The following is a 281584-nucleotide window of genomic DNA, read 5'->3' as shown; positions in this document are numbered from 1 at the left end:
GGCCCGAGCCACCTCACTGGGCCCAAACATTTTCAATTTGCCTATTGCTCCAGGGCTTTCAGATCCAGAAATAAGCCTGGAAAACCTGAAGTCAGAAGTTAGGCACCTTCAAGACATTTTTTTTTTGAGATGGAGTTTTGCTGTTGTTACCCAGACTGGAGTGCAATGGCGCTATCTCGGCTCACCGCAACCTCTGCATCCTGGGTTCCAGCAATTCTGCCTCAGCCTCCCGAGTAGCTGGGACTACAGGCGCGCACCACCATTCCCAGCTAATTTTTTATATTTTTAGTAGAGACAGGTTTCACCTTGTTGACCAGGATGGTCTCAATCTCTTGACCTCGTGATCCACCTGCCTCGGCCTCCCAAAGTGCTGGGATTACAGACTTGAGCCACCGCGCCCGGCAAGACAGTTTTTTAAATTTTAGTACTCTTCTACTCTGCCCTCTGGCTGTGCCCAGATTCACACCTGAAGACTAGTGTTGGTCCCACATCTGCATTTCATCTCGTGCTTCTGAGTGCAGACTCCTCTCCCATCCTCACCCTTGCAACCTCCAGCCCCTTCTCAGACTTCTAAGACCCTGCAGATCCAAAAACATAGCTAGAAATCCAGAGATCCAGATAATTCTTCAAGTATAGCAGCCTCTAGCCGGCTCCTCCCACCCCTTCCCCAGTGGCCTCCAGCTCCTGCCTTTTCCACCCGGCTGATTCCCTTAGTCCTGTTAAGCTCCAATTTCAAGCTCACAGTCTTCCCAGCTCTATGTCTTCCCGTTTCAGTTCTTCACACCACCTCTCCACCTTCTTAGGTCGTCCCTGGCCTCTTCCTCTCTTAGTCCCCTTAATCCCCCTGATGAGCCTAGCCTGATGCTTCCTTCCATGGCTTCTTTGAGCATCTTTGAGCTACCTCTGGTAGCTAGAGCTCCTCTAGGCTCAAGTTCTCCACCTCTGTCCCCTGGGCTCTCTGTGCTCCCACCAAGGCTGACTCTGGTGCCTCCTTCTCTGAGGAGTTTCTGCCTTTCCTCCCCCTAACCCCCTACCAGTCCCCTGCACCTGCCTCCTCAGGGCCTCCCTTGGTATCTCCCTGTCTATGCCCCCTCTCCTCTCCTGTCCTGATTTCTCTCCACTGCCCCCTTCCCCGTCTTTCCCAGGGCACTGTTCTGTCCTGTCAGTTCCTCTGCTCTTGTTCCCATCTCCTGACCCTTAATCTTTGTGATCTGGCTCCGTAGACCCCTGTCTCCCCCTGTCTAGTGGTACTCCTCTGCTAACCATTTTTATCTCCACTCTAACTCTCCCACTAGCTGTCCCAGTCTTTCTCCTCCTTGGTTCTGTGTCTCCCACAGACACACTGTTTCCCTCCCTAGCTAGGTCTCTCTGCGTCTTTTCCATAACTCTTCTTTTCCTCCTTTGTCTCTCCCTCTCTCTCCTCCTCTTCCTATCTGTCTGTCTCTTTCCCCTTTATCTCTCTGATTCTCCTTGGTCTCTCTGGCTCTGACTTTCCCTCTATATCCGCCCCCCACCCCACCCCTCATATCTCTGTCTCTTCATCTCTCTTTGGCGCGCGCTCGCTCGCTCTCTCTCTCTCTCTCTCTCTCTATTCCTCCGCTCTCTCCGGCTCCCTCTCTCGCCTCGAATGACAGCGCTGCCTCTTTTGTTGGCTCCGCAGCCAATCGCGGCCGCTGACGACACGGGGGCCGGGGCTATAAAGGGCCTGGCCCGGACTCGGGCCCCCCCAGCCGCCCGCCCCGGCCGCCCGCCCGCCCCGCCCGCGCGCCCGCCGCCCCCGGCCCCCCGGGTCCCCCCTCGGCCGGGCAGCCCCCAATCCCGCGCCGCCCGGACCCCCTCCTCTTCCCTCCCTCCTCCCCCCGCCCCCTCCCCGCGGGACTCCGGCGTCCCCGCCCCCCAGTCCTCCCCTCCCCTCCAGCATGGTGCTCGCGGCCCCGCTGCTGCTGGGCTTCCTGCTCCTCGCCCTGGAGCTGCGGCCCCGGGGGGAGGCGGCCGAGGGCCCCGCGGCGGCGGCGGCGGCGGCGGCGGCGGCGGCGGCGGCGGCAGGGGTCGTGGGGGAGCGCTCCAGCCGGCCAGCCGCGTCCGTAGCGCCCGAGCCGGACGGCTGCCCCGTGTGCGTGTGGCGGCAGCACAGCCGCGAGCTGCGCCTGGAGAGCATCAAGTCGCAGATCTTGAGCAAACTGCGGCTCAAGGAGGCGCCCAACATCAGCCGCGAGGTGGTGAAGCAGCTGCTGCCCAAGGCGCCGCCGCTGCAGCAGATCCTGGACCTACACGACTTCCAGGGCGACGCGCTGCAGCCCGAGGACTTCCTGGAGGAGGACGAGTACCACGCCACTACCGAGACCATCATTAGCATGGCCCAGGAAAGTAAGTGGGCTGCGGGGCGCGAGCAGTGGGGTGCTGGCTCTGGCCCCCACGAAGGGCGCCTTCTGCTTCTAAGCGGGGCACTCCCTGCTGCCCCTGCCCGGAAGCTTTTTCTGCTAAAACTTGACGAATTAGGGAGCAGGGGCTACTCCATAGAAGTTTTTCGAGCAGTGGAGATGGGCTGCAAAGTTGTATGCACGCCCAGTTCCCGAAGGTTGGAGCGGGGGGGTAAATGGGGCGGGTTTCGAGATACTGCCTTCCACCCCAGTATGCGAAAAAGACCCTTGTTGGAGTCCGGGGACGCTGGGGCTGGGCAGCTAGTCTGTCCTGAAGAGCCGTGATGGGGAGGCTGGAGAACAGAATCCGGAGGCTTCGGGAACCCGGCAACCCCAGCTATGCTCTCTGCCTCCCAATGGCCCTGGCGCTGACTCCTCACTCCGTGCTCTGTCGGCATCGTGTCCATCGGGTGCAGAGAACTGTGTGCTCTGCTCTCTTCCTTTCCCAGGAATAGGGTCCCATAACCTTTACACCTCCTGGCAGCCCAGCTGGCACGCTTTTCATCCTGAGCCTTGTCTCATACCGGGTATCGCAAGGAGCCGGAAAAACTGTGCCTTATTGATACCGACCGAGCTCAGAGAACTCAACTCCATTGCGCTGGGGGCTAAGGACACTCATTGGCTACTCAAACCTTAGTGTTCCATCCCTTATTCGCCCACTCGTTCTGGACTTGAGCGATAGGAAGACCTAGGACTACCTATCTATAGGTAAGACTAGATAGGTAGTCCTAGGTCTTCCTATCTCTCAAGTCCTATCTAGTACTACCACAGCTGGACTTGAGAGATAGGAAGACCTAGGAAAAAAAGATAAAGAAATAGATGGGGGAGCGGGAACCCAGGCATCGGAGTCCCTGACCAAAAGGAAGATGAACATATAATAGACATGAGCTGCTTTGAAATTTTATGGCCTGGAAAATCCAAGGGAATACTACACCCCGCCACCTTTCCAGCTCTCCCTAGGGTCAGGTGACTCCTTCTTCTCCCCCACCCCACTGAGGTCTCCCCCTCCGCCCAACTCCAGGGAACCAGGCCTCTCTTATTCCCTAGCGGTTTGGCAAGGTCCCTCCCCACACACACACCCCCCACAGCCCCCTGCAACACACACACAGTTTGGTTTTATGACTGTGAACAGAAGACGGGGGAGACTGGTTTATTGGCAGATGGGTCATAAAAAGCTGGGGGCTGAGGGGCGTCCCAGTGGCCAACCCCCATGGAAGAGGCACAGGAACCCAGGTGTGCATCTGGGAGGCTGAGTGCCTCACATTGCCACTGGTATTTCTGCAGACCTCAATTCCACAGGACTTGGTCAAGGCTGTTAAATTCAAAGAACCAGGAAACTAACTGGGTGTGGGGGTGGGAGGCATGGGGCATCTGGTCTTGGATTCCTCAGTTTCCCTTCTATTCTTAAGGCTTCTGCTTATGGAAGCTAGGGTCAGTCTCAGATCGACTGAGGGCAGAGGGAGGGAGTGGTGTTTCTAGGAAACAGAGTTATAGAGGAATTCAGATCAAGAGTTTACTGGAAGAAGAAGGTTACATAGGGAAAAGATACTCTAGTCTATATGGTGTAGTGTGTGTGAAGATTTCCAGGATGGGTGATGGGGCTGTGGATTTCCCTTTGCCCCTAAATATCCTTAGCATCCCTTAACCAACAGGCCTGAGCCCACCAGAGTTAGCTCTGGTAATAGCAATACAGGGAAGTGAAGGGACCCTGCCTACAGGAGTTGGGCTGTGCAGGTGAGGCCTGGGTAGGTGGGGAGGGGACACCAGCTGGTGGAATCCCATCCTAACTTCCACTGCCGCCACCCAGGACTGGTACAATTAGGGAACTGTGTCTCCGGCCAGGTATTGTGCGTCCCCTTTAAGAGCCTAGCTGCACTCTTAAGAGAGGGAGGGGGAGTGGAGGGGAGGGGAGGGAGAGAGGGGAAAAGGAAAAAGAGACTTTTATAGTCTAATCCCCAGGGACCCGCTTTAATAAGAGACTTGTGCTCTGCTAATCGGGGGAGGTGTTTGTCAGCAGAGATGGCCTCCATTCCCTTCCCCCTCCGTCCCCTCCCCCAGCCCTCAACCCTGGACCCCAGCCCCCACCTCTCCTAGGCTGCTCTGCCTGCCCTAGTTCCCTCTACCCTCTCAGGCTCTCCCACCGAGGCTTCATCCTGGGAACCCAGCCCCCTGCCCTTCTGGGAACCAAGCCCAGCCCCTGAGTTTCTCTCTCATCCCCACACCAAGAGGCCCCTGCCCTCTCAGCCCAACCTCCTGCCCTTAGGCCTTCCAGCCAGGGTTGGGAGTGTGTGTGTTGGGGGGTTAGGGTGGGGGGAAGGGGAGGAGGTGGTGTGCAGGGAGGGGGTTGGGCATTTGCTGAAAATAGTGCAATGACCTCTCTCTCCCACCAGCGCCGCCTACTAAACCTGACCTGCTGCCTGCCACCAGCCAGATCAATTCAACACAGATGTGGCCCCTTTTCCTCCCCATCAGAGCTCGGCATATGTGTGTTGGGGACTCACTAAAGCCCGGTTTCCCTCTGTGGCTCTACCTGCTTCTCCTTTGTTCCTCCGTCCGTACCCTTTCTATCCTTTCTCTCCTTTACCCCACTAGGTTTAGCTTCCTCCCACCTTTAGCTTTCTACACGGCACCCACTCCTTTCTATCCCTGCCCCTTGCACCAGGATTCTACAACTCCCAAACTTATTCTCCCCTTGCCGTGATCATCCCCTGGGTCTTTCCACTCTGTCATCTATTTCTCTGCCTATCTCTACCAATCTGCCTTCAACTCTAACAGTCTCTTCTCTATTATCTCCCTCACCATCTCCAGTCTCCCCCCCTTGGCTCTTCTCCTTGCTTTTTTCTTTCTCCCTATGTCCTGCCCCCTTGTAGCACTGACTGTCCCCATGTCTACTGGGGGACAAGTATATAGAATCAAAGACTTAGATGTAGCCCTCATCTTCAAACCCTGGGTCAGCTTACGTAGGGGGAGGGTTATGTTTAGAGCTCAGTAGAGAATGCGAAAATAGTAGTAGCTTCTCAATAAATGTTGGTTTGTTCATTTTGTTTTCACATTCTCTAGTTAATGCTCAGCACTCATGTGAGGCAAGAATTATTACTATCTGTATCACACTGCGAAGTTTGGTAAGGTTAGATAGTGGTTAATAAGGAATTAGGCAGTGATTAAACCCACTTCAATTACAGCCAAAGAACAGAATTCAGTTGCCAGGAAGAACTTTCAGGCACTTGCCTGTATAATTTAAGATTGGGAGTTTAGGGAGTTCATTCAACATGTATTTATTGTCTGGCACTATGTGAGGCACTAAAGCTACAATGGTGAGCAAAACAGACACAGTATCAACAACACAGCGTGTACTCTCGTGGAGATCAGTACCTAATGGCAAGAAAATAGACAATTCCTATGGTGAAATTAGGTAGAGTATGCTACTTGTGATATTGCTTGTCACTCCCCATGTCACTAGTAGCTTCTCTACCCCAGCTACTTCTCATCTCTGAATTTTCACTCCCCAAACCCTACTCCATTGCACCATCACCGAAGCTCCAGCCAGTAGAACAACTGGGAGGACTACTACAGCCCTGGAACCTCAGAATAATCAAGGGGAAAAAAAGCTATTGAGGCTTTGAGTATCATATCCTGGATATATGAAGTTTATTCAGCACTTTCCTCCTCATCTCACTTAGAAGGTCCTCTCTCTCCCAGGGTAGGGGTGGGGAAGAGCTGACAGGACATCTTAAGTCTGTCCTGATTTTGCAGAACTCATAAGACATGGAGAGGATACTTAAAGGCCTAGACTTCCTGACCCTGCTTATATGGCTCTGGAAGCTCATTCCTGATTCTTCCTATCCAGAGTGAGGAGAGACATATTCTGTCCAATGGAGGCATGTTGTGGGGCACTTCCAACTGACACTGGAAAGGCAGTGAAGAGGAGCTAGAATGGAAGCAGAGGCAGATATTTATTGAGAATCATCCATTAGACCCAAGAAGGATCAATTTATGGTCCAGAGCAAGGGGAAATGGGTCAAAATGTAAAGTTGGGATGTTAAAACTTTGGCACTAGACTGAGAAACCAAAGGAAGCTCAGAGGAGAAAAAGGCATTATGGTTGATCTGGTGTGTTTCATATTATTTCTAGTGCTTTGGGCAAATAGGAGGCAACACCTTGGAGGTAATTATTCCTTTCCTCAAAACCTGGGGCAGTCATGGTGATGATGAAGCAGCAGCTGAAGAAACTTCTTAGGAGAGGCAATGGGGAGATAGATGTACAGGAAGTGCTTGGATGTTCTGCTGAGTGTTACTCCTAATGAGAGTGAGGCAAGAAGCCTAGATCTGATTTCTGGTTTACTTAATGGGATAAATTTAGCCCATGCTCCCTATCTGGACCCTGGGTTATCCCCTCTCTGAGGCTGTTTTCTGGGGTGGTGGGGGAGGGATGTGCCAGGCTCTACCTGCCCATCAGATAAATCAGAGCAGATAGGGGGCAAGGTTACCTAAGGCAGCAGGTGTGAAGCTATAAAGAGCTTCAAAAATTCAGAAAATGTTGGAGCCTTACATGCTGGTTAAAGTTGGGGGACAGTAAGGATGGTGGTAGATGAATAATTTTGCAGGTTATCTGGTAGACGGAAATCTATATATTCGGGCAAGTGGATTAGGAAATGAACACAGATCAGTAGGGCTTGATAGGGCCATCATCCTATAGAGGAAGTGCTGTTTTAGGTACCAGAGACATGGTATAAGAGGCATGAGAGAAGGGTAAAGAAGAATTGGAAAAGTCAGGCTGAGAAGTCCAAATTGCCAGTGTACCAGGACTACTGATCCCCTACACAAACACCCTGTGCTGATGCTGTGTCCTTCTCTCTTATCAGCGGACCCAGCAGTACAGACAGATGGCAGCCCTCTCTGCTGCCATTTTCACTTCAGCCCCAAGGTGATGTTCACAAAGGTACTGAAGGCCCAGCTGTGGGTGTACCTACGGCCTGTACCCCGCCCAGCCACAGTCTACCTGCAGATCTTGCGTCTAAAACCCCTAACTGGGGAAGGGACCGCAGGGGGAGGGGGCGGAAGCCGGCGTCACATCCGTATCCGCTCACTGAAGATAGAGCTGCACTCACGCTCAGGCCATTGGCAGAGCATCGACTTCAAGCAAGTGCTACACAGCTGGTTCCGCCAGCCACAGAGCAACTGGGGCATCGAGATCAACGCCTTTGATCCCAGTGGCACAGACCTGGCTGTCACCTCTCTGGGGCCGGGAGCTGAGGGGCTGGTGAGCAGGGGACCTGAGGTGGTGGATATATGTAACCTGGCCCTGAGGAGATGGGGGTACGTTCGAAAAGGGAGACAAGGAATGTGGAGGAGGTTGGGGACTAGCATTACTTCTCTGGGGTCAGCAGCTGATTCTAGAGATGTAGTTGAGGAGTGGGGTGGCAACTATTACTTTTCAAGGATCCAAACCAGACAACAGCTGAAAACTGGATTTGAAGGTGAAGGTGTCAGTTAATGGAAGGGCTGTAAGAACACAAAACCTGGTTGTTGGACCAAGGGGTTGATGGGGGTCAGGTTGCCAGAAGAGGAAGAATTAGAGATGGTGAGTTGAAGCAGAGCTAGCCAGCTGGCAAGAAAAGTAGGCAGAAGACAATTTCTGGGGTTGGGAGCTATGGAAAAGCTGAGAAGTCATCGGTCTCTATTCTGATGCCACTGGCAGGTGGGAAAGGAACAGGGAAGAGGAACTGTTCAGGGCCATATCACATTTCTTTCCCCTCTCCCTGACCCTCAGCATCCTTTCATGGAGCTTCGAGTCCTAGAGAACACAAAACGTTCCCGACGGAACCTGGGTCTGGACTGCGACGAGCACTCAAGTGAGTCCCGCTGCTGCCGATATCCCCTCACAGTGGACTTTGAGGCTTTCGGCTGGGACTGGATCATCGCACCTAAGCGCTACAAAGCCAACTACTGCTCCGGCCAGTGCGAGTACATGTTCATGCAAAAATATCCACATACCCACTTGGTGCAACAGGCCAATCCAAGAGGCTCTGCTGGGCCTTGTTGTACCCCCACCAAGATGTCCCCAATCAACATGCTCTACTTCAATGACAAGCAGCAGATTATCTACGGCAAGATCCCTGGCATGGTGGTGGATCGCTGTGGCTGCTCTTAAGGTGGGGGATAAAGGATGCCTCCCCACAGACCCTACCCCAAGACCCCAGCCCTGTCCCCATCCGCCCCAAGCCCTAGAGTTCCCTCCACTCTTCCCGTGAACATCACACCTTGTTCCCTGACCAAGCAGTGTGCAATACAACAGAGAGAGGCAGGTGGGAATTGAGGGGTGAGGGGTTTGGGGGAAAGGGGAAGGAGGGGCATAGTCAGGGTGGGAGTGTTTGAAGTTTGCAAATGAGAAGGTTTGACCAGAAGACAGAGAGATGTAGAGACAGAGGGATAGAGACAGAGGAGCAAAAAGAGCAGCAGTGAGAAGGCAAAGAGAGAGAGAAGAGACAGACTAGGCAGAGACAAAACACTGAGAGAGACTGAAATGGAGTAATAAATGAAAGCCCCACACCAAGCCTCCTTTCTTCCACTGGCAAGGTGAAGGGCTTGGTATAGTTTGGGGAGATTCCCTGACTACTCGTAGGAGAAGAAATCAAAAATCCATTCTTTCTTCCTTCTCTTCCTCCAACAGTGGCCAGAGGAAGGGAAGTAAGGGCAGGGGCAAAAGGATTTGGGAATTTTTATTTATTTATTTATTGTGACTTTTCATTTTTTTTGGTATTTGGCTTTACTGGAATAGGAGGGCCCCTGCCCACTGTGCCCCATTTATCCCTTATTCCCCAAACCTTGCACTCCCCAACACCTGCCCACTTAAGCACTTGTATAAAGCCTCCAGGGTTGGGAATGGGAGTAAAGGGCAAGAGGGCTGACACATGGAAGTTTCTAACCCATAATCACCCTAACTCAAACCTTTTCTGAGCCAAATGAGTTGAATTGAAGCCACTTGTCATGGAAATAGTAAGAGGTTAGGGTTGAAGAGCTGGGGATGCAGGATGGGAGAGAACCCTCAACATCCAGGATCTATATGAGAGCTACTTTAAACCCCAAGGCCTACCCTCATGATACTGAGTTATTTAGCCAGAGGGTACAGCCTGTTTATGCCCAAATTCCCTCAGCCAAGAGAGAGACCAAAGAGCCTCTGGAATGGCCCTGCTCCCAGCCTCTATCTTCAGGTCAGTAAGAAAGTATAGAGACCCCAGAGTCCCCTGGGTATGGGAAGCGATAGGAGGGGTCAAGAAAGGAGCAGTAAGGAGGCTGAAGGTTACAGGGCATTTGAATCCAAATCACTGCTCTGGGCTAGGGAATAGAGCCAGCAGACCAAGGTGGGAGGGATTCTGGAAGGGGGACATTTTCGTCCCCTAATCCCAAAGCTCAGGGTGGAAGAAGGAAGAACAAGGAAGCAGAGCGTATAATTATTTTTTCCTTTTATTTTTGGAATCTAACAGTACCTGGCAGCAGGGAGGGGAAAGTACAGTGGGGAAAAGCATCTGACAAGGCCAGTTAGAACAGAGGATGGGACGGATGGGAGACTCTTGGGTTTGGAAGGCTAGGAAGCAGGCAGAGACTGGTTGCCATTTCAAGTCACTAGCTAGGGCCATTCATTCCTTTCACAATCCTGACCCATTCTCCTCTGGACTCACTGTGCCTCAGTTTCTTCCCCTCAATGGAATGAGAAATAGCAGCACCCGCCACAGCCAAGAGATGAATTCTGAGCACTTACCACGGGCACTTTATGGACATAAAATACCTCTCGCTGTGGGACAGATAACCAGGGCACCAGAGTAGTGGTGAAGAGATGTGAGGCTTAAGAGGAGTCACAGGCTTCAGAGTACAAGTTCCCCTCTGCCTCCCAGCTGGACAGTGCCTAGAAGCCAAGGAGTTGAGAATCTCCTGATCCACACCCTACCCTTACTTTCCCACCAGGCCTCTTGGCTCCAGGCAAGAGCTTAGAGGATGTCAGGAGAGGTGGGGGTAAGAACCTTCAGCAAAACTGTCACTCTAAGTAAAGCCAGCAGTTACGGGTCTGATAAAAACAGTACTGAACTAAAGTAAAGCCCAAGCTGGTGAGCAAACCTGGATGGCTCATTCTTCCCAAGAGCATGACTCTCCCCCTTGGCCAGTTGGTGGAAGGGGCAAAGGTACGTCACCACCCTTGAGAAGGTGATGTTGGTGAGCTTTAACATCTTACTCCTATTCTTATATTGAGAACGTGAAACAAGATGTTTCAATAGAGGAATGGGCAGGGACTGTTAGGCTTTTCAGCTTGCCTTCTCCCATGTAGCAGCTATGATAACCCCAAGCCTCTCTGGCCGTTCTTCATCCTTCTGCCCGAATTCTGGAGAACAAGACACACTGGCCATCAACACCACTCACATTTTCTTGGTGGAAGGAAAGGAACAGAGAAGAACAGATGATATCTCCCTCCAAGGTCAAATGCCTTGTGATCTTGGCACAGAGTAGCAGTTGGGCAATAAGCATCAGGTATCTTCCCTCTACAGATTCTAGAGAACTGGGGCATTAAATATGGGGGACACTTAGAATACTGCCCCATTAATACCACCAAATAAAGACCTTTGTGTGTGTGTCGGGGGGGGGTCTTTCTCTTATGAACATAAATCTGTGAGCTAAAGTCTCATTCCCCTGTTCCTCCCTACCCCCAAAGAGGCATGGAGTCTAGGGGTGTGGGGGGCACAGCTCAGCAACCCAGTGGGAGTTAGCACCCCCTCCCACCTTATGATGTGTGTAGACTTGGCCAGTGCCCCTCTGAACATATAATTGTTAGTGTAATTATCATTTACTTTGTGTATTTGTTACATTGTGTGTGTGACAGCCTTTGTTAAAGGTGTCTGAGTAGTATGAAGCTGACGGGCATTGGAATGCCGGGAAAGAACTTCTTCAATTGAGATCAAGGCTTCCTGGAGGGAACCACTGCAAAAAGGCCATCAGGCAGTTTTCAAGTTATGTGACAGAGGGCAAAGATGGCCATAGGGTGCTCTGAGTTTTGGGATGGTCACATGACAAAATCCAGCACTTGAACCTGAAAAAAAAAATAAAAGTGGTCAAAGAGTTTAGAATTCAGTGCTGAGCTCTTCTCCCTAATCATGTGCCATATTTACACCCTGGAGACTAGAAGGTGAAGAGGATCTGAGATAGGAAACCTTGTATTCAATGACTAAGAAGAAGGGCATGGTGGTATGAGGTTTGGGACATGCAGGCCAAGGAAGGATGGGCAGAGGACAGGAAAGTGGGGGCACTTAGGACAACCCCTCTCTAAAAAGCTTGAGCCAAAACAGTCCCAAAGTTTACAAAAACCCTCTTCCAGCCTCCACAGAATGGAAGATCTAAAGGTTCTCTTGAGATGACCCAGCTAGTGTCTGTCCTATTCTCCTACAGTACCTGTTCCTAGGTTTCCTCAACAAAGTTTGACCAAAATCTGTAAAGCAACAGTCATCCAACTTGCGTTGTTACACAAGAGTGGCTAAAATAGCATCTCCAATATTCTTTCAGTTCACTGTGAAAATTTTTCCCTTGTACCTAGAGCATACTTCCCAGGGCATATGAGTTGGGAATGGCAAAAAATATTGCCTGACTCACATTTCTAAAAAATAAGGAAAGCAGGGCTCACTGGTGTGCTCCTGTAGTTCCAGCTACTCAGGAGGCTGTGGCAGGAGGACCACTTGAGACCAGAGGGTCAAGGCTGCAGTGTGCTATGATTGGGCCTGTAAATTGCCACTGTATTCCCAGTTGAGCAACATAGTAAGACCTTGTCTCTTAAAAAAATATAGTAAAAATAAGGAAAGCTCCTGTGACATCAACCTGATCCAGAACTGGGGACAGGGCTACTGAGGGTTCAACATACTGCTCTGCTTTCCCTGTCCTGTCAGTTCTATGAGCACATTGACCCCTCCCAAGACCAACTACAAGACTGAGGCTGGAACTGGTTGAGTAGCAGAAGTGTTATGTATTCTATCTTCCCAAGGGAACTACATCCATAACTACCCCTAACTTTAGCCTGAGCTGAAAATGGGTTTTCTCTCCCTACTGTTCATTTGTATCCTGTGTTGAGAGAACACCCAAAAAAGACTACTCAAGATGATTTTTTACAAGTCTTCTTTATCCTAAAACATCCTCCAACGAAGTACATGAGAAGTTATCCTATACTCTGCCCTTGCCTATATTTTAAATGGCAGGGGCCCCAAGCTAAGAATCAGCAGGCAGTGGCATTTATAGCTTCTGGTCAGTAGTGGGGTAAAAGCAGGAAAGTCAATGTTCCAGGCAACAATGTCAGCTTTCCTGCAGGTGAGCTGGGATTGAGGGAGCAAATGGGACTCTGCTTTTTCTTTTTCTCCAAATACAATTACATAATTGGGTGTATGCACATACACCATGTTCAAACTAGGGCACTCACACCCCCTACCCAAGCTAGAACCTACTCAGATAAAGAAACATGTATTTCCACTGTACCCTGATCACCTAGTAAGATTCAGAGCTAATGCTTATTGAATGATTACTATGCAAATTATGGTAAACAAATTATAGTGTGAATACATGGTATGAGAATATCACATAATTCACATAGCAGATAAAGAGAATGATTATCTGCCCAGGGTCTCGGAGCTAGTGTGGTAGAATAAGAAATTAAACCTAAATAGTTGTTAAACAATATGACACTCCTTTGTTGTTGTTGTTCTTTTTGAGGCAGAGTTTCGCTCTCGTTGCCCAGGCTGGAGTGCAATGCAATCTCGGCTCACTGCAACCTCTGCCTCCCAGGTTCAAGCGATTCTCCTGCCTCAGCCTCCTGAGTAGCCAGGATTACTGGCATGCACCACCACACCTGGCTAATTTTGTATTTTTAGTAGAGACAGGGTTTCTCCATTTGGTCAGGCTGGTCTCCTCCCAACCTGAGGTGATCCACCCGCCTCAGCCTCCCAACGTGCTGGGATTACAGGCGTCAGCCACTGTGCCCGGCTAAACAATATTACATTCTAAATCGATCCTATTAAAAGTGATCCGAGAGGTAGAAACCTAAATACAGGAACAACATAGGGGAAAGAGATAACAAGAAAGTTGGGAACACCTTGGCCTCAAAGAATCTGCAAAGATGTGAAACTGGAATTTTCAATCCCTTTGGAGGGAAAAACAAGAAAAGCCTGGGTATGGCAAGAGAAGGGGAGGTTAAATTTTGGGGGGATTCCAATAATCAGAAATAACTGGCATTGCCAGAGGCCCTCCGTATAAGAGAACAGGAAAAAAGTTATCCTCCCTTAAGTTCCTCTCTCACTCCTCATGTCAGACACAGCAAGAGGACTCAAAACCAAGAAGTCCTGCCCTTATTCACATCTTCCTTCCTATAGCCCTCATCCCCACAAAATCTTCTAGCCTCTATCTTCAGCAGTTCTTAAGGGATGGGGTGGGGGGGGCTGGGCAGTTTAGAAAGTGGGGAAAAAAAAGAGAATAATCCTAGAGAACCATAAAAAGGTACAGATTTACAGCTTAGGAAGCTAGTTCTCCCCATAGCTTTTATAGACTCCCTCATTAAGAGCTTTTAGGTATGCAGAGAATGTCACAGCTTCAGGAATTGGAATCAGTTAACCACATCTGGATATGGATAAGCTATAGTAGGGAAACTAGGGGATAGGAAGGAAGAGTACTAAGATCTCAGGTAAAGAATTACAAGCCTCGATGTCTGTTCCTTCTCCAAATGGAATTACTATTTTAAAACCGAATTAGGAAAAAGGTAACCTAAATAAAAGAGTAATTGGAGAATACTATAATGAGATAGGATGGGGAGGATTTGGTGATCTGGCTTGGAGGTTAGAGACTTCTGACTAACCTCCAGTACAAATAGCTGCTGTAATGGGATGAAAAAGGTTAGTAAGAAAAAAAATCCCCACAAATTTAAAAACACTGTTCAAAGATCTGGAGAAAGTAAGATGAGTGAGGAGAATAATTAGGCTTCAAGAAGAGAATCCTGGAAAGTAAGGCTGAATACCTTTCTGGAACGTTACAGAGGATAAAGACACAAAGTGAAGAAAACTTCCGAAGGATCCACTGCTCCAGTTACGAATCAGCATCTGCTCTATTCTTTTACCTATTTTTCTCTTTGTAAAACCATACTAGGGTAGAAACCATAATAGAATCTATAATCTCTCAAATTACAAATCATATATATTCTCTCTACTTCTGTTTTCAGATGAAGACAGACTAGAGAGAGGAAAGGGAGCCTCAAAATAAGAGCCTGAGGTAAGGAAAAGAGAGGCAGACAGAAAAGAAGGAAAGAGGGAAGGTCATTCCAACTGAAAGGTTTATTTGGTTGAGTAAGTGTCAAAAATTTAACCAGCATTCCCATTTGTTTACTTCTCCAAAGTCTCAGAATGGGGCAAACTTCACAACAAATGGGCAGTAGTTTTTGGATCTGCTCTCCAAGGCACAGTTTTCCTAAAGTATCTAAACTTTAGGTCCCTGCCTTCCTCACCAACCAGAGGCTCTGGAGAAATAAAGAGATTCTTGATGTTAGAAAGATGATCGAACCATTACCATTTCATTAAGCACAAAACCAGGCAGGTTTTAGTAGAAATAAGGATAAAGGATTACACCACAGCAACATGGGATCAGATCATAGTACCAAAGTTTTCACGGGAGGCGCCACGTTCCTAAGCCTTACTACCAAAAATAGCCCAAACAAAAACCAAGCTTATATAAAGATTTAAGAGGAGAAACTCTGTACTATACTAACACATCCAAAAAGATTAAATCGTAGGTTTCAGATCTACATGAACTTGAAGCCTCCAGTTCCACTGCTTATGTTCCCAATGATTTATGTAATAATGCTTAACAGTGCTGACATCCTCTGTCATGCTTTGATTCCCTATACAAAATTTCTTCTATCTCTGAGGGATATCCAGCCCATCTCCCTTCCTAAACTGACTAACCAACAAGGTCCCACATATCGGTTTTGGCTGAAACCATACAGTATCGTATCAGGCCACCCTTGAAAATAGGGCCTTTTTCCTTTAATTTGGGACCCTGGGCTCTATTTTATCCAAGAAAAAGCCTGCATTATTAGCTCATAACAAAAGGCTACTAATCATTGTCCTTGTATTTATATCCTCTGCACCACCTAAAACCTCCCTTATTTTATTTCAGTGGGTCACTACAAGCTGCTGGAGTAAAGACTTGGTGGGTGGGTAACTTAACCTCTTCATAGAGGATAAAAAATGCTTGTGAGTATAAGAGAAGGGAATAAATAGGCTTAAAGGGTAAACTCGATCCTTTTTCTTGTCTTCTCTTCTAAGGGATAAAAGTGTTATGGCCAGGCCGGGCGTGGTGGCTCACGCCTGTAATCCAAGCACTTTGGAGGCCAAGGCAGGCGGATCACCTGAGGTCGGGAGTTCAAGAGCCTGACCAACATGGTGAAACCCCGTCTTTATTAAAAAAAAAAAAAAAAAGTGTTATGGTCAATTGTCTATACTATTTGCCCCTGAAGCTCCCCTTATCTGGTCTATTCTGGCTCCAATAAATCAAAGGAGCACCTAATAAAACACACTGTTCTCTTTCTATTTTTTTTTTTTATTAACAAGCAACATAATCAAAAACAGAAACACAACAACCTTAAAGCTGAAACAGCAATAAGTCAAACTGCTGCTGCAGTTCACGGATGTACCTGGGGTACATGCTCCCTCATTGCGAGGCAGGATGTAGGCACATGACTGTGCATTTAGGTATATATGTGACCAAGAAGAATCAGAGAAATGGAAAACACTGGAGAACAGAAAGTAACAAGAACTTTTCATCAGGCAATCCCAAAGCGCTCTGCTCTTTTCCTCTTCTTTGCCTGTAAAGAAGAAGCAAGAAGAAAAAAATTAGATTGAAGACAATAGTTGCCAGGGTTCCTGGCTGCTTTAATCCAAACTCACATGAACTGTCACAAGGCCCAAGAAAGAAGGATGGCCCAGACTCGAGCTTGGCAGCAAGAGATTTCATTCCTCAATCTCTGCAATCTTTCCAATTATCCAGTTAGAGTTGGCAAAGTTTAGTGGGTAAGGAGAGTGAGAAGGAAAAAAAATTACTGGGGGCAAGGGACAGAGAGAAGAACAGTGGTAGAAAATGGGGAAATTCCTGAAGGAGAGAAGGCCACCCAGCCTGAGATCAAGCCAGCCTGGAAACAATGGGCTCTTAACAGGCTGGGGAAAGTCTTCCAGTCAATGGGGAGATGGAAGATTACAGAGGAAAATGAATTAACCAATGCTATTCACAGAGGTGAAGGAGATGCCCTTCTGAGCAGTCAGGTCCAGGCAGTAGCTATTCGTTAGGCCTCCAGAAAGGCATATAAATCTTTGATGCCAACAGTACGAATAGGCAGTGAGTGGTGTGTGGGTGAGTCCCTATCATAGAGCTCGTAAAAGAGGCAGCAACACTGGAAAGGACACAAAATGGTTAGGGAAGACTTTTGGTTCGGGAAGTGACTCACAGAATGGCACACAGTCCTTCATGTGCACTCCCAACCACTGGCCCTACCAGAATACAAACTCCTCTCGCTTTTTCCTAGTTAAAAGTTAGCTGATTTAACTCTAAACTTTTCAGGGGTTTAATTTATAAGACTGATTCTGATACTTACTCATAAAGAAGCTTTTCATAAAGCATCATCCTGTTGGTACTGTCCTCAAGACAGTTCTTGCAAGATATGGCTGTTTAAAAGTATGTGGCACCTCCCCCTCTCTCTTGGTCCCGCTCTGGCCAAGTGATGTGCCTGCCCCCGCCTTGGCCTTCTACCATGATTGTAAGCTTCCCGAGGCCTCCTCAGAAGCCAAGCAGATGCCAGCACCATGCTTCCCATAAAGCCTGTGGAATTGTGAGCCAATTACACCTCTTGTCTTCTTAAGTTACCCAGTCTCATGTATTTCTCCTTTATAGCAATGCAAGAACACCCTAATAATATACTTTTTTTTTTTTTTTTTTTTTGAGACAGTCTTGTTCTGTCACCCAGGCTTGAGTTGCAGTGGCGCAATTTGAGCTCACTGCAACCTCCACCTCAGCCTCTGGAGTAGCTGGGACTACAGCACCACATCTGGCTAAATTTTTTTTTAATTTTTAGTAGCGATGAGGTCTTGCTATGTTGTCCAGGCCACTCTCCAACTCTTGCCCTCAAGTGATCCTCCCACACTGTCCTCCTTAAGTGCTGGGATTCTTTCATTTTGAGAAATTATTTGCAGCCAGGCATGGTGGCTCATGCCTGTAATCCCAGCACTTTGGCAGGTGGATCACAAGGTCAAGAGATCCTGGCCAACATGATGAAACCTGGTCTCTATTAAAAATACAAAAATTAGCTGGGTGTGATAGCACACACCTGTAATCCCAGCTACTCAGGAGGCTGAGGCAGGAGAATCACTTGAACCCGTGAGGCAGAGGCTGCAGTGAGCCGAGATTGTGCCACTGCACTCCAGCCTGGAGACAAAGTGAGACTCCATCTCAAAAAAGACAAAAACAACAAAAAAACCCCACCTATTTGTAAATAAAGTGACAGGAAGAGGAAGTCTGATTTGAGTCCATTGTCCTTTTCCAGAAGGGAGTTAGGTACAATCAATACTTATTAAATACTTTAAAACTATCCCTTTTTATACAGAATCACTTTATTATTTAAATATCATGTTGAGGTAGGCATATTATCTCTACTTTTCAGATGATGAAACTGAAGCTCAGGAAGTACTATAACTTATTAATACTAAGTGGCAGAGCCTTTTTCTTTGAGACAGGGTCTCACTCTCTTGTGCAGGCCACAGTGCAGTGATGCCATCTCAGCTCACTGTAGCCTTGACCTCCTACCTCCTCGGCTTAAGTGATCCAACCTATCTCAGCCTCCTGAGTAGTTGGGACTACAGGTGTGTGCCACCACGTCTGGCCAATTTTTATATTTTTAGTAGAGTCAGGGTTTCTCCATGTTTCTCAGGCTGGTCTTGAACTCTGGGGCTCAAGAGATCTGTCTACCTCAGCCTCCCAAAGTGCTAGGATTACAGGCATGAGTCACACCTGGCCCAGAACCACTTTTTTTAAAATCCAAGGCCTGATTCAAAACCTTATACTCTTTACCATTAGTCTAATAGACTCTTAACACTGAATTAAGTATATTGACAGAATTCAGTGTTGCCACTTCATCCAGGAAAAAAAGTTATCAAGCAAAAGGCAAAATATTTGGGCACTTAAGAATTAGGTGGGTGGCCAGGGGAGGATTGTTTGCGCCCAGGAGTTTGAGACCAGCCTGGGCAACAGAATGAGACCCCATCTCTACAAAGTGTTTCTCCACTCTCACTTCCTGGGCAACAGAAACCCCATCTCTACTAAATAAATAAGTAGGTGAGGAAACAGCATTTCTCCATTCAGTTCATTCACTCTCATTTCCCTCAAGGTCTATGAAGCATTCCAGGTATATTTTTACCTCTGTATCCTCTGTGGTTCCACTTCCAGCTGAACTTGTGACAATCCCAAATCGTTCCTTCCTCTTTTTCAGTTTCTCATCATCTTCAGACTATTCAGGAACAAACAAAAGAGCTGAAACAAATTAGCCTCCATTCACCAAGTAAATGGGAATGAAATAACTTATTGGTTACAATGTGCTAACCAACCTTGTGACAAGAACTAATGATCACATAAAGAGATAAGATACAGGCTGGGCATGGTGGCTCACAACTGTAATCCCAGCACTTTGGGAGGCCAAGACAGGTGGATCATCTGAGGTTGAGGGTTCAAGACCAGCCTGAGCCAACATGGAGAAACCTCGTCTCTATTAAAAACAGAAAATTAGCCGGACATGGTGGCACATGCCTGCAATCCCAGCTACTCGGGAAGCTGAGGCAAGAAAATGGAGGTTGCAGTGAGCTAAACTACACCACTGCACCCCAGCCTGCGTGATGGAGCAAGACTCTGTCTCCACACCCACCTGCTCCAAAAAAAAAGAGTTCAAACAACTTTTTTTTTTTTTTAAGACAGAGTCTTACTTCATCACCCAGGCTGGAGTTGAGTGACACAATCTCAGCTCACTGGAACCTGCACCTCCCGAGTAGCTGGGAATATAGGCGCGCATCACCACACCTGGCTAATTTTTGTATTTTTAGTGGAGATGGGGTTTCACCATGTTGGCCAGGCTGGTCTCAAACTCCAGACCTCAAGTGATCTGCCCGTATCGGCCTCCCAAAGTGCTAGGATTAGAGGCATGAGCCACCGTGCCTGATTAAACAGACTTTTAAAGAATGTCTGTGTGGTGCTTACGGGCTGGATTTATTTTTAAATCTCAAGGAAATTATATTCCTACAATGTATAGGCAGGCTGTGTCTCTAGGTGTCCCAAAACCATGCGGTCAAAAGCAAAGGCAATCAAAAGACGTACAGAAACACAGGAATTTTTCAATGCCTCTACTCTCAACCCCAACCAAGGAGTTGCCTTTGTCCCTGTGGCCACAGCAGCCACCTGTACAAATCAAAAGCAGGGCAGCTATCCAGCTTTCTGTGCTCAATTTGTTTAACTAGTCCAGGTGTATGAACACAGCAGGCAGGAGTACTGTCTTGGTTTTTCTGTAACTCTTTTAGTTTGAGAAAGATGTTCATGTTCTCCCTTTTGCTGCACCTGCTTTCTAGTGAGTAGCAAGGAACCTAAGAAAGAATGACGGCTATCAAGCCGTAAAGAATCTTACATAAGTTACCATTTAATCAGAGTATATTATCAGAATAAACTACAGCCTACACAGTTTTTCTGCCTTTCTCATTATGACCACCAGCAAATCCATAGTGGATACCTCATTAATGTACTCTTTTGTAAAAACATTAAGCCAGGTTCAAAGGAAAAAAGAAATATTCTTGTCCTTAATAATCATCAATTAAAATAACGCTATAGCCATGAACATCTGAGTGCTTAGTATGTGACAGGTACTGTGTGCCGCTCTGTACATGCAATATCTCGTTTACTACTTTTTTTTTTTTCCTGAGACAAAGTCTTGCTCTGTCACCCAGGCTGGAGTGCAGTGGCACCATCCTGGCTCACCGCAACTTCCACCTGTCAGATTCAAGCTATTCTCTTCTTGCCTCAGCCTCCCAAAGTGTTGGGATTACAGGCATGAGCCACTGCATCTGGCATCATCTACTTGTTATAATAAGCATATGGAGTAGGCACTATAATTATATTCATTTAATAAATATGAAAATTGAGGCTTGGAGAGATTGACTTGCCCAAAATCTCACAAATAATACCAGGATTGGAACCCAGGACATTTTACTCGAGAATCCACTTTCTTAGCTTTACCCCTCCTCAAGGTATCTCACATACGTATTTCTTTGGAAGAACAGTAGGACAATTAAGTGCTTAATTCCCAAGGAAGAAGGATCACCAGGACCCTTAGCTAAAAAAATTTGATAAATTTTAATCACTTCACTCAAATAATCAGGTCAACAATACTAGGGCCTCTTCTTCTTTCTATCATACCACATACCTAACAATTTATAAGTAACTAAGGACCTAGGGAAAGAACTCTAGTTACTAATCTTGTACTAAAGTTTTTCTCAGCTGAATCTGTTTTTTGTTTTTTACTTTTTATTTTGAGACAGAGCCTCACTCTGTCACTAAGCTGGAGTGCAGTGGTGCAATCTTGGCTCACTACAACCTCTGCCTCCTGGGTTTAAGTGATTCTCCTGCCTCAGCCTCCTGAGTAGCTGGGACTACAGGAGTGTGCCACCATGCCCAGCTAATTTTAATATTTTTAGTAGAGACGGGGTTTTGCCACGTTGGCCAGGCTGGTCTCCATCTCTCAACCTCATGATCTGCCTGCCTCAGCCTCCCAAAGTGCTGGGATTACAGGCATGAACCACCACACCTGGCAGCTGAATCTGTTTCTAATTTTGCCTAATTGGCTATTCCATTTGTTAAGATGTAATAAAAGAATAAGGGGCCAGGCGCGGTGGCTCATGTCTATAATACCAGCACTTTAGGAGGCAGAGGTGGGCAGATCACCTGAGGTCAGGAGTTTGAGACCAGCCTAACCAACATGGAGAAACCCCATCTCTACTAATTAAAAAAAAAAAAAAAATACCCGGGAGTGATGGTGCATGCCTGTAATCCCAGCTACTCAGGAGGCTGAGGCAGGAGAATTGCTTGAACCTAGGAGGCAGAGGTTGCACTGAGCCAAGATCCTGCCACTACACTCCAGCCTGGGCAACAAAAGTGAACTCCATCTCAAAAATAAAAGAATACAGAAGGTTTCCAACAAACATTAAGTCCCACCACATTTTTTACTAACAAAGTAAAAGGAGAAAGTTTTCTTGACTTTTGTCTACTACCACTAAGATGAAGCGAATACAGGACATAAATGGATATTTCAAATTGAGAACCTCTAGAATGCTCTAGTTGATATATTCTTCACCAAGTCTCCTGGCCAAGTAGGAAACAGTTTGCAGGAAAATAAATGAAACATACCTTCTTGTGGAGAGGCAAGACTACACTAGACCAATATCTTGTTAAACTACCACTATAAACTTTTTTCCATTCAATTTAGCACTAGCAGTACTCCAGCAAGTTCAAATCACAGAGGAGGTATGACTTTTGAAACCCAGACATTATATCAGCACAAACCCTGAGGCCATGCCCTCCGCCAACATATGTCCACTTGTAATGTGCAGGCCAGTTTTGCTCCTCCTGGTTCTTTATTTTGCCATATCCTGAAATGGGAAGTTTGGTTTCTCCATGAGTCACGTGCCTCGCTCCCACCTTTTTAGAGACAGGGCCTTACTCTGTTGCCATGCTGGAGTACAGTAGCATGATCACGGCTCATTGTAATATTGAATTCCTGGGCTCAGGTGATCCTCCTACCTTAGTCTCCTGAGTTGCTAGGGCTACAGGTATATGCCATGCCTGGCAATTTTTTTTTTTTTTTAATAGAGACAGGGTCTTGCTATGTTGCCCAGGCTGGTTTCAAACTCCTGGACTCAAGCAATCCTTTCAACTTGCCTCCCAAAGTGCTGGGATTACAAGCATGAGCCACCACACCCAGCCTAGCTTCCCTTTTTAATAAGATCTTTGGTGCCTCTTCTGGAGATACAGGCAGAGCATCTGTTCCAAACCCATCAGGGGTTCCAGGGGAAAAACAAAACAAAACAATATATCTTTCCCTCACCCTCCGCAAATAGCCTGCCCTTCCCTCCCCACCCAGCACCCCTCAGCTCCTCTCCTAAAGCCTCTTTCCTCCTTTCCCTGTAGGGAAAGTGCACAACTGGGCCCAGTAAATCAACACCGTTCTAATGATCTCTCTCTCACTTGACCCTTCTAGCGTGACGGTGTCGCATGGAAACAAATGTACAATAAACTTCACTCCATATTTAGATTCTTGCCGACAGGTTTTGATTCATAGGATGGTGAGACCCATCTGAGGGAAATTACCTCAATCAAAACACATGTCTCTCTGCATTCATCGGCCAATGCTCCCTCAGGCCATGCTCAAGTGCACAAATAGGGTTGTGGCATCTGCAAGCAGCAGTGACCCCTCTAGCTCAGTGCCACATGCATTTGCAAACCTTTCCCTTCTTCATCCCTCCCCCACTACCCTCCCTCGAAACCCTCAACTACTAACAAATCTCTTTTTTCTTCCCATGCATACTGTGTGAGAAGAGAAGTGCTTGAATCTGAAGTGCCCTTATTTCCTATCAAATGTATACTCCTAAAAACATATAACTTGCATCCAAAATCAGGAGAAAACTATCCTCACTGGCCAAACACAGGCATTGGACGTTCAGATTAATCCATATATTTCAATTCCTCCCTCTTCTTCCTTTTCAAGATTTAAAACACCAAGCCAACCAACTGACTGATGCCAGTAATTTCAGCATATACAACCCTCATGGCGCCTACTACCTGCCTTGTTCACTTTTCTTAAGATTTCATTTATAAAGATGAGAAAGAATTATGCAAAAGAGAAGAAAGTACCTATACAAGAATAGAAAGCATAGTGTGTATATATACCTTTCTTTCTTTTTTTTTGAGACAGGGTCTCACTCTGTCACCCAGGCTGGAGTGTAGTGGCTCGATGTTGACTCACTACAACCTCCACCTCCCAAGCTCAAGGGAGCTTCTCACCTCAGCCTCCCAAGTAGCATAGGTGGGACCACCACGCCCAGCTAATTTTTGTGTTTTTTTGTAGAGAGAGGGTTTCACTATGTTGCCCAGACTGGTCTTGAACTCCTAAGCTCATGCAATCCACCTGTTTCTGCCTCCCAGCCTCTACCTCCCAAAGTGCTGGGATTATAGGAATGAGCCACCATGCCTAGCCCTGGGTTTATATTTAATAAAACCAAATACCCTTACTATCATTGTATTTTCCATTATAGAATACAGTTCCAAATTTAGCCCTTGAAAATAATACCTGAAAGAGAAAAGACAGACATTCAAGCCTGCTCCAAGATATAAATTACACATGTAAAGAGTACTCTGCACACAGGAACTATAAAATATATTCAATAAATTTTAGCTATTATTTTTATTGCTGTATTTCTCCTGGCCATTGAAACAAAGTTTGAGATCATAATCAAAATGTAAGCTAACAATGCCATTAATTCTTCTAGATAAGAAGTGAAATCACAGTGACCCAGTATGGTGGTACACACCTGCTCCCAAGCACTTTGGGAGGCTGCGGTGGAAGGATCACTTGAGTCCAGAAGTTTGAAAACAACCTGGGCAACACAGCGAGACCCCATGTCTACAAAAAAATTTTTTTAAAAATTTAGCTGGACATGATGGTATACACCTGTGGTTCCAGCTACTCGAGAGGCTGATGGAGATGGACTGCTTGAGCCAAGGAAGTTGAGGCTGCAGTGAGCCATCATCACACCACTGCACTTCAGCCCGGGCAACAAAATGAGATCTTGTCTCAAAAATTTACAAATACAAATAAATAAATGAGCGAAATCACCAAAGGCGAGTAAGAATCAGATCCATTACCAAGGCAACAAGAAAACTCCCTTTAGCTGCAAGAAAAATGAGTATATATTTGGACAGACAACTAAGGGTTAAAATTTTGGTTGTGGAAGAATAGTTACCATACAGAATCAGTCTTCTCCACAAAGTCCTATTAACCATCACCATCTTCTTTCTTTCTATTAGTATCTCTCTCTTTCTCTCTCTCTATGCCTTCCAGATTTAAGTAATTCTTCTGCCTCATCCTCCCAAGTAGCTGGGATTATAGGTGACTGCCACCACACGAGACAAATTTTTGTTTTGTTTAGTAGAGACGGGGTTTCCATGTCAGCCAGGCTGGTCTCAAACTTCTGACCTCAAGTGATCCACCTGCCTCGGCTTCCCAAAGGGCTGGGATTACAGACATGAGCCACCGCACCCAGAGACAAAGTCTCGCTCTGTTGCCCAGGCTGGAGTGCAATGGCACAGTCTTGGCTCACTGACATCTCCAACTCCCGGTTCAAGTGATTCTCCTGTCTCAGCCTCTTGAGTAGCTGGGATTGCAGGCGTGAGCCACCATGCCCAGCTAATTTTTCGTATTTTTAGTTGAGATGGGGTTTCACCATGTTGGCCAGGCTGGTCTCGAATTCCTGACCTCAAGTGATCCTCCCAAAGGGTTGGCATCACAGGCTTGAGCCACCATGCCAGGCCAAACAATCTCTCAGACCTTGAAAACCTGGGCTGCCACGTTTTCATAAATGCTAATAATTAAAAACTACCAATAGAAGATATCTATATAAGGTAATATACGAGGGGACTTGGCAAGGATCTAACCTTTATCTATGTAGACCCAATCCCAGGTTCTCTAAAGGCCCCTGTGGAATCTCTTTCACTGAATTATGTGACATCAGATTCAATCAACATTTTCAATAGCACTGCAGCCATAAAATTAACTAATTCATTCACTAGTCAAATCATCAACTGAGTAGCTACTTTGGGTCAGGTGCTGGGAATAGAGAAACAAATAAGATAAAGTTAAGGAATAACAACATCCTTAACTTCACAAGACCTACAAATTCACCAAGTTACTACAGAGATGTATACTACCGTTCTTTACATAACTGCATTATGAGGACTTATGAGGGAATTTTTCCTTCTGGCCCCCAGATCCAAAAGAATTATGCTTTTCTTGGTCAACTTGTTTGTTTTTAACCTTGTGAAGCCTGTGAATCACCACAAACAGTCCAACTGTGCTTTCTCTTTCTACTGGCTGCCATAATGTTTGAAGCCAAATGTGTGGCCTATCTTTAGCAAGTGACTTTGAATATACAAATGGTCACCAAATGCTTTGACTTAGGATTTTTCAACTTTACAATGGCAAACAATCCACGCTCAGTAGAAACTTAGCATACCCATACAACCATTCTGTTTTTCACTTTCAGTATTCAATAAATTACATGAGACATTCAATGCTTTATTATGAAATGGGCTTGGTATTACATGATTTTTGCCCAACTGCATACTAATGTAAGTGCTCTGGTCATGTTTAAGGTCAGCCAGGCTAAGCTATGATGTTCAGAAGGTTAGGTGTATTAAATGCATTTTTGACTTAAGATGGGTTTTTATCAGGACATAAAACCCATTGTAAGGTGAGAAGTATCTGTGTTTCTATTAGAAAAGAGAGGCCAGAAGTATCAAGGTAAGAGAGAAACATGAGATCAAGAGATGAAAAGCAAACACACAGAACCAGACATAGGAATTTAGAAAACAAGATGAAGTGCAGTTAGTTAACAGGGTTGCTGCTGGTCCCTTAAGAATGTACTCCTCTAGGGCCGGGCACGGTGGCTCACACCTATAATCCCAGCACTTTGGGAGGCCGAGGCGGGTGGATCATGAGGTCAAGAGATCGAGACCATCCTGGTCAACAAGGTGAAACCCTGTCTCTACTAAAAATACAAAAATTAGCTAGGTATGGTGGTGTGCGCCTGTAGTCCCAGCTACTCGGGAGGCTGAGGCAGGAGAATTGCTTGAACCCAGGAGGCGGAGGTTGCGGTGAGCCGAGATCGTGCCATTGCACTCCAGCCTGGGTAAAAACAGTGAAACTCCATCTCAAAAAAAAAAAAAAAAAGAATGTATTCCTCTATAAACATAAAGGAATTTATTTTAAAATACTCAATGTCCTGAGAACAAAAAGAGAGGGGAAAGAGGAAAAAATGAGAGGGGAAAGAGTTACCAGGTTATAACTAGAAATTTTAAATTAAGGGTTATTGGCAATGATTTCCATGGCATATATACTATAGCCAGGAATTAAGCTGCAAAAGGAAGATCAGATGCAACAAATGGCAGCTGAATACCTCAGATGTTTTCAAACGTGTCTTTTCCCTTTTTATAGCAAAGTACCATTACTTTGTCCACCCAAAATGGAGTTCTAACTTTGTTATTTTCTAAACCCAACTTGTGTCTTCAAGATTCAAATTTATAAGAACATTTTTAGAAACTATGCTTAAACATTCTGTGTATACCACAAAAAAAAAGAAACTTACTAATTTTACCCTAAATACAATAAAGAATACTGCTCCTTGCTTGGGGCCATGGCTATTTACTCTGCATGAAGGAGTCTAATTTGATTTAATTAGCACCCCATGAGTTATGTGTTGAAAGCATTCACCTTCTTCAATCTTATTACCAGTGCCACTCTGGATCATATAAAAAGAAACTAGGAGAAACAAAGCTACGTTAACTCAAGCATAATTAGGGAATTTGAACTCAGTAATTCCCAAGAACACAAAGCATGAGTACTTTTACTGGATTCAAATAAGAAACATCGTTATTCTCTGTGACCAAAAGAATTAACGAAGCCAGGCACTATTCCTGTGCTAACAAGCTTACTCACTTATCATCCCTCCTTATACCATGTTTGAGAAGCAGAAATTCCAATTAAAAGAGTCCAGTCACAAAAATCCTTACAAGTAGAAAGAGGCATTTCAGGGGAGCTCACTCAGGTACTGCTATTATTTTCCCCCTCAGAAGTCTTCCCTAGAATGATGGAGGAGAGGCTAACAGAGAGCTAAGATGGTCATATTTCACAAATATAACAAATAACTGCCCCCCTTTGTGAATTACCAAACTAAGATGTTAACAGTTCTCAGGCCAATCTGATTTCTAAGGGGAATGTAAGGTAGTGTGGCAAAAAGGAAAACGGAGCCTTTTGGCCACTTTTCCTGAATCTTACTGCCACGTGACTGATGGCAGGCTGAAAATCAGAGCCTGGGGGCTTTCAGGTGATGGTAGATTAATGATGACATGGCCCTGACTTCCCAGAGGTAAAGGTTATGAAACACTCCAGGGTAAGTGAGCTTCCAATTTCATACTCTCAGGATGAATGACAGCAACCGATAGTTATTCTCTCAGAAACACTTCGATGTTTAAAAACACAGCTGTCACCTCTCCTACCCCAGTTTATTCCTGAGCCTTTAGGCCAGCCAGATGACAGAACATGGGGTGGTCCCAAAAATCATTGCACAGAGCTTGAGTAGATGAAGGTGAGAGACCAGATTAGCGGCAAGTACACCATCTTAGCAAATAACATGGTAGACACTCCAACACTATCCACACACATACACATAACACACCTACCCAATTTAACCATCTTACCTACTCTCAATAATCTCTTTCAACTGTGAGATCAGTATCAACTTTTTAAGGCTGGTAGGGTGCTAGGAACTTTAAAGTTACACCACAATTAGACATCAGCAAGAACTGTATCTCCTCATATCTTCACAGGATTTGAAGCCCAAGAACACAGTCAGCTCAGAACCAACACTCTCTCACTCACTAGCTTCCACCACTTTTTCTTTCTCTTGTCCAAATCAAGCTCTTTCCCCAACCCCCACTCCTCTTCAACCCCAGAGGAGGTCGTTTCGGTTTTGCTCTAGCTGATTGTAGGACAAAGCAAGGCAGGTGGAGGAAATGAAGGCTTCACACATGAGACCCCCGGAAATCAAGTTTCTATTAAAAGTCCCCATCTCCCTCCCTTAAAAGCCAAGAAGCTGCTGCTTTTAAGGATAAGCGATGCAGAGCTTGGCATAAATGTCAAGAAATCAATAGAGGGAAGCTGAAACTTTTGAGAAGTAAATGCTGTCTTAGCCAAAACATACAGAAAAGAAAGGACAGTTACCTGACCAATCAGAAATTTAGAGTGAACACTAGAAAAACAGATTCTTTTTATCTGAAGTATTTCAAGATGCAGGTTTCTGGCCACAACCCAACCTAATAAATCTAATTCTCAAAAGGGCAGGCCTACAGAGCTGTATTCTTTAAACGGTCCCCTGGTGATCCTTATGTGCAACCATTATTTCGGGCCAATTTCAAGTAGCTTTGAAAAAATATAGACCAAACAACTTTTTTTTTTTTTCCCTCCAATTTTTTTTTATAGCATTTTAGGTTTTGGGGTACATGTGAAGAACATGCAAGATTGTTGCCTAGGTACACACATGGAAGTGTGATGTGCTGCCTTCCTCCCCATCTGGCATTTCTCCCCATTCTATCTCTCCCCAACTCCCCACCCCACGCTGTCCCTCCCCTATTTCCCCTCTACAGACCCCAGTGTGTGATGCTCCCCTCCCTGTGTCCATGTGTTCTCACTGTTCAGCACCCACCTATGAGTGAGAACATGCGGTTTTTCTGTTCTTGTGTCAATTTGCTGAGAATGATGGTTTCCAGGTTCATCCATGTCCCTACAAAGGACATGAACTCATCGTTTTTGATGGCTGCATAGTATTCCATGGTGCATATGTGCCATATTTCCCCTTTCCAGTCTATCATTGATGGGCATTTGGGTTGGTTCCAGGTCTTTGCTATTGTAAACAGTGCTACAATGAACATTTGTGTGCATGTGTCCTTATAGTAGAACTATTTATAATCCTTTGGATATATACCCAGTAATGGGATTGTTGGGTCAAATGGAATTTCTACGTCTAGGTCCTTGAGGAATCGCCACACTGTCTTCCACAATGGTTGAACTAATTTACACTCCTACCAACAGTGTGAAAGTGCTCCTATTTCCCCATATCCTCTCCAGCATCTGTTGTCTCCAGATTTTTTAATGATTGCCATTCAAACTAGAGTGAGGTGGTATCTCAATGTAGTTTTGATTTGCATTGACCAGTGATGATGAGCATTTTTTCATATGTTTGTTCGCCTCATGTATGTCTTCTCTGGTAAAGTGTCTGTTCATGTCCTTCGCCCACTTTTGAATAGGCTTGTTTTTTTCTTGTCAATCTATTTTAGTTCTTTGTAGATTCTGGATATCAGCCCTTTGTCAGATGGGTAGATTGCAAAAATTTTTTCCCATTCTGTTGGTTGGCAATTCACTCTAATGACTGTTTTTTCTCTGCGCAGCCAAACAACTTTTTTAAATTTCTCATTAAGTCCAAATAAGGCTGCCATCCTGCTCCAATTCTCTCCTATAAATGCTAGGGGTATTCCAAACTTTATGCTACCTACAAACAATATTTCAGCTGCAGAGATGTGAGGGCTAAAAAGAGAGCTGTGAAGAAATCACAGAGGACTATGGGTAGCATACCTGTCTTACTGCTCTCCTACAATTCAAATAGAGAAGCAGAGAGAATCTTTCATCATAGTTGAATACAGGAAAAAATATGCCAAAACAAGATCAGGGAACACTGCAGTTATGTGGGGAAAAGAGGGAGGCAACTAGGTAGCAGCACACAGACATTTTTTTCCTACAGAACTGATATGAAGGAAAAGAAGGAATTTTTTTTTTTTTTTTTTGAAACAGAGTTCTGCTCTTGTCGCCCAGGCTGGAGTGCAATGGTGCCATCTCAGCTCACTGCAACCTCCACTTCCCAAGTTCAAGAGATTCTCCTGCCTCAGCCCACCAGGCCTGGCTAATTATGTATTTTTAATACAGGCTTGATCCTGTACTCTCGACAGGGCAACATAGTGAGACCCCACATCTCTAAAATAAATAAATAAATAAATGATTTTTTTTGAAACAGTCTCACTATGTTGCCCAGGCTGGAATGTAGTGGTGCAATCTTGGCTGACTGCAATTTCTGCCTCCCGGGTTCAAGCGATTCTCCTGCTTCAGCCTCCCAAGTAGCTGGAATTATAGGCATGCGCCACCTCGCCTGGCTAATTTTGTATTTTTAGTAGAGATAGGGTTTCACCATGTTGGCCAGGCTGGTCTAGAACTCTTGACCTCAAGTGATCCACCCGCCTTGGCCTCCCAAAGTGCTGGGATTATAGGCATGAGTCACCATACTGGCCTTTTTTCTTTTTAGACAGGGTCTCTCGCTCTGTCACCCAGGCTGGAGTGCAGTGGCATGATCACAGCTCACTGCAGCCTGGACCTCCCTGACTCAGGCAATCCTCCCACCTCAGCCTTAGAAGTAGCTGGGATTTCAGGCATGCCATCCTGCTCAGCTAATTTTTTATTTTTTTGTAGAAACAAGGTCTCACTATGCTGCCCAGGCTGGTCTCAACTCCTGGGCTCAAGTGATCCTCCCATTTTGGCCTCCCAAAGTATAGGGATTACAGGTATGAGGCACTGCACCATCTCTGTTCATTTCTAATTGCTCCTTCTTTTCACCCACCTCATAACTAAGCATGGATATGATATGCAAATTCTGTAACTGCCTCCTCTATACCCCAATAGACTCGCACCAACAATTACTTTCTAAAGTCCAGATCAAGGGGCTGGATATGATGGCTCAAGCCTGTAATCTCAACACTTTGGGAGGCCAAGATGAGAGGATCATGAAGTCAGTTTGAGACCAGACTGACCAACATGGTGAAACCCCATGCCAGGCATGGTGGCAGGCACCTGTAATCCCAGCTACTCAGGAGGCGGAGGGAAGAGAATCACTTGAACCCAGGAAGTGGAGGTCGCAGTGAGCTGAGATTGCATCACATCACTCCAGACTGGTGACAAGAGTGAAAGACCCCCTCAAAATAAATAAATTAATTAAATAAAGTCCAGATAAAGCATTCCAAATATAATCTTCTCAGTTACACATCTCCTTACCAGGGATTTCCAGATTTAATATATTTTTATTTTATTTTATTTTTATTTTTTGAGACGGAGTTTCACTCTTGTTACCCAGGCTGGAGTGCAATGGCACGATCTCGGCTCACCGCAACCTCTGCCTCCTGGGTTCAGGCAATTCTCCTGCCTCAGCCTCCTGAGTAGCTGGGACTGCAGGCACGTGCCACTGTGCCCAGCTAATTTTTGTATTTTTAGTAGAGACGGGGTTTCACCATGTTTACCAGGATGGTCTCGATCTTTTGACCTCGTGATTCACCCACCTTGGCCTCCCAAAGTGCTGGGATTATTACAGGCGTGAGCCACCACGCCTGGCCAACATATTTCTATTTCTTTTCTTTTTTTGGTGGGGGGGTAGACAGAGTCTTACTCTGTCACCCAGGCTGCAGTGCAGTGGCATGATCTTGGTTCACTGCAACCTCCACCTCCTGGGTTCAAGCAATTCTTCTGCCTCGGCCTCCCAAGCAGCTGGGATTATAGGTACGTGCCACCACGCCTGGCTAATCTTTTGTATTTTTAGTAGAGACAGGGTTTCACTGTGTTAGCCAGGATGATCTCGATCTCCTGACCTCGTGATCTGCCCACCTTGGCCTCCTAAAGTGCTGGGCCACACATTTCTATTTCTGTCCTAAGAAACTGCTCTAGAAATTAAAAAGCTAATTTTTTTTTTAAACATGAAAAAAGATGGCCAAGCACAGTGGTGTGGCTCACGCCTGTAATCCAAGCATTTTAGGAAGCAGAGGTGGGCAGATCACCTGAAATCAGAAGTTTGAGACCAGCCTGGCCAACACGGCAAAACCCCGCCTCTACCAAAACTACAAAAGTTAGCCAGGTGTGGTGGTGTATATCTGTAGTTCCAGCTACTCAGGAAGCTGAGGCAGGAGAATCACTTGAACCCAGGAAGCAGAGGTTGCAGTGAGCTGAGGTCACACTGCTGCACTCCAGCATGAGCAAGAGAGAAAGACTGTCTCAAAAAATAAAAATAATAATAATAAAAGAAAGAGTAGCAAAGGAAAGGGAGAGGAAGAAAGGAGTTAAAAGTTTCTAGATTTTAACAAAAGATTTCATATTATATTAAAAATGGGTCTTTGCTTATTTACAAACATCACCACCAAGTATTCCCCTTAAAATATCTCCAATTTGATATCCTGCCTCACCCCTACTTCCAGCTCCAAAATACTATGGGATCTGACTTCCTTCTGTTATCAGTCATGAAGAGCAACTCTGCTATTTTGGTGTGTGCATAAGAAAATGAACTATCCTATATTGTTCAATCTAATTTTAATCGAATCCACATGTATAAAATTTTACCTCTCCTTATCAATGCCAACCCAAAGAACTCAAGTGTTAGCCTCTCAAGTATTAACATACATATTATTCCCATTCTGCTATAGCTCTCACAACATGAGGAGCTTTTAACCAAAATTTCCTATCACAAAAATTAATCACATACACATATACCAAAAACTCCTTCCCCAACACCACTTTATTTCCTCCCATACAGACTTTGAAGGATATACAGTTGTCCCTCAGTACCCAAGAAGGATTGGTTTCAGGACCACCCCTGCCCCACCTACATATACCAAAATCTCTGGGTGTTCAAGTCCTTTATACAAAATGACATAAGGCTAGGTGCAGCAGCTTCTGCCTGTTATCTAAGCACTTTGAGAGGCAGAAGGACTGCTTGAGCCCAGGAGTTTGAGACCAGCCTGGGAAAATAAGAAGAACTTGTCTCTGCGAAATAAAATTAGCTGGGCATGGTGGTGTATGCCTGTGGTCCCAGCTACTTGGGGGGGATGATGTGGGATTATTTGAGCCCATGAGGTGGAGGAGGCTACAGTGAGCCATGATCTGGACGGCAGCACTCCATAGAGTGAGACAGCATCTTTTTTTTTTCTGAGATGGAGTTTCGCTCTTGTTACCCAGGCTGGAGTGTAATGGCGCGATCTCGGCTCACCGCAACCTCTGCCTCCTGGGTTCAGGCAATTCTCCTGCCTCAAGCCTCCTGAGCTGCTGGGATTACAGGCACGCGCCACCATGCCCAGCTAATTTTTTGTATTTTTAGTAGATAAGGGGTTTCACCATGTTGACCAGGATGGTCTCGATCTCTTGACCTCATGATCCACCCGCCTCAGCCTCCCAAAGTGCTGGGATCACAGGCGTGAGCCACCGCAACCGGCCAAGACAGCATCTTTTAAAAAAAAAAAGGCAGGTCGGGCGCGGTGGCTCACGCCTATAATCCCAGCACTTTGGGAGGCCGAGGCGAATGGATCATGAGGTCAAGAGATCAAGACCATCCTGGTCAACAAGGTGAAACCCCGTCTCTACTAAAAATCCAAAAATTAGCTGGGCATGGTGGTGCTTGCCTGTAGTCCCAGCTACTCGGTAGGCTGAGGCAGGAGAATTGCCTGAACCCAGAAGGCGGAGATGGTGGTGAGCCGAGATCGTGCCATTGCACTCCAGTCTGGGTAACAACAGTGAAACTCCATCTCAAAAAAAAAAAGGCATAGTATTTGCATATAACCTATGCTCATCCTCTTGTACACTTTAAGTCATCTCTAGAGTACTTATGCCTAATACAATGTAAATGTTATATAAATAGCTGTTATATTTGTCTTATACTGTTTTACTTGTATTGTTTTTTATAGTTGTATTTTTCTTCCCCCCAAATACTTTTGATCCACAGATGTGGAACCCATGGATACAGAGGGCTGGGTATACTTGGATTCAGAGAGCTCACATTTCACCACAGCCGGAGAGAGTATCTCGAAGTGTGGACAGATACTGTTTCACTTAGAAAGGCCAGGCCAACTACCTATCACCTGAAAATTAGATACACAACCAGATATAATGTAATTTTAAAAATTATTTACCTTATGTACTAAGAGTGGTGCTTTCAAAAGAAAAAACTCTCATCCAGAGAATAAGCCTATCTCAAGAACCAGGCTGGCAAAAACAACTGAACATACTAAAAAGTAAAACAGACTTAACAGAATCTAGCTCTCCTTTCTCTTTCAGGGTGTATTTACTTTTGTGGCAAAGACTACCAGGGGGCCACAGAAAGCATACAACTTGCTTTTTATCAAAGTCATCAGTTCTGACATATTAGATGAAGGAATGCAAAGACCTTATAGAGGGGTATTGAGCAGGGGAAATAGAAAAGAGCTTTTCTTACTCCAAATTTCTTTACCAGAAGTTCTCCAGTTGCAAATTCAATGAAAGAAATCAGAAAGAAATACATAATATTAAAAGGTACAAGAGTTTAATGGCCTCAGCCATGTACCTTTAGGGAAGTCTAATCATCTAACAGAACTTTTCCCAAATACCCAGTTTATAATAAATATAGGGCAAGGCACCAGCCATGAATGTTGACATAGCATCAAAAATCTCACCTTGCTTCCCTAGATTTTAAAAGCTTCCTCTGAAAATGTTCAATCTATATTTCTACCATCTCCTGTCCAATTTTTTCCTCATACATTGGCTAGGTAAAAAGTATGCGTTGAAGGACTAGGGAATAGTGGGGCAGTAGAAAGAGAAATCGAGCAAAGAAAAACCTGTCCCCTACTTCTCTGGTTGAAATTAGAAACACTGTCAAGAGCCCTAGACAAGACTGAGAAAAATTCGATTGTCTCTTCACTCTTCCAAATTCCTATAACCAAGTGGTTCAACAGCAGATGAATAGCATACATAATAACATCATTGATAAGAATCATAATAAAAGGAAGTGAGACGTGTGGGTGTGGGGAAAACTGGGAAGGGAGGGAGATGATGTATTTGTGCTACAGACAAAAGACAAGTTCTGTTCCTCAGCAGGGAGAAATGAAGAACCAGATGATGGGATAAACTGAGGTCAGAGAGTTTCCTCCACTATTTCCTCTTATTATTACTATTACTATTATTGTTATTATACTTTGAGACCAAGTCTCTGTTGCCCAGGCTAGAGTGCAGTGGCATGATCTCAGCTCACTGTGATCTCCACCTCCTGGGTTCAAGCGATTCTCTGCTTCAGCCTCCGGCGTGAGCCACCACACCCAGCTCATTTTTGTATTTTTAGTAGAGATGGGGTTTCACCATGTTGGCCAGGCTGGTCTCAAACTCCTGACCTCAGGTGATCCGCCTGCCTTGGCCTCCCAAAGTGCTGGGATTACAGGCGAAGTCACCAAGTCTGTCATGTCTCCTCTTTAAACAGCTCCTTTTGCTACTCCCTCAAAGTCTGTTCCATTGGGCAGGTTGGGGAAAGTTGTGTATGTTTTTTATCTTAAATGGAAGGAGACAGAGAGAAAGAAAAAAAAAAAAACAGATATAAGATTATACATTGTATCTCTCCTTGAAAAGGCCCAATATTTATTTTCAAAGTATCAAGAATTAAATGGGAATGTAAAGGAGTGGTTAAGTATTTGTTTAGTCTTAAAAATGCTCCAAGAAATGTTATCTAAGAAATCCTGAAAACTACATGAGGTTGAGTTTTAGCTTTTCCTGAAATTTATCTACTAAGAGATCTACTCTCAATTGCTATCTCTATCTACCATAGAGTTATCTTCTTTTTTTGCTGGTTAATCCAAGTTGAAAAGAACACAATTCTTCAACTGGAAGAAGGATTTTTGGGAAAACTGATAACCCAGGATGAAGGAGTAGGGAAATTCCCCCAAATGCTCTTGGATCATGAGGTGTCAATGGCTGAGGGAGCCTACATTGAGTCTTGTTTTTTCCACTTACAATTCTACTGTGTTTTTCTTGGTCCTATGTATATGAGAAAGAAATGCAGAATTACATTTCACACTAAGCCTAGGCACTGCTGCTTGAGTATATTTGAATAGTACCCAAATTTACTAAGCAGGCTAGTTTTCCAACTTATTCTGGGATCTAATTTTCTACCCCTACTTCCTTTAAAGATATTCTACCACCAGGCTTGGTGGCTCATGCCTGTAATTCCAGCACTTTGGGAGGCCGAGGGAGGCAGATCACCTGAGCTTGGCAGCCTGATTAACATGGAGAAACCCCATCTCTACTAAAAATACAAATTAGCCAGGCGTAGTGATGCATGCCTGTATTCCCAGATACTAGGGAGACTGGGACAGGACAATTACTTGAACCTGGGAGGCGGAGGTTGCAGCAGGCTGAAATCATGCCATTGCACTCCAGCCAAAGTGACAAGATCAAAGCTCTACCTCAAAAAGAAAAAACGGAGTGGGGGAGGGAAAAGAAATTCTACCAATCAGACCTGTAATCCCAGCACTTTGGGAGCCAAGGCAGGTGGATTACGAGGTCACAAATTTGAGACCAACCTGGCCAACATGATGAAACTCAGCCCTACTAAAAATACAAAACTTGGCCAGGCGTGGGGACTCACACCTATACTCCCAGCACTTTGGGAAGCCGAGGAGTGTAGATCATGAAGTCAGGAGTTCGAGACCAGCCTGGCCAGCATGGTGAAACCCCATCTCCACCTAAACTACAAAAAATTAGCCAGGCATGGTGGCGTGCACCTATGGTCTCAGCTACTCAGGAGGCTGAGGCAGGAGAATTGCTTGAAGCCAGCTGGCAGAGGTTGCAGTGAGCCGAGACTGCATCATTGCACTCCAGCCTGAGCAACGGAGACTCTATCTTAAAAAAAAAGAAAAAGAAAAAGAGGCCGGGCACGGTGGCTCACGCCAGCACATTGGGAGGCCGAGGCAGGTGGATCACAAGGTCAAGAGATGGAGACCATCCTGGTCAACATGGTGAAACCTCGTCTCTGCTAAAAATACAAAAATTAGCTGGGCATGGTGGCGCATGCCTGTAGTCCCACCTACTTGGGAGGCTGAGGCAGGAGAATTGCTTGAACCCAGGAGACGGAGGTCGCAGTGAGCCGAGATCACGCCATTGCACTCCAGCCTGGGTAACAAGAGCGAAACTCCGTCTCAAAAAATAATAATAATAAATAAATTAATTAAATAAATAAAGAAAAGAAAAGAAAAAGAAAAATTAGCAGGGTGTGGTGGCGGAAATCTGTAATCCCAGCTACTCAGGAAGCAGAGGCAGGAGAATCGTTTGAACCCGGGAGGCAGAGGTTGCAGTTGGTCAAGATCGCACCATTCACTGCACTCTAGCCTGGGCAACGGAGTAACACTCTGTCCCACTCCCCCACAAAAAAAGATATTCTACCAAACTCTTCACCATAGCTTATGGTTCCTTAGGTTTATAAAGTTCCATGTTGGTAATGTCCTATGCATGGCCCCATCATTCTTCCTTTAGAAAAGGTTTATATAGCCATACTTAAACTAACAAAACCTAATTACAGACCCTCTGAGAAGGTTGGTGACCAACTTCTAAATCCATAATACAGTAAGTAGTCCCTCTTATATGAGGGAGATACATGCCAAGACCCCCGAAAACCTCAAATAGCACCAAACCCAATATATACTATGTTTTTACCTGTAAGTTTAATTTATAAATTAGATACAATAAGAGATTAATAGCAATAATAAAATAGAACAGGCTAGGAATGGTGGCCCAAGCCTGTAATCCCAGCACTTTGGGAGGCCAAGGTGGGAGATGGCTTGAGCCCAAGAGTTTGAGACCTGCTTGGGTAATACAGTAAGATCCTGTCTCTACAAAAAAACTAAAAACTCAGCCCAGTGTATTGGTTTGTGCCTGTAGTCCCAGCTACTCAGGAGGCTGAAATGGAAGGATCCTTTGAGCCCGGGAGGCAGAGATTATGAGCTGTGATCATGCCACTGAACTCCAGCCTGAGCAAGAGAGCAAGACCTTGCCTCAAAATAAAAACACAGCTGGACGCAGTGGCTCATGCCTATAATCCCAGCACTTTGAGAAGCCAAGTCAGGCGGATCACAAGGTCAGAAGTTCGAGACCAGCCTGGCCAATATAGTGACACCCCGACTCTACTAAAAATACAAAAAAAATCAGCTGGGTATGGTGGTGCATGCCTGTAATCCCAGCTACTCGGGAGGCTGAGGCAGGAGAATTGCTTGAACCCAGAAGGCAGAGGTTGCAGTGAGCCGAGATAGCACCACTGCACTCCAGCCTGGGTGACAAAGCAAAACTCCGTCTCAAAAAAAGAGCTGGGCATAGTGGCAAAAGCCTGTAATCCCAGCTACTTGGGAGGCTGAAGCAGGAGAATCACTTGAACCTGCAACGTAGAGGTTGGAGTGAGCTGAGATCGTGCCATTACACTCCAGCCTGGCCAACAAAAGTAAAACTCCATCTCAAAAAAAAAAATTGTAACAAATTACAACAATATGCCAGCATCACTACTCGTGTGCATTAGGGCTAATATTAAGGAAAATAACAGTTACTTCAACACAAGCATTGCTCTAATGGGGAAGTAGTAGGGATATGCTTGACAGAGGAATGATTCACATACCCAAGCAGGACAGGGCAAGATTTTATCATGCTATTCAGAACAGTGTGCAATTTAAAACTTATAAACTGTTTCTAGAATTTTCCATTTAATATTTTAGGACTGTGGTTGACCAAGGGTAACTAAAACAACAGAAAGCATACCCACAAATAAGGGAGGACTGCTGTATGATCTTCTATCTCTAGAAGACAATAGGCTCTCCAGAACAGAGTGAACTGAAAACAGCCTGCCTTCATTTAGCTACAGTGAAATCTGTATGCTAGAAGACTGGTGCCCTTCTGTATTTTGAATTGACTTTGTATCAACTTCCTTTTTGGTACCTCAATACAGTTGAGTGACAAGCTCCTCAAAAACAAGGCAGGTCCAATATCTCTCTCACTATGAAGTGGTTCATCTCCTATCAATGGTGATTAAAAAATGTAATACAAAAGGCTCATGAAAATTATCACTGCAACTACCCAAGAATATTCTAGTCACCAGTTTCATCAACAAGAAGACTGTTGGTAGAGGCATGGTTTCTTTTCAACCTTTTTATATTATTTTTTGTTGTTCAGGTGGGGACTTGCTTTGTTGCCCAGGCTGAAATCCAGTGGTGCTATCATGGCTTACTGCAGCCTTGACCTCCTGGACTCAAGCAATGCTTCCACCTCAGCCTTTCAAGGAACTAGGACTACAGGCACTCACCACCATGCATGGCTATTTTTATTTTGTGTTAGAGAAAGGGTCTTATTATGTTGCCTAGGCTGGTCTCGAACTCCTGGGATCAAGTGATACCCCAAAGTACTAGAGCTAGAATTAAAGGTGTGAGCCTCTGTGCCCAGCCTAAACCTTTTATATTGTGACACCATGCTAACACAGACCATACCCATCAGGAAAGAAGGGTGGCAAAAATCATAAATCCAGGAAAAGTATCCTTCAGGGTTTACTGGCCTTAAGATAATTCTTTAGGACAGTTATCTATATGAAGGGCTATAAGTAGAAAAACCCTGGTAATATTCTAATAGAAAAAAAAAGAGCCGGGCGCGGTGGCTCAAGCCTGTAATCCCAGCACTTTGGGAGGCCGAGGCGGGTGAATCACGAGGTCAAGAGATCGAGACCATCCTGGTCAATATGGTGAAACCCCGTCTCTACTAAAAATACAAAAAATTAGCTGGGCATGGTAGCACATGCCTGTAGTCCCAGCTACTCGGGAGGCTGAGGCAGGAGAATTGCCTGAACCCAGGAGGCGGAGGTTGCGGTGAGCCAAGATCATGCCATTGCACTCCAGCCTGGGTAACAAGAGCAAAACTCCATCTCAAAAAAAAAAAAAAAAGAAGATATACTAAGGTCGATAGGGATAAAAGATGCTTGTACCTTCTACTAGTAATCAAGAATCAGTAACATATACCCGCTCACATTCCTGGGGAAGGAGAAGAGTATCAACCACATTCCAGTTTTCTGCTTAGTGCCTGGGATTAGACTTATTTTGTTTTTTAAATATCTCTGTAGATGGATTTCTTATAATGTCCTAAAAGTATGAAGTTTTTCATTCCCAAGGGTGCCAACATTTGAAAAAAAAAACCACTCCATTCAAATCAGCACAGCAGTTAATACTACAGCACTAAGCCCAGACTTAGTTTTTACCAAAACTGGTATCCTCTGACTACAAACATATTAACTGACCTGGCTTTATTCCCTCTATCCATCTCTCACTCTTTTCTTTCTTTTTTAAATTTTTTTATGAAGACGGGGTCTCACTCCATCACTCAGGCTGATGTGCAGTGGTATGAACATGGCTCACTGCAGTCTCCACCACCTGGGCTCAAGCAATTCTCCCATCGCAGTCTGCTAAGTACCAGGACCACAGGCATGTGCCATACTGCACCTGGCTAATTTGTTTTTACTTTTTATAGAAGGCCAGGTCTCACTGTGTTACCCAGGCTTCACTCCTTTCAAAGATGAGTTTCTGGCCAGGTGCAGTGGCTCACACCTGTAACCTCAGAACTTTGGGAGGCTGAGGCTGGCAGATTGCTTGAGTCCAGGAGTTCAAGACCAGCCTGGGCAACATGGTGAAACCCCAATACTACAAAAAAAACTAAAATTAGCTGGGTGTGGTGGTGCATGCCCATAGTCCCAGCGACTCAGGAGGCTGAGGCAGGAGGATCACATGAGCCTAGGAGGTTGAGGCTACAGTGAGCTGTCACTGTGCCACTGCACTACGGCCTGGGTGACAAGAGTGAGACCCTGTCTCAAAAAAAAAAAAAAAAAAAAAAAAGGTTTCCTATGTGCCAGGCTAAGTTCTGTCCTTCACTAATAGCACTGACCCAAACACTATTTCTCTTGGGAGGCATGGCAAACAGATAAGAGACAGAACAACCAGTCAAGCAGAAAACAGAAAACCTAGCTGATGACCAATCAGAACAAACCAGGTAGATGTTATTTATCTGAGTTTTCTTTTGCTAGAGGGGTGTGGGAGGTTTATTAGTCCACAATCACCATGAGGCTTATGAGAAAAGGCATGCCACTCTATCCTCAAATGGTCCAAAGAGTTGAAAGGGACAATTTACAGCCTCTTATGTAAAATATGTCTGTAAATACCAATGCCATTCTTTGCCCTGTCACTTTCCATTAGCCTAAACCAACAGGATTCTATTCATTGAGACTTGAGCTAGAAACATGAACGAACAGGCTTTTCTTGGGCAGAGGGAAAAGGAGATGATGATTTAGGGGAGGCTGTGGGGAGGAGGGAGAGAGATTTCTTTACATTTCTGTATAGTTCTGACATGTGTACAGTATACTAGCGGAGCTGAAAACTGAAATATATAAACAGTTATGCAAAAGTGAGCCTAGGAAAAATAGCAGAGACTCGGGTTCCTTAAATCTGTAATATGCTCAAGCCATAAATCTAAAATATGAAGAGAAAATGAGAAGATTGTGACAATTTAGAAAAAAAAAAATCAGGCTGAGCACAGTGGCTAACACCCGTAATCCCAGCACTTTGGGAGGCTGAGGCAGGAGGATCACTTGAGCCCAGGAGTTGGAGACCAGCCTGGGTAACATGGTGAGACCCTATCTCTAAAAAAAAAAAGAGTAAAAAAGAAATCAATCATAAACATTATTCAATCCATACCTCAATTAGCTCTCACATACTTCCTCTCTTTATTCATATACTACATTGATCAGTAGTAGCCAAGTCCACTAAAGAGAAATCAGCAAACAAGCAGGGTCACAAGTTGGATAAAGCAGATAAACCCTGTGCAATGAGATGACAAAAAGTGGGTTTCTCATTGTCTTGTTTAGAATACTGGATAGAGAAAAGGCTACACTACTTGCTAACCTCCACTATTTGCACCACATCTAACTGAATAAAATCTGTGCCTAGACAATTACCCAACTTAAAGACAAGTGACCAAATTATATAGAAGGCTACGCTGGAACCCAGAATCCCAGGATGAGGTGGACAAAAGTATGCTCATCTGGCCAGGTATGGTGGCTCATGCCTATAATCCCAGCACTTTGGGAGGCAGAGGCAGGCAGATTACCTAAGGATGGGAGTTCGAGACCAGCCTAACCAACATGGAGAAACCCCATCTCTATTAAAAATGTAAAAATCAGCTAGGTGTGGCACATGCCTGTAATCCCAGCTATTTGGAAGGCTGAGGCAGGAGAATCGCTTGAACCTGGGAGGCAGAGGTTGCAGTGAGCCGAGATCGTGTCATTGCACTCCAGTCTGGGCAACAAGAGTGAAACTCCGTCTCAAAAAAAAATTTTAAAGTATGCTCATCTGGCAGTTCCGTAAACACAAACTTAACCTTGTCACTAACGTCAACCAGTCAAACAAACTCTAGGTAGCAACTCATTGTGGCGATAAGTAGTTAACCGCAAGAACTAGGCAACTCTCACCAGACAATGTACCCAGCTTCAATTCCAGGATGCAGAACTAGTACACTAAGTTCTAGAAAAAAAAAAATCCTTACTTTTCTTATTTCTTACTCCCTTTTCCTCCAACTTTGCTCCTTTCATAGATTTACTCTGAAATGGCTTATATTTTCTACAATTATTTATGAAAGCTGTGTAGGAGATATAAGCTAGATATAAGTTGTCCAATACAGTAGCCACTAGCCACAAATGGCTTTGTAAAGTAAGTTTTATTGGGCAGTGCTGGTCTAGACAGCAAAACATCAGCATTTCTGGGACACTGATCGTTTATGGGACAAAATAAACCAAACTGTTTAAATTAGGATGGTTCTGAAAATTGAGATTTACAAACATAAATAAGATCTATACTCAAAGAGGACATCTCAAAAAGCCACAAACCGGCTGGGTGCAATGGCTCACACCTGTAATCCCAGCACTTTGGGATGCTGAGGTGGGTGAATCACAAGGTCAGGAGTTCAAGGCCAGTCCGGCCAGCATAGTGAAACCCATCTCTACTAAAAATGCAAATAATTAGTTGGGCATGGTGGCACACACTTATAATCTCAGCACTTTCAGAGGCCAAGGCTGGTGGATCACCTGAGGTCAGGAGTTTGAAACCAGCCTGACCAACATGGAAAAACCCCATCTTTACTAAAAATACAAAAATTAGCTGGGTGTGGTGGTACATGCCTGTAATCCCAGCTACTCAGGCACCTGAGGCCGGAGAATCGCTTGAACCTGGAAGACGGAGGTTGCGGTGGGCCGAGATTGTGCCATTGCACTCCAGCCTGGGCAACAAGAGTGAAACTCAGTCTCAAAAAAAAAAAAAAAAAGATTAAAAAAACACAAGTAACCTAAATGGAAGAAAGATGGAACAAAGTTGTACACAAGTGTTCCACAGTGGTACAGTAATGATTACTTTCAGTGTTTAACCTACTTGGGAGGCTGAGGCAAGAGAACTGCTCGAACCCATAGGCAGGGGTTGTAGTGAGCCAAGATGGTATCACTGTACTCCAGCCTGGGTGACAAAGAGAGACTCTGTCTAAAAAAGAAAAAAATTTCCAAGTGAAGTAGTCCCTGGAAACCATATATATTCTAATAAAGTTCTACTTAGCCTGCCTCCTGGTGCTAGGTTTCAAACTCTTTCTTACTAGTTTGTAAAGTCCAGAAATTGAAAATGTTTAGAAACTTTCAGAATAATTTAATACTGTTGTAGCATTTTAATTGTATTTTATAAAAGTATCACTCTGCAATAATAAATTTTTAAAACTAGTTTTTTGCCACAGTAATTTCAGAAGCACTACTCTAGCACATACGCAAATAAAAAATATGCTATACACATTGACAATCAATGTTATTAGAGAAGGAAGCTCATAGCCAGAGTTCTGCCAATTACCATTATTATATTACAACCTTCCAGAGACTTATAAGGGGAGCTGAAATTTCATCAATGATCAACTAAAACTAAAACTGATACAAGTTAATTACTGACTTTAAGGCCATAAAGCCAATTTACCAACAGAACTGAACTAAGAAAAAAGGAAGAAAACTAACATTTATTGAGGATCAAAGTATCACTATTAGGTAATTTCAAATACTGTATACATTTTTTTTTTTTAAAGACAGAGTCTAGGCCACGTGTGGTGGCTCACACCTGTAATCCCTGCACTTTAAGAGGCCAAGGTGGGTGGATCACCTGAAGTCAAAAGTTCTAGACTAGCCTGGGCAACATGAAGAAACCTCCTCACCTCTACTAAAAATGCAAAAATCAGCTGCGCCTGGTGGTACACTCCCACATTCTTAGCTACTCAGGAGGGCGAGGTGGGAAAATCACTTGAACCCAGGAGGCAGAGGTTGTAGTGGGCTGAGATCGAACCACTGTACTCCAGCCTGGATAACAGAACAAGACCCTGTCTCAAAAAAAAAAAAAAAAGACAGGCTCTTACTCTGTCACCCAGGCCAGAGTGCAATGTCACTATCATGGCTCAATGCAGCCTCAAACTCCCAGGCTCAATTAATCCTCCCACCTCAGCCTCCCAAAATAATGGGATTTCAGGCATGAGCCACTACAACTGGCTCTGTATCCAATTATTTACTCTTCATAACCAGGTTGGTAGTTATCGCTCTAAGTCTTACAGAGGAGGATCAAAGAAGTTCAGTAATTTGTTCAAAGTCACAAAGTTAATAAATGTATCTGTTTTACTAAGCCTACTGTGGACTAAAAATGAAAACAGGTCAAAGACAGAGAAAAATTCTAGGAAAGGGAAGAGAAAGACCTGATATTCCTGTAATGAAATACTATAAAAACAACGCAGGTATACAGCATAGCACTGATGGACAAATTATTCTCAGGAATGTGTAATATGAGCTATGTAGTAAGAGATACAATGTTCAACTTTGTAAATTCTGAAGGAATACACAGACAATTCCCTAGAAGATGGTGTGAAGTTACTGCTTGGGTTCTCAGATACCTAGCCCTCATATAAAAGAGGAGAAGACAGGTAAGAACTAGGGCTGCAGATCCAAGACACCCTTCCCCTCGGCCACCTTGGAGAACACAAGTGACCTTTGGTTTATAATAGCCCTTCTCAATTAAGCTGCATGTGGCTTAAGAATCACATATTCTGCCTCTCAATTCCCAATTTTTTCTTACTTCACATAAATGAGCAAGTATTCCCACTGAGCACCTATGATCTCAGCATCATGCTAGGCACACAGACCTGATGCTATATTTCCGGTTAATATAAAAAATGATAACCCAGGCTAGGTGCAGTGGCTCACACTTATAATCCAGCACTTTGGGAGGCCACGGCAGGAGGATGGCTTGAGGCTAGGAGTTTGAGACTTGCCTGGGCAACATAGGGAGACCTCTTCTCTAAAAAAAGATTTAAGAAACTAGCCAGGCAGCCAGGCACGGTGGCTCATGCCTATAATCCCAGCACTTTGGGAGGCGGAGGTGATCAGGAGTTTGAGACCAGCCTGACCAACATGGAAAAAAACCCACCTTTACTAAAAATACAAAAATTAGCTGGGTGTGGTGGCACATGCCTGTAATCCCAGCCACTTGGGGGCCTGAGGCAGGAGAATCGCTTGAACCTGGAAGACGGAGGTTAAGGTAAGTGGAGATTGTGCCATTGCACTCCAGCCTGGGCAACAAGAGCAAAACTTGGTCTCAAAAAAAAAAAAAAAAGTAAATGAAAGAAAGACAGAACAAAGTTGTACACAAGTGTTCCATAGTTGCACAGTAATGATTACTTTTAGTGTTTAGTTTTTTCCTAAGCAAAATATATAACCAATGTCAGGTAAGTTTCTTCCAATGGCTTTCTAGAGAGCTAAATACTTTTATACTGAAGTTGGATATAATTATTTTTTTCTTAAATTATGGTTTTTCTGGTTTCAAATACCCTGCCACCACTTTGACAACCAAGAAACATGTTCCTGTTCTAAACAACAAAGATTAAAAGGCCACCTGCCTTAGGCAAATAGAAAAATACTTATAATTTTATCCAATGTGCCTTGCAAAACTCCAAGGCAACTATGCTCTAGGGAACCAATCACCTCACACAGCATGTAGTAAACAAAGTCATCTTGCTTAATAAGCTAAATAACATCAGCTAGCAGAGGGGCAGAAAGAATGAAATAACTTTCTTATTTTTATTCCACTAAACCTCCAAGTTTTATTTCTAGGTACCTTTAACCTAAAGACAAGACTGTCTTCTCCTAATGATTTAATTCCCATTATGCCTATTAGCAAAGTTAAAGTAGATATAATAAGTCTTAGCATCACTGAATTCAACATCTTAACCAACAAAAATATAGACCATGCTCAGGCTGGGTGCAGTGGCTCACGACTGTAATCCCAGCACTTTGGGAGGCAGAGGTGGATGGATCCCTTGGGCCCAGGAGTTCGAGACCAGCCTGGGTAACACAGCAAAACCCCATCTCTACCAAAAATAGAAATCAATTAGCCAGGCATGGTGGCAAGTACCTGTAGTTTTAGCTACATGAGAGGCTGAGGTGGGAGGACTGCCTGAGCACAGGGAAGTCAAGCCTGCAGTGAGCTGTGATTACACCATTGCACTCCAGCCTGGACAACAGAATGACCCTGTCTCAAAGAAAAAAAAAAAAAGAAAGAAAAGAAATATAGATCATCCTCTAACAGCCTGGGTGAAAGCTACGAAAACACTCAGCTTGTGAATTCCTGTAACATAATCAAGAGTCAGCAAGAGGAGGTGACAGTCAAAGGAGGGTGTGAAATGAAATGATTTGTAGCCAGCTACATTCTCAGGGGGGTCATTTCCAGCCTACATAGTTTCCATAAGCTGCTCTAATGTTGCAAAAACGTTACTTCCATTGAACCTACATTACCTTTCTGGAGATTGAAGAGACATTCAAACCAAATCTTTGAGCTCTTTCCTTCAGCTTATCCAAGCTAACCTATTAAAAACATGAAAGAAAGAAAGAACATAGTTTTTAAAAATCAAAACAGAAAACAGAAAATGCAGAAACTATAGTCTGAAGCTAAGAGTTCAAATAAGCCTATAACATCAAAGATACCCTATGAGCAAAATCAGAAAACTAAGCAGCACCATCTAATCCACTGCTTATTAAAAGGCCTCCTCTGGAATACAGTGAAAGATTGAGCCCTACCTCCTGCATTTATCACAGGTGGCAAGAGGATAAGGAGGGCTTAAGATTAAGGGAAGCCAAACACTGTAGGAGAAAGCAAACACAAGTCTAAATCATCACCTCCAAATAGGGCTACCATTCACAGTCCAAAATCATTAATTTTCACATGGTCTCTGCAAATATTTCTTAACTCTATTTCCAAGCAAAGAGAAACTATCACAAAACACCTTTTTCAGAAGACAATCTATAACTACTACTCAACTCAACTGTCTTCCCTCCTTTCTGGGAAACCTTGATACCTGAGACTTGTTACTATTACAAGAATATTTAGGACTGGGAGCAGTGGCTCATGCCTGTAATCCCAGCACTTTGGGAGGCCAAGGCAGGCGGATCACCTGAGGTCAGGAGTTCGAGATCAGCCTGGCCAACATGGTGAAACCTCATCTCTACTAAAAATACAGAAATTAGCCAGGCAGGGTGGCGCATGCTTATAATCCCAGCTACTTGGGAGACTGAGGCAGGAGAACTGCTTGAACCCAGGAGGTGGAGGTTGCAGTGAGCTGAGACTGTGCTACTGCACTCCAACCTAGGCAACAAGAGTGAAAATTTGTCTCAAAAAAAAAGTATATATATGTATATATATTTACAAAATTTTCATTAATAATATTAAACCTTCACTTACAACACTAAACAGTAACCCCTTAAGCAGGATTTCGTAAAGCTGATTCCATCTCACCACAGCATTCATTACCGTTTTTAAACATGCTGAACTAGTCACAATGATCCAGAGAGCCATTTTACTCTATCATTCTTTACTCTGATTTCAAATTTCATGGATAGTATTTAAAAAAAAAAAAAAGCAGTAGCTACAAACAGAATTCATAAATTGCTTCCATAGATTCTCTTGTGGTAATTATAAATTAGACATTATCTAACGCCACTGGACAAGGCCTAAAACTCCAGTACCATAAAACAAAGGGTTACATGGATTGTTCTCTAGCTAACAAAATCTATTCTTACTTTCAAAAAAAATGGTAGGAAGGAAGACATCTGCAGTAACTGAGCATGTGACAATTACAGTTTTTCTGACCTCTCAGTATCTCCAACAGTTTAAATTCAGGACATACAACACTGTACTGAAAACAGCCAACAAATTAATGTTCTCAGAGTTTCCTCTAATCTGGGGAGGAGGAGTCTCTAACTTTATTTTTTATTTATTTATTTATTTTTTTGAGATGGAGTTTTGCTGTTGTTACCCAGACTGGAGTGCAATGGCACAATCTCGGCTCACCACAACCTCCACCTTCTGGGTTCAAGCAATTCTCCTGCCTCAGCCTCCTGAGTAGCTGGGACTACAGGTGCACACCACCATGCCCAGCTAATTTTTGTATTTTTAGTAGAGACGGGGTATTTCACTTTGTTGACCAGGATGGTCTCGATCTCTTGACCTTCGTGATCCACCCGCCTCAGCCTCCCAAACTGCTGGGATTATAGGCATGAACCACTGCGCCCGGTGGAGTCTCTAACTTTAAAGTTAGCTATAAAGAATTAAGATCTGCACGCCTGTAATCCCAGCGCTTTGGGAGGCCGAGGCGGGTGGATCACGAGGTCAAGAGATCGAGACCATCCTGGTCAATATGGTGAAACCCCGTCTCTACTAAAAATACAAAAAGTTAGCTGGGCATGGTGGCACGTGCCTGTAATCCCAGCTACTCAGGAGGCTGAGATAGGAGAATTGCCTGAACCCAGGAGGCGGAGGTTGCGATGAGCCGAGATCGTGCCATTGCACTCCAGCCTGGGTAACAGGAGCGAAACTCTGTCTCAAAAAAAAAAAAAAAAAAGAATTAAGATCTGGGTGTGAAAGAATTAAAAATGATTTCTTACCATAGGTTTGTTATCAGACGGCAGACCTAAGGAAGTAAATAAACCTTTATTTAATATTTTTAAAAGTGATAAAAGTCAACAGTCTTCAAGTCAAATTAGGCAACATAAAAACACTATACAGGACACATATCCTTTACCCTCTGATGACAAAGAAAAGGCAGAAATTGCATCTAGCAATGTCTGCATTAGTTGCTAGCAGGAACATAAAACAGTTATAGCTGCTTTGGAAAACAACGTCTGGCAGTTCCTCAAAAGGCAAACACAATTACATATGATCCCACAATTCCACTGCTAGCTATACAGCCAGGAGAAAACCAAAACATATAATTACACAAAAACTTGTACAAAAATAAATGTTCACAGCAGCATTATTCATATTAAACCAAAGGTTAAAGAAAACACCCATCAACTGATGACTGGCAAAATAAAGTATGGTATACCCATATAATGGAATATTAAACCATAAAAATGAATAGAGACACAGGCTTTTTAAAAAAATTTATTTATTTTTTGAAAAAAAGAAAGAGAAAGGGGAAGAGAGAACAGGAGTCTTGCTCTATTGCCCAGGCTGGAATGCAATCTAAAAACAGGCATTAAAAACCTCTTTTATGCCAATAATTGTGCTTAACAGCGGAGACAGGAAGGAATAAGGGAAGAAAATAACAAACAGCCAACCGATATTTCACTTAAGTCTGTGAGATGCTATACAAATGCTGAAGAGTGATTTACTTCCAATTATGTGGTGACTTTCAAAATAGGTGCAATGTGATACCAAGAAAAACGTATGTTCTGTGGACCTGGGGTGAAGAATTATATAAATATTCAATGAGTTTACTTGTTCCAGGTCTGAGTTCAAATCATAGATGTCCCTGTTAATTTTCTATCTCGTTGATCCGTCGAATATTAACAATGTGGTGTCAGTCTCCTGCTATTATTGTGCAGGAGTCCAAGTCTCTTTATAAGTTATTGAGAAATTGTCTTATGTATCTGGGTGTTCCTGAATTGGGTGCATATATACTTACCATCATTGACTCCTGTTGTTGCATTGGTCCTTTTACCATTATGTAGTGTCCTTCTTTGTTTCTTTTAGTCTTTGTTACTATTAAAGTCTATTTTGTCAGAGACAAAAGTTACAACTCCTATTTTTTTTTTTTTTTCTCTCCATTTGATTGGTAAGTCTTCCACCAACCCTTTGTTTCAAGTCTTTGTATGTCCTTGCTTATGAGATGGATCTGGATACAGCGAACCATGGGTTTTGACTTTTTATTCAATTTGCCTGTCTGTGTCTTTGACTGGGGCATTTAATCCATTTAAGTTTAGAATTAATATTGATATTTGTGAGTTTAATACTGTCATTTAATGCTAGCTAGCTATTCTGCCCATTAGTTGATACAGATTCTTCATTATGGAGATACTCTTTTTACCTTTTGGTAAGTTTTTGGGATGACTGATACTGGTTATTCCTTTCTGTGTATAGTACTTCTTTCAGAAGCTCTTGTAAAACAGGCCTGGTGGTGATGAAATCTAAATGCTTGCTTGTTCGTGAAAAATTTTATTTTTCCTTCATTTATGAAGCTTAATTTGGCTGGATATGAGATTCTGGGTTGAAAATTCTTTTCTTTGAGGATATTGAATATTGACCCCACTCTCTTTTAGTTTGTCAGGTTTCAGCTAAGAGATCTGCTGTGAGTCTGATAGGCTTCCCTTTATGGGTAACCTGACCTTTCTCTCTAGCTGCCCTTAGAATTTTCTCCTTTATTTCAGCCCTGGTGAATCTTAACGATTATGTGTCTTGGGGTTGCTCTACTTGAGGAATATCTTTGTGGTGTTCTCTGTATTACCTGAAGTTGAGTATTGTCCTGCCTTACTAGGTTAGGAAAGTTTTCCCGAGTAATATCCTGAAGAATATTTTCCAGCTTGGATTCATTCTCTTCATGACATTCAGGTACACCTATCAAACGAAAATTAGGTCTTTTCACATAGTCCCCTATTTCTTGGAGATTTTGCTCATTCCTTTTTACTTTCTTCTCTAATCTTGTCTTCTAGTTTCATTTCATTAAGTTGGTCTTCGACCTCTGATATCCTTTCTTCTGCTTGATCAATTCGACTGTTAAAACCTGTGCATACTTCACGGAGTTCTTTTTTTTTTGAGATGGAGTTTCACTCTTGTTACCCACACTGGAGTGCAATGGCGCAATCTCGGCTCACCGCAACCTCCGCCTCCTGGGTTCAGGCAATTCTCCTGCCTCAGCCTCCTGAGTAGCTGGGATTACAGGCACACGCCACCATGCCCAGCTAATTTTTTGTATTTTTAGTAGAGACGGAGTTTCACCATGTTGACCAGGTTGGTCTCGATCTCTCGACCTCATGATCCACCCACCTCAGCCTCCCAAAGTGCTAGGATTACAGGCTTGAGCCACCATGCCCGGCCCTTCACGGAGTTCTTATATTGTATTCTTCAGTTCCATTAATTCACTTGTATTCCTCTCTAAATTGTCTATTCTCGTTAGGATTTCATCAAACCATTTTTCAAGGTTCTTAGTTTCTTTACATTGGGCTAGAACATGTTCTTTTGACTCACAGAAGTTTCTTATTATCCACCTTCTGAAGCCTAATTCTGTTATTGGAACACACTCGTTCTCCATCAGGCCTTGTTCCCTTGTTGATGAGGAACTGTGATTCCCCTGTAGAGGGAGAGCATTCTGATTTTGGGTATTCTAATACTTTTTATGCTGGTTTCTTCCCATCATTTTAAGTTTATCCACCTGTTGTCTTTGTAATTACCGACTTTCAAATTAGGTCTCTGAGTGGACATCCAACTTGTTGATTCCCAGTGCCAGAATCTGAGCAACCCACTGTGCCGGCTAAAACATCAGCGTTATGATTCGTGGTGCTTTACTGCCTGGGAATCTCTGGTCTGGCTTCCTTCTTGAGTCCCTTTTATAATCTGCTGAATAGGCAATTCTGCCTTCCCGGAGCTCCAAACACCGACCCAAAGGGGACCCAGTCCTGTTTACTCTGCACCAAGAACCGCTGCGCTGGGGCACCGGCAAAACCGCCATGCCGGCCACAAGAATCACATCGCGCTAGTGAACCATGGGGCTCCTCCGCTGGGAATCTCCTGGTCCGTGAGCAACAAAAATTCATCTGAAAGTGTGGTGACCTCTCATTCTCTGTGCTTTCACTGGGAGCTACAATCCTGAGCTGCTAGTAATCAGCCATCTTGGATCACTGCTATAACATGAATGAACCTTGAAAACTATGCTAAGGGAAAGAATCCAATCACGAAAGGTAATATACTGTTATGAATTCATTTATATGAAGGCAAATTTCCACAAAGAAAGAATTTAGCGGCTGCTTAGGACTGAGGAGGGAGAGGTAATGGAGGACATCTGCCGATGGGTAAAGAGTTTCTTTTTGGGGTGATAAGCACTGTGATAGCTGCACAATCCTGTGAATATACTAAGAAACAATGAATTACATACCTTTAAATGAATGAATTGTATATTATATAAATTGCATCTCAGTAAAGTTGTTAAAAAAGAGATCACAACTGGACAAACAAGAACTACTATCATGAATTGCAATTACGGCTCCTGGCTGGGTACAGTGGCTCACACCTGTAATCCCAGCACTTTGGTTGGCTGAGGTTGGTGGATCACCTGAGTTCAGGAGCTCTAGACCAGCCTGACTAATATGGTGAAACCCCATCTCGACTAAAAATACAAAAATTAGCAAGGTGTCATGGCATTCACCTGCAGTCCCAGCTACTTGGGAGGGTGAGACAGAAGAATTGCTTGAATCCAGGAGGCAGAGGTTGCAGGGAGCTGAAATCATGCCACTGCACTATAGCCTGGGCGACAGAGCAAGACTCCATCTCAAAAAACAAACAAACAAACAAAAAGAAACAAATAGTATATTGGCCTCTAGGTCCAACCCTAACCTAGCCAATAATTATTTACTTCAAACTTTTCAGGATTTCATTCAAAAAACAGTGCTTCCTTTTCAATGTTCCCAAATTCCATTATTTTAGAGTTACTCTATACTTACAAGATGTCAGAATTATGAGTAACACTGAAACTGTATTTTTTATCAAGTTCCCTTTTCAGACAATTAAGTTTGTCTATTATCTTTCTTCAAACAGCATTTCAGCCATGCACCTGTAGTCCCAGTAACTCAGAAGGCTGAGGGAGGATTGCTTGAGCCCAGGAGCTCAAGTCTAGCCTGGGCAATATAGTGAGACCCTGTCTCTTTAAAAAAAAAAAAAAATACCACCTTCTATAATTTCTGTTGTATCTCTCTTGATATAACTAAGAGCCATAAAAAAATTGTTTTCTCTAAAACACTTAGTGATAGTGGCGAGCATTTTTCTGTCTTTTTAAAAGCACAGCAAAACACTACAACAAGATCTCTGGGGGACATTTTCTTACTTGAAACTACTGACAAGTCACAGAAAAAACTGGATTGAATTAGGAAACTACATTTAAATTTTAAGTTCCTGAGAAAAGGGGCTATGTTCTTTTTTTTTGAGACAAAAGTCTTGCTCTGTCCCCCAGGCTGGAGTGCAGTAGCATGATTTTAGCTCACTGCAACCTCCCAAGTAGCTGGAACTACAGGTGTTTACCACCATACCTAGCTAATTTTTAAATTTTCTGTAGAGACAAGATGTCACTTTATTGCCCAACCTAGTTTCCAACTCCTGGGCTCAAGTGATCCTCCCAGCTTGGCATCCCAAAGTGCTGGGATTACAGGCATGAGCCACCATACCCAGCCCTTTCTTAAAAATAATAACTATTTCAGGCTGGGCACAGTAGCTCACACCTGTAATCCCACCATTTTGGGAAGCAGAGGTGTGTGGATCACTTGAGGTCAGGAGTTTGAGACCAGCCTGGCCAACACAGTAAAATCCTGTCTCTACTAAAAATACAAAAATTAGCAGTGTGTGGTGTCACACACCTGTGGTCCCAGCTACTCAAAAGGCTGAGGCAGGAAAATAGCTTGAACCCAGGAAGCAGAGGTTGCAGTGGGCCCGGTCGTACCCCTGCACTCTAACCTGGGTGGAAAGAGTGACACTGTGTATCAAAAAATAATAATAATAATAACTATTTCCTCTAATTCATTACAAAAGTGATACATATTCATTGTATGGATTTTAAAAACACAGACACACAAAAAGAAATAAATCATTCAAAAATCCACCAACCAGAGATAGTGAGTACTACAATTTAAAATACAGTCAATCCCTCCATATCCTTAGGGGATTGGATCCAACTCCACCCCTCCAGCTGATACCAAAATCCACACATGCTTAAGTCCTGCAGCAGATACAGTAAGTCGCTCCTCCGTATCTGTAGGTTTAACATCCACCAAATACTGCATTTTTGAACTGCACTTGGTTATGATGAACCCTCAAATACAGAGGGGAAACTGTATTTATTGGAAAAAAAAATCCATGTATAAGTGGACCTGTGCAGTTCAAACCTGTGTTGTTCAAGTGTCAACTGCATATCTTTCCAATCCTTTTTCCTATCTATATATACACTCTTACATGACTAAAATGGGAACATACTGTTACTATAATTTTGTAACTCTTTTCATTAATATCTCTGATAAATATCTTTCAATATTATTTCAGCACAATGTTGTCTTCCATACCATGGCACACATTTACTAAACCAATTCTCTGTTGTATAGTTGGTTGTTTCCAGTAATTGATCACTATAAACAATGCTGTGATAATCCTTGAGAATAACTTTTTAAGCACATTCAAGACTTTCCTTATACGTTCCTAGAAGTAAAATTGTTAAGGTAGAAGATACTCTTCCCTTTTATCACTTACCACGGCCAGTCTAATACTGGATAGTGTGCGATAATTTTATGCAGATGAGACCCTATTTCCTCTAATTCATTACAAAAGTGATACATATTCATTGTATGAATTTTAATTGCTTACCTAGAATAGGTAAGCAAAGTACTAGAGAAACTTCTTTGAAGATGTTCAAGAAAAGGAAGACAAATGTTGGCACTTCCTATCCTCTCATAACATTCAGTATCTCTCTTAATTGCCCAGGAAGGCTTAAGTATAATTTTACCTAAAGCAAAGACGTGAAAGTTATAATCTCTTAACAATTTCTATGGCTAGCAAATTTATCTTATTTTGGAGAAATGAAACCTGTTATACCAGAAAACAAAGAATATAAAGATAACTTTCTCAGAAGTTATCTCTGTACTCTTACCTTTTGTTGGAACTGAAGAAATCCCAAACCTGCAGAAAGAAAAACAAACTCAATTTTAGGAAGCTGTTCACACTCCTGGTTGTCTGTCTCCATGCCAAGTATACATATGACACTTCTTGCTTGTGATCTCAAGCCCTGCAATCATTAGCTAATTCTAACAACTCCATGAAAGAGGTTCAGTTTACTCTCCCTCTTACCAAGTTCAGAGATTAAGCTAAAAGGAAGCCTTATCAGAATTAGTATTAGTAGTCAGTTCCTGGCTTTAAATGTTACACAAACCCTTCTCAATAAAGCCCAATCTATAGCTATGATATCCAAATCAGTAGAGATGTTCTGAATAGGGTCAAAAAAGTGTTCATGTCCTTCAGCAAGCTTCTATTCTACTTAAAATCAATAATTACATCTAAAACCTAGGATCACACCTCTTCACCTTACAACATCACTACTGCAGGCCCAAAAGGCTGGGGACACTCACCTAGCTGCCCGAGCAGCTTTCTTACTCTCCAAGCTCACAGGTACATTGAATCGTTCGGCCCTCTTCTGCATTCTCTAAGTAAAAATAGATGAAAGAAAGAAAATTAAAAAGTCAATTTATGGTTTAAGAAAGTTAGTGGTCAGGCTCAGTGGCTCACACTTTGGAAGGCCAAGGCGGGCAATCACCTGAGGTCAAGAGTTCGAGGCCACCCTGACCAACATGGAGAAACCCCATCTCTACTAAAAATAGAAAAATTAGCTGGGTGTGGTGGCACACACCTGTGATCCCAGCTACTCAGGAGGCTGAGGGAGGAGAATTGCTTGAACCCGGGAGGCAGAGGTTACAGTGAGCTGAGATCATGCCATTGCACTCTAGCCTGGGCAACAATAGGGAAACTCCAACTCAAAAAGAAAAAAAGAAAGTTAGTCTGAGGTAAGTTTTTTGTTTTGTTTTGTTTTTCTCCTATTTTAAAAGACAGAGTCTCACTCTGTTGCCCAGACTGTAATACAGTGGTGTGACCTCAGCTAACTGCAACCTCAGCCTCCTGGGTTCAAGCGATTCTTGTGGCTCAGCCTCCCAAGTAGCTGCGATTACAGGATTGCACCACTGTGCCCAGCTAATTTTTGTAGTTCTAGTAGAAATGGGATTTCACCATGATGGCCAGGCTGATCTTGAACTTCTGGCCTCAAGTGAACCACCCACCTTAGCCTCTCAAAGTGCTGGGATTAAAGGTGTGAGCCACCCCGCCCAGCCAGAGGTAGGTATCCTAAAAACATCAGGAGTAATTTCTTAGGGTCTAAAGTGAAAATACTGACAATCCTAGAAGATATCAGGTTGTGTCCATAGCAGGACTTAATAGCCCTTTCCAGAAAGCAAACATAAAAAGACTATTATTACATGCCCTCAAAAAAAAAAGAGGGAGGAATAAAAATAAAACCTGTATTATGAATGAAGCCAAGAAATCAAAAGCTCTGTTTGGCTGACCTTTGAAAAGTGATCAAAGGAACAGTTTGGTTTCAACACTAGTGGTATTCTTTCAGTTAGAAATGAAGCAGCATTGTTTTATGCTATTCTAAAACAGTTTAATAATTCACTACTTTGAAAGTATGATACTGAACACAAGATCTCAACTAGAATCTGGTTCACAGACCTGCACCACAAATCCAGAGAAATTTCGATCTCATCTACTGGCCAGTAGCAACATAAAAGTCATATCTAGCAATATATTTTCAAGGTACAATCCTCCCAAACTCTAATCCTAGGTTTGTAAACATCTCAAAGATAGTCACTGTTAAGATCATAAAACTACATACAAAAAGACTACACTTCAAGAATGACTACTCACTAAGCCAGCCAAATATTTTCCAAAGAATAGTTGGCAGAGAAACGTAACAACACCAAAATCTGTCAATACTGATTTTCTGCCTGTAAATAAATTTTGGAGGATGATGAAGATATAATAAAAGTGAAGAGGGAGAGAGAAATGTAGAGACTATTCTACTAGGGAGCAGAATACCTACCTCAGTCTGTGGTATTTCAGATGTAATTTTCACCACTTTCTTCTCTGCTGCCCTAGAAAAGAAAGAGATATTTTTAAACGAGAAAACTGATATTCTAAACCACGACCTTAGAAATGTGTAAGAATTCACCTGAGTCACCGCTCTCTGCCCTATTATCTCTCTGCCACCCCTTAAGCCAAAGAAACATGAAGTCCACTAAAGCTTTGGTTCCTTTAACTGTCACCTATTGAGAGGAAACAGTTCAAATAACAAACTAAGCTTCTTTAGCTAATGTATAATAAAGAAATAAGAAAAGAAGTCTGGTAATATACTGGGCTAAAGGGATACACTCAAAGGACACCAGAAACCATCTCATTTGCTTTTAGGAACTTCTTAATTGATTTTTTTTTTTTTTTGAGATGGAGTTTCACTGTTGTTACCCAGACTGGAGTGCAATGGCATGATCTCGGCTCACCGCAACCTCCACCTTCTGGGTTCAAGCAATTCTCCTGCCTCAGCCACCCGAGTAGCTGGGACTACAGGCGTGCACCACCATGCCCAGCTAATTTTTGTATTTTCAGTAGAGACGGGGTTTCACCTTGTTGACCAGGATGGTCTCGATCTCTTGACCTTGTGAACCCCCCGCCTCGGCCTCCCAAAGTGCTGGGATTACATGCGTGAGCCACCATGCCCAGCCCTTTTTTCTTTTCTTTTTTTTTTTTTTTTGAGACAGAGTTTTGCTCTTGTCGCCCAGACTAGAGTGCAGTGGCATGATCTCGGCTCACTGCAACCTCCACCTCCCGGGTTCAAGTGATTCTCCTGCCTCAATCTTCCGAATAGCTGGGATTATAGGCGTTTACCACCATGCCTGGCTAATTTTTATATTTTTAGTAGAGACAGGGTTTCACCATGTTGGCCAGGCTAGTCACGAACTCCTGTTTTCAAATGATCCACCCGCCTCAGCCTCCCTAAGTGTTGGGATTATAGGCATGAGCCACTGTACTTGGCCTTTAATTTACTTTTGAACTAATGAGTAGCCCTCCAACCCTCCTTTAAGTACCAGCTCTCAGTGTTCATCACAACAATTAATGAGTACTCTACAAGGTCTGTTTTCCTTCTTTTAAAAATCCCTTATTTCTCCCATGGGGAATGTAGCTCTAGCTGGAACAGTCAAAGTGGAACAAATAAAAATGCCAAAGGTAGGAATAAAAAAGCCTAAGGGGAGTCTGAATTAGGAAAACATGGTAAGTTACTGGTCAAAAGCTTAAGAGAAAACAAAAGAAAGGGGACCACAGGGGCGGGAGACAAAGTTCGGAAGTACCCAGGATAAATGGAAGGACATTAACCCTCCACCAAACAACTCCCATAAAACTGTGGGTCATAACCAGTCTCATTAAGGTCCCTCATTTAGAGACATGGACAGCTTTTGTTCAGATATCCCGGACACTTTTCCCATTTGATGCTCTGAATGGTAGTAATGGTTTAATGACATTTTCAGAGGAAGCAATTCTGGAACAAGAACTTACTCTCTCCTTCACCCTTTTGTTGGAAATCCCTGGACTGACAGACAAGCAATGGGTGCCCCCTGCTGACCATAACTAAGTCCTACAATATGTAACTTTTGGCTGGTGGTGGTGTGGGGGGTAGGGGGGATCAAAGTAGAAATGTATATTTTTGGGGAACCTCAGGCCAAAGATGAATAAGGGGATCTCCTTTTAAACAGTCAAACAATCTAAACTAGCTCTGACTATTCTGACTTTTAAAGAAATTTCTAAATGCTTCCCATTTCCTTGCCATCCTTCCCTAACCTTGTCTTATAATTTAGGCACAAAAGGCAAGAGAAGTTTAATGTTTTACTTCAAGTCCAATGCCATCAAGAGAGCAGTATTCTCCATCAACCCCAGCGTAATGATTTCCTCCCCACTCGCATTTTGAAGCACAGTCAATGCAGTGCACCTCCTGGCAGAAAGGGAACCCCAGAAGGGAAGCTTCCTTCTGTTCTATTCCAATTCCCTTAGGCACAACTAAACTCAAGCAATAAATAATTCTGTGATGCATGGGGAATTTCCACTCCTCACAGAAATTTCTCTCCTACCCAATCACATAAACAGTCCCCGAAATACAGGGACCCAGAATCTTTCTGTACGTACTTCAGTCTAACCACAAGTATCCCTCTAAAAAGCAAAATGATCCCCACCCACTTCAATTTGTTTCAAAATTCATTAACAGAATTAAAGCCCTCCCGAACAAGAAAATGCACATTTTAAATATTCTATGAATAATGATCTCCAAACTTTCAAACCTCTACTTTTTAACCCACACAAGCCAATTATCCTGGTGTTCACCTGATCTTCCTTCTTATCCCAGAAATTCCTGTAACATTTCTATTTTAAAGCTATCCCACAATGTCATTTTTTCAAGACACTATATCTAATCATAAACCTCTTATGATGGAAAGATAACTAAATGGCTTTAGAAAGAAGTATTTGACAGGCTGGGCATGGCAGCTCACACCTGTAATCCCAGCACTTTGGGAAGCCAAGGCAGGTGGATCGATTTGAGCTCAGGAGTTCAAGACCAGCCTGGGAAACATGGTGAAACCCCATCTCTACAAAAATTACAAAAGAGCCAGGTGTGGTGGCTTGTGCCTATAGTCCCAGCTACTTGGAAGACTGAGGCTGGAGAACTACTTGAGCCAGGAAATGGAGACTGCAGTTAGCCAAGATTGTGCCACCATACTCTAGCCTGGGCAAGAGAGTGAGACCCTGTCTCAAAAAATAAATAAAGGAATATTTGACAAAAAGATATCAAAATGTTAAATGTTACATCCTCTGTGATGCAGCAAATCCACTGCTAGGAATTTACCCTATGGTTATACTTGTGTGTATAAATAATTATAAAAAGACATGCAGAACTACATTTTTTTTTTTTTTGGCTTTTATGAATACCCTAAATGTCCATCAACAGGAGACTGGTGAAATAAATTACTGTTTACCCACAGAATGGAATACTATTAAATGCTAGAAACAACAAGGTTCTAAGTTGATAGCTAGTAAATCTGGGTTATTGGTAGATGAGAGTCTATTATACTAGTCTCATAACTTTTGTATATACTTGTAATTTCCCATAATAACAAGCTAAACAAAAGAGACCACTTCCTAGGATAATTATCCTGACTTCATAGGGTCTACCGAGGATTAAAAGAAACTATTTACATTCAGAACGATGCCTAGCATATAACACTTAAATAAGAAAATTATGATATAAAAAATTTCCAGACATGAAAAAAAAAATCAAGGAACAGTGTGCATAGTGTGTGTATACATGTATAAAATATTTCAAAAAGAATGTACTGTTCTAAAAACCTCAGTAAAGTCAAATGAGAATGAATACAAAGAGTACTTAATTTTCAATTGATATACTCCTCTAGGTACTGATTTTTTTTTTTTTTTGAGACGCAGTTTCGCTCTTTTTACCCAGGCTGGAGCGCAATGGCGCGATCTCGGCTCATCGCAACCTCCGCCTCCTGGGTTCAGGCAATTCTGCCTCAGGCTCCTGAGTCACTGGGATTACAGGCACGCACCACCATGCCCAGCTAATTTTTTGTATTTTTAGTAGAGACGGGGTTTCACCATGTTGACCAGGATGGTGTCAATCTCTTGACCTCATGATCCACTCACCTTGGCCTCCCAAAGTGCTGGGATTACAGGCATGAGCCACCACGCCCGGCCCGGTACTGATTTTTTGCTTGTAAACATATTGCCTTTTGGCTGGGCATGGTGGCTCATGCCTATAATCACAGCACTCTGGGAGGCCAAGGTGGGCGATCACAAGGTCAAGAGATTGAGACCATCCTGGTCAACATGGTGAAACACTGTCTCTACTAAAAAATATAAAAATTAGCTGGGCGTGGTGATGAGCACCTGTAGTCCCAGCTACTCGGGAGGCTGACACAGGAGAATCACTTGAACCCAGGAGGCGGAGGTTGCAGTGAGCTGAGATCATGCCATTATACTCCAGCCTGGCGACAGAGCGAGACTCCTTCTCAAAAAGTAAAATTATGTGTGTGTGTGTGTAGCCTTTTATAATTAAATGCATTAACACAGCTATGAAGAACAAAAATGCTAAAAGGGACTCAACTGTTGTTAATGTGCTATAGTACAAAATGGCCAGAGAGTTGTGGAAAAAGCCCCAAATTAAAGATGTTTAGGATCACCTTTGTGGGATAATTTAAACAAATCAAGATCTACTTTCCACTCTAGTACTTTGTCTTCCCCTCCTCCACTATAAATCAGAAAGCAAGACAGAACAGAGTGTTACTTGAGAAACGTAACCTCTATCCAACACCCTCCTCCCTTACAAAACTCCTTATATACAGTTCTACTTTTTTTTTTTTTTCAGACAGAATCTTGCTCTGTCGCCCAGGTTGGAGTGTACTGGCATAATCTCAGCTCATTGCAACCGACAGCTCCAGGTTCAAGCAATTCTACTGCTTCAGACTCCAGAGTAGCTGGTGTTACAGGTTGCCACCACCATGCCCAGCTGATTTTTGTATTTTTAGTAAAGATGGGGTTTCATCGTCTTGGCCAGGCTAATCTTGAACTCCTGACCTCATGATCCATTCGCCTCGGCCTCCCAAAATGCTGGGATTACAGGCATGAGCCACTGTGCCTGGCCTCAGTTTTATAGTTTTACAGAAAACTGCAAAACTCTTAAGAGTTAACAGAATGGGCCAGGCACGGTGGCTCATGCCTATAATCCCAGCACTTTGGTAGGCCAAGGCAGGTGGATCATTGGAAGTCAGGAGTTCAAGACTAGCCTGGCCAATGTGGTGAAACCCCATCTCTACTAAAAATACAAAAATTGCTGGGACCAGGGTCCGGTGCAGAGTGCCACTTGTCCTGGAAGGATAAGAAAAAGAAAGAAAACTACAAAAATTAGAAGGGCAGTAGTGGCGCATGCCTGTAATCCCAGCTATTTGGGAGGCTGAGGCAGGATAATTGTTTGAGCCTGGGAAGCAGAGGTTGCAGTGAGCCGAGACTACGCCACTGCACTCCAGTCTGGGAGACACAGTAAGACCCTGTCTCAAAAAAAAAGAAAAAAAAAAGAGTTAACAGAGTTTACAGTTTTACACTGTATAGAGAACTGTGCAGATTCTCTATAGAGTAACAAAATAATCTATTATGGTGACCCTACAAAAGAAAAACAAAGGCTAGGAGAATTAAACTATGTCTGGTTTTGAAGTCGCTTGGTCCTAATTACCTATTATATAACTCGGAGAAAATTTGCTTTGCTTCACTGGGACCAAGTACTTTGAAGTAGCCCCTTCTTGAAAAAAAAAAACCAAAAAGATCTAACCAGAAATGAAAAGGCCAATGGGAACATCTAAGAGGTAAACAGAGTTAAACATTAAACACAATTTAAAAAAAGAGCTGCCTGCTCTGTACTCAGATTATAAAAAAGGGATAATTACACATCAACAGTTTTTTCAGGGGGTTCTTCCTCTTTGACAGGGAGCTCTATAGGCTTTGTTTCTTCTTCCTAAAACCAAATGAAACAAGGTGGTTAACATAAATCTAAAGAATAAATATCTATCAACAGAAGAACACCAGAACTTTAAAATAAACCAGTCTCTCAGAACCTTCATACCCATTTTATGCTCCCTTAATAAATTTACATCGAAGTTCTCCAGTAACTGATGTTAAAGCAATGTGGCCAAGGCAGTTGCGCATTACCAGACCAGAGACTAACCTTACTCTATCCAACTCACCTCTGTTTCATCTCCCAGTACATCTTCTTCATTTGCCTCCTCTTCAGCTAAAGAATATTAAAATATTCAGGTCAAGCCCTGCTACAAAACCATCTTGATCACTTACCAAGGTTAAAATTATAATCACTTTGTTTTCCCCCAAAAAATCCAATAATGAAGGCAGAAACTGATGCACATAAAATCTGCTACATCTGGAGAAGATAAAACCAGATCTCTACCTAACATTAATTATAAATGTGAACTCCAGTTGGACTGAAGAAAGAAATGTAAAGTCAAACTAGAGAATTAATTTAAAAAGTAATGTGGGGCTGGACACTGTGGCTTACTCTGTAATCCCAGCACTTTGGGAGGCAGAGGAAGATGAATGGCTTGAACCCAGGAGTTCAAGCGACCAGCCTGGGCAACACAGCGAAACCTCGTCTTTATAAAAAATACAAAAAATAGCTGGGTGTGGTGGCATGCACCTATAGTCTTAGCTACTGGGGAGGCTGAGGTGGGAGCATCACTTGAGCCCGGAAGAGGTTGCAGTGAGCTGAGATCAGGTCACTGCACTCCAGTTTGGGAGCAAGACTCCGTCTCAAAAAACAAACAAACAAAGTAATGTGAATAATTATCTTTAAGATTTTGAGATTTAGTTGTGGGGAAAATTTTCTTTAAAAGAAAAACAACCCAGTAGCAAAAGTAAGAGATGCAAAACTAAAGATTTTTCAAAATTAAGTACTTCTACTTAAAGACAAATGACATTTGCTTTTGTTGAGACAGTCTCACTCTGTCACCCAGGCTGAAGTGCAGTGGCACAATCACACCTCCTGGGCTCAAGGGTTCCTGTTGCCTTAGCCTCCCAAGTAGGTAGGACTACAGGTGCACACCAGGACATCCAGCTAATTATTTTCTTAGAGATGGGATCTCACTATGCTGCTCAGACTGGTCTCAAACTCCTGGCCTCAAGAGATCATTCCACCTAAGCCTCCCAAAGTGCTGAGTTATAGGCATAAACCACTCCACACAGCCAAAGAAGAGATTTGTGTCTAAAACCAACAAAGGAATAGTTATTAGAATATAAAAGAAATGCCTGCAAACCAACAAGCAAATTATGGGAACCTCAATAGGCAAAGAAGAAATCCAAAGAATCATGAAATGTTTAAACTTTTTTCATGGAGAACATAAAACAGCCAACGAATTAGCAAAACTTAGGCCACTTGATAGGATAGTGCCAAGTTTAGGTTTGTGGAGATACAAGAAACCTTATGTACTAGTAATGAGACTATAGATCTATAGAGCAATTCTGGAAAACAATTTGAAAGCCCTTAGTCATATTAAGTATGTATTTATGAATAATAATAATTAGCAATACCATTCTTGGGCACATACTCCAAAAAGACTTTCACAGGAATATAAGAGGATAAAAGAAGTAGTTCTTAATTATATACTATAACCTATTAGTATATAGAATATAGTATACTATATCCTACAGGTTAAGCATCCCCAATCTGAAAATTCAAAACCAGAAATGCTCCTAAATCTAAAACTTTATGAAGGCCGATATGACACAAGTGGAAAACCCCACACCTAACCTTATGCGATGGGTCACAGTCAGAACTTTGTTTCATGTACAAAATTATTTTAAATACTATATAAAACTACTTTCAGATATGTGGATAAGAAACAAATGAATTTTGTGTTTAGACTTGGATCTCACCCCCAAGATATCTCTCATTCTCTCTCTGTCTCTCTCTCTGTCTCTACATACACACACACACACACACACACACACACACACACACATATTCCAAAATAAAAAAAAAAATCTAAAAATTGAAACACTTCTGGTCCCAAGCATTTCAAATATAGAATACTTAACCTGTAGTATAATATATACTATATCCTATTATATACATATAGTATTACCATAGATAATACTGTAAATAGTGTCACTGATAGTAGCAGAGGCTTCGTGGCAATATAGGTCTCTGTCACTGAGTGAATTAAGTGAAATGTGGTGGTTACCCATTACAGAATGCTATACAGGAATTAGAATCAACAGACTAGATAACTACACAGTCACATTCCACATGAACACATCTTTAAGAAAACACAACACTTACTGAAAAAAAAAAGAAGAAATGAAGGCTATGGCCAATTAATTACATAATTACCAATTATATAAATGAAAACATGCTATCAAACAACACTACATAGTTTACAAGGACAGACAAAAATATATATATTCAAACACATTAGAATAGTTGCCTAAATGGGTTGAGGAGGAAGTGAAATGAGGAATGGAAATAAAAGTAAGCAAATAAAAATTAGAGAGGAGACTTGTACAATCTGAGATTAAGGTTGTACAAGGCCGGGCACGGTGGCTCACACCTGTAATCCCACCACATTTGAAGGCCAAGGCAGGTGGATCACCTGAGGTCAGAAGTTTGAGACCAGCCTGGCCAACATGGTGAAACCTCATCTCCACTAAAAATACAAAAAATTAGCCAGGCTTGGTGGCAGACACCTATAATCCCAGCTATTCAAGAGGCTGAAGCAGGATAATCACATGAACCTGAGAGGCAGAGGTTGCAGTGAGCCAAGATTATACCACTGTACTCCAGCCTGGGTAACAAAAAATAAATAAATAAATAAAATAATAAGAAGGCTGTACAAGATTAAAAATATGAAGAATGGGTATTTTTTTAAAGGCAGAATTGGAGTGTATCAGAAAGGACCAGAGATTACCTAGTTTATGGATTTCAAGGGTCCAGACAATAGTTTTACTTCATAGATCAGAAACAGACACTTGGAACTTTAAACAGTAACTGTCCAAGTCCAGGCACAGTGGCTCAGGCCTGTAATCCCAGCGCTTTGGGAGACTAAGGTGGGTGAATCGCTTAAGCTCAGGAATTCAAGACTTCCCTGGACAACACGGTGAAACCCCATCTCTACCAAAAATACAAAAACTTAGTCAATGTGGTCTCAGCTACTTGTGAGGCTGAGGTGGGAGGATCATTTGAGCCTGGGAGGCAGAGGTTGCAGTGAGCCAGGATCATGCCACTGCACTCCAACCTAAGTGACAGAGTGAGACCCCATCTCAAAAAATTATAATAATAAAATTTTAAAAACCAATAACTGTCCAAAGTTACCTAGTAAATATCTGGCCTAAGATGAATTAGAACTCAAGCCTTCCAATTCCTAGTCTAATGATACTTGTATTATCATGCTACCCTTTAAATAACATGCTCAAATAAAATTACATCTTTTAAAAAAGGAATACGTCTTTGTATTATAACCACTGCTCTAGATGATCGAGTTTTCTGGCCAGGCATGGTGGTGCACACCTGTAATCCCAACAGTCTGGGAGGCCAAGGCGGGTGGATCACCTGAGGTCAGGAGTTCTATACCAGCCTTACAGATATGGCAAAACCCTGTCTCTACTAAAAATATGAAAATAAGCCAGGCATGCTGGCATGCAACTGTAGTCCCAGCTCCTCGGGAGGCTGAGACAGGAGAATTGCTTGGACCCAGGAGGCAGAGTATGCAGTGAACCGAGTCTTCACCACTGCATTCCAGCCTGGGTGACAGAGTAAGACTCCCTCTTAAAAAAAAAAAAAAAAAAAAAAAAAGATTTTGATACTATCAATTAAGAGCTTACATCTCTAATGACCTAAAAAAAAAAAAGAAGAAATCTTCTAAGTGTCAAAGCCTAAAAATAAAAATTAATCCCTTCACTCACATCACTCTGCCTCTACAAAGTACTCACCATGTTCTTCAAGATATGCCTGGAGTCTATGGATAAGATCTTGCTTTATTCCCTTGGTCTCCAAACCACGAGCAAGACATTCTTGCTTTAGTTCAGCAAGCTGATGGGGAAAAAAATAAAACTTTTCCTTAGTTAATGGGATGATCACCAGTGAATAAAGTGGTAGTTCCCACAAGGAAAAGGAAAAGAAAACGAAATTCCATCCCGAATTACCGCCTTTAATTCTATCAAGACTCTGGGTCCACCAAGATGATCCATGTTCCTCTAACAATATTCAGTATACAGGAGGAACTGTCTAACAGATGCTGAAAAATAAACATCACACTTTAATAAAAACCTCATCTATTTTGTGTATCTATTTACCGTCACAAATGTCTAGTTATTTTCTTAATATTCTGAAGAGGGAAAAGGTTTTTTTCTAAAGATTACTGTGGCAGCCAGCAAATGGGAAGAATGAACCTTCAAGTATAAAATTCAATGATCTAAAAGCAGATTCTCCTTACCACTTATTATCTCACATCCTTTATTACAATCTACCAGACAGGTCTAACCACCATAGAATTAAGTAGATGCATTACCTAATGTCAACAATGAACTGATTAAAGGAGCTGTGTCAAAATGGCACGAAACATCTAATGGCATACCATAAAGTTCTGTTGAAGATTTAAAAATCAGTAACTTGACTAAAGATATAGAAGCTATGATCATCTATTTTACAGACAATGGAAGGAGAACTGATGGATTACTGACATAACTAAGCTTAAAAACAAAACAGAAATAGAAAAAAACACTTCTTCAGGACTAATAATTAGCCAAATGAAGATTTAATTTAGAAGGAATAAGGTCAGCCAGGCGCGGTGGCTCACGCCTATAATCCCAGCACTTTGGGAGGCCCAGGCGGGTGGATCACGAGGTTAAGAGATCGAGACCATCCTGGTCAACAAGGTGAAACCCCATCTCTACTAAAAATACAAAAATTAGCTGGGCATGGTGGCACGTGCCTGTAGTCCCAGCTACTCGGGAGGCTGAGGCAGGAGAATTGCTTGAACCCAGAAGGTGGAAGTTGCGGTGAGCCGAGATCGTGCCATTGCACTCTAGTCTGGGTAACAACAGCGAAATTCCATCTCAAAAAAAAAAAAAGAAGGAATAAGGTATATACATAAATTCCTACACTTAGATTTAAAACTTCAATTATATAAAAACTGGATAAGGGAGGACAGGCTCAATAGTAACACAAAGGATAAAGACCTCAGAATTTTAAGCAAAGAAGGTTAACAGTATGATTTGCTACCTACAAGTCATAGGTAACCAAAATACAAAATCCATGATAAATGATGTAACAGTCTACTGGGCTCTATATTCTTATTTTACAACAGAAAATGACATGCTGATCCAGAAGAACAAGCAGGAAAGAAAGGCTATAGAAATTCTATCTGCATAAATGAAAAATCTTATAAAGCATTTAGAACAGTGCTTGATGGCTAGTAAGTGCTTTATACTTATTAAGTACTAAATCACTGGTCTCAGATTTCAGAGTTTCACAAATGAATGTATTTTTATTTTCTTTACTCCTTTTTAGAGACAGTGGTCTCAGTATGTTGCCCAGGCTGAACTTAAACTCTTGGACTCAAGTAATCCTCCTACCTCAACCTCCTGAGCAGATGCGACTACAGGTACACAGCACTCTGTCCAGTTCAATGTACTTTTAAATAGGTAGGCTGATAAGGCTGCTTTTTACAATATCCCAATCAGGTCATGGAGCAATACTCTTGCAGTAACAATAAAAATCAATTATTACAAAAATGAGTGTACACTTGGATACTGCTCTATCAAAATGCTATAAAACATTCTAAAAGCTTACACTCAATTTTTGTATTTATCTCACCGCTAAACAGGAACAGCTAGGTCATGGACCAGCAGTGGCCTGTGAATCATACCTTAAATAACATTATAAGCGATCTTTATAGTCAGTCCATTAATTTTTTAATTTTTATTTTTTAATATTTTATTTTTTTTCTTAGATCATGACAGACCAGTAACATTCCATTTATTAAGTAAGAATCTTGATCTTGGTGGTTCATGCTTATAATCCCAGCACCTTGTGAGGACAAGGTGGGAAGACTGCCTGAACCCAGGAGTTTGAGACCAGCCTGGGCAAAACTATGAGATGCCATCTCTATTAAAAAAAATTTTTTTGGCTGGGCGTGGTGGCTCATGCCTGTAATCCCAGCACTTTGGGAGGCAGAGGAAGGCAGATCACCTGAGGTCGGGAGTTCAAGACCAATCTGACCAACAATGGAAAAACACCGTCTTTACTAAAAATACAAAATTAGCCAGGCATGGTAGCAAACTCCCAGCTACTCAGGAGGCTGAGCCAGGAGAACTGCTTGAACCCAGGAGGCGGAGGTTGCAGTGAGCCGAAATCACGCCACTGCACTCCAGCCTGGGCAACAAAAGCAAACCTCCATCTTGGGGGGGAAATATATATATTTTTAAAAGAATTTTGATCTTTCTAACACTGATACTTTATTTTCTTTCTGCTTCCCAGAGAACGAGTCTTTTGATTTTAATTACACCTTAAATTGTTTAGTTATAAAAGTATTATGTTCACTGTAGAATAGTTTAAAAATTCTGTAAAGTTTAGAAGAAAATAAAAGTCATATGTAATCCCAGCACCTACAAATTACTTAACATTTACATATATCATGAGCTACCATGCCCAGCCTACATACAGTTTTTACATAATGTTATATTATATCTTTTGTTATATAGTGTGTTCTTCTCATATACTAAGATATTATTTTATTTTATTTTATTTATTTATTTTTGAGATGGAGTCTCACTCTGTTGCCCAGGCTGGAGTGCAGCGGCACAATCTTGGCTCACTGCAACTTCTGCCTCCCAGGTTCAAGCGAGTCTCCTGCCTAAACTTCCCGAGTAGCTGGGATTACGGGTGTGTGCCACCACATCCGGCTAATTTTTTTTGTATTTTTAGTAGACAGGGTTTCACCATGTTAGCCAGGATGGTCTTGATGTCCTGAACTGGTAATCTGCCTGCCTAGGCCTCCCAAAGTGCTAGGATTACAGGTGTGAGCTACCACGCCCAGCCTAGGACATTATTTTAAAAGAGAAATGGCCAGGTGCAGTGGCTCACACCTGTAATTCCAGCACTTTGGGAGGCCGAGACGGGTGGATCACCAGGTCAGGAAATCAAGACTAGCCTGGCTAACACAGTGAAACCCCACCTCCACTAAAATTACAAAAAATTAGGCCAGGTGCGGTGGCTCAAACCTGTAATCCCAGCACTTTGGGAGGCTGAGGCGGGTGGATCACGAGGTCAAGAGATCAAGACAATCCTGGTCAACATGGTGAAACCCCATCTCTACTAAAAATACAAAAAATTAGCTGGGCACGGTGGCGCGTGCCTGTAATCCCAGCTACTCAGGAGGCTGAGGCAGGAGAATTGCCTGAACCCAGGAGGCAGAGGTTGCGGTGAGCTGAGATCGCGCCACGCCACTGCACTCCAGCCTGGGTAACAAGAGCGAAACTCAGTCTCAAAAAAAAAAAAAAAAAAAAAAAAAAAAAATTACAAAACATTAGCCAAGTGTGGTGGCGGGCGCCTATAATTCCAGCTACTTGGGAGGCTGAGGCAAGAGAATTGCTTGAACCCAGGAGGCAGAGGTTGCAGAGAGTCGAAATTGTGCCACTGCACTCCAGCCTGGGTGACAGAGAGAGACTCTGTCTCAAAAATAAAAATTAAAATTAAAAAAAAAAAAAGAGACATGGAGGCTGGGCATGGTGACTTATGCCTGTAGTCTCTGCACATTGGGAGGCCAAGGCAGAAGGACAGCTTTGAGTCCAGGAGTTCAAGAACATCCTGCGCAACAGAATGAGACCCTGTTCCTACAAAAAAAAAAAAAAATTCTTTTTTAAAAGTAGTCACATGTGGTAGCACATGCCTGTGGTCCCAGCTACCAGGGAGACTGAGGTGGGAGAAATGCTCGAACCTGGGAGGTCAAGGCTGCTAGGAACTGTGATCAAACCACTGTACTCCAGCCTGGACGACACAGCAATACCTGGCTTCGAAAGAATTAATTAATTAATTAATTAACGAATGAACAAATGCATGCATGAATGAATGAATAAGAAATAGATGAATAAAAACATAAAATAGCTGAAAATGATGTAATTTCTTTTTGCACATATTTCAGCATGATTACATAAGAAGAACTAAAACCTTTTAAAACTTAAAATAGGAACTAACATAAAACCTTTAACATATTTCTAAATTGATTTGATTTTAAAATTTTTGGCTCCAGAACTCTGGAAGGACAGAGGTGGGCAGATCACTTGAGTCCAGGGGTTTGAGACCAGCATGGGCAACATGTTGAAACTCCATCTCTACTAAAAATATACAAAAATTAGCCAGGCGTGGTGGCGTGCGCCTGTAGTCCCAGCTACTTGAGGGGCTGAGGCCAGAGGATGGCTTGAGTACAGGAATTCGAAGCTGCAGTGAGCTGAGATCATGCCACTGCACTCCAGCCTGGGTGACATAAGGTGACTCTATCTCAAAACAAAACATATTTTAACAGGTATGCTGAGTGAATTGTATGAGATGTAAATTATATCTCAGTAAGGCTATTAAAAAAAAATCAGGGGCATGGTGGGCTCACACCTATAATCCCAGCTCTTTGAGAGGCCAAGGCAGGTGGAACACTTGAGGTCAGGAGATCGAGACCAGCCTGACTAACATGGTGAAAAATCATCTCTACTAAAAAAGAAAAAAAAAAAAAAAAATTAGCCAAGAAAAAAAAAAAAAAGATGCTTTGTGTTACAAAAAAAAAAAAAAATTCAGCCAAGCATAATGGCATGTGCCTACAGTCCCAGCTACTTAGGTGGCTGAGGTGGAGAGATCACTTGGGTCTGGGAGATTGAAGCTGCAATGAGCCATGATCATGCCACTGCACTCCAGCCTGGGCAACATGGCAAGATCCTGTCTCAAGAAGAAAACAAACAAACAAAACAAGCTAGCTAGGTACAATGGTTCACATCTCTCATCCTAGCACTTTGGGAGGCTGAGGCAGGAGGATCACTTGAGCCTTAGAGTTCAAGACCAGCCTGGGCAACACAGTGAGACCCTGTCTCTCAAATAAAAAATTAGCTGGGCATGGTAGTGCACACTTGCAGTCCTAGTTACTGGGGAGGCTAAGGCAGGGGCATCACTTGAATACAGGAAGTTGAGGCTACAGTAAGCCATAATCACGCCACTGCACTTCAGCCTGGGCAACAGAGGGAGACCCCGTCTCAAAAAAAAAAAGTTATAGAACATTCAATATAGGATACTAACATTAATGTAAAAAATAATATACACACATCTTTGTATAACGTATATAAACAAGATGCCTGGAGAAGAAACAGGTAAGTTAACACTGGTTGAATCTGAGAAGAGGAAGCTAGTCTGGGAAAAGTATAGAAATGAAACTTTTTACCATACACTACTCTTTTGTGAACTTGTGCATAATTACCTACTCAAAAACAAAAATTTTTTTTGAGATGGAGTCATGCTCTCGTTGCCCAGGCTGGAGCACAATAGCACAATCTCAGCTCACCACAACCCCTGCCTTCCAGGTTCAAGCATTTCTCCTGCCTCAGCCTCCTGAGTAGCTGGGATTACAGGCATGCACCACCACGCCTGTCCAATTTTTGTATTTTTAGTAGAGACAAGGTTTCTCCATGTTGGTCAGGCTGGTCTCAAACTCTCAACCTCGGGTTATCTTGGCCTCCCAAATTGCTGGGATTACAGTGTGAGCCACCTCACCCAGCCTCAAAAACAATTTTTTAATCTTATTTTTCGTATCAATAAAACGTTCTCCATTCTACCTATCCAACCCACAGAGAAAGGACAGATCAACTTACCCCCATAATACATTTGACAATAATACATTTGACAATCATGCATTGCCCCATGATTTCTATTTTTTTATTTTAATTTGATTCAGGGTTTTGCTCTGTTGCCCAGGCTGGAATGCAGTGGCAAGATCATGGTTTACTGCAGCCTCAACCTCCTGGGCTCAAATGATCCTCCTGCCTCAGCCTCCTGTGTAGCTGGGACCACAGGTGTGTGCCACCACCACCAGCTAATTGTTTTATTTCCTGTGGAGATGAGGTCTCACTATGTTGCCCAGGCTGTTCTTAAACTCCTAGGCTCAAGTGATCCTCCTGTCTCAGCCTCCCAAAGTGTTGTTTGGGATTATAGGTATGAGCCACTATGCCCAGCCTGCCCTGTGATTTCTTCTAGTTAATTGGCCTTAATTTTTTTTTTTTAAACTCAGTTTTGCTCTTGTCACCCAGGCTGGAGTGCCGTGGCACGATCTCAGCTCACTGCAACCTCTTTCTCTCCAGTTCAAGCAATTCTCCTGCCTCAGCCTCCCGAGATGGGATTACAGGTGCGCACCACCATGCCCAGCTAATTTTGTATTTTTAGTAGAGATGGGGTTTCACCTTGGCCAGGCTGGTCTCAAACTCCTAACCTCAGGTGATCCACCGACCTTGGCCTCTCACAGTGCTGGGATTATACATGTGAGCCACCAGACCTGGCCAGATTTTGATTAAAATATTTTATTAGAAATCTTTTCCATGTTATGTCAACTTATAGTTTGTAAATTCTTTGACGGCAGAGATGTTTTCTATCGCCTATAACATGTATGAAAGGAATTCAAAATCCTTACAAGGAACCTACTGGTTGGTATTATGATTAGGCTTAAAGAAATTCAATAACTGGCTTAAATATCACACAGCTGGCCAGGTGCAATGGCTCATGCCTGTAATTCCAGCAGTTTGGGAGGCTGAGATGGGAGGATTGCTCGAAGTCAGGAGTTTGAGCCCAGCCTAGGAAACACAGGAAGACTCCACCTCTACAGAAAATTTAATAATTAGAGCCGGGTGCGGTGGTTCACGCCTGTAATCTCAGCACTTTGGGAAGCCAAGGCAGGCAGATCATGAGGTGAGGAGACTGAGACCATCCTGGCTAACACAGTGAAACCCCGTCTCTACTAAAAATACAAAAAATTAGCTGGACATGGTGGCACACACCTATAATCTCTGGTACTCAGGAGGCTGAGTCAGGAGAAATGCTTGAACCTGGGAGGCAGAGGTTTGCAGTGAGCTGAGATCGTGCCACCGCACTCCAGCCTGGGCGACTCTGTCTGAAGAAAAAAAAAAATTAACAGACAGTTCAGGTGTGGTAGTTGGGAGCAGGGGCTGAGGTGGATCACTTGAGTCCAGGAAGACTTGAGGCTGCAGTGACACCTGATTGTGCCACTGCACTTCAGCCTGGGAGAAAAAGCAAGATCTTGTCACCAAAAAAAAAAAAAAAAAGCTTGTAAACAGTAGGCCAATATGCCAGCTTGAGTGATTCTGATTTATGCACAATATTAACTGCCAAAGTCTTGGCACTTCTTTTTATTTTTTTGAGATGGAGTCTCGCTCTGTTGCCCAGGCTGGAGTGCAGTGGCGTGATCTCAGCTCACTGCAACCTCCACCTCCTGGATTTGAGCAATTCTCCTGCCTCAGCCTCCCCAGTAGCTGAGAATCCAGGTGCGTACCACCATGCCCGGCTAATTTCTTTTGTACTTTTAGTAGAGACAGGGTTTCACCATGCTAGCCAGGATGGTCTTGATCTCCTGACCTTGTGATCTGCCTGCCTCGGCCTCCCAAAGTGCTGGGATTACAGGTGTAAGCCACCGCGTCTGGCCAGCACTTCTTTCTTTCACTCTCTCCTCCACAGCCTCCTTGCTAGCTCTTCTTCCACCCAAACCTGCAAATATTCACTAAGATTCCTTCTTTGGGCCTCTTCTCATTCTACTTACATCAAAAGCTAATTCACTTCCTGATCTCAATTAGCGGCAAAGTCTATCAGCATTATCTTTAAAATATATCCAGAATCAAATCCCTTCTCACCACTGCAAATGCTACTACTCCCGTCTTTCTTTCATACAGATTATCGTCAAAACTCTTCAGCCCTTGCCTCACCACAGTTTATTCTCAACAAAGTAGCAGAGCGATCTTCTGAAACTTCAAGTCAGAACATGTCACTCTAGTCAAACATCATCCACTGGTTTCCTATCTCACTAAGGGTAAAAGGCTGAATCCTATCACCTACAAGGCCCTGCGGGTTTGTCCCTCCCCTATCATTACCTTATTACCATTGCTCACTCTGATAAGCCAAACTGGTCTTGTGCTATTCCTCTAACGCTTTGGACATAGCTCATTCCTTCACCTCCTTCAACTCTTTGTATAATCATCTCCTTCTTAATGAGGCCTTCCCTAGTCACCCTACTTAAAATTACAATACCCTTCCCACTGTATTTCCCCATCTCCTATTTTTCTCTATTTGCCTTATCACCATTTGACATACCATACATTGTACTTTTTATTTTGCCTTCCCTCAGTAAAATACAAGCATTATGAGAGCAAGGATTTTGTCTGTATTGTTCACTGCTATGTCCCTAGCACCCACAGTAACTGGGACATGGCAAGTGCTCCTTATTTTCTGAATAAATCCCAAGTCTTCATCATCAGCTTTCAGCTCGAGTGAAAGACCCACATTTCCAACTGACTACCTGACATCTCTTCTGCTCAAAACTGGCTTCTCCTCCTCCCAACCCAGATTAAAGGTATCACTGCCCAAACCCTAAAGTCACCTTTCATTCTTTCCGTAGCTAACTGATCTATATACTAATATATTCTACATCTTAAATGTCATTCAAATTCATTCCAATTCTTTTGAAATCTTGATATAGTTATTCAATTGACAAATAGTTATTGAGCACCTACTGTGTGTCTAGTATTACCTTGGATACAAGGAAATAATCATGAGCAAAACAGAGTCCTTTCTCATACAGAGCTTACAATCTTGTAGGGAACAAGGCAATCAATGATCAGATCCATTTTTCGTATTTTCAAATGAGGATAATAGAGGTATTAACCTTATACGATTATTATGAGAATTAAACCAGTTAATGTATATAAATGGCTTCAAACAGTGTTTTGCCACATAATAAATGCTAAGTGTTAGTAATTAATGAAGATACCCATCCTGAAGAAATAAAATAAAAAAGGCTGCAGTAGTTGAAGTATGAGTAACTATCCTGAAGAGACTGGCAGGGATATAATTTAAGGGTTTTAAGCAAGGGAATGGCTTCTATAATAAACATCTAAGTGATGAAATCACTCCCGCAACAGATCCTATCTGCCAAGAAAACAAACTGATCACATCAAGTTCCTCCTTTCTTTTTTTTTTTTGAGACGGAGTTTCGCTCTTGTTACGCAGGCTGGAGTGCAATGGCGCGATCTCGGCTCACAGCAACCTCCGCCTCCTGGGTTCAGGCAATTCTCCTGCCTCAGCCTCCTGAGTAACTGGGATTACAGGCACGCGCCACCACGCCCAGCCAATTTTTTGTATTTTTAGTAGAGAAGGGATTTCACCATATTGATCAGGACGGTCTCGATCTGATGACCTCGTGATCCACCCACCTCGGCCTCCCAAAGTGCCGGGATTACAGGCGTGAGCCACTGCACCCGGCCCCTAAGTTCCTCCTTTCAAACTTCCAAAGGGTCCCAGCCCTACTTATCATTACATGACAAGGGTCAGAAATCCTTACACAACTTAGAAAGCCCTTTTCAATACCACTCTGATTTACCTTTATGGTTAGTTTACCTATTTTCCTTTCCAAACTATCTTCAACTACCAACATATTTACTCATTTTACTATTCAATACAAATGTCTCACTGTTTTCAGCACTCTGACATTACTACAGCTCTCCTCCCCTCTTCAATACTTTTTTTTTTCTGATATTTGACTGGAAATCTGATACTGTTACAGTTCAAGGCATTTTCACCCACAGTTCAATCTCTCTTTCCAATTGTGTTAGAATGGGCCAGGCACAGTGGCTCACACCTATAATCCAGAGGTCAGGAGTTTGAGACCAGCCGGGCCAACAACATGGTGAAACCCCATCTCTATTAAAAATACAAAAATTAGCTTGGCATGGAGGCACATGCCTATAATCCCAGCTACTAGGGAGGCTGAGGCACTAAACTTGGGAGGTGGAGGTTACAGTGAGCTGAGATCAAGCTACTGCACTCCAGCCTGGGCGACAGAGCAGGGCTCCATCTCAATTAAAAAAAAAGACTGGGTTTCTACAAAATTCTCAGGAATTTGCTGCTAAAATGATGTCATGTATCAATTCAGATACATGATACTATGTTTCCTTCCTACTTCAAAGCATATTCCATTCCTCTGAGGTTCCATACCAAAGCCCAAAATTCTCTTAATGACAATGGACAGATTTTTTTTCTTTTTCTTCTTTTTTTTTTGAGACAAGGTCTCCTTCTGTCACCCAGGCTGATGTGCAGCGGAGCAATCATCACACAGCTCACTGCAGCCTCAACCTCCCAGGTTCAAGTGATCCTCCCACCTTAGCTTTGCAAGGAGCTGGGACTACAGGTGTGCACCACTATGCCCAGCTAATTTTTTAATCTTTTGCAGAGACAGGGTCGCACTATTGTTACCTAAGCTAGTCTCGAACTCCTGGCCTCAGCCTCCCAAAATGTTGGGATGACAGGTGTCAGTCACTGCTCTGAAACTACAAGTGTGCGCCACCATGCCCAGCTAATTTTTTAATATTTTGTAGAGACAGGGTCTCACTATGTTGCCTAAGCTAGTCTCAAACTCCTGGCCTCAGCCTCCCAAAGTGCTGGGATTACAAGTATGGATCACTGCACCCAGCCAAGATTTTTTTTTAAAGGCAATAAAACCTCAAGTCAACCTAGAAGTCAGGATCATTACATCAAGATCACCAGTGGAACCAAACATAAACGTCCTAAATATCAGAATCAAAGGCATGAGTTCTTTTTTTCTTTTTGAGACAGAGTCTCACTGTCCGCCAGGCTGGAGAGCAGTGGCACAATCCAGGCTCATTGCAACCTCCACCCCGGGGCTCATGCGATTCTTGTGCCTCAGCCTTCCCAGTAGCTGGAACTACAGACACGCACTACCATGCCTGGCTAATTTTTGCATTTTGAGTAGAGGTGGGGTTTCGCCATGTTGCCCAGGCTGGTCTCCAACTCCTGGCCTCAAGCAATCCACCCATCTCAGTCTCCCAAAGTGCTAGGATTATAGGCATGAGCCACCATGCCTGGTCGAAGGCATGAGTTCTTAACCAGAGGTCCATGGACTCCTCAGGGCTACAAGGTAGTTTTATGAAGCCCCTCAAACTGCATGCAAAGTACGTGTACATGCCTTTTTCTGGCGAGAGAGGGTCCATACCTTTCATCAGAGTTTCAAAGATATCTGTGACCTCCAAAAGGTTAAGAAGTGCTCTAGAGAAAAAGCAAAGACAAGCAAATGTGATTAAAGAGTGAGTCCTTTTTAGGCTGTCAGGAGTGCCTAATGTTTTCTTAGACTGCAACACTGAAATCAGGTCAGAGGACTTTATGTAAAAGTTACTTATCCAGTCAAATACAAGTTTAATATAGATCTGACAAACACAGATTTGATGGAAGGAGGAACTCCATAAACAAACACAATTATAAAAACAAGTAAGTCATGGGGCAGCTGGTGACTTACTCCAGGGATTTCAAAAATAGGATAAATAGTGTGGTGGCTCATGCCTGTAATCCCAGAACTTCGGGAGGCCAAGGTGGGCATATCACAAGGTCAGGAGTTCGACACCAGCCTGGCCAATATGGTGAAACCCCATCTCACTAAAAATATAAAAATTAGCCAGGCATAGTAGCACATGCCTGTAGTCCCAGCCGCTCAGGAGGCTGAGGCAGGAGAATCGCTTGAACCTGGGAGGTGGAGGGAGCAGTGAGCTGAGACTCCACCACTGCACTCTCCAGCCTGGGCTACACAGTGAGACTTTGTCTCAAAAAAAAAAAAAAAAAAAAGACAAATAGAAAGAAAATATTAAGTCTTCTATGCATAGTTCCTTTTTGTCTCATTCAAAAATTCCTTTTCTATGTTTTATAATGGTACAGAAGCATACAATTTCTATAAGTACAGTATATATACACCAAGTGGAGATTATTGCTCAATTTTTCTTTTACTCATCACAATAATTATCAGGAAACCACTGATAGTCTATGCATTTCAGTACCACCAAGTTAACAATAACTTGAGAATAACACAAAAACCCACTAAACAGAGTTTAGAATCCAAGAGTAAGAAAAATATCAGCTTTCACAGAAAGACTAATAGGGGTCAACTAATAAGTGACTAAACAAAGGTCCTCTCCCTACCCTTAAGCTTTCTTAACAACAAAAACAAACAAAAAAACACTTCAAGCTTTAAAGGATCACTTTTCAGTTTCAGCTGTATCAGCCTGGTTTGTCCAAAACATCCAATAGGAAATCTACCTGTGAAACCACAGAGAATTAATCAAGATTAGTTTACCCTAAAAGAAAATACTCTTTGAAATTTTCTTTTTAATATATTTTTTAACTTTTTTATCTCTCTTAGTTGTTTGCAATCTACCTTAAATAAATACTCTCTCTTTCAGGAAAATAATAATCCAAGTATGAGAAAACTACCAAGATTCTCATAAGACAATTTAAAATAGCTTCTGTGATTCAGTGTCACCCAATGGTAAAACACCAGGAGATGCAGAGCCCATTGAGATATGAAATGGAACAGAGATAATCTTAACCTTGGAACTGTTTTTCCCAAATACTGCAGGTATGAATTCTCTCTGGTGGTAGGAGACGGTGTGTGAGGAAGGCTGGCAAGTGGAGAACCGCGTGAGAGAACTGGAAAACTTTTAAATCTGAGGTGTCTGTACTTCTATCTCAAGGCCTCCTCAACCCCAGGCTTCTAAGGTGAGGCCTTTCCCTGGTTTCAAAATTCTCCCTGGTGGCGTAATCCCACCTAGAAAAGGGGAGTGTCTGGGATCTATTCAAATAGCGACACACAAAAATGCCACCATCTGCTAATATAATAGGCGAGTCTCAGCTTCAGAAGACAGACTGGAAACATAATTCCAGGGAAGAAAAAGGGATCCTGGGTCCGACGTGGGGCAAAGAGGAGGGACCAACTGACGTAATGCAGACCAGAAGAGCAACGAGGAGTATAACAGGTAGAAGGCACTTACAACCTGGTGGACAAGGGTGACGGACGATACAAGGATGAAGGGAACAGAAATAACAAAAAAATATAGCAGTAAAACCGTGAGGAGAAATGGAAAATTAGGGAAGGCGTAGTGTGGAAGGGTGGCACAAAAGAGCTACGGCGGGAGCCAAGAAACAAAGTAGAAAAGGCTGCAAGGAGAACACGTAGGAGAAGACGCAAGTCACTGTGCAGAATTCAGTTCCCAGAAAAGTCCAACTGAGCCCTTCCCCGATTTACGGTACCTTCAGCTTATGGAGCTCCACCGTCTCGGTCGCCATCTTGTTACCCCTCACTCCGCTAAGCCCCCACCCGCTGCCTCCGCCTCCAGGAGCTCCCGCCTTAGGCGTAGAGATGCAAGGCTGACCAATCGTTGCCACTCTTGCTCCCACTACATACCATCAGCTCTTCCCATTGGTCAATAGCTGACGTCCCTCATGTCTCTCGGCAGCTTTCCCCACCTCTTTCAAAAGGGGGGACAGAGAGAGGGGCGGGCACTTATCTTACGAACGACAGAAATGGCAACCAATTGTGCGTCTGCATCACATATCACCAACCGCTGATTATGTTCCTCCAATAGGGAAGGGGCAGACGGAGAGGAGTCACTTCCTGGAGACTTCAGATGTGGTAGCCGGCGCCTCGCCCATAAGCAGACAGGGATCTGAAGCTGGCAGGTAGGGGCCGCGAGGACTAGAAAGGTTGCTAAGGAAATATGGTGGGAGGCGAAAGGGGCGCCGAGGAAGCGGTGACTTAAATGCTGAGAAACGAATGCTGAAGGGAGCCCTGAAAAAAACCGACGAACATGAGAGGAGGAAGCTGGGAGGGAATGGGGCGGGCTTAAGGAACTGGCGGGTGGCTGGGGCGGGCAAGAGCCGCTTCCTAACCAGACATCATCAGCTTTAGAGCTACCACAATTTTAAAGATCCGAGTTCAGTTGATCACTGCCGCCCCTGGAGTCAGAGCTAAGGCTCCATCTCTCGAAACGTTGAGCTCAGGTTCCTTCCTAACCCAGTCCAGAAGGCGTGGGCAAGTTGTTGTCGTGCCCCACGCTTGAGAGAAGCAGTGGGGATGCTGACTGCTGACATGCCACGGAGGTGAGACAGGGTGGACAAGCCCCAGAGAACAGGTTGGGACTAGAGCTTTACTCTGTCATCCCTTCTTAGTGGTTCTTTGATGATTCCATGACTTTCTCCTGGAATTCTGGGTGTGCGTGACCTCTTCATGGTTAACTTCTTCAGGAAAGTGAGATTTCCTGTTTCCCTTGCTCCCTGAAGTGAGTGCCCCAAGCCTACGCATACACCTTCATGTTACAGTTGAAACGTAAAGATCAGTGAGAAAATGACTATGTCTCTAAAATGTAGTGAGGATTCTTCTTGCCTTTTAAAGTTTTCCCCAAGTCTTCAGTTTTTATTTTCTGCGTGATGGGGAAGTTCTTCATTCCCAATAGAGTTCAGGGAATCTGAGAGACAGCTGGGAGAAAGCTCGAAGAGGGGCTGAGAAAAAAATGAGTTGGACCCTACCTGATCCCCCATTATGACTAGGATGAATGTGGGGGTGGCACACAGCGAAGTAAACCCCAACACTCGAGTGATGAATAGCCGAGGCATCTGGCTGGCCTACGTCATCTTGGTAGGACTGCTACATATGGTTCTACTCAGCATCCCTTTCTTCAGCATTCCTGTTGTCTGGACCCTGACCAACGTCATCCACAACCTGGTGAGCAGTAAACCATGCCCTTGTGCCCATCCCAGAGTTTCCCAACCACAAGCAAAATAAAATTACTAATTGTTTGGGGATTTGTATCTTCCTTTTGGGATCTTAACATCATTCTTGGACTGAAGAACTACTTTCTGCCCCTCACACTACCACCCTCCATGTTCCCAGGCTATGTATATCTTCCTTCATACGGTGAAAGGGACACCCTTTGAGACTCCTGACCAAGGAAAGGCTCGGCTACTGACACACTGGGAACAAATGGACTATGGGCTCCAGTTTACCTCTTCTCGCAAGTTCCTGAGCATCTCTCCTATTGTGCTGTGAGTCTATGAGGGAAATGGGGATATGCTGGGTTAGAAAGAGTTCCAAGAGCCAGGCAGAAAGGCCCATAGGGAAGCTGTTAAAAAGCAGGCTACCCATCTAAAACCCTTTGAAGATATTATGATATACTAGTTCTAAGCCTACAGAGAGCAATAAAATGTAGAAGACAATACTGTAATCAAGCATTCCTTACTGCCTCCTTGGTAGTAAGGAAATGAAGGGACTAAGATAAGAGCCAAGTAAAACCAAATGATTTTACACTGCCAAAAGAAGCAAATAAAGGCAGAACTGATATTAATCTTCAAAAACACTGTAGGGAGTGGAAGCAAAGAAGACTCTTAACAGTCACACAGACTGAACTAGCCTCAGCTGTCATTTGCCATGTCATTAACAATGAACAGAAACTGACTTATAGTCTCCAGTTAAAGGTACTATGAACCCCAGAGTAAACGCTATTGATATAGCTGGAATATTTTTAAGATAATTTAGGACTACATACAATAAAACTGGTCATTTTAAATAGAAGAGAAAGAACAGGGCACTGCAGTGCATGCCTGGAGTCCCAACTACTTAGGAGGCTATGGCAGAAAGATTGTTTAAGCCCAGGAGTTTGAGGTTGTACTGCACTTATCACATTTATGAATGGCCACTGCACTACAACCTGGGAAACATAGTGAGAACTGCCTCTTAAAAAAAAACATATAGAGAAGGCTACCCTCACTCACCCTATGTTTTTCTCTCCCCAGCTATCTCCTGGCCAGCTTCTATACCAAGTATGATGCTGCACACTTCCTCATCAACACAGCCTCATTGCTCAGTGTACTGCTGCCAAAGTTGCCCCAGTTCCATGGGGTTCGTGTCTTCGGCATCAATAAATACTGAGGGATGGGTTTTGGGACAGCTCCATGGGCATGGGGAAGGCACTGAAACAGAGGAGTATAAAAAAAATCTTTCTCTTCTCCATACCATCTTCTACATCTTGAAAGCCTGAGAACTATGCAACCTTTCCCAGACTCCCAAGAAAAGAAGAGATTGGCAAATGGGACTCCTAGGTCCAGTCCTGTTAGCGGCAAGTTTCTTTACCGGGTGAGGTAAGGGCCAGATCACTCTCCTCCATAGCAGGAAGCCATTTGGGCAGTTTGTTTGGTGATTACATCTTTCCATATCTTCTGCACCTACTACCTTCCAGCTCTGTTTTGCTGTGTATTTTTCTTCTAATAATTTTTTTCAGCTATGCCTGCAGTTTAATCAGCAGGAAGGGTAGAGAGCTGTCCTCATAAGGCTGGCGGGGACGGGGGAAGATGGAATACTGACCTAAAGTAAAAAACTTAAAGCAATTCTCCAATCCCCTCTACTTTGGTCCAGTAAGAGGTGCTCTTCACTCTGAGCTTAACACTTAGTAGGGAACAGATTCTCAAATGAGAAAAAGGGCTCCAGCTGTATGGGCAAAAAAGAGGGAAGATACAGGTTGCCAGTTATACATTTATAGAAAGATAATCCCCTGGCTTTAAATAGATATGTACATACAAATATGAACAAACTTAAAAAAAATACAAACCCTTGGATAACAAGGGGGGTTTCTGGGAACCCCCGTATCCTTCCCCCTCACCCAAGGGCAGTGGGCATGAATCAACTTTTTAAAAATGATTAATTTTGGCCATCCTTGCAGAAAACAGCCTGAAATTGGGTGATTGACCCACAAAGTGAAAGTTGAGGGAAAATTCAGTTTCCACTCTCTGAACTCTCTATCTCCTGTCATTAGGGCTACATGCTTTCTTGTTCTGTCTTTTAACTATTATATCAGGGAAAAGGAGAGGACTCCCTCCTGAAACGTGTCAGGAAAGAAGATAGACTTGTACCTTTAAAGGGCAGGAAAAAGTGTCATCTGCTCTAAAAGCAAACGACAAGACAAGGCATACAGACCCCAAGGAAATACCCAGTTCCCACACCTCAAAGGGATACACTGTCCAGCCCAGGTCCAGGCCCTAGGTTCTTTACTCTAGCTACCCCCTATTTCTTTGGTATCGTCAAAAGACAAGATTCAGGCTGGGTGCAGTAGCTCATGCCTGTAATCTAGCACTTTGGGAGGCCAAGATGGGTGGATCACCTGAGCTCAGGAGTTCGAGACCAGCCTGGGCAACATGGTAAAACACCGTCTCTACTGAAAATTAAAAAAAAAAAAATTAGCCTGGCCAGGCATGGGGTGCACACCTATAATCTAGCTACTTGGGAGGCTGAGATGGGACAATTGCTTGAACCCAGGAGATGGAAGTTGCAGTGAGCTGAGATTGTGCCACTGCACTCCAGCTGGGCAACAAAGCAAGACTCCGTGTCAAAAAAAAAAAAAAGAAAGATTCAGTTCCTGGGTGCTGGGGGAGGAGGGACAAATCAAACTCCATCCTGTGCTGTATACATCCTTTTGACTCCCTGACATTGATTTGAGGAAAGAGAAGGGATTTCAGCGTTGGAAGGGCCTCCTCAGTTTCTTCCGCCGCTTCGTTTTGGCTTCTCCCTTGGGTACTGTGCTGTTGGGCTTAGAGGCTGCAGTGGCTCCAGGGGCAGGCTGAGGAGCTGCAAAGAAGTTCCCATTGGGCATCTGCCCTGGGGGTGCTTGAAAGATCCGGCTCAAGAAATCCTGGAGATCAGCAGGAGGAGCATCTGGGGTAGCTCTGCGATAAAACAGAAGAAATGATAAGGCAAGAGATGTTAGAGTTATATGGTTACCTAAGTTAGATATACTTATCAGTTCCCAAACTTCCTAGAAAACAAGTCCCCTAGATTTCCTAAAGTAGGTCATCTGAAACCATATTCAAAACTGAAATAGTTGATAGATTATTGATAGAAATACCACCTACCTCTGCCGCCCACTGGTGCCTGGAATCCGAGAACCAAATGAGATGTGATAGGGAACTCTGTGGGTATCTGGGGAGATACCTACACGCTGGCATCCAGCCCACTCTATAAACATGAGAAATAACCAAAACTTTGCAGTTTAGATCACATAAAAGATCAGGAAGTATGAGGCTGTATTTCTAGAGGACAGAAGAGTACCTGTGATGTCATACACCTTTCCATCCATCACTGCAAAGTAGGTGATCTTGAGACCCAACATGCTCGACTCTGCCCAGAAGTCTCCTTCCTCAGCAGGATGTAGCCTATTACATTTAGCACAGTATCTGGCATTCTTAGGTTCCCGGTCCATTTCAAACCTCCTGCAACCAACGAAAGGATAGTTGCTTAATTTGTCAAGCCTACCTAGAGCATTGCTAGTAGTCTCATCATTATTCACAAATAGGGCTCAAACAACTAAAATTACCTCCACTTAGTTATTTCATATGCCTTCAATGTTCTATCTTAAAGCTACTTTTTCTTAGTGCTAATTCAATTTGTCAGTCTCTTGACAATATGACAAAGGTAGAAACTTAAGGGTCTTTTTACTATGAGATACAGATGTAATTCTGGGAAGATCTTTGGTTACTTAATGCCTAAGCCGTGATTGTCCCATCCCTCTCCTATTTTATACCTATGCTTTCCTTGGCATCGGCTACACATCATAGTATTCATTGCCTCCTTGAGGTCATCTTGCAGCTTGGACAGAAACTCATTTACTGACCGGCTCAGCTCATTCTCTGCCATTCGTTTCCTAAGAGAAGAAACGCTTTATAAGTCAGAAGGTATTGAGGGAAGGACAAAGGGAAACGCATCAGTTGGCCTCTTGAGGCCCCTGTCTAGCTAGAAAGACAAGTGACTTCAGTTCTCTCCACCTCAAAGAGCCTCCATCCCCAAGTCCACATGCCTCTCCTATTGAAGATTTTTCATTTACCATTACCTGACAATTTCCCATCTCCAACTTACATCTCATATTCCTTTCGCTTTTCAGCATTGCTGACAATGTCCCAAGCTGCTCGCAAAACCTTGAAGGCCTCCTCAGCCCGGGGATGATGATTTTTGTCAGGATGAACCTACCAAGACAGATTTCATTACAAATCCATTTCAACCCTCTCCCCATGTTAAGTCTGTTCTCATATCAAAGGATTCTCTTTCATCACCCTTTTGAAGACAATGATTAATTGCTCTGGCTCTGCAGATAGATGTGGTTCAATTCACAGCTCTGTTAATTAGCTACATTACCTTGAATATCTATGGGTTTTTTTTCTTTTTGAGACAAGGTCTCGCTGTGTTGCCTGGGCTGGAGTGCAGTGGCAGGATCTCAGCTCACTGCAACCTCTGACTACCAGGTTTTAGCAATTCTCCTGCCTCAGCCTCTCTAGTAGGTGGAATTACAGATATGCGCCACCACACCCAGCTAATTTTTTTTGTATTTTTAGTGGAGATGGGGTTTCACCTAGTTGGCCAATCTGGTCTCAAACTTCTAACTTCAAGTGAACCTCCCACCTCAGCCTCCCAAAGTGCTGGGGTTACAGGCATGAGCCACTGCACCTAGCCTGAATATCTATCATGGACTGTTGGGAGGATTAAATAAAAATAAATGTGAAATATGTAGCAAAGAATCAGGTACTAAGGTGGATTCATCATCCCAGTTTGCCTGAGACTGTCCCAGTTTTAGCACTGAAAAGTCCCATGCCTCTAGAAACTCCACAGTCTCGGATGAATAGGGACAGTTGGTCTCCGGCACTCACATGTATCAGTCATAAAATAAGGTTCCAAAGATGTTATATGTTGAAACTCTTTGTTTTTGTTTTGAGATGGAGTTTCCCTCTTATTGCCTGGGCTGGAGTTCAATGGCATGATCTTGCAAGCTCCACTGCCCAGGTTGAAGCAATTCTCCTGCCTCAGCCTCCCGAGTAGCTGGGATTACAGGTGCACGTCACCACACTTGTTTAATTTTGTATTTTTGTAGAGATGGGGTTTCTCTATGTTGGTTAGGCTGGTCTCAAACTCCTGACCTCAGGTGATCTGCCCACCTTGGCCTCCCAAAGTGCTGGGATTATAGGCATGAGCCATCGCGCCAGGCCTGGAACTCATTCTTTTATAACTAGAAAATTTTCATATCCAAAACTTCCTACAGTGATCTGCCTTTTGGTCCCAGAAATGAAACGGCATATCATGGTCTTGGAGGCTTTTTATATAATTTTCTCCAAGACAAATAATATCCTCTCTTTCTACAGCTTCCTGATTGTACCCATCCCCATTCCTCAAAAATACGGAGATAAAGCTAGTTTTTTGACTGATGCCAAATAACTAAATACTGTTAAATTTCCTATATTCCTAAGCTAACTGAACAGCCTTTTAGTCATGTTCACATTGGGGCCTAGTAAGGCAGCGAGGGGGTTCAATAAAAGCCCAGATACACTCTGGTCCAGGACAAGAGAGATATTTGGGTTATAGGGATAGATGTTTTGAGGGTAGGGGAACTTAACTACATCTCTACTCCAAGAGAAAATGAGAATTTTTGTTAAAGAATATTCTCATCCGGGCACGGTGGCTCATGCTTGTAATCCCAGTACAAGGCAGGTGGATCATGAGGTCAAGAGATCAAGACCATCCTGTCCAACATAGTAAAACCCCGTCTCTACTAAAATACAAAAATTAGCTGGGCGTGGCGTGGTGGTGTGCGCCTGTAGTCCCAACTACTCAGGAGGCTGAGGCAGAATTGCTTGAAGCAAGGAGGCAGAGGTTGCAGTGAGCTGAGATCACACCACTGCACTCCAGCCTGGCGAAAGAGCAAGGCTCTGTCTTAAAAAAAAAAAAAAAAAAGAATATTCTCAGGCTGGGTGAGGTGGCTAACACCTGTAATCCCAGCACTGAGAGGCCAAGGCAGGTGGATCACCTGAGGTCAGGAGTTGGAGACCAGCCTGACCACCATGGAGAAACCCCATCTCTACTAAAAATACAAAATTAACCAAGCATAGTGGCACATGCCTGTAATCCCAACTGCTCAAGAGGCTGAGGCAGGAGAATCACTTGAACCCAGGAGGTGGAGGTTGCGGTGAGCCCAGATCACTCCACTGCACTCCAACCTTGGCAAAAGAGTGAAACTCAGTCTTTAAAAAAAAAAAAAAAAAAAAAGGATATTGTCCAAAACAGGATGTCTGCTAAAAAAAAGTGAGAAAACAGTTCTACTATTAGAATTAGTAACAATGAGAGTGAACAACTGTTATCCACTCTAAGAATACAGCAGAGGCCAGGTGCAGTGGCTCATGCCTGTAATCCCAGCACTGGAAGGCCAAGCCAGGCAGATTACTTGAGTTCAGGAGTTTGAGATCAGGCTAGGCAAATAGCGAAACCCCAACTCTACTAAAAATACAAAAAACTAGCCTGGTGTGGTGGTGCATGCCTGTAGTCCCAGCTACGCAGGAAGCTGAAGTGGAAGAATCACCTGAGATTGTGCCAGTGTACTCTAGCCTGGGGAACTGGAGTGAGACCCTGTCTCAAAAAAAAAAAGAATATACCAAGCTACCTACAAAGGAGCAGACATTTCCCACCAAACTAATTCAGTCCTTTGGCGAGTTACAGACATGGTGGTTTACTGTACCTTTAATCATTAATGGAAACTTTAGTTGCCCTCTCCTAAAGTCATGCAGCCACTGAGGTAATTTGCATACTGTGATGTTCCTAGTCCAGCTCCATACACTGAGCTCCATGCACTCCAGTGAAAGTAGGCCTCCAATTTACACACTTATATTCATAGTATAGTTTTATTTGTACAGAAATAGCAGTAACAATCTGGTATCTAATAATAGTAACCTAATATCTACTTCTAATGCAATTCAATTGCATGCTTGTATTAAACCATTTTCCTCAAGCATATGGTGCATCACAACTCCCATCTGCACACCCTCATCATTAAAAGCAACCATATTTTCATGTATGACATATATATGCATAGACCTATGACTTATGTTCCATTTTCCTTCCCTCTTCTATTGTGAGTTGCTGATCCTGAAATAGCCTGTTTTCTCCTACCTGGTGCTAAAATACTTACTCACATACACTCCCTGACCCTCCCACACTAGGTCCTTATTTGCTTCTCTGGGAGAAATAGTTGGGCTACCCCATGTTTAAAAAAGAAAAAAAACCCTCATTTGTTCAGGGAAGAGCAACTGAGGTGCTCTCTGAATAGGTCTTTTTCCCACTCTAGATATTCCAGGTGAGTGATTTCTACACTGCCTAATGTACCAGGTTCAAAAAACTATAGCTTATAACAGGAAACAAAATGGAGGGAAGATCAGAACCCATAGTAGAAGGGAAAATGCCCCTCTTTTTTTTTTTCTTTTTTTTTTGAGACACGGTCTGGCTTTGCTGCCCAGAATGGAGGTGCAGTGGCATGATTCCGACTCATTGCAGCCTCAACCTCCTGGACTCAACTGATCCTTCCACCTCAGTCTCCCAAGTAGCTGGGACTACAGGCATGCACCACCAAGCCCAGCCTCTCAAAGTGCTGGGATTACAGGTGTAAGCCACTGCATCTGACCCAAAAAGTCTTCATGACTCTTTCCTAAGAATATGTTAACCTTCACCTTCCCATTAAGTTTCCTCTCTGCCTGCCTTTTATTCTACTCTCCCTAAAAGTGGAATAGAAAATATGGGAACAAAAGAGGAACAAGAAACAGAAGGGCACTCACCATCACTGCCAGCTGTCTATAGGCCTTCTTCAGTTCAACATCTGATGCTGTGGCCTCAACCCCCAGTACATGGAAAGGGTTTAGCTCATCCTCAGGAACCCCAGCCATGGTCAAGAGTCGAGCCACTTCCTCTTCAGGCTGGCAGTAGCGCCCACTAGCTACAGATGCATTCCCTTGCCTGTTAGTACTCTGCTTGACCCAAGGCAACTCCAGCCAGCCCCACTGAACTGTTCTTACCAGTTGCTGCCATGGCCTGCTATCTCTCAGCAGAGTCAAGCAACGCTGCAAGGCTGGAGAATCCAGCCAAGAGAAGAGCCAGGTGGCCTTATTCCTCCAGCCTAACCGGTCACTTAGTCCCACCAGAAACCGCCAGCCCAACTGTAGAAAGCCCAAAAACAGGGCCAAAGCCAGGAGCAGCAAAGCACCCAGCAGCCTAAGAAAACGGGTAAACAGTCTTAAGCCACAGTAAAATCCCTGGCTTAGAAACTGAAACATAACCTGGGCCCAGCCCCCAAGCCGCCCTGTCCAGACTCCCACCCAAACTCGAAAAAGGTCCAAATCACTGCTTTTCAGCTGCCTGCATGCATAGATGAGATGGCCACAAGTTTCTACGTACTCTCCCACCAATACCAGTAATTCAATCAGCCACCAAAAGCCTGCCTGTCCAAGTTGACATAGTTCCTCGGCTCCCCACAACCCCAGGCCTCTGCGCTTATCTGTCTGACTTCGTTTCCGGCCCAGCCCATGTCGACCAGGGGACCTGGGATCCCTACGTAGACCCTCCCGACTATCCTCCTTCGTTGGAAAGCGGTGTCGCTGTCTCCGGGATGAAGATTTCTTTCCGCTGGACACATGTGAAAAATAATTGGGGAACTTAAGAGATTCTTCATCATCATATTCCTCTTCCAACTCTTCATCTTCCCCAAAGGATGGAGAGGTACAGTGGTGGCAAAAGTTGCTAGAAGAGCCATCTCCTCCCTCAGAGTAAGGCCCTTCTGGAATTCCAGGGGTTCCCTGGCAGTTGCAAGCAGATGGAATGGAAAGAAAAGAAGGGGTCCCATCCTCCTGGTACACAGCCTCGTTTTCTTTTGAGAGTTCCTGGTCCACTCCTGACGTCTTCTGAAGATGCCTCACTCTGATCAGGGTCTTCTGCCTCTCTAGGTGGTCCTGGACCCCTTGGGGGGCCATGGCTTGGGTCCGACCAGTGGGCTGGGTTTGGGTGCTGTGTGTACTTAGGACCAGAGTGCTCTGTGAGGCAGTGGGTACCATTAGGAGCAGTCCCTGTGTAGTCCCTGAGTCCTGAGAATGAAGGTATTTCAGGGTCCACGGTGGGTCCTAAAGTCCTGAGGGAGGCACCACTACTGTGGTGGGCTCTGCACAACCCTCTTTCTCCGGGGTGCTTCTGGGCCATGACCTGAGAGGCTTCCTGAGGGTCTTAGGTCACGGCCATCATGGTGTGTTCTGATGCCTGTAACAGATACCAAGGTGGGACGGTCAAGGATGGGACCAAGAGAGCAATTAAACAATCTCAAATAGTGGACATATTTAATACATCCACCGCCCTTGTTTTCCCAAGTTCTTTTGGGGCATTCGCTATTCTTAGCAATAAGCCAAAACTAGACTCATCAAAACCCTGCTTGCTGCTTGCTCCCTCCCCTCCTCCAAATCACCTAAGGTTTTCTTTCCCCAGAAAACTATAATCTTCAAGAGGGAGGTCCCGTAAAGGGTGCGGTAGGGGGAGGAGAGGGTCACTGTTAGGAAAAAGGGAAAGAAGGCCGGCCGGAAAGGGGGCAACAGACAGCCGGTAAAGGGCGGGGACCATGCGGCCCAAAAGGAAAACCTGGGGACGGAGCTTAGGACTGCCCCTAAGAAAGACTACCAGGGAACCCACCGGCTGTGGAGAAGGGAAGAAGTAGGCGGGCGCGGTGGCTCACGCCTGTAATCCCAGCACTTTGGGAGGCTGAGGCGGCGGACCACGAGGTCAGTAGTTCGAGACCAGCCTGGACAACATGGTGAAACCCGTCTCTGCTAAAAAAACAAAAATTACCCGGGCGTCGTGGCGAGCGCCTGTAATCCCAGCTACTCAGGAGGCTGAGGCAGGAGAATCGCTTGAACCCGGGAGGCGGAGGTTGCAGTGAGCAGAGATCGCGCCACTGCATTCCACCCTGGGCGACAGAGCGAGAAACTGCCTTAAAAAAAAAAAAAAAAAAAAAAAAAAAAAGAAGGGACTAAGGTAACGTACCGAAGAACGGCGGTAACTCCTCCCCCTCGAGCCGCAAGGCCTGAGGCCAGGGGAGCTATGAGAGCCGCTCTCCCGGCTCCGCCTTCCGTTCACGCTCTGCTTCCGCCTTCCATCCCCGCCGCCGCCGACCAGGGCCTACTTCCACTTCCAGGGTTACCCGGGAAGCGACGGGAAGGGAAAGAAACAGTGGTTGGCGGAGAGGCGAGCCAGTCCAGCAAGCGCTGGGTAGAATCCAAGGAGGCGGTCCTAAGGAAGTACTGGCCCCTCCCTTTAAAGGGCCTTTTGGTGCTTCCCTCTGCTTGTGGGAATAGGATTCCCGCAGGTTGGCAGGTGGGCTCTGCACCAATGCCTGCAGACTAGGGGCAGACTCTCAGGATTGCTCTGGCTGTTCCTAGGCTTTGTATTCCTGGAGCATGGAGGGCAGCCACCGAACCACACATTGTCTGTTTCCCTTGCACACAAAACCAGGGAGCTCAGAAGAGTCTGCCCTGATCCCTTTCGTGCCGGCTGCTGCGATAACAGAGGCCCCTTTGTATCCTGCGGAGGTGGAGCAGAAGAGAGGGTGCCCGGGACTGGCCTCCTCTCTAGCCCCGCAGCACTGCCTCTCCTTTCACAGCAACCCACGGCCTCCCCTGCGCCTGGCCCAGCTGGTGAGCTACCCCTAATAACTGCAGCTCCCACGACCTGGATCCGCCCCTCTGGACGCAGCTCCCCAGGCCCGATCGCCGAGCGGTGCCTAGGAACAGGGAGCGTAACTCAGCTAGGCTAAGAACCTAAGCTGAGAGCCAAAGAACAGTGAACTTATCTACATGCTGCTTGACATCTCATCTGCATACCAGGCTATCTGGTCGACGTCCACATGCGTCCTGCCCCCACGTAGACCCAGCTGGGTTCCCTTTTTGTTGGTCCCCCGCACACGCCTCTAGCCTTACAGCTCTCCTGTCAGTGCCCCTTCCAGGCCCCGTCTTGATCCGAAAGTTTTTCCACACATGAACCCCCCGCTGGCGCTCCCAGACCAGCAAAGCCCCTTCGCTAGGTCCCCGATCCCGACCACCCGGTTCTTGAGAAGACAATACTCCAATTCTCTGGGAAGTGGAAGAAACCAAGCTGGAGCCAGAGGGGGCGCTGGAACGCTTATTGGGGCTTTGAGCGCTTCCATTTGTCGAATCATCTCCTAAGTATTCGAAGACCCTTCTCCAAAACTCTTGAGATGACCGTCAAGACTCTTACCTGCTATATAGTTTGGGGTCTCTGGTCCCGGACTAGAGCAGTAGGCAACCTGTGTCCCCCCACATATAGAGGAAAGACTTGGAGGGGCCTGCCTTGTGATGTCACCCCCGCTCCCCCTACCGCGCGCTCGCGCGCACACTCGCAAGCACACACACACACGCAAGCACACACACACACACACGGACACACACACTGTCTCCTTTCTCCACCTCCCCAACTACACACACACACACACACGGACACAGACCCTGTCTACTTTCTCCACTCCCCCAAGCTAGTTGTATTTAGCTCTAGCTGTAGGGCTTGGGCTAGAACTAGGGCCTGGGCTGCGATTTGAAAGAGCTTAGGGGGCAACAAACAGAGTGGCCATGGGGGTGCCTTCGACTGACAGCCGCCCTGGCGCCTAGGACCTCCGGGCGGGGATGCAGCTGGGGATCTAGGGAAGCACTTCCACCCCGTCCTCTCCTCAACCCTGGCAGGGTGGTGAGTAGTTAACACCCCCTCCCCAACCCTCTCCCCCTTGTTTAAGGTCCCCAGACTTCCAAGTAGATTGAGGAGAGGAGCCCCAGGAGCCAACCTTCCAGCCTGTTAGGACCTTGAGAGCCAAAGGACAGCTGAAGGAAGTGCCTGCATCCATGCCACCTCATTCCCACAGTGCCCCAAATGCCAGCTCCTCCTTGGTGTTCTCCTTTCAGGATCTGAATTCAAATCCCATTGGCAACCCTGATACTTCCGGGGGAAGAGTGGAGTAGGAAAAGTCCCACCAATATCCTGAGGGGAGATTCGGGTGGCTGCCAGGATGTGAGATGTCTGTGGGCAAAGTGCCTGCTTATTCCATGAGGGACTGTGGGATTAGGACTGTGGCTGGATGCCCCTTGTCCCAACAACTCCATCTCAGCTTGAAGCTGAGACTTTAAAACCCTGACAAACTGTGGGTGACTGTCTCTACTTAATTTCTCCCTCAAACTCTTGGTGTCTGGTTTTTCTCCCTCTTTCTGCTCTGAGGCTGGAGCAACTGTCCGGAGACCCCACCATGACTCATTCTCTCCTGTTCTCCCTCCCTCTCCCCTGTCTGTTAATCTCACCCTTCCCAATCCAGTGAAATAGTATTAAGTCTGAGTCGAAGATGGGGTAATAATGTCCCTACACCCCTCCCTCCACACACCAAGGGTTTCCTGCTTCTTCTACACTCACCCTGAAGAGCTTCAGGGTGTTGGGGAGCAGGGCAGACAAAGACTCATTACTTTATAAGATTTTCATTACTTTGTAAGATTTCATGGCAGGGCACAGTGGCTCACGCCTGTAATCCCAGCACTGTGCAAGGCTGAGGCGGGTGGATCACCTGAGGTTAGGAGTTCAAGACCAGCCTGACCAACATGGAGAAACCCCGTCTCTACTAAAAAAAAAAAAAATACAAAATTAGCCGGGCATGGTGGTGCATGCCTGTTATCTCAGCTACTCAGAAAGCTGAGGCAGGAGAATCGCTCGAACCTGGGAGGCAGAGGTTGCAGTGAGCCAAGATCATGCCATTGCACTCCAGCCTGGGCAACAAGAGCGAAACTCCGTCTCAGAAAAACAAAGATTTCATTTTACATTTTACTTAAGTGTCCTTGTTTCAGAGAGTGGTAGGCATATCCTGCTCTCCTCAATCCAATCCTGTAGATTTCTTCAGTTACCTCAACAGGGTCATATTCCCTCCTGAAATGGGCACCATTCTTTAAAATAAATAGAGGTACAGAGTCCTCAAGATTTATGGGCACTTGAGTTTCTCCCCCATGCCCCCCTGCAGGTTTCCCAGTCTCCTAAAGACATTCATGGATGGATGAGGGGAGCTGACACCTCCCCCTCTGTGACCACTTCCTCTTCAGCAGGCCCTAGAGGAAGCCTTGCTGCCCCTGGCTATGACATCTGACCCCAGGCCCTTTAATCAGAGCCTCCAGACCCAAGATGTGTTTTGGAACCCCAGGACAGTCCTGAACTGGTGCCTGCCCTGGTGTGTGCCCTTTGCTACTGCTTTGGAATCATCTACTGCTGCTTTGGTGAGGGCAGGGCCAAGGACCTGGGGGGCCATTGCCCAAGACTGTCACCCTCAAGGATGATGCCAACTTTCCCCCTTGCTCCTGGGCCATCTCACCTCCTCTGCCAGGTGGTACCTACCTCCAGTGTGGCCCATGTTGCTCTTGCCAGCTTCTTGTTCATCCTCCATGGCCCATGCCTTCCTGCTCTCACTCTGGCATCTATCATTTGCCCTTCTCTTACCTCCCACCTAAAAACCCCATTCCTAAATTATTTTATGTGTTTCAGGCTTCACTCTTCCTCAAAACCTGAATCAGCTTGTGATGAATTTTTTCCTATCCGCTATCCCTGGAAGGACTAGACCTTCTTTCTATCCTTATTCCGCTCAATGTATCCATCTTACCTCTTGATTTTCCCTCCCATTCCTTCACAGTTTCTGAAACAGTGCCCCCTGATCCCAAGCTATCCCTTTCTGCCCCTGGCCCTGAGGTCTCTTGATGTGCTGCTCCTGTCTTCTGCTCCTCTAGTGAGCCATTCCTCTCCCTTGCAATTCATCAGAGCCATCCCTGTAGAGCCCCCTTCCTGCCTCTCAGGCTTCCTGCCTCACTTCCCAGGCTACTGCTGCTTCAAGACAGTGACATTTCTCTCTGGCCTGCTGTCAGGAGCTCTGGTAAGCTTCCTACTGTGCCACAAGGTGTGGGTGCTGGAGACATAGCTGAGCCTGGAGATGAAAGTAGGCATCCCCGTGGTCATCAGACTTCCCTGCAGCATGGTCACCATGCTGATTCACTGTGTTGGGCTCTTATTGACTGGTCTCCTGCTAGGCCTGACCCTGGGTTCTGGACCCCTCCTGGGCACTGAGCCCATCTACTGACCACTTTCAGCTGGGGGGCTGGTGGGTCTGGCACTGCTGGGAGCTCTGCTCACACTTCGGTGGCCACATCCATTCACAGTTCTGGCACAGTCCTCCTGGGTTCTGCAGTACTTGTGGCCTGTGCTGACTACTTCCTGTAGGGGCTGGCACTGGGTAGTCAGCCAAGCCAAGACCTGCACACACTTCTAGCCTTGCCTGCTCTCTGCTAGTATAGCTGGGTCTTACTGGGGATCTGGCCAGCCTTGGGGGCCCCTGGGACCCTGGCCCAGTGGAAGCTCATGCCTGAGGAACATGGAGGCCAATGGTTAGTGCTGTGGTACAGAAACAGCCAACCTGTGCCTACTCATGACCCAGTTCCTACACTTGAGCAGAAAGGGAGAAATACACTTGTGGGAGGAGAGCAGGGGAAGGTGTCCAAGGTGAATGGGGCAAGGCACTGAAAAAAAAAAGTTGAAGGAGTCAGGGGAAAGCAGGAAACAGTTATGGAAGGAAAGAAGGGTCTCAGAGAAGTCTAGGAGGAAAGAGTAGAATTCCAAAGTCTTTTTTTAGAATAAATGGGGGGAAGATGAGGCTTGAGAGAAACATAACAGGAAGGTCAAATGGGTTTCTTTAGACTGTGTGTTTACGGTAGGATTCAGGGTCTAAAGAGGCCTCCTTGAGTCTGTATTGGCCCTCTGAAGCAGTGGTTTTTTTTTTTGTTGTTTTTTTTTTTTGAGACAGAGTCTCCCTCTGTTGCCCAGGCTGTGAGTACACTGGTACGATCTCTGCTCACTGCAACCTCCGCCTCCCGGGTTCCAGCGATTCTTCTGTCTCAGCCTCCAGAGTAGCTGGGATCACAGGTGTCTGCCACCACGCCCAGCTAATTTTTTGTATTTTTAGTAAACACAGGGTTTCACCATGTTGGCCAGGCTGGTCTTGAACTCCTGACCTCAGGTGATCCATCTGCCTTGACCACCCACAGTGCTGGGATTACAGGCACGAGCCACCTTACCTGGCCTTTTTTTTTTTGAGATGGAGTCTCACTGTGTCACCCAGGCTGGAGTGCAGTGGCACAGTCTTGGCTCACTGCAACCTCCACCTCCTGGGTTCCAGCGATTTTCCTGTCTCCGCCTCCAAAGTAGCTGGGATCACAGGCACCTGCCACCACACCTGGCTAAATTTTGTATTTTTTTTTTTTTTTGAGACGGAGTTTCGCTCTTGTTACCCAGGCTGGAGTGCAATGGTGCGATCTTGGCTCACCGCAACCTCCACCTCCTGGGTTCAGGCAATTCTCCTGCCTCAGCCTCCCGAGTAGCTGGGATTACAGGCACGCGCCACCATGCCCAGCTAATTTTTTTGTATTTTTAGTAGAGATGGGGTTTCACCATTTGGCCAGGCTGGTCTCAAACTCCCAACCTCAAGTGATCCTCCCGCCTGAGCCTCCCAAAGTGCTGGGATTACAGACATGAGTCACTGCACCCAGCCAGCAGTGGTCTTGAGCCACCAGCAGTGGCATCTCCAACTCCTTTGGACCCGTCAGCAAAAGGCCAAATGGCACCAGACCCCCTCTAGGGTGGGGCTTTGTGAGGCAGCTATCGGCACCAGCTCCCCGCCAATACCCAGAGCCCTGCTGACAGTCTTGCTCCAGTGAGTGTGGGGCTTGGGGATACCCTGGGTGGATGGAGCAGAGGGCATATGGGGATGGTCAGGGTGAGAGGGGGGCTCTGACCCAGGCCCCTCCTTACTCCCTCTCTCCCTCTGTGCCCCTCCTGAGTTATCTCCAGAGTCTTTAAGAGTGCCAACTGGGACCAGGACCCCAGGCCACAGCCCCTAACACATTCCCGAACCTGGATTCTGATAGTGGTTCCACTGTACCCCTCACCATACCCTCTGGCTCTAACCAGACCTGAACCTAGACCTCCACTTTTGCCCTCACCCCATGAGGGCCTGGGAACACTAGGTGAACAGGGTCAGAGCCCACAGGACACAAACTTCCCCACCTCTTGGACTTGGGGATACGATCTGTGCTTTAACCCAGACCAGCCTTGTAGGGATATGTTTAAAGAACAGAGAGGAGTCCTGGGGGAAGGGGGAGGAAGGGAAGTACGAATACCTACCTCTCACCAATAATAGAGGTGCCCTGGTCCCCAAAGAGACTGACTCCTGGCCCAGCACGGTGGCTCACGCCTGTAATCCCAGCACTTTGGGAGGCCAAGGCGGGCAGATCATGAGGTCAGGAGTTTGAGACCAGCCTGGCCAACATGGTGAAACCCCATCTCTACTAAAAATACAAAAATTAGCTGGGTGTGGTGGCGGGCACCTGTAATCCCAACTGCTTAGGAGACTGAGGCAGGAGAATCGCTTGAACCCGGCGGGGGGTGGAGGTTGCAGGGAGCCGAGACTGTGCCATTGCACTCCAGCCTGGGTGACAAAGTGAGACTCCATTTCAAAAAAGAAAAAAAGAAAGAAACTGACTCCCAAATTCCCACCAAGCCTTACCTATATAGCCGGGTTTTTTTTGTTTTGTTTTGAGACAAGGTCTTGTTCTGTCATCCAGGCTGGAGTGCCATGGTGTGATCACACCTCATGACAACTTGACTTCCTGAGCCCAAGCGAGCCTCCCATTCAGCCTCCTGGGTGGCTGAGACCACAGATGCCACACACAGCTAATTTTATTATTTTATTATTATTTTTTTGCAGAGATAGGGTCTCACTATGTTGCCCAGGCTGGTCTTGAACTCCTGGGCTCGAGTGATCCTCCTGCTTCAGCCTCCCAAAGTGCTGGGATTACAGCTACCGCACCTGGCCTGGAAATAGCCTTTTAAGTATCCACCTCAGCATGCCTCACAGTGATAATATAAGTGGTTTTTTGTTTTGTAGGATCTATAGAAAATCAGGGAACTTTCAAGGCATTTGATGGCTTTTTGATGGGAAGAAGGACTCTGAGGAGCTCTAGGATACCCCAACCTCCAGGACCCTCATTAGGGGGTAGTTGGGTTTCTGTTTGGCCTTTCCCCCTGGACCCCATATCCTTAAACCTCTGCCTCCTACCTCAGCTGGGAGCACTATCTTCCATGGTGCTTCTACTTCTCTCCTCAACCTGGGGAAGACCACAGGGCAGTGCCTGCTTCAGGTCCTGCCTTCCCCAAAAGCTGGCTTCTTGCTCCAAGGAGAGAGCATTGGTCTGCATGCCAGAGTCTTACCCTTTACCCAAAGGAGCCTGGTTTTCGGGGCTGCATAGGAGACAAGTGCCTTCTCTGCCTCCCACTGTGGGGAGAACTCATTTCCTCCTTCACCAGAACTTTATTCCAGCCACTAACCCATTCTAACTCTTCCCCCTCTGACTCTCCTGCCCAAGGTCTGTTCCTGGTTTCCCAGATGCATAAAGGAAGACGTATCCCTCCCCTGGGCAGCAAGGCTATAATGGGAAGGAGGAAGAACATGGGATCATGTGAATAAAATGGCATTAAATACTGAACCAGGGAGTCCAGCCTCTGCTCTTGCTGCTGTTTTCTTTCTCTGTACCCCAAAACAAAGAACTAACCATCCTGACAAATCCTCTGTCCCATAAAGATCTAATAGAGGTACCTTTATTATACAGGCTACTATAAGAGTTACACACCTAGACAGCTAGAGGAAGAGCTGTTCAGTCCTCTCTTATGAACATGGAGTTAGCCTTTATTAAACACAAATGTACCAGACACTGTGCCAGGCGTTTCACATACAGTATTCCATTTGGTGCAGCAACCTCGCAGGACTGGTATTAACCTAATGTTGCAAAAGGGGAATCTGAGGTTCCACAGGGCTAATAAGTTTGCCCAGAATGTAAGCAAGTAAATGTGATTCTCAAGGATTCCAAGGCCCTTGCTCAGTTTACTGGCCATGCTGTTTTCTTGCATTTTATGTAGGAAGAACAGGACCCAGGCATCTCCCTCCACCATTGACCTCCAGAGAAGAAATGACACAGTTGGAAGGGCTGTCTAGGACAGGGAGGAAATGGAGTTGGGGGCTGAATCTGAGTTAGGGAATCACTTCTCAGGAGTGAAAGAGCACAGGAGAGTGGTGGCTGGAGTTGGAACTGTTAGAGGCCTGAGGTCTACAGTTATGCCCCTGCTGCAGCACCTGCAAGGTTCTACTGAGCAGACAGGTATTTGCTTCAGGTATTAGGCCTCTAGGAGGGTGACATTAGCAGGGAATGAAAGGGTGGTGGAGCCTGTGGCTGAGGGAGTAGTGTCCAAGACTGTGTCTGTGGGTGAGCTGTCAGTGTTCATTCAACGTGGTATCTATGGCTGAGCGAGTGGTATCCAAGGTTGTGCCCATACCTGAAGGAGTGGTGTCCCCACCTGATGGGGGTAGTGTCTACAGTCTGGGGATGACAGTGCATCCAGTGGTCGGCAATAGTTCTGGGATAGCCTTTCTCTACTCGAAGCTGTTGGTTGAGGCGCCAGTACATTTTGCCCTTGAAGAAGTAGAGTCGGCCATCCTGCCAACTCGTAGCAGCCGAGGGCTGGTTTGGCACTCCCGTAAACAAACCCTTGATTGGTTTGGGGTAGCTGCTGAAGTCAGTGTGGGCTAGCTCATCCCACTGCCAGTACCCGGAGCCCTGGGTATGGGATGGATGGGGACAGGGGAGAGGAAGAGGAGAGAGCTTAGGGAACCCGAGGTCTACCCCCAGCCCACTGCAGCTGCAGAACGTCTCCCTTCCAGCACAAGCTTCGCTTCTCAGTATAAGGTAGCCCGCCCCTCCTAAGAAGGGATTTGCCCTTGCTTTGAACTTTATACCTTAAAGAGGAACACCTTTTTGTTGAAAGGCCAATAGAGAGCTGCATCCAGGTTAGGTTCCACTTTGTTCAGCTTCTTGGGGAAGCCAGGAGACATCTTGAAATTAACGTAGCGCCACACCCTGTCTCCTGAGAGTATGTGAGGAGAGCACAAGTCACCTCAGGTGATAGGTTTTGGTCTCCTCTGGTCCACCCTTTCAGAAACTTCTCATCTCCCTCCCTTTTTAGTTTATTTAAGATTAGGCCCTCCTCAAGTAAGACACTGTAACTAGTCCCCTTACCCTTAAAGAAGTGAATCCATTGTGTTCGAGGAGAGTAGACAGCAGCATCCAGGTTTCCGGGGAGCCCCTTCCAAAGGGCAGACACTCGGAACAAGGGGCCCAGTCCTGAATCTGATACAGTCCACACGTAGTCCCCCTTGAAAGCATAGGTCTTCCCACTGGGCCCTGAGAGTAATGGTGTGTCAACAAGTCAAAAAGATAGAGGTCAAGTAGGCAGAGACTTGGGGGTATCTCAGGCAGACTAACAGTTTGCCCTCTCCCTGCAGACTGATTCTTCCAAAATTCATTCAACTTTAATTCAAGGAGAAAATTAAAAGCAGGGAAAGAAGACTCAGAACCTTTGTGGATCAGAACATTTCAGCTTTGGTCCACTCAACAAAACAAAAGCCCTGCAGATAGCTGTTCCTCCTTGGGAACCTCACCCTCCTCTCCAGGTGGCTTCCTAGTTGTCCTTCCAACCAGGTGCAACACCCTCTCTAACAGGCAATTTGGCTAATATAGTTTTCTCCATCTTTATTTCCAGATGTGTTCTTGTGGCTCTTAGAGGGTGGCAACCTTGGTAAATGCCTGCCTAAGCCACCTTTAATTTGACTCTGAACTCTCCCTCCTCATGTCACATGTCTCCTTCCATGGTCATTAATACCTGCCCGTGGTCTAACTTCCATTGCTCATGTAAAGTCCCATGTCACTCCCATATGTCCAGGCCTCAGGATCAGCAGGCTGCCCCCACTGCCTGCCAATAGCCCAGAGGGGAAGGGCCTCACCCAGCATCATGGCATCCAGTTCACTACTGCAGGGGTCTGGCATGGGACTGGGTTCTGTGGGCACTGGGGGCACAGTGGGCTGCTCTGTCTCTTCTTCCTCATCCCTTATCACTGGAATCTTCTTGCCTATAACGTAAAGTAATGCTGTTTAGGGAAAAAACTCACAGCACCTGGCTTCCATACCAGTCTCCTATAAGTATTGCTTACAGGAGTAAAACTTTCCCCATACAGAGGGGAAAAGGGAATCCTAGAGTGTTTGCATTCATGGTAAGCAATATTATGTTGATATCAGCAGGAGACACATTATAGGTTTGACAGGCCTCAGAAAGGGGGAAGAAGGACTGTTAGAAAGTGCATTCTTGCCCGGCACAGTGGCTCACGCCTGTAATCCCAGCATTTTGGGAGGCCAAGGTGGGCAGATCACGAGGTCAGGAGTTCAAGACCAGCCTGGCCAACATGGTGAAACCCCATTTCTACTAAAAATACAAAAAAACATTTAGCCAGGCATGGTGGCACATGCCTGTAATTCCAGCTACTCAGGAGGATCAGGCAGGAGAATCGCTTCAATCCAGGAGGTAGAGATTTCAGTGAGCCGAGATCACGCCACTGCAGTCTAGCCTGGGCAACAGAGTGAGACTCCGCCTCAAAAAAAAAAAAGTGCATTCTTGCTAGGCCTGGTGGCTCATGCCTGTAATCCTAGCACTTTGGGAGGCAGAGGCGGTTGGATTGCCTGAGCTCAGGAGTTTGAGACCAGCCTGGGCAACATGGTGAAACCCTGTCTTTACCAAAATACAAAAAAAAATTAGCTAGGTGTGACAGTGTACACCTGTAATCCCAGCTACTCAGGAGGCTGAAGCAGGATAATTACTTGAACCCGAGAGGCAGAGGTTGCAGTGAGCCGAGATCGCGCCATTCCACTCCAGACTGGGTGACAGAGAGAGACTCTGTCTTAAAAAAAAGAAAAGAAGCAGAAGTAGAGGAAGAGGAAGAGGAGGGAGAGGGAGAAGAAAGAGGAAAGTGCATTCTCCATCCCTAACCATGGGTGTAAGGAGAGAGGCCTCGAAGGAAGATTAGACATAGAAAAGTCATAGAGAAACTGTTCCTGAAAATGAAGAAGCTCGAATAACCGGGCTGGAGGAGAAGATGCCAAGCTATATCTTTACATGGAGGCTAGACCTGTCTCTTCAAGCTTAGACATGGGAGTCAGATTGACCCTCCCCTCATTAGGAAGAGGGACTGACCATAAAGAGCCTGGATCCCTGCCACATCATCTGGATGCAGCTTGAAGTGGGGCTGGTAGCCATGGTAGACTGGGGCCATGAGGGCCTGGGTATATCGGGAGTGCCCAAGCCCCAGGGCATGGCCCACTTCGTGGGCTGCAATGATGCGCAGGTTCACCCCGCGGTAGGTCCCCTCAGTCCAGAACTCGTCTTCATCGAAGTGCACACTGCCCAGTTCTGGGATGTCAGCATGGGCCAGTACTCTCCCTGAACAAAGGCAAAGGTGAACAGGAAGGAGGTCAGAGCCCACTAGGCTAGAGCACACCCTACCTATTATAAACTCTAATTAATCCATGCCCTTAAAATTCCCATAGCTATTCACTGTCTCTTGGATGTTTCTTTTTCTCCTTTCAGATTCCCCTGTCATCACCTAGTTCTCTCAGGAATGCCCATCACTGTCCCTTTACCTCCCACCACTCCCTGCTCTCTGGCCCAGTCTTCTCTGGCGCATACCTCTAAGGTATTCCTTGAGCAGGGGAACTTAAGGCAGAAAAAGAAGCATAGGCAGCCAGGGGTGATGGCTCATGCCTGTAATCCCAACACTTTAAGAGGCCAAGGCAGGAGGATTGCTCAAGCCCAGGGTTTAAGACCAGCCTGGGCAACATAGCAAAACCTCATCTCCACAAAAAAAAAAAAATACAAAAATTAGTCAGGTGTGGTAGCATGTGCCTGTAGTCTTGGCTACCTGGGAGGCTGAGGCAGGAGGATCACTTGAGCCTGGGAGGTTGAGGCTGCAGTGACCCATGATTGTGCCACTGTATTCCAGTCTTGGCAACAGAGTGAGACCCTGTCAAGCAAGCAAGAGAGGGAGGGAGAGAAGAAAGAGAGAGAGCTGGGCTCACGCCAGTAATCCCAGCACTCTGGGAGGCAACTCAGGGCAGCACTCAGGGCAGATCACCTGAGGTCGGGAATTCAAGACCAGCCTAAACAACATAGAGAAACCCCATGTCTACTGAAAATACAAAATTAGCCAGGCGTGGTGGTGCATGCTTGTAATCCCAGCTACTCAGGAAGCTGAGGCAGGAGAACTGCTTGAACCCAGGAGACGGAGGTGGCGGTGAGCCAAGATCGTGCCATTGCATTCCAGCCTGAGCAACAAGAGCAAAACTCCATCTCAAAAAAAAAGAGGGAGGGAGGGAAGGAGGAGAAAGGAAACTGCTCCCCCAGGGAATATTAGAAGGTAATTAGAGAGTGTACAGTGCAGTTGGGTGAAGGGCAGCCCAAACATCAAGGTTGCAGAGACACTGGTTCAAGGAAACAGCGGTAATCGCAGAGGTCTGTGAGGTGGGAACTGAGAACTGTTGCCTACCAGGCCCATCAAAAGTATTGGAACAGTACAGGCTTTGGCGGCCGTGGAAGGAGAGGCGGATGTCAGCCCCGCCAGCCTTCACCTCTCGGAAGGTCAAGGGAGCCACATTGCTCCAGTACTGGAAGGCTTGACGCAGGGCTGCTTGGGCTGTGTGCGGTGGAAGGGTGGAGGGCAGGTTCATGATGCGGAAAGTCAGGTGCTTCTTTCTCCAGCGGCCTAGTTAATGACCAGAAAACAGATAAGAAATACAGATCCTTCTGCCAATCCCAGAGTGCTCACCTGGGTTTGGGCACTCAACCCCCAAGACAGGTGATAACCAGGTCATCACCAGGTAGTTATCTATTCAACACTGACCTGGTCCAGACTGTGCTAATGCCACGCACGCTCCAGAACCACATCACCCCCTCCTCTCCCTTTCTTTTCCAGGCTCCCTTCTCACCCAGCAGCAGGTATTTAAGGGTCTTCTGGTTGAAGGGATCCTCTAGGCCACAACGAGGCTGCCTCATGCGGGCCCTTGTGGCGTCATCCAGCTGACCTGAGACTGGAAGTTCAGATGCTTCCTGAAAAGCTCTGAAGGAGGGAGAGGGATGGGTCTACCAGGACAGGCAAATCTAGAATGACTGGGAGCTGGAAATGGTTGCTCTTTTACTTCCTGCTGCCCAAGATCATGGTCAAGAATAGCACAGAATCCCTGAAGCTGACAGGGTTACTCCAGCCTCCCGCCCTCATAATCGGGACTTTCTCTTTTGTTCTGCAGAAATGGTGATAGTCCAGCTTCATCTCCCCATTTTCAGTCTCTTTCATTTGAGTAAGCTTGCCCTCAGGTGTAGCCTTCCTCCTCTACCGCAATTTCTTTCTTTCTTTTCTTTTCCTTCCTTCCTTTTCTTTTCTTTTTTCTTTTTCTTTTTTTTCTTTTTTTTGGTAGAGATGGGGGTCTCACTATGTTGCCCAGGTTGCTCTTAAACACCTGGGCTCAAGCAATCTCCCTGCCTAGGGCTCCCAAAGTGCTGGGATTACAGGCATAAACCACAGTGCCAAGCCCCCTACTGCAATTTCTAACCTTCTCCTACTCTGTGGAGGTGTCTGGCTCCCCTGCTCTGGAGATCTTTCCACTGATGCTCCCACCTGACAGCCTGTCCTCTCCAGGCTGGACACCCCTCTCAGCCCAGCTTGCTCTGGAGCAATTTCATTCAGTTGTGGACTGTCATAGAGCCTATGGGCTTTTCAAGGGACCTACACATATCTGAGAGCAGAAAGGAAAACAATCCATGACATCAACATATAAAACTATAAAATAGAAATAAGTACTGAATCATAGGCCCACAAAAGGTAATAGCATGTCAACAACTCAACTCATAGTTTTACATATCATTATACTTTACATAGGCTGCAACTAAATATTAGTATTTGAGATATGATGTGGGTAGAGACTCCAAAGGAGTGCATGGGGACTAAGAAGATCCAATGACGGTATTCCTCATCTGTGAATCCCCATCTCACCCATGCCCCACCACCATAATAACGATCTACACCCATCTCCAGATCCCTGGCATGGTTTAGGGTCAGGTGGAGATGGGCCTGGAGAGAGGAAGGGATGAGAAGGGAGAAGACCTTGAGACCTTGGCCCTAAAGGTATACACCTCATAGCTTCTTACCTCAGAGCCTCGGTGATATCTTCTGGCTTGAAGTTATTAGGTCCTTCTAGAGGTTTCTGTAAGTACCCATATTGCAATAGGTACTCCTTTAATGGGGGTGGAGATAAGCAGATTAAAAGGGGTTAGTCTCAGAGTAAAGCTTCTTTTTTTTGAGACGGAGTTTCGCTCTTGTTACCCAGGCTGGAGTGCGATGGCGTGATCTCGGCTCACTGCAACCTCCGCCTCCTGGGTTCAGGCAATTCTCCTGCCTCAGCCTCCTGAGTAGCTGGGATTACAGGCACGCACCACCATGCCCAGCTAATTTTTTGTGTTTTTAGTAGAGACGGGGTTTCACCATGTTGACCAGGATGGTCTCAATCTCTTGACCTCATGATCCACCCGCCTCAGCCTCCCAAAGTGCTGAGATTACAGGCATGAGCCACCACGCCCAGCCCCTCAGAGTAAAGCTTCTAAGTGACCTAACAGGTCAATCAGGAGAGGATGGAGGCCTGGTGCAGTGGCTCATGCCTGTAATTCCAGCACTTTGGGAGGCCGAGGTGGGCAGATCAGGTGGGCTGAGGTTGGGAGTTCGAGACTAGCCTGACCAACATGGAGAAACCCTATCTCTACTAAAAATACAAAATTAGCTAGACGTGGTGGCACATGCCTGTAATCCCAGCTACTAGGGAAGCTGAGGCAGGAGAATCGCTTGAACCCCGGAGGTGGAGGTTGCAGTGAGCCAAGATTGCACCATTGCACTCCAGCCTAGGCAACAAGAGTGAAACTGTCTCAAAAAAAAAAAAAAAAGAAAAGAAAAAGAAAAAGAAAGGAGAAGAGGAGCCAGATATGGAAGCACTAATGGAGAAGCACCTTAGAGAAGGGGCTCAGGAGGAACAAGGGGAAGCAGTGGGAGATGGGGAGGGTAGACCATGGGGCAGAGGGAGCAAGGGAAAAGCAGGAAGGCTGAAAGAGGGAGGCTTGGATGGGGCTGTGGAGCAGTAACCCATCTCTCCCCTGGCCCAGGTCTCTTTCCTGGGGGACTTACCATGGCCATCTCCTTTTCTGCAAGCCCCAGGACCCGGCCTGAGACTGTCAAGGGAAGTAGGAAGCTCAGCCACAGCTGCTGCCAGTTCATGGTCCCAACCAGATAAGAGCTCCAGCGGCTGTCTGTGCACTCTGACCTGAGATTTCTGGGAGCCTAGGGGAGCAGTGCTGCAGAGGGGCTCTTACCTCCAGTTCTTTTTACTCTCCAGCCTCTGGTCCTCTTTATAACAAATGAGGAGAATTTCGGGGAGAGGCAGAGGGAGGTGACTCAGCCAAGAGATATGTTGCAATTCACCATTTACCCTTGCCCTACCAGAGAGCGGAAGCCAAAGAAAGTTCCCAATCCCTTCCCTCAGAGTCCTCTGCTGGAGATGGGAAAACTTTTAAAAAATATTGCCCTGGGGTGAGCATCCGGGTAGGATGAGAACCAGAATCTCTGGAGAGACTAGTGATAGGGATCGTGGCCATCCCCTGGAGTAAGACATTGCTGTGTCCAGGGACCCTGGTCCAGAAAATCGCTCTGGTCCTACCTTCAGGTCTCCCTAGGATAAGCTGAGAGGTAGGAAACAGCTGAGGTAGTGTGGGTTTCAGGTGAAGAGTCAAGGGTAAAGTCTCAGTTTCTTTGCATCCAAGACCAAGTTGGGAATATAAATGCTCCTGAAACAACTTTTGTCTGCTTTAATAAAAAGTCATTATTTTGGCTAGGTGTGGTTGCTCACTCCTGTAATTCCAGCACTTTGGGAGGCCAAGGCAAGTGGATCACGAGGTCAAGAGATCAAGACCATCCTGGCCAACATGGTGAAACCCCATTTCTACTAAAAACACAAAATTAGCTGGACGTGGTGGCACACGCCTGTAATCCCAGCTACTTGGGAGGCTGAGGCAGGAGATTCACTTGAACCCAGGAGGCAGAGGTTGCAGTGAGCAGAGATTGCGTCACTGTACTCCACTGAGCAACAGATGGAGACTCTGTCTCAAAAAAAAGTAAAAAGTAAAAAAAAAAAAAAAAAAGCTACTATGTATTACATACTTTATATATTACCTCCTTTAGTTCTCACAACCATCCTGTAAGGGGAGAATTCTTCTGGCCACTTTTTATAAGAGGAAGTAGATAACTCATAAAGGAAAATTTGACCAAGAACATGGAGCTCCCGACTGGCCTGACCTTATTCAAATACCTCTGCTGACTCTGTAACTCATGCTCTTTCATTACCCCACACTGACACTTAGAGCTTTGTTCTTTAATTAGTTAGGAGCGCCCCCCCCCACCCCGCCCTCCGCAACCCCGCGAAGGCTCCACCATCAGTTACGCATGATACAACATTTGCATCTTGTTCAAAAGCACAGTGAAATAGACATAGGAATGGAGAACAGGGTAACTGAACTCATGTTCTCAGAAGGGCTGGGAGACACGGAACACCTCACAGCCCAGGACCAAGGTGGGGGATGCTCCTGATTCATACTGCTGCCCTCAGTGATGCTGGTCCCTCTGACCCCTCCACCACCTAACTGATAACCATTGGGTGACTAAGTCCCAAGTGATCAGTCGCAGGCAAGGAAGGACAGAAAGCCTCTGAGTGATGAGTGACAGGGCCCATCAACAAGGCTGATGCACCCAGGAAATGATGATGGACTTTGGGGAGAGCTCAGACCCCTGCAGGGCTCTTTCTCCTCACTTTCCTCCTTCTTTTTACCCCCTACCCTCCAGTCTTTCTCCTTTTGAGAACAGAACATGGGTCATTTAAAAATTAATTATGGGCCAGATGTGGTGGCTTCTGCCTGTAATCCAAGCACTTTGGAGGCCAAGGTGGGTGGATCACCTGAGGTCGGGAGTTCAAGCAAGACCAGCCTGACCAACATGGTGAAAGCCCGTCTTGAAAAAAAAATTAATTATGATTTTTTAAATTAATGTTTTGTGTTTTTTTCTGAATAAGTTATCCATTATTCATTATAGTATTTGGTGTTAGAAAATACCAAAACAAACAAGGAAGAAAATGAAAACCACCAGTAAATGCTACCCAAAAGAGAACCACTAGTAACATTTTAATGCATTTCTTTGGAGACTGGCTGGGATGAAGGAGAGAGCTTAAGATGCCAGTGTGGATAATGGGGGCGAGGTGGGGCAGGGGAGGGGAAGACACAGCCAAGGAGGGTGAAAGGGACAGGAGTAAAGTAAAATGAATGTTACAGCAAATTACTCCCTCCCTTTAGAAACCGCATGTAAGGAAATATATATATATTATATGTATCATATATTCATATATAAATTATATATATGAATATATGATACATATAATATATATTATATAATCCATATAAATTATAATATAATATAATATAATATAATTTATATATAATATAAATAATATTATATATATAAATTATATATATATATATATATATATTCAAGGCTGTAATGCCCAGGCTGGAGTGCAGTGGCGCAATCCCAGCTCACTGCAACCTCCACCTTCTGGGCTCAATCGATCCTCCCACCTCATCCTCCTGTATAGTTGGGGCTACAGGCACATACCACCTAGCTCGGCTAATTTTTGTATTTTTTGTTGGGACATTGGAGGGTGGAGCAGACGGGTTTCCTGTGTTGCTCAGGCTAGTCTTGGGCTCAAGTGATCCTCCCACCTCAGCCTCCCAAAGTGCTGTGATTACAGGTGTGAGCCACTGTGCCTAGCCAGAAAAAAAATATATATAATATATATTATATAATTATATATAATATTATATATAATATATATTATATAATTATATATAATATATATAATATATATTATATTATTATATATAATATAATATATATAATAATTATAATATATTATACATATATATGTTATATGTAATATATATATATGGTTAGTGTGTTAGTGAGAGAGATAGCGGTTATCATAAGCTAAGGGTGGGCACTAACTCTGGCCTCAGAAGGCCTGGGGGTGGAACCACATTCTAGCAGCTTAGGAGCCAGGAGAGAGAATAATTCAAAAGTGGAAGCTGCCACATAGTTAACTTCACTTAAATTTCAACAACAACCCCTGAGTCAGTATTATCCTTTTTTATTTCCTTTTTCTGAGACTGAGTCTCATTCTGTAGCCCAGGCAGTGGCGCAATCTTGGTTCACTGCAAACTTCGCTTCCTGGGTTCAAGTAATTCTCCTGCCTCAGCCACCCCAGTATCTGGGATTACAGGCGCATGCCACATACCAGGCTAATTTTTGTACTTTTAGTAGAGACGGGATTTCACTATGTTGGCCAAGCTAGTCTCAAACTCCTGAGCTCAAGCGATCCGCCCACCTTGGCCTCCCAAAGTGCTGGGATTACAGGCATGAGCCACTGCATCCGGCCAATATTACCATTTTTATACAGAAAAAGAAACTGAGTCTCTAATAAGTTGCTTCAGGCCACATAGCTAGAAAGTAGCAGAGCCTAGAGCAGACTCTAAACCTGCCATCTTTGCTCAGCCCTCTTCAGTCTCCCAGAGTTCCCACAGGCACCCAAACCAAAGCCCCTAGAGTCAGGAGCTGAAGGCCGAGCACCTGTGCAAGGACTGTATGACTAATTGTTGCCAGCAAAGCATCATGACCACCCCCTCCGCCAGCCCCTACACCCTGAGCCAGGCTGACCTAGCTCTTTTTCCCTCTGAATTTGTCATCTCTCACTGGGGGAGATGTGAGCACGTGTGCAAAGGGTTAGGACATGTGGCTGACCTGCCCCAAAAAGAGCTCTTGATCTGACAGAAACAAACGGGTTCTTTGTCTTTCCTGCAAACTGATTTTCCTCTCTGTCCACAAATTGTGGCAAAATACTTTTATAGCAATATTTTTAGTGACAATATTTTAAACTATAGCAACTGGGAGTAGGGTAGACTTCTGAGAGTATTTTCTAATGAACAGGGGCCAGGGGTGGAAGGCAAAAGTTTATAGAGATTTCTAAGCCCAGGAGAAATTAATCTCAAAGCCCACCCCCTCTGGCAGCCACCCTTATCCTGTGGAGGCAGCGGGCAGGGAAGCTGGGGAAAGAAGAAAGGGGAATCCTGGAGGGCTGGACATCCTAATATAAGGGCAAGTCTGGAGCCTGAAACTGGAAACTGGAGGTGAGAAAAATATGAGCTGTAACCAAGTTAGGGTTGGCCCTGTCTTTGCCCTTGAGCTGGAGAAATGGGGGAGTTGGTGGTGTTAGGCTCTGACTTGTTTCCCCTTCAGAGCCCCAAGGGGGTCAGGAGATAGGGAATCTTCCCTGGCAGAATAGGGTGGAATTTTTAAGCTGTTACCCTGGAAACCTCTGTTTTTAAGAGGACTTCCCTACATACCCACAAACACAGACACACACACACACACACACACACACACACACACTTCTTTAATTACTCATAAGTTCCTAGAAGCAGTATGGGAAGTGATGGTCAGGACTGTGCACAGCTGGAACTGGTTAGTGACCAGGGAAGTGGGAGGGGCTTGGGGATGGCTCAGGACAGCGCCAGCACATTCTGTTCCCATGATGCTCCAAACTTCCTCAACCCACATATGAACACTTCCTGGCATTCCCACCCACCCACCACTGCCACTTGCACACACACTGCATCGGGCACTGGCCTGCATCAGCTCTGTTGAGAGGACATCAGACCAAAATCCAGAAGTTCTTCAGTTCCTGCCAAAGTGTAAGGGAGACTAACATCTGCTCCCCTTCTCCATTTCTCAGAAAAAGATGCTGTCCCACAGGGCTCCCCCAGAAATGGCCAGAGGCTTTTCTTTTTCTTTTTCTTTTTTTTTTTTTTGAGACAGAATCTCTCTCTGTCACCCAGGCTGGAGTGCAATGGCATGATCTCGACTCACGGCAACCTCCATCTCCCAGGTTGAAGTGATTCTCCTGCCTTGGTCTCCCCAGTAGCTGGAATTACAGGCGCATGCCACCAAGCCCCGCTAATTTTTGTATTTTTACTGGAAATGGGGTTTCACCATGTTAGTCAGGATGGTTTCAAACTCCTGATCTCAGGTGATCCATCCACCTTAGCCTCCCAAAGTGCTGGGATTACAGGCGTAAGCCACCACCCCCAGCCTGGAGGCTTCTACTGTTGGTCTTATTACCCAGCACAGGCCTTGCTGCATGAAGGAATAAATTCTAGGCCCTGGGATAAGGAGGAGACTAGAGAAATAAGAAATGTCAGAGGGGGATTGGGGGAGGGATAGCATTAGGAGAAACACCTAATGTAGGTGACAGGGTGATGGATGCAGCAAACCACCACCATGGCACATGTATACCTATGTAACAAACCTGCACATTCTGCACATGTACCCCAGAACTTAAAATATAATAAATAAAAAACTAAAAATAGGGCTGGGCACGGTGGCTCACGCCTATAATCCCAGCACTTTGGGAGGCCGAGGCGGGTGGATCACGAGGTCAAGAGATCGAGACCATCCTGGTCAACATGGTGAAACCCCGTCTCTACTAAAAATACAAAAAATTAGCTGGGCACAGTGGCGCGTGCCTGTAATCCCAGCTACTCAGGAGGCTGAGGCAGGAGAATTGCCTGAACCCAGGAGGCGGAGGTTGTGGTGAGCCGAGATCGCGCCATTGCACTCCAGCCTGGGTAACAAGAGCAAAACTCCGTCTCAAAAAAAAAAAAAAAAAAACTAAAAATAAGGACATGTCAGTGTTCTCTCAGCATCTGGGATGATAGGGAAATGGAGGTAGCACGGGGTTTTTTTGCTTCTGCTGGGAATGGCAGCCTTTTCTTTCAAGAAACCAACCCGCTTTTCCTAAGGGAGGTAGGATGTGGGTGAGCACTTTGCTGTCTTGTCCTCACCCTGTGACACGAGGAAACACATCTGTCTTGACATTTGGGGACTGTCATGGGCCTGGAAAACCCATGTTTGGCTCCTTTTTTTGTTGGCAAAAGGGTTTGATAGGGGATTGGCAAGGGAAAGTGCCCAGCACTGACCTCTGCTTTTGAAGAGGGTAGTAACTAGATGAGGGAGGGAAAGCTGGGAAAAACCTAGCTGTGATTCTGCCAGGCCAGCAACACAGAGAGAGGTGTTGGGGTGAGAAGGCTGTCCTTGATGGCGAAGGGATGCCTTGACACCTGTTTTGATGGATTCGGAGGTTCTCCCCAACCCCTGTTTTGCCTCCAAATTTCTTAAGGATACTGGGCGTTCACCAGTGTGTTTTTATTCTTTTTTAAATGGAGTTCATTAATTTGACCATAGGGGAAGCGTTGATGCTATGTACAAGTACATCCTGCACATAGGAAGAAAGAACCAAAAGGTTTTTAAGTGGTTTTAAAGGGGCACAATTCCAAACTCAAACTGGAATTGAGCTGTGTGCAGCTTTGGCACAATGAGCACTGCTGCTCAGCTGTGAAAAGAGTTTTTGAAATGTGAAATAGGAAAAGATAACTGAGAAAGAAGACTGTTGATCCTAAGGAGACTGTTTTCTCAGATTGTTCTTTTTTTTTTTTTCCTTTGAGATCTCTTTTCAAAGTTTTCTCAGATTTTTTATCTTTCTTTGCATTTGCTGGTTTGGAAACTCCTTCTCTCTGAGTCTCTCCTGGGCAAACAGAATATAAGCTGGTGCCTTCACACAGCCCTGCAAACTGCAGAGGACATTTTACAGGGCCAGCTAGTCTCACCCTCCTCAGTGAATTACTGAAGCCACACAGTCTTGGTGCATAGCATGGTCTTCAGGTCTCAGTTCCTTTCTTAATTCTTAGTCTTGTGGTCTTTAAGTGGAATCAGCATCCCAGACTAAAAAGCAACATCTATATAGCTCCTTGAACAAGCCACCAGGGAGGCACAAATACCTCCCCAGTGTCTATAATACACCCTTGCAGATCACAAGCTGGCTGTGATTGTCACCCTGTCTGACCTGGGGTAAAAAGGCACAAAGGAGGAAGCAGAAGGGGAAATTAAGTCTGAACTAAACAATGTCATAAGACAAAGAATTTCCAGATGGTTCTTTTATCCTCTCAACTTCCAGAAGGACCTAAGACCCTGTTAAGTGAAAACTCAAGAAATGTTGACTACACCTTTTGCAAAAGGCTGAAAGAAGACAGAGTGAGGTTGTGGGACCTGGGGCCTTTTAATTGAAATGGGAAGGGCCCAGCCAGACAGGACCTAATAGGTTACTTGGATATTTCAGATAATTTGTCCTGGGGTTGTTGGCTCTTCTCAGCCTCCGGTTTAGAAAACATATGTCTCAAACCATAACAGTCCAATGAGGACATTATATCTTCAAATCTTCCATTTTCAGGTGCCTCATTGTGAGTTGGAGAAACCTGGCCCAACACTTTGCTGACTCCTGACCGCATTCCAAGCTTTGCTGCTAGTACAGCAGGGAATTGCTCTGTAGTGGGATCAAAAGCCTTGGTACAGGGGGATCAAAAGCCCTTCCACAAGGGGCACCTAACCCTGTGGATGCCCCATCTCCTTTTTGGTTTTCGATGTTCTTTATTTAATGTAACACTTGGTTAATATATTTTTTTAAATTGAAAGATAGCACAATGCAATAAAAATGTATAAAGCGTACTAATTTTAAGTGTATATTTTGATTTTTAAAAATGGCCTGGTGTGGTGGCTCATGCCTGTAATCCCAGCACTTTGGGAGGCCGAGGCAGGCAGATCATGAGGTCAGGAATTCGAGACCAGCCTGACCAACATGGTAAAACCCCATCTCTACTAAAAATAGAAAAATTTGCTGGGCATGGTGGTTGGTGCCTGTAATCTCAGCTACTTGGGAGGCTGAGGCAGGAGAATCACTTGAACCCAGGAGGCAGAGGTTGCACTGAGCCAAGAGCAGACCATTGCACTCCAGCCTGGGCAACAAAGTGAGACTCCATTTCAAAAAAAAAAAAAAATGGGCAAAAGATCTGAAGAGTCACCGGATCAAATAAGATATACAGATTACAGGTAATCATATGAAAAGATGTTTGACATCATATGTTATTAAAGAACTGTGAATTAAAACAACAGTGAGATATCATTTACACCTATTAGAATCATAAGTGTGCTGCCAGGCGCAGTGGCTCACGCCTGTAATCCCAGCACTTTAGGAGGCTGAGGCGGGCAGATCACCTGAGGTCATGAGTTCCAGACCAGCCTGACCAATATGGTGAAATGCCGTCTTTAAAATAAATAAATAAATAATTTTGAAAAAGGAAAAAAAAGCATAAGTGTGCTAATAACTCTTTGTTAGACCCTATCCTATGTAACTGTTAAATAGATATGCAATGGGCACGTAGTACATTCTATGCCCTTGTACTTTAACCAAGATAAATCTGTGCTAGATGTGCTCACAGGCATGTCCTAGCTCTCCATTGCTTTTACCTGTTTAAAAAAGTTTTAAGTTGTTAGCCAATTCAGTTTTAGTTTAGATTGTGAAGTCTGGCTCCAGCCAACAGAGATCAGACACAGCAGTAAGGAATAAATTTATGCGCATTCCCTTTGTTCTTTCTACTCTTGTGGCACGATGGCTACCAGAAGTACCCTTCCTGCAGTCCAGGAAGTGAAAATTGCATTGCTGAAAGATCCTTTGTCTCACTGCTAACTTTTCTTTGCAACACCGAGTATCTATTTCCAACATTCATTTCCAACACCTACAAAATTAAACATCGTCTTACCATATGATTCAGCAGTTTTGCTCCTTGGTATTTATCCAAATGAACTGAAAAGTTATGTCTATACAAAAGCTTCCACACGGATGCTTACAGCAGCTTTATCCATAATTGCTGAAACGGGGAAGCAACCAAGATGTGAGCCAAGATGGTGCCACTGCACTCTAGCCTGGCAACAGAATGAGACTCCATCTCAAAAAAAAAAAAAAAACGGCCAGGCACTGTGGTTTAAGCCTGTAATCCCAGCTCTTTGGGAGACAGAGGTGGGCAGATCACCTGAGGTCAGAAGTTCAAGACCAACCTGACCAACATGGAGAAACCCCACCTCTACTAAAAATACAAAAAATTCACCGGGTGTGGTAGTGCATGCCCCTAATCCCAGCTACTTGGGAGGCTAAGGTAGGAGAATCGCTTGAACCCAGGAGGGAGGCAAAGGTTGTAGTGAGCCAAGATCATGCCATTGCACTCTATCCTGGGCAACAAGAGCAAAATGCCATCTCTAAATATATAAATATATTTTGGGGTAAATCGCTTTTATTTCCTTCAGTTCCCACTTTAAAACTTAAAAAGGTTTTAAATATTAAAAGTCAGGTTGATAGCTTTGGAGAGATTAGAGTTGAAGGTTGTTAGATAGAGATAGAGAAAGGAGCTGAAAAACAAATTTGGATAAGTAGAAAAGAGCAAATTTAGATATATCATCCCATATTCTTCATTAATCAGTCTTAGTTCTGAGAATAGATCAGTTTGGTTAAACAGCTGTGTTCCATTCCAGGAGGTGCCACTGCAGATGGGCTAGGCCTCTAATTTATGATGCAGGCGAACAGATCTTTAGTACGAGTCATTTCTACAGAAACAGAAGAAAAACAAAAATTAATGTCTGGAGTAGTCTCTAACTCATTTTTGCAGAGTCTCTAAAGTATCTTTAGATTGCACCGGTGATTTGACAGATGTTTTTGAATTGTAACTTGAACCAGGTGTTCAGGTGAACTTTCTGAGTATTGTATATGTTAGCAAGCACAGAGGCTGTTTCTACGTAAGTTGCTGTGGTGATTTCTCCTAGACTTTGTATCAAGCTATCTAGCTTCAGTTTGCAGCACAATTTTAATTTTTAGTGAGTCCAAGTCAGAAAAATCATAGGAAAATTTGAAAAATGTTAGTTTGGAGACTTGTATCTGGGAAAGAATTCAGACTCAGTCCAAATTGTAGGCAGATAATAAAGACTCAAAAGCAATGCCCAGGACAGGCCAGGTGTGGTGGCTCACATCTTTAATCCCAACACTTTGGGAGGCCGAGGCAGGTGGATCACGAGGTCAGGAGTTCAAGACCAGCCTGGCCAACATGGTGAAACCCTGTCTCTACTAAAAATACAAGAATTAGGTGGTGCATGCCTGTAATTCCAGCTGCTCAGGAGGCTGAAGCAGGAGAATAGCTTGAACCAGGGAGGAGGTGTAGGTTTCAGTGAGCTGAGATCATGCCACTGCACTCCAGCCTGGGACAGAGGGAGACTCTGTCTCAAAAAAAAAACAATGGCCAGGGCTACAATCTAATGTCATCCGTACTATATATATTTTTTAAACGTAATTTTTCTTTTCTAGTTTCTCATTTCTACCAAAGACAAATAATAATAAGATCAATTTATTTGCAAAATACTTTTTAATTTTATTATACGTGGCCTGATTATTTGCATAAAGTGCAGCAAGAATAGTGATTGGTCATATAGGCTTTTTTAAAGTTGTCTTTGCTGGATTTTTTTTTTTTTTTTTTTTGTGGTTTAAATACTGCACTATAAATTTCAAGGATTCTGTACATAGAACTTCCAGCGGCAGACGTATAAGATTTTTTTCTGTAACTGTGTTGTTTTAGCAGAGGACTGGCAGACCCACAGCGGGTGGACATGGAGGTCCTCCCCGGCAGAGGAGGGGAGGACCACGCTGATGCTGAGCGGAAGCCAAGCCCCCTTGGTCAGAGCTAGGCCGATCTCAGACCCAGACGCGACCACCACCAAGTCCTGTGTCAGGACAGCAGCGGCTGCAGTCACCAGAAATAAGCCTTCCTGCTGCAACAGCTGTGCCAGCCCCAGCCACCCTCACAGCAGGCTGTCCACGGGAATGCCACGGCTAGGAGCCCAGGTCCCTCACGCCGGCCTCCTCCCTGCCGGGCCGGGCTCCCGACACCTTTACAGTTCGTTGTGCCGAGCTCTGGAGATCCTGCTGGACAGGTCCTGGAGATGCTTCTTCACCGTATAGCTTGGTCTACAGCTGCTTGGTCTGCCCCTCCAGCAGGGCGTGCTTCTCGAGGCTGCGGCTCACAAGCTCGCCGTCGCCCACGCTCTCCGCATGCCTCAGCTTCTCGTGCGCGATGTGCAGCTGCTTCTGGTAGTGGTTGTGCTTCTCGATTTTGGCTTCGAAGGGCTTGAGCTCCTCCCGGAGCGCCTCCAGATCCTTCTCGGTGAGGTTGGCAGACTGCGCCAGGTCCCACAGGTCAATCACCCTGGGCTCCTCGAACTCGGCCTCGGTGTCGTAGCCCTGGTGGCTGAGCCTGCCCAGGTGGTCCAGGCCCTGGTTGATGCCGTGCAGCCTCTCCTTCAGCTCCATGTGCCTGCTGTGCAGGACATCGCCCTTGATGTCACTCAGGTCTGAGGGGCTGATGACGTTCTCGTGGATTTCTTCGGTCCTACTCAGGGAGTCCAGCAGGACGTTGTACTCGTGAACTTTCTCTTTGTGATGCAGGAACTCCCGCCAAAGCTCGTCCAGTTCTTCACTGGAGAATTTCCCAGAGGTCTTTGCCTTGTGCCACAACTTTTCCAGCCTGGGGTCATCCAGCCCGTCTTCCTGGGTGTCACTGAGAGAGTTGCTGGTCACCTGCCGAGTGTCCTTCTTCCCATCCAGACCATACTTGGCCAGGATGACATTGAGGTTGCGTATGAGTTCGCTCCTTCCGGTCTTCGTCCAGGCCCTTGAGCTTCAGTTTCTTCCAGGCAAGTTCGTCCCTCTCCTGCATCTTCAGATCAGCGTGGAGCTTGGCCAGCCTCACGGGAGGAAGATGGAGCCGCCGGGCCTTCTCCCACAGCTGGTTCAGCTTCTCCATGCGGAACTCCTCCTGGGACTCGCGCTTCGGAGGCGGCTCGGGCTGGTTCTTCTCCCGCGAGTACTTACCGCCGTGGCTCGCCGCGGGCCGGAGCCCAAGCAGGAGCAGGAACAGCAGCAGCAGCAGCGCCGTGAGCCCGCGGGGAAACGATCCGACCCTCTGCGACGCCATCTTCCTCTGCTGGATTTTTTTTTTCTTTTAAGACAGAGTCTTGCTCTGTCACCCAGGCTGAAGTAAAGTGGCACAATCTCAGCTCACTGCAACCTCCACCTCCTGGGTTCAAGTGATTCTTCTGCCTCAGCTTCCTGAGTAGCTAGGATTACAGGTGCACCCCACCATACACAGCTAATTTTTGTATTTTTAGTAGAGACAGGAGTTCACCATGTTGGTCAGACTGGTCTTGAACTCCTGACCTAGTGATCCGCCTCCCAAAGTACTGGGATTACAGGCATGAGCGAATTTTTTAATAAGAAACTTTAGATTCAACTTTTAAAAGCCTCCAGGCTAGAAAGCCAAGCCAAAGATTTATCATCAGATTGTGTTTGTAACACCTATATGAATCTAGTGAATTTGTTTCTTCTCAAGGTCCTCAAAATACCTTGAAATTCCTAGACCTGGGTTGAGTGCAATGGCTCGTGCCTGTAATCCCAGCACTTTGGGAGGCTGAGAAGTGCAAATCACTTGAGACCAGGAGTTTGAAACCTGCCTGGTCAACACAGCAAAACCCCGTCTCTACTAAAAATACAAAAATTAGCCAGGCATGATGGTGGGTGCCTGTAATCCCAGTTTAGGAGGCTGAGGCTTGAGAATCACTTGAGCCTAGAAGGTGGAGGTTGCAGTGAGCCAAGATCATGCCACTACATTCCAGCCTGGGTGATGGAGTGAGCCACTGTCTAAAAGAAAAAAGGAAAAAAAGTAATTCCTAGACCTGTCAGAAAGTGACATTCTTTACTTATCATAGGTCAGAAATCTTGTAAGGGAACTATGTAGACAAGGTAGTGGGCTATGCTTTCCAAGAGGCTTTGTATCAACTTCAATTCCTGAAAGCAATCTGGTCATATTTGAAAATATGCCATTTCAGTCAATGCCTTAGTAAAATCAGGCTCCAATTGTGTCTCATTACAAAAGAAAACAGATTCTTATTGAACTTATTCAAATAACCATAATGCCATAAATCAAGAATACTTACAAATAGTTTCTGAATTCTGGAGGAATCAGGCAGAGAGAAAAGTGAATATTTTGATTTTGCTCATAGAAGTATAATTTACCCAACGGCTATAAACTATAAATAGCTCAAGGCCAAGTGCAGCGGTTCATGCCTGCAATCCCCGTACTTTGGGAAGCCAAGGCTGGTGAGTCATTTGAGCCTAGGAGTTCCAGACCAGCATGGGCAACATGGCAAAATGCCATCTTTACAAAAATTATCCAGTGGCTTGTGTAAAAGCACATCCACTGTATAGAATAAGAGAAAAAAAATTATCCAGTGGCATGCACCTGTAGTCCCAGCTATTCAGGAGGCTAAGGAGGGAGGATTGAATGAGCCCAAAAACTTAAGGCTGCAGTGAACCATGATTGTGCTACTACACTCCAGCTGGGTGACAGAGAGAGACTGTCTCAAAAACAAACATTAGGCCACACACAGTGTCTCACACTGTAATCTCAGCACTTTGGGAGGCTGAGGCAAGTGGATCATTTGAAGTCAGGAGTTCAAGACCAGCCTGGCTAGGATGGTGAAATCTGTCTCTACTAAACTAGGAAAATTAGCTGGGCATGGTGGCATGAAACTGTAATCCCAGCTACTTGGGAGGCTGAAGTGCAAGAATCACTTGAACCTGGGAGGCAAAGATTGCAGTGAGCTGAGATAGCACCATTGCACTCCAGCCTAGATAACAGAGACTCTGTCTCAATAATAATAATAATAATAATAATAATAATAAATAGCTAAAAACTAAAAAAAAACAGTTTTCTTAACTCTGGAAAACAAAACATAAAAAGAATCAGCAATGTTTCAAACAAACAAGTTATTAAAAATTATTTTAGTACTCTATTAGTTCAGTCCCATGTAATTAATTTTTCTTCGCTTGATAGTGGGTTGACAATAGCCATGATTAAAGACACTAATGAAGGTCAGGCATGGTGGTGCATGCCTGTAATCCCAGTACTTTGGGAAGCCAAGGTAGGAGGATCACTTGAGGTCAAAAGTTCAAGACCAGCCTGAGCAACATAGCAAGACCCCATCTCTGCAAAATCTTTAAAAAATAGCTAGGTGCCAGGCATGGTGGCATGTCCCTGTAGTCCTAGATACTCAGAAAACTGAAGTGGGAGGATCACTTGAGCCCAGAAGTAGTTCTTGGCTAAAATAAGCTATGATCATGCCACTGTACCCCAGTCTGGGACAGATTGGGATCCTGTCTCTAAAAATAAAATAAGGAGCCAGGTGTGGTGGCTCATACCTGTAATCTCAGCATTTTCTTGAGCCTAGGAGTTCAAGACCAGTCTGGGCAACATAGTGACACCACACCTCTACAAAAAATTTTTTAAATTAGCCAGCTAGTCAGGAGGCCAAGATGGGAGGATCACTTATGCTTGGAGGTTAAGGCTGTAGTGAGCCATGATTGCACCACTGCACACTTGAGCCTGGGTAACAGAGTGAAACTTTGTTTCAAAAAAAAGAAAAGACAAAACCATAATTGGTAAGGCAATATGGTTTGGCCATGTCCCCACCCAAGCTGAGATCTTATTACAATTCAAGATCTCAACTTGAATTGTAATAATTCCCATGTGTGAAGGTCAGGGCCAGGTGGAGATAACTGAATCATGAAGGCAGTTTTCCCCATACTGTTCTCATGGTAGTGAATAAGTCTCATGAGATCTGATGGCATTATAAATGGGAGTTTCCCCTCACAAGCTCTCTTGGCCTGCTGCCATGTAAGACATGACTTTGCTCCTCCTTCATCTTCTACCAGGATTGTGAGGCCTCCCCAGCTATGTGGAAATGTGAGTCAATTAAACTTCTTTCCTTTACAAATTACCCAGTCTTGGGTTTGTCTTTATTAGCAGCATGAGAACAAACTAATACATAAGGAAATTTGGCTACTTTTGTGGCATGTAACAATTTTAATATAATAATCATAATTACTACTGATAACATATACCAAGCCTCCTGCCTGTAAACCCAGTACTTTGGGAGGCCAAGGGAGGAGGATATATCAAGGCATATCAGAATTTTAGAAATAGTCTACATTTTGGAACACACGTTAATAACACACTTATTAATATAACTCAAAGTTAAACATTATTTCTTACTTGCCAATGCTTTAAGGGGAAAAAGACTTAATTTTAGAATTTGAAATGTGATTTGGGAAAATTGGTCAAATATCAATGGTTTAAAACACTTGATATTAAAATAAGAGGCCAAACATGGTGGCTCACACCTGTAATCCTAGCATTTTGGGAGGCCGAGGTGGGAAGGTCACTTGAAGCCAGGAATTTGAGAACAGCCTGGAAAACAGAGTGAGACTCCATCTCTACAAATTTTTTTAAAATTAGCACGGATGATAAGCAGAAGCACATGTCTATAGCCCCACTTACTCAGGAGGCTGAGGCAAGAAGATTGGTTGAACCCGGGAGTTCAAGGCTGCAGTAAGCTATGATTGTGCCACTGCCCTCCAGGCTAAGCAACTGAGACCCTCTCACAAAAATAAATCAATAAAATTAAGTTAAAAAGGTTTAAAACACTTGATCAATATAGGATCACAAGTCTGCAAAATCATAATCATTCATTCAGCCAAAGTGATAACAAGTCAAATATTTCAAAAAGCGAAAACCTTACTCTTTGATAGAGACTCAGTTTCCCAAACAATCAAAAGACCTAATAAAGACAACACAAGGGGCTGGATGTGGTGGCTCATGCCTGTAATCCAAGCACTTTTGAGGAGACTGAGGTGGAGGATTGCTTAAGTCCAGGAGGTCAAGACCAGCCTGGGCAACATAGCAAGACCCCATATCTTCAAATCAAGAAAGACAACATGAGGCAAACAAAATCTCTCCCTCCCCAGCTCTCCTGCCATTCTTTTTTTTTTTTTTTTTTTTTTTTTGGCAGCTTAATTAAAAAGTAAGCAAAAATCTTTTGCTATCTCTTATTAATACTGCACAAAAACCTTGTTTAAAACAGAAAGCCAAAGTCTATCTTTCCATGTGTACTATTAATGCCAAAGCTAATTTTAATGAAATCTTATAAACGAATCCATCCAATCTCAACCAGTTTTGACCACACAAGGTAAGGTTTTCATAAACTTTTTATAACCTCTTACAGTTTCTCCATTCCTTTTTTCCTCTGTTGCCCAGGCTAGAGTGCAGTGGCATGATCTCAGCTCACTGCAACCTCTACCTCCTGGGTTCAAGCAATTCTCCTGCCTCAGACTCCTGAGTGTCTGGGATTGCAGGCGCCTGCCACTGGGCCCGGCTAATTTCTGTATTTTTTTGGTAGAGACAGGGTTTCACCCTGTTGGCCAGGCTGGTCTCAAACTCCTGACCTCATGATCTGTCCACCTCAGCTTCCCAAAATGATAGAATTACGGGCATAAGCCACCATGCCTAGCCAAACCACCATTCATTTTTACAGATCAGGCAAAAAGGGTGAATTTGGAGCTGAGAGGCAAGAAAAATCAATAACCAGCACAGCCATCTTAGGATTGACCTCTGTTGATTATGTTTTCCCTTGAGAATTAGTCATATTTTTTGCTTTGTGTGTGTTGAAGACTTTTGGATTATATCCTAGACATTGTGAATGTTATGTTATACAGACTCTGCTATATTCTTCTGAAGTGTTGGTGTTTCTGTTTGAGTAAACAACGGGTTCTGTGTCACCTCTGGTGGTGGGTGGAAGCTCGGATCTCATGGTAAAATTTTAAGGCTAAAATTATTTTAACCTTAACTGCCAGCTTCTTTCAGATCAGCCAGAGATTTGGATGGTATTTATAAGCAGATTTGGGGGCCCCCATTTCCTGATTTTCTTCTTTCTGTCATTGCCTCCTCACTTCCCCATGACTGTATGCCCTGAGCTCTGAACTCTGGTTCTTCAGGCCAGACAGATGGTGGGTTTTGCATCATAGTTTTAGCTGTCTTATGCCACACCATGTCTGTGGTATGCCCTTAGTCTAACAACACAGATGGGAAACTCACCCTGAAGCAACTCCTTCATCTGTCTTCCAACTCTCCTCCTAAATATGCTTGCTTTGGCTAATTCTCCAGAGCCTTCAGGTCCTTGTTTTGTTTTGTGTCCTCGGTTCATGTTGTTATCTGCAGAAGGTAGGACTGTTAGAAATTTACTTTACTATTCAGGAAGAAGAAACCACTATACCTATGTTATTTTTATTAGTAAAGAAATTTCCTATTAAGAAGTAAGCTATAGACCGGGCGCGGTGGCTCAAGCCTGTAATCCCAGCACTTTGGGAGGCTGAGGAGGGTGGATCACGAGGTCAAGAGATCGACACCATCCTGGTCAACATGGTGAAACCCTGTCTCTACTAAAAATACAAAAAATTAGCTGGGCATGGTGGCATGTGCCTGTAATCCCAGCTACTCGGGAGGCTGAGGCAGGAGAATTGCCTGAACCCAGGAGGCGGAGGTTGCGGTGAGCTGAGATCGCGCCATTGCACTCCAGCCTGGGTAACAAGAGCGAAACTCCGCCTCAAAAAAAAAAAAAAAGAAAGAAGCTATAAATGTTAATATATAGTGGGTCATAACAGAGCTAGGCAAAGCTATCAATTAAAAAAATAGAATAGTTCCCAAGCTAGAACAAGACAAAAAAGAAAACTTGGCCAATCAAAGTAGTTTTGTTAGCCATGGAAGCATCAAAAAGCAGAGCCACAGAAGAAAACACTGGTAGTGACCAAGGATGGTATTCGGGAGAATGAATCTTGGCAATGGACTTGAGTATTTAGGACACCTGACTAGGCTATCCCGACTGTGAAAGTAAATGCATCACACAATGGTAGCCTGATGTCTTCAATCTTTCTAGCAGCATAACTCACTCCTTGCATTAGTCCATTTTGCTTGGCTATAAAGTCTTGGAAATAGGCCGGGCATAGTGGCTCACGCCTGTAATCAAAGCACTTTGGAGGCCAAGGCAGGAGGATCACTTGAGTTCGGGAGTTCAAGACCAGCCTGACCAACATGGTGAAACCCCATCTTAAAATAAACAAATAGGCCGGGCGCGGTGGCTCAAGCCTGTAATCCCAGCACTTTGGGAGGCTGAGGCGGGTGGATCACGAGGTCAACAGATCAAGACCATCCTGGTCAACATGGTGAAACCCCGTCTCTACTAAAAATACAAAAAATTAGCTGGGCATGGTGGCGTGTGCCTGTAATCCCACCTACTCAGGAGGCTGAGGCAGGAGAATTGCCTCACTCCAGCCTGGGTAACAAGAGTGAAACTCCATCTCAAAAAAAAATAATAATAAATAAATAAATAAATAAATAAATAACGTGTTGGAAATAGATGCTTGGTGCCAAAAATAAAAATTAGCCTTGAGACAAAGGATCTTTCAGCAGTGCAATTTTTGTTTCCTGTACAACAGGAAGGGTACTCTCACTAGCCGTCATGCCATGAGAGTACAAAGAACAAAGGGAAAACACACAAATTTATTCCTTACGTATTTGGGGTTGCCCTTACTTCTGTGTCTGATCTCCATTGGCTGCAGCCAGACCTCACAATCTAAACTAAAACTCGACTGGCTAACAACCTAAAACTTTTCTAAATAGGTAAAAGCAATGGAGAGCTGGGACATGCCTGTGAGCACATCCAGCTCAAATATCTTGGTTAAAATACAGGGACACAGAATGTACTACGTGCCTGTAAGCACAGCATATCCAACAGCTACATAGGATAGGGCTTAATAAAGAGTTAATAGCACACTTGTGATTTAACAAGAAAGGAAACTTTAGAAAGGAACTTTTTTACTTCCCACAAAAGGAATACCTGAGACTGGGTAATTTACAAAGAAAGGAGGTTTATTTGACTCATGGTCCTGCAGGCAGTACAAGCATGGCACCAGTGAGGTCTCAAGAAGCTTTTACTCATGGCAGAAGGTGACAGGGGAGCAGGCCTGTCACATCGCAAGAGAGGAAGCAAGACAGATGTCAGGTCTTTTAAATAACCAGCTCTAGTGTGAGCTAAGAGAGTGAGAACTCACTCATTCATTACCATGGAGAAGGTACGAAGCCATTCATGAGGGATCTGCCCCCATGAACCAAACACCCACCTCCAACCTCCAACATTGAAGGTCACATTTCAACATAAGATTTGGAAGGGACATATCTCTAAACCGGGTCACTCCCCTAGTCCCAATTTCCATGCTGTGATAAGTTGAAAAATGTTCTCTGAAAAAAGATCTTCATTTCCTAATCCCTACAACCTGTAAACAATGCTTTATATGGCAAAAAAAAAAAAAAAAAAGGCAGGGAGGTGTCTTTGCAGATGTGATTAAGTTCAGGATCCTGAGATTATATTACTCTGGATTATGTGGATGCACCCTAAATACAGTCAGCTGTATTTGAGAGAGAGAGAGAGAGAGAGAGAGAGAGAGAGAGATTTCACACACAAAGAAAGGAGAAGACAATGTGAAGATAAAGACAGGGATTGGAGTGATGCTGTCACAAGAGAAGAAATGACAACTAACAGAAGCTGTAAGAGGCAAAGATTACATTCTCCCCTACAGCCCCTGGGGAAGATGAGTACAGTCTCATCAATGCCTTGATTTTTCTTTCCCTTTTTTTTTTTTTTTAAAGACAGAGTTTTGCCCTTGTTGCCTAGGCTGAGGTGCAATGGCACAATCTCGGCTCACTGCAAGCTCCAACTCCAAGTTCAAGCAATTCTCCTGCCTCAGGCTTCCAAGTAGTTGAGATTACAGGCGTGCACCACCGCACTTGGCTAATTTTGTGTTTTTAGTAGAGACAGGGTTTCACCATGTTGGTCAGGCTGGTCTCGAACTCCTGACCTCAGATGATCAGCCCACCTCGGCCTCCCAAAGTGCTGGGATTACAGGTGTGAGTCATTGTGCCCAGCTTTTTTTTTTTTTCTTTTTTTAAGACAGGGTCTCACTCTGTCATCCAGGCTGGAGTGCTGTGGTGCAATCATAGCTCACTGCAACTTTGACCCCCTGGGCTCAATCGATCCTCCTACCTCACCCTCCCTAGCAGCTGGGACTACAGGCGTGCACCACCATGCCTGGCCAACACCTTTATTTTGATCCAGTGATCTTAATTTCGAACTTCTAGCCTCTAGAACTTTGAGAGAATACATTTCTGCTATTTTAAGCCATCCAGTTGTAGTAATTTGTTACAGCAGTCACAGAACACTAATATGCATACTCACCAAGTAACCTTCTGAATATAATTTGGTGAACCAAGGAGCAATGTTTGTGGGCAGTTAGAGAGCTGGTTGTGCTGACTCAAATATTCTATTCTTCATGGTAGGTTTGATTTGTATAAATTGATAAACTGACATTCTAATTTATATATTCTAGCTTATAAATCAGCCTTGTAGGCCGGGCACGGTGGCTCACGCCTGTAACCCCAGCACTTTGGGAGGCCAAGGCGGGTGGATCACGAGGTCAAGAGATCGATACCACCCTGGTCAACATGGTGAAACCCCATCTCTACTAAAAATACAAAAAATTAGCTGGGCATGGTGGCATATGCCTGTAATCCCAGCTACTCAGGAGGCTGAGGCAGGAGAATTGCCTGAACCCAGGAGGCGTAGGTTGCCGTGAGCCGAGATCACGCCATTGCACTCCAGCCTGGGTAATAAGAGAGAAACTCCGTCTCAAAAAAAAAAAAAAATCAGCCTTGTAAGCTTGATTAATATGAGTCTATCCTCAAGAGTTGGATCTACTCTCTGTGCTGACAAAACCAGGTGTCTGTAGGGATATTGGCAAGATCCAGGCCATGGTAAACACACCAGAAAAAGAAAACTATTTTGTTGAGGTGTCTTGGGAAGTACATACCTGGTTTCTCCTCATTTTCCATAATCTTGCCATCAGTTTTCTACTTCAAAACTTCATTAATAACTAACTTTAGGCTGGGCATGAAGACTCATACCTGTAATTCCAACACTTTGGGAAGCACAGGCAGGAGGACCACCTGAAGCCAGAAGTTCACAACCAGCCTGGGCAATATAGCAAGACCCTGTCTCTACAAATAAAATTTAAAAATCAGCCAGGCATTGTGGTGCATGCTTGTAGTCCTAGCTACTTGGGAGGCTGAGGTGGGAGGATCACTTGACCTGAGTTGGAGGCTGCAATGATCTATGATTGTGTCACGGCACTCTAGCCTGGGTGACAGAGACCCTGTCTCTTAAAAAATAATAACTAACTTTAATATTAGTATTACAGTTTACAAAGTGCCTTCATATTCATGACCTAATTTAATTTTCATAACAATATTGCAAACCAGGTTTTATCATCATTTATATTTTTATGATGAATGAAGGTAACAATCAGAGAAACTAAGAGTTTTGTGTATTACAAATAGAATTGAGATCTGGGCAGGGCACAGTGGCTTATGCCAAGATCGCACTATTGCACTCCAGCTTGGGCAATAAGAGCGAAACTCCGTCTCAAAAAAAGAAAAAAAAAATTAGCCAGGCATGGTGATGTGGGCCTATAATCCCAGCTACTTGGGAGGCTCAGGTAGAAGAATCGTTTGAACCCAGGAAGAGGAGGTTGCAATGAGCTGAGATCCCACCACTGAACTCCACCCTGGGTGACAAGAGCAAAACTCCATCTCAAAATTAAAAAAAAAAAAATCATCTTTTTACAACATAGTTCTTTATTTGTATTGTTTTTCTAATCTATCTTCAGATAGAATAGTGGGTTATTGTGTTTTTTCTTTTTGGTGGCTACATGGCATTTTATTTTATATCATAGTATATTTCACCAGTGGTCTGTCCAGGGACATTAAAATTAAATTCTTTGTGTTTTTTTTCTTTCGTTTTGTAAAACTATTCTTTAAAAATCCATGTAATTAATCTTTACCTATCTCCTTATTTTTTCCTTAGGAAAAACTCTTTTCTTTCTTTTTTTTTTTTGAGACAGAGTCTCTTGCACTGTCACCTGGGCAAAAGTGCAATGGCTCACTGCAACCTCTGCTTCCCAATTTCAAGCAATTCTCCTGCCTCAGCCTCCCGAGTTGCTGGGATTACAGGTACTCACCGCCACACCTGGCCAATTTTTTGTATTTTTAGTAGAGACAGGATTTCACTATGTTGGCCAGGCTGGTCTCGAACTCCTGACCTCATGATCTGCCCACCTCAGACTCCCAGAGTGCTGGGATTACAGGTGTGAGCCACCGCACCAGCCCAAAATTCTTACAAGTGTAATTACTGTGTCAAAGAAAATGTACCGTCTTAGCCCTCTCATTTTAAAACTTTTCTTACTTATTGTGATAAAATATAAATAACATAAAATTTACCATTTTAGCCATCTTTTTGTCTGTGTGGGAGATCGGGTCTCACTCTGTCACTCAGGCTGGGTGCAGTGATGTACTCATAGCTCACTGCAGCCTTGATCTCTGGGGTCAGGCATTCTTCTCACCTAGGCCTCCTGAGTAGCTAGGACTACAGGCATGCACCACCATGCCCAGCTATTTTTTTAAAGTTTTTGTAGAAATGGGGTCTTGCTGTACTGCCCAGGCTGATCCCAAACTCCTGACCTCAAGCAATCCTCTCAAATGCTCAAGCCTCAGCCTCCCAAAATGCTGGGAAAACAGGCATAAGCCACCACATTTGGCCGTTTTAACTATCTTTAAGTGTATAATGCAGTGGCATTAAGAACATTTACAATGTGTTATAACCATCCCCACTATTTCCAGAACTTTTCAATCATCCCAAATAAAAACTCTATGTCCATGAAGCAATAACTCTCAATTCTCCCTGCTAGTCCCTGGCAACTGCTATTCTACTTACCTCTATGAATATGTTTATTCTAAGTACCTCTTATAAGTAGAATCATACAATATTTTTCCTTTTCTGTCTGGTTTCTTTCATTTGACATGATATTTTCAAGATTCATCCATGTTGAAGCAAGTTTCATAATTTCATTCCTTTTCATGACTGAATAGTATTCCATTCTATGTATATACCACATTTTGTTTAACTATTCATCTGTTGATGGATAATTAACAGATGGGTTAACTAATTTGTGTTGTTTCTGCTTTTTGGTTATCAGCCTCTAAAACTTTTAACAAATTGTCCACACAGGAAATTTGCACTGGCCAGGTACAGTGGCTCAGGCCTACAATCCCAGCACTGAGGCAGGCGGATCACAAGGTCAGGAGTTCAAGACCAGCCTGGCCAACATGGTGAAACCCCATCTCTACAAAAAAAAAAAAAATTAGCTGAGTGTAGTGGCCAGTGCCTGTAATCCCAGCTACTTGGGAGGCTGAGGCAGGAGAATCACTTGAACCCAACCCAGGCGCTGCACTCTAGCCCAGGGAGAGAGTGAGACTAAGTCTCAAAAAACAAAAAAAAAGAAATTTGTACTACCACAAATATGTGAAAGTACCCATTTCCCTGAGTCTTACCAACAGTGGACGGTTATTTATTCATTTATTTATTTATTTATTTTTGAGACAGAGTCTCACTCTGTCACCTAAGCTGGAGTGCAGTGGCACAACCTGGGCTCACTGCAGCCTCTGCCCCCTGGGCTCAAGTAATCCTCCTGCCTCAGCCTCCCGAGATTACAGGTGTGTGCCATCATGTCTGGCTAATTTTTTTGTATTTTTAGTAGAGGCAAGGTTTTACCACATTGGCCTGGTTGGTCTCAAACTCCTGACCTCAAGTGATCCGCCCGCCTCTACCTCCAAAAGTGCTGGGATTACAGGTGTGAGTCACCATGCCCAGCCTCTTTTTATTTAAATAACACAATAGTAAAGTATATCTTATTGCTGTTTTACATTTCCTTTCTGACAAAGACGTATTACATATATGGGAACAAAGATAACAATGTAAATCTAAAGACAACAGAATGACATCTTTGAAGTGTTAATAAAACAATGTCAACCTACAATTTTATACCCAGGGAAAACTTAGTTATCTCTTTATGACCATGACAAAGAAACTGGTATCTGACTAACCCATCTACCATTTTTAAAAATTTTTATTATTTTTATTATTATTATTTTGTATTTTTAGTAGAGATGGGGTTTCACTATGTTGGCCAGGCTGGTCTCGAACTCCTGACCTCATGATCCACCCACCTCAGCCTCCCAAAGTGCAGCGATTACAGGCATGAGCCACCACGCCCAGCCCCATCTACCATTTTAAAAACTTAAACTGTATAAAATATGTGCAACAACATTTTTCATATGTTAGACAAAGGCAGCATAAGACTATGATCCCTGAGGAAAGGGAAAAATAAACAAATTGAGTAAGCCTTTCAATTATCCCATCTATCTCCCCAGAGGAACTTTCCAGACTATAGCACAGGAACAGGAAACCCAAGCAGAGTACAGTAGTTTTGCTGACCTGAAGGATCAAAGATCAGAGTTTGGGGAGCTTGAGGAGGTAAATGTTATGGAAGAGAGTACAGGAAGGAAGGGAGCTATGCAAAGAAACAGCTCCACCTTGGCCTCCCAAAGTACTGGGATTACAAGTGTGAGCCACCACATGCATCCCTGAAAAACAATTATCAAAAGGACATCTAACAAGAAGCCAGAGAAAAAGAAAAAGATAAGTTACATATAGGAAAGCAAAGATAAGAATAATCACTGACTTATTAGAAATAATGCAAGCCAGAAGACAATAATAGAATGACATTTTTAAAGTGCTAAAAGAAAAAAAATGTCAAGCTGGAATTCTGTATCCAGTGGAGGTAACAATTTACCCATCAAACATGAAAACATTTTAAGACAAACAGAAGTTGAAAATGTTATCATGTACGGTGGGGCACCAGTGGCTCACACCTGTAATCCCAGTACTTCTGGAGGCCAACGAGGGTGGATCATCTGAGGTCAGGAGTTCAAGACCAACCTGACCAAATGGAGAACACTCATCTCTACTAAAAATACAAAATTAGCCGGGTGTGGTGGTGCGCATCTGTAATCCCAGCTACTCGGGAGGCTGAGGCAGGAGAATCGCTTGAACCCAGGAGGCAGAGGTTACAGTGAGCTGAGATCGTGCTGTTGCACTCTAGCCTGGGCAACAAGAGCGAAACTCCATCTCAAAAAAAAAAGAAAAGAAAATGTTATCATTTCATTACAAGAAATGGAAAGGAGGTTCTACAGACCTCCTTTAGATTGAAGAAAAATGATATTAAATGGTAACTGAGATCTACACACACAAAAAAACAGGCATGCAGGAGTTAGAGACCAGCCTGAGCAACATAATAAGATTCTATCTCTACAAAAAAATATTTTTTAATTTTCCAGGTGTGGACACATGTGTCTATAGTCCTAGCTGCTCAGAAGACTGAGATGGGGGCCAGGCATGTTGGCTCACACCTGTAATCCCAGCACTTTGAGAGGCCGGAGTGGGAGGATCACAAGGTCAGGAGTTCGAAACCCTGTCTCTACTAAAAATACAAAAATTAGCCAGGCATGGTGGCAGGCGCCTGTAGTCCCAGCTACTTGGGAGGCTGAGGCAGGAGAATTGCTAGAACCAGAGAGGTGGAGGTTGCAGTGAGCTGAGATTGCACCACTGCATTCCAGTCTGATGACAGAGCAAGACTATGTCTCAAAAAAGAAAAGGAGGTGGGGCGGGGGGAGATAATGTGAAATATCAAAAATAATCCAAAGACAACAGGAAAAGAGGAAGAAAACAAAAAACGTTGGGCACTGTGGCTCATGCCTGTAATCCTAACATTGTGAGGCTGAGGTGGGCAGACTGCTTGAACCCATGAGTTCAAGACCAGTCTAGGCCACATAGCCAAACCCCATTTTTACTGAAAATACAAAAAATTAGCCAAGGGTGATAGCATGTGCCTGTAGTCTCAGCTACTCAGAAGCCTGAGGAAGGATCACCTGAGCCCAGGAGGTTGAGGCTGCAGTGAGCCGTGATCGTGACACTGAACTCCAGCCTGGACAACAGAGAAAGACTCTATCGAAAGAAAAATAGATGGGACAAACAGAAAACAAACAGCATTATAATAGATTATGGTAGACTTAAACCCAACCATCTCCACAGGAATTGTCTCTTTATGTACTTTGCCTATTTTTCTATTGGAGTAGTTGTCTCTTCTTATTGATTTGCAAGAGCTCTTTATATATTAAAATATAAATTCCTTGTTATATAACATATCCTTTGTTATATATAAATGTTGGGCTGGGCATGGTGGCTTACACCTGTAATCCCACTACTTTGGGAGGCCAAGGCAGGCAGATCATGAAGTCAGGAGATCAAGACCAGCCTGACCAACATGGTGAAACCCCATCTCCACTAAAAATACAAAAATTAGCCAGGCATCACGGGGAGGCAGAGGTTGCAGTGAGCCAAGATTTCGCCACTGTGCTCTAGCCTGGGCAACAGAGCAAGACTCCCTCTCAAAAAAAAAAATGTTATGTTTGGGAAACCTTTCCCTTCCTAAACAGACAAGCAAGATGAGAGGAATAGCATAAACTTAGACTTTGAGGGAGAAACGCATAAGCTATGTTCAGGAAGTAATAAGTAGGTGAGTTTGTCTGTAAAAGGCAGTATAAGACTGAAAGAGGGCCAGGTGCAGTGGCTCATGCCTGTAATCCCAGCACTTTGGGAGGCCAAGGCAGGCAGATCAACGAAGGTTGGGAGTTCAAGACTAGCCTGACCAACATGGAGAAACCCTGTCTGTACTAAAAATACAAAATTAGCCAGGTGTGGTGGCTCATGCCTGTAATCCCAACTACTTGGGAGGCTGAAGCAAGACAATCGCTTGAACCTGGGAAGCAGAAGTTGCAGTGAGTTAAGATCATGCCACTGCACTCCAATCTGGGCAACAAGAGCGAAACTGTCTCAAAAAAAAAAAAAAAAAAGATTGAAAGAGTAATTTAGGACTAGTATATAGTGTGCCTTGATTATTCAGTGGACAAACATAGTCTCCACCAGGTAGAGCAAAGTGAACTAATAAAGGTGATTGATCAATGAAATGTACCATCAACATTGGGCTTTAGGGAGCTAAATCTTGTTGAAAATCAAAGTGTCTAGGACATACTGGGGAAGTAGGTGGTGAGGAGAGACCTAAGTTGAAGACCAGTTAGTGTGGACTACTGTTTTGCAGTAGTCCAGATGAGAAGTAACTAAGATATCCACCTGGGTAATAAAAATAGGGATAAAAATTATTATGATCACCATAAAAGCTCATAGCCTTGGGCTTCCTTCAGCGTTTGGTTTTCAAACAAGTTGAATTTGAAGCACCAACACCCAAATAAGACATCTGATGGTTTCAGAAAGATGGCTGTGCTAGAAAAAGATTGGGCATTATTGGCATAAAGGTAATTATTGAAATCATGGGAGTAAATGAAGTCACCAAGAGAGACGAGTACAGCAGAAATTTGTGGAGTTTCAGGATGTTTCAGAGCTCCTATTCATTTTTCCACACTCGGCCTTGGCCTCCACATCATCTCCTCTGGGAAGCCTTTCCTGAACACCACCTCCCCAACCCCATCTTCATAGCTAATTTAAGCAACCACTCCCAGCTGGGCGCAGTGGCTCACTCCTATAATCCCAGCATTTTGGTAGGCTGAGGTGGATGGATTACTTGAGGCCAGGAGTTTGAGACCAGGCTGGCCAACACGGTGAAACCCCGTCTCTATTAAAAATACAAAAATTAGCCAGGCGTGGTGGTGCATGCCTGTAATTCCAGCTACTCAGGAGGCTGAAGCAGGAGAATCTCTCGAACCCAGGAGGTGGAGGTTGTAATGAGCCGAGATCTTGTCACTGTCCTCCAGCCTGGGCAAGAGCAAGACTCCATCTGAAAAAAAAAAAAAAGAGTCCACTCTCTGCTTCCATAGCACCCTGTGTATGCCCCTATTAGGGTATTTATCATATTATAGTGTAGTTGGGTATTTACCTGTGTTTTCCTTTAGTTTCTAGAAAGGAAGTACCAACATTTATTCAACTTTTTATTCTTCTGGCCCATAGAATGCTCCTGGAAAATGTTTTTATTTTCAATACTTTCATTTATTCAGATTCTATGACTTGCTGCTTTCCCAAGGAAGAGATCCTTTCACAATTCTTTGCTCTTCTCCTCTCAGCCAATTATATTACCCCACACAGCCAGTTGTTCACTTGGGGTATAATCTCTATCCCTTCCACTGCAATAGAGCATTTTCTTTAATCTCCAGGAGAGAATGGAATGCATTCCTGATTTTTAAGAGGTGGCCGGCCAGGCGCAGTGGCTCACGCCTGTAATCCTAGCACTTTGGAAGGCCAAGGCAGGTGGATCACTTGAGGTCAGGATCTCAAGACCAGCCTGGCCAACACGGTGAAACCCCATCTCTACCAAAACTACAAAAATTAGCTGGGTGTGGTGGCAGGCGCCTGTAATCCCAGCTACTCAAGAGGCTAAGGCAGGAGAATTGCTTGAACCCAGGAGGCAAAGTTTGCAGTGAGCACAGATCATGCCACTGCACTCCAGCCTGGATGACAAGAGCAAGACTCCATCTCAAAACAAACAAACAAACAAAAATAGGCCAGGCCCAGTAGCTCACACCTGTAATCCCAGCACTTTGGAAGGCTGAGGGGAGTAGATCACAAGGTAAGGAGTTCAAGACCAGCCTGGCCAACATGGTGAAACTCCATCTCTACCAAAAATACAAAAATTCGCCAGGTGTGGTGGCATGCGCCTGTAATCCCCGCTACTCGGGAGGCTGAGGCAGAAATTGCTTAAACCTGGGAGGCGGAGGTTGCAGTGAGCCAAGATTGCACCACTACACTCCAGCCTGGGCGACAGAGCAAGACTCTCAAAAAAAAAAAAAAAAGAGGTGGCAATATTGACCAAAAGTGTACCTTCTTGATCCTAGATTTTCTATCTTCCTCAATTTGTTCACCTAGGTTATATTTCAGAAGAGAAGGAAGATCTAGATACCCTTTCCTGAAATTCTTGGGAGCCTGGGGAGAAAAAAATTATCTAGCAAAATAAACCTATCTACTACTCCAGAAAAAAGCTGGAGTCTAGCGTCAAGGTAACTTGCAAACATTGGCTCCTCCTAGTACCACCTAGTGGACAATAAGAAACTAATACATAAGTTCTGAGCCCATGAAAGTAAATGACCAGTCCTAAAATAACTCACTTCCAGATCCCTAGAATCTTGGTATTTACACATTATGACAGAATCACATGCAAGGAGGAGAGCAATATTAAGTAAATAGCCTCATAAATATAAAAGAAAGTCAGGGGATAATTTAATTTGCCATAAGCTACAAGGGTCCGTTGGGGAAGTAATTAAACTAATATCTTTCTACCTCACGCATCCCGAATATATACATGTATAGATGTAGTATTATATGCAGTCATGTGCTACATCACAAGAGGTGTGTCTTGAGAAATGCATCATTAGGCAATCTTGTCACTGTGCAAAGATTATAGAGTGTACTTACGCACTAGATGAACAGCCTGCTACACACCTAGGTTATATGGTATGGCCTATTGCTCCTAGGCTACAAACCTCTATAGCATGTACAAGCATCTGCTGAACACTGTAGGCAAATGTAACACAATAGTATATTATTTGTGTATCCTAACATATGTAAATATAGAAAAGGTACAAAATGGTCCACTATGAATGGAGCTTGCAGGATTAGAAGATGCTCTGGGGGAGTTAGTGAGTGAATGTGAAGGCCTGGGACATTATTGTACACTACTGTAGACTTCATTATCGTATACTTAGGCTACACTACATTTATGAGAAAGTAATTTTCAGGCTGGTCGTGGTGGCTCACTCCTATAATCCCAGCACTTTGAGAGGCCAAGGTGGGCGAATCACAAGGTCAGGAGTTTGCGACCAGCCTGACCAACATGGTGAAATCCCGTCTATACTAAAAATACAAAAATTAACTGGGCATGGTGGCACGCGCCTGTAATTCCAGCTATTTAGGAGGCTGAGACAGAGAATCGCTTGATCCCGGGAGGCAGAGGTTGCCGTGAGCAGAGATTGTGCCACTGCACTCCAGCCTGGGCAACAGAATGAGACTCCGCCTCAAAAAAAAAAAAAAAAAGTAATTTTCTTCAATGATAAATTAACCTTAGCTTACTATAAGGTTTTTGTTTGTTTTGTTTTGTTTTGTTTTGTTTTGTTTTGTTTTGTTTTGTTTTGTTTTGTTTGAGATGGAGTCTCGCTCGGTTGCCCAGGCTGGAGTGCAGTGGTACAATCTAGGCTCACTGCAACCTCCATCTCCCAGGTTCAAACAATTCTCCTCTCTCAGCCTCCTAAGAAGCTAGGATTACAGGCATGCACCACCACACCTGGCTAATTTTTTGTATTTTTAGTAGAGACAGGGTTTCATTACATTGGCCAGGCTGGTCTCAAACTCCTGGCTTCAAGTAATCCACCCACCTTGGCCTCCCAAAGTGTTGAGATTACAGGCATGGGCCATCACGGCTGGCCAACTTTTTGACTTTTCATAAAAACAGCTTAAAACACAAACACATTGTATAGCTGTACAAAAATATTTCTTTCTTTATATCCTTATTCTATGAGCTTTTTTCTATTTTTAAAATTTTTATTTTTTTTTATTTTATAAACATTTTTGTTAAAAACTAAGACATGGGGCCAGGTACGGTAACTCACACCTGTAATCCCAGCACTTTGGGGGGCCAAGGTGGGCGGATCACCTGAGGTCGAGAGTTTGAGACCAGCCTGGACAACATGGTGAAATCTCGTCTCCACTAAAAATACAAAAAAAAAAAAAAAATTAGCCAGGCATGGTGGTGCACACCTGTAGTTCCAGCTACTCAGGGAGGCTGAGGGCTGAGGCAGGACAATCACTTAAACCCAGGAGGCAGAGGTTGCAGTGAGCCAAAATCTTGCCACTGCACTCCAGCTTAAGTGACAGAGGGAGACTCAATCTAAAAAAAAAAAAAAACCTAAGACGTGAGAGCTGGGCACAGTGGCTCATGCCTGTGATCCTAGCACTTTAGGAAGCTGAAGTGAACTAATTGAGCCTAGGGGTTTGAGACCAGCCTAAGCAACACAGTCAGAACCTCTCTCTAAAAAAAACTTTAAAGGGGGCTGCAGTGGCTCTGGCCAGTTGTCCTGGCGCTTGAGGAGGCGAGGCTATGAGTTCAAGGCCAACCTGAGCAACATTACAAGCTCTCATTGATTAACAACAACAACAAAAAAAAACTTTAAAAATTAGCTGAATGTGGTGGCACACACCTGTAGTCCCAACTACTAAGAAGGCTAAGGTGGGAGGATCACTTGAGCCCAAGGATTTAAGGCTGCAGTAACCCATTATCATACCACTGAACTCCACCCTGGGTGACAAGAGATCGTCTCAAAAAAAAAAAAAAAGGCCAGGAGTGGTGGCTTACACTTGTAATCCCAGCAGTTTGGAGGCCGATGCAGGCAGATCACTTGAGGTCAGGAGTTCAAGACCAGCTTGGCCAATGTGGTGAAACTCCATCTCTATTAAAAATACAAAACTTAGCCAGGCAGCTGGGAACGGTGGCTCACGCCTGTAATCCCAGCACTTTGGGAAGCTGAGATGGGTGGATCAGCGGAGGTCGGGAGTTCGAGACCAGTCTGACCAACATGGAGAAACCCCATTTCTACTAAAACTACAAAATTAGCCGGGCATGGTGGCACAGGCCTGTAATCCCAGCTACTTGGGAGGCTATGGCAGGAGAATCACTTGAACCCGGGAGGCAGAGGTTGCAGTGAGCCAAGATCAGGCCACTGCACTCCAGCCTGGGCAACAGAGTGAGACTCTGTCTCAAAAAAAAAAAAATACACACACAAAAACAAAGTGTGACCCTCATCTCTACAAAATATTTTTTTTTCTTTATTTGCCCATCTAAATTGGTGTGATACTAAGAGCCAAAATTTGTTTTAAAAGGCCAAACTCGGTGGCTCACACCTGCAATCCCAGCACTTTAGTAGGCTGAGGAGGGCAGATCACCTGATGTCAGGAGTTTTTTGCAATTTTAGTAGAGACAGGGTTTCACCACATTGGCTAGACTGATTTTGAACTACTGACCTCAAATGATCTGCCTGTCTCTGCCCCCCAAAGTGCTGGGATTACAGGCATGAGCCACTGCGCCCAGCCAATAATGTTTTTTAAAGTATAGATTCCTTTAAGACATCTATATTTACAAAGCATCAAACATCTCTGTATAAGCCAACTAAATCTTGCATATAAAATCTCTATAATTGTATAGGAATCCTATGAAAGGGAATTCAGGTTGCTTTTGGTCTCACACTTGGCTGGGGTGCTCAGCCAAGTACTCGTTAAGTGTTCAGCTGTGTGGGGCACTAATTATTCACCATCTTCTGTTCTGCACATGACTTAAAGCCTCATTCATTCAAATATTTGAGAATGTACTATGTCAGTCACTGAGGATGCAATGATGATAAATACAGTCCCAGGGCTCCCAGAGTTCATAGTTTAATAAGAAGGAGGGCTGACAGGTAAGGAAGCATGACAATACAGTACAATAAATGCTACTGCAAAAGGTAAGTTTGAGCCGGGCATAGTGGCTCATGCTTGTAATCCCAGCACTTTGGGAGGCTGAGGCAGGTGGATCACTTGAGGTCAGTTATTTGAAACCAGCCTAGCCAATATGGTGAAACCCTGTCTCTACTAAAATCACACACACAAAAAAAAGTTAGCCTGGCATGGTGGTGTATGCCTGTAATTCCAGCTACTCGGGAAGCTGGGACAGAAGAATCGCTTGGACCTGGAAGGCGAAGGTTGCAGTGAGCCAAGATCGCACCACTGCACTCCACCATGGGTGACAGAGTGAGACTTCACCTTTAAAAAAAAAAAAAAATGAAAGAGGGGCCCAGCGAGGTGGCTTATGCCTGTAATCCCAACATTTAGGAGGCTGAGGCAGGGTCAAGAGATCAAGACCATCCTGGCCAACATGGTGAAATCCTGTCTCTACTAAAAATACAAAAATTAGCTGGGCATGGTGCTGGGCACCTGTAGTCCCAGCTACTCAGGAGGCTGAGGCAGGAGAATCGCTTGAACCCAGAGGCAGAAGTTGCAGTGAGCCAAGGTTGCAACACTCTATTCCAGCCTGGGTGACAGAGTGAGACTCTGACTCAAAAAAAAAAAAGGAAAAAAACTTAAGTTTGGAGTTATAAAGGAAGCAAATAAGGGTGCATAAATTAATATTTGAGAGTACAAGGAAAGTGATCACCTGAGGTCAAGAGTTGGCTGGACGCAGTGACTCAAACCTGTAATCCCAGCACTTTGGGAGGACGAGGCAGGCAGATCACCTGAGGTTAGGAGTTCGAGACCAGCCTGGCCAACATAGCAAAACCCCATCTCTACTAAAAATACAAATTAGCCGGGTGTGGTGGCACATGCCTGTAATCCCAGCTACTCACGATGAGTAAAGGAAGGCTTCCCAGAGAGAATAACATTTAAGAGAGACAAAGGTAGCCAGGCATGGTGGCTCACACCTATAATCCCAGCACTTTGGGAGGCTGAAGTGGGCATATCATCTGAGGTTGGGAGTTTGAGACCAGCCTGACCATAATGGAGAAACCCCATCTTCACTAAAAAGTACAAAAACTAGTTGGGTATGGTAGTGCATGCCTGTAATCCCAGCTACTCGGGAGGCTGAGGTAGGAGAATGGCTTGAACCTGGAAGGCGGAGGTTGTGGTGAGCCGAGATTGCGCCATTGCACTCCAGCCTGGCAACAATAGTTAGACTCCGTCTCAAAAAAAAAAAAAGAGAGAGAGAGACAGAGAGATAAAGGCTTATTTTAATGAACATTTTCTTAAATGTTCATTAGGGGCTGGGCTCAGTGGCTGACACCTGTAATCCTAGAACTTTGGGAGACTGAGGCAGGCAGATGGCTTTAGCTCCGGAGACCACCCTAGGCCACATGGCAAAACCCCATTTCTATCAATTAAAAAAAAAGTTCATTAGGGAGTCAGGAAGTTTTCTAGGAAGAGGGACAAGCAGAAGCAAAGGACTAAAGCTCAGACAGAATATGGCTCATTTGAAGAACTGAAAGAAGTTCAGTATAGCTGCAGAATAGAGTTTGATCAGAATTGGAGAATGGAAAGATATGATGCTGGAGTTAAGTACGTCCAGATTATGTGTGACCTTATGAGTCAGGGTAAGAACTCTGAACTCTTAAAATGGTTCATTACAGCTGACTTCTCATTCCCTTTGTCTCTACTATACTAGCAGCTAGCTAGAGAAAAAGGCTGCGATAAATAAGGTATGGAAACCAGAGGACATGTAAAAATTGTGACAGATCTTTTGGCTGTTAAGTTTTTCTACATATGTCATTAATTTGCCCCACAATATCATCTTGGGGTGGCATCTAAGAAGGTGAAATTTCAAAACAGCTGTCCTAGGTGCAGCTGTGAAGTAAGATTATCTCCAGAAACAGTAAGGAAGGTATAAAAATTCACATTGCTATTCAGCACACTAATGACAACATATTAATTAACATGTCAAGTTAAATTTGTTCTAAGTTTCAGTTTCATTTGATTATAACACCAATTTTTTTTACTGAAGTCTTGGCAAACATGCAGGAAGCAATGATGCTAATTTGGTGATAAACTCACAATTTAAAAAAATTATATACCTCTGACCGGGCAAGGTGGCTCACGCCTGAAATCTCAGCACTTTGGGAGGCTGAGGCAGGTGGATCACCTGAGGTCAGGAGTTTGAGACCAGCCTGGCCAACATGGTGAAACCCTACCTCTACTAAAAAAAAAAAAAAAAAAAATTAGCTCAGGTGGGGTGGCCTGAGCCTCTAGTCCCAGCTACTCAGGAGGCTGAGGCAGGAGAATCAATTGAACCTGGGAGGCAGACATTGAAGTGAGCTAAGATAGCGCCACTGCACTCCAGCCTGGGCAACGAGAGCAAAACTATCTAAAAAAAAAAATTAAATACCTCAGGCCAGGGTTGGTGGTTCATGCCTGTTATCCCACCACTTTGGGAGGCCGAGGCAGGTGGATCACCTGAGGTCAGGAGTTCCAGACCAGCCTGACCAACATGGTAAAACCGTCTCTACTAAATACAAAAAATTAGCCGGGTATGGTGGTGGGCACCTATAATCAATCCCAGCTACTTGGGAGCCTGTGGCAGGAGAATCGCTTGAACCTGGGAGGCAGAGGTTGCAGTGAGCAGAGATTGTGCCATTGTACTCCAGCCTGGGCAACAAGAAGAAAACTGTCTCAAAAATAAAAAACTAAATACCTCACCCTCATTTACACCAACTATGAGGCAAACTAGTGACTACATGAAGGCACTGCCCAGGCAACTGAAGCCTTTTGAGACTCTGCTGTCCCAGAACCAGAGAGGCCAGGCCTTCATTGTAGGCGACCAGATCTCCTTCACTGACTACAACTGGCTGGACCTGCTACTGATCTACGAGGTCCTGGGTAACAAGAGTGAAACTCCATCTCGAAAAAAAAAACTTCATTGGTCCTAGAGAAAGGGAAGCAAACAGCCCCTGCCTCCCGCTGAAGTTCCCCCCAGCCTTCATTGTGTGAGCCACCACACCCAGTGACCCATGAAGTTTCTAAGAGAAAAAAGAAATCAAAAGAAATATTGGCTGGACGCACTGGCTCAAGCCTGTAATCCGAGCACTTTGGGAGGCCAAGGAGGGTGGATCACCTGAAATCCGGAGTTTTGAGACCAGCCTAGCTGACATGGTCCTTGTCTCTACTAAAAATACAAAAATTAGCAGGGTATGGTGGCGAGCACCTGTAATCCCAGCATACTCGGGAGGCTGAGGCAGAAAAATCGCTTGAACCTGGAAGGTGGAAGTTGCAGTGAGCCAAGATCGTACCATTGCACTTCAGCCTGGGTGACACAGCAAGACTGCATCTCAAAAAAAAAAGAAAAAGAAAAAAACAGAAATATCGGCCAGCCGAAGTAACTGACGCCTGTAATCTCAGCACTTTGGGAGGCCAAGGTGGGTGGATCACCTGAAATCAGGAGTTTGATACCAGCCTGGCCAACATGGCAAAACCCGTCCCTAGTAAAAATTTTTTTAAAATTAGCCAGGTGTGGTGGCGGGCACCTGTAATCTCAGCTACTCTGGAGGCTGAAGCAGGAAAGCTGCCTGAACTCAGGAGACAGAGGGCACACTGAGCCCAGATTTCGCCACTGCACTCCACTCTGGGCAACTGTGCAAAACTCTTGTCTCAAAAAAAAAAAAAATTCCCAATACTTGTCTTCCTGGGCCAAACTTAGGAGATACAAAATCTACTAGGAGCTGAAAATAAGGAGGCAAAGCCAGACATGTTTACTTGTGTTTATTCTTGTTTTTGTTTTTTTTTAAAAAAAAAAAAAAAAAAGATGAGGGACGGAGAGGAAAATAACCCATAAACACTGCGAACAGGAACCAAGACTCCAAGACTTGGGCGTACTCCCTCTACCCTCAGCCTCAGTTCTCCGAGAGATTCCCACCCACCTGATTTTCTTTTAAACAAGATACCCAAATCAGCAGCAAAGGTACTTTGGGTAGTCACTGAGATTTTGAACACCAGGAAAAAGAGAGGGAAAGTCCAAAAAAGTAGAAGTTAGGAAGACAAGGGAAGGATCGAGGGAGATGCTAGGCTCTGGAGGACAGAGCTGGGCCACAAGAAGTGGAAGTAGGCCAGTATGGGGGGTACCCCTCCTGACTGCTGTTGCCCATATTCCCCCGGACCCCAGAGAGCCCCATGGTTTGTTCGGCAGTCCATTCCCTATTACCCAAAAGCCTCAGAGGCCTAACTCCAAGTCCTCTAACTCCTCTTCTAGTGCCCTCCTCCTTGCTAGCTTTTCTAGCTGCTCTTTGCTGGGCTGGCTGACTTCCCCAGCCTGGATCCGCTGCTGCAGCTCTTCCACCTGCCGGAGCTTTTTCTTTAGGTTCTTTATCTTCTTGGCTTTCTCAGTGATGGCAGCTGAGTCAGGCTGGTCAGATGCAGCTGTGGGGGCTGCCCTGGAGCCCTGTGGAGCACTGGGGAATTGGGCTGTCTCTTCCAGGGACACCTTGTCAAGAGTCTGGCTCAAGGCCTCTGCCTCTCCCTTCTCTTGCTGCTGCCGCCTCTTCTCCTTTCGCTTCAGGTTGCGTTTGGCTGTCTTGGAGAGGCCTGGTTCACCACCTTCTGGCCTGGATGGGGTGACAGGAGCAGTGGCCTCAGGGCTGAGCCCTGGGGGCAATTCTGGTTTACTCTTGAAAAACTTCACATACTTGTTTTCATATCTGCAGGAAACAGAGGATGTCAACAGTTTCAGAAAATCACTGACTTGTTGATCCCTTTTCTTAAAACTTCCAAACACTTCATCCTCATTACATTCTTGCTTCCTTTTTTGTTGTTGGTGTTGTTTTTATGGGGTTTTGTCTGTGTTTTTTTTTTTTCTTTTTGAGACAGAGTCTCACCCTGTTGCCAGGATGCAGTGGCACAATCTCAGCTCACTGCAACCTCTGCCTCCTGGGTTCAAGCAATTCTGCCTCAGCCTCCCGAGTAGCTGGGACCACAGGCGCGCGCCACCACGCCCAGCTAATTTTTGTATTTTTAGTAGAGACGGGGTTTCACCATGTTGGCCAGGATGATCTCGATCTCGACCTCGTGATCCATCCGCCTCGGCCTCCCAAAGTGCTGGGATTACAGGCGTGAGCCACCAAGCCCGGCCTGTTTTTGAGATGGAGTCTCGCTCTGTTGCCCAGGCCAGAGTACAGTGGTGCAATCTTGGCTCACTGCAACCTCCCACCTCCTGGGTTCAAGCAGTTCTCATGCCTCAGCCTCCTGAGTACCTGGAATTACAGGCTTGTGCCACCATGCCTGGCTAATTTGTATTCTTAATAGAGATGGGGTTTCGCCACATTAGCGAGGCTGCTCTTGAACTCCTGACCTCAGGTGATCCACCCACCTGGGCCTCCCAAAGTGCTCGGATTACAGATGTACACCACCCTGCCCAGCCACTTTTCTCTATTATGGCCCCTCCCCAGCTTTCCTCTGCTCTGCAGGAGAGGTGCAGCAAAGTCCCTAGAACCTAAAGCTTTGGAGGTTCTGATGAACAGAGGTCAAAAGCATAGGTCTAGTGATCTGTAACACTCACTCATCCCTGAACCCCAGCCCCTTCCTCTCCTTTCTCAGATAGCTGTTCCTCCTTGCATTTCCTTGGGGCTTGCAAGAGTCCTCCCTGAACTTGCAGGCATAAGGATATTCTATCCTTCTGTAGGGACCCCATCAGAAAACCCCTCCTCAAGCCTAACCACGCACACTGGAACCTCCTCCTGGGGCACATAGCCTTCTTTCACCCTCCGCTGCTTGCGCCAGGTTCCGTCAGGTCGCTGCGTTGAGGCGATATACTTGCCTAAAATAAGGAAATTTAAGTTGAAGAATTACTCTTTCTTATTTTCAAAAATTTTACAAGATGAGACAAGAATGTATAAATGTACACACCTTCTCTCAACACCCATTCATCCAAATGCAACCATTAAGGCTCCTTTTCTCATACCAACACTCAGGCTGTCTCATCATTGAGTGCCTATACACTGTACAAGCCATCCTTGCCCTCAAAAAGCTTCTATTTGCATAATTTAGTAGGTAAGACAGGACAGGGACAGAGTAAGAATTTTTTTAAAAAACCAAGACAGCTAGGCACGGTGGTATGTGCCTGTAATCCCAGCTACTAGGGAGGCTGAGGCTGGAGGATCTCTTGAATTCAGGAGTTCTGGGCTGTAGTGTGCTATGCCTATCGGGTGTCCACAATAAGTTCGGCATCAATATGGCGACCTCCCAGGAGTGGGGGACCACCAGGTTTCTAGCCCAGGTCGGAAACAGAGCAGGTCAAAACTCCCATGCTGATCAGTAGTGGGATCGCGCCTGTGAATAGCCACTGCACTCCAGCCTGGGCAACATAGCAAGACCCCATCTATTAAAAAAAAAAAAAAAAAAAACTAAGGCAAGGCCAGGCCTGTAATCCCAGCACTTTGGGAGGCCAAGGCAGGCAGATCACGAGGTCAAGAGATCGAGACCATCCTGGCCAACATGGTGAAACCCTATTTCTTTCTCTTTTTTTTGAGATGGAGTTTTGCTCGTTACCCAGGCTGGAGTGCAATGTCGCGATCCCAGCTCATTGCAACCTCCACCTCCCAGGTTCAAGTGATTCTCCTGCCTCAGCCTCCTGAGTAGCTGGGATTGCAGGCCCCTGCCACCATGCCCTGCTAATTTTTGTATTATTAGTAGACACAGGGTTTCACCATGTCACACAGGCTAGTCTCAAACTCCTGACCTCAGGTGATCCACCTGCCTCAGCCTCCCAAATTGCTGAAATTATAGGCACTAGCCACTGCACCTGGCCTTTAAAAGGTATACGTTGATGCAGGATTTAAATTAGCAAAAAGCTGAAAGCAACTTAAATGGCCATCAATAAATGAATAATTAGCCAGCACTTTAGGAGGCAGAGGCTGGCGGATCCCTTTAAAGGAATACACTTTAAGGCTAGGTGCAGTGGCTCATGCCTATAATTCCAGCAATTTGGGAGGCCAAGGCACGTTGGATCACCTAAGGTCAGGAGTTTGAGACTACTTGCCTGTCTGACACGGGGAAACCCCATCTTTACTAATAATACAAAAATGAGCCAGGCGTGATGGCACACGTCTGTAATCCCAAATACTGGGGAGGCTAAGGCATGAGAATCACTTGAACCCGGGAGGCGGAGATTGCAGTCTCAAAAAACCAAAGATGTTCTGACACTGCATAGTGTTATGATATACTAAGTGAAAAAGTAAGCTGCAGGATAACGTGTGGAGTAGTGGTCCTAAAACTTTACTTCAGAACGCCCTTCATATACTGTTCTATTGTAATATGCATATCATTATACAATATTTAAGAGATTATATTTATTAATCTCTTCGCAAATGTATTTAAGTACATGGAAGCTATTAAGCTCAGAGTCGGAGATATAAGCTTTCCAAAATTCTTGACCAGGCGATGTGGACATGCCTATAATCCCAGCACTTTGAGAGGCCAAGGTGGGCGGATCATCTGAGGTCAGGAGTCTGAGACCAGCCTGGTCAACATAGCAAAACCCCATCTCTACTAAAAATACAAAAATTAGCTGGGCATGGTGGCACGTGCCTGTAGTCCCAGATACTCGGAAGCCTGCGGCAGGAAGAACTGCTTGAACCCGGGAGGCAGAGGTTGCAGTGACCAGAGATTGCACCACTGCACCCCAGCCTGGGTGACAGAGTGAGACTCCATCTTGAAAAAATAATAAGTTTTCCAAAATTCTACTTTTCATTTGAGTGTTTAAATTTTATCACTGGTAACAAATACCATCAGTTATTTTCCTTCATTTTCAGGAAAATGACCATCAGCTAGTCAGGTCTGAATTACCATAGTTTGTCATATTCTTTTTCAAGGAAAAAAAAAATAGTTTTCTATGAAAAGAAAGTTTGCTCAGCTTGCAAATCAGACAACCATCCTACTTCGTTATGCAGCAGAAGTGTTTCATGCTTACTTCCCATTAGTCACAGAGAACACTAAAAAGTTGTTTATTCAAGGACTGGGCTTAATACAATTAATCCTTTTTTATTGTATCATCAACGATATCCTTAGGTGAAACTGACATTTACAGCAAGTGTGTGGCAGTGAAGAACACAATGATTAGTATAGTTTGGTGCCACTGCCATGACAAATGCATGCTTAGCTTACAGGGCCGGCAGTTTCACCAACCATGTCTTTTGCACCACTGTAAAAAGTTAACCCCGTGAAAAAGACAAATCTTAGTATGATTACGAGAACAGTTCTGCTTGCAGACCTCCCAAAAGTCTTAGGGACCCCTTAAAAAATCCTGGACCACACTTAGCTGGTATAGAGTCTGGTACTATTTTTTTTTTGAGATGGAGTTTTGCTCTTGTTGCCCAGGCTGGAGTGCAGCGTCAAATTAGCGCACCACAAACTCCGCCTCCTGGGTTCAAGCGATTCTCCTGCCTCAGCCTGGGATTACAGGCATGTGCCACCACACCCAGCTAACTTTGTATTTTTAGTAGAGACAGGGTTTCTCCATGTTGGTCAGGCTGGTCTCGAACTCACAACCTCAGGTGATCCACCTGCCTCGGCCTCCCAAAGTGCTGAGATTACAGGTGTGAGTCACCACGCCTGACCAGTATGGTATTATTTTTGTTGGAGTAAGAGGCAACACTTAAAGACATGTAGTCTGGACCGGGCGTGGTGGCTCACAGCTGTAATCCAAGCACTTTGGAGGCCAAGGCGGGTGGATCACCTGAGGTCAGGAGTTCAAGACCAACCTGACCAACATGGTGAAACCCTGTCTTAAAAAAAAAAAAGACAGGTAGTCTGTGTACAGGGACAAAGAAAAAAGGTATGCAAGGACACATGCCAAATCTTTAATGCTGATTACCTTCCCTTAAGAGAGAAACTTAACTTATATATATATATATGTTTTGTTGTAGGATCACATGAGGCCAGGAGTTCCAGACCAGCCTGGCCAACATGGCAAAACCCTATCTCTACTAAAAATATAAAAATTGGAGACTAGTCGACGTGGTGCAAACCTGTAATCCCAGCACTTTGGGAGGCCAAGGCTGGCAGATCACTTAAGGTCAGCAGTTCAAGACCAGCCTGGCCAACATGGTGAAACCCCATCTCCATTTAAAATACAAAAATTAGCTGGGTGTGGTGGCAGGCGCCTGTAGTCTCAGCTACTAGGAAGTCTGAGGCAGGAGAATCTCTTGACTGGGAAAGTGGAGTTGGAGTGAGCCAAGATCGTGCCATTGCACTCCAGCCTGGACGACAGAGCGAGACTCTATCTCAAAAAAATAAAAAAGTAAGTCTGGGCATGGTGGCTCACGCCTGTAATCCCAGCACTTTGGGAGGCCGAGGTGGATGGATTACTTGAGGTCAGGAGTTTCAGACCAGCCTGGACAACATGGTGAAATCCTGTCTCTACAAAAATACAAAAAACAGCCAGGTATGGTGGCGGGCACATGCAATCCCAGATACTTGGGAAGGTGAGGCAGAAGAATCGCTTGAATTTGAGTGGCAGAGCTTGCAGTGAGCTGAGATTGCACCACTGCACTCTAGCCTGGGTGACAGAGTGAGACTCCATCTCAAAAAATAAAAATAAGTAAAAGAAATAAAAATACAAAAATTAGCCGGGCATGGTGGCACACTGGTAATCGCAGCTACTGGGGAGACTGAGGCACAAGAATTGCTTCAGCCGAGGAGACAGAGGTTGCAGTGAGCCAGAATTGTGCTACTGCACTCCAGCTTGGGTGAGAGAGTGAAACTCTTTCTCAAAAAAAAAAAAAAAAAAAAAATTAAAAAAAAGTCTAGGGCCTCCTACATAAATTATATATTATTACATGAATTGGCTTTTGTTCAAAATGCAAATATCATTAATACAATAAAACAAAAAAGGCTGGGCACGGCAGCTCACACCTGTAATCCAGCACTTTGGGAGACCAAGGTGGGCATATCACCTGAGGTCGGGAGTTTGAGACCAGCCTGACCAACATGGAGAAACCCCATGTCTACTAAAAAGACAAAATTAGCCAGGCGTGGTGGCACATTCCTGTAATCCCAGCTACTTGGGAGGCTGAGGCAGAAGAATCACTTGAACACAGGAGGCAGAGGTTACGGTGAGCCAAGATCGTGTCGTTATACTCCAGCCTGGGCAACAAGAGTGAAACTCCATCTCAAAAAAAAAAACAAAAAACCCGGTTCATTCTCAAACAGAAACTCGCACATGGGAATGTTGATAGCATTTTCAGGCGATGGCAAATAGACCAGTCAGGCTGAGCCAGAGAGAAGGCTGGAATGTTCAGATCCTGAATACCAGTTAAAGAGTTTAATATCTGGCACATGGCATGCATTCAACAAATATTTGTCCAATGAATGAATCCTTTATGCAAACTATTGTCTTAGGGCTTTGGATAAATGAATGAATCCTTTATACAAAGCAGTGTTTTAGGGTATTTAATCTAGCATAATAAGAGGGTGACTCGGAAAAAAAAAAAACCACCAGAGACCGTGGAAACTAGTTAGGGAAAAAAATACTGTGATAATCCTGGCATGAAGGGATAGAATCAGCTGAAACAAAGGCACCGGAAAGGGAGAGACTAATGGCAGATACATTATAAAAGAATCAATAACACTTGGTAATTCACTGACTAGGGAAGGAATAAGAGGGTTAGAAATCAAAGATAATTCAATACGCTTTTTCTTTATTTTTATTTTTATTTTTTGAAACAGATTCTGCCCTGTTGCCCAGGCTGAAGCACCGTGGCACCATCTATGCTCATGCAACCTCCACCTCCTGGGTTCAAGCAATTCTCCTGCCTCAGCCTCCTGTGTAGCTGGGATTACAGGCGTGCACCACCACACCTGGCTAATTTTTGTATTTTTAGTAGAGACGGGCTTTCACCATTTTGGTCAGGCTGGTCTTGAACTCCTGACCTCGTGATCTGCCCACCTTGGCCTCCCAAAGTGCTGGGATTACAGGCATGAGCCACCATGGCCAACCCTCAATACACTTTTTCTTTTAGTAATAATCTCAATCTCAACAATTTAGCATAAAGAAATAGTTACAACAGGAAAAAATAAAAACAAAAAAAGAGAGGAAGAGATAATCGTATGAACATTAATAGCATTATCAATAAACAGTGAAAGACCAGGCACAGTGGCTCCTGCCTGTAATCCCAGCACGTTGGGAGGCCAAGATGGGAGGATCCCTTGAGCCTAGGCATTCAAGACCAGCCTGGGCAACATAGGGAGACCCCCACCTCTACGAACCATACAAAAATTAGCTGGGTATAGTTGGTGGCACACAACTGTGGTATGAGCTGACCATGTACTCAGGTGGCTGACCCATGTTGACATGGAGATTCTGAACCAAGTATGAGTGACCATGGCCTATGACACAGACCTCAGAAGGTCCTGAGAACATATGCCCTAGGTGCTTAGGGTACTGCTTGGTTATACATATAATTTTTTTTTGTTTGTTTTGAGACACTCTCACTCTGTTGCCCAGGCTGAGTGCAGTGGCATGACGTCAGCTCACTGCAACCACCACCTCCCAGGTTCAAGCGATTCTCCAGCCTCGACCTACTGTGTATATGGATTTACAGGTGTGTACCACCACATCCAGCTAATTTTTGTATTTTTTTTAGTAGAGATGGGGTTTCACCATGCTGGTCAAGCTGGTCTCAAACTCTTGACCTCATAGTATCCGCCCACCTTGGCCTCCCAAAGTGCTGAGATTAACAGGCATGAGCCCAGCCTGTTTTGTTTTTGTTGTTGTTTTAGAAGGAGTTTCACTTTTATTGCCCAGGCTGGAGTGCAATGGCAGAATCTCGGCTCCCTACAACCTCCACCTCCCGGGTTCATGGGATTCTCCTGCCTCAGCCTCCTGAGTAGCTAGGATTACAGGAATGTGCCACCATGCCTGGCTAATTTTGCATTTTTAGTAGAGACAGGGTTTTGTCATGTTAGCCAGGCTGGTTTTGAAATCCTGATCTCAGGTGATCCACCCACCTCTGCCTCCCAAAGTGCTGGGATTACAGGCATGAGCCACTGCACCTGGCAGCCCAGCCTATTAATAGAGATTTTTTTTTACAAACGTAGATTTCCCCCCACAAAGGATGGCTTTTAAGATATAGCAAGAAACATGCTTTGGGGTAAAATATTTTTATTTTCTTCCTTGTTATGTCAGAGTCACATTATAAATTAAGTAACAAGGTTGGGTATGGCTCACTCCTGTAATCAAAGCACTTTGGGAGGCCAAGGTGGGTAGATCACCTGAGGTCAGGAGTTTGAAACCAGCCTGGCCAACATGGTGAAACCCCAACTCTCCTGAAAATACAAAAATTAACTAGGCATGGTGGCAGATGCTTGTAATCTCAGCTACTCGGGAGGCTGAGGCAGGAGAATCACTTGAAACCAGGAGGCAGAGGTTGCAGTGAGCCGAGATTGCACCACTGCACTCCAACCTGGGTGACAAGAGCAAAACTCCGTCTCCAAAAAACCCCTCTGATAAGAATGTATGATTTGGAAGGCATGACTCCACAGACCCCTTAGATAAAAATTTTGGCAAGATAAAAAAAATCAGAGCTTAGTCTTTATGTGGGAGGATCAACTGAGTCTTGAACAACATATCAAGACACCATCTTTATTTAAAAAAAAAACTTTTTTTGAAAATAATGTGCAAGGCCAGTCACAGTGGCTCATGCTTGTAATCTCAACACTTTAGGAAGCTGAGGCAGGTGAGTCACCTGAAGTCAGAAGTTTGAGACCAGCCTGGCCAACATGGTGAAACCCTGTTTCAACAAAAATACAAAAAAATTAGCTGAGCATGGTGGTGCGTGCCTGTAGTCCCAGCTACTAGGGAGGTTGAGGTGAAAGAATTGGCTTGAGTCTGGGAAGTAGAGGTTGCAGTGAGCCGAGATCACGCCACTGTACTCCAGCCTGGGTGATGGAGCAAGACTCCATTTCAAAATAATTTTAAAAAGAAAATAATATGTAATAATGAAAATTATATTGGGGTGATACGAGCATAACTTTTCTGTTAAATTTTTCCATTAATGTTGTTGTTATATTATATGATTTTAGCTTTCAAGCCTAAATGGCTTAGAGAATTACACAAAGGTACACAAAGGTACACAAAGAGAGTGAATTACTTTTGACCAGGTGATTCATAAAAGATTTTGTGGAAGACACAGTATCTGTTGTGATCCTTGGAAGATGAGCAGGATTTTAGACAGGTAGAGGTGGGGGTAGGATTGAGGAAAGAGGAGAAAGGAAGTATTTTAGCCATAGGGCTATGAGCAAAGTCACAAACTAAACTAGTCTCACCTCTACTTAAAATTCTTCCTGGATTCCTACTGTCCTCAGGATATTTACACTGATGATGGAGCTGCACATAAAAGGCCCTCTTGATTTACCTCTTGCTAGTTTTCAGCCTTTTAGCATAAAGCATACGCTCTCCTCTAGAAACAAATATTTGGCCAGCGGCAGTGGCTCATGTCTGTGATCCCAGCACTTTGGGAGGCCAAGGCAGGTGGATCTCCTGAGGTCAGGAGTTTGAGACCAGCCTGGCCAAGATGGTAAAACCCTGTATCTACTAAAAATACAAAAATTAACAGGCATTGTGGCAAGCACCTGTAATCCCAGCTACTTAGGAGCCTGAGGCAGAAGAATCACTTGAACCCAGGAAGCGGAGGTTGCAGTGAGCCAAGATCACGCCATTGTACTCCACCCTGGACGACAAGAGGGAAACTCTCAAGAAAAAAAAAAAACAGAAACTGACAAATCTCAACCTGACCCATTTCTCTATTCTCTGTGCCTTTTTGCTTTTACTTCCTCTGGCCTGGAATAGACTACATTTGCTTATCTTAGTTCATTCCTACTGGTCTTTAAAGGTCAAATTCAAGTATAAGCCGGGCGAGGTGGCTCAAGCCTGTAATCCCAGCACTTTGGGAGACTGAGGCGGGTAGATCACGAGGTCAAGAGATCGAGACCATCCTGGTCAACATGGTAAAACCCCATCTCTACTAAAAATACAAAAAATTAGCTGGGCATGGTGGCGCGTGCCTGTAATCCCAGCTACTCAGGATGCTGAGGCGGGAGAATTGCTTGAACCCAGGAGGCGGAGGTTGTGGTGAGCCGAGATCGTGCCATTGCACTCCAGCCCGGGTAACAAGAGGGAAACTCCGTCTAACAAAAAAAAAAAAAGAAAAAAAAAATTCAAGTATAAACTCTAGGCAGCCTTCTTGACTTCCTTACCCCAAGCCAGGTTAAAAGTTGCTTTCTGTGCACTCACAGCACCTGTTTTAGCTTTTATCATGTTCTAATGCTTAACATAATTATTTGCTTGTTTGAAAGCAGAGACTGTCTTTGAACTTTGTAGCAAAGAGCCTGGTCCACAGAAGACACTAAATATGGATTAAATTAATGAATAAATAAATGTGAGTATCTCATTAGGGAAGAGCAAGAATCCAGAATGTTCTGGGCAAAAAGCATATATAATATGAAAAGAGACTCAGGGTAAATTAGTGAGACTATGAAAGGTCTCCAACCTCCACTGAGTTTGGACCGAAGCCTTGGGTAGAACACTGATGGCCAATAAGGGAGTACAAGTGATCAGTTCAAAGCAATGCTTTAAGATCAACCTGAAAAATGTGTTCCATAAACTAAAAGTAGAGAAAATAAAAGCAACAGCTGCAATGTGATAAGATTTGACTTAGATGGTTTCTACAGGTATTGGAAGGAAAATGAAAGAAATTCATTGTGAAGAATAAACCAACAGGATCCAAAGACTTAGCAAGATGTAAATCAGAGAGGAAATAATCAAAACAGTGACACAGTGGATTCAATCTCATGCTTTTCACATGTATTCTTATTTTTCTCAATATACCATAGGGTATATGGTAATCACATTTATTCACACATGGATTTTAAATGTTTATTGAGCACTTACTCTTGTGCTAGACACCGTAACAGAAGCTAGAGATACAACAATGACTAAAGCAAGCAAGGTTCTTGCCTTTTTATAGTATACATTCTAGTGAGAAAGATAACAAACAGGAACACAAACTTTTTTTTTTTTGAGACAGAGTCTTATTCTGTCGCCAGGCTGGAGTGCAGTGGCACAATCTCAGCTCAAGGCAACCTCCGCCCCCTGGATTCAAGCGATTCTTCCACCTCAGCCTCCCGAATAGCTGGGACCACAGGCGCGTGCCACCATGTCCGGCTAATTTTTGTATTTTTAGTAGAGATGGGGTTTCACCATGGTGGCCAGGATGGTCTCGATCTCTTGACCTCGTGATCCGCCCGCCTCAGCCTCCCAAAGTGCTGGGATTACAGGCGTGAGCCACCGCGCCCAGCTGAACACAAACTATTTATAATACCACTCTTGAATTTGGAAAATTGATAAAATAAAAACTACTGATATAAACAAAGTACACAGGAGAAAACAACTTTGTGGAAACAACAATTCAATTCTAGACAAGCATTTTACATGGAATTTGAGAGAAAGAGACAATACTAGAAACATATATTTAAGTAGACTGCATAGAGATTATAGCTGAAGGTTTAGAAGTAAAGACAGACTGTAATGAAAGGCAGAGCAGAAGCTTATTGAATGGCCATCCTGTATGGAAGCCCTCGGAGATACAAATAGCCCATTATCACAAAGGAGCACCTATTTTATGTTATCTTGGTTCCATCCTCTGGCCTTGATGGTATCCAAGGGTGAAGTCAAAAAGAAGGGAGAGGTTTGGCGGTTCCCACCCCTAGAAATAAAAACCAAGGGCAGAATATCAGGACTTTCAGATAATATCTTGCAGTCAAAAACTAGGGATTGGGGACTGCTACTATAAGAATTTTTTAAAGCTTCGTCATTTTCCCACATCTGCTGTTTTGTAATTTTCAATCTGTTTCCTTAAGTCTATCAGCAATAAAAACCCTTACACTGAAAGGGTCCTTGTTTCCAGGGGTTGCAGGTAGACAGTGAAAAGACAACAGCAAGGCATGGGAGAACTCCAAAGAGGTAGAGAACATGGTTGCCAAAGGTATGAGACCTGCTTCAAATAAGAAAAAAGAGCTAAGTCACAGGTCTAAGCCTGCAGATGATCTCAGGGCCACAATGGTAAGACTGGTTTCCAACACAGAGAAAAGATAACAAAGAGAAGATTAGAACTGGAGGAATTACCCTGAAATAATGGTCACAATCATTTCCCTCAAGGAATAAAAGGTGCCAGCAACAACAGGAAATGATTCATAGGAAAGGAGGACCAGGACAGCAATGGAGACCAAAAGTTTTAAGTAAAGGTAGGTGATGGCCAGAAGTGATGGCTAACACCTGTAATCCCAACACTTTGGGAGGCCAAGTTGAGCGGATCACGAGGTCAGCAGATTGAGACCTTCCTGGTAACATGGTGAATCCCCATCTCTCGCCAGGTGGGGTGGCGCGTGCCTGTAGTCCCAGCTACTCGGGAGGCTGAGGTGGGAGGATTGCTTGAGCCCAGGAGTTCTGGGCTGTAGTATGCTATGCCGATCGGGTGTCCACACTAAGTTCAGCATAAAAATACGATGAACTCCCGGGAGCGGGAGACCACCAGGTTGCCTAAGGAGGGGTGAACCGGCCCAGGTCGGAAACGAGCAGGTCAAAACTTCCATGCTGATCAGTAGTGGGATCGCGCCTGTGAATAGCCACTGTACTCCAGCCAGGGCAATATAGCAAGACCCATCTCTAAAAAATAATAATAATAAAAATACAAAAATCAGCCGGGCATGGTGGCACGCACCTGTAGTCCCAGTTATTCAGGAGGCTGAGTAAAAAGAATCACTTGAACCCAGGAGGCAAAGTTTGGAGTGAGCTGAGATTGCACCACCACATTCCAGACAGGGCGACAGAGTGAGACTATCTCAAAAAAAAAAAAAAAAAAAGAGCAGACCAGGCACAGCTGCTCACGCCTGTAATTCTGGCACTTTGGGAGGTTGAAGTGGGCAGATCACCTAAGGTCGGAAATTCGAGACCAGCCTGACCAACATGGAGAAACCCCATCTCTACTAAAAATACAAAAAATTAGCTAGGCATGATGGCACATGCCTGTAATTCCAGCTACTCAGGAGGCTGAGGCAGGAGAATCACTTGAACCTGGGAGACAGAGGTTGCGGTGAGCCGAGACTGTGCCATTGCACTCCGGCCCGGGCAACAAGAGTGAAACTCTGTCTCAAAAAAAAAAAAAGTAAAGGTGGGTGAATCATGAGGTCAGGAGTTCAAGACCAGCTTGGCCAACATGGTGAAACCCCGTCTCTACTAAAAATACAAAAAAATTAGCCCGGTGTGGTAGCGGGTGCCTCTAATTCCAGCTACTCAGGAGGCTGAGACAGAGAACTGCTTGAACCTGACAGGCAGAGGTTGCAGTGAGCCGAGATCATGCTACTGCACTCCAGCCTGGGCGATAGAACAAGACTCCGTTTAAAAAAAAAATTTTTTTTAATGAAACAATTTACGTTTGGCACATAAAAGTGCCCAGCGCATTGTTCTGTAATTATTACTATTATGTAAGGGTCATTGTATGGGTTAGAAATTAGTATATATGGCCAGGTGTGGTGGCTCACACCTGTAATCCTAGCACTTTGGAGGCCAAGGTGGGGGGGATCACCTGAGGTGGGAGTTCAAGACCAGCCTGACCAACATGGTGAAACCCTATCTTATAAAAAAAAAAAAAAAAAGAAAGAAATTACTATATATGGCCAAGTATCAGGCATAGTACTTGGGCCATTCTAAGTGGCCGCTAAAATTCTAGTTTCTGTTGTCCTGCAAATATTACTGTGAGCTCCAAACTAGTCATCTTATCTCCAGTCCCTCTCATTTCATTTCTTCTGATACACTGCTACCAGATTACTGCTTCTTAAGTACAAATTTAGTTATGTAATTTTTGTTCAATATGATTCATCAACCCAGAGTCTGCTGTTATATTTGGCATACATCTTTCTAAACTTTTTTAAACATAGCAGAATCAGACAGTATATACATTTTTATATCTTGCATTTTCATTTAGACCTATGAAGTAAATGTTTTTCCTTGCTATTAAAAACTCTATAAACACCTTTATAATACTGGCAGAGTGTTTTATGGTTTGGGCATGCACCCTTTCTTACCTTTCTTCTGTTATTAGACTTTTAAATTATTTTCAGAATTTTTATTAGAACACCATGAATGTTTTAGTGCATGCATCTTGGTCTGCATTTAGGGTTATTTTTCTTTTTTTTGAGCTGGAGTCTCACTCTGTCACCAGGCTGGAGTACAGTAGAGTGATCTTGGCTCACAGGAACCGCAACCTCCGCCTCCCAGGTTCAAGCAATTCTCTGCCTCAGCCTCCCGAGTAGCTGGAATTAGAGGCGCCTGCTATCACGCCTGGCTAATTTTTTTGTATTTTTAGTAGAGACGGGGTTTCACCATATTGGTGAACCCCTGACCCCTTGTGATTCACCCACCTCGGCCTCCCAAAGTGCTGGAATTACAGGTGTGAGCCACCGAGCCAGGCCTATTTCATTTAAATTTTAATTGTCATAATAATCCTGCGTTGCAGGAGTTATTCCAATTTCATTGATGAGAAAACTAAGGCTTACATTCCCAAGGCCATATAGCTCACAAGTACTGAAGATGGGATAAGGGTAACAGCAGTAGGAATAAAATAGTATTTTGATCACTGATATACGTGAGGAGGGCAAGAGAAAAGTAGAAGATGATGCAAAAATAATACTCCCATATAAATAAAAACACCTAGTGATTAGATCTTAGTTTCTAACATTATTCTTCAGTAAAAACAACAAGGACTTCATAGAGAAATGGCAGACTGTAGGACTAGAGCAGAGAACAAAATCATACCTGCAATGATGGCAAATGTCAAAGGGAGATGGGTCAAGTAAAAAACTAAGAGTTCCCAATGTTCAAAACTGGAACATTTAAGCAATAAAGCAAGTAAAATAGTACTGGATTATAATCTATCATATAAAATCAACATCTGTAAGTTTATATAATACATACTGATATAAATGAATATACAAACAAGGGAGAAGAGAAAAATCTCCTGGGCAGAAGAATGCCAAATAATGTGTTTTTTTAATTGCTTTTTTGAGACAGGGTATCACTCTCACAAAAGCTGGAGTGCAGGGCCACAATCACAGCTCAATGCAGCCTCAACCTCCCTGGCTCAAACAATCATCCCCGCTCAGCCTCTCCGAGTAGCTGGGACCACAGGTGTATGCCACCTTACCCAGCTCATTTTTTAAAAAAATCTTTTTGTAGACACAGGGTCTTGCTATGTTGCTTAGGATGGCCTCAAGCAATCCTCCAGCCTCAGCCTCCCAAAGGGCTGGGATTACAGGCATAATCCACCATGCCCAGCCCTTAATCTGTTTTTAAGAGGGGCAAACTCTCTATTCCTTATGTGTGGGCTAGGAATAGTGACTTCCCTACAGTATGGAAAGGAAGGGGGTAAAGAGTAACTTTACAGCGAAGTCTTACAAACAGTATCTCTGCCAGATGATCATGGTCAATACTAATAGGGTGGGCGTAGTGGCTCACACCTATAATCCCAGAATTTTGGTAGGCCAAAGGGGAACCATACCTTGAGCCCAGGAGTTCAAGACCAGCCCAGGCAACATAGTGAGATCCCAGCTTTTCAAAAAAAAAACCAAAAAATTAGCCAGTCATAATAGCATATGCCTGTGGTCCTAGATACTCAGGAGGCCAAGGTGGGAGAATCGATTGAGCCTGGGAGGTCAAAGCTTCAGTGAGCCATGATGGTGTCACCACACTCCAGCTGGAGCAATAGAGCAAGACCCTGTCTCAAAATAACAAACAAAAAAATTAACAGTAAAAAATCATTGTGATGCTATGTACCCTGATATGATGTGATGAAAATGTCACTTTACCTTGTGGTCTTCCTCCCCAAAACACAAAACAAAGTTTGTGAATCATGAGAAACACATCAGACAATATCCAATAGAAGGACATCCTACAAAATACCTGACCAGGGCCAGGTGCGGTGGCTCATGCCTATAATCCCAGCACTTTGGGAGGCTGAGGTGGGCGGATCACGAGGTCAAGAGATTGAGACCATCCTGGCCAACATGGTGAAACCCCGACTCTACTAAAAATACATAAATTAGCCGGGAGTGATAACATGTGCCTACAGTCCCAGCTACTCAGAAGGCTGAGGCAGGAGAATCACTTGAACCCGGAAGGTGGAGGTTGCAGTGAGCTGAGATAAGGCCACTGCACTCCAGCCTGGTGACAGAGCAAGACTCAGATTCAAAAAAAAAAAAACCTGGTTGGGCACAGTGGCTCACGCCTGTAATCCCAGCACTTTGGGAGGCCGAGGCAGGCGGATCACGAGGTCAAGAGATCGAGACCATCCTGGCCAACATGGTGAAACCCCGTCTCTACTAAAAAATACAAAAATTAGCTGGGCATGGTGGAACGCCCCCATAGTCCCAACTACTCGGGAGGCTGAGGCAGGAGAATTGCTTAAACCTGGGAGGCTGAGGTTGCAGTGAGCCAAGGTCACGCCACTGCACTCCAGCCTGGTGCCTGATGACAGTGTAAGACTGTCTCAAAAAAAAAAAAAAACCTGACCAGTACTCCTCTCAAAACTCAAGGTCATCGAAAACAAGGAAAGCCTGAAAAAATGTTAAAGCCAAGAGGAGCTTAAGCAGACATGAGAACTAAATGTAATGTAGTATCCTGTATAAGATCCTGGAACAACAACAACAACAAAACTAGGTAAAAAGGTCAGATGCGATGGCTCACGCCTGTAATCCCAAAACTTTGGGAAGCAGAAGTGGGCAGATCACCTGAGGCCAGGGGTTCGAGACCAGCCTAACCAATATGGTGAAACCCCATCTCTACTAAAAATATAAAAATTAGCCAGGCGTGTAGGCATGTGCCTGTAATCCCAGCTACTCGGGAGGCTGAGGCAGAAGAATCGCTTGAACTTGGGAGGCATGGAGGTTGCAGTGAGCCAAGATCGTGCCACTGCACTACAGCCTGGATGACAGAGTGAGACTCAGTCTCAAAAAAAAATTAGAAGCCTAGAAGTCATGATCTTGGCAAAAGTTAACATTAAATTATATTGAATCTGCTATCTTCTTTGCTTTTTCTCCAGCAACATGCTGTGGCCTAGAAGCAGAAGATGAGAAAATAGTTGATGGGTATGATTAGAGATAACAGAAGTGACTGCTTAGTATAGATAATCAAAATGAATAAAGAAAGCAATGAGGATATTATCAAAGTGGTTGGTCACAGAGGTCTAGCTAGGCAGCACCAAAGGCCATAAGGTACTAACAGATTCAATGGAATGGGAAGGTCAAGAACCAGAGACCCTCGGGATGAAAAGCTGACCCTGTGGGTTTAAGATAGTGAAATAGGTGACTGGTAAGGAGGCTAAAGTGATGGGGAGCATCTGAAGAAAAACCAGTGTCCTAGATGAGGCCCATGTTGTAGTGATTCTGATGTGCAAATGGTTTGAAAATACAAAGGAAGTGAACTGTCTTACACTGAGGAACTATGAGATCAGAGTATTCCAATGGTGCTGGAGACACTGAAAATGATAGCAAGGAAAAGAGGAGAGAAAAAATATGACGCAATAGGTGTGGGTCCTTGTGGGCAGTAAATGATGGCACTAAAGTTTTACAGAAACTGCTATAATTGCATGGCAACACCTTCCATGAGAATTAGAGTGACACTGGTAGATCAATGATCTGGACATAGTTAAGGAAAACAAAAAAGCAGTTTATTCCTTCTTCTCTTCTACATAGTCACGGAAAACAGAAAACAGCTTTTAGTGGCAAGGTAGGGTGAGATTTGATACCTGGATTTTCACTGTGTCAGGGTAAAGAAAATGATTAAGAGTAAAGAGAAGTTGGCCGGGCGCAGTGGCTCAAGCCTGTAATACCAGCACTTTGGGAGGTGAGGCACGAGGTCAAGAGACTGAAACCTTCCTCGTCAACAGGGTGAAACCCCGTCTCTACTAAAAATACAAAAATTAGCTGGATGTGGTGGCATGTGCCTGTAGTCCATGTGCTATTTGGGAGACTGAGGCAGGAGAATTGCTTGAACCCAGGAGGCGGAGGTTGCAGTGAGCCAAAATCACACCATTGCACTCAAGCCTGGGCAACAAGAGGGAAACTCAGTCTCAAAAAAAAAAAAAGAGTAAAGAGAAATTTATTGGATAAGTAGCATTTTCAAATCACACATTAAAAGTTGGTAATTAATAAAGGAGCTACTGGGTAGAGAACAGAAGGAAAGAGGTAGTACCACTTTAAATTGTGAGGTTGGGGATAAGTAGCAGCAACCTGGGTTGTCACCAGGTACCATAAGATAGGTGGGCTGAGGTGTAAGGAACCTGGAAAGCAGCAGAGCAAGAAGAAAAAATGGCACATTTTAAAACAGACCATGTGTACCAAGGCACAGGCACAGTGTTACTTCTACAGACTACACATGAGGACTACAAAAACAGAAACACTTTGCACTTGAACAGCGTTTTATAAATTGCTTTCACATATATTATCTTACTTGATTATCATTGGATAGCTATTACCACTATGCAGATTTTTCTAAAGATGAGTCCATTAGGAAGGGACAAAACCATGATAAAAGCTGTGATTCTCCATTTTTAACACAAACACCTCACATACACAGCAGACACTTCAGCATCTCAGCCAGCCAGTCTGGAAATTCTTCCCTAGCCAGAAGAGTGGGTTTTATCCACTTGTCAAAGGAGTTAAGAGAAAAGCCACTAGACACTTTCCAGTTTGCCTTCTCCCACCTTAGACCCCTCTCAATTTCCATCACCATCACGGGAGAAGGTAAAGAAGGGTGGTTCCATCAAGGAGAAAACTAAAGCTGAAAGTTATATCAGGATCCTCTTCCCTTCACACCTCTAGACCTCAGTGACCCAACGAATGAAGATAAGGAAGAGGAAAAAGCACTATGTAGAAACGAGGAGGTCTTCGGCAAATAAAGCTCGGAGAAAAATAATGAAAACGGAGCTGGGGTAGGGCAGAAAGCAAGTATAGCTGAGATGGGGGAGGGGAAAAGAAGGAGAGCAGAAATTGGAGGGAGCTGAGAGTGTAGGAGCCCCCAAGTCTGAAGAACGTAAAAGAGATATGAGTCCTCCAACTGCTGGAGAAAAGCTAAGGGCTCATGAGGGTCCTGAAACAGGGACCAGCACTGAAGGACCCCAGGGTTTGGGTGACCGGAAGCTGAGACCCCCAAACACGAGACCAGAAGGGGGCGCAGGAGACACCCCGTAGGAGAGAATGAATGGGGAAGGCGGTCCAGGGGGCGGGGCAAAGGAGGGGCCCCGGGATGGGCGGGGCACAGACCCCTTTCCAATTCCGAACCCCTGCCCCGAGAGCCCGGAGAGAAGCGGCTCCGCGCCTCCCGCACTCACCGCCGGTCTCGTCAGTAACATAGGGAGTCGCCATCTTGAAAACGCAAACCACTTCCGGCGTGAGCGGGCTGGGGTCCCGCCCCCCTCCCCACCGGAAGTGGAGTCCCAATCGTAGCAAGCCACCATCTTAGCCTTAAAGGGAGAGTGCACCATTTCATGGGCGGAGGTGGAGGAGGAGGAGGAGGAAGAAGAGGGGAGAAGCTGAAATAGTTAATAAAATAAAGCCGTGGACTCTTTTACTGCCACCTATACCATTATTGAGCGCTTGCTGCGTATAAAACAGTCCTCCGGGAGCCAAGAGAAGTTCCGAGGCACAGCCACTCTCATCCCAGGAACTCCTCGTACGTCCAGGATCTGTGAGGGAAAAAGGCGCAAGGCCCACCTGCCCCCAGAAAGAGGGGCTTATAAATGAAGAAAGGAAGAATATCCAGGCTGTTCTTCCTGCACCCAGATTTCAGAGCGGCTTGACGTGGGGCAGGCAAACTCCAAGAACGCACTGGGGCGCACGAATATTTCTGGGGACTGTTGGAAGACCCTATCTAACCCTCTCTAAGAAGGTGGGGAGGTCGAATTCGCGTGCCGATTGCTATCGGTCGCCCCATTGAACCTCCAGAGACCCGCGGGAGGAGCGTGCAAGGCGGAGGGCGCCGCTGGTCGGTCACCTGTTTCCGTAGCCACAGGGTTGCCGGCAGCTTCCATGGCCGAAGAGGCAGCAGGCCAGGTTGGGCGGGCGGCCCTGGCCTGGCTCTGCCCCGCTGGGCGGCGCCGAGGATTCGGCGGCGAAGTGACGAGGGCCGTAGTTGCTTCTCGCCTTGACCTCCTAACCCTGAGTGCCTCCTTGGGCTGGGCCCTAGGGTCGGAGGGCAGGATGAAGGCTTCTGGGCGGACCTACTTAGTATTCTAATTAACCTCGTCCTACCGGGGGGGAGCTAAAGCGGGGCAACTCGCCAATAATCCGGTCCTGTAGAGTCACTCCATTTGTGATCCTGCCCTACCCCGTGCCTCCCTATTCTTCCGACGAACCCAAATGCTCTCCCTCCGCCGCCCATTTCATTAACTGTTGTTCCTTCAGGGCTAAATCCTGTTAAACTTGTTTCCCCCTACAGCCTGGGAGGGGCCGGCTACAGGTTCCTCTCCTCAGGTGTCTACTGTGTCCTTCTCCACCCTCATATAGCTTTTTCTTTATCAACTCTTTACCTTTCTCCATATATCCGCACTTTGGCTTAGGTTAATGTCCAGTAGTACCCCTGGAATGAGGGAGGAGGTAAATATTGGTGACTACCTCCAACAACACTAGGCAGCATGTCCCATTTGAAAAACAAAACTAAAAAACAGCAATGGCTGACTAGGACCTTTATAAGACAAATTAGGCCTCAGGAGTTTTCTGGGGGCCGCAGCTTGCCTCCCTTCCTATCCTCCATCTCCGTGACTTCCACTAGAAGGCAACTCAGAATGTCTGGGGGTGGGAGGCCGGGGCTCATTTAAAAAGTATTTGCAGGCGGGGCCGGCTCTCGCTTGTAATCCCAGCACTTTGGGAGGCCGAGGCAGGCGGATCACTTGAGGTCAGGAGTTCAAGACCAGCCTGGACAACATGGTGAAACCCGTCTCTACTAAAAATACAAAAATTAGCTGGGTGTGGTGGCTCGTGCCTGTAATCCCCAGTGCGTTCTTGCAGTGAGCTGAGATGGTGCCACTGCGCTCCAGCCTAGGTGACAGAACAAGACTCAGTCTCAAAAAAATAAAATTAAAAATATTTGCGTAAACAGTTATTGCAAGTTTTCTGACACTGCTGTCTTTAACCCTTGCTCTCCTTTCACCAGTTGTGCTTCAGCACTGAAGGGTCTAACATCTTGTCCTTAACCTTGTTGCTAAGGATTAGAAGTGAGACTGTGGGATGAAGCCTCTAAGAACTAATGGGATACGTGTGTCTTGACTGAACTACCTCAGGCATGGTCTCTGCAGCTTCCAGAGGCTGCTCAATAGACCTTTGTGCAGGAGGGAAACCTAAAGTGTGCCCTTCTCACTACCAACCCTAGGCCCCCTTCGCACCCCCAGACATCCTGCCTCAGCTCTGGGGTTGACAGGAAGTGAAACTCAATTGTCTGCTTAGTAGACCTGCCTGGGACCCAACCCTAGGCCCCGGATGTGGCCCCCCACCCTGAGGAGGAACGGGGAAGAAAAGACTGGGGAGAGAGGCTGTTGTTTTTTCCTTTCCCTTTGTTCATTGCGGTTTCTTTCTTTCTGATTTTTATGATGTGGTTGGTTAAAGAAATGAGCACCTGGAACCGTAGGCATTAAACGCCTCCTCCTTAGATGTTTCTCGGCTTTTCTTCCCCCACCCACACCCCCTAGTAACTGACTTGGGGTATGATGGAGCATAGATCCTAAAGAAGACACAAAGAAGTCTAGAGTAAGACTGATTCCAACTTATTCCTTACTAGAGAGATAACATTACATCCCACTTTGAAGTACCAAAAACTGTCTTAAAAGGAGTGTCCTCAACTTTATTTAGGGACATATCTAAAGACGATAGAGTGAGAAACACAGGCAATGCACAGGTGGCATCACTTTGAGCATTCTTTGCAAGGAAAGCTGAGTGCCTTAGAGATTAATATCCTTCCAAGAGTTCTTTTTTTTTTTTTTCCAAGAGTTCTAAATAAGAGATCCAGGGACAGAAAACTGATTGGCAGTGGCGTTAGGGAGCCTATTCTTACTTACATTGTATGTTTGTTTAAAGTAGCTCAGAGCAGAGAGGTTTAGACACACTGTACCTCTCTTTGGCATAGTCCTTAAACTGAGCTGTCTTTGCTTGTATTGCAGAACTAAGTGCAGGACTTGGTCTATAGAAGGCCTTCAGATGAGTTTGTTTACTATGACTAAGAAAGTCATGGAGGAAGGAGAGATGAAGTTCTTCTAACAGTGAAGAAAATACTGTACTGTAAAGACAAAGGATGGGAAGCGTCAAGGCCTTGTCTTCACGATTAGGGGTGAGAGGGTGAGACCCGGAGGGGTACAGGAGCAGAGAGACAGACCCGTTTCAACCTATGCCTGAAATCTCCAGTTTAAACAGAACAACAATACTCTCAAATCCTATTACTCAGCAGCTGTATTTCTGGCAAAGGTGGAGGAGTCTGTTCCAACAAGTTTGTCTTGAAACAATCAAGAACTGCTTAGATTCCCCTGTTTCCACTAGAGGGCCTCATATATGCATTCCCTTTTCTCTCCAAGGCCCACCAAAAATATGTATATATTATGTGTATGTATGCATACACAGTACCCACATATGCATATACCCTTCTAGTCAGAGGTCTCCCCTCACCCTCCTTCCCACCCCAGGTGTAAGAAGGACTATTCCAGGAACCTAAGGCTTTGTTACTCTCCCCTATTTCAATGAAGGATAGGAGGGAGATAGGGGTTGGGGGCGGGGCCAGTGAGCAGGATGCCTGGGTCCCCAGTTCCTGCCAGTAAGTCCCCAGGCCTCCATCTCTCTCCCTTGCTGTACCACATTCACCACCATCCATGCGATCCTGAGAGCCTTGATGACTCTAGAAGAGATTCCAGGCAGGAGAAGCTGAAAGGACCTTTCACTCCCTACTTTTGGCCAGGGTCTTCTGTACCACCTGCCAAGGTCAGCAGGTAAAGTGGGAGGATGAGGGCATGGAGAAAGGGTGGACACAGACCAGAGTGCAAACTTCCACCCTAGAATTAAGGAGAGGACATGAGTCTTGACAGGAGGTGTCCTTAGACTGGGGGAAATAGTTCTAAAAGGAAGGAGAGAAATATGGAGGAGAAGGTGGTTAGATTGTCTCAAGCAGAGTGGAGCCCTCAGTAGGAGGGAGGTGTTTGGTCGGGTTGTGGAGTCGGACTCTGGCCTTGCCCCCGTGGGATATCCTGAGCTTGAAGTCAGTAGTGGATGGAAGGGAGTTGGGCAGGGAAGTTCAGGATGGCAGCAATCAGGAGAGAGTGAGAAGTTGGTTGGGTGCCCAACTGCCGAGCTGTTCTGTTAGCGGGCCCGCCCGGTATCTTGGCCTCCCAGGTTTGGGATGAGGGGAGAGGCCGTGAGTGAGTAGAAAGAAGGAAAAATAGATAGACGCAGAGCTGCCCCTGGTGCGGGAAGATGAGGAGCAGCTGATGGAGAAAATGTGTCCAAAGCCCCGGACGTATTCGAGGGAGGGTGGAGCAGGTAATGGTGAAGGGGAAACCTAAAAACGGGTTTCTCCAACTTCGAAGTTCCCACAGTTGGGGGCGCCGGGTGCGGGCGCGGCGGGCAGGCTGGGGTGGGGGGCGGGCAGCTGTGTCGTCAGGAGCGGGGCGGCCCCGCAGCGGCCGCGTCTGCCTGGCCCGTCCCCTCCAGCCCAGCTCGGGCTCCAGCTCCGGCGCCGGCGCTTCAGCTGCCACTGCGAGCCCTCCCAGACAAGGTAGAGACCCCGCGAACCTCCCAGCGCCCCGCTCTCTCCCCCATTGGCACAGGACAGGGGTCGGGGAGCCGAGGACCCACGGGCTGCTTTCGTGCTGCTGGGTCGGGAAGGAGGAAGCGTGACAGCTGGAGCGGGAAGCGAGAAGGGTCTGCTCTGGGACGCGGGGTTGGTGGGGCAGTGGGAGGGCTGGGCCAGAACCTGGTGGGTAACGTTTCCCAGACCTTCTCCTCCATCCCTTCCGCTCACTCGGAGGGATGGTGAAGCCCGGTTCCTGGGGACCCGACTCGGAGGGAAGTCCTTTTCAGAACCTCCACAGCGCCGCACGGGTGGAGAAGGGTTCTTGTTTGGCCTCCGGGTCCCCAACTTCCCACCCCCATCCTCTCCCGACCTGTCACTGGGAACTTTCTGAAAATATCTGAGTCTGAATCTCACTTTTCACCTTTAGATAGGAGAAATGAGCCTTCCTGAGGAAGAAATGCAAATATTATTGTGCATCTCTTCAGCCTCAGCACAGACAAGCCCACATCCCCCAACCATGCCAGTATCGTAACTTCCTCCTGTACTACGCAATGACACCCTCTACACACACACACACACACACACACACACACACACACGCCCCTCAGACAGGGAACACTTCAGTCTTCAGTGTTTGTGGAGGCTTACTGAGTTTTGAGGCTTCAAGCAAATGATTCCCTCTTGGGGGCTACCTACTAGCAGCAGGCGTCTGGGAGAGGAGGAGAATACAGTCTGTGATGTGACTCAGGCATCCAGAAGTCCAGGTAATCAGGCCTGGGCCCTCAAATTTGGAGCTCCTGCCCCTCGGGGTTTCTTGTTGGGGCAGCTTCAATATTCTAGGGACATAGCTATTTCCTGAGTAATGGTCGACTTACATGACTTGGAATATGAGCAAAATGCTTACGTGAAAAAAGGAAACTTTAAATACTAACACAGACTTGAAAATATTTGTCTCTTGGTTAAAATTTTAGTATTTGATGTTTAAAATTAGATCCAGAGAGCCAGAAGCTCTAAGATTTTGTAGAATGGACTAAGGATGGGTGTCTAGGGTCTGACCGTGCCCCTAAGAGAGTAATTCTCTCACTATGCCCCAGTTTCCTCCTCTGTAAAATACAAGGGTTGGTGACTCCCGGCTCTGTGGATGTTCTAAGGTTCTCTGCCTCCAAGTCAGCTTCTTCCTTTCTCACCCCAAGTGGGTAGGGGAGGGCAGGGAAACCAGAGGAGGGAAGGGAAGGGTGAGTCACAAATAGCTGGCAGGCTGGCAGCAGACCCCACCCTCCCAGCCCTGGCATTCGCCTAGACTAGCCCAGGTTGTAGCCTCAGGGTTGGGATGGACCTGGAGGAAAAAACTGGACTTGTTCCAGGTCTTTGAGGCCCTAGGATCTTGAAGTTTGCTGCCTTTCAGCTCCAGAGATAGCTAAACTTTCAGTCAGAGAAGTCAAGAGAACCACTGAAAAGATCCCAGGAGCACTCATGTCCAAAATTCCAGCCCAGGGGTGTCCTTGAACCCTGAGAGTCTAGTTCTAGCCACCACATCATCCTCCCAGAGGCAAAGTTCAGGATCCTGATACTACATGTTTGCACCTGACAGATATATTAATAACAAGGGGTAACATGTGCAACTGGGCTTCACTGATGCTGGAACTCCCTGAAATTTATGACTTCCTGGCTCAAAGACATCATTTTTTCTAATCTCCAGAAATGTTCCCCTAGGTACTACCCTTGTGTAATAATGTTAATAGCTGATGTTTATTGAGTTCTTACTCTGTGCCATGATGTTTGCTAAGTACATTGCATGTATCATCTTATTTAATGCCCATATTGCAGCTGATTTCTGTAGGTGCCCACTTTACTGATGAGAAAACTGAGGTTCGGGGAGATGAAAGGACCTCTCAAGGAGCTAGGATTGTGATCCTTGCCTGTCCAATTTGCAAGTCCATTCTCTTAACTTTTACTATATAGTACTTCTCCAGGCTTGAGAACTAGAGAGCTAGGGAGGGGCTAGAAAGAGTTGGATCATTGTAAAAAGAGAGGCAGAGAAGAAGCCTGTCCTCTCTCCTTTGCATTGTAACTTGTTCACTCCCTCCCTGTCACTTTCTCCCTCAGATTCCATTTTCTAGAACTTTGGAGTCATCTTAGAATCCCCAGGGGAAATCAGAGAGGCTAATTAAGCTAAAGAGGCCCCATTAACCGTAAGACTATTAGTCTTCATTAGATCTGTTGGCAGCAGAAGTTGGACTATTGTCATTGAAAAGTGCGGGATGGGTACAGTTCTTTCTCTAGGATGTCAGATCCCAGAACCCTCTTCTAAGTGTTCCAAGGAGAGCTGCTGGAACAGGAATGGTGTGCTGCATAAAAGTGGAGAGCAGAGATGTCCCAAGGGCAGAGCCTGCAGAGAAGGTTCTTTTTTTTTTTTTTAAAGACGTGGTTTCACCATGTTGGTCAGGCTGGTCTTGAACTCCCGACCTCAGGTGATCCACCCGCCTTGGCCTCCAAAGTGCTTGGATTACAGGCATGAGCCACCATGCCTGGCCGAGAAGGTCCGTGCACCATCAGAAAGGAAAGGAGTTGGCCTATTCTTGAACACCCAAACTAATTCCCTAACCCAGCAAACCCTAAATGAGTGGGTGGAGATTGGAGTATTTGAGGGGGTACTCAAGAAGTGCTTTTCAGCATCATTAATTCATTTAACAAATATTTATTTAGCACCTACTCTATGTACTACAAATTATCTCCTTACTTTCAGGTGGATACTCTGGCATCCCATTCCCATGTAACCATATTTGGATTAATAGCCCCAAATTATGAATCCTCAGCTTTACGCAATCATTTGTACAACCAATATTGAGCACCCACTACATACTGGGAAGGATGTCCCAGGCAGACAGAACAATAAGTCTCATAGCCCTGAGCAGGGAAGAGCTTGGCATGCCTGAGGAATAGAAAGGAGAGCAGTGAGACCAGATGGCTGGGTGTGAGGAGAGAGTGGAACAAGAGGAGAGTAGAGTGACAGGCAGAGGCACTACCACATGGCCTTGGGCTGGAGGCTTGGATTTTCCATCTATCAACTACCTTAGGAAATCCAAGCTACTCTGAGCGCGTTTCCTTCTCTGTAGATTGGTTATGCCAATAATTTCCTATGTCTCAGGATTTGATTCAAATTAGGATGTTATTCTAAATGTCAGGCATTATACAAGCCACTTTTCATATATTATTTTTTTCTTTTAACTTTGAGCACAAATTTTTCTGATCATATATTATTTTATTTAAGCCACACAACTAAAGGCCGGGCACCGTGGCTCATGCCTGTAATCCCAGCACTTTGGGAGGCTGAGGTGGGTGGATCACAAGGTTAAGAGATCGAGACCATCCTGGTCAACAAGGTGAAACCCCGTCTCTACTAAAAATACAAAAATTAGCTGGGCATGGTGGTGTGTGCTTGTAGTCCCAGCTACTCGGGAGGCTGAGGCAGAAGAATTGCTTGAACCCAGAAGGCAGAGGTTGCGGTGAGCCGAGATGGTGCCATTGCGCTCCAGTCTGGGTAACAACAGCGAAACTCTGTCTCAAAAAAAAAAAAAAAAGCCACACAACTGTGAAAGATGGGTTCTCAGGCCGGGCGTGGTGGCTCACTCCTGTAATCCCAGCACTTTGGGAGCCCGAGGTGGACAGAGCACGAGGTCAGGAGTTGGAGACCAGCCTGGCCAACATAGTGAAACCCCATCTCAACTAAAAAAAAAAATACCCAAAAAAAAAAAAAAGATGGATTCTCATTCTCTCCATTTTACAGATATAACTTCCTGAAGTCACACAGTGGTGTCAGAGCTAAGAATGAAACCCAGATATGACAGATCCTAGCTCTGTTCCAAAACCGTGCTATATTGTGTTAACGTAAGATATATTATTACTGTTCTTGAATCATCAAGGGAAGTCACCCACTGCACCTTGATCCCTGGGCAGGATCCACGAGATGGCTCCTCCTTGGTGCCTGGGTCCAGTAGCCAAAACTTGGGGCTCCCTAAGCACTGCTGACCTATAGGGGTGGAAGAAAGTTCCCAGTAGCCGAGACTCCAGCGCTCGGTTCCACAGTCCTGGACTGGGAAACCACGCGGATACCCAGAGCCTCTTCCCCTGCCTTCTCCCTACTCCGCGCGCCCGGGACCCCGCCCTTCCCCAGTGGAGCTCCGCGGAACGCAGGTCAGGCGGGGCTGGGGCCAGGGACCTTGCCAGAGTGGTTCTGTGTCACGCGTCAGAAGCGCTAGAGGTCGTTGCGGGGCGTGGGTGGCTCGGGGAGTGGGTGGCTGAGACGAGCTGGGGTCCGGCACCAGAGGCGGAACAAGATGGGGTTATGCTCGGGAAGAAGCGCTAACGCAGTAAGAGTCACCCAGAGGGCCTCGACTGCTGAGGACCCGAGATGGGAGAGAGCGCAGGCTGGGGAGAGTCTGCAGAGGCTGACGACGGCGGGAGAAAGTGCAGAAACAGACAAGGGACACACCCACAGAAACATACAGACTGAGAAAGCCGGGTTCGGGTGGGACGGTTAGGTGGTAGGATGAATCAAGATAGGTTGGGGGAAAAGGATTCGGAAGTGGAGAAACAGACAGAGGACAGACACTGTCAGGGAAGGTAGAGGCATAGGGAAGAGGGACACTGGGAAAGGAAGATATTTAGGGAGGGACTCGGAGAGAAGGAAAGAACAAAAATAATAGTGCGAGTAGAAACAGAATGGCGCAGACAGAAAAGACACCCAGACAGCTGGCTTTTCCCACTGTACATTCTGTCACCTTTCCCCAGGCCTACCCTCTGAAAAGGTCCAAGCATCGGAAGTACTACTACCAAGTTGCCTTTCTGGCCATCCTTGAGAAAAACAGACAGATGGCCAAGGAGAGGGGCCTAATAAGCCCCAGTGATTTTGCCCAGCTGCAAAAATACATGGAATGTGAGTCTTCCTGTCAGGCTTTCAGTTCTGGAAACCTTGCCCCAGAGAATCCCTCCTCCCCTTCATTACACCCCCTACCCTCCAGCTTCCTTGGTGGCTTTGAGCAGTGTGCTGCTCAGATTTGCCCATGACTGGAAAGGGGAGGAGAGGGAGATAGGGAGATGCCCAGGGCCTTGGCTCTCTACCCACCCTCTCTATACCTGGACTGCTTGCTCCAGCTCTCAGAGAAGAGGAGTAAAGAGTGGTATTGTTTTGGAGGATCTGAAGTAATTTTCCCTCTGTATTTCTGTGTTCCTTCGTGGAATTTCTTCATCTCACTTGAATCTTTTTTCCTGCTGGATTTCTCTGGCAGGAGAGCTCAGCTGGACTAACAATGCTGTTCTCTTACTCTCTCCATACCCTAGACTCCACCAAAAAGGTCAGTGATGTCCTAAAGCTCTTTGAGGATGGCGAGATGGCTAAATATGTCCAAGGAGATGTGAGTAGCAGCTGGGAGATCCTCTCCCTGACCAACTCTTCCCATCTTTGTTTTTGATCCCCAACTTCCAGGAGTGATTCCGGGCCTGTCCCTCACTTTCCCCTCTAGAGATACCCAAGCATCCATTGTCACTGCGACTATTGCTTTAGGACAAAATGAAAGATTCTCTTAACTCAGGACTTAGTCAGAGAAACCATACTCCCGCCTCAGATGCTTCCCAGCTCTTCACTTTTTATCTCTGTCCCCACTACTCCCAGTTCTTCAGTCCCAGCTCCCACCTTGAAGACTCCCCAGGGTAATGCTCACTCTCATTATAGGCCATTGGGTATGAGGGATTCCAACAATTCCTGAAAATCTATCTGGAAGTGGATGACGTTCCCAGTCATCTAAGCCTGGCACTGTTTCAATCCTTTGAGACTGGTCACTGCTTAAATGAGACAAATGTGACAAAAGGTATGATTAAGCAGGTAGCAGTGGGCTAAGCCTCTAGAAGAAAAACCAAACTAGTATGGATTTGGGGATGAGAGTTGACTGAGTCACATGTTGTGCAGGTTGGGGGAAATTGGTGGAGAATAGTCAGGCTGGTCTAGGAGTTAAAGTTAACGGGGAAAGATAGGCCAAGGGCAGTGGCTCACACTGGTAGTCCCAGCACTTTGGGAGGCTGAGGGGGGAGGATTGCTTGAGGCCAGGAGTTCAAGACCAGCCTAGTCACCAAAGTGAGACCCTATCTCTACAAAAAAAAAAAAAAAAAAAGGAAAAATTAGACGGGCATGGTGGCATACACCTGTAGTCTCCAGCTACTCAGGAGGCTGAAATGGGAGGATTGCTTGAAGTGCACCTTGGAAGTTCAAGGTGCAGTGACCAGTAATCACACCACTACACTCCAGCCTCAGTGACAGAGTGTGACCCTGTCTCTTAAAAAAATCAGTGAAGAATTTTTTTAAAAAGGGAGAGGTGGAACAAACAAAGGCTAAAAGATGAGCCAAAGTGGAGAGAACCCTGATCTCAGATCTACTTTTTTGTAACCAGACGTGGTGTGCCTCAGTGATGTCTCCTGCTACTTTTCTCTTCTGGAGGGTGGTCGGCCAGAAGACAAGTTAGAATGTGAGTTGCCCTTCTGGAGTGAGCTGGTGGGACAGTGAAGGGAGAGAGAGGTGTTTCCCAGCCTCCTTTTCCTCATTCCTTCAGGATTCCTAAAGGCTAACAGGGCTAGACAAAGGTGGGGCCAGAGAATGAGCCCATTTCCTCTGTTCTCCCAGACTATTTATACCTAATACCCTTCACCATAGCCACCCCAGTTCTCATGTCTTGGACATTCCCATGTAGGTGGCCTAGGATGTCCTTGGGATATGGATCGTGTACTGTCTCCCCTGACACATTCACTGACGGTGGAATCCATGCCTGTTTTCCCTCCCTTTTTGTCTCTTTCTCAGTCCCATCCCAGGCTCTAGGCTTCTCACCCAAAAGCTCTCTCCCTGTCTCTTTGTTTCCCCTATATTCTGGTATGAATTCTTTCAGTATCTCTTTCACAAACTGACCCTAGCCCCCTAAAACACCCCACAGTCACCTTCAAGCTGTACGACACGGACAGAAATGGGATCCTGGACAGCTCAGTGAGTTGGGGACCCTGTATGCTGGGCAAGGGAATATGTGTTCATTTGTCTGCACCCTCCCGCCCCAACTCTTCCAGGGTCTTAAGAAGCAGAAGAGGATGGGGAGAGAGGTTGAGTCCTCTAGGACTAAATTTGAAAGTGAGTCCCAAGCTCTTGATCCCTCAAAGAGAATGCTGGAGACATGAACTGGGGACTGCCTTACAAACATACCAACACATTATTTACTTGGCAGTCGTACCTGAGACTGAGAGGTGTAAATCTGGGGTGGAACCCAGGAACACTGATTTCTGGAAAAGAGTTTGGGTGGTGATAGTAAGGGGGATATGGCTGTGGCTCTTGCCCTTTTTGCTCCAGGAAGTGGAAAAAATTATCCTACAGATGATGCGAGTGGCTGAATACCTAGATTGGGATGTGTCTGAACTGAGGCCGGTAAGCAGCTCTTCCTTCATGTCCCTTCTTGTGTCTTCTTCCTTGGTGAGTCCTGCATCTGCCTTACATCATCTCTGACAGACAACCTGGTTGCCTTGGCTAGGACGGCTGGGCTGGGTATCCTAAGAGGCAGAGAGGTGCTCGGTCTGAAGACCCATTTATACCGAAAGTTCCTTTCCACTCTGTGCTCAGATTCTTCAGGAGATGATGAAACAGATTGACTATGATGGCAGTGGCTCTGTCTCTCAAGCTGAGTGGGTCCGGGCTGGGGCCACCACCGTGCCACTGCTTGTGCTGCTGGGCCTGGAAATGGTGAGTAGGAGAGACTTTGTAGGATAAGATAGCTGCCTTGGGTTGTGCTTGCCAGGGATGGCCCTGTAAGGGCTGTGACACTCCCTAGCATTTGCTGTGCCTTCCTAGACTCTGAAGGACGATGGACAGCACATGTGGAGGCCCAAGAGGTTCCCCAGACCAGTGTACTGCAATCTGTGCGAGTCCAGCATTGGTCTTGGCAAACAGGGGCTGAGCTGTAACCGTGAGTAATGCGATGTGGGAGATGGAGGAAGAGGGTCAGCCCAGCAGTCTGTGGGAGCTCTGCACTCCGAACTTAGAAAGACCTAGGTTTGAATCCTGGAATCTGCCAGTGACTAGTTATGTGACTTTGGGAAAGCCACATAATTTCTTTAAGCCCTAGTTTCCTCAACTGAAAATGAGGTAGTTGTGAGCATTGAAAAAGCTGATGCTCCTGATGTGATATAGCTGGCCTAGAATTAGAACCAGTACAATGCCATTTTAAAATGGGAAAACTGTTTCCAGTCTCCTCACAGACTGCTAGCCATGGCTTCTGTAAACTACTAAGATTACTGCAAAATGCAAAGAGAGGAAAAGCTGCATACTTTCTCTTATCTGTAACTGCCAGAATTGCTGGCCTTTGTTTACCAAAGTAAGCACCCCCAGATAATTCCATCCTGGCGCCAAGCAACTGAAAAATCTGTGGACCCCACACCTGTCCAAATAATGTATAAACTAATGTTTATCTTAACTTCTGCAAACCTCTTAAATGACAATCAGAATGTCAAACAGTCCACTGGCCCTTGGAATGTCTGGAGCCCCCCTCACCCTCGTCTCAGCCTAGGAGGTGATTGACAGCTTTCATTCCTATCTCTGCTCCTCACCCCCACTCCCAAGGTGGTTTTGCGGGAATAAAAAGGTCTTGTCACTCTTCTTTCTCTGCCACGGGTTGGAGAGACGTGAGTCCTCCATGGTCGCCGGCAATAAACCCTGCAATTTGGCGTACTTTTGTTCTGGTGTTGACTATCTGTGTTCAGTTTGATGCAACACTGAGATGTTTAATCAGAAAAAAAAAAAAAAAAAAGCTGATGCAAGAAAATGCTTCAGATGGTGCATGCACATACTGTAAGATGCAATAAGAAATTATCTATTATGATTACTGTTGCTGTTAGACCTGGGCCTCCCATGTATCACCCAGCTCAGTTTGTGCCTGGCACATGGATGATGTGGGGCAGGCATGGGGTAGCAGCTGCTCTTTTAGGAGGAAGAGTAAGGAAAAGGTGTGGGTTTTGGAGGTGGGCCCCTCACCCCAAACTTTAATTCTCTATTACACCCTCCAGCAAGAGATCATATCTGATCCTGCCTCACCCCCAGGTAAAGAGGAAATAGTGGGAGGGGCTGCAGCTAAGCCTTCCAACTTCTTCCTTCTCCCTCAGTCTGTAAGTACACTGTTCACGACCAGTGTGCCATGAAAGCTCTGCCTTGTGAAGTCAGCACCTATGCCAAGTCTCGGAAGGACATTGGTGTGAGTGACCTCAAGCCCCCACATTACCTCCGTCCTGGCCATGGCCCTGGCCCTTGACCCATCGCTGCCCTCAGCTCCTCCATCCCCTAGGTCCTGCTCAGACCCTCCCAGACAAGGGACTGCCTTTCTCCCCAAGGTCCAATCACATGTGTGGGTGCGAGGAGGATGTGCGTCCGGGCGCTGCGACCGCTGTCAGAAAAAGATCCGAATCTACCACAGTCTAACCGGGGTGCACTGTGTATGGTGCCACCTAGAGGTCAGTTTGGGAGCCATCCCTCCTGGCTACATCTTAGGGTCCTGCAGAGCTGTGCTCTCCGCGGGCCTCCCAGCCTTCCTTCCCTTACAGCCACCGTTGCCCCTGCTCCCAAGGGCTCTTTCCAGCCCAGACTGCCAGACTGAGAGGAGGCAGGGTCCCCTTCGTGATCTCTCTGTGCCTACCTTGTCTTTCAGATCCACGATGACTGCCTGCAAGCGGTGGGCCAGGAGTGTGACTGTGGGCTTCTCCGGGATCACATCCTGCCTCCATCTTCCATCTATCCCAGTGTCCTGGTGAGACCCTTGGCAGCAGCGGGGAGGGGACAAGAGTGCCTCCCCGATTTCCCACACGCACAGAATGGCATTTAGAATAGAGAACTCATACTTTTAGGATTCAAGTCAGACCCCTCTATTTAGGGAGTCATGCACAATCCAGCTTTCCTTCCCTCTGCTTTCCTCCCCTCTCAGGCCACTGGATCAGATCGTAAAAACAGCAAAACAAGCCAGAAGACCATGGATGATTTGAGCACCTCTGAGGCTCTGCGGGTACAGGGCTGAGAGTCTTGGGCTTCACAGTGGGGGGTGGTTTTTCACTGGAGCCCTCATAAGTGGGAATGAAATGGGAGAGCCTGGTGGGGTGCGGTTGATGCTCACTGTCCAGAAACTCCACTGTGGTAGGGAGGGAAGGGGAGGGAAACAGGAGGGAGGGGGGAGTATCTTGGTGGAATGGCAGCCCTCTGCCCCTGTCTCCAGGGCCCACCTTAACTCTGACAAAATTCTGCTTTCTTTATCCTTACTTTCTTCCCCCAATGCAGATTGACCCTGTTCCTAACACCCACCCACTTCTTGTCTTTGTCAATCCTAAGAGTGGCGGGAAGCAGGGGCAGAGGTGAGAAGAGATATATTGGGCCTTCTAAGATGAGAGGGGAGGGCCTGCCTGCAGCACTTGGAAGGTGGAAGGGGATGTGTGTGTCTGGAGGGGCATACCTTGAGGAAAACATCAAGAGGGTGAGGTTCAGAAAATCACCCTCCCTTGCCCCTGCCATGAGCTTTCCTTTTTCCCACACACAGGGTGCTCTGGAAGTTCCAGTATATACTAAACCCTCGACAGGTGTTCAACCTCCTAAAGGATGGTCCTGAGATAGGGTGAGCACAGGTTAGGGGCTGTGCTCCTAACACACAGTGTTTTCGTGGGTCTGTGTATCTGTATATGTTAAAAGAGTGCAGGTTGGGAGAGGAGGGTTAGAGGTCCCCAAGAGGCCAGAATTCAGAATGTTTCTTTCCCTAGGGTCACTGGGTATCCCAGCCTCCAAGCTCTCTGGCCCATCTTTGTCCTGCTCTCAAAGAATGAAGATACCAGCCAGGCGCATTGGCTCACGCCTGTAATCCCAGCACTTTGGGAGGCTGAGGCGGGTGGTTCACTTGAGGTCAGGAGTTCAAGATCAGCCTGACCAACATAGAGAAACCCTGTCTCTACTAAAAATCCAAAAAAATTAGCCGGGTGTGGCGATGTGTCCCTGTAATCCCAGCTACTCCTCAGGAGGCTGAGACATGACAATTGCTTAAACTGTTAGGCAGAGGTTGCATTGAGCTAAGATTATGCCACTATACTCCAGCCTGGGTGACAGAGCAAGACTCTGTCTCAAAAAAAAAAAAGGATGAAGATACCAATTTTTCCCTAACCACTGAGGAGTGGCTAAAACTTTCCCTGTTGTTCTTTTCTCTGCCCTTCATAGAAACTCAAGTCTTTTGACAAAGTGGGAGAGGGTCCTAAGGAATGAGAGACAAGAAGCAATCTGCCTGCCCAGGAGTTGGGTAGCCTCAGTCCTGTTATTCTTCTTCATCTTCTTTCTCCCCTTTGTCTCAGGCTCCGATTGTTCAAGGATGTTCCTGATAGCCGGATTTTGGTGTGTGGTGGAGACGGCACAGTAGGCTGGATTCTAGAGACCATTGGTCAGTGCAGGGAGGGGCTCTGGGAAGGGACTGGGGTCGTAGTCTTGCAGAGCTAATTCTTTCCATCCTTCTCTTCACCGGCCTCCAAAGACAAAGCTAACTTGCCAGTTTTGCCTCCTGTTGCTGTGTTGCCCTTGGGTACTGGCAATGATCTGGCTCGATGCCTAAGATGGGGAGGAGGTAAGTGGTTAGAAATTGTTTTGCTGTGGGCTTGGGGAAGTTGTATAGGAAGGGAAAGGCACTTAGAGAAGAATCTAGGCATCTGGTGTAGAAAGAGGACTGGGGAAGAAGAGGGGCACAGACAGGTGGTTACAAAAGTGGAATGTCCAAAAAGAAGAGAGCTTTGGAAGAATCAGGGACCACAATCTGAACCTAGAAGGGTCAAGGGTGGTAGTCCCCTTCCCTGTGAATATTTTTATGCTTCTCCCAACCAACTATATCGCTCAGAGAATCAAGGAATATGGGGGTGGGGATCAATGTGAGAATAAGGAAGGTTGTATAAGAGCTAAGCTAGATGCCGAGTGATGGAGCTAGCCCGGAGCTTGGTCATGACTCATTCACTCTTTCAATTAACCAGGTAGTCATTAATTAATTCACTATCACTTATTTTCAAGTATTGCAATAGTCTCCTAACTGCTCTCCCACTTCTCATCTCTTACTTCTTTCAAAGAGAAAGAGTTTGAGGGATGGTATTGGTAGATAAAGAGGTCAGTGTAGGGCAGATTGTGTTTGAGGAGTCTTGGAGTTGAAGTTATTGGGTTCTAAGTCCAGCTCTAAGATCCTGCTGGAGATCTTAGGGAATAGAGGTCTGCTAAGGGGAGCAGAGGGCATTCTAGGTGGAGGAGATAGTGTAAGGCCAGAGGAGCCACCTAACATGGTGGTGCACTGGGAGAACCGTAAGTCATTTGTCATGATTGGGACATAGGGTGCAAGGTGGGAAATACGGAGAGGGAAGACTAGCTGAGCAGAGTCCAGGTTATGGAGGGTTATGAATACTGTGCTGGGGAGTTTTTAATTTTATCCTACCAGAGATTGCAAGCTGCCAGCCCACAGTAATTATTTTGTGTTGTTTTGTATTGTTTGCCTTGCATTGTTTTCAATTTCTTTGTACTTGATTATTTCCTTTTTTTTTTTTTCTTTTTTTTTGAGACAGAGTCTTGCTCTGTTGCCCAGGCTGGAGTGCACTGGTGCGATCTTGGCTCACGGCAACCTCTGCCTCCTAGGTTCAAGTGATTCTCCTGCCTTAGCCTCCCGAGTAGCTGGGATTACAGGTGCCTGCCACCACACCCAGCTATTTTTTGTATTTTTAGTAGAGACGGGGTTTCATCATGTTGGCCAGGCTGGTCTTGAACTCCTGACCTCAGGTGATCCGCCTGCCTTGGCCTCCCAAAGTGCTGGGATTGCAGGTGTGAGCCACCGCGCCAGCCTCAGAGTGGCATTTATTGAGATTGGGAATACAGGAGGAAGACTAGTTTAAGGAAGAAAGATTCCATTTGGGGCAGGTGGAGATGTTGTGGTGGGTAGTTAGAAATACATGTCAGGAATTTAGGAGAGAAGTCACATATTTTAGGAGATACATGTTTGAGAGTCATCTGCTCCTAGGTGGTAATTGAGATTCTGAGAGTAACTAAGATTACTCAGGGTAAGATGTAAGAGAAGGTGAACAAGGACAGCAAGATCTTGGTAAACACCCTATTTCAGTTGAGCAGAGAAAGAGGAGTTATTAAAGAAGTCTGCATTAGTGTTCTGTGGCTGCTGTCACCAATTACCACAAATAGTGGCTTAAAGCAACACAAATTTATTGTCTGATAGTTCGGGATGAGAGAAGTCCAAAATGGGTCTCACTAGACTAAAAGCAAGGTGTTGGCAGGGCTGAGTTCTTTTCTAGAGGCTCTAGGGAAGAATCCCTTGCCTTTTCTGGTTTCTACAGGCTGTCTGCATTCCTTGGCTCAAGGTCCCCCTTCCAACCAGCGGTGTGTTATCACTCCAACCCCTGCTTCCATGGTCACATCTCCTTTTACAACTCTTTTCTGCTGCCTTCCTCTTTTATTTATAAGGACCCCTGTGATTACATTGGTACCACCCAGATAATCCAGTGTGATCTCACACCTCAAAATCCTCCCTTTTTTTTAAGACAGAGTCTCCCTCTCTTGCCCAGGTGTAGTGCAGTGGCTTGATCTCAGCTTATTGCAACCTTCACCTCCCTGATTCAAGCGATTCTCATGTCTCAGACTCCCAGGTAGCTGGGATCACAAGCCTGCACCAACACTCCTGGCTAATTTTTGTAGTTTTAGCAGAGACAGTTTTCACCATGTTGCCCATGTTGGTCTTGGATTCCTGACCTCAAGTGAACCACCCGCCTGGGCCTCCCAAAGTGCTGAGATTACAGCACTATCACTTATAAGGACCCCTGTGATTACATTGATACCACCTAGATAATCCAGTATGATCTCCCATCTCAAAATCCTCATTTTATTTTTTAAAGACAGAGTCTCCCTGTGTTGCCCAGATTGGAGTGCAGTGGCCCGATCATGGCTCATTGCAACCTCTACCTCCCTGGTTCAAGCAAGTCTCATGTCTCAGCCTCCCAGGTAGCTGGGATCACAAGCATGCATCAACATGCCTGGCTAATTTTTGTAGTTTTAGCAGAGATGAGTTTCATCATGTTGCCCATGCTGGTTTTGGGACTCCTGACCTCAAGTGAACCGCCCACCTTGGCCTCCCAAAGTGCTGGGATTATAGGCATGAGCCACCATCCCTGGCCCAAAATCCTCGATTTAATTGTATCTGCAAAGTCTCTTTTTCCATTTAAGGTAAAAACATGTTCACAGTTTTTTTTTTTTCTTTTCTTCTCTTTTTTTCTTTTTGTTTTTGTTTTGTTGTTGTTGTTGTTGTTTTGTTTTTGAGACGGAGTTTCGCTCTTGTTACCCAGGCTCTTGTTATCTCGGCTCACTGCAATCTCCGCCTCCTGGGTTCAGGCAATTCTCCTGCCTCAGCCTCCTGAGTAGCTGGGATTACAGGCACGCGCCACCATGCCCAGCTAATTTTTTGTATTTTTAGTAGAGACGGGGTTTCACCATGTTGACCAGGATGGTCTCGATCTCTTGACCTCGTGATCCACCTGCCTCGGCCTCGCAAAGTGCTGGGATTACAGGCGTGAGCCACCGCGCCCGGCCTGTTTTGTTTTTTGAAATGGAGTTTTGCTCTTGTTGCCCAGGCTGGAGTGCAATGGCATGGACTGGGCTCATTACAATCTCCACCTCCCAGATTCAAGCAATTCTTCTGCCTTAGCCTCTCAAGTAGCTGGGATTATAGTCATGTGTCACCACACCCGGCTAATTTTGTTGTTGTTATTTTTTGAGATGGAGTCTCGCTCCATCGCGCAGGCTGGAGCGCAGTGGTGCAATCTCAGCTCACTGCAACCTCTGCCTCTTGGGTTCAAGTGATTCTCCTGCCTCAGCCTCCCGAGTAGCTGGGATTACAGGTGTGCACTACCACAACTGGCTAATTTTTGAATTTTTAGTAGAGATGCGTTTCACCCTGTTGGCCAGGCTGGTCTCAAACTCCTGACCTCAAGTGATCCACCTGCCTCGGCCTCCCAAAGTGTTGGGATTATAGTTGTGAGCCACTGCACCCAGCAATTTTCAGTTTCTTGAGACTAAGATGTGGACATCTTTGGGAAGCTAGTATTCTACCTACCACAAAGACTAAAAAGGAATACTCACAGAGGTCCTCTGTAACGGAGTGATATTTCAGAAGTTAAGTGAAGGCTTTCAAGAGTTAAAATGAGAACGAAAGATACACAGTTGGCAGGAGTCACTGGCAATCTTTGCCAAAAATGTTTCAGCAGGGTGGGATGGGTAAAAGGCAAATTACAGTGAATTGAACCCTCAATGGAATGTGAGGAATTGGAGACATTTTTTTTTGAGACAGAGTTTTGCTCTTGCTACCCAGGCTGGAGTGCAATGGCGCGATCTCGGCTCATAACAACCTCTGCCTCCCGCGTTCAAGTGATTCTCCTCCCTCAGCTTCCCAAGTAGCTGAGATTACAGGCATGTGCCACCACGCCCGGCTAATTTTGTATTTTTAATAGAGATGGAGTTTCTCCATGTTGGTCAGGCTGGTCTTGAACTCCCAACCTCAGGTGATCCACCCACCTCAGGGTGCCGAGCCAAAGTGCTAGTATTATAGACATGAGACACTGCACCCAGCTGTGGAAATATTTTAAAAATCCTTTTTCTCCCCAACTACAAATGTAATACATGCTGGTAGTAAAAAAATAACTCAAACACTTCATATATATGTGCCAAGAAAGTAAAAGCTTCCTATAATCTATGCCCTACAGTTTTCAGGGCTGTTCCTCCATGTTTTACTTTTGAGATTTTTTTCTTTTTCTTTTCTTTTTTTTTTTTTTTTTTTCTTGAGACAGAGTCTCACTCTGTCACCCAGGCTGGAGTGCAGTGGCACGATCTTGGCTCACTGGGCTCACTGCCACCTCCACCTCCCGGGTTCAAGTGATTCTCCTGCCTCGGCATCCTGAGTAGCTGGGACTACAGGCACGTGCCACCACACCAGGCTAATTTTTTCGTATTTTAGTAGAGATGAGGTTTCACCATATTGGCCAAGATGATCTCGATCTCTTGACCTCATGATCAGTCTGCCTCAGCCTCCCAAAGTGCTGGGATTACAGGCATGAGCCACTACGCCCAGCCAACATTCAATTTTTTAATTTTACAACCCATGCTGCAGTGAACACTCATACATCTACCTCTGCACACAAATATGAACATTTCTCTAGGAGAAAATTCTAAAATAAAGTTGCTGACTCGGAGAATCTGAACATTTTTTTTAAGTTTATTTTTTATTTTTTGAGACGGAGTTTTGCTTTTGTTGCCTAGGCTGGAGTGCAATAGCACAATCTCAGCTCACTGAAACCTCTGTCTTCTTGTGCCTTAGCCTACTGAGTAGCTGGGACTACAGGTGTGCGGCACCACACCTGGCAAATTTTTTGTATTTTTAGTAGAGATGAATTTTTACCATGTTGGCCGGATTAATCTCAAACTCCTGACCTCAGGTGATTCTCCCACGTTGGCCTCCCAAAGTGCTGGGATTACAGGCGTGAGCCACCACACCCAGCATGAATATTTTACTATTAATACTTATTTTCTTTTTTAAAAAATTACACAAATAGCCGAACACAGTGGTTCACACCTGTAATCCTAGCACTTTGGGAGGCCAAGGCTGGAAGATCGCTTGAGCCCAGGAGTTTGAGACTAGCCTGGGCTACACAGTGAGACTTCATCTCTATGAAAAATAAAGTAATTAGCCAGGCATGGTAGCACATGCTTGTGGTTCCAGATACTCAGGAAGCTGAGGCAGGAGGATAGCTTGAGCCTGGCAGGTTGAGGCTGCAGTGAGCCAGTGCACTCCAGCTCAGGCAAGAGAGCAAGACCCTTCTCAAAAAAAAATTACACAAATAAATCATCAGTACATTGTAATTGTAAAAGATTTAAAGACTTAATATAACATAAGTCTTCACATACAGGACTCTTCTTTCCTGTCCCCCACCAAATTCCATGTACCTTCTCAGAGATAAACACTGTTTCCTATTTACACTCATTTTTCTGTTTTTACATGCATGCACACATACACATATGCATACACACACGCTTTTTTTTTTTTTTTTTTTTTGAGACAAAGTCTCACTCTATCACCCAGACTGGAGTACAGTGATGTAATCTCGGCTGGGTTCAAGAGATTCTCCTGCCTTCGCCTCTTGAGTAGCTGGGATTACACGTGCTTGCCACCATGCCCAGCTAATTTTTGTATTTTTAATAGGGACAGGGTTTCACCATGTTTGCCAGGCTACTCTGGAACTCCTGACCTTAGGTTATCTGCCCACCTTGGCCTCCCAAAGTGCTTGGGTTATAGGTGTGAGCCACTGCTCCCAGCAAAAAATATGTTATGATAAAATTTTGATAAAAATTGTCAGCCGGGCGCAGTGGCTCAAGCCTGTAATCCCAGCACTTTGGGAGGCCGAGGCGGGTGGATCACAAGGTCAAGAGATCGAGACCATCCTGGTCAACTTGGTGAAACCCCATCTCTACGAAAAATACAAAAAATTCGCTGGGCATGGTGGTGCGTGCCTGTAATCCCAGCTACTCAGGAAGCTGAGGCAGGAGAATTGCCTGAACCCAGGCAGAGGTTGTGGTGAGCCATCATGCCATTGCACTCCGGTCTGGGTAACAAGAGCGAAACTCAGTCTCAAAAAACAAACAAAAAAAAAAAAATTGCCAAAATGCGGCCAGGCGTGGTGGCTCACGCCTATAATCCCAGCACTTTGGGAGGCCAAGGCGGGTGGATCACGAGGTCAAGAGATCGAGACCATCCTGGTCAACAAGGTGAAACCCCATCTCTACTAAAAATACAAAAATTAGCTGGGCATGGTGGCGCATGCCTGTGGTCCCAGCTACCCGGGAGGCTGAGGCAGGAGAATTGCTTGAACCCAGGAGGCAAAGGTTGCAGTGAGCTGAGATCGTGCCATTGCACTCCAGTCTGGGTAACAACAGTGAAACTCTGTCTCAAAAAAAAAAAATGCCAAAATGCTTTCCAAAAATGAGTTGTCAAGTTATGCTGCAGCTAACAGCAAATGAAAATGCCAGTTATTCATAAACTCATTAACACTTAATTTTCCCAATCTCTTTATACTTTGCCAGCCTGATAGACAACAAAAGTTAGCTAATTTTTTTTTTTTTTTTGAGACAGAGTTTCCCTCTTGTTACCCAGGCTGGAGTGCAATGGCGCGATCTCGGCTCACCACAGCCTCTGCCTCCTGGGTTCAAGCAATTCTCTCACCTCAGCCTCCTGAGTAGCTGGGATTACAGGCATGCGCCACCATGCCCAGCTAATTTTTTTTTGTATTTCTAGTAGAGACGGGGTTTCACCATGTTGACCAGGATGGTCTCGATCTCTTGACCTCATGATCCACCCGCCTCGGCCTCCCAAAGTGCTGGGATTACAGGCTTGAGCCACCGTGCCCGGCCAGCTAATTGTTTTAATTATGGTTCTTGAAATTTTTAGTAATAATGAGCACCTTTCCTATACATATTGGCCATTTGTATTTTTCCTTCTATGGTAGACTTGTTTGTATTATTTGCCCATTTTTCCTTTTTTGTTTTTTGTTTCTTTCTTTGTTTTGAGATAGAATCTTGCTCTGTTGCCCATGCTGGAGTACAGTGGTGAGATCACAGCTCACCGCAGCCTCAAACTCCCAGGCTCATGCAATCCTCCACCTCAGAGTAGCTGGGACTACCGCCACATGCCACCACACTTGGCTAAGGCTTTTTTTTTTTTTTTTTTTGAGACAGAGTTTCACTCTTGTTCCCCAGGCTGGAGTGCAGCGGTACGATTTTGGCTCACTGCAACCTCTGCCTCTTGGGTTCAAGCAATTCTCCTGCCTCAGCCTCCCAAGTAGCTGGGATTACAGGTGTCTGCCACCACACCCAGCTAATTTTTATATTTTTAGTAGAGATGGGGTTTCACCATGTTGACCAGGCTGGTCTCAAACTGCTGACCCTATGATCTGCCCACTCACTGCAACTCAGCATTTTCAGCCTCCCAAAGTGCTAGGATTACACGGAGCACTGTAAGCCACCGTGCCTGGCCTACACTTGGCTAATTTTTACATTTTTTGTAAATATTAGGTTTTGCCATATTTTCCAGGCTGGTCTGGAATGCCTGGCCTCAAGTGATCACCCACCTCAGCCTCCCAAAGTGCTGGTATTACAGGAGTGAGCCACTGCGCCTGGCCTTGTTTGATTTTTGAGATTGGGTCTCACTATGTTGGCCAATCTAGTCTTGAACTCCTGGGTTCAAGCAATCCTCCTGCCATGTAGCTGGGATTATAGGCACTACCATGTCTGTCTAGTTTTAAATTTTAATATATTTGGCGGGCGCAGTGGCTCACGCCTATAATCCCAGCACTTTGGGAGGCTGAGGCAGGTGGATCACGAGGTCAAGAGATCGAGAGGTGAAACCCTGTCTCTACTAAAAATACAAAAATTAGCTGGGCATGGTGGCACGTGCCTGTAATCCCAGCTACTCGGGAGGGTGAGGCAGGAGAATTGCTTGAACCCAGAAGGCGGAGGTTGCGGTGAGCCGAGATCGCGCCATTGCACTCCAGTCTGGGTAACAACAGTGAAACTCCGTCTCAAAAAAAAAAAAAAATATATATATATATATGTAATTATATTTATCTATCTTTTTTCTTTTGGGCTTCTAGTTTTGTATCCATTCAAAGATTATAAAAACATGTATTAATGTTTTCTTCTAGTACAAATTCTGGCCAGGCACAGTGGCTCACACCTGTAATCCCAGTACTTTGGGAGGCCAAGGCAGGCAGAGCACCCATCTCCACAAAAAAATACAAAAGTTAGCTGGGTGTGGTGGTGTGGGCCTGTGGTCTCAGCTACTCAAGAGGGTAAGGTGGGAGAATCCCTTGAGCCCAGGAGGTCAAGGCTGCAGGGACCATGGTCACAACACTGCGCTCCAGCCTGGGCAACAGACTGAGATTGTGTCTCAAAACAAAACAAAACAAAACAAATTCTGCTTCATTTTTTTACATTTAAATTATTTGATCCATTTGAATTCATTTTAGTATAAGGAGTGACTTCTACATTTAGCACTATTTGTTTTTCTAATTTTGGATTCAGGGGATATATGTGCCGGTTTGTTACATGGGTATATTGTGTGATGCTGAGGTTTGGGTTATGGATGATCACGTCATGCAGGTAGTGAGCGTGGAACCCAGTAGGTATGTTTTCATGCTGCTCCTCCCTTCCCCCCAGCACCATTTATTGAATAATCTTTCTTTTCCCATTTATTTGAAATGATATCATAGACTAAATTTCCACATATACTTGAGTCTATTTGGGCACTCTATTCTTTTTTATTTTTTGACGGAGTCTCACTCTATCGCCAGGCTGGAGTGCAGTGGTGTGATCTCGGCTCACTGCAACCTCTGCCTCCTGGATTCAAGTGATTCTCCTGCCTCAACCTCCCAAGTAACTGGGACTACAGGTGCACACCAGCATGCCCAGCTAATTTTTGTATTTTTAGTAGAGATGGGATTTCACCATGTCAGCCAGGATGGTCTGGATCTCTTGACCTCATGATCCACCCACCTCAGCCTCTCGAAGTGCTGGGATTACAGACGTGAGCCACCCTGCTGGGCCACACTCTATTCTTTATTATCAAACCTTTTATTCCATTCACTCTGCCAGTATAACACTGTTTAGACATGATTGCTTTATACTGTGGTCTGTCTGAATGGGGAGTGAAGCATCAGGTGTCAAGGGTGAGAGAGGATTACCCCATTTGTCACCCTCTTTTTATCATTCTCCTGGCTATTCTCTTCAACCTTCCAGATGACTTTTGGAATCATCTTTGCATGTGCACACACATTGGAAACATTCACCCTCCACACAGTGTGGAGGAAAGGTCCATGGGAGCTGTGACCATGCACCCTGCCCTGTCACTGGCAAGGGCTGAGAGGCTCTGCAGAAACAGGGTAGAAGGTACCCGGAAATTTGTGGAGCTGGGAGCTGAGAAGAGGCCTTTCTGGGACCCAGAGCTCAGTGCTAATCTGTCTTCTCCACTCCTAGGGTATGAAGGACAGAATCTGGCAAAGATCCTCAAGGATTTAGAGATGAGTAAGGTGGTACATATGGATCGATGGTCCGTGGAGGTGATACCCCAACAAACTGAAGAAAAGAGTGACCCGGTCCCCTTTCAAATAATCAATAACTACTTCTCCATTGGTGTGGTCAGTGGAATGGGGCCTGGGGAGAAGGGAGAAAGTAGGGGCCAAGCAGGCAGTGGCTGGAGGAGAGCAGAAAGGGAAGGGGGGGGTTAAGTGACCTGTGACACAGGGAAATCCAGAGCACAGTACAGTGGTGTGAGTTGCAAGAGAAGATCTTGGGACATGCCAGCAGGGAGCAGCATAGGGACTTGGGAGAGAGGGGAAATGGGGAGGGCGAGAGCGAGTTCTGGACTGAGAGGGACGGGAGGCCCCTGACCTTCATGTCCTGAACTCTCCAGGATGCCTCTATTGCTCATCGATTCCACATCATGCGAGAGAAATATCCTGAGAAGTTCAACAGCAGGTGAGGGAAAGGAGAGGGGGCTGTGGGCATACACAGTGTCAGGAGCCAGGTTGTGACCAAGTTTGACTCAGATTGCTTAGAAGAGCAGTGACACCAGTAGGATATCCCCCAACCAAAGCTACCCTTATTCCCCATGGGACTGAAGTTAGGAGGTTGATGCCCTTCCCTGTCACCACCCTTGCCAGCACTGTGTAACCTGTCCCTCCCTACTGGGCCTTGTGTTGGGGCTGGCACAGAATGAAGAACAAGCTATGGTACTTCGAATTTGCCACATCTGAATCCATCTTCTCAACATGCAAAAAGCTGGAGGAGTCTTTGACAGTTGAGGTTTGTATAGTAAGACTCAACCTTACATCCTTTTCACTATTCTTTTTTAAACTTTTTGAACTTTTTATTTCAGGTATGTCTCAGTACATTTTTATTTTATTTCACACTTAGTAGTGTGAAACCTTTTCACTTGTTAATAACCAAGTTTGTCCTTCCATGGCACCCTTAGGAACATCCCATTTTCTTTCACCTATACTTCTTTGACCTCCCAGCTCTCCCACTCCAGTTCTCCAAATCCTCAAGATACACTAGTCTCTATTTCCATCCCTTGAACACCTCCAAATCCTGCCCTCCCCAGTTTGTCATCTGGTGGAGGAAGTGGTCACATCTATGATTGTGCCATGAGGTAAGGATCTGTGCCCTCCCCAACTTCGACTGTGCCTCCCTCCCCTTAGATCTGTGGGAAACCACTGGATCTTAGCAACCTGTCCCTAGAAGGCATCGCAGTGCTGAATATCCCTAGCATGCATGGTGGCTCCAACCTCTGGGGAGATACCAAGAGACCCCATGGGGATATCTGTGGAATCAACCAGGCCTTAGGTGTTACAGCTAAAGTCATCACTGACCCTGATATTCTGAAAACCTGTGTACCAGGTGAGAGGAGCAGCCTTGGGAGCTGAGTGGGCAGGACCAAGGGAAGGTGTGACTCCCTTTGGGGATACCATGTTTATGTAAAATTTATCTCCCTACTTCATCCCTAGACCTAAGTGACAAGCGACTGGAAGTAGTGGGGCTGGAGGGCGCAATTGAGATGGGCCAGATCTATACCAAGCTCAAAAATGCTGGACGTCGGCTAGCCAAATGCTCTGAGATCACCTTCCAGTAAGGAAGACTCCACCAGGGTCCCTGAGGGAAGATGTGGGGCCTGGACAGCAGAAGGGTCATGGGAATGGTCGGGAGGGGCTTTACTAGATCTCCCGCAGTGACAAAAGGTCTCTAAGCCAATCTGAGAAGCAGAGTTTTGGTATTCGATTGGTAAAGAAATCACCAATGTTCCTTGGCCTCCCATAGCACCACAAAAACCCTTCCCATGCAAATTGACGGAGAACCATGGATGCAGACGCCCTGTACAGTGAGTATTGTTTATGTCAGCCAAAAGCTGAACCCCTCCCATGGGCTCCATGGATCCTAAATCCCCATTCCACAGCTTCTTTACACCCTTCTGATGCTTGAACTTCCCCTGCACATCATTCATCCTAAACTCTGATTTCTCAGCCCCTGGCTTCCCTGTCGTGGCCTCTCTGGGAACCTAGCAATTCACCCCAAACACCACAGATTACCCTCCAAATCTCTGAAGCTGCAGCCCCAAAGCACCAGGTCCTGCCTCTGAATGTGCTCCCTTCCCTTCCAGATCAAGATCACCCACAAGAACCAGATGCCCATGCTCATGGGCCCACCCCCCCGCTCCACCAATTTCTTTGGCTTCTTGAGCTAAGGGGGACACCCTTGGCCTCCAAACCAGCCTTGAACCCACCTCCCTCTCCCTGGACTGGATTCCCGAAGCTTTGTACATTGCTGCCACACACTCCTGCCAGCTCGGGGAAGTGTTCCTTCACCCTCACAGTATTTATTATCCTGCACCACCACACTGTTCCTCATGCGCACACATGTACACACACCCCAAAACACATACATTGAAAGTGCCTCATCTGAATAAAATGACTTGTGTTTTTCCATTGGAATCTGCTAAGTAAGTACACTTCCTTCTTTTATACCTTCACTCCTTAAATGACATAGATTCTCCCAAGAAGCAAGAAAAAAAAAACCAGCATCAGGTTCTGAGTATTTATTTCAGGTGATAATAGTCTCCCAGGGAAGATGGGGGGGAAATATAGGTGTTTCTGTCAACCCCAGGAAAATCATGGCATCATACAGGAGTACTCAGACCTGCTGTCCACTGAGGAGTGGGCTGTTCTCACCAATGGGACAAGTGCGGAAGATGTGGGGTAGACGCAGCCAGTGAGTGCTGCTATGTGACAGCTGGGGAACAGAGAAGGCTGACCCTTGCTTCATAAGTCTGCGCCTGATATTGGGAGAAGGGGTAAACCTGTTAGCAATGGACAAAGGTAGCCTGTCTGTGCTTCTCCAAAGAAGGAAACACACCCATATCCCAGTCTGATTAGCCTTGATCCTAGCTCCTTCCCCTTCTCCTCACCTCCAGGGTTTACCCTCTCTTATTTCTGTAGTAACCTCTGTCCATTCCTCCCTCACCCCATAAGCTTTCCTGGCTGAGGACTATGCTACCCCAGGCCTAGGGGATCTGCTCATCTTGCTGGTAGAAAACTCAGTTCACCCAAACCGCCCCCATTCTCAATATTATTAACAACAGTCATTAATGTCAATTACTACACTCTTGCTTCAGAGTCAGGTGTTTTACTCACATTGTTTCTAATCTTTATAACAGCCCCATAGAGGTTAATCTTTATAACAGCAAGTGTTAGTTTACCTACTTTTCAGAGGCTTAGACAGGTTAAGCTACTTCCCCCAGGTCCCACAAGCAAGACAGCAGCCCAAGTCTGTCTAACTTACAAGCCTGGGCTCTTTCGTGGACACCATGCTTCCTCAAAGGGAGAGGTGGTTCCTTCTCCCCTTGAGGAAGAGTGAATGGTGATAACAAGGGATAAGGGGGTCTGAAACTGTGTGGTGAGGCCCTTACCTATATATCAGAGATGCAAGGACCACAGCCATCAACACCAGCAAGATGCCCACGAACAGGGGAGCCTGCCCAAGGCCTGCTTCTTGACCTGTGAGCAGAATCCCAGGCACTGCTTCAGTCAGTGTCTGCTCCTTGCCAACTGGCCTCTACCCACTCCCTTCCTCATCTTAGCTCTTGTCCAAGGACCTACCAGGCATGACAAGCTGGGTGCTGACCACTGCCAGGCTGTTGGCATCAGCCAGAGACACATTGAGGCAGTATGTCCCCGAGCCACCATTCAGTATCTGGTGCAAAACCAGCTGGCAAGCTGGACTGGGTGGCACAGGCTGGCACAGCCGCTGGGCAGGGGGATGGCACCCTGGCGATGAGATCTCCATGCAGGCTTCCTTGGGCAGCCTGAAAGAGGTGTCAGGATATATAAGGAGATCTGGGAAGGGACAATGAATGCCAGAGAGCAGAGAAAGAAACAGTCAACCCAGCCGGGCATGGTGGCTCACGCCTGTAATCCCAGCTCTTTGGAGGCCGAGGTGGGTGGATTACCTGAGGTCAGTTCAAGACCAGTCTGACCAACATGGTGAAATCCTGTCTCAAATTAAAAAAAAAAAAGAAAAAGAAAAAAGAAAAGAAACAGTCAACCCAAGAGTTATCAGTGCAACTAGTGGGACACTCACCCGCCTTGGCAGGACACAGTCAGCTCAAATGCATCCCCATCACTGGATGGCACAGCCTGCAGGATCTCAGCATTTTCAATACCCTCTGCAAAGTTGTTGCAAGAGTATCAAGTTAGGATTCCTCTACCAGGTCTCCTCAAAAGCTCATAGACAGGAAAGCCCCAGGGCTGCTCCACCCATCCCATCCCTGTGCCTTCAAATGAGGATTCTGGCATTTGGGTATTCTTCCTATCAAGGTGAGTAATTCTTCCCAAGGTATGCTTCCACTGACCAGCCCTAGGCAGCACACAGCTGCCTCCATCAGCCCCCAAAGTAGGCAAGACTCACGGACAATGTCCAGGGTGACGGAAAATGAACCATATCGATACAGAACACAATCCAGGGGGACCTGTCTCTTCACCAGCCTTAAGGTGGCTGTACCATCCAGCAGGGGACTGAGGGAACCTGGCAGGAGAGGATTGAGGAGGCAAGATCAAGAGACAGATGACTCATCTGGAGGCAGAGGCCAACCAGGCACTTTGTCAGGTTGAACCAGAGTTACTGCATTCTGGAGTCACTGGCTTGGAATCAGATAAGATCAGAATTTCATTCTATAGATAAGGAAATTGAGGCCCAGAAGAAGAAAATGACTCCTCCAGAGTCACACAGTTAGGTGATGTTGGAGTTTTAAAAAATCTTCAAATGTTTGTCACGCTCCACACTATGCCAGGTACTAGGCTAGGCATTCAACGTATGTTAACTCATTTAAGCATCACTATTTCATTCCTCCCTTTTTGCTTTGGGATGGGAATCCAGGGGTGGGAAATGGAAGGATCAGGATCTCAGAATCTGGGAAGGATTTCCGTGCATTTATGCTTGAACAGAAAATGAGCTATAAATATTATGTAAATGATCACGTTCTGTTCCCTGGCCTCACCAACCATTCTCAGCAGTAGAGAATCAATAAGCTCTTCCCTCATGGCCTAGGGGAAGACCTTGGTTTCCTGAACTCCAGATCTATTCTGTGTTATTAAGAGATACTAAAGGTCTTCAGGCCAGGTGTGGTGGCTCACACCTGCAATCCCAGCACTTTGGGAGGCCAAGGTGGGTGGATCACTTGAGGTCAGGAGTTTGAGACCAGTCTGGCCAACATGGCAAAACCCCATCTCTACTTAAAAAAAAAAAAAGAAAAGAACAAAGAGATACTGGAGGGCTTTACAGCCAGGCCAGTGAGAGCTCTGAGGGGACTATGGTGCTAAGCAAAGGACTGGGTAACATCTGAGTCCTGGGTGAGACTTTCAGAGTACAGTAGGGTACCCCACATCCATGAACTTCATTTGCACTGGTCCTCTTACCTGTAATAGCTTCTGTAGGCATGATTGAGCTGGCATCTGGACCCTCAGGCTCAGGGGTAGGTAGCTCTCCAGCTGTGGTCTCTACCAACTCTGTAGTTGTTACCTGTGCAGCTGTGGTTCCAGAAGGCTCTACAATTGACTCCTCTGCAGGTGTCATACCTGTAGCCTCTGGAGTTGACATCTCTGCCAGTGTGGTACCCATGACCTCTGAAACTGGCACCTTCTCAGGTGTTGTACCTGTGCTTTCTGCAGTTGGCACCTGCACAGGTGCAGTGCTTATGACTTCATTGGTTGGCACCTGCACAGCTGTGGTTCCAGAGGGCTCTGCAGTTGGCACCTGACCAGGTGTAGTACCCATCACTTCTGTAGTAGGCACTTGGCCAGCTGTAGTGTTAGGGGCTTCTGCAGTTGGCCTGTACCCATCTGTGGTGCCTGGAACTGGGGAGGAGCCACAGGAGGTGAGAGGAATGGCAGCCTGCAGGACCACCTGGGCAGTGACTGAGCCAGGCTCCAGGTAAGTGTGGGTGACCACAAGTGCCCGAGAGATCAGGGTTCCACTACTGTCTCCAAAGTCCCAAGTGTAGGAGAGGTCAGCTTCAGCCAGATAGCCACTGGGGTCATGGAGCTGGAGGGCAAATGTCAGAGGCTGATTTCTCAAGAAGTGCTTGTTCTCTCCATCCAAGGCCTGCAGCTGGGACACACTCACAGAGAAAGGCACCTGGTCTGGGATTGGAGCCAGAAAAGGTGAGAACCAGGCCCGAGCCACAGCTTCCCCTCCAACCCCAAGCTGACTGGCTGGCCCTTCACTGGTGCTAAGCCTCATATTTCTCTGCCTGGGTCTTCCTAGCCCTGCCCCTTTAAGTTTGCACACTAGTTCACCTTTCCCCTTTCCAGTTTATTCAAGCCTTCCTGCCTTCTCTTGCCCTACAACTGGTCTTGCCCCTTCCTAAACCCTTACCAGTAATGGTGAAGGCCAGGCTGGAATGAGCAAGAGGTACATAGCTCCGGGATCCCCGGCGATGGTAGACAGTCACTTCCATGGTGTGTGTGCCCAGCATTGCCCTGCCTGTCCCAATGCTCAGCCCAGACACTGGGCCCCCTAGAACTTGCCAGTATTGGCCTGAAGTTTTTGGAATGAAAAGCAAGGAAGAGAACATTATTCCTCAAAGGGAACTGAGGGACAGGCTTAGAAACAGGGCACTGGAGATGGGAGGTCAGAAGGTATGATTACTTCTGAGGGTGTTTAGAAGGTGGTGATATGCGGGGACAGGGAAGGGGTCTTAATGGGGCATTCCTTGGGGTAGGACCACAATTGAGGAAGAGGATTCCTCTACTAGGCTTCTGGCACATTTCATAATGCCAGAAAGAATTATGATAGAGTTGAAGGGGGCTAGGCGCTATGGAAGAGAAAGGATTCCAGAGGAAAATGAAGATTAGAGAAAATCACAGAAGTTAAGGGGGAAGGGGCAGCTAAAATAAAGGTGATCAGGGAGAAAGAAATGAACACAAGTGTAGATGACAGGCCAAGAAGGGAGTTCCTCACCCCAGGTCTTCCAGACATAAACAAAGCTTCTCTTCTGAGACCAAGGGCCAGATGGGCAAGGTCCACCATCAGGGAAGATGCAGGCATCGTCAGGTTCCTGGGGATACACTGGCTGTCCTCCCCACACCTGGCTCCCTGAAAGGTAAATACAGAGTCACTCTTAAATCCTGGCATTCTTTTTTATGTACTAAAACCACTTAAGTTGCTCCCAGGGTATCAGAGAGGGACTCTGGGAGTATTCCATAGCTAGAAAATACATTCTTTTTTTTTTTTTTTTTGAGACGGAGTTTTGCTCTTGTTACCCAGGCTGGAGTGCAATGGCGCGATCTTGGCTCACTGCAACCTCCGCCTCCTGGGTTCAGGCAATTCTCCTGCCTCAGCCTCCTGAGTAGCTGGGATTACAGGCACACGCCACCATGCCCAGCTAATTTTTTGTATTTTTGGTAGAGACGGGGTTTCACCATGTTGACCAGGATGGTCTTGATCTCTTGACCTCGTGATTCACCCGCCTCGGCCTCCCAAAGTGCTGGGATTACAGGCGTGAGCCACCGCGTCTGGCCGAAAATACATTCTTCATGGCATAACCATTTGGGGTGGTAGTTGGGGACTTAGAGTCAGGAGACTACATTTTTTTTTTTTTTTTTTTTTTGAAGACAGTGTGTTACTCTGATGCCCAGACTGGAGTACAGTGGCACGATCACAGCTCACTGCAGCATCAACCTCCCAGTGTCAAGCAATCCTCCCACTTCAGCCTCCTGAGTAGCTGGGACTAAAGGTATGTGCCACCATACTCAGATAATTTTATTTATGTTTTGTAGAGACAGGGTCTTGCTATGTTGCCAGGGCTGGTCTCGAACTCCTGGGCTTAAGCAATCCTCCCACCTCAGCCTCCCAAAGTGCTGGGTTTACAGACAGGAGCCACCGTGCCTGGCCAGAAGCTATAATTTAATTGGTCAGGTGTGGTGGCTCATGGCTGTAAATCCAGCACTTTGGGAAGGTGAGGTGGGAGGATTGCTTGAGGCTAGGAATGCAAGACCAGCCTGATCAACATAGTAAGATCCTGTGTCTACAAAACACATTTTTAAAAAATTAGCCAGGTGTGGTGGTATGCACCTGAAGTTCCAGCTACTCCAGGGGCTGAGGAAGGAGGATCACTTCAGCTCAGGTTGAGGTAGCAATTAGCTATGATCGTGCCACTGTACTCCAGCCTGGGACACAGAAAAGGACCCTGACTCTAAAAAAATATAAATAAATAAGAAGAAGGAAAGAAAAGAATATATATATACACATATCAAAATATTTAGAGTGATTTGCTCTAGCTAGTGGAATAAAAATAACAGTACTAGGGGGCTGGGCGCAGTGGCTCACTCCTGTAATCCCAGCACTTTGGGAGGCCAAGGCGGGTAGATCATGAGGTCAGGAGATCAAGACCATCCTGGCCAACATGGTGAAACCCTGTCTCTACTAAGAAAACAAAAATTAGTTGGGTGTGGTAGCATGTGCCTATAATCCCAGCTACTTGGAAGGCTGAGGCAGAATCCCTTGAACCAGGGAGTAGGAAGTTGCAGTGAGCTGAGATCACGCCACTACACTGCAGCCTGGGTGACAGAGGGAGACTCCATCTCAAACTAAATAAATAACTGCACTAGAAAACATTTATTTAGCCTTTACTGTAGGCTAGAGCAGACACTATGTTAAGTACTTTACACATGTTATCACATTCTAATCCTTACAACAATCTTTTTTGCTTCGGAAACGGAAACACAATGAGGTAGGCAGATCACTTGAGCTCAGGAGTTCGAGAGCAGCCTGGGTAACATGGTGAAACCCTGTCTCTACTAAAAATACAAAAGAATTAGCTGGGCATGGTAGCACACACCTGTACTCCTGAGGCTGAGAAAGGAGGATCGCTTGAACTGGGGAGGCAGAGGTTGCAGTGAGTTAGTTCCTACCACTGCACTCCAGCCTGGGCAACACAGCCAGAGCCTGACTCTGTCTCAAAACAAAGGAAATAGAGGCCAGGCGCAGTGGCTCACGCCTGTAATCCCAGTATTTTGGGAGGTCAAAGTGGCTGGATCACGAGGTCAGGAGATTGAGACCATCCTGCCTAACATGGTGAAACCCCATCTCTACTAAAATAGAAAAAATTAGCCGGGCATGATGGCAGGCACCTGTAGTCCCAGCTACTCCGGAGGCTGAGGCAGGAGAATCGCCTGGACCCAGGAGGCGGAGTTTACAGTGAGTCAAGATCACACTACTACACTCCAACCTGGCAACAGAGCAAGACTCTGCCTCAAAAAAGAAAGAGGGAAGGAAGGGAAGGGAAGGGAAGGGAAGGGAAGGGAAAGGGGAAGGGGAAGGGGAAGGGGAAGGGGAAGGAAGGGGAAGGGGACGGGGAAGGGGAAGGGGAAGGGGAAGGGGAAGGGGAAAGAACAAAATAAGTAACTTGCCCAAGGTCACATATCAATGACAAGTTTAAATATAGGTCTTTTCAACTTCTAGGTCCCCTGAATTCTGCTGTCCTTTACTTTAGAAACTGTAATTTTCTTTTCTTTTATTGTAGCTCCTGTAATTCTCACATGTAATTTTATTTTCTGTTTGCTTTTTTGAGACAGGGTCTCAGTCTGTCACCCTGACTGGAGTGCAGTGGCGTGATCATGCAGCCTCAGCCTCCCAGGCTCATGATCCTCCCACCTCAGACTCCTGAGTAGCGAGGACTACAGCTGTAATTTTCTTTTTCTGTGTTTTCTTTCTTTTCTTTCCTTTTCTTTCTTTCTTTTCTTTTTTGAGACAGAGTCTTGCTTTGTTGCCAGGCTGGAGTGCAGTGACTCAATCTCGGCTCACTGCAACTTTTACCTCCCAGGTTCAAGCGATTCTCCTGCCTCAGCTTCCCACCTCAGACTCCTGAGTAGCTGGGACTACAGGCATGCACAACCATGCCCAGCTAATGTTTTGTATTTTTAGTAGAGACAGGGTTTTACCATGTTGGGCAGGATGGGCTTGAACTCCTGACCTCAGGTGATCCACCTGCCTCAACCTCCCAAAGTGCTGAGATTATAGGTGTGAGCCACCATGCCTGGCCTTTTATCTGTGTTTTCTAACTATAATGAGTATATATCATACATATAACTTGTTTTAAAAAGTAGAGGAGGAAGGGGCATTCCCTGAGCTCGTTGGGCATACCAGAGAAACTGAGCCCTAGGAATAAGGACCTAGAATAGAGAAGTACTCACCATTGATGATAGTATTGTTGACCCAGATAACCTGCCCATCTGGCAGTACCTTTTGGCTTCCAGGGAAGTTCAAGGCAATAGAGAAGGAGGCATTTGCACCAATCAGTGTAGGCCCATCATTACTGACCTTGAGGGACACTTGACCACCTGGGAAAGAAAGCTACATTAGCTAGGACTCCTGGGCTTCCCCTCCCTGTATACGTTTCCCCTCCTTATCTTCCCAAGCTATACTCAATGCAGGTCATCTTGCTTTTTTTCCCCACCATGCCCTCCCCTGGAACTTCCAAGTTCCTACCTCTCCAGCAGTCAAGTCTCTGGGCCTCTGTCCACTCTGGATAGAGCTGCCTATTCCAGGCTTTGATTCTGAGTTGCCTTGAGACAGCAAGCCAGTCCTGGTTTCTAGGTCCTAAAAGGAATGTGCCATGAGGATTCTAGGATCCTTTCAGTTCCTTCTCAGGAATAACACTCTATTCATGTCACCCCATTCATTCTTGCATTCAAAGTGCATTTTAAAAACTCATTTATTTGGTTAGGCACAGTGGCTCATGCCTGTAATCCCAGAACTTTGGGAGGCCAAGGCAGGTGGATCACCTGAGGTCAGGTGTTTGAGCCTATCCTGCCCAACACGGTGAAACCCCGTCTCTACTAAAAATACAAAACATTAGCTGGGCATGGTGACACGAGCCTGTAGTCCCAGCTACTCAGGAGGCTGAGGCAGGAGAATCACTTGAACTCAGGAGGCAGAGGTTGCATTGAGCAGACATCATGCCACTGCACTCCAGCCTGGCAACAGAGGGAGACTCCAACTCAAAAACAAAAACAAAAAAAAACACACAAAAAAGCCCTCACTTATTTATTAATTCATTATGATTATTATTGAGATGGAGTCTCACTCTGCCACCCAGGCTAGAATGCAGTGGCATGATCTCAGTTCACTGCAGTCTCTGCTTCCTGGGCTCAAGCAGTTCTTGTGCCTCAGCTTCCCAAGTAGCTGGGACTACAGGTGCCCACCACCACACCCAATTAATTTTTTTTTTTTTTTGAGATGGAGTTTCGCTGTTGTTACCCAGACTGGAGTGCAATGGCATGATCTCGGCTCACCGCAACCTCCGCCTCCTGGGTTCAAGCAATTCTCCCCTGCCTCAGCCTCCTGAGTAGCTGGAACTACAGGCACGCACTACCATGCCCAGCTAATTTTTGTATTTTTAGTAGAGACGGGGTTTCATCTTGTTGACCAGGATGGTCTCAATCTCTTGACCTTGTGATCCACCCGCCTCGGCCTCCCAAAGTTCTGGGATTATTAGGCCCGGCCTAATTTTTGTATTTTTAATAGAGACAGAGTTTTGCCATATTGGCCAGGCTAGTCTCAAACTCCTGAACTCAAGTGATCCGTCTGCCTCAGCCTCCCAAAGTGCTGGGATTATTAGGCCCAGCCTAATTTTTGTATTTTTAATAGAGACAGAGTTTTGCCATATTGGCCAGGCTAGTCTCAAACTCCTGAACTCAAGTGATCAATCTGCCTCAGCCTCCCAAAGTGCTGGGATTACAGGCGTGAGCCACCGCGCCTGGCCTGTTTTGTTTTAAATTGAGACATAATTCACATACCATAAAATTTACTTTTGAATGTGATCAAATTTGCATTTTAGAAAGATCACAATGGCAAGCAGTAAAAAGGATGGATTAGAGGCAGGCAGAGATTGGGGATGGGGACAGGGAAGACAAAAATTATTGTAACTGACCAAGAGAGGTCTGAGAAAAAAAGGATATGCTGGACCTCTATCTGCCCCACCCAGGTCCAACAACTATCACCACCATGCCAAATTTGCTTTCTTTATCCTTACTAGTTGTTTTTGTTTTGGCTAAACTATTTAAAAGCAAATCCCAAACATCTTGTTATTTTAACCCTACAAATTTAGTATGTATCTATAAGAAATATGAGTATTTTCTTGCATAAGCAAAATGTCATTTCATGCTAGACAAAATTATCAAACCCAGTCCATATAAACTTTCATGAATATCTAGAAAAATGTCTTATGATTTTTTAAATCAGGATCCAAAATATAAGTACAATCTTTTAAGAGCCTTAGGTGGGTGGATGTGAACAGAGTCTTTCCAGAACACATTAAGGAATATAGTAAAAGAAGAAGAAACTGCAGCACAGTGAGGGAAGTCAGATCAAGGAGAACTTCCTAGAAATCTGTGAGACTAAGCATCTAGGGAGAGAGGAGGGGATGGGATATGATGTATGTATTTCAGCACAGCAGAAACTATCCTCACCCCATATTTCTTTTCTTTTTTTTTTTTTTGGATATAGGGCTTTGCTGTTTTACCCAGGCTGCAGTGCAATGGCACATTCATCACTCACTGCAGCCTCAAACTCCTAGGCTGAAGCCATCTTCCTGAGTAACCTCCCAAGTAGCTAGGACCATAGGTATTCACCCCCAGGCCTGGCTAATTTTTTTACCTTTTGTAGAGACAGGGTCTCGCTATGTTGCTCAGGCTGGTCTTGAACTCCTAGACTCAAGCAATACTATGGCCACAGCCTCCCAAAGTGCTGGGATTACAGGCATGAGCCACCACACCTGGCCTCCTTATCTCCTTTCTTTTCTGTCTTTTTTTTTTTCTTGAGACAGAGTGTAGGACTGTTGGCCCCACAGGGTTGTGGGGTGTCCCTTATGCTGTGCTGAGGTACAGGATCCAAGAAGTAAAGAGACAGGACACTGAAGAACTAGTGAAGAGCATCTGGACTCGGGGACCCATGCCGCCTATAAGCGGAGACAGGCAAGGCCCCAGAATGCCCAGAAGCATCCATATTTATTAGGTACAAGTAGGGGGTAGGGTTGTAAGTGAGCTTATTATCTATAGGCTTAGTAATAGGACATACATAATCACATGAGTCACAAGCAAGGGGGCCACCCCATTATGTCACCTGGGCAGAGAGATGGGCCGTGCACAGTAGGGGATGGTGCCATGTGCAGTAGTAGAGGGTCGTGTACAGAAAAGGGGTCCACCCCCATTAGGTCACCAAGGCAAGGAGGTGGGCTGTGTGCAACAGGTGTCGTGCTCAACACTTCTTATCTGGGGGCTAGAGGCTTCAAATAATTTATAATAGAAGGATACTGTAAGCCAATACAGTGGGAGCTGACAGACTTGTGCTCTTCTCTTAAGATATTTATGGAAGGATGATTTGAGCTAGCACAGAAGTGAAAAAAGACTGACAGGGTGTACAGCTGCCATGACTGGTCACACCAGAGGGGTTCTTTTCCCTTAGTCATTTCCAGGATCTTAGGCCTAAGGCTTACTTTTCACAGGAACTGGATGCAAGGTACTACAACTCCTTTATAGGAGGAGAGGCTCTTGCTCCAAGCCTGCCATACAGCATATGCCCTTTCAGGCAGGGATGCTACCGCCTGGGTCTTTGGTTCTTGTCCTGGTCTGGCTGTTTTCCCATGTACTGCTTCTGCTTTGTAACTGCTCTAGGCATTCCTCCTACTACAAACTACTATATGGTTATATAGAAAAATTATATAAATCAGCACTAAATGTGTTAGTACAGCTCCAACTACAATACCTACATAATTATATGGAAAGATTATATGGAACTAAGTATAATTGTATATATAAGCTAAATATAGCAAGCAGTAAGTTATACTTCAGGCACTAATTGTGCCTGGGGTCTGCACAGTTCTTCCTCGGTAACCACGGGGGGTGTTACCCACACAGAGTCTTGCTCTGTTGCCCCAGCTGGAATGCAGTGGCACGATCTTGGCTCCCTGCAACCTCCACCTTCCAGGTTCAAGGTTCAAGTGATTCTTGTGCCTCAGCCTCCCGAGTAGCTGGGATGACAGGCATGCACCACCATGCTAGCTAATTTTTGTATTTTTAGTAGAGATGGGGTTTCACCATATTGGCCAGTCTGGTCTTGAACTCCTGACCTCAAGTGATCCACCCGCCTCAGCCTCCCAAAATGCTGGGATTACAGGTGTGAGCCACTGCACCAGGACTCATCCCTTTCTAATGTGTGCTGTAACCCTAGTTGACTCTGCTGGGGGAGAATCTGGATCATCTCATTGAGCATCCTACCACTAAAGCAGGAGAAGTCATAAGATACCCTATTCTTTCTCCACTTCCAACTCTCCCTCCTCAGAGCAGCACGAGACATTCCAGACCCTCTCACCAACCACCCCCCTCCACCCCCCCTCCCCCGCTCCTGTCACGAGGCCCAATCCCCCAGAGCCTTTTCATGTGATGCTCAGCTGAGACCCCTTTGCCTATCTCTCTCTCAGTCCCAGAACAAAATTTCTGGGCTGTGTTCACCCGTACCCATCCCAAGAGATGTATCTCCTTAGTCTTCTTACCCAATACCACATTTTCTGACTCCCCACTTTAAATCCCCCACCCCAAGAGACATTTCATCCCTTTGGAGCCCCTGCTCCAGCTCACTGCCAAGGAAGCCTCAGAATCAGTGCCACAGACCTTCTATCCTTCGCCCCTCCAAGCATATGAAATTATTTTCAGGCTCAATCCCAAATCTCCATGTAGGGAGGGAGCCCAGGTGCCCACAACCTCACAAACCAAATAGGAGGGAGAAGCCTGAAATATTGCCAGTATCTCCCATTAGGAGGAGAGAAACCAGAGCAGGGGAATTCATCCCCAAGTTCACACTTGCTCATGTCCACATATCCGCACATACCTTTTGTAGCCCCCACAGCCAGTAAAGCACCTATCACAGCCAAATGGAGAAAGCACCTTTTCATCACCAGACGCATTGTGTTCTTCCCTCCAGCAACCAAAGACACTGAGGGGCTGGGATAGGCCCCTATATAAGAAAAGGGTGCTCATTTGCATAGCCCTTCCTCTTCTCCTTCAGAGAATGCCTGGGAGGGGCCGGAGGAGAGGAAAAAGAAAAAACAAACTGACAAAGGGAACCTGGGCCCTAGACATTGCTTTCCCATCCTGCTACTCAATGACAGTTTCTGGTTTCACAGGGTCATTCTCATCTTGATACACTCTCGGGCAAGAGCTGACTGAAAGGCAGCTGCATAACACATACCAGACACAACAGTTCATCATGGGAGAGTGAATTAAACCAGGAATTTCTCAAATAGACAGAAACAAGGGCGGGCGCGGTGGTTCGCACCTGTAAGTAATCCCAGCACTTTGGGAGGCTGACGCGGGTGGATCATGAGGTCAGGAGTTCAAGACCAGCCTGGCCAACATGGAGAAACCCCATCTCTACTAAAAATACAAAATTAGCCGGGCATGGTGGCACATGCCTGTAACCCTAGCCACTCGGGAGGCTGAGGCAGGAGAATTGCTAGAACTCGGGAGGCGGAGGTTGCGGTGAGCCGAGATCGCGCCATTGCACTACAGCCTGGGCAACAAGAGGGAAACTCCGTCTCAATAAAAAGGAAACAAAAAGAACCCTGCACCCCAAAACAGAGACAGCGTTGGGGTAGGCTATGAGGCGGAGGCAACGACTCTTCCGAGGCCAAGGAATCCTTTACAACGAGATCCCTGACTTCCTGCTTTTCAAAGGAGGCTCCTGGGCCAGGTGGAATTTAACCTTAAGTCGATACATATTTTCCCCGGGAGTGGTGGAAATAGTGAGTTAGAAATCAAGAAATCCCTACAGACTAGAAACATAGAAACTCGGACCCTAAGCAGGTACTTGGAAAGAGTGTTCAGCCGCCCCACCGGGAAAGAAACTTGTCTAGCCCCCAAGAACCAAACTTGCCTGGGGCGGGGTCATTTGCGGGGAGGAGCTCTGGGCTGCCCCCCCCGCTCTGACGTTGACCAATAAGAAGGTCTGGGGGCGGAGCCAGGGAAACGCGGGAAGGTGGGGCGGGGCCTCTGGTGGCGGTCGGGAACTCTGGGGGAGGCGGCAACATTGTTTCAAGTTGGCCAAATTGACAAGAGCGAGAGGTATACAGCGTTCCATCCCGACGCCGGGCCACGGTACTGGGCCCTGTTTCCCCCTCCTCGGCCTCCGAGAGCTAGGGACCGCCTTCTGCAGGGTTCCCAGGCCCCCGCTCCAGGGCCGGGCAGACCCAACTCGCTGGCGCTTCATGGAGAACTTCCAAAAGGTGGAAAAGATCGGAGAGGGCACGTACGGAGTTGTGTACAAAGCCAGAAACAAGTTGACGGGAGAAGTTGTGGCGCTTAAGAAAATCCGCCTGGACACGTGAGTGGCCTCTGTACCCGGGACTCCTAAGGGGACCTCCTTAACTGTGCCCCCCAACCCCCCACGGGCGGGTAGCGGTCCAGCGACCGGAAGAGAGCAGGGAGGGACTTCTTTAGAAGTAGAGGGGTGGGTTGGGGGCCTGTAGAAGGTGGAGAGTACAGGGTGGTGTAGAATCTATGGAAAACTTTCTTCTCAAACTGAGCCCGATGGCGTCCCCAAATTGTGCGACCACAGAGACTCGGGGAGAGAAAGGAGGCCTCTGAGATGAAGTCCAAGACTCTCCATGGAGTTGAGTTATGTGGGAACAGACGAGTAGCGCCTTTCTGAATGAAGAGCCCTCCTCACTGCCCCACCCTCACCTAAGAATTCTCTCCTCTTTCCAAAGAATGGCAGTTGAACCTCACTGGCCCCTCTGGGGAGGTTGGGTGCTACTCCTGCATTTTTAAATTTATTTTTTATTTTCTCACCCGTTACAGTCTCCCTGCTTTACCTTCACCAGGCAGCTTTACTTACCTACCCCTGGGAAAAGAGGAGATAATGACCTTAATATGTCCAAAAGCCACACCCTGACTACCCAGGAATTAGCTCCTTCCAGCACCCTTTCTCTTCTCTCACTTTCCTAGGGGGTGCTGGGTGGTGCCTCCTTGGGGGAAAGAAATGACTGGGAGGGGGAAAAAGGAGTGTTTGTAACCATATTCCCATCTCTGTTTTCCCAACCTCTCCAAGTGAGACTGAGGGTGTGCCCAGTACTGCCATCCGAGAGATCTCTCTGCTTAAGGAGCTTAACCATCCTAATATTGTCAAGTAAGTATGTGTCTGAGAGTAGATCCAGTTGGAAAGAAGGATGAGTTCTGTCTGTACAGTGTGGCCATTTCTCTCTCTCGCACCTCCATTTCCTTGACCTTTCCTTCTCTAGGCTGCTGGATGTCATTCACACAGAAAATAAACTCTACCTGGTTTTTGAATTTCTGCACCAAGATCTCAAGAAATTCATGGATGCCTCTGCTCTCACTGGCATTCCTCTTCCCCTCATCAAGGTAATGCTTCTCATCAGCTCCCCCCTATCATGGACGTGTCTTGGGGGACTGATGGCAGGCAATTCTGGGTGATATTTTATGATCTTGGCCTTCTTCTGAGCCCTCATCTACTACACACACACACTCCCCTTCTTTTTGTGTCTTCTTCCCTGCTCATTATACTCATTAACTCCAGGGTTGGACTGAAGAATCAAAGTTGAAACTCTAGTGAGTCAACCTAGCAACTCAGGTGGGAGGTCAGATGAAACTCAGATAAATGGGATTTGAGAGCACCTGGTAAATTCCTCCAAAAAGCCCTTCTGTTTGGTGGAAGAACTAGCCAATGAGTCTATTATCTATTTTAGGGCTGGATTCTTCACTCCCAGAGCTACTTTGAATCTATTAACAAACATTTATTCAATGCGCAGCATATAGAAAAGGAATGCAAAGTTGAGTAAGACTTGCTCCTTATCCTCTCTGGGCTGACAGTTTAATGGGAGAAATACCTTGTAAATATGTAATTATAATCCAACGCAGTAAAGGCCTTAGTAGAACCATGGGGGCGCAGAGCAAACCCAATCTGCTCATTGTGGTGAAGAAACACAGTCCTCTCTTTCTCCTTTGTCAGAGCTATCTATTCCAGCTGCTCCAGGGCCTAGCTTTCTGCCATTCTCATCGGGTCCTACACCGAGACCTTAAGCCTCAGAATCTGCTTATAAACACAGAAGGGTCCATCAAGCTAGCAGACTTTGGACTAGCCAGAGCTTTTGGAGTCCCTGTTCGTACTTATACCCATGAGGTGAGTCCCTTTTTGCCTTTCTTCTCTGAGTTTCCCAAGAGGTGTTAACTAGGGCATTCACAAAGTTACTAAAAATATCTGGCCAACAGTTTCTTACTAGGTAGAAGTAATCTCTTGACATCCTAAAGAGTCCTAGGGTATGCATGGAATTCATACTGTGTTGCTAACTGGGCTCACGCCTGTAATACCAACACTTTGGGAGGCTGAGGTGGGATAATCACTTGAGCCCAGGAGTTCGAGACCATCATGGGCAACATAGCAAGACCACTCTCTACAGAAATAAAAAATCAAATAAAATTATGATGACCATTTGTCTCAAGTTTTTCCAGAAAGATCTCAAATTGGGGTTTCAGAAAACATGGTCTCCAGAACTATGGACTGAAAATCAGTGGGAGGGCAAAGATGGAGGGAAGGAAACTGCTTGTTAAGAGGCCAAGAGTTAGCAGAGTAATGCTGAGGAACTGAGATTTGGGACTCTCTGTACCCTATAAACCACCCCACCCTCCCTATTCTTGTCCCTCAGGTGGTCACCCTGTGGTACCGAGCTCCTGAAATCCTCCTGGGCTGCAAATACTACTCCACAGCTGTGGACATCTGGAGCCTGGGCTGCATCTTTGCTGAGATGGTATGGAGGCTTGCCCAAGTTCCACCCAGCCCCGTTCTCCCCACATCCAAGAACAACAGAACTGTTCTTGGCCCAGACCTATGATGCTTCTATCACAGGGTTCTCTTTCTAAAGTAGCACCAAGGGGAATGGTGAGGAAAGGATGCAACTGTTACCCCAATATCAACCACAATGTTAGGATATCCAACAACAGCCTTAGTACCTAGTATACATCTCTATCCCTGAAATGAGGTAAAACATTTCTGCATCTGTTTTAACCATAGTCTGCATATATTTGGGAGAATGATTCCATTTAGTGCCTCTTTTATTTTAGGGCTTCACTTCAAGGCCTGTAGACCTTGTTGTATGGTGCCAGGAATGTAGTGAAGCCAGTTGTGGTCACTTTGTTCACACCCTTCATTTAAACTGCAGATTTAGACAGGGCGCAGTGGCTCATGCCTGTAATCCCAGCACTTTGGGAGGCTGAGGTGGGTGGGTTGCCTGAGGACAGGAGTTCAAGACCAGCCTGGCTAACATGCTGAAACCTCATCTATACAAAAAATACAAAAATTAGCCGGGTATGGTGGTACAAACACCTGTAATCCCAGCTATTTGGGAGGTTGAGGCAGGAGAATCGCTTGAACCTGAGTGACGGAGGTTGCAGTGAGATGAAATCGCACCACTTCACTCCAGCCCAGGTGACAGAGCGAGACTCCATCTCAAAAAAAAAAAAAGATTGGTGGGGCATGGTGGCTCTCGCCTGTTATCCAAGCACTTTGGAGGCCAAGGTGGGCAGATCACCTGAGGTCGGGAGTTCAAGACCAGCCTGACCAACATGGTAAAACCCCATCTTTTTTTTTTTTTTTTTTTGAGGCGGAGTTTCGCTCTTGTTACCCAGGCTGGAGTGCAATGGCGCGATCTCAGCTCACCGCAACCTCCGCCTCCTGGGTTCAGGCAATTCTTCTGCCTCAGCCTCCTGAGTAGCTGGGATTACAGGCACGTGCCACCATGCCCAGCTAATTTTTTGTATTTTTAGTAGAGATGGGGTTTCACCATGTTGACCAGGATGGTCTTGATCTCTTGACCTCGTGATCCACCCGCCTCAGCCTCCCAAAGTGCTAGGATTACAGGCATGAGCCACTGCACCCGGCCCTAAAACCCCATCTTTATTAAAAAAAAAAAAAGATTTAGATCACATCCCCTTTCAACCTCTGGCTTTTCAGACTGAAGGATCCTTGAGGCCTGGCCTTATGTAGAAGCTCCCATCTCCTTTAATACAACAGCGCAGTGCAGTAGGCCGAGGCTTCAAATCAGCAATGTTTTATGGTCCTTTATCTGTGTTGTAACCAAGAGCTTAAAGACCCTTAGCCTATACATATGTAATGTGCATTTATCCCCCAAAGCATTACCTTACAATTGCCCATATTCCTCTCTCAATTCATCAAAAAATATTTGTTAAGCACCTAGTGTGTACCTAGCACCATGCTAGGTGCTGTGGGGAACACAGAAGAAATGGAAGACAGAGTCTCTGCCCGCTGTGCTCCTATCTAGAAGTGGCTGCATCACAAGGTTGGGGGATGACCGCAGTGTCTACCCCACACCCCGTGAGTGGCTTGGGATCCCTTTGCTACATGTCAGTGGCACCCCAGACATTCACCCCCTCCCAGCCCCACCCAGCCTTGGGGATCTGCAAAGTCATGGTTGGGGGAAGGAAGGAGGGGGCAAGGAGACAGATGAAGGGACTTCTTTGTCTCAGGTTCTGTGTGACCGACCCCATGAAAGGCCCTAGGGAGGGAGTCATGGGGCCCTGCTGACCTTTCACTGCCTGTGGGAACTCCTTTGTATAGAGGACAGTTTTGACTGACGTCAATGTGGGTCTTGGTATTTCCTCTTTCCCCATTTTCAGGTGACTCGCCGGGCCCTATTCCCTGGAGATTCTGAGATTGACCAGCTCTTCCGGATCTTTCGGACTCTGGGGACCCCAGATGAGGTGGTGTGGCCAGGAGTTACTTCTATGCCTGATTACAAACCAAGTTTCCCCAAGTGGGCCCGACAAGATTTTAGTAAAGTTGTACCTCCCCTGGATGAAGATGGACGGAGCCTGTTATCGGTGAGAGTGGGCACCTGCTTCCCCTCATTCATTTCTTCCAGGGAAGGGATTTTACAGGATAAAGGAAGGATGAGACCCTGAACTCTGGGCCTCAGTATTTCATTTCCCTGATTCCTTCTTTCCCTGTTGGCATGCTGATTCAGATACAGGAGGATGGAAGTGAGAATTCTGCCTTGGGTAGAAGGAGTTCTGGTTTCCTGATTTCTGGGAACACTTGCTGCCCATTTAGTCCACTATCACATCATTGAAATCAACATACATCTCTCCCCTCTCCCTCTAGCAAATGCTGCACTATGACCCCAACAAGCGGATTTCGGCAAAGGCAGCCCTGGCTCACCCTTTCTTCCAGGATGTGACCAAGCCAGTACCCCATCTTCGACTCTGATGGCCTTCTCAAAGCCCCCAGCCCTAATTTCACCCTCTCCTCCAGTGTGGGCTTGACCTGGCTCTTTGGACTCAGGTGGGCCCTCTGATCTTGCCTTAAACACTCACCTTCCAGTCTTAGCCAGCCAACTCTGGGAATACAGGGGTGAAAGAGAGGAACTAGTAAAAATGAAAGGAAGTTTCAGTATTAGATGCACTTACGTTAGCCTCCACTATCCTTTCTCCCTTCTCCTAATTATTGCTAAAGAGGGTTGGTTTTTTTTTTAAAAAAAAGCCTCCCTACACATTAGATTTGCCATACCAATCTTTGAATGCCCCATAATTATTATTTCCAGTGTTTGGGATGACCAGGATCCCCAGCTTCCTGCTGCCACAATTTTTGTAAAGGCCAAACAATAGCAGGGGCCTAAGTTGGAGCTTTTGAGAACCAAGTAAAACAAAACCACAGAGAGGAGTCTATTTTAAAGAATTCCTTTGAAAAAATAGATCCAATCAGTTTATACCCTAGTTAGTGTTTTGCCTCACCTAATAGGCTGGGAGACTCAAGACTCAGCCCTGATAGGGCTGCAGAAGAAATAATTGGCCCCAGACCCCATGTTTGTCCCTTCTACCGGCATGAGGAGTCTGGGAGGCCCTAGGACAGGGATTGTGCTTCATTCCAATCTATTTCACCACGGCCTTATGAGGCAGGTGAGAGATGTTTGAATTTTTCTCTTCCTTTTAGTATTCTTAGTTCTTCCATTGCCAGGGATTCCTGATCCCATTTTCCTCTGAAGTCCACCTTCTACCCCATAGGAGTGGAAGTTAGGGTTTAGGCATCATTTTGAGCATGCCGACACTTTTACAGGGCTGTGATTGAGTGAGGGCATTGGATAAAAATATTTCTTTAAAAGAAGGATGAACAATTATATTTATACTTCAGGTTTTATCCAATAGTAGAGTTGGCTTTTTTTTTTTTTTTTTGGTCAGAGTGGGTGCATTTGTTGCCATGTGCACCTTGAAGTTTTGTAATGACAGTGCTAAAAAAAAGCAGTTTTTCTTTTATGATTTTGTCTCTGTCACCCTTGTCCTTGCGTGCTCCTGCTATTAACGTTACTTGTAATTTAGTTTGTAGTTCATTAAAAAAATGTACCTAGTTTTATAGTTCATCTCTTTCCTCATCTTATTTACTAAAAGAATGGGGGGAGACAATATGACTATGTATATGTGATCATTTATTCCAGACCCCTTTTCCTAATCTCTCTGTGGGTATCTACCCACCCTGCCCCATTTTGGCTAGTGCTGGTGATAAACAAAGCAGTTATTATTGTCCCTATTTATGGATGGGGAAACTGAAACCTATATACTTCCTACTTCACTTTCTCCACACACCAACAAACCTCTTTTCCTCCAGCCAACATACCACACACACACACACACACACACCACACATACAACATACCACACACACACACACACACACCACATACAACATACCATACACACACCACATACCCACACCACATATACACATACACCACATACACATACACACACAACACACACGCACACGTGCACATACAAAACGGCAAGAGGGCTCCTGGGGAATTTGCCTCTCGACACTGCATTTCCCAGTGAGCTCGCCATTTTTCTCCTTTCTGTTTCATATCACAAACAGCAAAGTTTTCCAAAGATTCTTTTATTTACATATACATACGATTCTGAAAAAGCGTCTCCAAGCTACCACTGCTTGTAGTTGCCATTGTCTTAGTCCACCAAAAACCATCTCAGACCGCCCGCGGGCCACCCCAAATACTCCTGTCCCCTGAAGCCTCACTAAAAAGAGGAAGCGCTGATGTCAGAGTTACTTAAATTCCCAGGCTCCGGATCCCTAGAAGAGGTATTTTTACGCCGGCGAATTTGTCATAGAAGGCGGGGCACTAGAGCCAGTCCCGCCAAGTCCAGGGGAGGGGCGAAGGTCAGCCGCGGCCTTCCTAAGGCTTTCTTCAACCCCTCCTTGCTGCCAGTCAAATCCCGTATTTTCGCAGTAGTGGTTAAAGTTTCGCTTTGACCCGCCTCCATCACTCACCTGATTAGATGTTTATGAGTCAAAAGGCGGGGTCATGGGGTGTCGGGATTTTACCGGTGGATACATGCGCCTGTCGGCAGTGTGCCGCCCCACTGTCTTCAGGAGCTTGCTTTTTAATGGCTCCTTACCTCGTCTATCTTCGAGGCTTCTCCCTCGCTATTGGTTGGTGGCCCCGCCTGTCGAGTCCCTTGCTTGTACTTGTATTTGACAGCACCCAAAGAGACCCGCCTTTCTCCAGAGGATTGGTGGATGAGTGCACATATAGCCCACCCTCGATGGTAGGCGGGTAATCGAGCTATTGGCTGGAGCCCCCGCCCCAGGGCGAGGAGGAGAAGGAGGGGCCGGAGGGTTTGGTTGAGCTGCAGCTGTTTGTCTGTTCGACACAGGCTTGGGGCCGACGGGGGAGACGGAGCCCCAGGTACCGAGCTAATGGAACCCAAGGGGCAGGGGCGGAAGCGCCCGGGAAATGAGAGCAGCCTGGCCTGAGAGCCGAGGCGGGTCTGGGCCTAAGCGAGGGGTTAGAGTGGCCCACCAGAGAAAGAAGAAGGGGGCCGGGCCCCGGCAGGCCTAATAGGGGCTCAGAGAAGGGGACTGGGCGGGCTGGAACCCCAAAGTTGGTGAGTCGGGGAGGCGGCTGGGCTGTGGCGGCGGCCGGGCCGGGGGCCGGGCGCTGGAGGCCCGGAGCTTGAGTGAGGGCAGGGACAGGCCTCATTAAGCAGCTCTGAAGAGGGAGGAGCTGGGGAAAGGGACAGGGCAGCGGGTGAGGTAAGCCCATTTGCCGGGAGGTGAGGAGGGGTCAGACCTGTCGCTTGAGCCCGAAGGCTGACTGGGGCTGGGTCCCTCCAGAGAGATTCATTGGAAGGGCCTGAGAAGGGTTCTTAGTTGGATAAGAAGCGTTCTTTTCAGAGAAAGTGCCTATTATAGAAAGAAGTGAGGGTGTTGTGGTATTGAGCTGAGAGAGATTTGGGTTCAGTGAGGGAGAACTGGAGAAAATGAAGAAGGCTCTATGAATCTAGAAGACTAAGTTAGTTGAGGAAATGGAAGCAGGGCCTGGTATCAGTTATGGGAGCTTCTGGGTATGCTGAAGAGGGGCTGGAGGCGCTGGGTCTTGGGAGTACCCACGCTTTTGTTCCTTTCAGTGTTTAGATGTGGTAATTTGAAGCTTTTTAGAACTCCCAGGGTAGGGATGAGGATGAAAGTAATTTTTTTTTTCTATGACTGTTGGCTGCTCCATACTCAGCCCCAACACTTTTTCTTGGCTTCATACCTGGTCTATACTGCAGTCTGTTTCTTAACCTACTGTTTCATGTCCTATGAAAGAGCTAAGAAGTTGGATTGGGGGCTTGTTTCATCCACTTCCTTCATACTTAATAATGTGGTCTATAGTGAATACCGTGTCTCCTAGAACTGGGAATCTATTTCATATCTATTTTATTATTTATGTGGGAAAGGGGCTTAGAGATCCTCAGCCATCAGATCTCCTGATCATAGTTGGTGAAATTTTTGTGGGACTTAGACTTGGCTTGGGTATTTCCCAGGCAGGTAACAGAGTTAACAGGTCCGAAACTATGAGGTGATATTACTGAGGAAGAGATTTGGGGAAGAGTGAGAATTCCATTTCAAAAGCTTGGCATCACCCCTTGTTCTTTGTCTACTTTTTTAAAAGCCCAGATTTCTGTGCTGTTAGAAAGTTGGGTCAAACTATGAAGTGTCTGGGGAAGATGGTGAGTAGAGAAAAAGATAGAGGTGCAGTAATTTACACCTGTAATCTCAGCACTTTGGGAAGCTGAGGCAGGAGGATCGCTTGAGGCCAGGAGTTTGAGACCAGCCTGGGCAACATAGTGAGATGCTGTCTCTACAATAAATTTTTTTAATTAGCTGGGCATAGTGGCACGAGCCTGTGGTCTCAGCTACTTGGGAGGCTGAGGCAAGAGAATCACTTGAGCCCAGGAGTTCGAGGGTGCAGTGAGCCATGATCTTGCCACTGCACTTCAGCCTGGGCAACAGAATGAGATCCTCTCTCTGGAAGTAAAAAAAGGAAAAGATTGCCAAAGCAGAGGAGTGGAGTACCCTCTTCCCCACATATTTTTAATGGTCTGCCAACCTTCTTTATCCCTCATAGATTGGAACCTACTGGATTTTCCCTAACTGTACTTCCTTCTTTTCCCCTTCTTTACCAGTATATTTTATTACTACATTTCTTAATTGCAAAAGTAATATGTACATATTTTAAAATATGTAAGCTGTACAGCAATTTAAGAAGTATAAATCCTCCCACACATACCTCACTCATATTTCATTTAGGAAGGTCAAGAATCAGAGCCAGCAAATCAGACTAATCTTGCTTTGCTTTGGGGGATGTGCCACAAAAGTCAATTCTGTTTTCAGGTTCTCACCAAACTCTAGTCTCATTCTTTCTACAGTTTTCCCTTCTGGGATGATACTCTGTTATTTATTGTGCTCCTTTCACAGTTCATTTTGTCTTCTACCAAGTCAGACAAGCAGAGGTCTGTACTGTGGGTTATCATTCACCTTCAGCACACACACACACCAAGTTGTGTGGTGAGTGTCCTAGGAAATGCCCAAATAGATGAAATAAAACTTTTTTTTTTTTTTTTTGAGATAGAGTTTCCCTCTTTTCGCCCAGGCTGGAATGCAGTAGCACTTGGCTAACTGCAACCACCGCCTCCCAGGTTCAAGCGATTCTCTTGCCGCAACCTCCAGACTAGCTGGGACTACAGGTGCGCACCAACACGCCTGGCTAATTTTTGTATTTTTAGTAGAGATGGGGTTTCACCATGTTGGCCAAGATGTTCTTTATCTCCTGACCTTGTGATCTACCCGCATCAGCCTCCCAAAATGCTGATATTACAGGCATGAGCCACTGTGCCTGGCCAGAACAAAACTATATGGGAAGGATCATTTTATTTTTGGGGGGGGATAATTGTTGGTATCTCTGCTAAAGAGAGGACTTTCAGACCTCTATATCAGATTCATGGTCTCTGCATGTTCATGGTCTCTGCATGTTCACATTACTTGACTGTTCCTTTCTTATCCATGATGATGATGGTTCTCCTAAGAGGCTCCTGTATTTGTCTTTCTTTCTTTTCTTTTCTTCTATTTTTAGAGACAGAGTCTTGCTCTGTTGCCCAGGCTGGAGTACAGTGTGTGTCTTTCTGTAGTGATCTGAGAAGCTCCAAGCTTCTCTGGATTTGAAATCAGTTTCCTCTGAATCTCAGAGTCAGATTACAGCTAGGGCATTTCATACTACCACCTTATTAATTGAATTTGTCCTTACTGGCTTTAAAAGCCCTCTATTATACCCAGCCTTTATATAGTGCCCATCGGAAACCTCAGTTGCCTCCCCCAAGGAACTTTTCTCAACTGCAAGCCAGTTCTAGAGACAGTTGTATAGGGGGTGTGTGTGTGTATGTGTGTTTTGTTGTTATTGTTTTTGAGACAGAGTTTTTCTCTTGTCACCCAGGCTGGAGTGCAATGTCACAATCTTAGCTCAATGCAACCTCCGCCTCCCAGGTTCAAGCGATTCTCCTGCCTCCACCTCCAGAGTAACTGGGATTACAGGTGTGTGCCACCATGCCCAGCTAATTTTTATATTATTAGTAGAGACAGAGTTTCACCATGTTGGCCAGACTGGTCTTGAACTCTTGACCTCAGGTGATCCACCCACCTCAGCCTCCCAGAGTGCTGGGATTACAGCCCAGCCATGTGTGTGTGTTTTAATCCTATCTAGTCTTTGCCATTTCCTAAACCCTGGTCATATTCTGTTCCTTTCTTCTGTACATCCCTTTGTGGAGTTGGTTGGTTGGTTGGGTTGTTTTGTTTGTTTGTTTGTTTTGTTTTGTTTTGAGACAGAGTCTAGCTCTGTTGTCCAGGCTGGAGTACAGTGGCGCTGTGTCAGCTTATTGCAACTTCTGGCTTCCAGGTGCAAGTGATTCACCTGCCTCAGCCTCCCATGTAGCTGGTATTATAGGCGCATGCCACCATTCCTGCCTAATTTTTGTGATTTTAGTGGAAATGTGCTTTCACCATGTTGGCCAGGCTGGCCTCTAACTCCTGACCTGAAGTGCTGAGATTACAGGTGTGAGCCACCACAGCTGGCCTCCCTTGGTGTTTTTTTGTCTCCCTCTTAATCAAAGCTTACCTTCAAGAAAGGATCTGGAATTGCTCTTATTAAGATGTAAATAACACAGTCACTTAAACTATTAATTTTTCCAACAGTTTTTTGCATCTTAAGAGGGAGTTTAGGAGTAGAATTAACAATAAGGAATGTCATACATAGATCTGGAGTTGCAAAAATATATTTGTAGAAGAGGGCTTTCCTATTGCTCTTCAAGTCAAACCTCATATCTTTCTAAATTAAATTTTTTTTTTTCTGGACAATTCCTGCATACCTCATATCGTCTTTTGTTTTCTTTTCTTTTTTCTTTTTTTATTTTTTTTGAGACGGAGTTTCACTCTTGTTGCCCAGGCTGGAGTGCAGTGGCTCAGTCTCAGCTCACCACAACCTCCTCCTCCCAGGTTCAAGCGATTCTCCTGCCTCAGCCTTTCAAGTAGCTGGGATTACAGGCGTGAGCCACCACGCCTGGCTAATTTTGTATTTTTAATAGAGATGGGGTTTCTCCATGTTGGTCAGATGATCCACCTGCCTAGGCCTCCCAAAATGCTGGGATTACAGGTGTGAGCCACCACACCTGCCCATAATATAACTCATATCTTCTAACTCTTTACTTGGGAGCAAATATTGCTCATTGGTATGAATTTTACTTCTGAGAAGGAGGCACAGGGTAGAAGAAGGAGGCATGTAATTTGCTCCCTAATCCTAAAGCATTTCAGATTGGAAAGTAACCAAAGTGTGAGACAATGAACTTATATAAAGAAATACAGCAGCCCTCTTGGAGGAAGGATACCATAAAACCCTACATGGTGTACTTCCACTTCCTACAAGCGTTTTGGGAAAGATTTAGTCATTGACTGAAGAGTACCTTTTCATAAAAAAGGTACCTACTGAAAAGGTACCATAGAACTCCTGGTTCTATGGTGTTATGACTTCTTTTTTTTTTTACCTTGTGTTTCTCAAGTCAGGAATTAATAGAGAGACAGTGGCCCAAAGCTTTTGACTACTCAACATCAACTGAAAAGTTAGGGAACTTTGTTTTTAGCTACAGTTGCCTCAGTGTTTGGATGGGAGGGCCACATATTGGGTATGATTAGGCCATCTGAGGCATAGTAACGAGTGACAGGAAAAGCAGTTAGCCCATGTGAGTTGCAATAGTTACCTTGTGGGCAAGATCCCAGAGGGGCCCTCTATCCAGAGAGATCATGAGGGGCCAGGAAGAGAACTGGTTTTCTAAGGCCTATTAAAAACATTCCTAAATGGAACTGAGTAAGATCCGTTCAGATGGTACAGAAAGGGAGGAGTTGATTGGGAGAAAGAAGTAGAATTACGTGGCCTTAATTTAGGGAGCCTTTAATGAGCACCTACTAGGGATCAGGCAGCATGCTGTGCTCTGAAGACTTAAGATAACATAAAGAAACTCCCACTTTTTAAGAACTTCACAGTTTAGCAGAGCAGACACAATTAATTCACATACTGTGGTAATGTGATACATACACTTATAGAAATACAGTTTTTTTTTCTTTTTTGAAACAGTCTCACTTTATCGCCCAGGCTAGAGTGCAGTGGCATGATCCTGGCTCACTGCAACCTCTGCCTCCCAGGTTCAAGCAATTCTTCCGCCTCAGCCTCCCGAGTAGCTGGGACTACAGGTGTGTGCCACCACGCCTGGCTGATTTTTTGTATTTTTAGTAGAGATGGGGTTTCACTTTGTTAGCCAGGATGGTCTCAATCTCCTGACCTCATGATCTGCCCTCCTCAGCCTCCCAAAGTGCTGGGATTACAGGCATGAGCCACTGGGCCCAGCTTTGCTTTCTTTCCTTTTTTTTTTTTGAGATGGAGTCTCACTCTGTTGCCCAGGCTGGAGTGCACTGGCGCAATCTGTGCTCAATGCAACCTCCACCTTCTGGATTCAAAGCAATTCTCATGTCTCAGCCTCCTGGGTAACTGGGATTACAAGCCTACACCAACATACCCAGCTAATTTTTGAATTTTTAGTAGAGTCAGGTTTCACCATGTTTGCCATGCTGGTCTTACTCCTGATCTCAAGTGATTCACCTGCCTTGGCCTCTAAAAGTGTTGAGATTATAGGCGTGAGCCACCACGCCCAGCCAGAAATACAGTCTTAATACTGTGGGACCCTACGGGCCTCTAGAGAAGCAATGATGAATTCTGCTAGAGGAGAGGGTGATTATGCAATTTCACTAAAGTAACATTTGAGCCTGGTCTTATGAGATACATAGAATTTTGCTAGGCAGACAAGTAGGGAGGAGCATTCCAACCTTACTTAGGTCAATAATAGGGAGTTTGTACTACCATGCTGATAAGAGGTAAGTACGCTTTTGCCTCTTGGAGAAATATAAGGGAAGGGGTGGGGACGTGGAAGGAATCTCTCATTTAATCTAGTGATTCATTGGGTAACATTGGATCAACAAAATGAAGAGCTGAGCCAAGTGGTAGGACTCTCATTTCAAGATTTTGGTTACTTGGGCTTAAACAAAGTTGGAGAGGAAGATGAAGGTAGTTACTGGTTTCTGCTCTACCTTCCCTACTTAGTAAACCTCTCACATTAATTACAAGGCCCACCAAATCCTGCAAAAATTACCATTTGTTTTCCTATTGCCTCCCATTAAATTGCTTCTATTTCAACTGTCCTGGCAGGGGTTGGTCAAAGAGCTTCTAGAAAAGAGTAGTGATGAATTAATTCTTCTGTTAGAAGGCTATGCAACTGGATCCCAGTTGCCAGGGAAGGCCTGGGTCTTCTTAATTTGTTTTTAGTCCCAAAGCAAGTACCTACCTAAACTGAATAGTGGCAGAAACCCTATCCAGTCTAAGCTCTTGATCCTGTGCTGGTGCCGTCTTCAGAGTTCAGCATTTCCTGCTTCTTTAAAAAGTATGGTGGTATAAAATAGGCAGGAGTACCTGACTAGGAATCCGACATTTACTACTTAGCAATTGGCTGTATGATAACACTCGACAAGTTGACTAATTTTATTTTATTTTATTTTTATTTATTTATTTTCGAGACGGAGTCTCACTCTGTTGCCCAAGCTGGAGTGCAGTGATGTGATCTCGGCTCACTGCACCTCTGCCTTCCAAGTTGAAGTGATTCTCCTGCCTCAGCCTCCTGAATAGCTGGGATTACAGGTGGATGTCACCACACCCAGCTAATTTTTGTATTTTTAGTAGAGACAGGGTTTCACCATGTTGGCCAGGCTGGTCTCGAACTCCTGACCTCAGGTGATCCACCCGCCTCGGCCTCCCAAAGTGCTGGGATTACAGGCGTGAGCTACCGTGTCCAGCCCAAGTTGACTAATTTTATGTGTCTCAGTTTCCTCACCTGTAAAATATAGAGACTGGACGAAATGACCTCTAGACTGGCTCTGATCTGCCTGACTGACCTTAAGGCTGACAATTGGTACTGGGTTGGACTCCAGTGACTTGGTCTCCATTGGTAGGTAGCAGACTTCTGGAGGTGTCATAGGTATTTGGGACTCAAATTTGAGTCCAAGTCATTTGGTTTAGGGACTCAAAGCTAACAAGTGGAAGAGGGCTTGAGGCATGGAGTCTTACTCTAGCTAGGACTACTAAGACACCTTTACTATTATGCCTGCTTTCCTGCACTGCTTGGGAGATCTATGTCAAAGAACATCCTCCACCCCCATCCCCTGTCCCCAGTGGGCTAACCCATGGTCAGGCTTCAATCCTCCCTAGTTAATGGGTCATTTGATAAGCCATTCTTGTGGAGTCGCACTTCTAAGGGAAGTTAAATCTGATTTATTCTCTTCTGAGCTAAAAGGGTTGAAAGGAAGAAAAACCTGCCCCATCTCCCTTTTTCTAAAGGTAATAATCATCATACCACATGCTGGTTTACCAAAACATAAAAAATAAAATTAATATTATTGTGGGAAAAAATCAGAATAGGAAATAAATCAATTGAATCTTATATGTATTATTTCATTTCTGTACCATTGACCTTTTGAGAGTCCAGCTATTACATTTTTTAAATGATACCCTTATAAACATGATGAGATTAAAAATCAAAACTTAGGGCCGGGTATGGTGGTTCATGCCTGTAATCCCAGCACTTTGGTAGGCTGAGGTGGGCGGATCACGAGGTCAGGAGATCGAGACCATCATGGCTAACATGGTGAAACCTCGTCTTTACTAAAAATACAAAAAATTAGCTGGGTGTGCTGGCACTGGCTTTTAGTCCCAGCTACTCGGGAGGTTGAGGCAGGAGAATCGCTTGAACTTGGGAGGCGGAGATTGCTGTGAGCCGAGATCTTGCCATTGCACTCCAACACTCCAGCCTGGGCGACAGAGCAAGACTCTTCTCAAAAAAAAAAAAGATCAAAACGTAGAGGTGGCTCATCAATTGCTGTGAACAGGGAAGAAGGCAAGACATACTATTTCTTTTTTAGAGGTGGGGTCTCATTATGTTGTCCATGCTGGTCTCAAACTCATGGGCTCAAATGATCCTCCTGCCTTGGCCTCCCAAAGTGCTGCGATTACAAGCATGAACCACATGTCCAGTCAGAACATATTCTTGAGGTTACATATTAGGGTTTGAGGTAGTCTTTTCTAAGTCAGTAGTTACTGATCTCTGAGAATCCAAGGTTGCTCAGTAGCAAGAAAGCTTGCTGACCACGTCTGGGATCTGGCTTGACTTCCCATCTCTGGGAGTTAGTAACAGGGACTTTGCAACTGAACTGTGTCTGCAACTGTTTCCTGTCTTTACACTACCCTAGAGCTCAAGTGATATGTTTAGCCATGATAATTCAGTTCGTTGTAACTCCCACATTTTCCCATATTGTAGAGTAGTAACGTTGAGGCTTAATATTCTACCTCTTGAATCACATGCTTTGAAATACATAAAAATGTGGGGGAGTAAGTTAAAAAAACTAGTAACTTGTTCTATTGTTTCTTGAGAGGATAGCACATATATGTGACCTGAAGGAAATCTGATCAGCTTATCATCTGTTCTTTTTTTAAAATTGTGTCATTTGTCTTATCTTTATTTATTTATTTATTTATTTATTTATTTATTTATTTTTGAGAGACTGAGTCTTGCTCTGTTGTCCAGGCTGGAATACAGTGGCAGGATCTCAGCTTACTGCAATCTCTGTCTCCTGGCTTTAAGCGATTCTCCTGCCTCAGCTTCCCAAGTAGTTGGGACTACAGGCATGCACCACCACGCCCAGCTAATTTTTGTATTTTTTAGTAGAGACAGGGTTTCACTATATATTGTCCAGGCTGGTCTCGAACTGACCTCAGGTGATCCACCTGCCTTGACCATCCCAAAGTGCTGGGATTACAGGCGAGAGCCACCACGTGTGGCCTATTTATTTATTATTTTGAGACACAGTCTCATTTTGTGGTCCATGCTGGAATGTAGTGGCATGATCACAGCTCACTGCAGCCTCCTCCCGGGCTCAAGTGATTCTCCCATCTCAGCCTCCTGAGTAGTCAGGATGACAAGCATGCACCATCATACCTGGCTAATTTTTTTTTTTTTTTTTTTTTTTTTTTTTGTAGAGACAAGGTCTCACTATGTTCCTCACACTTGTCTTGAACTCCTGGTGTCAAGCAATCCTCCCACCTCAGCCTTTCAAAGTGCCAGTATTACAGGTGTGAGCCACCAAGCCTTTTTTTCCTATGAGATGATGTGTATGAATATCACATAAATATAAGATGTTTTAGAAGTAATTCGTCCTCAGTAACTTAAGCATATCCTAAGAGTGACAGAAAAAAAAAGTAATTCATCCTCAAAGATGCCTTAGCAGTAAGTTTCTTAAATGTACGCAGAACTTTGGAAGTGAATTCAAATTCTGCTCTTTGCCACTTTCCCCAATTTCATTCTGCCCCAAAGATCCTAATAGATAAGGAAACTGAGGATCAGAAAAACAAAAGGAATGAGTAGCCTAAGATCACAGTGGGTTGTGGCAAAGCAGAGAATGGAACTCAGACTTGCCTGATTCTAAAAACTTTACCAGCTCTACAGGACTGCCTCTAAGTTGGCTCTCCCCACTTTCATGATTGTGCTACAACTTTAGTGGCAGGGTTGGAGAATTCTCTGACCTGTGGAAGGCGCATCATTCAGTCCTTATCTGAATTTCATCCAGAAGTGCTTGAGTAGTAACCATAGCTATAGACTGTTCAGAAACTGAATTTATTTCCATCCCTACTACCCCATCTTTCAGTGTCAGCTCTCTCTAAAGCAATGTTTTTAAAACTTTTTTTCTTAAATGATAACTCATAGTTTGAAAAAAATGAATAAATAGTTTAAAGAATAACTGATTGCCGGGCATGGTAGCTCATACCTGTAATCCCAGCACTTTGGGAGGCCAAGGCAGGTGGATCATGAGGTCAGGCGTTCAAGACCAGCCTGACTGACATGGTGAAACCCCATCTCTACTAAAAATACAAAAATTAGCCAGGCATGGTGGTGCGTGCCTATAATCCCAGCTACTTGGGAGGTTGAGGCAGGAGAATCGCTTGAACCCAGGAGGTAGAGGTTGCAGTGAGCAGAGATAATATAAATATATACGTACATATTTATTTATTTATTTAGAGACAGAGTCTCACTCTGTGGCCCAAGCTGGAGTGCAGTGGTGCAATCATAGCTCACTATAATCTTCAACTCCAGGGCTCAGGTGATTTATCACAGCCTCTGGAGTAGCTGGGATTACAGGCGTGTACCACCATGCCCAGCTAATTTTAAAAAATGTTTTGTAGGCTGGGCACAGTGGCTCACACCTGTAATCTCAGCACTTTTGGAGGCCAAGGCGGGTGGATCACGAGGTCAGGAGATTGAGACCATCCTGGCCAACGTGGTGAAATCCCATCTCTGCTAAATAAAAAAAATTAGCCAGGGGTGATGGTGAACGCCTATAATCCCAGCTACTTGGGAGGCTAAGGCAGGAGAATCACTTGAACCTGGGAGGCAGAGGTTGCAGTGAGCCGAAATCGCGCCACCGTGCTCCAACCTGGTGACAGAGCGAGACTCCAGCTCACAACAAAAAATGTTTTATAGAAACTCAGTCTTGCTGTGTTGCCAGGCTGGTCTCAAACTCCTCACCTCAAGCAATCCTTTCACTTTTATCTCCCAACCCCTGGGATTACAGGCATGAGCTGCTGTGCCAGGCCTGTTTTTTCTCTTTTTCTTTCTCTGTACCACTTTCATGTAGCTGCTGCCCCCACCCCCAGAAAGAGTCTTGCTCTGTTACCCAGGTTGAAGTGCAATGACAGGATCTCGGCTCACAGCAGCCTCCACCTCCCAGGTTCAAGCAGTTCTCCTGCCTCAGTCTCCCTAGTAGCTGGGATTACAGGCGCCCACCACCACACCTGGCTAAATTTTTTTTTCCTTTTTTTTGAGATGAAGTCTCGCTCTGTCATCAGGCTGGAGTGCAGTGGCATGATCTTGGCTCACTGCAACCTTCGTCTCCTGGGATCAACTGAATCTCTTGCCCCAGCCTCCCAGCTGGCTGGGACTATAGGCATGTGCCACCACACCCAGCTAATTTTTATATTTTTAGTAGAGATGGGGTTTCACCACGTTGGCCAGGTTGGTCTCGAACTGACCTCAGGTGTTCAAGGTCAGGTGATCCACCTGCCTCAGCCTACCAAAGTGCTGGGATTATAGATGTGAGCCACCATGCCTAGCCTGTGGCAGCTTTTTAGGAATATATTGATAACAACTACTATTGATATATATTTTAATAGCTATTATTATTGGAACTATGCTAAGCATGTCTTTCGCTTAATTTTTGTAGCTATGAGGATGGTATTTTTTCCATTTTACAAAGATAGAAAGTAAGGCTTAGAGAAATAGAGAAATTTTCTTTATGTCATATGATTAGTAGTTTAATATTTATTTAGTACTTAGTATATATCAAATACTTAAGTTATTTATATGTATGATCTCATGTAATCTTTATGATACCTTTATGAAGTAGGTGCGTATAAGACTGTTACCTCATTTTACAGATGAGGAAATGAATGCACACATACATTTAGTGACTTACCCAAGGTTCATAGCTAATAAGTAAAACTGGAAAACAAACCCAGAGAATTGGACTCCAGAACATTTGTTCCTCTGCATTGCCTCCTGTATGATTTACTGTCTTTACTATCTAGTAAGTGGGATTACTGAAATTTTTTAACCCCAGTTTAACTCCAAACCCACTAATTGTGACAAAATAATAATGTTTCCCCATATGCCATAGAGTATGATGTCTCTTAAGTCACTAGGATCAGCTTTGGAAAAGGGAAATATTAATTTGAACAAGCAAAGTACAACTGTCAAGCAGTGCTTACCTTTGGGAGAGAGATTTTTGCATGCTCTGCCCATGCTAACTCCCCTTTGAATTTATAGCTCCTTTCCGCTCAGAGTCATGATGATGAAATATATTCAGATTTAGATGATTAGAATCTCCAAGTCCCAACTCTCTGTTCCCTGCCCCACCAGCAGCTTTCTTAGCCCTCTTAGAAGATGAGGGAGTTGATTCAGTATATTCTTTCATCAAATATTGATTGCTTTCAGACTTACCCCTATACCATCCTCTGGAGATTCCTGCATGTGTTGAGAAAGTATACCTTCCTCTGCCTCTAATTTGGAGAGCTACAGCTATTAGGCCTCTTTGGTGTGGAGGGTAATCTAATCCCTAGGCACCAGCAAGACAGCTGCAAGTTGACGGTAGGTCAAGTTTACTGACTCTCAGACTTGATAGTCTTTCAGATTTGAAAAGAGGGCAGAAACAGTGAAAAAAATGTTGTTAATGAAACAGTTGATAATGAATATAATGGGTTGGTTGTATTTCTTTCTTTACCTTCAACAAAAAATGAGAAAGGATAGATTTTCTGTCAATGGGACCCTGGTTAGATCTTTAGAAATGTCTTATCAGGCAGACCAGTCATATATGAAGGATATAGCAGCAGCTATATAGCACCCTTAGAAGGGGTGACCTCTTATCCCACAACCCTAGAGTGAATCTCTCATTCTCACAATAGAGCTAAAAGAAAAAGAAGAACACAGCACCAGGATGCCAAGGAGATACTGGGAATCTAGTGTACCTGTGGGTGGATCTGGATATTCTTCAGGCCAACCAAAGGTTGATCAGTTTGTGTGACTCAAACAAAAAATCTTAAAGACCTGGTGGGAAATTACTAGGGAATTAAAATCTCTCAGTTTTCAGTCTCTCTATTTCAGGTCCCTTGGCAGTTAGAGATTATGTGATAGGGCAAACTCTAGAAGCAGTTCTTATTTTGCTGTTCCCAACTCTTAGAACTGAGTATCAGCTGCCCAGGACCTTCTCAGAGGTATAACCTGTCAATAGTGGATGATTGCAAGAGCTAAGTCCTCATAGGAGCAAGGAGATGAAGAGATTCTATGATTTCTCTAAAAAGCAATTGCAGTTCATTGGACCTATGTCTAATTTTATATACTTGTTTTTCTTGCAGGACTGTTGAAGCCTGGAAATCCCCTCCCCTTCCCCCTCCCCCCTTTACGGCATCCCCCTCCCTCCACCCTTTCCTACTCTGATAATCTGGCCATGACTAGCAGAAGCACAGCTAGGCCCAATGGGCAACCCCAGGCCAGCAAAATATGCCAGTTCAAATTGGTCCTGCTGGGAGAATCTGCAGTGGGAAAGTCAAGCCTGGTATTACGTTTTGTCAAAGGGCAGTTCCACGAGTACCAGGAGAGCACCATTGGAGGTGAGTGCCTTGGGGTAAGAGGATATTCAATGCTTGGTAAGGCTTTTTTCTTTTTCTTTTCTTTTTTTGAGATGGAGTCTCACTCTGTCTCCCAGGCTGGAGTGCAGTGGCGATCTCAGCTCACTGCAACCTCCATCTCCCTGGTTCAAGTGATTATTGTGCCTCAGCCTCCCGAGTAGCTGGGATTATAGGTACACACCACCACAGCGCCTGGCTAATTTTTATATTTTTAGTGGAGAGGGGAATTCACCATGTTGGCCAGGCTGGTCTCAGGTGATCTGCCTGCCTTGGCCTCCCAAAGTGCTGGGATTATAGGTGTGAACCACTGCATCCAACCAGTAAGGCTTTTGAAAAGAGAACTAGGACCTCATTATGGAGCTGCCCCTCTTAGTCCTATTCTTTTCCCCAGGAATGGAAACCCTTTATAAAAACAGAGGCCAGGCCCAGTGGCTCACGTCTGTAATCCCAGCACTTTGGGAGGCCAAAGCAGGCAGACCACCTGAGGTCAGGAGTTCAAGACCAGCCTGGCCAACGTGGTGAAACCCTGTCTCTACTAAAAATACAAAAATTAGCTGGGTGTGGCAGCGGGTGCCTGTAATCCCAGCGACTCATGAGGCTGAGGCAGGAGAATCGCTTGAACCTGGGAGGCAGGCGTTATAGTGAGCCATTGTACTCCAGCTTGGGCATCAAGAGCAAAACTTTATCTCAAAAAATTAATATATAAAAACAAAGAAAAATAATTGCCATAATGCCAAAAAGCTGGTATATGTTCATCCTTTTGCTTCCTAGAAGAAACAGAGGTTGACTTTTGCACACCAAGAAAATCCATTTTTTTTATGTCTGTCTGCCTCTTCCTACTCTGTTTATTGTCTTAATACCAGTGAAGTTGAATGTCATCTTGAGCAGATAAAAGTTGGTTTGGAGCCAGGCACGGTGGCTCATGCCTGTAATCCCAGCACTTTGGGAGTCTGAGGCGGGCAGATCATGAGGTCGGGTTCGAGACCAGCCTGACCAAAATGGTGAAACCCCGTCTCTACTTAAAAATACAAAGATTAGCCGGGTGTGGTGGTGCCCACCTGTAATCCTGGGAGGCTGAAGCAGGAGAATTACTTGAACCTGGGAGGCGGAGGTTGTGGTGAGCTGAGAAGCATGCCATTGCACTCCAGCCTGGGCGACAGAGCGAGACTCTGTCTCAAAAAAAAAAAATTTGGTTTGGAGCAGTGATTCGTAATCAAGAATGTATCAGAATTATTTGGGGGAGCATTTTCAACCTATTCTTGCTGGGGCTAGACCCTAGACCTACTAATTAGTATTAGAGGTAGGTTGAGGTTGGTAGTGACAGCACATGCATGTTTTCGGAAAAGCTCCTTAGGTGATTCTCATCAAAGTATCTGGTAAAATAGGCCGGGCATGGTGGCTCACACCTGTAATCCCAGCTTTTTGGGAGGCCAAGGCAGGCCGATCGCTTGAAGCCAAGAGTTCAAGACCAGCCTAGTTAACATGGTGAAACCCCATCTCTACTAAAAAATACAAAAATTAGCTGGATGTGGTGGCATATGCCTATAATTCCAGCTACTCGGGAGGCTGAGGCAGGAGAATTGCTTGAACCCAGGAGGTGGAGGTTGCAGTGAGCCAAGATTGTGCCATTGTACTCCAGCCTGGGTGGCTAGAGTGAAACTCCATCTCAAAAGAAAAAAAAATTAGCTGGGCATGGTGGCACACACCTGTAATCCCAGCTACTTGGGAGGCTGAGGCAGGAGACTTGCTTGAACCCGTGAGGCAGAGATTGCAGTGAGCCAGAATCACACCACTGCACTCCAACATAGATGAAAGAAAACAAAAATGAGGTGAAAAAAAAATCTGATAAAATAGGAGCTGGAACTAATGCAAACTATAAAGGGTATCTGTCTTTCCCATCTTTGCTACCTTTTCCCAGCTACTACCCCAAAATAGGGTGCTAATTCAATAAAGCATCTTTTATGGGAACTTCTATATTATTCCTTCCCTTTTTACTTTTATTTATTTATTTTGAGATGGAGTCTTACTCTTGCCCAGGCTAGAATGCAATGGCATGACCTTGGCTCATTGCAACCTCTGCTTTTCAGGTTCAAGTGATTCTCGTGCCTCAGCCTACTGAGCACCTGGGATTATAGGCATGTGCCACCACCCCTGGCTAATTTTTGTATTTTTAATAGAGACAGGGTTTTGCTGTGTTGGCCAGGCTGGTTTCAAACTACTGATCACAGGTGATCCAGGTGATCCACCCACATTGGCCTCCCAAAGTGCTAGGATTACAAATGTGAGCCATCATGCCCAGCCTCTTTCCCCTTTTTATTAGTCATCTTAGAAATGTATTCCTGGACCTGCAGCAGATTATATGAAAAAGTAACAGCCAAATAATATTAATGATGGTACTTGCCATCAAGCTTTAAAATATTCTTATTCTTTTTTTTTTTTTTTTTTTGACACTGTGTCTCACTTTGTCACCCAGACTGGAGTGCAGTGGTATGATCTCTACTAACTGCAACTTCTGCTTCCCTAGTTCAAGCAATACTCCTGCCTCAGCCTCCCTAGTAGCTTGGATTACAGTTGTCCACCACCACGTCTGGTTAACTTTTGTGTTTTTAGTAGAGATAGGGTTTCACCATGTTGGCCAGGCTGGTCTTAAACTCCTGATCTCAAGGTCATCTGCCCACCTTGGCCTCCCAAAGTGCCGGGATTACAGGCATGAGCCACCGCACCCAGCCAATCTTCTAATTAATTCTTGATGTGACTTTTGTCTGAAGCTATTGTCTTTGTCATTTGTTATGCTCCTATTTTGGTTAGAAGGATGACTCATATAAGTGCGAGTTCTTCTATCCCTCTTAGTTTATGATGTACCCCCATTCCTTAGCCAGAGACATTTCTGGCAGGATGGACTTAGCCAAGGGCAGTCTTAATCGTGGTTCCAAGACTTACATGTAAGGAGAACTCAAAACCTTTTCCTATAGCTGAGTATCCTGCGGGGGTGACTGGTCTTAGAGTGAGGGTAGTTATATTTTGAAGTGGGGTATGTTCCCATTCATCCTCTCACTTACAGCATCTTCCCCTCCTTTCTCTTATCCATAGCGGCCTTCCTCACCCAGTCCGTTTGTTTAGATGACACAACAGTCAAGTTTGAGATCTGGGACACAGCTGGGCAGGAGCGATACCACAGCTTAGCCCCCATGTACTACAGGGGTGCCCAAGCTGCAATCGTGGTTTATGACATTACTAATCAGGTAAGTGAGTTAAGAGGACTGTCCTTGCTTATATTTAGAGGAATTAAATTAGATGGAGTGGGTGGGCAGAAAACATGTTCTTGAAATAGCAAATAAGAGTACAAATTATGCTTCCAAGTGCTAAGAAGACAGAGAAAATGAATTATCAGAGACCAGTGGTTTCAGTAAGGGAAGGCCACCTGAAAGAGGTGAATTTTGAGACTCATTTTAAAAGGTGATAGATATGGGTTGGCAGTTATTTCAGTCTACTCATTCTCTAAATGTTTTCCTAGGAAACCTTTGCCCGAGCGAAGACATGGGTGAAGGAACTACAGCGACAGGCCAGTCCTAGCATCGTTATTGCTCTAGCAGGGAACAAAGCTGACCTGGCCAACAAGCGTATGGTGGAGTATGAAGTAAGGTGGCCCATAGAGTTCCTCTCTGATACTTCCTCTGTTCCTGGGCCTTTTTTTTTTTTTTTCAAACCAGCCCTCTCTAAAAACGTCAACTGAGGACATTCATTGTCTCATTCCCTAGTTCTACACCAAGTTAAATACAGCAACACTGTGACCCTAAGAGATTTTAGAGGAGTCAGAAGAAAATTCCAGAGCAGAGGGTTAGGGAAGTACCAGCTGTGAGGGTACCAATGTGAAGACAGGAAGGAGGGAGCAATTAAATTTGAGGTAAGGGGCTATTCAAGTGTTAGAACCCAAAAGCTCCCAACCAACTTACCCTCTCCCCTATAATTAAGCTTTCTGACATTTGTGTTGGACTGAATGGACATGGGGTCATCTTGAGGGAGTTGTCATCAAATTATGCATCTGGTCTAGCTAGCTCAAAGGGATATTGATTAAGGGGAAGGAACTTAGGATTTTGCCTAGCTCTTGTGCTACATGGGAGTGGAAAGGCAATACTTGTTCCCACCCTACATTCTGAGCACCAATACACCCCACTCCTTGCAGGAGGCCCAGGCATATGCAGATGACAACAGCTTATTGTTTATGGAGACTTCAGCCAAGACGGCTATGAACGTGAATGATCTCTTCCTGGCAATAGGTAAGGTCAGAACATCCTGAGGTCTTCCTTTTTCCCTCATGTATAGGCAGAATTATAGCTAACCCAAATCAAGGATAGGTGTGAGTGTCTCCTTTTGCAAAAACTTTAGGTATGGAAATACCTTAACTTTCTGTTGTGACCTCCATCCTTGGCTGCAGCTTGTCTTAGTTTGCAAACAGTCAACGCTCCCATCTTCAGAACATTCTTTTAATCTCTCAAATTCTCCCTTTTCCCCAGCCCAGTAGCTTTTTTGTGGGGGGTGGGGGCAGAGGGGTAGGAAAGTAAAATCTACCATACTTTGTTCTCTTCTCTTTTTATCTCTAGCTAAGAAGTTGCCAAAGAGTGAACCCCAGAATCTGGGAGGTGCAGCAGGCCGAAGCCGGGGTGTGGATCTCCATGAACAGTCCCAGCAGAACAAGAGCCAGTGTTGTAGCAACTGAGGGGGTGGCTAGCAGCAAACAAGTATGGAGCTAGCACGAGAGCTAAGAAATAACCTCCATCCCTACCCCTCAGCACACGGCCCCTACGGTAACAGCACACTGAGCCCTGGCTCCCAAGGGCTGCCTCCTGACAGCTCCGTCATGGCACTTTTTAACGCTTCAGCAACCAACACCAGGCAGCTGTTGCCACTGGCCTCCTACCCCCTACTCTGGGGCTTGGGGGTCAACTCCCCCCAGGACTTACCTTCCAGAACAAACTTTCTTCACTTTGTATTATAGGTACAAGACAGTGACTTACTTATCTTTCTCCTCCTCCCTAGTGTTCCTCCCCATTAATTCAGAAAACACTTCTGTCTCCTTTCCCTTCCCCTTTCTGCTTTTGGTCAATCCCTGTTCTTGATCCTCTTTTCTCCTCTCCCCAGGATGCAGAAGGTGGTAAACCCAGGAGCTGAGGAAGGAGGTTTCCAGTTCATTTACATTAAGGGCCCTGGGGGAGAATAAAGCTCAGAGCAGGAGGGAGTAAGGAAACATTTCCTTTTTTATTTTATTTGGTTTGAGTTTCTCATATTTGAAAACATTGTGGTATCCATGAATTGGCCTTTTAGAGGGTGTTCCTAGGTAGAGGTGAGAATGGGGAGTCAAGCTCTCAGGCACCAGGCAGGAGGTGTCCTGTAAGCTAACTGGGCAGAGGTGTAGGTACAGTGTTATCTGTGGCTCTGTAACTCTTCCAAGGCCCAGTTTCCCCTCACGCAACCTCTTAGGTAGCATCTCCCAATCATGGGGATTGGACCCCAGAGTCCTCCAAAGAATCTTCACTGGTTGCCTGCATCTTTGGCTCTGCTGTGATCTAATTGGAGGAGGTTTCTGATACCCATCCTCTGATTTATACATATGCATTTTTTTCCCTCTGGCCTTTAGATGGCCTCAGCCCCAACTACCATATGCCCCTGCAGTTTGCACTTTAATTGATGGTAGTTCAGTTGGGGTACTTGTTTTATGGAAGTTTTGATTGATTTCCTTGCCCTCCCACCTTCTTTTTAATTCAATGAAATCTAAGGTTAATACGAGGTTTTGGGAGAGGTTATAGTTAAAAGTACCAGTGGCAGCTATTTAAGTCCAATCTCCACTGTCAGCTTCCTCCAGCTCAATTCTTAACCTATATTCTTTCGAACCTAGCTATTGAGTATAGGTTTGCCTCTCCTGGAGAATTAACTGAGCAATTGAGTAGTGTCTCAGGATAGCATAGGCCAAGGTAGGGGAGTAAAAAGGAGGTCAGGCAAAAGGGAGGAGTTTTCTATCCTTTCCCAGGTTTCACACTCAATTTGATATCCATTACCATGTCTTTTCTACTTCCCTGTAAATAGATATGATCTTTATTCCTACTGTACAGTCTATTCTATCCTCTGCCTCCCACCAGGCCCTGTTTCCTTTTTCGTTTGTTAACATCTTGAATTTAGTCCCTCCATTCTTAATCCCCCATTCCTTTCCACCATGCAACCAGTGGTTTAATCCATGTACCCCTAGGGGCTAGTACCACAGAGGCCTCCTTGTGGCACCCTCATATCATACCACCTGTTCCTGTGGACAGGGAATGACCGGCACCGAAGGTACCTTACAACTGGTTCATATTATCAGAGGACCTTGGTCCTTTCTAAATCTTTAGCCTCTCTTCATATCCCTCATTGGGTGTTTTAAGATTTATCTGGAAGCCATCAAGGCAAAAGAGAACTTTAAGTTCCTTGTTCCAGCCCAGAGTTTTGGGAAAGAAAGGAAAGGTCACAGTGACCTAGGATTGGAACCTTTCTGCCCTTTTGGCTTGCAGACTACCTTCTATCCCAGAACAGCTGAGAAATCTATGAAGCTGAGATTCTGAAGGACCCAGCTTAGGTTCTTCCACTTAGGCCTCAATTCCCTTCCTTTTCCAGGGGCAGCCTTAGTTCCCATGGCCCTGAAACACACACATTTCCCCCTTCCTTTCCCAGAAGCCACTGGCCCACCAAAGCACCCAGTGCATCCTTTTTATAAGTGGAAGAACTAGGTTGGCTTTCTAAAGTCTCCTAGAAACGAAGTTCTTTCTCTCTGCAGCTTTCCCCCATGGAGTAGGAGTGAAGATGTTCATTGTCTTGGGGCTGGGAAACCATTTTCCCAGGCTTCTCCCTCCCGCACCCCCATAGGAACAGGATTTGGCCTTAGCTTCTGGGCCTACCGGCTGCCTTCCCTCTACTTCCTACCAGCTCTTCTGCCTTCCTTTGAGCTCTGTTGGGCTTGGGGATCTTAGGGTGTTTTTTTTTGTTTTTTTTTTTTCCCAGCTCATTTTTTTCTTCTGGTCAGTTTTTTTAAGGGCGGGTATTGTGGGTTTTTGTTTTTGTTTTGCTTCTAAGAAAGTATTTGCCTTTCTTCCTCTCCCAACATAACAATCGTGGTAACAGAATGCAACTGCTGATTTACCAATGTATTTAATGTAAGTAAAAAAAGGAAAAAAAGAAAAGGGCATTGGAGTGTTGCTTTTTTTCTTTTCTTTTTTTTTTTTTTTTTTGGTATTTGTTTGTCAGGTACTAGGAATTTGGAAGAAAGGATACCCAGTAATGTTTTATTGAATCAGAAACACACCTTCCCCTGCATATTGGTATGTCCTTATTCCCTTTAATCTTTTCTTAAACATCCAGTTTGGAAAATATCCCTTCTATTGCTATTTAATCACCCCTATTCTAAGGCTACTAGATTGTTCATCAAATTGAACCCTATTGTATCTTTTTTAGGCCATCTTAACAGAATGTGTATGTATAGGGTGTGGTCTGTGGATCTTTGGGCCCACTGATGAGATTGGAGGGAGGTGGTGATATTTGAAGTAGGATACAAAAATGTATGTGCATATTTCTAGGATCCATTTTTATATGTTTCTCAAAGGGGTTCATGACCTAAAGGTTGAAAAAAATCACTGAGTTAGTTTTTTGGTTGATCTTGTGGCTTCTACCTCAATGGGAAAATTTCCCCTGGATCTGCTCTTGACTCCTAGTGTACTTCAAACCCTCCAGTCCATCACAGTCTAAAAGCTGAGGGAAGGGAGATGAAATAGAAAGGATTATATATAGTTGCAGGAGGTTTTAAATTCCAGAAAATCTTAAGGATAGGAAAGAGGATTGGTACCAGACAAACTTGGCATTTTAGGCCCGTCTCTGTCAACTGACAAGCTGTGGCCTTGAGATCACGTTAGTTAGTGCTTTCTGCCTCTGTTTCTTCATCTGTAAAATAAATGCTGAAGATTAAGGTCAATTATGTAACGCATCTGTGTAGCACAAAAGTAGATGACACTATTAGGAAGGAAGCTTTTTAGATAATCCCTAACTGACTTCTCTATATCTTCCTTGGGCTGAGACTGTTTTTTAACTTGCAGCTCTATGTTTCTTTCTTTCTTTTTTTCTTTTTGTTTGTTTTAACTGGTAGGATAGATTGGGCATCAGTCTTCTTCAATAATTTGATTGTATACAGATTGAAATCCTTTCCATTTCCAAGCACTTAAGAGGCAAAGCCAACTTTTCACTGTCGGTTCCCTTACCTTATATCTCTTAGTAACACCGCCCCCCCCCCCACTCCTGTTCATTGACTCCTGGTAAAAGCTCTAGTTGGAGAGCCTAAAGGAAAGGAAAATGATCTTTCAAAATTAAAGGTGAAAACCTTCACTGAAACTGATTAAAATTGTAGCTCCACCCTCGGGCCTCTAGATGGCAGTGTATGGACACATTTGCCCAGGTTAGGGGATTAGATTTGATAAATTTTGTTCTGCATCAAACGATAAAAGGGTAATAGAAAATGTATCCTATGAGTGTCCTTTACTTTAAAAGACTACAACCTTCATACTTTTGGGTGTTAAGCTGACATTGCTCTTGTTAAGGGGTGGTGTGTTTTTGATTTTTGAGGTAGAGTCTGGCTGTTGCCCAAGGCCGGAATGCAGTGGCGCAATTTAGGCTCACTGCCACCCCCGCCTCCTGGGTTCAAGCGATTCTTCTCCCTCGCCTCCTGAGTAGCTTGGACTACAGGCACCCACCACCGCACTCGGCTACTTTTTTGTATTTGCAGTAGAGACTGGTTTCACCATCTTGGCCAGGCTGGTCTCCTAACCTTGTGATCCGCCTGCCTCGGCCTCCCAAAGTGCCGAATTACAGGTGTGAGCCACCATGCCTGGCCTTGGATGGTTTTTTTAAGAGCTGGGGTCTCGGCCGGGCACGCCTATAATCCCAGCACTTTGGGAAGCCTTGGCGGATGGATCACCTGAGATCGGGAGTTCAAGACCAACCTAACCAACATGGAGAAACCCCATCCCTACTAAGAATGCAAAAAAATTAACCGGGCGTGGTGGCACGTGCCTGTAATCCCAGCTATTTGGGAAGCTGAAGTAGGAGAATCGCTTGAACCTGGGAGGCAGAGGTTGCGGTGAGGCGAGATTGAGCCTTTGCACTCCAGTCTGGCAACAAGAGTGAAACTCCATCTCAAAAAAAAAAGATGGAGTCTCGTTCTGTTGCCCAGGCTGGAGTGCAGCGCCTGCGATCTTGGCTTAGTGCAACCTCGAACTCCTGGGTTTAAGCCATCCTCCTGCCTTCAGCTTCCCGAGTACTGGGACTACAGGAGTGTACCACCAAGGGGCGATTTTTCTTTTTTTTTTTTTCTACACAAAATAAAAGATTGCTATTCAGTGTTTGTTCACTTTTGTTTGTGGAGAGGTTCGAGTAGCCCAAGGAATCTCAAATTCTTGGAACCACTATTTAAGGTATTTGTTCTTGTTCCTGGATATGAGAATTCACTGACCTTGCTTTCCCTAAAAGATAAACAGGGTAGTTGTAATCGCAACTGGATAGAGGTAGGTCTACCCTGGGGTAAAAGCAGAGATCACGGCAGGGCGCGGTGGCTCACGCCTGTAATCCCAGCACTTTAGGAGGCCTAGGTGGGTGGATCACCTAATGTCAGGAGTTCAAGACCAGCCTGGCTATCATGGTGACACCCCATCTTAAAAAAAAAAAAAGGCAGAGATCACAGCCAGGAGAAACTCGACTGGATCCCAAGGCCTCCTCCAGAGTGGGGCGGCAGGGGCGTCTCAAATCTCCCACCTCTCAGCCCATGTTTTGGATTCCTCGTCACCTTCCACACTGCCTGAGCTCCGGACACACAGCCCCGGTGCGTGAGCGTCCCATTCTTTGTGCTCAGGGGGTTGTAATGGACTCCAGAGTGGAGCGAGAGTGACAGCAAAAAGAGCCAGTCTCTTCTCCGAGGCTTCCTGGCAACCTGCCTGTCTTGGCTCCAGGAGGCGGGTGCAACAGCTTCGAGGCTCCGCTTCCAGCCAATGGCTGGGGGATGAGCTGAGGGGCGTGAGTGGGCCTTCACTCCAGCCGGACTTAACAGCCGCTGGCCCCGCCCCCTTCGCGAGAACTCTCTGAGCACTGGGCCGGTTTAACAGTATTGCTGAGGACGCTGGACCCGGTAAGGGGTCTGGGGGTGGGAAAGAAGACGGGGAGGAGGGGGCTGCTGAGTCAGGCAGCGGAGGGGGCCTTAGCGCCCAGGTGTGCTCTAAACCTCAGGGACAACAAAACTACCAGAACCTGCCTCCACTCCCTCTGGATGCTTTTGAGATCGTGGGGTATTGCCGCAAGACCCTTTTGTATCCGGATGCCGGACATATCTTCCTACGTAACGTGCCCGTGGGGAGTGAGGGGTTATCACCTGCACCAACGGGTGGCATATCTGTATTACAGCAAAAGGCTGGCCCTCCCAAACCTGGGATTCTGGGCTGAGTTCATCTGTGAGTCGGCCCTACCTGCACTCCTCCCGTCTAGTACAAGCAGGCTGCTGGCATTGAGGTAGGTGGCAGAGAGAGTAAGGGTCGCTTGGCCTAGGGGCAAAGTGAAGACTGCTCCTATTCCCATCTCTGGGTTTCTCTGCCTCCCTACCCACCACCCACCCGCCCCGACACATTGGTCTCCAGCATCTCATCAGCAGTTTAGACATTTCTCACCCCTCCTCACTTTGGCCCTGCTGGGTCAGTGCTTTCTGTTCAGCAATATGAGGAAGAAATTCTTGCAGGGCAGAGAGCAGAAAAATTACATTCCTTCTCCAGCCTGCCCCTGACACTCTGGCCATTAACTCTTCAATTTGCTGAGCTCACTGCTCAGTGGCATAGACAAGATGGAGGTGGTCCAGGACCCTGGGTTGGGATCCAGTTATGAGCTGGGTTCCATTTTTTTAGGGTGAAGGGAGGGAGAGTTGGAGACTAAGAGGCCTTCAAAGACAGTTACTACAGTAGTCTCCCCTTATCCAAGGTTTTGCTTTTCAGAGTTTCAGTTAACCATGGTCAACCACTTGGAAAATAGGTGAACATAGTAGAATAAGATATTTTGAAGCTAGAAGTGGTGGCTCATGCCTGTAATAATCCCAGGACTTTATGAGGCCAAGGTTGAAGGATCACTTGAGCCCAGGAGTTTGGGACCAGCCTAGGCCACATAGTAAGACCTCATCTCTACAAAAAACAAAACAAAACACCATACATGGTGGCATGCACCTGTGGTCCCAGCTACTCAGGAGTTTGAGGCAGAGGATGGCTTGAGCCTGGGAGTTTGAGGCTGTAGTGAGCCAAGATCATGCCACTGCACTCCAGCCTGGGCAAGAGAGCAAGACCCCGTCTGGGATGGGGGGAAGCCAGGCACACTGGCTCATGCCTGTAATCCCAGCACTTTGGGAAGCTAAGGCAGCAAGATTGCTTGAGGCCAGGAGTTCAAGACCAGCCCTGACAACATCGTGAGACTCCCATGTCTACAGAAAAATGAGCCAGGCTTGATGACACATGCTTGTGGTCCCAGCTACTGGGTAGTCTGAGGTAGGAGGATGGCTTGAGCCCAGGAGGTTGAAGCTGCAGTGAGCCATGACTGATAACTGACTTCATCACCCAGTCTTTTTTTTTTTTTTTTTTTTTTGAGACAGGGTCTTGCGCTGTTGCCTAGACTGGAGTATGGTCACACCATCATGATTCACTGCAGTATCGACCTCCTGGGCTCAAGCTATCCTCTCATCTCAGCACTCTTCTCCCCACCACTCCAATAGCTGAAACTTCAGACAGGCACGACCACACCCAGCTAATTTATTTTTGTTTTCTAGAGACACAGTCTCACTATGTTGCCCAAGCTGGTCTTGAACTCCTTGGTTCAAGTGATCCTCCTGCCTTGGCTTCCCAAAATGTTGGGATTACAGGCATGAGCCACCATGCCTGGCCAAAAAATAAAGATATTTTGAAAGAGAGACCACATTCACATAACTTTGTTTTTTTGTTTTGAAATAGGGTCTCTCTCTGTTGCCAAGCTAAAGTGCAGTGGCACAATCAGCTCACTGTAACCTCAAACTCCTGGGCTTAGATCTTCTTACCTCAGCCTCCAGAGTAGCTGAGACCACAGGTGCGCTCCACCATGCCCAATTAACTTTCTATTTTTTGTAGAGATGGGGTCTCCAACTCCTGGCCTCAAGCAGTCCTCCTGCCTAGGTCTCCCAAAGTGCTAGGATTACAAGAGTGAACCACCATACTCAGCCCTTTTATTACAATATAATGTTATAATTTTTCTATTTTGTTATTAATCTCTTACTGTGGGTAATTTATTAATTAAAATATAAGAGGTATGTATGTATAGGGGGAAAAAAACAGTAATATAGGGTTTAATACAATCCATGGTTTCAAACATCCACTGGGGGTTGTAGAACATATCCCCGGTGGATAAGGGGTTACTGCTATACTTGTTGAATCTTCATGTTAGCTCTGCAAGGCAGATATTTTTTCAGAGATGAGGAAGCAAGTCCAGAGAGGCTTGGTATCTTGCTCAGCCAATAGGGCTGGTTAATGAATAGTAAGATACAGTTTCACAAACCCAAGGTAGTTAGCCCCCAGAATCTGGGCTCCTTCACCCAATTAGTCTGCCACTACTTTTTTCACTTTTTTATCCCTGTTTTAAGTCAGTCTGAGCCAGGTGTGGTGGCTCACACCTGTATTCCCAGCATTTGGGAGGCCGAAGCAGGCAGATCACCTGAGGTCAGTAGTTCGAGACCAGCCTGATCGACATGGTGAAACCCTGTCTCTACTAAAAATACAAAAATTAGCCAGGTGTGGTGGCAGGCACCTGTAATTCCAACTACTCGGGAGGCTGAGGCAGAAGAATCGCTTGAATCCGGGAGCCAAGATCGTGCCATTGCACTCCAGCCTGGGGGAAAAAGCAAGACTTTATCTCAAAAAAAAAAAAGTCAGTCTGCCCCTCAGTTGTCCTCTGCTGACTTCAGAAATAATCAACTGGCCAGTAGACATTTGGCTCTGGTCCTTTAGGCCCTTGCCCCAGGAATGGTTCTCTATGGTAGACAAAGTTCAGAATGGAAAGATGGAAGACAGTTGATGCTAAAAGCACCCATTCCTCCTACCCCATTCCCCACCCTCATTACCTGACATCCTGTCAGCACAGTCTATCTCTGAATGCTCCAAGTTTTCTCTAATGGCCCATTTGGACTCCCACTCTCTAGACTCCCCATTTTCCCAGAAAGCTCCTTGCTGACATTCTGTGTGTCTCCCTCCTACCCATTCCCTTAGGTCTCCCTAATATCCCCTCCCAAGGTCTCCCTGTCTTGATCCCAGAATCTTCCTTCTACAGGTCTGCTACTATGCTGCTGCTGCACAGAGCTATGGTCCTCAGGCTCCAACAGGCCTGCAGGTAGGCCATCCCATCCCAGGACTTGCCTCCTAGCCCCCATCTCTGGCCCTTAATGTCTTTTACAATGTCTTACCTTCCAAATAAGATAGTTGAGAGAGTGTCCAGGGAGGACAGAGAAAGCCAGATCCCATTTTTCCCACCTATCCCTTGAGAAACTGAGTTCCAACTGAAGGAATAAATGGCCAACCATGGAGAAAATAAGTAGATCCTAGGCCTTCACTGGCCCTTTCATGTGACCATACGTGCTACTAAGAAGACTTCTCTCTCTTCCAGACTCAAGTCAATCCACTCAAGGCTCTGCATTCAGGCCTGCTCCACAAATGAGTCATTTCAGCCCCAGCGCCCCAGCCTCACCTTCTCTGGTGATAACTCCAGCACCGGGAGATGGAGAGTCATGGGGACCCTATTAGGTCTCGGTGCAGTGTTGGCCTATCAGGACCATCGGTGTAGGGTAAGTGGGGAAGGGACTTCATTGTCAGAATAGACTGGATGCAGTGGCTCACACCTGTTATCCCAGCACTTTTGGAGGCCTAGGTGGCTGGATCACTTGAGTTCAGGAGTTTGAGACCAGCCTGGGCAACATGGCAAAACCCCATCTCTAGTAAAAATACAAAAATTAGCCAGGTGTGGTGGCATGTTCAAGAGGCTGAGGCATGAGAACCACTTGAACCTGGAAGGCTAAGTCTTCAGTGAGCCGAGATCAAGATTGGGCCACTGCACTCCAGTCCGGGTGACAGAGTGAGACTCCATCTCAAAAAAAAAAATTTTCAGAACAAAGGAATCAGCCCTAGTAAACTCCACAGGCAACCCAGGCTGTGACCCGTGTTCTTGCAGTTACCACAGAGTTCACAGTCACACAGTCTTCATGCACAATGGAGATGAAATCTGCTACCTTCAGTTCCCAGTGACCAAGACTGTGGGTTGGGTCAGGATGAACTAGAGTGATTTCTTCTTAATAGTCTCCTTTTTGTCTTATTCCTTCCCTGCTGACAGGCTGCTCAGGAGTCAACACACATATACACTAAGGCGGAAGTGAGTTCCCATACCAGCCCTGAGACTGGGATCTGGGTGACTCTGGGCTCTGAGGTCTTTGATGTCACAGAATTTGTGGACCTACATCCAGGGGGACCATCAAAGCTGATGCTAGCAGCTGGGGGTCCCCTAGAGCCCTTCTGGGCCCTCTATGCTGTTCACGACCAGTCCCATGTACGTGAGTTACTGGCTCAGTACAAGATTGGGGAGCTGAACCCTGAAGACAAGGTAGCCCCCACTGTGGAGACCTCTGACCCTTATGCTAATGATCCTGTACGTCATCCAGCCCTGAAGGTCAACAGCCAGCGCCCCTTTAATGCAGAGCCCCCCCCTGAGCTGCTGACAGAAAACTACATCACACCCAACCCTATCTTCTTCACCCGGAACCATCTGCCTGTACCTAACGTGGATCCAGACACCTATCGCTTACACGTAGTAGGAGCACCTGGGGGTCAGTCACTGTCTCTGTCCCTGGATGACTTGCACAAGTTTCCCAAGTACGAGATCACAGTCACTCTGCAATGTGCCGGCAACCGGCGCTCTGAGATGACTCAGGTCAAAGAAGTAAAAGGTCTAGAGTGGAGGACAGGAGCCATCAGCACTGCACACTGGGGTGGCGCACGGCTCTGTGATGTGTTAGCCCAGGCTGGCCACCAACTCTGTGAAACTGAGGCCCACGTCTGCTTTGAGGGACTGGACTCAGACCCTACTGGGACTGCCTATGGAGCATCCATCCCTCTGGCTCGGGCCATGGATCCTGAAGCTGAGGTCCTGCTGGCATATGAGATGAATGGGCAGCCTCTGCCTCGTGACCATGGCTTCCCTGTGCGTGTCGTGGTTCCTGGAGTGGTGGGTGCCCGCCATGTCAAATGGCTGGGCAGAGTAAGTGTGCAGCCAGAGGAAAGTTACAGCCACTGGCAACGGCGGGATTACAAAGGCTTCTCTCCATCTGTGGACTGGGACACTGTCGATTTTGACTCTGCTCCATCCATTCAGGAACTTCCTGTCCAGTCGGCCATCACAGAGCCCCAGGATGGAGAGACTGTAGAGTCTGGGGAAGTGACCATCAGGGGCTATGCATGGAGTGGTGGTGGCAGGGCTGTGATCCGGGTGGATGTGTCTCTGGATGGGGGCCTAACCTGGCAGGTTGCTGAGCTGGATGGAGAGGAACAGCGTCCCAGGAAGGCCTGGGCGTGGCGCCTGTGGCAGTTGCAAGTCCCTGTGCCAGCTGGACAGAAGGAACTGAACATTGTTTGTAAGGCTGTGGATGATGGCTACAATGTGCAGCCAGACACCGTGGCCCCAATCTGGAACCTGCGAGGGGTGCTTAGCAATGCCTGGCATCGTGTCCACGTCCATGTCGCCCCATGAGCATGGAAAGGAGCCACCTCAACCCCTTTCCCCACCTACTGGCCTCACTGCTTCAGAAAAATCTTTCCCATCTCTCGACATCTTGGATCACAACTCTGGCTTTCCTAAGCCATACCCAAATACACATATAGCACATTTCACCCAGGGACCCTCCCTCTTTGGACAGTATGTTACACACCCCTCTTGGCCTTTGAACCTGTGCCAGGAAGTGTGAGCTGTTATAGTAAGGGGCTAGAAGTGAGACAAGTAATTCTGGAGACAAGCACTATTTTGTCTTCCTACCCCACCTCCATTTCTAATGCCTACTGCCATCAAGGCCTTGTTTTGCTTTTCCTTTTGGATTCTTCAGAGAAATGTGTGTGGCATGTGTAAGAAAAGTATATATACTATTTTCTACTGCCTCTCCAGGTTGCCAGAGGGTTGTGAGGAAAGCAAGGGGTGCAACCGTCTCCTTTTATAGTTCTTTTCTAATAGTCTGTTTAAGATCATTACTCTTGGCCGGGCGTAGTGGCTCAAGCCTGTAATCCCAGCACTTTGGGAGGCCCAGGCGGGTGAATCACGAGGTCAAGAGATCAAGACCATCCTGGTCAACATGGTGAAACCCCGTCTCTACTAAAAATACAAAAAATTAGCTGGGCATGGTGGCGTGTGCCTGTAATCCCAGCTACTCAGGAGGCTGAGGCAGGAGAACTGCCTGAATCCAGGAGGCGGAGGTTGCGGTGAGCCGAGATTGCACCATTGCACTCCAGCCTGGGTAACGAGTGAAACGCCATCTCAAAAAAAAAAAAAAAAAGATCATTACTCTTGGGCCTGGAGAGTGAGTCTATTGCAGGAGAGAGGACACATTTGTACTGGGATGTATAATGAGATTAGTCCAAAACAAAACTGGGGAGGAAGAGAGGAAGCAGTCTTGTAGGTTAAAAAGTAAGGCTTCCAGCCGGGCGCAGTGGCTCATGCACTTTGGGAAGCCAAGGCAGGTGAATCACTTGAGGTCAAGAGTTTGAGACCAGCCTGGTCAACATGGTGAAACTGTCTCTACTAAAAACATGAAAAAAAAATTAGCCAGGTGTGGTGGCTCACCCTTGTAGTCTCAGCTACTTGGGAGGCTGAGGCATAAGAATCACTTGAACCTAGGAGGCAGAGGTTGCAGTGAGCTGAGATCACACCACTGCACTCTGGCCAGGGCAACAGAGTGAGACTCAGTCTCAAAAAAAAAAAAAAATTAGCTGGGTGTGGTGGCAGGCACCTGTAATTCCAGCTACTTGGGAGGCTGAGGCAGGAGAATTGCTTACACCCAGGAGGTGGAGGTTGCAGTGAGCCGATATCGCACCACTGCACTCCAGCCTGGGCGACAATGAGACTCCGTCTCAAAAAAATAAAATAAGTAGGGCTTCCTTCTCAGGTCTGGCAATATCTGCAGTGGCACCTAGGTGATGACCTCAGGATACCACAAAGGTGACCCTCCAACTCCTCTCCCAACAATTCCAATACACTTGGCAGGAAAGGTAAAGAATGCTAGGAGTTTACAATCAACATTGTCTTAAGAGGTTGTGAAAATAAAATAAATCTTGGGACCCCAGAATCACTGAGCTAAAGGGAAAAGTCAATTTGGAACTGGTTAGGGCAAACCTGCCTCCCATTCAAAGTCATCCCTCTACTCACTGAGATAAATTCGTATCTGATTGTCTCCTTTGAGAGGAATACAACCATTTGCCTCTTCTCTGCCTATGACCTGGAAGCACACCACCCCAGCTTTGAATTGTCCCACCTTTACATATATTGACTGATGTCTCTTGTCTCCCTAAAATGTATAAAACTAAGCTGTGCTAGGATTACCTAGGGCACGCGTCAGGACCTCCTGAGGCTGTGTTACAGGAGCTTGTCCTTAACTTTGGCAAAATAAACTTCCGAAATTGAGACCTGTCTCAGATTTTGGGTGTTTACATGGTACAGAGGGAAAACGTGGCTCTAGGGGCAGACGTGCCAGGCCACATAGGGCGTCCAGTATGTGCTTAGATTGCAAACTGGGCGCAGATTAAAAGCTAGTCTTTGGGCTACCTTCAGCAGGTGACGGTGCCTTTCGGACTTAAATCTTTCGGCGCTCAGCTACTCTCCCCTAGCTCCTCTCCCTTTTTCCCCAGCAGTCTCCCCGGCTTGGGGACGCTCGGTGTTCGGCCACGCCGCCTGTCGCCCGGTGGTGGGACCGGAAGTTGTTAGGGGGAGGGGGACGGCTGTAATGGGGGGGAATATTTGGGGGGGCAGGTCCCTTCTCAGGTGAAGCCGCTGATGGAGATGGAGCCGCCGCCGCCGCCACCGCCTCTGAGAGCCCGGGTCCTGGCTCCGGCCCGGCGATTGCCGCCTCCTCAGTGACCTCACTCCCCCCGCACTGGGCCGCCCGGGCCAGAGTGGGGGACCCCTGCCGCCCCGCCTCCCTTTCCCCCAACACCGTCCCCTCTCCCCAACCCTTCACAGCCGGCGCGCGCGCGAAGACGCCTCAGGTGAGTGAGGGGCGGGGCTTGGGGGGGGGCAAAGCGGGGGCGGGGCCTCGGTTGCCGGGGGCGGGGCCTGAGGGGCTCGGCCGTTAAAGGAGGGGGGAGACGTGGACGAGGGAAAGGGCCAGGCTGGGCGAGGGGCGCGGGTTGGGTAGGGGGTCTGAGGGGTGGAAGATGGCCGGAGGAGTTTGACCCAAGGCCCCAGTATTAAGAGAGTGGTAACAAGGACTTAGGGGTCCTAAAAAGGCGGGAGACGGATCAAGACAAGGGTCTGAGGACAGGCAGGAGCTGGCAGGCGCGGGGCTCCTCCGTGGGGATGTGGCTTGGGTATACAGCAGAAGGACAGAGAGGAGAGAGGAGCAGCAGATAGGGTAACAAAAAAAGCGAGGGACCCGGGTGTTGGGTCGAGGAATGCTGAAGACAGGAGTCTGGAGAGAAAGATGTAGGCCTAAGTAAGAAGATCTGGGAGGTAATGAGCATATTATTGGGAGAAACCTGTAGAGAAGAAACTTAGGATGGAGTGAGAAGTGCACAGCGTAGGGTGAGAGGTGTAGGGAACTTAGGAAACAAGTCTGGGAAGGAAGAGATTCACTTCCTAAGAGCCCTAAGAAAGAAATGCAGCAGAGGAAGCCTGAGGGCAGACATCCAGATGGGAGCTGCAAACTTGGGAAGCAGGCTGCCTGCTTCCTGTACCAAAACAGCCCTCCCTGTACCTCCTCACACAAACCGCATCCCGTTATTTTCTTACCTCTTGTCTGCTAGAGTTGTAGGTTCTCACTTTTTAAAGTTTCTATGTTATTTCTATGCCTTTAATATATATATATGACTAGTCCTGTCTGGGAACAGTGGAATGTCTAATGGAACGTACCCCATTCCCCCTCCAAGGTCAAGAGCTTCCAGGAATTTTTTTGTTTTGTGAGACCGAGTTTTGCTCTTGTTGCCCAGGCTGCAGTGCAGTGGTGGGATCTCGGCTTGCCGCAACCTCCGCCTCCCCAGTTCAAGCGATTCTCCTGCCTCAGCCTCCTGAGTAGCTGGGATTACAGGCCACTATGCTCAGCTAGTATTTTATAATTTTAGTAGATATGGGGTTCCACCATGTTGGCCAGCCTGGTCTCGAACTCCTGACCTCAGGTGATCCACCCACCTTGTCTCCCAAAGTGCTGGTATTACAGGTGTGAGCCATCACACCTGGCTGGAAAATATTTTTGCATACCTTATTTTGCCTCATTCCCTTCTCACATAAACAAAACTGTCTACTATTGTGACTTATCAACCCTCACTTGTATGTCTAGGAGCTCCTACTGTGCCTCTCTCCCCAGCATCAATGGTGGGCTTGGTATGTTCCCAACATGCTCACATGTCTACTTTAGGTGTTGCATCATCATGGTTAACCAGATGACCACTGATGCCTGTCTCCCCTTACTGACACTTGCTCAGTTTGCCTGGGTGAAGATACATGTTCATGTCCTTAAGGAAGCATGAAAATGTTGTCTGACTACCTAGAATAGTTCCATTTAAGATAACTCATTCTGAGAACAAGGCCAGATAAAAGGCCAAATCAGACAATCTTTGAAAGCATAGCGTTTCGTTTGGTTGGGGTGTATGAAATGCCCAGCTGGTAATCCCTCACCTCCTCATGGGCCTGCCAGTAGGTCAGTAAATCTTGCTCTGTGGTTTGCAGAAGGACTTCAGCTTTCCCTAACAGCCTAAAGCCAGAGAGTCCAGACAGTACCTTAGGTCATGAGAACAGTCAGATGAGTAGCTCCTGAGATAAAAATAAAATCTTAAAAGAAGAAAATAGCCTTACCATTGGGAAGCAGGAGAAGTTTCACTGGAGCTGCTGGGGTGGGCTTCAGGGTGGTGCGAGCTGCCCTCATTTTGGCAGCTTCAGAATTATACCTTGCCGTTGTCAATGGAAGTTGATGTCTCAAACACAAAATATAATGTCTTTGTTGCCCACTGAGTGCAGTTAGTTAGCTGAATTGTAGCTTCTGGGCAATCCCCTTCCTCTGAGAAGGTTAAGGGTAAGGCATATTTCAGGACTTGGCTCAGAAATAAGTCCTGACTTTTTTCCAGTGAAAATGCAACTGAAAGTCTCTTCATGTCCTCTTAGTTTGAAATCTGCAGCTTGAACTTCCCAGCATGGGAGAAACTTATCCCACCTTTCACCCTGCTCCCTCACAACACACACATACCAGTATCCACAAAGGAATTATTTTTTCCCCAGCTGACCATCTCTCTTTCTCTCTCTCTCTCCACACACACACACACACACACACACACACACACACGCCAAAGAAAAAGAAAGATAGGTATTTCTAGCTTCATTTTACTCTGTAGGAACAAATAAAAGTGGGACCCTGTGAGTGTGGACAATGCCACAGGCAGAGAGACTCCCTTTCTTTATTAGTCTGTTGACTCTGCTGGAGAAAGCTTTGAATTCCAGGCTTTGATTTGCTTCCTCTTCTTAGAGTTATGGACTCTGTTCTGGAAACAGAAATAAGTTCAAAGTTTATCAGACAAAAGCATCTAAGAAAGGGTAGTGCTGATATGAATGACCTGGTCCACCTGGGGGTAGGATCCACATTGTAGGCTCTGATGCAATACATATGCTGCGGTAGTCCTCAAACTAAGAGACCCTGTTTCTACCTTAAAGAGACTTAATGACCATCTAGTTTGGTGTTTTCCTCAGGTCCAATATCTCTGAAAACAGAGACATAAGAGGAAGAGGATTATTTATCCTCCCATCCATAAGCCTGTGTTTCCAGTTCAAGGATTTAGGTCACCAAGACGCAGACCCAAAAAACTGTTCATTTAATAACCCAAGAAAGAAGGCAAGCAGGGTGGCCCAAATCTTCCAACTGGGGCAAGATTTAATATAGTGTTCCAGTGGAAAGAACCCTCTAATGGTAACCTGGGCTCTGCATGTCCTACTTCTGTTGTTAACCAGATGGGTAACTCTAGGCATAGTTTCTTCTGTTAGAAACCAGGAGATTGTAGATCATCTCTCAACTCCATTTCAGCTCCAGGATTCCCCAGGTCCTGGAGTACCTCTGCCCCAGACCCTCCACATGAAGAAGAGAGGCTTACCAAATTGGATTATGAGAGCAAGACTGTTAGCAGAGGAGGCTGAAAACATCTTTCTGGCCCAAGCAACAGTGACCTTTTTTTGATCAGCATTTACTAGGGACTTTGGGCCACAATTGCAATCAAAGGCAGTTGTTCCTCTTTTACATTTTTTTGCTACTGTACCCTAGTCAGAATAGCTGAGACTTCCCTGTAATTTCAAACTTCACTTGAGAGAGCTAACCCTGTTTTGGGCATCTTTGGCTTTAAAACTGATCGTTATAAAACTCAAATTGTATTTCCCTGCTCTACTTTCTCCACCCTTCCCTGAACATACAGCAGTGACTTCGTGGGGCCTTTCTACAAACAGAGGGCAATACTTGGGGGAATACCCCAAAACCCCAAAAAGTATCATCTCCATTGTATCATTTCTAGTGATGTAACATGTTTGGCCCTTTTCCTTAGTTCCTTATGTCCTGAAATGAGACACAAGAGGGATAGGATTGTTTCTTCTCCCACTCGTAAACCTTAGCCTTCTCTCTCTTCTACAGTCTACATGGGGAGGACAGAGAAGCACAAAGAACAAGAGAAAAGATGCATCCATCTGAGATCTAAAAGGAGAAAATGAGGTGATATTTTCCCACTGCCCAGGTGTTGTGTTTTCAGTTCGTACCCCTTTTTATTTTAGAGACTGGCCATTCCTAGGATGACCTGGGAATTCATCCCCTCTGCACTGCTCCCCAGGCACTTGGATAATGAAGCTGAGCAATCTTCAACTGTATTATATGTAGACAGAAGGTTACCATCTACAGCCTGGTGAAAAATAAGTTAGACTTTTTCACTGTAAAGACGGACATATGAGCTAAGCTAAGGTTAGTGGGTTTCCTTCAGAGAGCACTAGGTTGACCCTAAAGATTATTTCAGAGTTGCAAATTGCTCGATGTCTAGGTCATTTTCCTGGAAAGGGGCTTGCAGACAATGCCTAATTCCATACCTTTCTCTGGCCCCTTTGCCTTTTCCCCCTCCTCAATTATGCAAAGCTTTGATAGAGAGCAGAGCCAGCTATTTGACTCCAACATGTTTTTGTTCAGATTTCATTCAGTTCATGAAGGCACAGACAGTAGAGGATGATGCTGTGGGTTTGCTCTACTTGTAGTAACTGAATGGCTCACACCCAAGGCACATGGGAAGTTCTGTCTTGTTAAGAACCACGGGTCTCCACCTCAGAACCCAAGTCCTAAGGGAAAGTGGAGAAAATTTTTCCACTTCTCCCTGTTATAGTTTAGAAATAATAACTAAAAACATGGTAGGAATCCTTGCCACTCTCTCCACCTTCACCCTCTTTCCATTCTTCTCATGACCTTTTACCCCTAGGCCAGAATAAGCATGTGTTAAATGACTTTTTTTTTTTAGGATCTCTCTATGTTACTCAGGCTGGCCTTGAACTCCTGGCCTCAAACAGTCCTCCTGCCTTGGCTTCCCAAAGTCCTGGGATTACAGGCATGCGCCACCATGCCAAGCCTAAATTCCAATTTTGAAGTGTCACTGGATTAAAATGATTCTTGGTATTTGACAAGTTTTCATTAATTGTGATGTCCATTTTATTTCAGGCGTTCAGAGCCGCCACATAGAGAAAACTTTCTCACATTTTTGTCACCAATGCGTAGAGCCATGAGAATGTTTCTGGGGAAAGGGAGATGGTAGCTGATGCTTTACCTCCTCTTGGAAATCAGACACTGGATTGGTCCTCACTGCTGCCTGTCTGGGAGTCTGGTGGGAAATCTTCTGACTAGAAAGGATGCCCATTCCCATTCAAATGTTGTTGGGAGAAAGCCAGGGCCATGGAGGACTCTTGTTTATGCCAAGTAGATTCAAACAAATAGGGAACAGCTGGGCAACAGCTGGGCACAGTGGCACATGCACCTGTAGTCCCAACTACTCATGAGGCTGAGGAAGAAGCATTGCTTGAGGCTTGGAATTTGAGGGTATAGTGTAAATGACTGTGCCTGTGAACAGCCACTGCACTCCAGCCCAGACAACATAGTGAGATCCCATCTCTAGTAAATATAATAAATAAGAACAAGGAAGAAAATCTGTGTCTCCACAGGTTACAATGACCAACCTTTCCTCCCTCTTCACAGAGATATTCCTTTTGAATTGTAAGACTGATTGTTTCTAGTTGCTTTGTGTTCAGCTCAGAGCTGAATTTACAGTACATATGTGCCTACCCCCCACCACTGAGTGATGGTTATATTGCTTTATTTATTTTGTGACAGAGTCTCACTCTGTCACCCAGGCTGGAGTACAATGGCGCGATCTCGGCTCACTGCAACCTCTGCCTCCAGAGTTCAAATGATTCTCATGGCTCAGCCTCCCAAGCAGCTGGGTCTACAGGAAAATACCACCACGTCCTGCTAATTTTCATATTTTTAGTAGAGATGGGGTTTTACCATATTGGCCAAGCTGGCCTCAAACTCCTGACCTCAAATGATCTGCCCACTTCAGCCTCCCAAAGTGCTGAGATTACAGGTGTGAGCCACTGCCCCCAGCCGACAGTTATGTTGCTTTAAAGCCAATTTCCTTCCAAGATCTTCGATCCAAAACTGTCTGATGTAACTAACTTCCCTCTCCTTATACCTCCTCCTCCTGCAGTGTGTCTCCAATTGGCACTGCCTAATTTGACCTAGTTCCTCTAAGGAGACACTCAAGATCTGCCTGCCTGGTTAGGCAGGGGAGGAGGTGCTTTGAGATTGGAGAGTGGGAAGACTGGGCAGGATGTGCTGCAGGGCGACTTGAGCAAAGACTAAAAAGTACATCTACTGATTTGCTCCTGGTTCGCAGAAAATCAGGACTGAGAGCAGCAGAGTTTCAATCCAATCCTCTCTCACTTCCAGGATTACCAGCTTGGCATTAAAACCAGCTAGAGAGTTGGGCGGTGGCTCATGTCTGTAATCCCAATACTTTGGGAGGCCAAGGCAGACAGATCACCTGAGGTCAGGAGTTCAAGACCAGCTTGGCCAACATGGTGAAACCCTGTCTCTACTCAAAGTACAAAAGTTATTCAGGCATGGTGGTGCACGCCTATAATCCCAGCTACTCAGGAGGCTGAGGCACTAGAATCATTTGAACCCGGGAGGCGGAGTTTACAGTGAACCAAGATTGTACCACTGCACTCCAGCCTGAGCCACAGAGTGAGACTCCGTCTCAAAAAAAACAAACAAAAAACAAACAAACACCCAGCTGGAGGCAGCTATGATTTTGCCCAAGATGTGTCAAAGAGCACCTATTAAGAGCAATTAAGCAGGAGAGCTCAGTTTGCTGTTAGAAAGTCCAACTCAGAAAACAAGTCCTTCTAACTCTTCTGGAAATTGTTTTGGGACCATTTGGGCAGAAGCCCAAGAATGAGATACACTTCCTGAGACAGTGCTAGCTGAACGCTATGCTTCACCTGTTCTGCCCACCTAATGCTTGTCTAGCCCCTCATTCGCACAGGCATTACGCATGCTGTGCACACACACACACACACACACGATAATGTGAGCATATTGCTTCCTCAGAGCCAGCTCAACTTGTTCTTCCTTTTTAAGTAACAGACCCCACTCCCACAGGGATCATAACAAAGGGAAAAAATGTCTTACCTGATGTTAGCACCAGGAAAAAGAATTAGCCAGGCATGGTGGTACATGCCTATAGTCCCAGCTACTTGGGAGGCTGAGGTATGGCTTGAACCCAGGAGTCAAAATCGTGTCACTGCACTCCAGCCTGGGCAACAGATCGAGGCTCCATCTCAAAAAAAAAAAAAAAAAAAAGGAAAATCAAGAAGATCTATGAAGGCCTTGAGTAGCCTGGGTTTTGAAAGGTTTAATGGAAAGAGGACACCTGAGAGAGGCAGGCAACTTGTTCTTGTTCTTGTTCTGTTCTCACCATGAACCCTGGGACAAATAACGTAACTGCTCTGAGCCTCAGTTTCTCTAAACAGAAAACAAGAAAATCCTTCTCACTCTTGCCTCTCCTGCATGGGGAGGTGTATGAGGAAGGTTTCCAGTGACACTTTGAACTTCGCATTCTTTTTTCCTTTTTTTGAGATGGAGTCTCCCTTTGTTGCTCAGGCTGGGGTGCAGTGGCATGATCTCTGCTCACTGTAACCTCTACCTCCCAGGTTCAAGTGATTCTCCTGCTTCAGCCTCCTGAGTAGCTGGGATTATAGGTGTGTACCACCATGCCCAGCAATTTTTTTGTATTATTTAGTAGAGATGGGATTTCACCATGTTGGCCAGGATGGTCTGGAAATCCTGACTTCTTGATCTGCCTGCCTCGGCCTCCCAAAGAGCTGGGATTACAGGCATGAGCCACCTTGCCCAGCCTGAGCTTTGCATTCATTTTGAAAAACCCCAGCTTTAAAAAAAAAAAAGAAAGAAAGAAAAGAAAAACCCCAGCTTGGCACAGTGGCAGTATTGTAGCCAATGAGATTTATCTGAGGCTTGATTATTGCTAATTGAAAACTTTTACCAATACCCCACCATGACAACTTGCAATATAGTTGGCATTGGCAATTTTTGACAGTCTCTACGGAGATGCAATAAAAAAAAAAAAGAAAAACCCTAAAGGGCAATTATGATTTGGAAATGAAAGGGACCCTGAATACCAGACGGCCCTCCTTTATCTTTTGATCTCTATCTCAAGTTTTGTGGCTAGTTGCAGAGAGTGTGAGTTCTCTAACTACTATGGACTTGGGCTCTTCTAATCATTGTTCCTAAGGGACCCTTCAAGGAACCACTTATCATTGTGGCTTGTTCTAGTGGTGCAGTCCCAAAGTCCAGTTCATCCCAGGAAGGATGTCAAGAAAAGAGGAGTTCATAAACTTAGGCAATTTTTTTTCTCCACACCCTGGCCTCCTAGGGAAATAGGGTTGATACTAGAAATCTGTAACAAAATGTAAGAGAGAATTGTTCTGTCAAGTGAAGGTAAGCCCATGTCTCAGGTTTTCTCATGAGCCTTTTAAAGGAGTCTCTCAACTCCAGACAACAATTGGGGGAGGGGGAAGGAAAACAGATACTTCCTCTGTGTGTTTTCCTGCACCCCCTCACCCCTACCCCCACTTCTCTCAATATAGCATTACAAGGAAACCAAATTTTTATCCATCTGCCTCAGTGAGATCCTTCAAAAAGACCTAGAATCCCCAAGGAAGCTCAGACAGTTCCCTTACCTGATTCTTGCTTCTACCTCAGGCCATTTAGTTTTCATCAAATGAGTGGGGAAAGCAATTTTTTTTAGTTGGGAGGGGGGCAGGTCTCACTCTTCACCTAGACTGGAGTGCAGTGACAAGATCTGGGCTCATGGTAAAACCTCCCAGGCTCAAGCGATTCTCCTGCCTCAGCCTCTCAAGTACCTGGGATTACAGGCACGTGCCACTACTGCCCAACTAATTTTTGTATTTTAGTGGAGATGGGGTTTCACCCTGTTGGGCAGCCTAGTCTTAAACTCCTGATTTCAAATGATTCACCCTCCTCAGCCTCCCAAAGTGCTGGGATTACAGGCATTAGCCACCATACTGGCCCCAATTATACGTGTATGTACATTTCTACCAGATCTGATTTTTTTTTCCTCTCCTCTCACAGGCTTCTAAAGAGATAATTCATTGCAACAAATTATCACTTTTAAGTGTTCTCAGTTCCTGATTGTTCTCTACTGCCAGTTACTGCTTGCCTTCCCTCAAATAGACTAACTTTCATTTTAAATTCAGACTCTCCCCACTTCCTTTTTTAAAATAAGCATTGCAGAGTAATTGATGAAAGGGTGGGGATAACCACTTACAGCTTTGATTTGTTTATTACCCCTTCAGTAGAGGACTTATCACTGAACCCTGAGTGGGCTGCTCTCCTCCATCTTCTACTTTTCCTGTCACCCTCCCTCACACCACACATCCAAGACAGAATGCCTTGAATGACGGAATCCAGTTTCTTCTTATTACTACCCCATCTTTTAACTAAGGTATAGAGCCTCTAAAGGGCTGTTTTGCCTTCTCAGGACTGAGGAATAACCTGTCACCTACCACCTTAACTCCATCTACATACACTGTCTAATCTCAAAATCCAGGACTACGCTGGATTAAGATAGTGTTTCCACCTCAGAGGCTGGGGAGCCCAGCAGAAGTTGTAAATTGGAGTAAATATTGGGGTTTATAAATCAGGGTATGTTGTCTTTCACCAGGACAAAGTGTAAGCTTTTTCTTCCTTTTTTTTTTTTTTTTTTTTTGGAGTGCAGTGGTGAGATCACAGCTCACTGCAGCCTCGACCTGGGCTCAAGTGATCCTCCCACCTTAGCCTCCTGAATAGCTGGGACTACAGGCACATGCTACCATGCCTGGCTAATTTATTTTTATATTTTGTAGAGATGGGATCTCCCTATATTGCCTAGACTGGTCTCAAAGTCCTGGGCTCAAGTGATTCTCCCACCTTCTTCCCAAAGCACTAGGATTACAGGCATTGAGCCACAGTGCCTGGCTAAGTTTTTTTTCTTTAAGACAGTATCAGACCATGCTTAAGTACTCCTTTAGGTTTCTGGCTAACTCAAGAAGTTAAAGAAAAGCCTCCTCCCTTCCCAGATCTATCTTCTAATAGCAGCTATTTTCTCTTTCAGCAGAATCTCTTTAAAATGGACATAGAAGACTGCAATGGCCGCTCCTATATGTCTGGTATGCCTTCTGTGTGTTCTTTTTGTTAGGGGCTGAAAGCAGACCCTCTCCGGTAGAGCAGAGAGCCTTCAGCCGAGGCACATGGCCTCTAAATGTCCTAGTCACACAGCTAACACTCATGCTTGGTGGCACTTGATAGTGTGCAATTATTTTGGTGATTTTACATTCCCTAAATAGTAATTCTCTTTTCCAGACTTCTTGGGGGATAAAGGAAGGGAATAGGAGGGCAATACGAGTGGACATCATTAGAAGAATGATTTGAAGCAAATGATGGAAAGAAAATATGGTTCCTTCTCCTATTCTCTGAAGTCACCAGCCAAACATGAAATTCTGTTCTATCCGGATATAGAGTGGCACAAGGTTTTAGACCTCAAAGACATGCAAGGGCCAGGTGGGCATGTGAATGAGTGAAGTAAGGTTAAGATAATAAGCAGAAAAGAATGGTGGGGGCTGTCATGAAGTGGAGAACACATGTCCCACTTAAAGGGACAGCAGCTTTCAGTTTCACTAGTCCTTGTCATGCAGGAATGTGTATCTAGTGTGGCCAAAATTTCTAAATTTTTTTTTTTTTGAGGGGAGAAGATATTCATGAGGCACTTGTACAAATTTTTTTTTTTTTTTTTTGAGACAGAATCTTGCTCTGTTGCCCAGGCTAGAGTGCAATGGCATGATCTTGGCTCACTGCAACCTCCACCTACCGGGTTCTAGCAATCTCCCACCTCAGCCTCCTGAGTAGCTGGGATTACAGGCACCCATTACCATGCCCAGCTAATTTTTCTATTTTTAGTAGAGATGGCGTTTCACCATCTTGGCCAGTCTGGTCTCGAACTCCTGACCTCGTGATCCACCTGACTCAGCCTCCCAAAGTGCTGGGATTACGGGTATAAGCCACCGCACCCGGAAAGAAATCCAATTTTATATGAAATGTCTCCATTTTAAAATAATGACTCAAGGTTGGGCGCAGTGGCTCACACCTATAATCCCAGCACTTTAGGAGACAGGCAGATCACCTGAGGTCAGGAGTTCAAGACCAGCCTGGGCAACATGGTAAAACCCCATCTCTACTAAAAATAGAAAAATTAGCTGGGCATGGCGGGGTGTGCCTGTAATCCCAGCTACTTAGGATGTTAAGCAGACATCACGCCACTGCACTCCAGCCTAGGCGACAGAGCCAGACTCTGTCTTTAAAAAAAAAAAAAAGGCTGGGCCGCGGTGGCTCACACCTGTAATCCCAGCACTTCAGGAGGCCAAGGCGGGCAGATCACGAGGTCAGGAGATCAAGACCATCTGGCTAACATGGTAAAACCCCATCTCTACTAAAATATAAAAAATTAGCCAGGCATGGTGGCACAGGTCTGTAGTCCCAGCTACTCAGGAGGCTGAGGCAGGGGAATCACTTGAACCTGGGAGGTAAAGGTTTCAGCGAGCCAAAATTGCACCACTGCACTCCAGCCTGGGTGATGGAGCAAGACTCCATCTCAAAAAAAAAAAAAAAAAAGAAACCAAAATTCAGTTTTGATGTGATGAGTATCCCTATCAGAAACCCAAGCACCATTGTGGAAATGACCTATAGCTTATTTTTTACTCTAAAGTAGGACCAATGAAGGAATTATTGGCATGCACTAAAGGAGATAGCAAGATGGGTCAGAAACACATATGAGAGTCATTGGCAACACCCGGGTAATGTAAGGTAAGATGTTGACTCTGACCCCTTTCTTGTTTAAGGAGGGAAGGAGTTGGAATGGGTAAAGGCATTCAATACCTGCTACATGCTTGACAGAATGACAGGGATCAGGTAGACTCATTTAATTAGAAGAGACTTTATTAGAACAAAAGTCATGGCCCTTGTGAGGAACGAGCCAGTCCTCCTACCTCCTCCTTAGTTAAGCCTATTCAGAAAACCACTACTGAGCAACAAGCACACTTGGGACCCTGTTTAGTGCTGGGGAACACTCAGATGGATAAAATCCAGTCCCTGCCATAAAGCAGGCAAATAAGAAACTACAAATCCCGTGGAGCTCTTTTCAGACCTGTTCATGGAGAATATTGGATGCTCATGGAAAACTTCTGAGGTGATTTGCTTCACTGTGCTATGAAACCAAGCTTTCCCTGCTTTCAGCAGATTGGCATTTCCTAGATAAGAAGTGGCCTCTGCACAGGATGGTTTTTGAATGGAAGTGGAGGCCAGGAACTCCTCATCTGTACTCTGAGAATTCTAGATGTCAGCAGCTACCTTAGGGAAAAGGGAAAGTCAAGGTAGGGCTACCATTAGCTCTGAAAAGTACCCCTCTTAGGACTGGGCATAGCTGCCCTCATCACTGACCCCTCTCTCCTGGAAGGGTCATATGGAAGCAGAGGGAAAGGCTGCAGCACGTAGCTCTCCTGAAGCACACTGCGGGCCTCCACAGGCCATCACAGCTCTTCTGCTCCACGCCAGGTGACCTTCCTGCATCTGGCCACTTGATGAAAAGGGTATCTCTCTTGCTCTTCCAAGAGATTCGAATTCCTCCAGAATCTGATTCAGAAAATCCATCTTTTCTCCCTTTTTCTCTTTTTAAAGGTACAGATTATTCCCTTCTGGAGCAGGGAAAAGGGGGAGATAAGCAGGAGTCTATTTTATGGCACAGATAACCACTCCTCCATTTCCCTATCTTTCAAGCAAAATAGAGTTGCTCAAACCTGGCTCATGCCGTTAATCGACTGAGCAGTGAGTTTTCTGAGACTATGAAATGCTTAAGAGAACTTTAGTAGAAAGGGATTCAGGGGTAGGCAGCCCAAAGTTTCACAGCCCCGCCCACCCTCAAATTCTTGGAATCAGAAAATGTAGTCTTCCAAAGTAGGTCAGTTTGTCAGTGAGCAGCTCCTCTGAAAGGGAAGGGAGCAGAGGCCTTATCCTGATAGAGGGTGGATTCATCCAGGGCTTTCGGCTGCTGGGGCCCCAGGGGCACAGGAGGGAGGGGAGGTGGGGAGCCTTTTTGCATTGGATCTGAAAGGTCTCAGGGCCCTAGAGCAACACTAGCCTGACACCAGACTGTGCTGGGCTCTCTCGATGCTGGAAAGGAGGGGGCTGTCAGTCCCCAGATCTAGAGAGCAACCTTCCTCCTGGAGGATGAGGGAAAGAGTTTGGTGGGGGAGGGGCTTTCTGCCCAATCTGAGAGCCTTGAAGCTGTCCGTGTCCTGGGCCCCATGACCTCTGGGGCCTTGGCTTCCCCAGCTGGCACAGGATTGGGCCTTCCCTGGGGCCCCCCTTTTCTCCCTCCCACCCGCAGGCCCATCCATCTCTCTCTCTCTCTCTCTCTCTCTCTCTCTCTTATACACACTCTTGCCTCTCTCAGGCATTTGTTGTGCAGTTCCTCTTTGTCTGCTGGGCACGAGGGCAACGGCATCTGCCTTTCCCTCCCTGTGCACACACCCACCCCTTATCCCCTTCAATGTCTTGGAAAAGGGATGCTGTAGCCTAGCATCTCCCCCACCATACACACATATACATTCTCTCCAGCCCCCTCCCCAAGCACATCCAAGCGTGCTCTCCCCTCTCCCTCTCCCTCTCTCTGTGCCTCTCTCCCTCTCTTTCTCTCTCACACACATACACACACACACACACACACACACACTCAACACACATACACCCCGGGCTGAGCTGCTCTTGCTGGCTGCAGCCGTGGGCCTCTGCTCACCGTGCTGCTGCTGCTGCTGCCTGCGAAATGACGGCGGTTCCCCTCACTTCCAGGAATCCACGCTTCCTGGAAGGTGAGTGGCTGGGCTCACCCCTGCCTGCCACTGAGACGCAGACATGCATACACCACCCGCACTCCCTCGCCGTTTCCAAGGCGGCGGCCGCGTTCGCACCCCAGGGTCTCACCGGCAAGGGAAGGATAATGTAAGTTCAGGCAGAAGGCGGCTAGTGGAGGGAGGAAGGGGGGTGCTGGGGCTAGGGAGCCAATTCAGTAACAACTCCCAAGCCTGAGGAGATGGAGAGGATGGGGGCTGTGTGTGTGTGTGTGTGTGTGTGTGTAGCGGGGGAGGGGGCGTTCCTCCTTATACTTGCGGAGGATGGGAAAGGGTGTTTGGTGTTGCTAAGCAAAGACAGCGACTTGGACAGTGGGAGCCTGTGGTGACATCTTTATTAGGCCTTGGGGATAGAGGTAGAGCTGCCTGGGGTGAAATGCCGAGACAGGCCTGGGTGGGAAGGGGTAGTGGAGAAAATCAAGGTAAGGAAGAGGAGCCTTGGCAAGCAGATGCCTCAGCCTGGAACAGAGATCTGAGGGGCCTCAGCCTCCTCCCCACAAAAGAGCTGAGGATGGGCGTCTTTCTTTGCTCTTGTACCCACTATTCCCTGCTGGCAGGCTAGGATCCTGCCACCCTGGAGCCCATGGTCAAGAAAGGGAAAGCAGTTATGATGAGGTCCCTTGCAGGGCAGTGTGGAGGTTCTCCAAGCTCATGGCTATTCCCTAGAGGTAGCCACTATTTGAAGGTCTCAAGGAAAGGCAGCAGGAGTGGAGGGCTAGTCTCCTTTAACATGTGAAACACCTTTAGCTTGTGGCCTGTTTCCCAGTTCCTTTCTCTCCTCCTGCTTTTCAGCCTTTACCTACCTCCCAGTTCCTCTGATGTGAACCTCATGATTTGGCTTTGCCCTCTCAGGGTTCAGCCAATCTCTGATGACTTTGAGCAAGAAAATTTCTCAGAGACCTAAGAACAGCCTTAATTCTTGGCTTTGACAGTCTGGGATTTCTTGGGAGTCCCAGACTTTGAAATTCCCTCTCTGGGGTTTCTGGAGCTGACAGAGGAACTGTTAAACTTCCTAAATCTTACTCTAGTACCTTTCACCCCTGAGCTAGAATTCAAACTCCTTGGTGTCCAAGAAAGACTTTCTGATTCCTGAAACAGATTCATTATTATATATTAGCCCCATGAAAGTAGACTTGAGCCTGTTTTTCCTCTTACCTTAATCTTAGGGAGGGCAATAGCATCAAAGAGCCTCTTGAATTACTGGTATGACTCCTGCTCCTCTTCCTGTTTCTGGGCCTTAATTGGGAAAGCCACAAAGGATGCTTTCCCCTCAGTGTTTCTAAGTGTACTTTAAAATATATTTTCCTCCATATAGCAAATTCCTGGCCTCAAGAGGTAGCCTCAGCCAAATAAGCTGGGACCAGCGATGGATTTCCAACAAGCTCACTCATCCTTTTAGGATGAGGCTTTTAGCCTCAAAGCCCAGTGTCCTTTTTTCCCTGATTAGTAACATCAAGTGATTTAGGGCAAGTCAGCACTAACATTTGAAAGGGAATAAGAAGATACCCTTTTCAGCCCTTCTAACCCTAGTAAATTCTACACTTAGTTGAAAGGACATATTTAAAACTGGCTCTGAGTCTACAAGTCTTAACCCACAATCCTGAAATACTCACTTCATGATATGTGTGTGGTTCTGATTTCGGTCAACATTTTCAGGTAACCGTGGTTCACCTAAAGAGCCCCAGCTGGGAAAACTCAGATTCAAGCCATAAGGCTTTTTCTATAGATAGTGAACAAATTTCCTCAGGCTTTGATGGGATACAATGGGGGAAATGGGACTTTAGGAGAGGATATGAATGGGAAATGGTCCCAAAGTCCTGAGTGGTTGTTTTCTTCCCACTGACCAAAGCTGGAGAGGGATCCCTCAGGAGGGTGTGTTCCGGATTTCTTGCCTCAGGCCCAAGACTCCAACCATTTTATAATGGAATCTTTATTTTGTGAAAGTAAGTATGTGCATAGCTGCGCAATTGGGTAAAGTACTAATAGGTGGACTTCAGGGATGAATTTTAGGCTTTCTCTCCTGCTCTCTTGCTGTCTCTCTTGCTCTCTCTCTCTCTTCCATATTTAGGCCTGTGTGCACACATCCATGCATGTTCATGTTAGCAGATAATGTAGAAGGCTACCAGTATGTTTATCCCAGTAGGTATGTTCTCTTTATATGTATCTACATATGTGCTGTGTCTGTGTGTGTGTTTATCTACATGTATTTTTATTTCACCTATATATTTGTGCAGAAGATTGTGGGGAGGAGGGATTTTTTTTAAAAAGGCATTCATATCTTTCTTTAGGTGTGTTATCTGATTTTGAAAAACGTCATGAAACCCTCAAAAAGCATTTTTACAAAGCAATTTATCAAAAAATTAAAACAAATATACTGAGAATAAATTGATCACTTAACTGTCAAGGAATATAAAATAGTAAACATGTGATTGGAATCAGATCAGTAGGAGGCTTTCTAGAGCAGTCAAATTTTTGCTGAATTTAGAAAGTCTAAGGGGCCCAATTCTTCCCTACTAAGATGGTGACCCCCAATTGGCTCCATAGGACATGGACACTTATTTTCTGTGATCCCAGTTCCACAATAGCAGCTATGTAACCTTAGACAAGGAACATAACCCATAACCTTTTTTGTACCTCAGTTGCCTCATCTGAAAAAATGAAGATATTAATAGCACCTACTTCATATAGTTGTGAAGATTAAATGAGATTATTTCAAATGCATAGAATAAAACCAGCACTCAATATTAACTGCTGTTATTATTACTAATATTATCATTAGATTCAGGGACAATTCCAGTTACCTTTCCTGCAGATCCTGAACCTGGTTGGGGTCCCGGAGAGGAACAGTAGGGAAAAATGTCTGTCCTGAACATCTGTCCCTTCTGTGGCCCCCATTTTCCTCTCCGCCCTGGCGCACCCAACCCCAGCCCTGCTTCCTGTGGACGTCAGGCAGTGATGCTCTTCCCCTCAGGCCTAGATAAAGGTAGGGTAGGCAAGGCCCAGCCACTGAGCTCACGGAAGGCAGCACCAGGCATCCAGACTGGCGGGGGCGCAGGCGCAAGGTATGGTGCCCAGCATACAATACTGCCTTGTACATGGCTATGAAGGAAATGTTTGTGAAATTTAACTTAATTTTTTTTAAAGATTAGGCACTGAACAGTAGATAAATCCAGCTTCAGCTTTACCTGCCCTCTTGTTCTCTCCTCCAAGGTAGCGGGGACTCATCTCTGGAGAAGGAGTTCCTTGGGGCCCCAGTGGGGCCCTCGGTGAGCACCCCCAACAGCCAGCACTCTTCTCCCAGCCGCTCACTCAGTGGTAAGTGTAACCTCCTACCACCTCCTGGCAGTAGGCACCCCCATTTGCATTTGGCCTTCAATGTATCTTCTACTGGCAACCATTTCCCCATCATCTCCTCCAGCTAGTCTCCTGCTCAGTCTCTAAGAGCAATAAGGAGCCCAGTGTCTAGGGTTTTTCTGGCTTCTGAAAGGAGAGTGAATAGTCACCGGCAGACTAGGGTAGAATTAAAAGAAATATGGGTGGGATTGAGATAAAGGTTTGAAAGAGAAATTCCGTAATTAGAGAAGCAGGTAGATAGAAACAGTCATCAAGTGGAGTTAAATAGGAAATAGAGGGTAGAAGGACCTTTCCATCTCCTCAGACCCCATTCGCCTACCCAGACAGGGTCCCCATGACTGCCCCTCCCCAGCTGGCCCTAGATCTGTGACATTCTCTAAATGGTTGGAATAGCCAGGAATGTAGGTCGGAGCTAGAGCCAAAGCCTTCTCCTCACTGTTTCCTCCTTCCTTTATCCCTCCTGCCCTGCCTCAGCATTTTATGGAGATGAAGTGGGTAGAGGGGTTCAGTCTAATGGTGTGAGAGGGAACTATAAGCATGTCTGTCTTCCAGTTTGGCTCTCTTTGGCCTGTTGTCTCCCTCAGTCCTCCTAGGTCTGTTTTCCCGCCACTGTTAACTTGCTGGCTTCCTGCCCAAGGCCAAAGCCAGACATCTTTCTTAATGACAAGAGAGTGGAGAAAAAGGCTCCTCTTAGTCCTCTCCTCTCCTCAGTGACAGAGGACATCCTATGTACCCTTAACTTTTTTCTCTTTTTTTTTTTTTTCTTGAGATGGAGTCTTGCTCTGTTGCACAGTCTGGAGTGCAGTGGCACAATCTCAGCTCACTGCAACCTCTGCCTCCCAGGTTCAAGTGATTCTCCTGCCTCAGCCTCCGAAGTAGCTGGGATTATAGGCATGCACCACCAGGCCCAACTAATTCTTGTAATTTTAGTAAATATGGGGTTTCACCATGTTGGCCAGGCTGGTCTCAAACTCCTGAACTCCAAAAAATCCACCCACCTCTGCCTCCCAAAGTGCTGGAATTATAGGTGTGAACCACTGCACCCAGCCCAACTTTTTTCTCTTGACACCTATTTGCCTGGTGGGTGGGATAAAATTTTGTCTCAGGTTCCAGAAGGACTCTGATATCACCAGCAGGGATATTAGAGTATCGGCCCCATTTAAGGCTTGAATGTCTCAGGGTCTAAAGAAACTCTCTTAAATTTTAAGAGTGCCAGTGCCATTCTGGGTTGGGCGTGGTGGGTCATGCCTGTAATCCCAGCACTTGGAGAGGCTGAGGCAGGTGGATTACCTGAGGTCGGGAGTTGGAGACCAGCCTGACGAACATGGAGAAACCATCTCTACTAAAACTACAAAAATTAGCCAGGCGTGGTGGTGCATGCCTGTGATCCCAGCTACTCGGGAGGCTGAGGCAGGAGAATCTATTGAACCCAGGAAGTGGAGGTTGCAATGAACCAAGATTGCACCACTGCACTCTAGCCTGGGCAACAAGAGTGAAACTCTGTCTCAAAAAAAAAAAAAAAAAAAAAAGAGTCCCATTCTGGCCTGGGAGCAGCTTCCCCTTTGCCTCTCTTTCTCTTCTAAACACCATCCCACCCCTCAGCCAACTCCATCAAGGTGGAGATGTACAGCGATGAGGAGTCGAGCAGACTGCTGGGGCCAGATGAGCGGCTCCTGGAAAAGGATGACAGTGTGATTGTGGAAGACTCATTGTCTGAGCCCTTGGGCTACTGTGATGGGAGTGGGCCAGAGCCTCACTCTCCTGGGGGCATCCGGCTGCCCAATGGCAAACTCAAGTGTGACGTCTGCGGCATGGTCTGCATTGGACCCAACGTACTCATGGTGCACAAGCGCAGCCACACTGGTGAGTAAGCCAGAGGGGCTCTGGGAGGAGCTCCCAGGGTGGGGTTGAAAGGCATGGGCAGTGCTAGGACAATAGCAGGGATGGGGCTGGAGGAGGCCCTGCAAGGGGTGGATGTCCTCAGAAAGGGAAGGGTCTCTCCCAGCACATTTTTTAGCTGACAAAATGAGGCAGGCTTGCGGGGGCTGTGTAATTTGAATTCCCCTTAATACCTGTAGTCTCCTGGCACTTTTCTCAACTGCTGTTAGGAAAAAAAAAATGCTGATATGTTTCTCAATATACGAGGGAGGGAAAGGTGTGGTAGCCTCAAGGATGAACCAGTGGTCCGATAGGGGTAAGCCTCCTGGGTATTCTTTGGGCCCTCCCATCTCATAATTAAAAAAAAAAAAATTGGCCAGGCACGGTGGCTCACACCTGCAATCCCAGCACTTTGGGAGGCCAAGGCTGGCAGATTCCGAGGTCAGGAGTTCAAGACCAGCCTGACCAACATGATGAAACATGTCTCTACTAAAAATACAAAAATTAGCGGGCATGGTGGTGTGCGCCTGTAAAGCCAGCTACTCAGGAGGCTGAGGCAGGAGAATCGCTTGAACCTGGGAGGCAGAAGTTGCGGTGAGCCAGGATTGCGCCACTGCACTCCAGCCTGGGCAACAGAGCAAGACTCCATTTCAAAAAAAATTCAATTAAAAAACCCAGAAAACCTCCTCTTCTCAGATTCCTCAGGCTTTGGGCTCCTAGGGCAGAGTGTAGCCTGTGGGGCTTAGTTTTTGGTAACAGTCTTTTGGCCTCGTGTTCCAGGCCCCTCTCCCTGCCACACACCTCTCATCCACACCTTCCCCAAGGTAAGACTATTCCCAAGGGATCTTAATAAAGCAGGATTTGTGTGCATGGGACTTCTGCCCATCAGCAATGTGTTCAGAGCACCTCTCTTTGGGCAAGGTAGGGTAGAGGGTGGGGGGATAGGTTCATCCTTCAAAGTTCTTCACATGCAGTCCTCTGGGTTTGTTCTTTCACTTGCAGGTGAAAGGCCCTTCCACTGCAACCAGTGTGGTGCCTCCTTCACCCAGAAGGGGAACCTGCTGCGCCACATCAAGCTGCACTCTGGGGAGAAGCCCTTTAAATGTCCCTTCTGCAACTATGCCTGCCGCCGGCGTGATGCACTCACTGGCCACCTCCGCACACACTCAGGTCAGTGACTGTCCAGTGGGAGGAGGGAGTGAGGCTCCAGCACACCCAATATGTAGAGCTCAGTGATTTATCTTATATTTGGCGAGTTACAGTATCTGTCATTGAGGAGGGGAGAGCATTTACAGAGCAGATAGGGCCCCCTGTCTCTCTCATCCATCCTCTAGGCAGCAAAGCCCCATCGGGAATTTGGGAGACACCTTGATGGTTTATATCTACCATAGTCTGTGACTTGGAACAAAATAAATATGGGCAATATTCTTTTGCTTTTTTAATTAATTAATTTATTTATTTTTAAGAGATGGGGTTTCACCATGTTGGCCAGGCTGGTCTTGAACTCCTACCCTCAAGCAATCCACCCACCTCGGCCTCCCAAAGTGCTGGGATTACAAACGTGAGCCACCTCACCTGGCCATATGGGCAAGACTCTTGGCTGTTAACAGTCAGCCTTCCCTGACTTTTGTTTGTTTGCTTTTTCAAGACAGGATCTTGCGCTGTTGCCCAGGCTGGAGTATAGTGGGGCAGTCTTGGCTCACTGCAACCTTGATCTCCTGAGCTCAAGCCATCTTCCTACCTCAGCTTCCTAAGTAGCTGGGACCACACTCGCCACTACACCCAGCTAATTTTTGTATTCTTTTTTAGAGACAGGGTCTCCCTATGCTGCCCAGGCTTATCTTGAAGTCTTGATCTCAAGAGATTGGCCCACCTCAGCCTCCCAAAGTGTTGGGATTACAGGCATGAGCCACTGCGCCTGGCCTTTTCTAACTTGTTTTAGATTGTTGATGCTGCAATCCATGCCCTATTACCCCCAACATCTTTTTTTTTTTTTTTTTTTTGAGACAGAGTTTCGCTCTTGTTACCCAGGCTGGAGTGCAATGGTGCGATCTCGGCTCACCGCCACCTCCGCCTCCTGGGTTCAGGCAATTCTCCTGCCTCAGCCTCTTGATTGGCTGGGATTACAGGCACGCGCCACCATGCCCAGCTAATTTTTTGTGTTGTTAGTAGAGACAGGTTTTCACCATGTTGACCAGGATGGTCTCGATCCCTTGACCTCGTGATCCACCCGCTTCAGCCTCCCAAAGTGCTGGGATTACAGGTTTGAGCCACCGCGCCGGCCCACCCCCAACATCTAAGCTCCTGGGAGATCCCTACTCTCATTCCCGTTTGCCCCAGGCCTCACACCTGTCATCATCTTTACCCTCCTTCACTCTACACCACTAGAGGTCTTAGGCAACCAGTCTGTCCTCTTCTTTACTTCCTGATGGCTCCTGAAAATATCCATGGGCCTCTCAAACTGGAAAAAAGGGAGCCTAGGACGTCCAAATAGGAAAAGAGTATCCTATTTCTGTTCTCTATCCCAAGAGGTTGTCACCTTCCCAGATGCAAGATTAAGTCTAGAGGGTGCCTAGAGATCAATGTTTTGAAGAGTGCTGGGAAACTGGATTAACAAGGTTTTCTAGCCCAGTAAGGACTGTTTGAGTCAGTATCTGTCTGAATCAGCTGGACAGATAGCACTTTTTAGGTGTTTTACTAAGCTTTAGGCTTTTGACTTGGACTTGGGAAGAGGCCAGGAGCTGAGCTGGCAGGAAGGAGGAAGCTCAAGATTGGGAAAAGGCAGGAAAAAAGGAAAAGGGGAAAGAATTAGTAGGGTCTGTCCTTGGAAACTTTCCTGGCTATTTTTCTCTTTTCTTAAACTCTCCTGAGCCAGGATTTAAAGGGACAAAGGAATAATTTCACCACCCTTTACTTTCTCCATCCACTTACCTTGTTCCAGGTTCTCCCACCTTGTAACTGGGACCTCTTTATCTCTATGTATGTGGAGAAACAGGGAAAAAGATCATCATTGATTCATGCTTTATATCTACAGAGCATTTCACTTGTGTTTCTTCATGTGATCCTCCTAACAGTTCCAAGGTAGATGTGATTATCCCTATTTTGTTGACAAGGAAAATAAAGCTGTTGGGGGGAATAATGACTTGGAGTCACATAGCTATTCTGCAGCCTATCTGGAACCCCATCAAGGTCCCGTGCCAGAAATATGTACTCCTTTTCCTCAGAAAAGGGCCTGCTCCCCCTGCTGGTTTGGAAAAAGGATAGCTTGGCCCCTAGAATTCCTACCAACTACACAGTGAGGTCAACTGGGTAGATTTTGGATGTTGTTCTGTAGACTCTTAACAACAGAAGCAGAGCCAGGGTCAGTGGCTCATGCCTGTAATCCCAGCACTTTGGGAGGCTGAGGTGGGCAGATCATGAGGTCAGGAGTTCAAGACTAGCCTGGCCAACATGGTGAAAGCCCATCTCTACTAAAAATACAAAAAATTAGCCAGGCGTGGTGGCGGGTGCATGTAATCCCAGCTACTTGGGAGGCTGAGGCAGGAGAATCGCTTGAACCCAGGAGGTGGAGGTTGCAGTGAGCTGAGACCGAACCACTGCACTTCAGCCTGGGCAACAGAGCGGGACTCCGTCTCAAAAAAAAACCAGAAGCAGACACAGATCTACTGTTGCATTCCATCTCTGTGAGGTGCTTTCTGTTGTAACCCATATAATAAGAAAAAAGAGACTAGATATATGTTCTCACTCATGTGGGAGCTAAAAAAGTTGATCTCATAGAAGTATGGAGTAGGCTGGGCACGGTGGCTCACACCTATAATCCCAGCACTTTGAGAAGCCAAGGCCAGTAGATCACTTGAGCCCAGGAGTTTGAGACCAGCCAGGGCAATGTAGTGAGACTTCATCTCTATACAAAAAAAAAAAAAAAAAAGTTAGCCAGGTGTGGTGACACACACCTGTAGTCCCAGCTACTCGAGAGGCTGAGACAGGGAGGATAACTTGAATCTGGTAGGTGGAGATTGCAGGGACCTGTGATCACGTCACTGCACTCTAGCCTGAGTGACAGAGTGAAACTCCATCTTGGGGGAAAAAAAAAGAAGTAGAGAGTAGAACAGTGGTTACCAGAGGGTGAGAAGGGTTGGGAGTAGGTGGATAGGGAGAGGTTGGTAAATGGGTATAAGCTTACAGTTAAACAAGAGGAATAAGTAGTAGTGTTACACAGCATAGTAGAGTGATTGTAGTTAACAATCATTTATTGTATATTTCAAAGTAGCTAGAAGTGATGATTTTGAATGTTCCAAACACAAAGAAATGATCAATGTTTGCTGGGCATGGTGGCTCACGCCTGTAATCCCAGCACTTTGGGAGGCCAAGGTGGGCGGATCATGAGGTCAGGAGATCGAGACCATCCTGGTCAACATGGTGAAACCCCATCTCTACTAAAAATAACAAAAAATTATCCAGGCATGGTGGCAAATGCCTGTAATCCCAGCTACTCAGGAGGCTGAGGCAGGAGAATCTTTTGAACCCAGGAGTTGGAGATTGCAGTGAGCCGAGATCACGCCACTGCACTCCAGCCTGGGTGACAGAGCGAGACTCCATCTCAAAAAAGAAAAAAGATAAATGTTTGAGGTGAAAGATATGGCAATTACCCCAATTTGATGATTATACATCATATACATGTATAAAAATATCATCTGTACCTCATAAACTTGTATAATTATTATGTGTCAATTAAAATTTGAAAAAGAAAGAGAGGCTGGAGGATCATTCCTCTTCCAGATGTTAAACCATTTCCCCAAGGGTCTTTGGGTGGATAGGGACCATGGTGTTCATCTCATCCCTAAAATACAAGGGTTTACAGAGCCTGAGCAAAATGCAGTAGATTGATAGAATCAAGGCCTAGCTTTGGCATGGCAGAATTAGGGGTGACTAGTAAATACCAGCTTCCTAGAGATAACTTCTCCTGTCTCCCTGCATAAAATATATGTATATCTTGTTTCTCTTCACTTTTTTCTCTTCTCTCACAAATATCTCTTATGAGTTATCTTTAGGCTGGGTGTGGTGGCTCACACCTGTAATCCCAGCACTTTAGGAGGCTGAGGCGGAAAGATCACGAGGACAGGAGTTCAAGACCAGCCTGGCCAAGATGGTGAAACCCCGTCTCTACTAAAAATACAAAAATTAGCCAGGCATGGTGGCGGGCACCTGTAATCCCAGCTACTCAGGAGGCTGAGGCAGGAGAATCGCTTGAGCCCGGGAGGTGGAGGTTGCATTGAGCCAAGACTGTGCCACTGTACTCCAGCCTGGGTGACAGAGTGAGACTCCTTCTCAAAAAAAAAAAAAAAGTTATCTTTAAATGAAGTACCACTCTGTTTTCCAATTTTTTACTTCAGTAGAAATAAGATCTTTATGACCTGTTCTTTATTACAAGCACATAAACAAACTAACTTGGTGTTCTCTTCTTTTTAACTCTTCTCTGTTCTTTTATTCTTTTCCTCTTTTCAGAATTACTGTATCAGTGATGGGCTTTCTAGGTCTCTCTTGGTATCTCAGTGTAGAGAGACAGAAAGGCAAAATAATCAGTAAACCAGGCTAGGGCTGGAGGTCAAAATACAAATAAAGGTCAATGAAAACTGCCCCCTCCCCACATTGGGGAGATCTAAGGGCTCTCATTTCTGTCATGCCAGCCCACCAATTTCCCCCAAACCAAAGCAGATAGTTCGTAAGCAAAAAGTCCCCTTGTCTGATAAACAGCACTTACATCCGCTTGCCAAATGGAAAGGTTAAACCACAGTCTGGGCCCCAGACTCTGAAATCCTGCATTGGGGCCTGCCTGCCTGCCTGCTAGGGATGATCCCCTACAAGGTCCCTGGGTCTTCACTTCCTTTGAGCAGCAATTTGAACATCCTGAACAAGCCCACCACCAGTCTGAATCCACATGCCCTGGGATTCCCTTGCTCCCATAACTGTACATTTTCCCTCATCACCAAATATGGTTATCTGTCCATGGTTGCGGCTCAAGTTGGGGAATGAACAACAAGCAGAATAACTCAATTTAGCAACATCCTTTCCTCCCCATACCAGTGTATACTTGCTCCTGGCTGAATGTGCAGAGCCAGGGCACAATAAGACATAGCTCTGATGTCATCTTTCTTCTTTCCTCCACAGTCTCCTCTCCCACAGTGGGCAAGCCCTACAAGTGTAATTACTGTGGCCGGAGCTACAAACAGCAGAGTACCCTGGAGGAGCACAAGGAGCGGTGCCATAACTACCTACAGAGTCTCAGCACTGAAGCCCAAGCTTTGGCTGGCCAACCAGGTAGGGCTATTGATATAGTACTGGCGAATGAAAGGGGGTGGTGAGAGGGAGTGATGGACAAGGGTGACTCCAGCATCTCCCCCACCGAGGAATGAAGTCTGTGGAACAGGGGATAACCCTGTAAATCTGCCAAGCACCCCATTCCAGGTACCCCAGTTGGTGCACAGCCTTGTCTGTGGTGGGTGCCTTAGGGAGATGGAGAGGTAGAGGAAGTTTGGGTCTATATCCTTAGTCAATTGGGAGAGAGAAAACCCAAGAAGTATAAAACCAAGGGCCAAAGCTGGGCGCAGTGGCTCATACCTGTAATCCCAGCACTTTGGGAGGCCAAGGCAGGCAGATCATGAGGTCAGGAGTTCAAGACCAGCCTGACCAACAAAGTGAAACCCTGTCTGTACTAAAAATACAAACATTAGCTGGGCATGGTGGCGTGCACCTATAGTCCCAGCTACTCAGGAGGCTGAGGCAGGAGAATTGCTTGAACCCAGGAGGTAGAGGTTGTGGTGAGCTGAGATCACGCCACTGCACTCCAGCATGGGCAACAGAGCAAGACTTCATTCAAAAAAAAACAAGGGCCAGATGTGTATTATTGTCCCCAAATGATCTGAAATGTTGCTGGGGTGAGCTTTAGGTAGGGTAAAGTAAACAGAGCCCAGTTTCCCAGGCATCTGGTATGACCTTCCTTGGCTATTGACCTGCTGGTTTTCTCCAGGCAAAGATTGCTGGGCCAGTGCTACTCCTACTCAACTACTACTACCTGTCCCCACCTCCTTCCCACTAGGTGACGAGATACGTGACCTGGAGATGGTGCCAGACTCCATGCTGCACTCATCCTCTGAGCGGCCAACTTTCATTGATCGTCTGGCCAACAGCCTCACCAAACGCAAGCGTTCCACACCCCAGAAGTTTGTAGGTAAGAATCCAGTTGGAAAGAGATACCAGCTTAAAGACACAGCTCAAATACATCTGAGCTGTATGGTCTGGAGATTTGGTTTAGGGAAAGAAAGCAGTCTGGTGGCCTCTGATACTCAAATCTATCCTCAGTACAGGAGGGAAGTAAAGAGGGAGAATGTACTCAAAGAGAGTGGAGAGGGGTTGGCACTGGACTCTTGTGGTGGTTGTAAGGGACAGAGGTTGAGGGATCAGGCTGTCTCTATTTTTGAGAATAACAAGAACTTCAGTCTGTCTGTGTAGGCCCTTAGAGAGTGAGAGAAAGGAAATGAGTATGTGGTTCCCCCACTCCCCAGCACTAGTCATTAGCTCTCTAAGGACCTGGAGCTTTATGGAGCGTAATAAAATGAAGTATTAAACATCAGTGGGCTGGAATTGAGTCCTTCTCTAAGGTTACAACCTAGAGTCAGGGAGCAGTCCCACAGAGACCCTGGAGAAAGTAAAGTAGTAAATAATGTTACATCCAGCCCCACAGGTAAAAAACAAAGAAGTAATCCTGAGGAGAGTGTAGGAATTCTTCAAACCCAGCCCTGCTGAGTTCCTCTTCTCCACAGGCGAAAAGCAGATGCGTTTCAGCCTCTCAGACCTCCCCTATGATGTGAACTCGGGTAGCTATGAAAAGGATGTGGAGTTGGTGGCACACCACAGCCTGGAGCCTGGCTTTGGAGGTTCCCTGGCCTTTGTGGGCGCAGAGCATCTGCGTCCCCTCCGCCTTCCACCCACCAATTGCATCTCAGAACTTACGCCTGTCATCAGCTCTGTCTACACCCAGATGCAGCCCCTCCCTGGTCGACTGGAGCTTCCAGGATCCCGAGAAGCAGGTGAGGGACCTGAGGACCTGGCTGATGGAGGTCCCCTCCTCTACCGGGCCCGAGGCCCCCTGACCGACCCTGGGGCATCCCCCAGCAATGGCTGCCAGGACTCCACAGACACAGAAAGCAACCACGAAGATCGGGTTGCCGGGGTGGTATCCCTCCCTCAGGGTCCCCCACCCCAGCCACCTCCCACCATTGTGGTGGGCCGGCACAGTCCTGCCTACGCCAAAGAGGACCCCAAGCCACAGGAGGGGTTATTGCGGGGCACCCCAGGCCCCTCCAAGGAAGTGCTTCGGGTGGTGGGCGAGAGTGGTGAGCCTGTGAAGGCCTTCAAGTGTGAGCACTGCCGTATCCTCTTCCTGGACCACGTCATGTTCACTATCCACATGGGCTGCCATGGCTTCAGAGACCCTTTTGAGTGCAACATCTGTGGTTATCACAGCCAGGACCGGTACGAATTCTCTTCCCACATTGTCCGTGGGGAGCATAAAGTGGGCTAGCAACCTCTTCCTCTTCCCTCAGTCCACCACTCCACTACCCTGCCTGTAGGCATCTATCCCTGTCCCCACCATTTCCCAAGGAGTTTTCCTTTGTAGCCCCCACTACTGGCTACCTGACCTCACACCTGATCCTGACTCCTCCTCACCTATTCTCCTCCTCTATCCTGACCGATTTAAGCATTGTGATGAAATAGGTCTTTTGCTTATGTTTTTCTTTTTTCTCTTCTCTTATCCCAGCATACAGAGTTATTTATTAAATTGTTGATTTTTTTTTGCCTTTTTTTTTTTTTTTAACTTATATCAGTCACTTGCCATTCCCCTACCCTCCTGCCCACAGCTCCTTTCTACTTTAGGCCAATTTTTCTCTTAGATCTTCCAGCAGCCCCAGGGGTAGGAAGCTCCTCTTAGTACTAAGAGATTTCAAGCTTCTTGCTTTAAGTCTTCACCTTTTACATTATCTAATCCTTCAGTTTTGATGCTGATACCTCCCCCTGGTCCTACCTTAGCTCTGTGGCATTATATCTCCTCTCTGGGACTCTTCAACCTGGTACTCCATACCTCTTGTGCCCTCTCACTTTAGGCAGCTTGCACTATTCTTGAATGAATGAAGAATTATTTCCTCATTTGGAAGTAGGAGGGGCTGAAGAAATTCTCCCCAGGCACTGTGGGACTGAGGGTCCTCTTGATGTTCCTCTAGTAATATGAGTTCCTCAAAGCCTATATTCAGGATCTCCCTCTAGGATGTGATAGATCTGGTCCCTCTCCTCGAACAACCTCTCCACACTGCTCTAGTCCCTTCAACCTACGGGTCTATTCAGTGGTGGCTTTTCTCTCCTTGGAGTGCCCCAATTTTATATTCTCAGGGGCCAAGGCTAGGTCTGCAACCCTCTGTCTCTGACACATTGGGAGCCACAGGTGCCTAATTAGGAACCAGGACACGGGAAAGGGGTGGGTCAAAATTCTTCTCTTTCTCCTCCACCCCTCAAACTTCTTCACTAGTGACCTTCCTAGGCTCTCAGGGGCCCCTTCAGTCCCCATTGTATGAGAAACTAGTGGGTTGCTGCCTGATGACAAGGGGTTGTCTCAGCCCCTCAGTCATGCTGCCTTCTGCTGCTCCCTCCCAGCAGGATTCACCTTCTCATTCCCGGGCTCCTGGACCCTGTTCTTAGGATCAGTGGCAGGGAGAAACGGGTATCTCTTTTCTCTCTTCTAATTTTCAGTATAACCAAAAATTATCCCAGGATGAGCATGGGCATGTGCCCTTCACCCCATTCCACCCTTGTTCCAGCAAGAATGGGATGGGTACAACTGAACTGGGGTCATCCTTTACTGTCCCCTTCTGCACTCAGCTCCCAGACACAGGGTAGAGGGGGTACTTCTCCTGGCTACTGCAGAGACCCCTGGCTATTTGAGTAACCTAGGATTAGTGAGAAGGGGCAGAAGGAGATACAACCCCACTGCAAATGGAGGTCTCTTCCTACAAGAGTTTTCTGCCCGAGGCCACAGCCATCCCACTCTCTGCTTCCTTGAGATTCAAACCAAAGGCTGTTTTTCTATGTTTAAAGAAAAAAAAAAAAAAGTAAAAACCAAACACAACACCTCACAAGTTGTAACTCTTGGTCCTCTCTCTCCTTTTCTCTTTCCTTCCGTCCCCTTTCAACTTTCTTTCCACATGTCCTTTCCTATTGGCTCTTTTGCCTCCTACTTTTCTCACTCCCTATCAGGGATATTTTAGGGGGGATGGTAAAGGGTGGGCTAAGGAACAGACCCTGGGTTTGGGGCTCCTAAGGGCTCTGAGAGGAGTCTACCTTACCTTCTTATGGGAAGGGAGACCCTAAAAATCTTTCTCCTCTTTGTCCTCCTTTTTCTCCCCGACTATGAGGTTTCCCCAAGAGAACCAGATTGGCAGGGAGAAGCATTGTGGGGTGACTGTTCCTCCTTGACAATGTAGCAATAAATAGAGGCTGCCAAGGGCAGAGAATGGGGAGGTTAGCTCAGAGAAGAGTGGTCTCTAGAGAAAGGAAAAATCCTCAACAGCACCCAGGGGTGCTAGCTCCTTTTCAGAATGTCAGCAGAGCTTAGTATCTGGGCTTTTCCTGAACTATTCTGGTTATTGAGCCCCTTCCTGTTAGATCTACCCGTCCCACCTCTTCTGTGTCTGCTGTGTATTTGGTGACACTTCATAAGGACTAGTCCCTTCTGGGGTATCAGAGCCTTAGGATTCCCCCATCCTCTTCCCCAGTCAGCTGTGGCACCTGTAACCTCCCGGAACATGAAGGACTATGCTCTGAGGCTATACTCTGTGCCCATGAGAGCAGAGACTGGAAGGGCAAGACCAGGTGCTAAGGAGGGGAGAGGGGGCATCCTGTCTCTCTCCAGACCATCACTGCACTTTAACCAGGGTCTTAGGTACAAAATCCTACTTTTCAGAGCCTTCCAGCTCTGGAACCTCAAACATCCTCATGCTCTCTTCCAGCTCCTTTTGCATTAAAAAAAAGGTAAAGAAAAGAAAAAAAAAAAACCCACACACTGAAACCCACATGGAGAAAAGAGGTGTTTCCTTTTATATTGCTATTCAAAATCAATACCACAAACAAAAAACTTTCTAAATAGACACTTTTCCAGACCTTTGTTTTTTTGTGTCAGTGTCCAAGCTGCAGATAGGATTTTGTAATACTTCTGGCAGCTTCTTTCCTTCTGTACATAATATATATATACATATATATATTTTTAATCAGAAATTATGAAGAACAAAAAGAAAAAATAAACACAGAAGCAAGTGCAATACCACCTCTCTTCTCCCTCTCCTAGGGTTTCCTTTGTAGCCTATGTTTGGTGTCTCTTTTGACCTTTACCCCTTCACCTCCTCCTCTCTTCTGATTTCCCTTCCCCCTCTTTTTTAAAGAGTTTTTCTCCTTTCTCAAGGGGAGTTAAACTAGCTTTTGAGACTTATTGCAAAGCATTTTGTATATGTAATATATTGTAAGTAAATATTTGTGTAACGGAGATATACTACTGTAAGTTTTGTACTGTACTGGCTGAAAGTCTGTAATAAATAAACATGAGTAATTTAACACCTCTGGTTGTTTTCGCAGACTTCCTTGTATTGCTTTTCTACGAAGAGGGAGGGGTCCTCCTTGCAGCTTCTTGTACCAACTACTGAACAGTTTAGAAGGTTAACCAAAACAGAAGAATTTTCAGCCTAGAATGGGAAATGTAGGAGATTTTCCTACCAGGAAAGAGTGCCTTCAGGATAGGAAAGGAAGTCTGACTTGCCTGTCTGCCCAAAATAGAAATTAATCAAACATTTGTTGAGTACCCACTATGCAAAAAATATTTTTTACTGGTGAAAAAATAAAAGCCCAAGAGAAAATAAATACCTTGTCCAAGGCTCGTCAGCCAGTAAGTGACAGAACCAGAATTTGAACCCAGGGTTGTGTAACTCCAAAACATGTGCTTATCTCTTTATGCCAGGGAATGCAGCCAGTGAAATGTTTAAGCTAGAAAAATCAGAAGTAGCAACATCAATTTGTTTCTGTCTTGAATATTAACTACTTTGTTTCCTTCACTCTGAACTTTTTTCTGTTCTCTTCCATCTACCTCATTGCTATTCCATACACTAATGTCTGCCTTCTGTTTTCCAAGAGACTACAGTGAAGTGAAAATTAGACACTCCTATCTAGAGTATATCATTTTACATATCCCATTGAAACTGACAAATTCAAAGTTAAAACTGACAGAGAAGCTGGACTGGTGGAGCACACTTGTCATCCCAGCTACTTGGGAGGCTGACTTGGGAGGATCACTTGAGCCTAGGAGTTCAAGAACAGCCTCAGCAACACAGGGCAACACCATCTCTACAAGAAATTTTAAAATTAGCTAGGCATGGTGGTACATACCTGTAGTCCCAGCTACTCAGAAGGCTGAGACAGGAGGATCACTTGAGGCCAGGAGGTTAACCCTGTACTGAATTTTGATTGTGCCACTATAGCCTCCAGACCCATCTTAAAAAAGAAAAAGAAAAAAAAAAAGGCCAGGTGCAGTGGTTCACACCTGTAATGCTAGCATTCTGGGAGGCTGATGTGGGCAGATACCCTGAGCTCAGGAGTTAGAGACCAGCCTGGGCAACATGGTGAAACCCCATCTCTACTAAAAATACAAAAATTAGGTCGGGCACAGTGGCTCACGCCTGTAATCCCAGCACTTTGGGATGCCAAGGCAGGCAGATCACGAGGTCAAGAGATTGAGACCATCCTGGCCAACATGGTGAAACCCAGTCTCTACTGAAAAAATACAAAAATTAGTTGGGTGTGGTGGCATGACCCCTGTGGTCCCAGCTATTTGGGAGGCTGAGGCAGGAGAATTGCTTGAACCCAGGAGGCGGAGGTTGCAGTGAGCCAAGATCGGACCACTGCACTCCAGCCTGGCACCTGGCAACAGAGCGAGACTGTCTCAAAAAAAAAAAAAAATACAACAATTAGCCAGGCATGGTGGCTCATGCCTGTAATCCCAGCCACTCAGGAGGCTGAGGCACAAGAATTGCTTGAACCCAGGAGGTGAAGGTTGCAGTGAGCCAAGATTGCACCACTACACTCCAGCCTAGGCAAGAGAGAGAGACTCTGTCTCAAAAAAAAGAAGAAAAAAAGTAAGAAAACAGATTTTAGCTCCAAAAAGTGGGTTAAAGGTTAAAAGAAACCATGATGGGTTGCTGGAGGAAAGGTGAATCTTGTGTGCTCAGACTCTAGAGTGAGTCATGAATGAACAATGGTTTCCATCTGTACCATCTTGGGTGTGAATGCTAAGAGGCCCTCTTGCTACCCTAGTGTCTTCAACTTTGAAGACAACGGGTGGTTGACAGCCATTCCTGCTCAAGACTTAAGCTTTCACCGGGCGCGGTGGCTCAAGCCTGTAATCCCAGCACTTTGGGAGGCCGAGGCGGGTGGATCATGAGGTCAACAGATCGAGAGCATCCTGGTCAACATGGTGAAACCCCGTCTCTACTAAAAATACAAGAAATTATCTGGGCATGGTGGCGTGTTCCTGTAATCCCAGCTACTCAGGAGGCTGAGGCAGAAAAATTGCCTGAACTCAGGAGGCGGAGGTTGCGGTGAGCCAAGATTGTGTCATTGCACTCCAGCCTGGGTAAGAAGAGCGAAACTCCGTCTCAAAAAAAAAAAAAAAAAAAAAAGACTTAAGCTTTCTTTTGCCCAAGGGTTAAGCTTTTTTTTTTTTTTTTTTTTTTTTTTTTTTTTTTTGAGACAGAGTCTCACTCTGCCATAGCCCAATCTTGGCTCACTGCAACCTCTGCCTACTGGGTGCAAGCAATACTCCTACTTCAGTCTCCCAAGTAGCTGGCGTGCACTACCAGTCCCGACTAATTTTTGTATTTTTAGTAGAGAGGGGTTTTCACCATGTTGACCAGGCTGGTCTCAAACTCTTGACCTCAGCTGATCTGCCCCTCCTCGGCCTCCCAAAGTGATGGATTACAGGCCTGAGCCACAGCACCTGGCCTAAGGCTTAAATTTTTCGGATGGCTTTTCAGAGGTAAATGAAACTTATACATATGAATCTTTCAATTAGGGGTCAGAATCACTAATGGGTGATGAAATAACTTTCGTGGTTTATGATCAGCATTTGTTAAAATACGGAACAGAAAAAAACAAATAAAATAGAGAAAAGAACATACCAGTGTACCTTATGACATTTTTTCATGAAGCTTGTGTTTCAGTTTTGTATGTGCAGGTAATTGTGCTTGTGTGTGTAGTGGGTACCAATGTAAAATGTATTCGTGCGATGGATCTGGGTGAAAAACGTTTAAGTCATTAGTCCAGGTTATTCCTCCATCCATTTGTTAGGTGACATACAGCATAGTACAGTGGAGCCAGAATACATACTGCATCTCAGTTCTTCAATCTTTATTTTTTTAATTTTGTTTTTGTTTCTGGGTTGGTTGGTTGTTTTCGTTTTTTTTACGGAGTTTTGCTCTTGTTTCTCAGGCTGAAGTGCAGGGGCTCAATGATCTTGGCTCACCGCAACCTCTGCCTCCCGGGTTCAAGTGATTCTCCTGTCTCAGCCTCCTGAGGAGCTGAGATTACAGAAGCCCAACACTATGCCTGGCTAAATTCTTCGATCTTTTTTTTTTTTTTCTTTCTTTCGAGACGGAGTTTCACTGTTGTTACCCAGACTGGAGTGCAATGGCACGATCTCGGCTCACTGCAACCTCCGCCTCCTGGGTTCAAGCAAATCTCCTACCTCAGCCTCCCAAATAGCTGGGACTACAGGCACGCGCCACCATGCCCAGCTAATTTTTGTATTTAATTTTTGTATTTTTGGTAGAGATGGGGTTTCACCTTGTTGACCAAGATGGTCTCGATCTCCTGACCTCGTGATCCACCCGCCTCGGCCTACCAAAGTGCTGGGATTATAGGCGTGAGACACCGCGCCCGGCCATTCTTCAATCTTTAAAGTGAGGATAATAACAGTACCTACCGGCCGGGCGCAGTGGCTCACGCCTGCAACCCCAGCAATTTGGAAGGCCGAGGCGGGTAGATCACGAGGTCAGGAGTTCGAGACCACTGCGGCCAACATGGTGAAACCCCATCTCTACTTCAAATTTAGTTGGGTGTGGTGGCAGGCGCCTAAAATCCCAGCTATTCGGGAGGCTGAAGCCGGATAATTGCTTGAACCTGGGAGGCAGAGGTTGCAGCGAGCCGAGCCGAGATCGTGCCACTGCACTCCAGCCTGGGTGACAGAGGAAGCCTCCGCCGGCAGGTGGTGGGGTGGGAGGGACATAGCACTTACCTATAGGCTTGCTGAAAGTTAAATGGGTTAATATTTATAAAGGCTCTTACCACAGTGCCAGGCATTGTGCCCACGGGTCCAGAGATAAAAAGACGAATGAGAAATAGCCCCAGCCTCAATGCACTTCGTTGTGGGGTTTTCTCCTTATTGGAAGGAGGGATTCACAAAATGTTTCTCTCATGTTTTCCTCTTCGTAATCCTACACCTACCTAGTAGCAAGACTGTCAGAGAAATGAGCCGAGGGCGTCCCCCGGTGGCGCAGCGTCGCCTTCGGTCTAAGGACTTGGGGCCAGGGGGGCCTCTTGGCTTCGCACTACAACTCCCACCAGGCATCTCTCCTTCTCTGGCCTCTAATAGGGAGTGCGTCTTGTAGTCCAGCGCCGGGCAACTTCCGCGCCTACCGTCGCGTAAACCGGAAAAACTGCACCGCTCAGAATTGTGTCCGGGTCGACGCGGCGCGAGGCTTGTTGGGAGACGCATAACACCGATTTTCTTCCGCCAGCCGGCTAAATAGTCCCATGTGCACGTTGTTCCACGGATAAGTAAACGCTAGGAACGCCTTCCAACCCTGTATTTCAGTAGAAATGCTAAACGTAAAGGAATATTTGAGTAAAGTGAGTTGCCATTCTTGACGCCTGTCACCTACGGTGTGCGCGTAGGGATCTCTCAATATATAAGAGGGCCCTGCCGCTTGTCGCATTCTTTCTCCGCTGAGAGCTTCCAAGATGGTGAGTCCTACTGCGTGGTAAGCGTGGGGGTCGGGTGCGGACTCTGGGATTGTAGAGATTGGAGATCCTCGAGCACGGCTGAGGAGTGGGTAGAGTGTACGTTTGCCCCGGGGCTTGGTGGGATTTGCGGAGGAACAGGAGATCCGAGCAGCGCCTTCCTGGAGGCTCCCAGTGCGGCTTGTAGCCAGAAAGAGCATGAGGCTGGGTAAGTTGCGCGGCCTTCCTAACAGGTTTTCCATCCTGATGTAGACAAAGAAAAGAAGGAACAACGGTCGTGCCAAAAAGGGCCGCGGCCATGTTCAGCCTATTCGCTGCACGAATTGTGCCCGATGCGTGCCCAAGGATAAGGCCATTAAGAAATTCGTCATTCGAAACATAGTGGAGGCCGCAGCAGTCAGGGATATTTCTGAAGCGAGCGTCTTTGATGGTAAGTGAGCCACTGGCGAGAACTGCGTGAGGCTCTCAGTATCTAAAAGCCTTTCCCGAACCTCGACTTATTTACAGGCTCCGTTCGTTGGAGCCTCTCAGGCAATTTCCACGTATTTAAGGTGGTTGCTGGTAGAAGAGAACAGTGTAGTATATTTTCTTGTTTGTTGTTTTGATTCTTCTCTGGGCAGGGGGTGACTTTTTGTGATACAGCACACAGCCTTTACTGTGAGGTAAAAGTTCGCCTGTTTCGGGTCTGAGGTTCCAAAAAACACTAGGAATTTGGTAAATTTGACAATTCTTGTATTATTGATTATTTGTAGAGAGCAAAGTTCAGGGTAGGCATTAGGGCTGGTGTAGCTGTTGAAGGAACTGGATTCTCGGTTTGTTGCATTCAAAGTGTCAGTCTGGTCCTTGTAGTGTTAAGATGAACTCACGTGGGATGTTACTCATTTGTAAAACTTAGGGTTGTACGTCAGCTGCTTTGGGGGTACTTTTGTGTGCCTGACAGGCATTTAAATAAGTTTGGCTTTACTTGATGTAAATATGGCAGATGCTGTTGGTTCGCGTAACAAAAAAGCAATGTAGGTATATGATACCAGTATAACTATTTTCTATTCCTTAGCCTATGTACTTCCCAAGCTCTATGTGAAGCTACATTACTGTGTGAGTTGTGCAATTCACAGCAAAGTAGTCAGGAATCGATCTCGTGAAGCCCGCAAGGACCGAACACCTCCACCCCGATTTAGACCTGCGGTGAGTATTTTAAAAGGAGACTGGAAGCCAGGGCAGTGATGGTTTAAATTAAGATCTTTGCCTCAGGTTAAGGTGTAGGCAGATGAGACCCACGCCTAAACATGCTTATTAGAGACACTGCAAAGCAGTGTTAGAATCAGAATTGGTTTTCAGTGTTCTGCCTCCACCTCTACCAGCTTCCAATGCATTTGTAGCTTGAATACATTGAGAGGATGGTGTCAAGTTATTTGAGGGAAGGAAGTCTTGGATTCATGGTTTTTAATTTATTCTTTTGTTTTTGCTTTTTTTCTTCGCTGCAGCACAGAACAAATTCACTCTTCTTTTTGTCTTTCAGGGTGCTGCCCCACGACCCCCACCAAAACCTATGTAAGGAGCTGAGTAAAAGACTGAAGATAACTATTCTCTGGAGAAAAATAAAATGGAAATTGTACTTGATATTGCTTATTAAGTGTATCTGTGCCAGATAGGGTGGGGATTTTGTGTGTGTTAGACCAAGTGTGAAATAACAAGCAGTATTTTCGTGGGGAAGAAAGCTTATTTATGTAATCAATTTTTTGTTGTTGGTGGTGGGGAGGGGTGGGAGATGTAGTCTTGCTCTGTTGCCCAGGCTGGAGTGCAATGATGCTATCTCAGCTCGTTGCAACCTCTGCCTCCTGGGTTCAAGCGATTCTCCTGCCTTGGCTTTCCAAGTAGCTAGAATTAGAGACATGTGCCATCACACCCAGCTAATTTTTTGTATTTTTAGTAGAAATAGGGTTTTACCATATTGGCCAGGCTGGTCTGGAACTCCTGACCTCAGATAATTAACCCCTTAGGCTTCCCAAAGTGCTGGGATTACAGGTGTGAGCCATCTTGCCTGGCTATTCATTTAATAAACCTTGTTTGCAGTCATATCCTTGGCTTCACAACTTGCTGTGTGAAATAAAAAGTTGAGGCACCTGTGACTGTTGCATTCATTCAACTGCGTCAATTTTAAGTTGACATTCTAAAACTGGGTACAAATTAGGAGAATAAGGAAAAACAGTTGAGAGAGGAGCATATTGTGAAGTGACTGAAAATTGAGGTGTTATACCCCTGGAGGGGGACTTGAATAGTAGGTGGCTGTCTTAAGGATAGCGTCAGAGCCTAAAAGGATTCATGTTCAGATCCTTACTTTCCTACCTTGGAAAAAGTCACTAAAGACAGTTGTAGAAACCTGAGACATCCCAGGAAGTATAGAGATGGTGTGTGACAACAGTTTTGTCCTTGAATTCAGGGAAAAATAATCTATTTGGGAGTAAATCGTTCTTACTGCCAGTAAAAGGTTAAACCTATATAGTGTGGAGATTTTAAGAC

The 281584-nt window shown here is 45.6% G+C and overlaps 14 protein-coding genes, 2 long non-coding RNA genes and 1 other non-coding gene across 122 annotated transcripts; 10 read left to right on the top strand and 7 right to left on the bottom strand.

The window, feature by feature from the left end:
* The first annotated feature begins 1728 nt into the window (after positions 1–1728).
* Positions 1729–11536, top strand: GDF11 (growth differentiation factor 11). The gene is made up of 3 exons (XM_002807114.7): positions 1729–2367; positions 7282–7679; positions 8190–11536. The coding sequence occupies exons 1-3, from the start codon at positions 1920–1922 to the stop codon at positions 8568–8570; spliced, it is 1227 nt and encodes a 408-aa protein (XP_002807160.2). The 5' UTR covers positions 1729–1919; the 3' UTR covers positions 8571–11536.
* On the top strand, positions 3004–4949 carry LOC128928560 (uncharacterized). Its single transcript, XR_008473825.2, has 2 exons — positions 3004–3128; positions 4811–4949. It is a non-coding gene; the product is annotated as an uncharacterized LOC128928560 (long non-coding RNA).
* Positions 9866–80607, bottom strand: SARNP (SAP domain containing ribonucleoprotein). 22 transcript variants are annotated; one of them, XR_013521834.1, is made up of 15 exons: positions 80361–80409; positions 78280–78332; positions 67163–67254; positions 66950–67049; positions 63199–63245; positions 62902–62969; positions 57450–57501; positions 55930–56003; positions 55455–55483; positions 49219–49244; positions 47074–47142; positions 18891–18980; positions 17076–17299; positions 16122–16292; positions 9866–11495 (listed from the first exon to the last, which is right to left on the bottom strand). XR_013521834.1 is itself a non-coding variant. In XM_078336478.1 (13 exons), exons 3-13 carry the CDS (start codon positions 67205–67207, stop codon positions 11469–11471), a joined length of 627 nt encoding a protein of 208 aa, XP_078192604.1. In that variant the 5' UTR covers positions 67208–67254; positions 78280–78332; positions 80361–80409; the 3' UTR covers positions 9866–11468. The 22 variants fall into 22 exon arrangements, 9 of the variants coding, with proteins under 9 accessions (XP_078192604.1, XP_078192606.1, XP_054094422.1 ...); XR_013521838.1 differs by lacking the exon at positions 17076–17299 and having other exon boundaries at positions 18891–19003; XR_013521832.1 differs by lacking the exon at positions 17076–17299.
* Positions 80608–80704: 97 nt separating this feature from the next.
* Positions 80705–83486, top strand: ORMDL2 (ORMDL sphingolipid biosynthesis regulator 2). Its single transcript, XM_002752587.7, has 4 exons — positions 80705–80789; positions 81657–81831; positions 82000–82151; positions 82899–83486. The coding sequence occupies exons 2-4, from the start codon at positions 81658–81660 to the stop codon at positions 83032–83034; spliced, it is 462 nt and encodes a 153-aa protein (XP_002752633.1). The 5' UTR covers positions 80705–80789; position 81657; the 3' UTR covers positions 83035–83486.
* A 134-nt stretch (positions 83487–83620) lies between these two features.
* DNAJC14 (DnaJ heat shock protein family (Hsp40) member C14) lies at positions 83621–93328 on the bottom strand. The gene is given in 8 exon segments (XM_078336477.1): positions 83621–84821; positions 85008–85110; positions 85204–85364; positions 85676–85795; positions 86008–86114; positions 89739–90852; positions 90854–91206; positions 93211–93328. Coding segments are annotated over 7 exon segments (2112 nt in total). The 5' UTR covers positions 91150–91206; positions 93211–93328; the 3' UTR covers positions 83621–84610.
* A 6408-nt stretch (positions 93329–99736) lies between these two features.
* MMP19 (matrix metallopeptidase 19) lies at positions 99737–107405 on the bottom strand. The gene is given in 10 exon segments (XM_035256512.3): positions 99737–100429; positions 100431–100682; positions 100862–100989; positions 101142–101306; positions 101906–102031; positions 103147–103392; positions 104495–104710; positions 104934–105064; positions 106150–106235; positions 107174–107405. Coding segments are annotated over 10 exon segments (1530 nt in total). The 5' UTR covers positions 107264–107405; the 3' UTR covers positions 99737–100339.
* A 10454-nt stretch (positions 107406–117859) lies between these two features.
* Positions 117860–119133, bottom strand: LOC100406978 (PYM homolog 1, exon junction complex associated factor). The gene is given in 3 exon segments (XM_078336474.1): positions 117860–118039; positions 118041–118724; positions 118726–119133. Coding segments are annotated over 3 exon segments (1080 nt in total). The 5' UTR covers positions 119044–119133; the 3' UTR covers positions 117860–117961.
* Positions 119134–143277: 24144 nt separating this feature from the next.
* Positions 143278–163797, bottom strand: PYM1 (PYM1 exon junction complex associated factor). 2 transcript variants are annotated; one of them, XM_035256509.3, is made up of 3 exons: positions 163623–163797; positions 145247–145340; positions 143278–144225 (listed from the first exon to the last, which is right to left on the bottom strand). In XM_035256509.3, the coding sequence occupies exons 1-3, from the start codon at positions 163657–163659 to the stop codon at positions 143742–143744; spliced, it is 615 nt and encodes a 204-aa protein (XP_035112400.1). In that variant the 5' UTR covers positions 163660–163797; the 3' UTR covers positions 143278–143741. The 2 variants fall into 2 exon arrangements, with proteins under 2 accessions (XP_035112400.1, XP_035112401.1); XM_035256510.3 differs by lacking the exon at positions 163623–163797 and adding an exon at positions 162961–163016.
* Positions 163798–166413: 2616 nt separating this feature from the next.
* On the top strand, positions 166414–191048 carry DGKA (diacylglycerol kinase alpha). Of its 27 annotated transcripts, none has more exons than XM_078336431.1 (25): positions 167323–167378; positions 171354–171590; positions 172188–172332; positions 172737–172810; positions 173128–173263; positions 173840–173914; positions 174374–174423; positions 174778–174852; positions 175045–175164; positions 175273–175387; positions 176580–176668; positions 176805–176924; positions 177119–177217; positions 177392–177469; positions 177739–177812; positions 177995–178069; positions 178791–178876; positions 178967–179056; positions 188539–188699; positions 188975–189039; positions 189276–189366; positions 189762–189960; positions 190068–190188; positions 190378–190438; positions 190718–191048. In XM_078336431.1, exons 3-25 carry the CDS (start codon positions 172269–172271, stop codon positions 190799–190801), a joined length of 2202 nt encoding a protein of 733 aa, XP_078192557.1. In that variant the 5' UTR covers positions 167323–167378; positions 171354–171590; positions 172188–172268; the 3' UTR covers positions 190802–191048. The 27 variants fall into 27 exon arrangements, 26 of the variants coding, with proteins under 26 accessions (XP_009002206.4, XP_009002207.3, XP_078192543.1 ...); XM_078336423.1 differs by having other exon boundaries at positions 174374–174561; XM_078336432.1 differs by having other exon boundaries at positions 171320–171590.
* Positions 191049–191137: 89 nt separating this feature from the next.
* PMEL (premelanosome protein) lies at positions 191138–203600 on the bottom strand. Of its 2 annotated transcripts, none has more exons than XM_035256506.3 (11): positions 203497–203600; positions 199099–199209; positions 198804–198950; positions 195571–195705; positions 194986–195147; positions 194028–194750; positions 193021–193137; positions 192694–192778; positions 192213–192418; positions 192023–192131; positions 191138–191389 (listed from the first exon to the last, which is right to left on the bottom strand). In XM_035256506.3, exons 1-11 carry the CDS (start codon positions 203570–203572, stop codon positions 191248–191250), a joined length of 2013 nt encoding a protein of 670 aa, XP_035112397.2. In that variant the 5' UTR covers positions 203573–203600; the 3' UTR covers positions 191138–191247. The 2 variants fall into 2 exon arrangements, with proteins under 2 accessions (XP_035112397.2, XP_035112398.2); XM_035256507.3 differs by having other exon boundaries at positions 192023–192110.
* Positions 203601–204636: 1036 nt separating this feature from the next.
* CDK2 (cyclin dependent kinase 2) lies at positions 204637–211048 on the top strand. Its single transcript, XM_002748467.6, has 7 exons — positions 204637–204987; positions 205714–205791; positions 205904–206024; positions 206632–206802; positions 207326–207427; positions 209313–209516; positions 209797–211048. The coding sequence occupies exons 1-7, from the start codon at positions 204872–204874 to the stop codon at positions 209899–209901; spliced, it is 897 nt and encodes a 298-aa protein (XP_002748513.1). The 5' UTR covers positions 204637–204871; the 3' UTR covers positions 209902–211048.
* A 1272-nt stretch (positions 211049–212320) lies between these two features.
* On the top strand, positions 212321–233043 carry RAB5B (RAB5B, member RAS oncogene family). 6 transcript variants are annotated; one of them, XM_035256496.3, is made up of 8 exons: positions 212321–212386; positions 215453–215550; positions 224649–224801; positions 225566–225820; positions 228929–229080; positions 229353–229475; positions 230022–230115; positions 230440–233043. In XM_035256496.3, exons 4-8 carry the CDS (start codon positions 225658–225660, stop codon positions 230553–230555), a joined length of 648 nt encoding a protein of 215 aa, XP_035112387.1. In that variant the 5' UTR covers positions 212321–212386; positions 215453–215550; positions 224649–224801; positions 225566–225657; the 3' UTR covers positions 230556–233043. The 6 variants fall into 6 exon arrangements, with proteins under 6 accessions (XP_035112387.1, XP_035112386.1, XP_054094415.1 ...); XM_035256495.3 differs by lacking the exon at positions 215453–215550; XM_054238440.2 differs by lacking the exon at positions 224649–224801.
* A 2928-nt stretch (positions 233044–235971) lies between these two features.
* SUOX (sulfite oxidase) lies at positions 235972–243601 on the top strand. 4 transcript variants are annotated; one of them, XM_035256464.3, is made up of 5 exons: positions 235972–236027; positions 236300–236404; positions 239222–239281; positions 239555–239732; positions 240275–243601. In XM_035256464.3, the coding sequence occupies exons 3-5, from the start codon at positions 239232–239234 to the stop codon at positions 241682–241684; spliced, it is 1638 nt and encodes a 545-aa protein (XP_035112355.1). In that variant the 5' UTR covers positions 235972–236027; positions 236300–236404; positions 239222–239231; the 3' UTR covers positions 241685–243601. The 4 variants fall into 4 exon arrangements, with proteins under 4 accessions (XP_035112355.1, XP_035112356.1, XP_035112354.1 ...); XM_035256465.3 differs by lacking the exon at positions 236300–236404; XM_035256463.3 differs by lacking the exon at positions 235972–236027 and having other exon boundaries at positions 236034–236404.
* A 279-nt stretch (positions 243602–243880) lies between these two features.
* On the top strand, positions 243881–273124 carry IKZF4 (IKAROS family zinc finger 4). 49 transcript variants are annotated; one of them, XM_078336435.1, is made up of 13 exons: positions 243881–244182; positions 247794–247871; positions 253885–253936; positions 254130–254327; positions 255532–255626; positions 257667–257816; positions 259575–259668; positions 260936–261040; positions 262682–262942; positions 263960–264127; positions 269126–269275; positions 270054–270185; positions 270778–273124. In XM_078336435.1, the coding sequence occupies exons 6-13, from the start codon at positions 257730–257732 to the stop codon at positions 271536–271538; spliced, it is 1758 nt and encodes a 585-aa protein (XP_078192561.1). In that variant the 5' UTR covers positions 243881–244182; positions 247794–247871; positions 253885–253936; positions 254130–254327; positions 255532–255626; positions 257667–257729; the 3' UTR covers positions 271539–273124. The 49 variants fall into 49 exon arrangements, with proteins under 49 accessions (XP_078192561.1, XP_078192566.1, XP_078192565.1 ...); XM_078336440.1 differs by lacking the exon at positions 247794–247871; XM_078336439.1 differs by lacking the exon at positions 247794–247871 and having other exon boundaries at positions 255529–255626.
* On the bottom strand, positions 246490–257835 carry LOC103791956 (uncharacterized). The gene is made up of 2 exons (XR_618522.5): positions 257614–257835; positions 246490–246663 (listed from the first exon to the last, which is right to left on the bottom strand). It is a non-coding gene; the product is annotated as an uncharacterized LOC103791956 (long non-coding RNA).
* LOC118144528 (U4 spliceosomal RNA) lies at positions 251677–251817 on the top strand. The gene has a single exon (XR_004729302.1). It is a non-coding gene; the product is annotated as a U4 spliceosomal RNA (small nuclear RNA).
* Positions 273125–279035: 5911 nt separating the features above from the next.
* RPS26 (ribosomal protein S26) lies at positions 279036–281190 on the top strand. The gene is made up of 4 exons (XM_002745614.7): positions 279036–279067; positions 279317–279494; positions 280119–280249; positions 280584–281190. Exons 1-4 carry the CDS (start codon positions 279065–279067, stop codon positions 280617–280619), a joined length of 348 nt encoding a protein of 115 aa, XP_002745660.1. The 5' UTR covers positions 279036–279064; the 3' UTR covers positions 280620–281190.
* Positions 281191–281584: the final 394 nt, after the last annotated feature.

The sequence above is a fragment of the Callithrix jacchus genome, chromosome 9 (assembly GCF_049354715.1).
Source record: "Callithrix jacchus isolate 240 chromosome 9, calJac240_pri, whole genome shotgun sequence".
NCBI classification, from domain to species: Eukaryota; Metazoa; Chordata; class Mammalia; order Primates; family Cebidae; genus Callithrix; species Callithrix jacchus.
Note: the sequence above shows the minus strand (reverse complement) of the source record. Positions and strands in the feature narration are given on the sequence as shown.

Bases quoted from the DNA above. Each gene is read 5' to 3' on its own strand.
- RPS26 (XM_002745614.7), top strand. The intron at 279,495-280,118 runs GTAAGTGAGCCA...TCTATTCCTTAG, and splicing joins TGAAGCGAGCGTCTTTGATG to CCTATGTACTTCCCAAGCTC. The intron at 280,250-280,583 runs GTGAGTATTTTA...TTTGTCTTTCAG, and splicing joins CACCCCGATTTAGACCTGCG to GGTGCTGCCCCACGACCCCC.
- IKZF4 (XM_078336440.1), top strand. From the start codon at position 257,730: ATGCATACACCACCCGCACTCCCTCGCCGTTTCCAAGGCGGCGGCCGC. The intron at 259,669-260,935 runs GTAAGTATGTGC...CTCTCCTCCAAG, and splicing joins GGAATCTTTATTTTGTGAAA to GTAGCGGGGACTCATCTCTG. The intron at 262,943-263,959 runs GTGAGTAAGCCA...TTTCACTTGCAG, and splicing joins GCACAAGCGCAGCCACACTG to GTGAAAGGCCCTTCCACTGC.
- RAB5B (XM_035256494.3), top strand. From the start codon at position 225,658: ATGACTAGCAGAAGCACAGCTAGGCCCAATGGGCAACCCCAGGCCAGC. The intron at 229,081-229,352 runs GTAAGTGAGTTA...ATGTTTTCCTAG, and splicing joins TTTATGACATTACTAATCAG to GAAACCTTTGCCCGAGCGAA. The intron at 229,476-230,021 runs GTAAGGTGGCCC...CACTCCTTGCAG, and splicing joins AGCGTATGGTGGAGTATGAA to GAGGCCCAGGCATATGCAGA.
- GDF11 (XM_002807114.7), top strand. From the start codon at position 1,920: ATGGTGCTCGCGGCCCCGCTGCTGCTGGGCTTCCTGCTCCTCGCCCTG. The intron at 2,368-7,281 runs GTAAGTGGGCTG...CTCTCTTATCAG, and splicing joins CATTAGCATGGCCCAGGAAA to CGGACCCAGCAGTACAGACA. The intron at 7,680-8,189 runs GTGAGCAGGGGA...CCTGACCCTCAG, and splicing joins GGCCGGGAGCTGAGGGGCTG to CATCCTTTCATGGAGCTTCG.
- DGKA (XM_078336418.1), top strand. From the start codon at position 172,119: ATGGCGCAGACAGAAAAGACACCCAGACAGCTGGCTTTTCCCACTGTA. The intron at 172,333-172,736 runs GTGAGTCTTCCT...TCCATACCCTAG, and splicing joins GCTGCAAAAATACATGGAAT to ACTCCACCAAAAAGGTCAGT. The intron at 189,367-189,761 runs GTTTGTATAGTA...CCCTCCCCTTAG, and splicing joins AGGAGTCTTTGACAGTTGAG to ATCTGTGGGAAACCACTGGA.
- SUOX (XM_035256463.3), top strand. From the start codon at position 236,166: ATGCTTTTGAGATCGTGGGGTATTGCCGCAAGACCCTTTTGTATCCGG. The intron at 236,405-239,221 runs GTAGGTGGCAGA...TTCCTTCTACAG, and splicing joins AGCAGGCTGCTGGCATTGAG to GTCTGCTACTATGCTGCTGC. The intron at 239,282-239,554 runs GTAGGCCATCCC...TCTCTCTTCCAG, and splicing joins AGGCTCCAACAGGCCTGCAG to ACTCAAGTCAATCCACTCAA.
- ORMDL2 (XM_002752587.7), top strand. From the start codon at position 81,658: ATGAATGTGGGGGTGGCACACAGCGAAGTAAACCCCAACACTCGAGTG. The intron at 81,832-81,999 runs GTGAGCAGTAAA...CCATGTTCCCAG, and splicing joins CCAACGTCATCCACAACCTG to GCTATGTATATCTTCCTTCA. The intron at 82,152-82,898 runs GTGAGTCTATGA...TTCTCTCCCCAG, and splicing joins AGCATCTCTCCTATTGTGCT to CTATCTCCTGGCCAGCTTCT.
- SARNP (XM_054238445.2), bottom strand. From the start codon at position 67,207: ATGGATCATCTTGGTGGACCCAGAGTCTTGATAGAATTAAAGGCG. The intron at 63,246-66,949 runs GTGAGTACTTTG...AATATTCTTTAG, and splicing joins GGCATATCTTGAAGAACATG to CTGAAGAGGAGGCAAATGAA. The intron at 62,970-63,198 runs GTGAGTTGGATA...ATTTGGTTTTAG, and splicing joins TACTGGGAGATGAAACAGAG to GAAGAAGAAACAAAGCCTAT.
- PMEL (XM_035256506.3), bottom strand. From the start codon at position 203,572: ATGCGTCTGGTGATGAAAAGGTGCTTTCTCCATTTGGCTGTGATAGGT. The intron at 192,132-192,212 runs GTAGGTCCTTGG...TGACTGAAGCAG, and splicing joins CACCCAGCTTGTCATGCCTG to TGCCTGGGATTCTGCTCACA. The intron at 191,390-192,022 runs GTAAGGGCCTCA...TCCCAATATCAG, and splicing joins CTTGCATCTCTGATATATAG to GCGCAGACTTATGAAGCAAG.
- PYM1 (XM_035256509.3), bottom strand. From the start codon at position 163,659: ATGGAAGCTGCCGGCAACCCTGTGGCTACGGAAACAG. The intron at 145,341-163,622 runs GTGACCGACCAG...TCCTTATTTTAG, and splicing joins CCCTGTGGCTACGGAAACAG to GCAAGTATATCGCCTCAACG. The intron at 144,226-145,246 runs GTGCGTGGTTAG...TGTTTCCTGCAG, and splicing joins CCCCAGGAGGAGGTTCCAGT to ATATGAAAACAAGTATGTGA.
- CDK2 (XM_002748467.6), top strand. From the start codon at position 204,872: ATGGAGAACTTCCAAAAGGTGGAAAAGATCGGAGAGGGCACGTACGGA. The intron at 204,988-205,713 runs GTGAGTGGCCTC...AACCTCTCCAAG, and splicing joins AAGAAAATCCGCCTGGACAC to TGAGACTGAGGGTGTGCCCA. The intron at 207,428-209,312 runs GTATGGAGGCTT...CCCCATTTTCAG, and splicing joins GCTGCATCTTTGCTGAGATG to GTGACTCGCCGGGCCCTATT.